A 286,101-nucleotide genomic window follows, 5' to 3' on the forward strand; every position below is an offset into this window, starting at 1 on the left:
CTTAAGCACAGAAGTGATTTGATCTATGATGTGTGAAAGATCACCCTGGATGCTGCAGAGAGAAGAGCCTGCGGTGGGAAAAGATTGGAAGCAGGGAGACCAGTTAGGAGCCTACCAGAGTAGACCAGGCAGGGGCTGCTGGCAGCTTGGAGCTGGGAGTTGGCAGTGCAGATAGTGAAAAGAGTCAGGTTTGAGATATATTTTGAAGGTACAACTGCCTGGGGATTGGGAAAGGGAAGGCCTGATGGAGAAGTGTCACTTTCTTTGTCGGGCTGTTGGATTAGAGAGAAGGATAAGGAGTCCTCCAGATAAAGAAAGAGAAAAGAGCACCCCAGGCAGTATTTTAAAAAGATTCAGAGGGAAAAAAGGGGATGGTGCTTTCCGAATGATGGCTGTGAATGGTATGTGCTGAATTTTCAAAGATGGCACGTGACGAAAAGGACAGATAAGTCCATAAGGGTCTTGAGCATTGTGGGAAGGGATTAGGCTCCACTTCTTGTAGGCAATAGGGAGCTACTGAAGGTGCTAGCACATAAGAGTTGCTCAATGTATGTTTACATAAGGACCACCCGTAGGCGCTCCAGTACTGATGTGTGGAAGTTGCTTTCACAGGTGTTTCTTGGGACCCTATAGAAACAGTGTGGTGTTTGGCAACTTTAGACTCTCGTCTCCCCAGGCCAAAGGCAACTTGTGCCCAAGTTGAGCTCTGTTGCAGGACGTAGTCTGCCTGTGAGTTCTATGGGCATCCAGATTCCTGGAGGACAGAACCAGGTGGCCAGAGGCTGGAAGACAAGCGTCTGGCTATACATCCCGACCAGCCTTCACTGTCCTTATACACCTCAGCAGCCCGTGCCCAGCATTATCCACAGATGGGACAAGCACGACCCATGTGCCTGTGACATTTATACCAGCCAGTGCAGAGAGAAGATTCTGGACACAATGCCTCCCAGACGTTCATTTATCACTCTAGCTTTCCCAAGATTTTAGAGAGACATCGATGTGTTCCCTGCAGCCACGGCTCAGTCTCCAAGAAGCTGTTGGACACTAGGCCAACACCTTGCTCTGGGTCTCAGTTTCCCTGTCCTGAAAGTGAAAAGATTGCACTTAGTGACCCAAGGTGTTCTCCAGCTCTGGCACCCTCTGTTTACTTTGCTCCCTTCCTCCTCACAACCCATTTGCATGTCTGCTCTTCATGCGGGGGAACAAAGCCACAGTGTTTGGATGGAGCCTGGTTCATGGTTGGTCTCAGTCCCAGGGGCCGAGAGGCCCAGTTGGATTCCACTGAAGGGAAAGCAGAATCCTGCAAGGTTTGCCTTGCCCAAGCCTTCTGGAAAGCGCTTGCAAAGCCTGAATTCCCAGCCCACATGCTGGAGCAAACCGTCCTCCCTTTGAAACCTAAGAAAGTTGCAGGAACAGCCATTTACCTGTCACATGGTTTTCGTAATTTTCCTGGCACCTCCGCTAATCATTGAAGCGGGTGTTGGCGGGTGGAGGGTGAGCTCCGGGTCAGACGCAGACGTGCTGGACCACGGCTGGTTTGGAGGAAGAGAACTGGAGCCGAGATCTTACAGAGCCCTCCTGAGGGTGTCCAGCCACAGGAGTCTGCTCATGAATACCTGGGGGTCCTGCTGAAGTCCAGGAAGCCGGCTGAGTCACGGGAGGTGAAGCAGACGATGTCTTGGAAAGCCGAGTCAGGGGGTATCTGTGAGGCCAGCCCGTCGGGTGTAAGGAAGGGTGGAGGATTGTGGCGGGGTTCAAAGACGCTGAGCACCTCAGAACTGGACGGGGATGCAAAGCACCTGATAGGTCTGCATACGCTTGAAAATGATACTTCTTCACCCCTTCTCTCAGCAGAGATTATGATGTGGGCCATGCCAGGCTCCAGGGGTACAGTATAGGACACCCACCCCGTCCTTCCCTGCCCGGAAAGATGGACTGACAGGAGATGTGCCTTGTGGTTCCAACTGTAGACACTCAGAAGGGGACATAAGCATGGCCTCGGGTGACGACCAAGAAGGCTTTCTGGAGGTGGTGACATGCCAGACAAACTAGGAAAGGCACAAAGGGAAATAATGGCTCCATAGGACTAGTAGAAAAGGCTTGGACTTTGAACCAAATGGACCTAGTTTCAAGCTGACTCTGCGTCTTTGTTTTCTCATCAGTAAAATGGAAACTGTAATGATACTTTAGGAGGATTAAATGACTTCAGGAGGAAATATGCCTGGTTCAAAGTGGCGTCTCCTGAAATGGTTGGTTGGTGGAGGTCAGGGCTCAGGGGGCGATGTAGAGTCTGGGGGAGAAAATCTCCAGTACTGCTTCCTCCTCAGCTTTGAGCAAACCCCTCCCACCCACCCCTGTGGCCAAGGTCGGTGTAGGTAGGCTCCGGGCCAGCACCCCGGGTCCTGGTGGCCTGCTTGCCCTGAGCTTCCTGACGGCATCAGTATAACAGGCTTCAGCGGGCCCAGTGAATTTCCACAAGCCAGGAGGGCCCCACTCCGAGGCTCACACCTCTGGAACTTGAGATGCTGGCCAAGTTCAGGCTGTGGGAGGAGAAGGCAAGTGCTGTGTCGGCTGGATTTGGTGGGGAAAGGGGCCTCCAGGGTGGAAAAGAAAAATAAAGAAAAGGATTCCCACTGGAGCTTGCTTGCCGAGAGATGCAGTTCTAAAGGTTCCCCCTCCTGCCTCCCCTGCCCCAGGCCTTTGCTGGAGAACTAGCTTAAGAGTCTGGCCCAGCAAAGACAGCTTCCTCCAGGAAGCTTGCTTGGATGGCCCGGTCCCTTCTGAGCTCTCACTCCTCCGACCCTGTGAATTCGAGTGCGGTTTCACCCTCACAGGCCGAGTACTTGCCACACAACCTATTTGGTGCAGCTCATATTTGACTCAAATGGTAAGTTTCTGCCAGAAAAGCAAAAAGGAGAGGAGAAAATTCACATTTATTGAGCCCCTACTGTATACCTCACCCTGGGCTGTGCATCTTTCCTATGTCACCTCACTTAAACATTCCAACAGCCCTCCAAGCTAAGGACCACTCTCCATTTTACAGATAAAGAGGTGTGAGTCCCAGGATGGGGAAACCAAGTCCACTGGACTCTGAAGCTCAGTTAACTCTTCTGTGGGAAAAGTATACACTGTGTGGTGAAAGGAGTTTGGAAATGTTGCTTGTTAAGCATCCCTCTTGAGTCTTCCAACCCACCTCCACTAGTATAGTCAAGGCTCTGAGAGGTCCTACAGAGAAGATACCTGACTTACTTCACCTGGTCCAGCACTCCCAAAGGGACACCTCAGTCACATTATAGCTGCTAACATCCCCTGAGGCCCGTGGGCACACACTTTGGGACGTGCTGTCTACAAAGCAAATACCGCCAAAGCAGGCGTGCTCAGGGGCAAGCTCTCTGAAGAACTCAAGGTGGGCGGCGAAGGCTGAATTAGACCTGGGGGTGGGGTGGGGGATGAAGAACGGCATAGCTGGTGGGAGTGAGCATCACAAGGGTCTGGACACGGAGGCCACAGCCCCGGCTGAAACCCAGCATCCTAAGTACCTGAACTGGTAACATCTTTGACAACGAAAGTTTGTCTTTAAAGCCGGAAGCACAGGGTGACACTAGTCACACTCTCGGCCACTGCAAGCAGAAGGCAGCAGTTGAAATGAGTATGAGGCTGTCTCTGTTGCCTAAGGAAACAGGCAAAATGCAGCCCGAGGGACTTCAGTTAGACGTCAGTCAGGCCATCAGTAGAAGATCTAACTAGTCCCCTAAAATCACATGCGTGATCCTGCCACACCACTTTGCTTGTGTTTCCCATGCTGAGCTGCCCTCCTTCCTGTTCATTTCCACCTTGCCGGTGTCCACCAGGCAGTGCATCTGTCAAGAAGACTTTGAAGACTCCATGCTCTCTGCCTTCTCTGGAATCAGGAAGTCCCGACGCATTTCCCCTCCCGAGGGAGATGCTGGAGACTTCACTGGCTTCTGATCGACATCGGGACCTGGAATCTTAGTGCCGAGATTAGGCAAAGAAGTGGTCCTGCCAAATTCTGCCCAGGACTGATGGCACCTGGAGTACTCTCTGGCTGGCCACCTCACCGCCATAAACACCGGTGTGTCCACGTGTTGATAGCCAAGTGGGAGGCCCCTGGAAACTGTCAGGCGAGGCACAGGTGAAGGAAAGAGGTCGGGGGACATTTATAGATGGGAGTGCAATCAAAATCTTCACGTAATACCTCACACTTGTCTAGAGCAGCACTTCTCCAAATGTGTCCCTGAACCAGCAGTATCAGTATCACTTGGGAATAAGTCAGAAATGCAAATTCTTGCATGCCACCCCTTCCAGACCAGCTGAGTCAGGAGCCCAGAATGGAGCCCAGTCAAGAGGTTTAATAAGGCCTCCTGGTGATGCTGGAGCATGCTAAAATTTGAGAATCACTGACCTGTACTTATTCCTGTTATAAGAATTGCTCCTTGGAAGAAATAGTGTTATTCTCCCCTGTTGTGGAAAGTGACTCATAGAGGACATTTGTTCCGTCCGAGGACCCACAGCGGATACGCTACAGAGCCAGAGCTCCCAGTCCCAGGCATTTTCACGCTTCCTGGCAGCAGGGCAGAGCTGTGTGCCCAAGGTGCTAAGCGAGCTGCTTGCCTTGGCCCCAGAGAAAGCCTTAATTGGCTCATTAATAGCTGTGATTAGAGAGAATGGAGAAGCCTTTATCTTTGAAGTCCTCGGGCTGTGATAGAAGCTCATGCAGGGAGCTTGCTGTGGCTAATTAAAGCGGAGCTGTGTTTCCTGTCAAGAGCCCAGAGTGTTAATGGCTTCAAGAGAGAAAAATTAAGCTTCCATTTCCATTCAGGGGTAATGGATAGACCCAGCAGAATGCAGAGGAGAATAAAGGGCCTCGTAAAGGCACAGAGCCCCGGGCTCTTCTGAAGTTTGTATCCAAAGAGAAACTGCTGGCTTTGGGGGCCTGGGGGGTCCCCGATTCCCACAGTGACAACCTTAGGGCTGTCATCATCTTCATTCTTTTGTTTTATGATTTTTGAGCATTTCCACCTCTGGCCTCTGGTGGTACCTGCTCAGATGTGTGTGAATTAGAAGTGGTGAGGGAGGGCTGGGTAACAGTCCTGGTGGTAACAGGATCTCAAGGACTGTGAAGGTTCTGGTCCCAAAAGTCATATCCATTGCAGGCTCCCAGTGCTATCGCTGCGACTACTAAATCAGCCACCTTACTAAGCGCCAGATACAAGTTGATAGCGCTTTACATGATCCCATACGATGCCCTCAGTAAGCCCGCAGAAGGCACCAGGCACAGGTACATTAGGTAATTGACTAGCCCAGAGACAGAGCTGATTCAAAATCCCTTGTGCTTAACCAGTAAGAGAACCACACCTTCTCTATCCTTGAACTTCCTTTCTTGGGGCTCAGGGTCATTTCAAGCTGGGAGTGCTAATGCTCCCCCACCTTGCCCCTGATGAGAGGACCTGGGAGCCCTCATCCCTTCATCCCCTTCTCCCTACTACCCCTTCCACTTCAGGGGAGCTGACTGAGGGCAGAACCTTTTCTGAGGACACCTTGTGGTTGGGTTAAGAGGTCAAACTAGACCCCAGCTGGTGGATATAAGCACAGAGTTGATATTTCTGGACCAGAAATCAAGACATGTGATATAGAGAATGGCCTATTCTTATTTGATTAATTTATTCCTCTGAAAAGTTTGATCAAAGCAATTACATCATAAAAGGTCTGTGAGCACATATAGCCTTTAATGAAACTACTACTACATAAATATGTGGATAAAAACCAGCCCCAGGCTTCCCTGGTGGCGCAGTGGTTGAGAGTCTGCCTGTCCATGCAGGGGACACGGGTTCGTGCCCCGGTCCGGAAAGATCCCACATGCCGCGGAGCAGCTGGACCCATGAGCCATGGCCACTGAGCCTGCGCATCTGGACCCTGTGCTCCGCAACGGACGAGGCCACAACAGTGAGAGGCCCGCATACTGCAAAAACAAAAAAACAGCCCCAAATTGATGTTTCAAATAGGATCCAGGTAGTTTAAATAAGAACTATCCCAGGACACCCAGCAGGTGGTAAATGTGGGTCTCCAGGAGCCCATCTTTGTATCTCCAAGAAGCCAAACGCTTTCCCTTCTGCAAAGCCGAAGTCAATTCCCCCTCGTCCAGGGACCTGCCCCCTGCCCCCCACTCTAACCCTCCCCTCCTGGAGAGGTTGCTCCCACCCCCTCACTTCCCTGACACTGTCTCTTTAATGGCCTGTTTCAAAGTTAAATTTGGGCCTGCCCATCCCCAGCCCCACACCAGTTCTGAGGACCCCACCAGGGCCCAGGCTCAGTGAATGAATGAATGAGTGAATGACCATCGGACAGAGACGGGCTAGAATCAATCTCTTGCTCCCTGGATCCCGCAAGTATCTTTCTCACGTCCTTCAGCGTACCCAGTGATTACAGGTCTCCCTTTCTGCCTCCCGAGAAGTGGTAATCATACCCAGGGCAGGGACTCGGTCTGCCTTGCCTCTTTATCCTCAGTACTGAGGATACAGCATCGGGGAACGGTGCCGAGAGACGCTTATTGAAAGAATGAATAATCAAGAGAACAAAGAACTTGCATCTAAACAAATTGCCTCAGAAATGTTCCTTTCTTGGCAGAGAGAGGGTTAACCTGTAGGTGTGAGCCTACCCCTCCCTAGTCCAGCCCCTCTCCCCAGAAACCTAAATCAAATTAGAAGGGGACCTAGGCCAGAGGGTAGAGCTGAGGCAGGGCCAAGCTGGGAGTCCCGGCAGGGCAGCGGGGACAGGACCAAATGACCAATGTGACTTAGGATGGATGCTGTGGTGGTGGTGGTGGGGTGTCCCCAGCTCCGCCACCTGCTCCACAGCTCACAGCTCACCTTGGTGTGCTAGGTTCCTCCGAGGTCCGTATGGCCTGGCTGTGAAGGTCAGTATGGTAGGGAGGAAAACACACACAGAGAAGCCCTGGTTCCTTCCCTGATGTTGCTGTCCCCTCCCCATGCCCCCACCCCACGAAATAAGGCAATAATGATAAGGATGGCAGCTCTGGGGCGGTTGACATATGGAGCACAACGGTCAATGGGATGGGCAATGGGAATCGCCATGGGTACTGCCGGGTGGCGCCTTGCCCATAATGGCTTCCATAAAGCCAGAAGGAGGTGTTGGATGTGGAGAGGAAAACAACCAAACTGTGCTCTCCTGCCCTCACCACCTGGCTTTCTTCCCCCCCCCCCCTGCAGTTGATGGAAGCAGCCCAGTGCAGCCAAAGAGAAGAGGCTCTCACCATTAACAGGGACCACGTGATACTTCCCGAGACTCGCTCCCCACCAGGCCCTGAGCTGGTAGACACGTGCACACGCATTACTTCACCGATTTTCACAGCCAATCTTCAGAGACGGGATTAACTCCATGGAAAAGATGGGAAAATTGAGACCAGGGAGACACAAAGACGTAAAGCCATGTGCAACCAGTTGGTCTCAAATTTCAAGGCTGAGCAGACTTGAAACCTGGGACTTACCGACTCCACGCTCTCAAGCTGCCTCCCCCAAAGCACGGACATCCATTCCGGCTCCATCTCGGCCATGCACTTGTCCTGTTTCGTCGGGCAAGAGCTTCCTGCTGTGCCTGCTGCAGCACCACCCACCCTGCACGTGCCCCCTCTCTCTAAGACCACCCTGAACTGTGACGATATTTCTGCTACAGTTGAAATCAGGATAGCAGCATGGATTGAAATCTGCCTTCTGCTGGAAAGGGTTGCATGGGCCTGGGCCTCTCCTCCCAGACTGGGATCTTTGGGGAAACAGAGCCTGTATTCTACTCAGCAATGTGCTCCTCTACACCACCCAGACACACAGCCTAGTTCAGAGTCTTGTGTGAAAGAGGGATGCAGAAAAGACGTATCTAGTAAAGTGTCACTTCTCCAGACCAGTTTCCTCACCAGATGATGGATAAGATGGACTAAATCAATATTTCAAAAAGGCCAGGGTATACGCCCAACACAACCCACCTGCCCCCATCATCTCTCTGACCTCATCTACATTCCAGCAACACTGACTTCGTTGTTCTTCCTTTAAGACAAGTCAGCCCTGCCTCACGGCCTTTGCACCTGCTGTTTGCTCCACCCGGAGGGGTCTTTCTCCAGATTTTCCCACGGCTTCCTCCTTCAGGTCTTCTCTTTAAAACACTATTTAAGGTTGTGCCCTTCCTCCCTCAGCATTCTCTGACCCCCTTTTCTGCTTTCTTTTCCTCCATTGCGCTTAGCAGCATCTTACACTTTTAAGAAACGCTAGGCGGCTCAGCTAGCTACCTTAGAATTAGCAGGCCAGCTAAGTCTGGATCTCAAGGGTGTGGACCATTTGTATTGTATAAAATCTCTCTAGGTGTTTCTGATGCACAGGCAGAGTTAGGAACAGCTGTTTAAAAAAATAAAACACATACTGGAGCAAACTAAGGTCCTCCCCTCCCCAGCTGGGGCATGGTTTGAGTTGACCAAGCCTCAGCCTTAATTCTGGCCTTTATTCCACCCCTACCCTCCATTGAGCATCCATTCTCCCTCAGGCTACATGGAATTCTGCTGGTCTCTGATCACAGCATCCCTTTGGTATTTCTGTTCAGCTTTGCTCATGCTCTCTCCCCTCCTCTAACTCTCCCCTCCAGGGCTTTGAACTTACTCTCCAAGCTGCTGCTGATGCCACCTTCTCTTGGGCAGCCTGTCTGCCCCCTCCACCACCCCCACCCCTGCGAAGTCAGAGTCCCTAACGCCTTCCTCTGCGTTCAGAGGAGTGTGGACATATCTTTGGTAAAGGACTCATCACACTATCTTGTCATCAATTTTTCCGATGTGTGTCCTTCCCTGTAGACTGTGACTTTGAAGAAGGCAGCAGTGGAGCCCGATTCATCGGCATTCCCAGTGCCCAGCACAGCACCCAGCGCATGGTGGGTGCTTCCTAAACACTGAGCGTGTGAGTAGATGCACTAGTGACTGCATGGCTGGTTAAGCGCATGTGTGCTTGGCAAAATCACAGGTTGTAGAGTTGTTATAATTTGTCTTCAAACCTGACCCACCATTTTCCAGCTTCATCTCGGCACAGCTGACCACAGATTGCTTCCAGCTCAAGTCTGCTCTTAAGACAGATCCTGACAGCAACCTCCCACCCTCCTGTCGGTGAGCCACCCAGCTTAGCTGGGAAGCCCTCCCTTCCTAGAGGGCCTTGCTCTGTTTCTAGGTGTATCCAAGCCTTCTGCCACAAAGGTTCCGGACATACAAAGCCCTTGGGACATCTTGCGTTCATGGGAAGGAATTTCTCTTACCTCCCCCGAGTCAGGTGAAAGCACTCAGCCCTCCGCTCCACAGGATATAATGAGATTTATCCCTGGTGGTGCTCCAAGCAGAAAGGAAAGATGTCACACACACACACACACACACACACACACACACACACACACACAAGCAACAGGACCGCTCTACACTTCGGCATGAACTATCAGAGATCGTTGGGTACAACCTCTTAACTTCAGATGGATGGAGACACCAGAGGGTTCAGGACACTTGCTAAGGTCACTGGGCCCTTGTGGACTCAACCCCTTTTAGTGGGAGGTTCTCATCCTACCAGCCTTCTGACCTCTCACCCCTTGCCTGCCAGGGAACGGCTGGACTTCCTCTCAACGAGAGGCCTGATTTACGTCCGCTGGGTCCAATTAGTGCCAAGCTCTCTCGGGCCACCAAGTGCCCTGCCGGCCAGCAGCTGAAGCTGTCTGGCAGGACATATTTGGATGATGAAGTCGCGCTGTGTGCTACACTCAGCGCAGGAAAGAGCAGCTCGACTGGGATGACCACAAAAGGCTGCCAGGCTTGGGTCCTGCCCACAAGTTGGGCGACAAGTCTGTCTGGCAGGGGATGAGGGCAGTGCTTCCCAGGCAAGAGGGGCAAGCTGGCCAAGGAGGGCGCATGCCAGGGCGGGATGCCCTCCCTGGGGCTTGGTGGGACCCAGCAAGTGTGGGTGGTGAGAGACCCTTGAGCTGGGAGCCTGGAGACCTGGACTCAGACTCAGCTCCTCCAGCAACCCCTTACTGGGTGACCCGGGCGCACTGTATCATCCTCTCCGTGCCTCAGCTCCTCCCTTACAAAGTGGGAAGAATTTCTTCACCTGCCTCAGGGAACACGTGAGGAACATAGAAGTTTCCTCATCCATAAAATGGGATAAGCATGGTACCTCCCTCCCAGAGCTGGAGTGAGGACCACTACATAGTGCCTGGCATGGATGTGGGCTAACTCGGCCAGGACCTACCCCCTCATATGATTAGTGTTACACTGGGGCCGCCGTTCCACCTCTCTGATACTTATTTTTCTAATATGCGTTCTTCGCCTGGGTTGGTGCCAAGATCATATTCAGAAACTGAGGCTCAGAAAATGGCCTGTGTCAGCTGGTACAACTAAGCATTGGTAGATTTGGGTCCTGAATTTCAATCTGTCGGACTGTGAGTCCACATTCCATCTCTAGTACCAATATCCACTCACCGCCCGCTGGCTTTCAGACCGTTTTGGTGGTGGGTGTGCAGCTCAGAGTGGGCCCGGAGAGGTGAGACATCCCAACAGACACAGCCCTGGGTGCCTCTGCCCCTGCCACCAGATCAGCCCTGCTGTGTCGAGGGGAGCACATCTGAAAAGCCCAACCTCCTAGGAGAAGAGACTAAGACAGAAAGCAAGGCAGGACCGGCCTGAGCCACCCGTGAGTGACATGCAGGCCCTGGCACAGTGACCGCGGGCTCCGGGCTCTGTCCTGGACCGCCCACACTGGGCCACTCTTGTGACAGCCTCCTTCTTCGGCTGTCCTAAGTCCTCCCTGCAGTACGCAGTGGAAGCTCAGACTGGGGGAAAGACACGTGAATTTTACTCTCAGTTCTGCCAGGGACTTTTATAAGACTTTGGGTAAGTGCTTTTAAATTTGAGGGTCTGAGCACCTTTCTGAAAAATGGCAGTACCACGCAAACCGATGGGCCTGTGGGTGCCTTTCTCACAATAGGATTTTTTGCTCTTGTAAACTTTTGGGTGGTGGGACGACTGAGTCCTTTGGGCTTTGCACTTCATTCTGTTTCTCCAACATCTCTTCTTTAAAAAAAAGCAAACGATCTCCCCTTCATCTATTAACGTCTCTGGGATATTCAGCTGGGGGATAAAGAATGCAAGGAAGATGGCTGTGGAGCCCAGAGAAGTCTGCAGCTCTTCATCTCCACTTGGAGGAGGACAGGCCAAGGCCCTCGCCAAGCCCTGTGAACACGAGAGCCGGAGACTCCCAGAGAAGTAAACACACTTAAGGGCAAGAGGGGAGCCAACGGAAGTCAATAAGCTCAGAGACACTAAAGAGGTTTCTGGATCTCTAGGCAGCGTATTAATTCATTTGGGGGAAATTATGGGTTGCTAGATCCCAATCTGGTCTAGATAAATTACAAGCTGCCCAAGAAATGCCTTCAATTTCTGTCCCAAACCTGTCGCCATCCCCGGCTATCCTCCTTCCTTCTGAGGAGCTCCAGGTCTCTTGATTTACACTAATTCCACATCACCACAGCCCGCACCCCGGTACTGAGCATGCAGAAGATGCTCAGTAGAAGCTCCACCCACGATCCTCAGCGCTTGCTGATCGGGGCTCTAAGAGGACTCGGCTAAGATGTGATGCCCAGGGGTCATTTCTGTTCCGAGTAGGTGGCAGGTGTCCACTTTGGCTAAACTCACATCCGTTGCAGCCCATGGATTCCAGGAAGGATGGTCAGCTCAGCTGTGATTCATCCCAGCCACAGAGCCTCTGGGTGTGACCTTAGATAAGTGATGGAATGTATGAACGTTTAGAACACGGACTTCAAGACACCCTGATCCAATCAGCTTATAAACGAATACATGTCTGTTTATTAAGCAGCAGATGGTGTCTTTCTGATCTCCCAACTGCTGGGTGTGGGGAGCCCAGAAGAGCTGAGACAGAAGGAAAAGATATGTGAGAATAGAACGAACACTAGTTTACAAAAACGTTAACCACTGGATGGGGAAAAAAAGGTCAAAGACAGAAAGCAAATTTAACCCTTGGTGTTATCACAGAGAATGGTTACACTAATATTTCCTAATTCTATAGACATTTCCTCCTCTCCCGGACTCAAATTTCACATTCACCACAGCCTCATCAAACAGGCCTTGTCATGCCCATTTTTTAGATGAGGAAACTGAGGCAATGAGCAATGAGGTGGCTTGCTCCAACATCTTGTTAACAAAATCATTAGAAGTAAGTGCTATACTTTCGAATCATAGAAGGCCATCAGTTTGACCAGTTTTATTCCAGAGTGAGGATGATGTAAAAAGGATTCTAAAAGATTGATTATGAATGATCAAACTTCCTTCCAAAGTGTCTTCATAGGAGATTAAAAACCTTTGTCTTATAAAAGTAAAGCTATGGCAGTTTTCCTCTGAAAGACCTTTCCTCTCTCTAATTTTACTTTCAATGCCTCAGTCCTTGGTTTCTATTCTTAATCCTCCTCTTTTCTTATTTTATACACTCTCTAAGCGGCCTTACTCACATAACGACTTTCAGTGTATCTCTCAAGTGTCCATCTCTAGCATGGACTCTACTCCTAAGAGCCACGCCTGCATGTTCTACTGTGGGCATTTGGTCTGAGCATATCAACGGAACTCAAAACTAGACAGTTTTAAGAAAATTAAGCAGTTTCTCTTCCCAAGGTAATACTATTCTTCCCTTCATACTCAATCATGGAAGAAAGAAGGAAAGAAAGAAGGAAAGATGGGGGGTGGGGAGGGAAAAAGAGAAGGAAAGAGAGAGAAAGAACAAGAGAGGGAGAGGAGGAAGAAACAAAAGAAGATGTATAGAGCTGGAAGAGTCCTAAAAGGTTGTGTAGTGCAACTCTTCGTTCTAAAGATGAACAAACTGGCTAGATAGAATCAGATCTGGAGCTGGAAATCCTGCTTTCCTGACATCTAGCTGGGATCTTTGTAAGAGCAGTGACACAGAGCACTGAGAAATGACACTGGGAAGGCAGAGGGCCAGGGTGGAAAGCTGGGCCTTTGCTTCAGCTCTTCACAATGTGTGGCCATATATTTGTCTGTTTACACGTGTGATGTCTGTTTTTGTAGTGTCATCTCCATGAGACCAGAGACAAGGTCATGTTCACTACTGTATCCATAGCATCCAAAACAGGGCCTGCACATAGAAGGCACTCACTAAATATTTGCACCATTCGTTGTAGCAGCAACACAGGAAGTACCAGGAATTAATTTAACCAAGAATACAATGGACCACTACGTAAAAGAGTATAACACTAACATAGGACATAGAAGATTATCTGTACAAGCAGAGACACATTACTGCTCTTAGACAGGCTGACTTAATATTAAAAACATATCTCTTCTCTGAAATCAATATAAACATTTAATACAAGGCCAATCAAAATTCCAGTTGATTTTTTGAGAACTCAATCTACTTACTCTAAAATGTACATGGAGGAATACAAATACATTTAACCTAGAAGCTTTAAATATTGAAAAAAGAAAAATGAAGAGAGAAGAACTCACCTTTCCAGGTACTGACATGATACAAAATCATGGTATTAATGCTTCACAGTACTGGCATAAGAACAGATGAACAGATACGCCATTGGTATAGAATAGAGAACTCAGAGGCACATCCCCTCACACACGCACATGTGTTGTGCTGGTTTGCCCTTCCAGATCCTTTTCCCACCTTTCTCTACTCTACTCTTGCTCTGAGAGGCTGGCTTCCCTGCATTGCATCAACGATACTCCCTTGCCCTGTGATTCCCAGATGAGTTTCGCCATTGAGAGGGGATATCATCACAGATCCATACGATCATTTCAATTGATATAGGAAATGCAATGTTATGGGAAATAGGAACAATATACAAAATAGAATTGTATTTTATACACTTGGAAAGTGCAGTCATAGACTGAAAAATTTTAAAGGCTATTTATAAGAGAATCAAAAATTATGAAGTACTTAGGGGAAAAGTTTACAAAAGATATGCAGGTTGTATACACTGAAAACCTCAAAAGCTTGCTGAGGGGAAGTTAAAGAAACACTAAAGAGAGATTAGCCATGCTTGTGGATCATAAGACAGTATTATTAAGGTGTGAATCTAGAGAATCATTGCAATCTCAGTCCAAATCTCAGCGAGCTTTTGTGCAAACATTGACAACCTGATTCTGAAGTTTGTATGAAAACGCAAATGACTTAAGGTAGCCAAACAAACTGAATATGAAGAACAAAGACTGACACTGCCCAGTTTCATGACTAATTATAAATCTAGAGTAATAAAGACAGTATGGCATTCCTATAAATATAGGTATCTATAGCAGCAGAACAGAACAGAGTCCAAATATAGGCCCATGCATAAACAAACAATGATTTTTGATAAAGGTGCCAAGGCAATTCAATATAGAAAGGATGATGGTTTCAACAAGTGGTGCTGGAACAGTGGATATCCATTTCTAAAAAGAAGGGGAAAAAAAGAAGAAAAAGAAGCCCTTGATCCTCACCTCACACTTCAAAAAAATTCAACTAAGTATGGATCACTGACCTAAGTGTAAAACCTAAAACTATAAAACTTCTAGAAGAAAACAAAGGAGAGAAAATCTTAATGACCATGGGTTAGGCCAAGATTTCTTAAATAAGACACTAAAAGCACAAAGTATAAAACAAAAAAATTGATAACTTGGATTTCTTCAAAATTTGCTCTTCAAAAGACACTATTAAGAAAACGAAAATACAAGCCATGTACTGAGAGAAAATATTTGCAAAACTGTTTCACAAAAGACTGGAAAGCAGAATATTTAAAGAACTAACACATCTCAGTAAAAAGCCAAACAGCCTGGTATAAATGAGCAAAACATTTCAACAGATGATTCACTAAAGAAGGTATAAGAATGTCAAATAAGCACAGGAAAAGATGCTTAACATCATTCGTCATTAAAGAGATGCAAATTGAAACCGCAGTGAGATACCACTTCATACCCACTAGCATGACTATAATTACAAAAATGGACAAGACCAAGTGTTCATGAGGAGGTAGAACAACTGGAACTCTCCTAACTCTACACGTGGCTAAATGCCTAGCACAGAGAAAGTGCTCCAATGTCATCAGTTAGTCACAGCAGCTAGTAGGACCAGCTATTATGAATATGAGCAATGCACAATGTTAAATGAAAAACACTTCCATTGGTCTCCATCCTCATGAAGCTTCTGTCTAAACCTACCCTTTCCCTGTATATGTGATATTCCTTGTAATTGACCCTCTTAAGAACTTGGCATTGTTTCATTCTTTTTTATGGCTGAGTAATATTCCATTGTATATATGTACCACATCTTCTTTATCCATTCATCCGATAATGGACACTTAGGCTTCTTCCATTAGACACAGGAATTTTATAAATGAAGATCAGGAGAGTGGAAAGAAGCAAAACCTTTTCTAGAAGGAATGGAAGAGAGAAAATAAGACACAGGGTAACTTAGTCCCTGTCAATCTATAAATCGCTGTTATTAAGAAAATGGAGAAGACGTTCTGTGTGATCCCAAGTGTGGGTACCAGCAACTAGTGAGTAAAAGATGCAGGTAGGCAGGTGCAGGCTCAATACATAGAAGTTTCTAAATGTTAAGAGATGCTTAAAGGTGGAGTTGGCTATTTCAGAAGGCAGTCAGCTTCTTGTCACAAAATGTCACAAGCAATATCCAAATAAGATTAATGGAAAGGCTTTCAAACATAAAATGTGAGAAGTAGAGATTCCAGCCCAAATTCTGAATTGAGAAGAATGGAGGTTTGAATTTGGATGTGATGAGCTTGAGAGAAAAACAGGGCACTCAAGTAGAGGAGGGACCCTCTGTATCTGGAGATACAGATTGGAAAGTCATCATGAAAATGTCAGTAGCTGAAGGCAGAAAGTCAGCTGATTCCCCATCACTGAATTTGGTACGTTAAGGCCAAGCAAGCCGAAATAGTTTAGGAAGTGTTCAGGTGGGTGTCATCAGAGCCACTCCCAGCCTGTACCGTGCCTTGTGGAATCAAACAGAGATGCAGCCCCTTGCCCCTGGATTTCACTGCCCACTTACCTCCTCAGGAGAGTGCCCTTGTGCAAGGCACGACCTGCCCAAATGCTCGCTGCAGTGGCCCTGGGTGCCACCACGCCCTGGACGCTCATGACCTCTTGCATAAGGCACCCGTGTTGCAGATGACTTCTGCTCTTTCATAACTTCTTAGAAGAGCGTGAAAATGCTTATCGAGGGAGAGGAGATATGTTTGAGGCTTCTTTTTATCAATGTCATTAATAACGATCATAAAAGTAATATTCACGCCCTTTGCAGCACACAAAGTGCTTTCACATCCACCGTCTTGTGAGTTGAGCATTACTACTGCTCTTACCTCACAAATGAGGAAACTGAGGTCTGAGGGATTCGGCTAAGAGTTGTGAAGCTTTTTCTTATACAGCATATATCTTAAGGTTCTAAACTCTTAATTACCATATAAATGTATAAATCTAATTGCACAAATGACATTGGTCCTACAAGGACCCATATAAAAGGCAAAACCTGCAAAAGCACCCAGCATTCCCGGATTTAGTTGAACCACCGATAACCCCACTTAACCCACTTACACTTCACTCTGCTGAGTCCTTGTTGACAGTCTCAGTATTTCTCCATCCTATATCAGTCTGGGCCTCTCATTCTGATGAAGCCCAAATTTTGACCCATTCTGATGGCCTCTTGGCTCTCCTCCCATTAAGACACTCCCCACAAATGTTTCTACTGTTAACAACCGTCTCCTCTCACAGGTCCTGGGGACTCCCCTTCTGGATACTGTCTTGAAGGCAGCCCTCATCTTTTGATCTGTCCTGGTGCTGCAGAACTTTGCTTCAGGTTGCCTTTTCAGCTGTTAAGATGGGTTACATTGAGTCATCCATGGTCATTCCCAAGGTCTCCCTTATGAACAAAGGGAGATGGTTGTGTGGAATAGATATCCAGTCTATGGGCCAGAGCTCCGTCTGGACTGGTGGTCAGGGCTGGGGCTGACCAGTGGCCCAGGTCAGGGCGCTGGTGTTTCTCTCTGAGAAAGTAGAAATAAGTATTTCAGAACAGCTTTCTCAACTATTTACAACATTCACATACTTGCTGCCCGAGCTCCTGTAATAACAGATTGAACTGTCCTAACAAGGATGACCCCCCGCATCGTCTCTAGATCGCAAGCCTCTTGCTTTCTCTAGTACTTCTCAAGGGCGTCTCCACAGAGCTCCTCTCGCTCTGGGATCATAAACTCCTTTCTCTCTGCCGGATCCTTCACATCGGCATACAGACACTGTATGACCGTAATATTAAGTCTCTCCACTGACCCGTGTTCTCACACCACTCTATTTCTTTCCCACAGTAACCCGACAAAGAGTTGCCTGAACTGGCCATGTCCACCTCCTCTCCTCCCTCTCTGTCCTCCGCCCAAATCTGCTCACTTTCCTCCAGTTTCACTACAAGCACCCCGGATGGAGTCACCGCCATCCTCACCCCGATTACTGCCCTAGTGCCCTTACTGGGCTCCTCGAAATCCTCACTTTCCAGCTCGCCAACCTCCACACCAAAGTCTGCACCAGCTTTTAAAAATGTAAATCAAATTGTGTTACTTTTCTTTAAAACCCTCCTATGGCTTCTCAGTAAAGCTGGAAGTCCATTCCTCACTTTGACCTTCAAACCCTTACTTCACCTGGCCCCTCCCATCTCCCCAATGCAATCTCTTAGAATTTCCCCCCTGTGCCCTAAGAGGCAGACTTTGCTGGAATTTTCTCTTGTTTCCTGAACACACCAAGGTGGTCCCTCCCTCCAGGCTTTGCCGAGGCTAGCCCCTCTGCTGGGAATGCTCTTCCCCCAGATCCTCTCCTGGCAGACTCTTTAGCATCCACCAGACCCTCTCTACCACTGGTCTGGGTTACCTCTTTATTATTTTTCTTCATGAACTAGAAAGTAAGGCCTGTGTGGACAGATCCCTGCCTATTTGTTCACCAATTCTTTAGCATCAATTCGACTCTCAAAACATATGTGCCACATTAACAAATGAGCGAGTCCTCTCACCCACTTTACCATCACTGCCACATGCCAGGCACTGAAGCAGTCACATGAGTTCTGTTCAGCTTGTGACACCCTCTGGGTTCAGACCTGGCTCCACCACTGACTGGCTGGGGGACTTTGGGCAAGTTTGGGGCCTCAGTTTCCTGATCTGTAAAGTGAGGTTAACGATAGTACCTCCCTCATCGATTTACTATGAACAGGTAAGAGGCAGCACATTTAAATAAAGTGATAGAACAGTGCTGAGCACACAGTAAATGCTCAATAAAAGTTAGTAATGGTTATACCCTCGAAACAGCAACTCTGTAGGACAGGATTTCTCAATCTCAGTACGACTGGTATTTTAGGTACGACCATTCTTTGTTGTAGGAACCGTTCTGTGCGTCATAACAGCATCCCGGCCTCTGCCCACTGGGCCCTTAGGTGTTATGCCAGTAGCACATTCCCAATTATGATAACCAAAAATGTCTTGCCAAATGTTCCTGTGGGGGCGGGAAGGGCCAAGCCATTGGTTATAAGGCATATACTTTTACTCCTATTGACAGATATGAAATTGAAAGTTCAGAGTTTTAATAAGTTGCCCAAGATCTTAGGGCTACCAAGTGGGGAGCAAGGATTCAAACTCCCATCTTCCTGGCCCAACAGCACATGCTCTTCCCTCCAGCTCACTGTGCTAGAGGTCCGAGCCCCCCTTCCCTCAGCCTGCTCGGCTCACACACTCACAGATCCGTGCTAATTACACAGCCATGAAAAACGTTATATGTGGTTTGTTATTTTATATCCAGGAACATGGTCCACAGCCTTCATTACATAAAGCAGCTGTGTGTATACTTGGGGTCTAAATGCTATTTAGTGGCCAGCTCGATGGGGTATTTTGTTTCAAGCATCACATTTCTTTTTTCCCTTTCTGTACGTCTACTAACGCCTAAATGGAGGAACAGAGCCTCACACAGCTTGCGCTAAAGTGAAAGGCAAAAGTTCCCTAAATGACAAATGTCCCACTGTCCTAATTAGACTGGGAGAGACAGCCCAGGATGCGCCATGTGTGGTGTGAACGTGTCCCCCAGTGGTTGCGCGTGTGTGTTCCCAGGACGCACCCAGTCTGGCCCATACAACCTGCGCCACCTTCCCACTGGTGTCTTAAAGGAACCAAGTGGTTTAGTAGGAAGAACTAGACAACCCAGGCCTTCTAAGTATCAGCTGTGTAGTTTGAGTGTGCCGTGTGTCCCCTCTGAGACTCAGTTGCCTCATTTTTAAAATGGGGGTAAAGGGACTTCCCTGGTGGCGCAGTGGAGAAGACTCTGGGCTCCCAATGTAGGGGGCCCGGGTTTGATCCCTGGTCAGGGAACTAGATCCCACGTGCATGCCGCAACTAAGGAGCCTGCGAGCCGCAACTAAGGGGTCCGCCTGCTGCAACTAAGACTGGGCACAACCAACCAAACAAACAAATAAATAAAATGGGGGTAAAAGTATATGTCCCACAGTGTTGCTGAGATCCTTTAGCTGAAGGGTCTGGCACCGAATTGGTCTAAGATAATCCCCAGTTCCCATTCCTCCTTCACTTGCCAACACCTGGCCCGTGCCACCTCGCCTCACTCCAGCCCATTCTTAATATCACCCCTCTTCTTCAGTCAGAATTTCCTAGGTCCTGACCCACCTCTACCCCTTGGCTTTCATCATTCCCCTTCACTGGATTGCAAGCAAGTCTCTTTCCACCTATTTAAGTCCTACTTTCCCGCACAGCCAAATTCAAATCCCACTCCTCCCGGATTAATGCCCTTGTCCAGCTCTCACTGGCTTCTCCAGGACTTTTATGATACTGCATGACTCACCTGGCACTGAAATGCATTTTAACTAGTCACCTGAATATGGTTCAATAACTGCAAGTAGGCAGAGGTCAGGACTGTATTCCTTCAGGCCTAGACACTACAATACACATGGGGCCCCATAAGTATTTGTGAGTTGGCAGAGTCAATGCATGTCACTGTTCTATCACTGATGGCTGCACACATCAGGCTGTGAACACGCCTCATCTGGAAACTGATATGCCAGCCACCCTCCATTGGCACCATTTATGGAGAGCAAGCTAAGACGATTATATCCTCTGAAGGGCAAGATGAAGGGCTTTCTAAGGGTCATGCATGGCCCTTCTCGGTGCAGTCTTATTTCTGATCTTCCCCAATCGCTCTCATGTTCTAGCTCCCCCATCATTGTTTACAGAGCTCCCAGTAGGCCAAACACAACTCCCTGCCTTTGCACACACTGTTCCCACTGTCTGAAGCGACCTTCCTTTCCTCACACTCCCTGTCCAAGTCCTGCTCATCCCTAGAGACCAACTCAAACGTCACCTTCTTGGCAAAGACCTTTGCTGACCTTCTCTCTCCTAAGCCCCACTTTCTTCTCTCCTAAGGTTGCTGCTCTCCCCCACCCCCCATCTGTTTCCCAAAGCACCCTGTTTGTGGGTACCTCTGTCTCAGTCTCTGGGTGGCAAGCTCCCTGAGGACAGACTCCTGGGCTGATTCCTCTGTGTCCTCCTCTCCCATTGGGCTGGATCTAGTAGAACTTTCTGTTTTTAACAAATACCATCTTGTATGGCAAGCCTAATCCTCTGTTGTACTTCTATGATGGCGTGTGTGTTTCCCCACTCTTGTAAGGGAATGTCCTTTTAGGAATCATCTCAGCAGATGCCTTTTTTTCTGGTTCTCTCCATCACTCTAGACTGTGTTAAGCACTACTAACTTCTGCATGGTCCTAGAATCCTCTTCCCTTCTTTCCCACCCCCCAAGGACATCATGACCTTCAACCATCAAGGATTAACTTCTAACCCACTAAGACCGGGGGAGCGGCGGTGGGAGACAGAGCCTGGGCGCGGGTGGGAGGTGGGCACATCTGGGACAGGAGTGGAAGCTGGGAGTCAGGCCAGGCCAGGTCCACTGGAAAATACCAGTGTGGCCCACAGCCCAGGCTATGGCCGGTCGAGAAGGCAGCCTTCAGGCCCAGAACAAAGCTTCTCCTTTGGGGAGCCCCTCATCTCCCTGCCTGAGAGATGCCCTTCGGCAGAACCAGGGCTCCTGGATCTGCCCAAGAGGCAGACTTTGTTGGTTTAGTTCCACAACAAGGCTTCTGTTCCTGTCCCGGCTGTTACGGCCTACAGATTCCTGGTACCCGTCTGATTGAACAACTTAATTAAAATGCAGTAAAAGGAAAGTGGGCCGGATGTGATCCGGGAGAGAAGACAGGCATCTGAGTCCACCGCCTGCCTCCTGAGCCCTGTGCCCCTTCCCATCCTGCCTACAGGCCCCTGGGCAGGTGGAGGCCATGGAACTCTGGACTGTAGTGTTGAGGGCAGAAGACCTTAAGGGTATCTGCTCCCTGAGCTGTTCATCTGAAGACAGGGCAACTGAGGTCCAGCCGGGACAGCTGAACTACCAGAAGCCGCTCAGAAGCTGTTAGCAGCAGCACGGGGAATCTCTAGGACTTTAAGACTGCTCGTCAGGGGCTGCTCTCGATATAATACTAGGTGGGAGAAAAAATTCTTTGAAAACACGGAAACCCTTGTTCTTGGGGAGCACCCTCTCCAGGGGCCTCAAACATGTTTGTTCTTTTTTTGGGGTAACAACTTTATGGAAATATAATTCACATACCATACAATTCATCCATTTAAACTATACAATTTAATGTTTTTTTTAGTATAGTCACAGAGTTGTGCAACCATCACCACAATCAATTTTAGACTATTTTCATTATTACCCAAAAAAATGCAACCGCCTTTAGCCACGGTCCCCAATCTCTCCATGCCCCCTGGCCCTAAGCAACCACTGACCGCCTGTCTGCCTCTATACGTTTGCCTATTCTTGACGTTTCCTATAAATGGAATCATATTATATATGTCCTTTTGTAACTGGCTTCTTTTATTTAGCATAATCTTTTCAAGACTGAGCCATATTGTGGCATGTATCAGCACTTCATTATTTTTTATGGCCAAATAGTATTCCATCGTATGAATATACCACATTTTATATATCCATTCATCAGTTGCTGGACATTTGGGTTGGCTCTCCCCTTTAGCTATTCTGAATAGTGCTTCTATCAACATCTGTGTACAAGTTTTTGTGTGGACGGATGCTTTCAGTTCTCTTGGGTATTATGTACCCACGAGTGGAAAAACCTGTTTGTTCTTGCATCTCATTAACAATATCAGTAACCATACCGGTGGAGATTCTAAAGGATTATTGCACACATTGACTCAGAAAAGTAGTGAGGACAGGAAGCTGGATGAAGCTAGAGAGGCACAGAGAGGTTAACTGTTTGGACACTGGTCACACAGCCATAGGAAAGGACCGTGGAGGAGGAAGTCATAGCTGGCACTTGTGAAAGATAGTCGATGAAACATTTATAACTTCAGGAACAAAGGCCTGGAACATTTTAAAAATCATACACATAGTCACGTGCACCATCACTTTAATTATATGGATTCGTTTTTAATTTGATCAGGTCCTTTCTTACCCGCTGTCTCCCTTATGTTCTAGTTCCCCATGAAGACCATTACACTCCCTCTCAGTGGAGTTCAATTCTCCTCCCACCTCCCAAGCTTTTCACCTCGTCCTCATCATGGGGAGTGGTGGCTCTGTAGGGAGTTTTGGAGCCTTGAGGAGTGGAGGCTCTTTAAAGGACTTCTCTTTGGTCACAGCTGCAGTTCTCAGAGCGCTGTGTGTTGGAAGCACGGAGCCGCACTGTCCTCTTGCACCATCTGTGCCCGCTGGCCTGATCTGCATCTGTCACCAGAAGTGTGCATAGCAAAGAGTCGAGGTGGCGCGGACACCCAGCAGGTGGAACCAGATGAAACTGCGCACAGTCATTATTTCTGACCTGCAGAAATGGCAATCTCAGGGTCAGCCTGAAAGTCTCTGGTATCCTCTCCTTTCCTTCCGTGTTCCCCTCAAAGACCCAGGTTGCAGGCTCTGGAAGCCTTTCAGCCCCTGCAGCCCAGCTGGTCATCCTTGCCCAGCTTCTCCAGTGGCCATTCTCCAGTTGCTCCATCTGCTGCCTGAAGACTTGAATGGGAGGGTTGGGAGACCTGGGAGTCCGGGACCTCTCCACTGACCGCCCATCTCCCCACTGGTCTCTGCTTCCAGCTTGCCCCCTCCAATCCAGGGCTCCTAAAAGGCTCCAGCCACCCTCTACTTCAAATCTTGCAACGATTCCCCATCACCTAGTACCTATAAAGTACAAACACTCCAGCCAGTCCAGAAGACACAACTTCAGCTCCTGCTGCTGGGTTTCTGCTCCAGCCATGCCTACCTGCTAGCAGAACCCTGCAGGCACCCGCACCCTCTCACCTCTCCGCCCGGGCAGCTGCTCCTTTCCTCAGCTGCCCTGACTTATCCTTCAGGGTCACCCCTGGGAGTCTTCCCTGGGCCCCAGGGCTGTGTGAGGAGACTTCCCTCTCTGTTCCCATTTCTCTGTGCTTCCGTCTCTCCTGGCACTCATCGTCTATATTTGAATCACCTCTTTGCATGTCTGTCCCCGTCTACCTGCCTCTGTGGGCTGTGGGCTCTAACAATCCTACCTCGTTCATCTTTCAGTCTCTATCATCAGTATAGGTAGAGTCAGTGAACTCTTCGCAACACAAGTAAGCGGTGGTGCCCATGACTCAGTTTCCCCATTGGCTGGAAACGGTCCAGAAGCTTGGATCTTGCCTCTTGGTCTTCTGTAAGTTTCATTTGCCTCTCCAGAACAGAAGGAAGCTGGTTTTAAGGGCTCTTTCAATTCTTACGGTCTAAGGAACTGGGATATGAATCCTTGCCCTTCCAGGACCCCTCACCAGGATCCTGTGTGGTCCAAAGAAATAGATTATTTAAATGGTAAGTCTCAAGGAATTCTGAGGAAGATTATTTTGTTGTTTTGTTTCAATGCACCTAGTGTCTGCAGAACACCTACTAAACCGCATGCCGGCGTTGGGAACAGGGACTTGATAAAAATTTGTAAATACCAGCTTCCCTGGGTTTCTTTTGAGTGCTGCCTTCCAGCCAGTCTGGGAGCGCTTGTCCACGCCTGCCTTTCTCCTCTCTCGCTGTTCACTCCTCCAGGACCTGTCTGGTCCATCTCCCCACATTTGTCGCTGCCGGGCCAGTCCGCATCCAACGCGCAGCCGGATTAAAGTTGGCCCTTCGGGCCTCGGCCCGGTCGCCCTCTGGCGGCCGCGCGCTGAAGCTGCGGCCCGCGGGGAGCTGGAGAGGGGAAGGGGAAGGGGGAGGAGGAGGCGAGGGCAGGGGAGGAGAGGAAAAAGTTGCGCTGGGAAGTTTGGAAAGTTGGGAAGTGGCTGCTGCGGGCTTCGCCTCCCTCCGCCCGCGTGTGAGGGAGCGAGCTAGGGAGCAGGAGAGGAGCGAGCGAGCGCCTGCCATGCCCATCAGACCCCCGCCTCGCCGCGCCCGGGCGCGGAGCTCTCCCCGACTCCCTGCGGCCCGGCCCGGCGCGGCCCCGGCCCCCCGCCCCCCGCGCCGGGTCCTCCCCTCCCCCCGCCCCGGCGGCCCCAGCCCCCCGCTCGGCCCGGCTCCGCGCCGCTCTCCCGCCCTCCTCTCTCCCTCCCTCCTGGCCGCGGAGCAGCATGGCGGAGCCCGGGCAACGGCCGCGCGGCCGCCCGCCGCCCCTCTGAGCCCCGCTCGGGGGCCACCGGGCGCCCCAGACCCGACCCCCGACCCCGCCGCGCCCGCCGCCGCACTTGTCCCCCCGCGCGCCCCCTGGAGCGCCGCGCACCCCTGGGACCGTTGCGCGCCCCGGGTCCCCAGCATAACCCCGCGACCCCGCGCGACCGCCGTCCCGGTACTACCCCGAGAACCCCGCGCGCCCCTGGACCGCGACGCAGCTCCGGGACCTCCGCGCGCCTCGGCAACCCCGCGCGCTCTCACAACCCTGGGGCTCGGCCAACCCGGCTGCGCGTCCCGGCCAAAGGGCCCCGCCCCAGAGGATCCCCCTCTTGCAACAGACGGAGCCCCGCCCCAGAGGGACCCCCCAGGTCCGGCAGGGACATCCAGCCACGCCCCAGAGGGCTCCCGGCATCCCGTGTCTGGAGCCCCGCGCTCCAGAGGAACCTCCGTGCCCAGCCGGGGGCTGCCCGCCCAGCTGAGGGGCGCCGCCCAGAAGGGTCCCCCGCGCCCCGCGGGCCCCGGCAGGATGCACGCCGCCCTGGCGGGGCCGTTGCTCGCCGCCCTCCTCGCCACCGCCCGCGCCCGCCCGCAGCCCCCGGACGCAGGACAGTGCCGGCCGCCCGGATCGGTGAGCGAGCGCCCGCCCGGCCACTCTCCCGGCCGGCCACTACAGCCCTGCGGGGACGATGGTTTGGGGGGTCCTACCTTCCGCACCCACCTCGGCCCACCCGCTCCACCTCCGCCCGCCGGGCGCAGCCTCGGGCGCCCTTCCCTGGCTTCTGCCGCCGGGGCTCCAGCTGCGTCCGGGGAGGCGAGTTGGGGCGCTCCTTCTCCAGCTCCTTCTCCAAACGCTGACGCTCTCGGGCTCTCCTCGACTTTCGGTCCTGCTTGGACCTTTCCTCTCTGTGCCCTTTTTGACTCCCCTCTTTCTTACTTTTAGCCTGTCCTTACCCTCTGGTTCCTCTCTTCTCATTTCTGACTGTTTCTACCATTCCTTGCCCTTCTCTTCTCTGCCCCTTCCTCTCATTCTTACACGCTCAGACCCCTTGCAGGCTTCCCTCTCCCCCCTGGTCCCCACCCTTGACCTAAGGCAAACTTTCTCCCTCTCCAGCCCAGGCCCCAGCACCCACTCTCCCAAGTGCCCCGATTTCACAAAAAGGAGGAAGATTCCAGAGGAGAGGAAGGGAAGTGCCAGGACATGCTGGCCTAATGTTTCCTTGGGGGGTTGAGTAATTACTAATTCTCCTCATTTTTCTTCCAAACTCAGGAATCCCTTGATTGCCCTCAGTCTCTCTCCCTCAAAGTGTAAATTAACGCATGGAAAATAACTCTGAATTGGAGGCCAGGGACCAGGAAAAGTTTGTGTAGGGTCCTCACTGGCTGCGCTCTTAGTTGACCTTGGGCAAGGTGCACCTCCAGTGTCGTGACTTGCTCAGAAACAGGGAGCTCCGCGACAGGCAGGGTGCTCAGAGCTCGTCTCTCTCCAGTATGCTGGGATTTACAATTTTGGGTTGTCAGTAAAGTAAGGTACTGTTCCCTTTGCCCTCCCTGACAGATACTTCTCATTTGTGCTAGAATCAGGCAGAAGAATTTTATGAGTTGACCGAAAGCTTGCAGACGGTGGATGGCAGTGGACAGTCCAGGGGGTATTCTGGATTGAAAATGCCTGAGAGAAACGATAGTCCCTTTCTCATGCCCCTTAACCCCTGGACCTAAACTGGATCTGGAGAAATGAGCCATGTCCTCCTGCCCCTCCTTCACCTCTACACAGACACACACATCCCTCTTCAGAGCTTAGGTGATGGCAGAGAATTGGACTTGGAGACCAGGTACACCTTTGGAGGGGAGGAGCCCAGAAAGCATGTACATTTCTTGGGACTAATTCTGTGAAATCTTTCCCTCCCAAATCAGGGCCTTGAGACTTTATTTAGCCTGCAGGTTTTAAAGCACTTTCTCATCTGTGGTTTCAGCTGGTGGAGGAGAGTAGCTGACACCCCAGACCTGCCCTCCAAAAAGAAAATTGTATCCGCCCTGCTGAATGGGAAGTAGCTGTTTAAATAGGTGTGCTATTTTTAATAGGTGTTCTGCTTTCAAAGTGCTCGTGGCATGTATCTTCTAATGGTTGGATTTAAAAGTTATATGACTTCCTCCTTTCTTGCCAGAGCAGGACTCTTGGTCCCCCTCTTGCCACCCTCCCCATGAAACACCACCGGTGAAGGTTTGGCTTGGCCAAGCACGAATATTCTCAGGTGGTGTGGCGGTCCTTGGCACTCACAGTGAGAGCCAGTCATAATGAGAGCTTCCTTCACTGCCTCCTCCCTCTGTGCCTGGCACTGTTCTTCGGGCTTATTTACGTAGATTGTGTCTTTTCATTCTCCCAACAATCCCTGGGGTGGCTGCTTTCAGCTCCCATTTTACAGATGGGGAAACTGAGTCTGTGGGAAGTGAAACAGTGTGCTTAAGATCGTACAGCTAAGATATGGGTCTTTCAGCTTCCAAAGCCCTTGCTTCTTCCCGTGGCCCCATGTAGCCCTCTGCCTTCCATCCCCAGCTCCACCTGCCCCCTCTGTTCTAACCTTGGCTTAATTCTGCTGCCTTCAGCCTCACTGCCTTCCTTTACCTGTCCCCCTGCAGCAGAGGGACCTGAACTCCTTCCTGTGGACTATTCGGCGCGACCCGCCGGCCTACCTGTTTGGCACCATCCACGTCCCCTACACCCGCGTCTGGGACTTCATCCCGGACAACTCCAAGGCGGCCTTCCAGGCCAGCGCCCGCGTCTACTTTGAGCTGGACTTGACAGACCCCTACACCATCTCGGCGCTGGCCAGCTGCCAGCTGCTGCCGCACGGGGAGAACCTGCAGGACGTGCTGCCCCGTGAGCTCTACTGGCGCCTGAAGCGCCACCTGGACTACGTGAAGCTGATGATGCCGTCGTGGATGACGCCCGCGCAGCGGGGCAAGGGGCTCTACGCCGACTATCTATTCAACGCCATCGCGGGCAACTGGGAGCGCAAGAGGCCGGTGTGGGTGATGCTCATGGTGAACTCGCTCACGGAGACCGACGTGCGCTCCCGGGGCGTGCCTGTGCTTGACCTCTACCTGGCCCAGCGGGCCGAGAAGATGAAGAAGAGCACCGGGGCCGTGGAGCGCGTGGAGGAGCAGTGTCATCCGCTCAATGGGCTCAACTTCTCCCAGGTAAGCGCGCAGCGCCCGCCCCAGAGCCCGGCAGCCCCCGTGCGCCTTGGTCCTCTTCTCTGATGGTGTTCCCTCGGCAGGCAGAACCCTGCCCTTCCCCGAAAGGGAGAGGGTCTTCGGGGCTGTGGGGCAGCTCTTGAGCTGCCTTTGTGGTGGTATGAGGGCAAACTGGCATGTGCTGGAATTGGGGGTAAGAGTTTGTGTGTTTTCTTCTATCTCAGTGGTGCTACCTGTTGGGGATACGCACTCCCCACGTGCTGTGCTCCCCCGAGCAGAAAGCATTTCCCTCGGAGCATCACAGTGATGAAAAACAAAAAGAAGGAGTTTCCAGTTTGGGCCTGACTTTCCCTGAGACCCTGGGGTCTCGAGAGCAGGAGGCTGTCTTGAGGCTGTTGTATGGGTGCATCCAGGCGGCTGTGTGTATGTACGGAGGACGAATAGAGGGAGACGGGCTCCTTGGGGTGGGGTTGGGGGCGGGGGGCAGGAGAAGCGCGACGGGCCTGGTCTCTAGTGACCCTGGCTTGCTGTTAAGCGCTGCCAGATTTCCCGGGGCCTCTGCAAAGCTCCAGGTGACCCTCGGACTGCCTCCCCTAGGCTGGGAGAAAGTCAGCAAGGATAGTTCTGGGGTTAATAATTTCAGAGAAATGTGTTCACTTCAAGGTTGACAGTTCTGATTTCTGAACCTCAGGGGTAGGGGCAGGGAGAAGGGCGGAGCTTAGGAGGTTTAAAGTCTCTGGCTGCCAGAGACCTGATCCAGCAAAATGTCATGAAAAGCCCCGTCTCCGTGGTCAGAGGTCACTCACAACTCACTGGCCCCAAACTCAACTCTGAGGGCCAGGGAACAATGGGTTCACATCTGCGCCTTGAGAACGGGCTGTCAGTCCCCGAGTCAGGGCTGGTGGCGCCTGCAGGGAGGCCGGGCCCATGCCCCAAGCGTGGTGTGGTCCCCAAGACATACTCCTCCCGTAAGGAGACAGCCCCGTACATTGGCCAGACTAGAAACTCTACCACTGGAACCAGACCTGCTTGGCTGCCCCTGAGATGTTGCCAGCTCTTCACCAGGGAAACAGGGGCAGAAACTGATCCCCCTTCGGAGATCTCTGGCTTTTGTTTTTCCAGGGGAAATGCAATATTGTCCCCGGGGAGGTAAGAAGCCAGATTGATATGCCGGCCAAATGAAAGGCGGGTTTGTCGCTTCTCCTGCTGGCTCTCCCATAATTGTGGAGCCCTTACCCAGAGGGCCCCGGTGGCAGGAATATTGGGGCAGTTAGTCACGCCCCGCAGGGTTCTGACTACGCCTGACTCCTTCTCTGCGGGGAAAAATCCTGTGCATTCTCTGGCCCAGTGCTGATTCCTCTGAACGTACCGGCTTTCTCCCTCTGAAGTGACTTTTCCCTTGCCAGCCTCGGGAGCTGATATTATCTGCGTTGGGCTCCCCAGCGCTCGCCGCCCATCTCATTTTGGAGGCAGGTTTGTAGGAGGCCTCTCTGTTCAGAGCCCTCACGTCTGGCCTTGATATCTTTTTTAGGCTGGGGAGGTGGGGGGATCCACCGTCACTCTCAACACCCTCTTTGTACCAACCACAGAGGAATCCGACCAGAGGCGAAGGGAGCACACAGACCCTCTGGTTAAACAGCCCCTGGCTTTAATCTGTCTCTCTTAAAACAACAAAACTATCTTTCTTCGAGGTCTGGAAACACTGCTGTTCAACCAAAGGGCGGCTTTGGTAGGTTGAAAACATTTGCAGGAAAGTGCGTGAGGTTATGTTTTAGGAAAAGTTCCTGAGAGCCATTCATCGGCCAGCGAGGAGCCCGCTGACAGTCTCCAAAGCCCACATTTGAAGATCAAACAGACTCAAACCTCTGGTTTCAAAAACGCACCCACCCATCACCAGCCCGGGCCCGCTCTTAAAATTGTTCTTGGGTCCAGCTCCTCGAGAGGGCTGTAGGAAGCAAGTCCTGAACAAAAGAAAACAGGACTCCTCTCGGTTCCCTAATCTGCACACCCTTCACCACCTGCCAGAGTGCCTGACCCCGCCAATTTGTCCTGTTATCATTTTGGAGCGAGGTGATGAAATCTCTCCTCCATCCCCGTGGGCAGCCGTGGGCTAACTGTGAAGGGAGGGATTCCAGAGCCTGGGCAGTTGGGGTTGTTAGGGATCCCCAACCCCAAAGTCAGAAATGCAACAGCCTTCTCAGTAGAATTGTATGCACGCATGCACAGTTTGATATGAACATCTGTGATGCATTATTGTACTGAAATATCTGTTAAGTGCATCAGATTTTTGTTTTTTCTTTCCTCCCAGCATTACTGTTATTGCAAAATATTTGGGGAGGGGGGAGCAATGAGAGAGGAAGGACGGAAAAAAAGCCTTAAAAGAGAGCGCCTGTTTGTTAAGACTGGAATTTTAGTGTGTGTGTGTTTTTTTTTAATAAATTTATTTATTTTATTTATTTATTTTTGGCTGCGTTGGGTCTTTGTTGCTGTGCGCGGGCTTCCTCTAGTTGCGGCGAGCGGGGGCTACTCTTCGTTGCGGAGCACGGGCTTCTCATTGCGGTGGCTTCTCTTGTTGCAGAGCGTGGGCTCTAGGCGCGCAGGCTTCAGCAGTTGTGGCACACGGGCTCAGTAGTTGCAGCTCGCGGGCTCTAGAGCGCAGGCTCAGTAGTTGTGGCGCACGGGGCTAGTTGCTCCGTGGCATGTGGGATCCTCCCGGACCAGGGCTCGAACCCGCGTACCCTGCACCGGCAGACAGACTCTGTAACCGCTGTGCCACCAGGGAAGCCCGATTTTAGTTTTAACTTTAGTATTTCTCAAAATTTTATATTTTCTTCTGGTCAGAAATACCACATTTTGCCTTGCTAAGTGGAGAAAGAAAGCTACCTGGGCTAGAGGAATGACTGAAAAAGTTTCTTCCATCATCGCACAGCTTGAAAGATCCAGCGTCTTGGCCGTGGTCTCTGATTTTAATATAAACTGAGGGTACTAGACCCAACATCACCATGAGTTTGCTCTGTGTCCTTGAGCAAGTCACGTCACCTCTCTGGACCTTGTTTTTCCCACCTGTGAAATGAGACATCAGGATTAGGTCATCATTGAAGCCACTCCAGCCCTGACCTTCCATGGGACGATTATAATCAACGCAATGTGCCAGGCACCTTGCAGGAGGCTCCGCACGCTTTTTCATCTTGTTGGAGTCTCACAACCCTGGAACTTTCTAAGGTGGGCACTCAGAAAGGCTGGATGACTTGCCCAAGGTCACGTGGCTAGTATGGAACAGAGCCGGTCTGCCTGACAAGGAAGGATGCACTCCTCCTGCTGCCCCATGCGCATTCTCTAGACTTCCTCCATGTAGGTAGTTCGTGTCCTGCAATTCTTCCTTCAGTCCTTTCTTCTGTTTTCTTCTTTCCTTTAGAGCTTAAAGGCTTAAAATTTTTACTTCTTGGAGAATTTATACTTCTAGAGAAATTATTTCTTTTGACTATGTGGCTGGAGCAGGGATGGTAAAGGCAGGTCTTCTGAAGATTTCCGTGATGCGTTACAGACAGCTCAGCATAGTGGGCTGAGAGATGGGAGACTAACTTCTAGGTTTCAGCCCCAGCTCTGGCTCTAAAACCGATGACTTGTATGTAACTCTGGTATTCTTAACTAGCAATCGAATTGGGCAGTAGTGACCAGCCTTTCACAGCTGAGCTGGTTTTGTGAGGACGTGAGAAGCTGCTACCGGTGGGAGGTTGTCTAGAGGGTAAAATGACTACCTAGGTATAAGGCTTGTGCTTGGGAAAGAGTCCGGGCGGCTTCAGGACAAGGAAAGGAGAAGGCTGCTTGGGAAGCGTCAGCTCTGCCCTGTTGGCACCTTCTGCCAGCAGCCCTGTCCACTGCCCATGCTTTGCTGAACAAAGTAAAGCTGGAGTAATAGGGCGTGGTGGCAGCCCCTGCCCTCGGGGGCCTGGGGATGCCTGAGCTTTGAGTCCAGATCTTGTGACAATCTCGGGACCTGCAGATTTCAGTCTGCTCTGCGGGCTGCCTCTGGGGACTGGTACCAGCTGTCAGGAACACACTGGGCTGATTCGGAGACCTCCTTCTCCCTCTAGGGGGCCTCAGTCCCCCCCACTCAGTACCGTGGAGGCACTAGATGAGGAGACCTCTAAGTTATGTGGTTCTCTGAGGCAAAATAAGAAAACGGGACACTGCCATTCTGTACTTGGCTGGGATTTAGCTAACATGCCGATGCCATCCGTCCAATGTGCGTAGAGCCTGAACATTTGGGCGTGGCTGCCAAGGGCATCCGAAATGTTTGTAAAATTCTACAGCCCCCTCTCTAGGGAGTTAGAAACCCCAAAGTCATCGTTTATTGAGCTGTATCTCTGTACAGGGTGCCACATTAGACCTCGTAAGTACATCATCTCTAATCCTCACAGAGATACGACAAGGCAGAGTGTCATATCTCTTTTACAGACAATAAACTAAGGCTTAAAAAGGTTAAGTCATTTGGTTGTGATTATACAGCCAGGTGAGGCGGGCTCAGGATTCAAACTCAAGTGTCTGATGCCGGAGTGCATGTTTTTCAAGATTCCGAGAGCTGACGTAATTCTGTTTTTAAGAGTCAGATGGCATTATCTGGTGACGTGTGTGTGTATTGGAGTGGAGGGAGATCACCATATCTTTCTAAAAAATAAAATAAAATATTAAAAATGTATAGAAAGAGATCATTGAAAAGTGCTGGAACTGATTTTCTCCCTGGCTTAGAAATTGAATCTTATTCTAAACTAGGAGTTCCCAAAGGCATGCCCAGCTTTCCAAGGGACCGTTGTGAAGACGGCGCCCCTAACACAGGCTAGGCAGCACAGTTGAATAAATGGTGTCCTTGGTTATAGTCAGAGGTCCTATATCTATACCGCATATTATTGGGTGCTCAGTTAGTATTTAGAGAGAGAATGAATGAATGAATGGTCAGAAGCCATGATATGACGATCCCTGCTTCCCTTCCTTCCTTCCTTCATCCAGCACTATTGAATGAATGAATGAATGAATGAATGAATGAGGAAAGATGACACAAGCCACAGTGAAGAGCCTCCTCCTTGAACGTTAATGGGTCCACACCATCCTACAAGGACACAGAATGTGGAAATCATGAAGTGGGTAGCTGGATACAAAGTAGGCTCTAGCCCTACCCCATCCCTACGTTGGCTGTGACTCTGGGCTTGTCCTGTCCCTCTCTGGGCCTAGGTTGCCCCTCTGTCCCACGATTTCCAGGCCTGACCCAGTTCTGACTTCTGCGGTTTTCATCTTCGGTCCTTGTATCTTGGAGGCCCCGGGCCACCCTGAGATCTCGAGCCTGAGTTCTCCACCATTGGGAGGGGCTGGCAGGCTTGTCTGTGGTGGGCTGCTGCCGATACCTACTCATCCGGAAGCCTGCTGGTTCCGGTGGGTGACCTGCTGCCTCTTGTTGCCAGCCTGCAGGGCAGACAGAGCCCCAGCCCATCATGGCACAGTCTGGTGGATAGCTGCCCAGCCTTGGAGCCTGCCCGTCATCAGGACCCCTCTCCCTCACTGGCTCCCTCACTCTTTCAGCCAGAGTGCCTTAGTGTCACCCAGGACAATGCTGGGAGCAGAGACTGGGAAACAGCCTAGAGTTTTCCCCTGGAGAGTTCACTGCCAAGTCAGGGAGAGTGAGCATCATTAGTCCTTTCTTACAGCCGTGGAAACTGAGGCAGGGAGCGCCTGTGCATTAGTCTCCCCTGTGTCCTGTCTCCACATGTCACGCGGAGAGCCTGTTCTTACTTTCTCTTGCTGTTGTACATCTCCATCTTACAGAACCCACTCTCACTTCCCATCCTCCAAGAATGGCTATTGCTGGGTCCTACACCCCACCTGAGCCTCCATGGCAGCTACAGCAGCACCGACCTTTGGTCCCTCAAGTCCTCAGTACTCGTCCCTACTTCTGGCTTCCCATCAGATCTATGTGCCTTCCCCAGAGTGAAGGGGCCAGACACCTCCCCTAAGACCGTTGGGCACCCCTAAGGATGTCCGACCATGCTGAGCCCTCTTCTCCCCAGAAGACAGCCACAGAGCGAGAGCCCCTGGGTCAGTATTGGCTCCAAGCACAGGCTGGCCTAGTCTGCACGTGTAACTCCAGATCCTGGCCTGGGAGCAAGCTGCTTCTGGCCCCGCCTTCACGCTGCGCTTCTGGAAGCCTGCCACACCCACCGTGGCTCCCGCACGGAGCCCTGTGGTTAGGAGCTGTTCAGCAAATGTCTGTCACACGGTGTGGAAGTCACTTGGGGGACCCCTAGCACTGACCCCTAGGCGTGTGTACTCTCAGACTCTTCGTGTGCCCGGAGAGCTGTTTGCAAAGAGCTCCTGCCAGCACAGCAGGCTCTGTCCTTTTTTTTTTTTCTCCCCCTGACTTGGTTAACTCAGACTTTAGCATTTAATATATTATCCCAACATGGGGTGGGGGTGGGGGAACAAACTCAGGAGCAGACGCACAGGATGGCTTAGGTACCTCCATCAAAGGAGAGTGAGGCCATAAAGCCGGAGGTGACCAAGATGTCATGAAATATTCTAGTCTCAGAATCAGAAGGTCACACAGCATGACGTCTTCCTGATTTACAGAATCTCCGAATCCTGAGCCGGGACTTGGAGGCTCAGGGAATCTAAGAATGGGGAAATCTTAGAACATCAGGCTCAGAGGCATTTTTGGACTCGAAGAATCTTCACATCGTGAAATCCTAGCCCCTTAGCTTTGAAGACATTTTTTCAGCTCATACACACAGACTTCTAAAATCTTAGAGTTGGAAGGGACCAGTTCTCAAGAATTCCAAGAAGTCCCATCCACAAACACAGTGATCTGCGTCCCGCAGCAGCTCACCCACCAGCCGATCCCAGGCCAAAGAGAAAAGCCTGAGCGGCAAAGCCCTTTGAGACGGAGATAAAAATGGGAGCGTGCCCGTGCCTTTGTTAATAGTTCCCATTTGGACATCTCTCAAAGCCAGGAAGAGGTCGCCTGGTAATACAGCTTTCCGAGGGAGGAAACTGAAGAATGGGACAAGCCTGCTGCCTGCCAGCCGGGCTGCCGCGTTCTCTCCCCCTCGAGTTTGCTTCTAAATATTATCCACTTCACTCCCTTTTATCTCCCATCACTGGCTCTCTGTCCGCCCACTTAATCCACAGGCAGCCGGTGGCCCAGCCTTCAGTTCTGCTCAGGGGCTGCCAAGCCGTCTGGCTGAGCAGCTCCTCCAGCATCCGCAGGCTTTTCAATCTGCGCAGAATATCCGCTGGAACACAAAACGTTGCCCCAAGCCTGGAAATGCTGTTGCTTGTGCTGGGCCCTCTCCCTCTGCAGGAATTTCCTCCTTCCCTCTTCTACTCCTGATTCCTATGAGATATCCAAGGTTCAGCTCAATGCTGTACCTCCTCCAGGAAGTCTTCCCAGAATGCTCCTAAATCTCATCGGCTTGGGAAGACTTTGTGCAAGTCCCAGCCACATCTATGCTTTCCCTCCATGGAATTTTTTAGGGCATTTTATAATATTCTTTCGGCACTTACATATTTTACATTCTGTTATAATTATTACTGAGACAGTCTTTTCTTTCCTAATCAACCTGGCTTCAAAACCTAGCTCAAAATATGCTCACAATTGATTACAAAATGAGACTGGATGTGTTCCAGTTCTGAAGTTGGGGCCCTGTGGTGTATCCTGTGGTTGAGGCGTTGTCAGCTCTGGATGCTAACAGGGGGCTGCGTCTCGGCCTCTGTATCCACAGAAAGCCTCAGCCTGCCCACCTGAGACACGGAGACAGTTCAGTGCTGTCGCTGGTCCCTTTGGTGAGGACTTTGTAACATCCACAGGTCACTGTTGGATTTCTCCCTCTCCTTCCTGGAACACTTTGTTGTTTTCTCTTCCTCGTCTGTTCCTTGCAGACAAAGCCTTCTTTTGTTCTCCTCTTCTCTACCCAGAGTTCATGTGAGCTTCTCCAGGTTCACTCCATCCCCCACTTAATTTTCATTGAAAAATGTTTAATTTTATCCATTACCTGCTACTTCGCTTGGGGCTGCAGTGCTGCTGACCTGTTCTACTTCTCTCTCCCTTCCTCTCTCTGTCACACAATCCATGGTCAGGCCTCCAAGCATTTGCCTGTGCTGTTCCCTCTACCTGAGAGCCCTTCCCGGTTTTTATTGTCTGGCTATAAAGGTTCCTGAGGGCAGTCATTTGAAAAGCCTGGACTCTTCAAGCAAATGATCCTTGAAAGTCTGATCCAGACTTTCATCCATGGTCACCAGATTGGACTGAACCCTCTGGGCTGATACCACCTGATCATACATAACTCAGCAGTTTGAGTTTAGGTGCAGTGATGTGACTGGTTTTGAGCATTGTGGGTTTTTTCCTTTTCTTTTCTGATTTTTTTGTTGAGGCTTAATTGACATCACATTATATTAGTGAGAGATTGAGAGAGAGCCAGCTCTGGTGATGGGCACTAATCCTATCATGAGACCCCACCTTTATGACCTCTTATAAACCTAATTCCCTTGTCAAGTTTCCAACTCCAAATACTATCATAATGGAGTTTGGGGCTTCAACATATGGATAGAGTGGCACAAACATTCAGTCCCTAACAGTGGGTGAGTTGTACCGGGGTCACTCTGAATGCTTGGCTACCTTGAAAAGAGCCAGAAGGTCGTCAGATTTGGCCCACACACGTCAGGGCCCTGGGGCCATTTCTGGGTAATGGCCTAGGTCCTGTGCAGTCTCTCTTCAGTGGCACCTGCTGCTAGCCTGTGTTCCTCCCTGACTAGGCAAAGGTAGTTTCCCTGGGGGAACCTATAGGCTTTCAGATTGGTCCCTGACCACCATCCACCTCCCCCGTCAGCAGTGCATCTATTCCCCGGCCCTGGGTGCTGAGACCCTTTTATATCATCTTTTATTCTTGGGGTTCTCCCTTTTCTCCCCAGTGGGTCAGGAAGAGCAGGGGAAAGCACTCAGTTTTACTTCTCTTACCTTGTGAACCTATTTCTCTGCATAAAGCTTCCTCCTTCCCTCCCTCATTCAGAGGGACATCCTGGTCTGATTTAACCTTCAGAACCAAGAATTAGTCTATATTCACATAGCATAGCACAAGACTCAGCTCAGAAGTCCCTTAGGACTTGGGGCACTGGCCCAGGACGGGCCGGTGCTCCTTCAGGGCCCAGAATCATTGCACTCATTGGGAGTGCAGGTCACCTGAGGCTAGTTGGGGTAACCTTCCTGCACCTTAGTTTCCTGTCTATAGATTTCATCTGCTTGCTGTGAGGATTAACTGATTAAAAGTGCCAGACACACATAGTTATTATTGCGTCTTTAAATTAGCATCATCGTATAATTTTTCAAGAAATGCTTTTTAGCTCCCACTGTGTGCCAGGTGCGGGCATTTGTGCTGGAGATACGAAAGTGACCAAGAACCATGATGCTCTTCCCTGTGCTCCCTTCCAGGGTGGGGAGGGGAAGGAACAGAAGTGCCTCTACACTGTGGGGCGGGCGGTGGGGGGGAGGGGGTGTGTGGCCGTGGCAGGTAACGCGGTGTCCTGTGGGGGCACAGAAGATGCACACTTCCCAGGCCTGCCCACCTTCGCCCCAGCCCAGCTCGGAGCGCCGCTCGGTGCAGTCGGCGTTGCTCGAGCCGCCTCCATGGACGGGATGCCGAGAGCGAAAGTGCACATTTTCTAGAAGTGCTGCACGCGGCCCCTCCTGACCCTTGGCCAGCCCTGGCGACCAAACAGGCGGCGTCAGCGCCCGCGTCCCCTGGCCAGCCCTACCCGGGGAAGCCAAAGTGCAAAGATAAAAGGCCAGGCCTTTTCCACTTCCTCTTCTGTTTAAAGGGCTTACCTGCTTCCTCCCTCTGAAGGTTCTGTAGTGTCCTGACCAGTTTTATCTCCTGGGGACTTATGGTGGTTTGTAATTTAAGCCTCAGGCCCCATTTGAAACCCCTTTTTAGAAAGGAAGATTGGGCAGAGAACGCCTTTCAGATATCTCTCTGGCTCATCTTTTAGCCCTAGTTCACAGGGTTTCCCTTCCTTGAACTGCTCTGCTTTGAGTTTGAGGAGAGACAAAAGCCTAATTGGCAATGATAATTTCAACCATTTGCATCGCGGTTTGCAGTTTCCACAGTCTTTCACATGCGGTACCGCTGGATAGCTCTTCCTCCTGGCCCCCCCAGGAGGACACCTAGAGGGGAGCTGGACCAGTTTCCTGTCTACCCCCCCCACCAACCTCCCCTGTTTGGACCCCAGTGGCCCCCCTCCCTTTGGCTGTAGAGTCTGCTGGATTATGGGATATTTTTGAGCTCCAGACCCTCTACTGGGGCTGAGATGCAGCTTGAAGAGCTATGGATGGGCCGTGGATGGGTGAACTGAGTCACTTTGGCACCTCAGTGACAATAATGCACTGTCACTGTGCTTGACCTTGACTGGAATGTTTAGTTGACCCAGCACTACCTAACCCCCATGCCAAGGCCTGCTGGTGGTCTTGCAGGTGAGTTTTATATTATTCTGCTTCCATCAGTATAGTTTTGTGGAGAGGGTTGTGAGAAAGGAATGCAGGATTCTTGATGGAGACCTTGCAGGTTGAACAGTACTAGGGCCCGTGGAGATGGGAGTGGAAAAGGCCTTGCCGAGAGGCAGGAGACTGTTAGGCAGAAGTGCTGGGATGGGAAATGCAGAAGGTTTGCAAAGAAAAGTCTTTCTACCCCTCGCTCCATTGACTGTACCCTCTCCTTTTCCTCTCCAGCTCCCAAGACAGCCATTGTTATTTAGTGCCTGTTATGTGCTAGGCCTCAGGTTTATCATAGTAAATTCCTAAAATAATCCTGAAAGGTAAGTATTATTTCCCCCATTTTAGGAAATTGAGGCTAAGTGCTTTGTGCAAAATGACGGAGCCAGGATTTCTACTTAGATCTTTTCGATACTTTAAGAAAAAGACTGAACTGGAAGTGGAATGCCAGCTCCACCACTCGGGCTGGATGACTGAGGGTCTGTTTCCACATCTGAAAACCCGGGGCTCATAACAGCATTCACCTCCTGGTGGTGTTGTGAGGAGTGAATGAGGTAATGCGTGTCAACCGCATAGCTCACTGCCTGGCACACGCTCAGAGGTAATGAATGTTAATTGCGGTGGTTTAAGTCGTGGTCATTTTAATTATTGTTATTGGCCCATTTTCACACTGTGTCTCGAGGTGAAGCCCATCCCATAGAGAAAATGGTTCTTGATCCTTTCGTCTCTCACACACCAAGCATCACCCAGAGCAGATTTGGGGGTCGGCCTGATGGGAACTGTGCCGCCCAGCCACCCGGAGCGTGGTTATTTTTTTCTGACCGTCTGGCCATACTCGTTCTAGTGCAGCTTCCCTACAATCTCCCACTGCTCCCTGGAGTGCGGACACATCGAAAAGAGAGAAAAAGAGTTTAGGCTGGAGGCCCCCTGCTTCAGGCCCAGCTCTGCCATGGGTTAGACCCATGCATGACCTGGGGCGATTCCCTCTCTGAGGGTCCTTTTCCTCTATTGCATACAAGTAGGTGGGATGTTAATAGCAGTAACTCAGAGTGATGGGGGGAAGTGGGGATAAAGCCTGGCAAGGATTTGATTAGCCCTTAAGTGTGCCGTGCTGTTTGTGGTACTCAGTATGTGACGTTTTTTCCTCTTCCCTTTCTCCCAGAGAAATACCCTGCACATACTTAGTGAATTGAATTAGTTATTATGAAACTGTTCACCCATCCATTCCTTCCTTCAGTTGTTCACTGAGCACTACTGGGAACTCCATTGTGCCAGGCTTAGTTCCAGGTCATGAATCTGGGGCTGTTGAGGAAGGGAGGGTTTGAATAGACCCCAGAGAGAGGTGCTTCACAGCAGAGTGCCCAGAATGGGTCTGAGTCTTTTATATGCACTGCCCCACTGAATCCTCACCACAGTCTCTCAGGTACATACTATTATTCAACCCCATTTTACAGGTGAGGAAACTGAGGCACGGATAGGTTATTTCATTTACCTGAGGTCACAGAGCCATTGAGGGGAAGATCTAGAATTCAAACTCGGGACGTCTGGCTGCAGAGCCTGTGCTCTCACCCTCCCTGCATCTATGAAAAGGGACTGAAATCTGACAATGGGGGGTGGGGGGAGAAAGGTAGGGTACTAGCTTGTGTTCTGGGACTGGAAGTATGAAAGACTGGGAGAGCCAGGGAGTTGATAGACTTCTGATGTTCCCCACTGAGAAAGGCTGACACTTTGGGAAGGAGAGAGTGAGGTGGCCTATTGGCCAGGACCTAAGGTGAGGAGGGGGTGTGAGGAGAGAGGTACAGGTTGAGAGCAGAAGCTGACCTTGGCAGGTGAAGGAAGGGCAGGGCAGGCTGAGGACCCAATAGAAGTGGAAGCTGTGAATCTGTAACTGCACCAGTCTGGATGGCTGGGACGCTTCTTCGTGTAACTCTCTAGGGTGGGTGCAGGAGTAAGGAAGTGTGACAGAGGGCCACTCCCATCCCCAAGCCCTAGGAGTCCCTGCTGGGTTGGGTAGCAGTTCCTGCCTGCCTGTCGTGGTTGAGCACTGACCCTCAGCCCCCGCCCCATGGTGGCTGGGGCTCTGCAGGCCCTGGGGTCCTCTGGAAGCCCTACAGATGCTACCAAGATGGATGAGACTGTATCCTTGCTGTCCAGGTAGTTTTCTTTGCTGGTGAGATGCTCATTGTATACAACAGACAGACCTCCCCTCCTTATGAGTACCTGGCTGTCCTGAGTACGCATACATCTACTCGTACTATACTTGGCAGTACAATGCCACCTGAGCTCGGTATCGAAGGACACACGGGTGTTCCCGGGGTTCAGGAGGAGCGCCAGGTATGGGAGCGGGGGCTGATGGTGGTATTGATTCAGACCGAGAGACCGTACTTACTCATGGTCGTGGAGAGTGCTTGCTGGAGGAATAGGAGACCAGGGAACTGGCCAGAGAGGCTCATGGGCCACACAGTGGAGGGCTTGTAAGCCATGTTAAGAAGCGTGGGCTTGGGGCTTCCCTGGTGGCGCAGTGGTTGAGAGTCCGCCTGCCGATGCAGGGGACACGGGTTCGTGCCCCGGTCCGCGAAGATCCCACATGCCGCGGAGCGGCTGGGCCCGTGAGCCATGGCCGCTGAGCCTGCACGTCTGGAGCCTGTGCTCCGCAACGGGAGAGGACACAACAGTGAGAGGCCCGCGCACCGCAAAAACAAACAAAACAGAAGCATGGGCTTGATCCTGGGTGCACTGGGGGGCATTGTTCCCCACTCCTGTGTTCTGTAATTCACTCATTCGTCAAGCTGGAGCATCTATCGCACCCAAACTTGCTTGGAAGTTTTCAAGCCCCTTGGCTTGAGGAAGGAGCTGCCGTGTGAAAGTCTTTTCCCTCATCAGATCCAGGATGTTCCCACTGCTGGGCCAGAGGAGAAGGACGCTCAACTTCTGGAACAGGAAGGCGGGTGTGTTTTCTCTTAGAAACTGGTTCGTAAAAGTAGTCTGGCGGCTCAATGAGACCAGCCGTAGTTAAAGATCAGCCTTTTGTGAGGAGCCTGAGACCCGGATCGCCATTTGTAAAACAGCTACTGTGGGATAACATGGCCTTGCATTTCGTGTGGCCCATTTGATGTGGCCGATTTGGGGATTCCACCTGTTAGAAGTGGAAGTGGTATGAGGCAGGCCGTTCCGGAATGCCCACCAAGTGGAGGTGGGGGATGGGAGCATCTGCAGTTCGTAAATGGTCCGTAGATCATGAGAGCCCTGGATCAGGAGTCCGGCAGGATGAGCCTGGGCAGGCCCCTCACTGGCTGACCCCTCTCGACAGGTGGGAGTGCTTGGTAAACCATAAACGGCACCCTGCTGCTTCAAAGCCACTGTCTCAGCTGGCTCTGACCTCATTGGAAAAGAGCATTTTTTATTTTATTGTCTTTTATGTGTTTACATGTCTGTCTCCTCCATAGACTGAAGTTCTTTGAGGGCAGGAACCTCATCTAATGACTTGAGTTTGCCTAGGGCCTGGCTCCAAGTTCACACTCAGGGATGCTGGGAGTAGCTGTAAAATTACCAGCTGTATCTACACATTATGGCCTGAGTATCCAGGTGGAAAACAGAAAGTCCCCAACTACCCCCGCTTTGTTCCCAGATTTCCAGATGTTTGGTTCCAGGAGGTCAGACATCTAGGCAGCCTTCCGTGGGTCCCACTGTGGCACCTAGGTGTTCGGCGTTGGTGACTGTGCCCACTGAGCCCCTTCTCACCCCAGATGGGGCTGTGGTTTTCCACTGATCCTTCATTCCCACAGGGGCCCTAAGGGCTTCTCCTGGGATTGGAGACATCTTCCCAGCCCTCCCTCCAACCCCCTTCCTCACACTTCTGTGTTTTTTCCAGGACACGGATCAGAGCTTCTGTTTGCTGGTCATTCAGTGATTCTCACACAATATAAATGAAAACTGCTAAAACCGATAAATTCAAACCATGTGTGGGCACTGGGGAAGTGCAGAGACGTCAGAGGGCTGCAGTGTGAGGTGGCGGCAGCTCTGACGGCACCCAAGCTGATTTGTATATGAGAAAAGTAAATATCCCAAGTGGTAAACAGCCCCGGGTCTCTCATCATCGCTGGGATTCAAAGGCATTTAATAGGAACACACGCTCTCCATCTCTTGTAAACAAAGTGAGATTCTCTCAGCATGCTGACCTAAATTCTGCATTTTCATCTTTTGGAAAGCCAGCCAGTCAGTCACTGTAGTTGGGAGACCGCAGGCAGTCTGGCCTGTTGGGTTGCGTCGTCTTCTTCCTGGCTTGGGCGGCTGGTCTAGCACTTTGGCTTTGCGGAGGGCTACCTTTTCATCTAGGCAGCCTTCCGTGTGTCCCACTTAGAGCAAACGGGTTGGGTGGCCATTCTCATCCTTGTCTCGTTGAGGAACACAAAGCCCAGAGACGTAAATCAACTTGCCCAAGATTACACATTAGGTCCGGCTGAGCCAGGACACCTCTTCTCTCCTCCCTGAGGACCCTCTAGCTCTCCATCCTTTCTCATGAATGGTAGTTCTGTTCTCCCTCACTCAGAATCCCAGCGACATCCTCATCAACTCCTCCCTTATTTCCTCTCCCTTCCTGGAGCCAGGCCTTCCTCTGGGTCCCTGCTTCCTCTGTTTTTTTAATTTTATTTTATGTTTTAATTCAGGCCGTTCTTGTGTTTAGGAAAGTGCCCCAGGGAAGGAACCAGACAGTCATGGGTTGGAGAATTCTGGCTTCTCCACCTGTCAACTGTGTGGCTTCCAACAAGTTCCTTCTCCGAGCCTTGCAGTTGTCAGTCTTCACGTCTGTAAAATGAGGATAAGAACACCTACCCTCTTAGTTGGCTGTGAGGATTAAATGCAGCTCCCATGTGTGGAAGTGCCCAGCCTGCTCCGTCCCACTTTCCTTCAACTCTGGACTCTTCAAGTGGCCTCCTAATTGTTAGAAAGGGATGGATACTTAAAATTGCATACAACTAAGTATACCACGTACACATACACAGGTTAATACACGTAAAACTGGTAAAGTCTGAATCACATGAGTGGATCGTGTCAACGTCATGTTCCTGGTTTTGATATTGAATTCCCGTTACGTGAGATGTCACTGTTGGGGGAAGTTGGGGGAAGGGGATTCTTTCTCGCAATTGCATGTAAATCTGTAATTATCTCAAAATAAAATGTTTAATGAGGAAAATGGATTAACCTTCCCATCACACTCATTCTTCTGTGCCCACTGCAGGCCAGGTACTACTCCAGGTACTAGGCATGTGTCAGTGGACACGAAAGAAGAAAAATCCTCTTTCCCACCTCCTTCAGGTCTTTGCTCAAAGGTGGTCTCCCTGACACCCTACTTAGGATTGCACATCACTCCCTTGAACTTCCTGTCCTCCTTGCCTGCCCTTTTCCTCCATACACCTGTCCTCAGTTGGCATTCTGTGTATTTTATTTACTTATTTTGTTTATTGCCCTTTATTTACTCTCTCACTAGAATGTCAGCTCCATGAGAGTATTCTGTCTGTGTCCTCTGTATCCTTGGCACCTAGAACATGCCTGGCATGTAGTAGGCACTCAGCTAAAGTTTGTTGAATGGCTGAGAGGTGACAGATAAGAAACAAGTCAGGATGGGCTAAGTACTAAAGGCAAAGAAAGCAGAGAAGGGGAGGGTGAGATGGTGGAGGAAATGTCATTTTGATCATGTATTTTTCTGCAAATCTTGCAGGCCTCCCTGTCGTGTGAGGGGTAAAGTCCTGGCTTCTTAGGTTGTGATCTACTCATTAATTCACTCTCCTTTTTATTCATTTACCAGATGTTTCTTTGAGCCGTTACTATGTGCAGGGCCCTGTAGAGCAGGCAGAGAGGAGGCAGGAAAGGATCTTGCCCCCAGGAGATGGGTAGGAGAGATGGGACAGGAATGGAAACAGCACATGGCAAGGAAGAATGAAGCTGGTGTGAGACAAGTAAGAGTGCTGGGGGAGGGGTGCTGAGGAGGGAGGGCTTACTTGTGGGCAGGGTGCTTGGGGAAGGCTTCGTGGAGGAGGTGCTGATTCCTGGTCTGAAAAGTCTGGGAGGATCTCCAGGCCTTTTCTGGTCCAGCCCCAGCTCAGCGAACCAATTTCCTCTTACATGGCTCCCCTAGGGACCCGGCAACTCTACTCCTACTGCCCCCTGTAGCTGGTTCTGGATGCCCCGGCTCTGCTGATGCTGTGACCCCTGCCCGCCTCTCTCTTTCTCTCTGTCTTTCTAAATCCTGTTTCCTCTTCCAGATCCAGCCTGGCCTTTCCTGCAGGAAGGCTTCCTTGATTGCCCTAGTTCCCACGATCTGTTGCCTTTGAACATCTGTGCCATTTGTAGTCTGTATTGCACTGTTTGACCTCTTATGAGAGGAGCGACCAGCTTCACTGTGGGTGGGACTCGACCCTCCATCTGGGGCAGGAGCTGGCTACTAAGCTGAACTTAGGCTTAGGTACACAGTAGACCCTCAGCAGTGCTTGTGGCTGGAGGGACTCGAGAGCACTGGAAAAATGTCATTCATCTTCGAAGAGGGCAGCATTTGCTATTTTTGTCATTGACCTAAACTCTCCTTGTCTAGAACCACTGGAAGTCCAGTTAGGAGAGGAATGAAGTCTGCCTTTACAGTTTCTCTGAGTGTGTTGTTAGCAAACTAGTGCTATAAACAGAGCAGCCCCAGTGCTTAACAGACTCCAGGAATTTGTCTCTTTCCCGGCATCGTACTGGAGCCTGTGCTCAGTGAATTCTTACAAAAAGACATGAAAGTATCTTTCCAGCATTTACTGCTGTACATTCATTCACCTAACGGATGTGGTTTTTCAATAAATTTTTAAATTGTAGCTAGTTTCTGATGTACAGAATTATCGAGAAGATAGTACAGACAGTTCTCTTCCCCTGTTGCTGACATCTCACATTAGCATGGTGCATTTCTCACGATGAATGCACCAATGTTGATATGTTACTATTAACTAAAGTCTGTACTTCACTCGGATTTCCTTAGTTTTCCCCTCATGTCCTCTCTCTGTTCCAGCATCCCATATTACATTTACCTGTCATCTCTCCTTCCGTGACTCTTGGCTGTGACAGTTTCTCAGACTTTCCTTGTTTTTGGTGACCTTGACATTGAGTACTGATCAGATATTTGTCCCTCCATTGGGATTTGTTTTGATGTTTTTCTTATGATTAGACTGGGGTTAAGCTTTTGGGGGAGGAAGACCAGAGATAAAGGGCCATTTTCATCACGTCGTATCAAGGACACATACTGCCAACCTGATTTACCGCTGTTGGTATTAACCTTGATCACCTGGCTGAGGCACTGTGTCAGGTTTCTCCACTAAAAGTGACTCCTTTTCCCCCATCTTTCCATACTGTCCACTTCGGCAAGAAGTCACCACGAGCGGCCCATACCTAAGGCGTGGGGAGTTGTTTCCCTTCAACCAGTGTGTTTGGAATGCTTGCTCTGTGCTGGGCACTGTTACAGATGCTGAAAATACAGCTGTGAATGAGACAGAAAAGATTCTTTTCCTACATGGCACTTTCATCCAAGTGAGGGTTTAATAATAACTAAATCGTTTTAGAGCATGATAAGTTGTATAAAGAAAAAAAGACAATGGGCCAGAGAGGGACCTGGGTGCTAGGGGGTAAAGGAGGGGGAGGGACCTCTGCTTGTTTCCTTGGGTTTTCAGGCAAAGGTGCCTTTTGAGCTGAGTCTAGAGGGGTGAGGAGGGACCAGCCATGAGCACCTGGGAAGCAAGTTCCGGGCAGAAGGAGCAGCAGATGCCAAACACCGAGGCCTGTTTAAGGAGCAGAAAGGATGTCGTGATCAGAGCCCTGTGTGTGCTGGACGGTGTCAGGAGATGGACAAAAAGGAGGTGGGGTGAGATCTCGAGAGACCTGCACATCCCAGGAAGGCATTTGGGTTTTATTCCAACCGTGGAAGCCGTCGGTTCGAAGCAGGGGATACCGGATTTGCTTTCATGTATAAACGATGGCTTTGGGTGTGCTGTGCGGAATGGGCTCTCCTGGAGCTGAGAGCGGAGGAAGCTGGGACGCCGGCGTGAATGACGGTGGCTCGGACCTGGGGGGAGCAGACGGAGGTAGGTTTGCCTCCGTTTTGGAGGTGGAGCTGACAAGGCATCTGATGAGTTGCTTGTGGAGAGATCAAGAACCTGGTGCATGCTCGCACTCCTTGGTCTCTGGTGGCACCATTAACTGAAGTTAGGGGAGGCTGAGGAGAATCACGTTAAGAAGGTAAAAGTGGGGCTTCCCTGGTGGCGCAGTGGTTGAGAATCCGCCTGCCGATGCAGGGGACACGGGTTCGCGCCCCGGTCCGGGAAGATCCCACATGCCGCGGAGCGGCTGGGCCCGTGAGCCATGGCCACTGAGCCTGCAGGTCCGGACCCTGTGCTCCGCAATGGGAGAGGCCACAACAGTGAGAGGCCCGCGTACCGCAAAAAAAAAACAAAAAAAAGAAGGTAAAAGTGCAGACACTCAGGTGCATTAGAGCAGCTCCCTCAGAATCCCACTTGTCAGCAGCGCTGTCAGTAGCCCCTTTGGGTTGCACCACATACCTGGAGGGATCGGGACGGTGTTCTGTTTGCTGATTCAGTTGCCACCTTTCTCCTTGGCAGTCCACACGATTAAGGGCTGAGTGCCAAGGGCAGATGTCCCTGGAAGGCGATCCGGATGTGAAGAGTGGACCGGTTACTGAGGGGGCTGGCTGCCTGCCACACCCTGCTGGGCATGTGCCAGGCACTGAGCAGGACGCCTTCCTGCCTCTCCCCGTGCCCAGCCCATGGGAGGTTGTTTTTTTCCATCCCAGCTGCCACTAAGTAAGCATACGTTGGTTTGTGTTGAATTATGTCCACAGTAAAGTCAGTCAACAAGTACTGATTCAACACCAATTACTGTGTGGTGCCGTGGTCCCTGCCTCAGTGGAAATTTAAGACGTAAACGCGGTAAAGGGACCGAGTGTAGGTAGCATATTTGGTGAAAAGTATACCACCATCCATGTACAGGAGAGAAAGCACACGTCTCCAGGGATGCATGGAGGTATCAGGGAAGGCTCCCTGGAGGAGATGGAAACAGAGCTATACATTGGAAGGGCATTGAGGGGAATGGGCCATGTGGCCAGAGTTTCTGTTAGGGAATTGGAGGTAGAAAGGGCTGGAGAGGTAAATTTATGGCCCATCTACCAGCATGGTGTCAGAATAGGTGCTAAAAACTAAAAACTATCTGTTGGAGGGGTGAGTGATTGGAAAGTAGGTTGATACCACTGCCTGGAGGGCCTCTGACGTGAGGATGAAGGAGTCCATTGTCTCCTATGAGCCACGGGGAACCACTGTCTAAGAAAAGTGGAAGGAACCATATCCTGAAGAAAGACTTTTGAATTTCTAGCCAGTATTTAATTTTTTATAATAATAATGATACTGCTAATAATAACAATAATTCTTCTAACTACTTAATTAGCGTTATTTTTGCCAGAAAGGAACTGTTAGTTTCGTGCTTGGCCCCGTCTGTGTGTGATTAGAGCTTATTGACTGAGAGCAGGAGGGACTTTTTTATCTCGAGGTTTTGTTGTTTTCTTTCCTCGTTGGTCTCTGCTGAGAGTCCATCTCACTGCTGGCTCTTTAATCTGGTTGTGTTCCATGAGATACCACAAAAGCACAATCTTTGACAAGGTAAATATGCCCAATCCTTATAACATTTAATCACTTAGGGAGGTTTCGCTGTGGGGTGGGAGTGGAGGAGCGGTGGGAATGGAAAGAGACGTCCAGATTGCTTTGATTAACTGCATTTTTCTTTCTGGGTGAATGGGAAGGCTTTGGTGGAAATCTCAGTCTTGGAGGCTGTTTCCAGGAAAGAGTGAGAAAAGTGATTGAGGACGTTCTGGAGTCCTGGTCAGTGGAAGGGATGGAACACCGATTGTGGTGGGCCTGCTGTTATTGGGAGGCAGGAAGAAGGTACCTGTCTTCCCATCAGGAGGTAGTGTCTGTGGTGAGGGCTGGGTGTTTGGGCTAGGCAGGCCTACCTGGCACAGGGTGGACCTCAACAAATTCTCATAGATTGGGTGAGCCTTTAACCACATGGTAGTTAATTGTTTGAAGGATTCGGACTGATGGGAGATCGCTTCCAACAAGACTAGCCTGGGCATCACGGAAGAGGTGGTGTTTGCTGCAGGCCTTTCCCCACTTGTAACTGCATTCAAGCCCGGCCAGCTTCCCATAGTTTCCTCATGTATCTCAAGGTTGTTTCTTTCCACTTTGTGGGTGAAGGAGCCACACTCAGAGGGCTAAGAGCTTCGTTCATACCACCAGGAGAGCAAGGGGGGGCCTCTTTATTCACCGGCCTGGCTTAGGGTCCAGGTGGTACGCTTACACACAGGGGTATCTCAGGGTGTGTGCATTGAATTAGTGAAGTCTTCTGGGAACATCCTGTGTTGGAGGGCTTCAGAAAGTAGGATGTGTAGCCACGATACAAACTCAGGCCTCCCATTTTCAAAGCCTGATTCCTTTTACCGTACTGCCCAATTTCATTAAGGCAGAGATGGTATGTTAGATTAGTGTTCAGAAATATTCACTCCCAGCCTCCCCTTTCTGCCAGCCTCCCGTGATGCAGGGTTTGGCCACGTGCCTTGCTTTGGCGTGTTGGGCAGAGTATGCGTCCTGCCTCCTTGACTTTGGGCTCTGTCACGTGACGTGCTTTGGCCGATGAGACGTTAGCAAACTCGAAGCCAGCAGAACCTTAAGGTGCTTGCTTAGTCGGGCTCACGCTCTCAGGTGCCTGCCACCACCATGAGAAGAGATTCCCCATGTGGCTGCTGGCCTCTCGACCTGGATCCCGCCATGAACATAGGAGACCTGAACCCGCCCGACAGTGAAGAGCCGAGCCCAGATGGACACACAGCTTTCCCTCAACCCAGATCAGCCCACCTCTAGCTGACCCACAGGGAAAAGAAGGGATCGTTGCTTTCAGCCACAGAGTCCTGGGGTGGTTTGTAACACAGCGGTAGCTGACAGGTAGAGATGAGAAGGGCATCCCAGGCAGGGGCTGGCCCAAAACATATGTAACGGAGGGAAAGAGGGAGTGAGGGGCAGAGATGAGCCTGGGAGTAGAGGTTCCAGCTAAATCTCAGGTCTTGAATTTCAGGGTAAGGAATTTGATCATTTTCCAGTAGGCAGTGGGAGACGTTGAAAGTTGTTGAGCTTAGAGGGATGAGATCCAAACCAGCTATAGAAGGTAAACTGGAACGTAAGTGCAGAATCGTTAAAACGGAGAGGGGAGGAGACAAAGGCCAGAGGACCTGTTGGAAAGCTGCTACTATTTGCTGTCCACTGTATCCCAGGGCCCAGCACTGTGCCTCTTATACAGTAGGTGCTTAATAAATATTTGGTGAATGAGTAAACGTGTAACAAAATTGTCCAGGGGTTTGGTAATGAAGACTTAGGCAACAGAAGTCTCTGATAACTCACTTATTTACCCATTTATTTTTTCACCTGTGTTTGTTGAGCCCTTGAAATAGATAAAGTACTTGAATCTGGGGCAGGGCTGCTCAGAGCCTGAGGAGGGACCCTTCCCATACCTTCTTGAAAAGGCCGACCAGGAGGTAGGGCTGGAACGGGACACAGCGGGGATGAATGTCATCTCTGCTGGCTTCACCTGGGACGAGGACAGTGTCCCTTGTCCTCTCTCTGATACCCATGGCTGGTTCTACAGGGGTTACTAGGTTTGGGAATATCAATTATATTTGACTTTCTCCTTTAGACCAGGCTATCCAATCTTTTCAGGCTTTGTGTCTGCACTTTCATTCACTCATCTGCTCTGGGCCAGCCCGAGGCTGGGTGGCAAGGAGGCTTTGAAGACTAAGAGGCAGTCCCTTGCTTAGAGGAACGCAGAGTTCAGTGGTTAAATCTCTAAAGTGTGACTTTCGGCAAAGCCTGGTCCTCTCCCTGTCTGTTTCCTCATCTGTAAAATGGCCACTGAGAGGCCTGGGTTCAAATCCCAAGTCTGTACCTTACTGGCTGTGTGGCCTTAAGCAAGTCGCTACTTGACTGAGGCTCTGAAAGGTGGCCTCGCTCCTTTCCTGCAAGATGGGAGGATCCTGTGGGATGGCACATGGGAGAGAGGCCGAGGTGAACTCTCAGAGAGCAGCGGCTTTTCAAAAAGTGCCTGAGGCTGGCTGAGATGAAGATACGCCCCCAATGCAGGGCTGCATCCTGTTTGTGTGAGCACACTCACCCCAGGAACCTTTATTTGCACGTGGCCCAGGTCAGGAGACATCAACCCTCACCCATGCATCCACTAGGGAAAGAAAAACAAACAAGCAGACAGAGCCCCCAGTCTTCAGTGAGAATAGCCTGGGCCAGGAACGGTACCAGAGCCTGTTTCTTGCGTTAAAGAGGAGCTAATTGTAGTGGCCTCCTGAAGTCTTGGGTTGAGAATGATTCTGAGGCTCCGTTGGACTTACTGGGACACAGCGCTTAAGGATGCTCCCAGGAGAAACTGCAGGTGGCACGTGTGCCAAGCGCTTGTGAGGGCTGACCTCTTTCTTCAGGCTGCAGGGTCACCCATAGTTTCTCATCCGTTCGACAAATTCTTACTGAGCCCCTGCTCTATGTGGGGGAGTGTCCTGGGTGCTGAGACCGCAGCTCAGAAACAGAACAACGTGCAGGACCCTTGTGCACATTACATTCTAGAGCGGACAGGCGGGGGCAAATGATAAATATCATAAGTAAATCTAATAGTAGGCTGGAAGGTAATGTGTGCTGAGAAAATAGGAATAAGACAGGGTAAAGAGGCTCTGATGTGCCCAGCACCCCATCCCCCAGAGACAGTCTTGTTTAATACCCGCAGAGCAGCATATGACCCCTAACCGTGGCTCATACGTGCTGAGTACTTGAGGTGATTCCAAGGGGTGTTGTTGTCTTGGAGTGTGTGTGTGTGTGTGTGTGTGTGTGTGCGTGCGTGCATGTGCACACCTGGGTTTGATCCTGTGTTCCTGACCCCGAGATGAATGACTTCGGATTAACCATTTTGGCATTAGCTGTACTTCCTTCAGCTGCTCAGACAACTAAGAATTATTGTCCCTTTGTGGCCACTCACGCCCAAAGTCCTGGCCTTCTGGCAGCTGGTTTGGGGGCTTGGGGACTGGGGTGGTGGAGGAAGTAAAACCACAGTTATTGTCATAGGAGCAGCCTGTGGTTTACCTTCTTGGGCTTGATTTACTGAGCTAATTAAAATTTAAAATAAATATTCATGAGGAAATATGCATACGGGTCATGAGCATGCAGTTATCACAAGGCAAGAATGTTATTTGTTTTGAATCAAATATTAATATGCTAATTTCAACAATTCTTATCTCTGTGACAGCAGGTAGTGTAAGCGGCTCTACCAGGCAGTACGTTCTTGCCTAGTTCCAGTTACCATGGGAATCAGTCAGCCAGGGTGGTTCCCAGCACGGTCCCATCACCGCACTCTGCATTATAATCATCAGTACTGTTTGTCCTTGAAAACCACATCGTGCACTGTGAGATAACACACAGTGACACCTCATTTAGGCAACATCAGTTTTGTGGGCTCTTCCACCAAAAATGAATTATCTAGATAATTAAGTTTAGACAGATAATTATCTAGATAATAAAATCATAACCCCTAGGTCATGATGTTAGCCGACATGCCCGCTTTGGATGGGAAGCTTTTAAAAGTATGTTTGTCACACACAAGAGCAGGCTCTTCCATTGGTCCACCTTTTGCTTAGGGACTCAGGGTCATCCGTGGTGGCCTAGATGACGTGTGCTGGATGACCCTCAGTTGCTGTCATTTTCTACTTTCTGGGAGTCTTGCTGACCATTTCTCTGTCTCTTCCATTAGAGTCAGGCTGAAGGTTTTGACTTGCTTCCTGGAGCCAACATCCTTTGCAACTTTTTGGTTGCTTTTAATGTTTCATGGACTAGGAAGCCAGAGAACCAGATTTGTTAAAAGTGCGTCCAAAGCTAAATTAATTTCAGATGAAGATGAAGACGCTGAGGCATTCTTCTAGGAGTCAAGTGCTCGAATGTGGTGTGGGACCAATTTTGTTGTTTGAACATGTGTTCTGGACACAGGAAGTTACTAGATATGGGACGTATAGATGCAGGAAGTATTACTCTGTGTGTGTGTGTGTGTGTGTGTATGTGTGTGTGTGTGTTTATCCACATGAACCATGGGGTGGGGTGGGACGGTTAATTCAGTTTCTGAAGGGCTTTCTTTTGACACAGGGATCCAGTGTGTTCTTTATGGCCCTGCTTAATGGATAAAAGCTTCTAGGGGGCTCGTTTCAGCTCAGTAAAGGAAGAATTTGCTAATAGAGAAGTTCAGTCTTGGGACGCCTGCCTTGGGGGCTGTGAGTTCCTAGTGCTGGAACTGTTCTAATGAAGGCCAGGTAACTACACATCTAAGGACACGGTTGAGGGGATTTAAACATTGTCAAGTGATGGACCTGCTTTTTAAATTAAAAATTTTTTCAACTTATTAAAGTATAATCGATGTATACTGAACTGTATACATTTGAAAGGTCGACATGGTTGATTTTTAAAATCTGTGTTTAAGACTGGACAGGGCTGTGTTATCAAAATATAAGTATACACATCATGGCATCCTGCAATTCACCTGAGTGACTGTTGTGAACTAGATGTTTGTATCCTCCCAAAATTTGTATGTTGCATCCTAAACCCCCAATGTGATGGTATTTGGAGATGGGGCATTTGGGGGGCAATTAGGTTTGGATGAGGTCATGAAGATGGAGCCCTTGTGATGGGATTAGTGTCCTTTTAAGAAGAAACACCAGAGAGCTTGCTCTCTCTCTCTCTCTCTCTACCACATGAGGACACAGCCAGAAGGTGGCCGTCTGCAAGCCAGGTAGAGAGACCTCACTGGAACTCAGCCATACTGGACCTACTGGACTTCCAGCCTCCAGAACTGTGAGGAAACATATTTCTGTTGTTTGTACTCCCTAGTCTATGGTATTTGCTTTGGCAGCCCGAGCTGACTAAGAAGGCCACCCTCGTACCATTTGTGTCTGAATTACTGAGGTTTCTGCCACGAGTTTATCAGGCAGTCTGGGAAGCACCTCCTTCTGTCATTCACATTGACAACTGAGTGGCTCCTGGCTCCCAAGGTGAGACCTTCATCTTAAGCAGCTAGAAATGGGCGACATTGCCTTTGGTGTCAGATGACAGCCGGGCAAGACAAGAGCCCAGCTGTAAGGCCATAAATACCGACAAGTGTAGGCCACTGCCTTCCAGAAGGCATGTGCAGGGCTCTGGGCTGCTCGTGTCTGCATTGGGGAGCAGCCACCTGGGTTCCCATGGCCTGGGTGGTGCTGCCAGATGTCACATGTGCAGCCCTGCCACCTCCCTACTATTTACGGCCAAGTCACTACATGGGACTCAGAGCCTAGGACCCTGTGCTGGCATTCAAAAGGATTTAATAGGCCTCTTTGTAAACAAAGCCAAACAGTTGTTTAAGCGACACGTAGAGCTCCGCGTGGCTGCGATGCAAAGTGCAGCTCGGGCTTTATTTGTTTGGGTTCTTCCCCCCTTTATAAACAGAGAGGAGTGTCTGCCTGCAAAATTGTCTTCCTGGCAGGATGGGAAGAGCTGAGAGAGGGGAATTCTTCCTTCCCTGCTCTGTTCCTCGTGACTCGGGGGCCACTTGTTTCCAAAAGCCATTTTTGAGAACCCCAGCTCTCAATGACCTCAAGCCCTGAGCAGTTAGAAGTGCGAGGGACTCAGGCTGACCCAAGCCAACCCCAGATCACATCGTGGCAAGAAGGAAGGTGGGATCCCATTTTCCCATGGACTGAAGTAGGAAGAGGGTGTGAGGTCACATTTAGGTATCAGGTACCTTGTCAGAAGCCCTGCTGAAACAGACTCCCCCAGAAGTCCCTTTCTTGTCCCTTTCAAGTCCCTGCCTTGTCCCTTTCACTTCACATGGTATCTCAATTAGCCCAGCTTTGGGCCTGACCCCAGTTTGCTTCCAATTGGTTGAATTCCTAACCACAGACAGGGTTAGGAGTTGGATCTGGGTTGGGGAAGGGGCAGGACCAGGGTCAGCTGGGCAGCCATGCTCAGGACGCGGGAGGGAGAGCACAGGCAGATGTCAGCTCTCACCGAGGCTCTCCCTCCCTCTGCCCCAACATCCTCCACAGGCATTCACTAGACTTTCTGGTCTCAGAGGAGGTCTTTTGCAAGGATGGGGGATGCTTAATTGCAAGTCTGGCTCTGTAACCTGGTCGTGGACCCTGCCAGATATCCCATCCATCACTTTTTTTTTCTTTTTTTTGGCTGTGTTTGCGTCTTCGTTGCTGCTCACGGGCTTTCTCTAGTTGTGGCGAGCAGGGGCTGCTCTTTGTTGCGGTGTGAGGGCTTCTCATTGTGGTGGCTTCTCTTGTTCTGGAGCATGAGCTCTAGGCTGCGGGCTTCAGTAGTTGCAGCACGCGGGCTCAGGGGTTGTGGCTCCCAGGCTTAGTTGCTCCACAGCATGTGGGATCTTCCCGGGCCAGGGATCGAACCCGTGTCCCCTGCATTGGCAGGCGGATCCTTAACCACTGTGCCGCCAGGGAAGCCCCCCCGTCACCTTGGAATGCGGAGGCATAGCCCCCAAGTTCCCAGAAAAGTCAGACTTGTGCCCTCATTGGAACCCCTTTCATCATGCCCAACCCCCATCTGTCAGGGGCACCCACCCCCCCGACCCCCCAGGGACTTTGGGTTGAAACCACAACCTGGCCTTGATGCTTGAGTTGAACCCACTTGATCAAGTCCTGGAAGAAAAATCAAAGGCTATAGAGGAAGAATCATGTGAGGTGCTTATAGTCCTGAATACAACTCCACACAAACAGACTTGTTCTTTGAAGACTGAGTCAGATGGCTCGGTGCCCTGCATGGAGGGAAAAGCTCTAAAGAGTTAGGTAGAGCCTGGGATGAAGAGAGATGGTGTCTGCCTGTGGTCGGGGTCAGCACCCCCCATCCCGGCCCGGGCAGGGCTTCTGAGGTGCCCCGCCTGTTCTGTACCTGGTGGTTGTGTTGTCTTCCTTCCCAGCACTCCCATCGCCTCATCTGCAACGTGAAACGGGATAAAGTGACCAAGCCCAGGCTGGCCCCGAGTTCCCCAACTGTGTAGAAGGTGCTGGTTGAAATCCGAAGGCTGTTCAATATTAAACAAACAAACAAGTGAAGGAATATTTATTGGAAGCAAAACTTCAAAGATAACTCAAATGTCAAGTCTTTAACCCCCAAGTACATCAGTATCCTTGGCTCAAACTCTGTTTCCCGGTCGGAAGACTGGGCCAGCATTTTGACAAAATCGTTCGGGACAGGGATGCCGTTTGTTCAACAGGGGAAATACTGCAAAACATGATGGTCAACAGGCTTTGGGTGAGAAGGGAGGGTCTTTGCTCAGTAAAAAGTTTGGAAACCATGTTTCCAGCGTTTCAGAGTTGCTAATGAAGTTTGTGTCCTTCTCTCAACAACACTGTGGGTGATCTGTGCCTGGTGAAGGGTGATCTTCCAACCCTAAACTTGAAGAGTAGCCAAGATGCAGGTCTGGAAAGTGCTAAGCCCGCTCACTGGAAGCTCCAAGGTATCTTTGGCCCCCCTGCGCTTACTCAGGTAGTAATTCTGTGTGCAATGTAACCAGAACGCTCCCTTTCCATCTCTGTTAATTTCCAAATTGGCTCGTTAAATCTATACATTCCAGAGACTTAGTCCAACATTCCAGGGAACCTTTCCATGGACAATCAGAGCAGGAGTTCTTTTCAGCAGGGTTTGTTCAAGCGGAGGGAATGTGAAAAAAACCTCCAGAACAAATTACCTTCATCTTGCAAAGGGGACCTCAGATGGCAGCCTCACGGTTACCCCGGCCGTGTCTCTCCCTGACTCTGCCTCGTCCCTTTCACTTCACACGGTACCTCAATTAGCCCAGCTTTGGGCCTGGCCCCAGTTTGCTTCCAGTCTGTTGAACTCCTAACTGCAGACAAGACATTGTTAACTAGCAGTCCTGCCAGAGAGCGAGTGCAGTAAACTCCGGGGTATTCCTTTCTGTGTTGTTGTTGTGACACAAACATGTAAGTGTGTTTGAAACCTCAGAGCACAGCTGCTAGGGGAGGTGTCTGTTTTGCTGCCAGCTGGGTACATAATGTACCACACATGTGAGCAGGGCACTGGGGAAGTTTAGCTGGAATTAACAACCGCATAAGAACTGGAAGCAAATAAATAAATAACCCGTGTGTTCAAAGGCCGTTTTATCAACTCAGTTTATCTCCACTGCTAAATGCCAACTCTTTTTCTTGACCTACCTTTTCCATTCCTCTGACCTTCAGAATTCTTGCCACATTTGGGATTAACTGAAGCTGCTCTCACGGCTCTTCATGCCCTTGTTTAAAGGACCGACCTGCTCCTTTTCTCTGAAGTGCTTGGGTGGGGCGATGACTTTCCTTTTCCCCAAAGGGCAGCTCCAGAAGTGGGGAGTCAGGAGGGATGGGTTCTAGCCCCCAGCCTTCTGGTCTCTCTGTTTATCACCTGTCACCTGGGGGCAGAGGCAGTAGAGACCATCCAAGCCTCATCCAAATGTCACCTGCTGTCTGTCCGTGTCCTTAACAAATGTGCCCTGAACGGCCAGTGAATGCGTATTGCCAGGCTCCTGTCTGCGAGGTGGCCCCTTCTCTCAGGAGCCTGTTAATCCCTGTTTGGAGAGGGTCCGTCAGGTAAACGCATACGAATGTTTCAGTCAGTCTGTGCTCACTGCCCTGAGACGGACACAGCTAGCCCTAAGCAGTGGCAGGCATATAATCAGTATTTACTGAGTGAATGAATGGATACTGGAATTACGGAAATTCATTTCTAACTCAGAGGTAGAGCAGCAACCAGGCTTACCTCGTTTCACGGCCAAGGAGCAGGCCCACCTGCATGGTGTCTTTGTGTGGCATAGATGCGGACAGCCCTTCCTCTGCATGCATGGGGCCCTTGCTGGATGCATGGCTCATCCTGGCTGGGAACTTTTGGGCAGGGCTCAGACTGCACTAGTGTGTTCGGTGGCCCTGCTGGGTGGGATGGGATATGGGGAGAAACAGAGATAAAGAACGCACACTCTGAAGCTGGCGTGCTTAGGCTCCCGTACTAACGTCACCTCTTCATCTCCTCGTCTATCAAGTGGAGGAAGAATAGTACCTACTTCAAAGGGTTGCTGTGAGGCCTAAGTGAATCAATCTATGTAAACTGTTCAGAACCAGGCCTGGCACAGAGTAAGTACTAATTAAATATTAGCTCTTTTTCATGTTATTATTATTTTGGAGAGGGGGGAGTTGTCAGGACCTATAGGACAGCTCAGTTTCTAGAGGGGTGAAGGGTGGGAGGAGAGGGGCAGCTGCAGTTGGAAGTAGGTCGTTCAGAGGGCTGTGGTCAGTTAGAGTGGGTTTCTGAATCTGTGCCTCTCTGTAGCCCTCAGGTCTTATCTGGTGGGTGGGTTTCTACAGAAGTAGAGGCAGGAGGTCATAGGTGAAATCGGATGGCCAGCAGCTTCCTCCTGGTTCTGGTTCTAAGAACCTCCCCTCCCAACACACACACACACACACACACACACACACAAACTCCTACTGAATGGGTGGGAGTTTAGGAAACAGCCAAGATCAGGTAGGGCAGTCCAGAGCCTACTAGGGTTCAGGGGTTTATCTGAGCGCCTAGTAGGGAAACTGAGGCAAAAGCCTAGTAGATACAAGTTGCCCAGAGCTCCTGGCAGCCATAACCGAAGTCAGGTCTCTCACAGCCAGGCCACAAGCCCCTGCTACTGGCATCGCTGATCAGCAGACTCCAGCCTGGCGGGGCTTGGTCTGAGGACCACAGGAGCAGAGTCATCCACATCCCGAATAGGAGGGAGGTGTCGAGGGGCTTGATGAAGGCCTTGAGTTGAGATGGAGCCTGGGAGGACGGTCAGGACTTGGGTGACCAGAGCTGAGACATTCTGGGCAGAGGGGGAGAACAGAGTGAAGATGCAGGGGGGGTTGCTCCTGATGAGATGCAGGAATCTGAGCACACGTGTGGGCCTGGAACGTAGTGGAGGCTGTGCGTGGAGGGGAGAAGCCTGGGAGGAGACTCAGGAGCCAGGGCCGGGGCAGGGGAGCCTTGGAACCGAGCTGCTGATAAAAAGCCCTGGACACTTTGTGAGCACTGTCAGTGATCCGACGCGGCTAGAGTCTCTGGATGACCACATTGTAGACAATTGGGTCATAAGGAGAGGCTCAGGAGGGGTGGCAGAAGGAGCATGAGACGGGGGGAGGAGATTGCTTAACTGGACCCTTGCGGGGAATAGCCTGGACAGTACAGAGGCCTGGGTGGACACAGCAGGAGCAGTGAGGGAAGGAGAGATGGGAGAAACTGCGAAGCAACAAGACCTGGGGCCTAGTGTCTGATGAGACACAGAAGACGTGCGTATGGGGCCGGTCCCCGTTTTGGAGGGGAGGCCAGCTGAGGGCAGAAGTGAGTTCCATTTCCATCTGAGTGCGAAGGGCCCCAGTGGACAGGCCATCAGGCAGGGGCCCTAGGGAGTGGGGCCTGGGCTAGAGAGGAGAATTCAGGAGGCCTCAGGGCAGAGCTGAAGCCACGGGCGGGGAAGAGGTGAAGCACAGGGAGAAAGAGAGGAGACCAGTGACAGAAGTTGGGACAACAGCCATCGTCGGGGCCAAGAGGAGGGAGAGGAGGCGCAGCACCTCAGAGGATGCGTTCGTAGTGGCCAGAAGTACCATCAGAGGCAAACAGGAGAGCACAGCTTCCCCCTGTGCCCAGCCTGGAGGGCGTCTGCAGCTCAGCCCAGGCCGGCCCCTCTGCTGCAATCCTTGTCGCCAACACACACACACACACACACACACACACACACACACACACGTGCTAGTGTGCACACACACATGCAAGCGCCTCAGTGCAACCACATGCCCTTCGTCAAGTGCCGGCTCAGGTATTCTCTCCTCTGGAAAACTCTCGGCAGCTCCCTGCCCCGAGCGCCGGTTCACTTCCTCCCTCCTCTGCATCCCTGCAGCCCCTCCCCCTCCTCTGCACGCACCTCTCAGATGAGATAGCAATTACCTGCTTTGTGGAGGGTCTCCCCACCAGACGTGAGCTTTGCAGACCTGTTCCCCCGGTGGTGCCCTGGATAGCACACAGGGCCACTGAACTGGTGTCAGCTGGTTGAGGAGAATTCCCATGAGAAGGGAGTTGGGGCCGGGACAGATACCTGGTTGTTCGGCCGTGGCCTTCAAGGCTGCAGCCTGGGTGGGAGGTGAGAGGAGAGGAAGTGTGATGGAGGGGACACCCCCCATGACACCAGCTGCCAGAACCACACCCTCCTCTCCAAGCTGCCCATCACTTTCTGTCCACCCGTACCTAGGCTGCGACCCTCACCCGACCTTCCTTCTAACTTGGTTTCTGCAATCTTTTGTAGCTGTGACCTGAATGTCTCCTATAACTGGTAGGTCCCGGAAAATACCTGTTTGAATAGATTGTAGCCATCTGTAAAATGAGGACTGTTGAAAGAGGAGAAACCGATCACTGCTCAGAGCTCCTTCCAATGGAACTCAGATTGTCCAAGCCTCTGCAGTCATTTGAACACCGAAAGGGAGGCTGAGCCATTTACTGGAAAGAGCAATGAAGTCAGGGTTACAGCTCTACTCAGCCACCGACCCCAGACTAAGTAAGGGAAGAAGAAATTCAGTTTTCTAAGTGTCTTCTGAAGCCAAGCATAAGGCTTGGCTCTTTCACAAACAGCATTTTCTTTCATTAATCCACAGAGCAACCTTGGGATACTGACTCATGTACTGATTCATCAGCTTCGTTTTCTTTAATAATATCAGGCAACTCACAGAGGTGAAGTAACTAGCTCAAGCCGGTAGGTTACAGGTTGCCTGATTGATTGTGTGTTTCTTGTATGTCAATGAGACTGATTTTCTTGTAAGGGCAGAGCTGCGTTAGATATCTGGCCATCCCACAGCCCTGGAGGCCTCTGGAACTAGAAGAGGTTTGCTTTTGTCTGAAAAGAGGCAAGAGTGAGCCTTCTAGAGTGCGAAGGAGTGTCCTGTGTCCTGTGATTATAAGAGCAAAGGACCGTGTGACTTGAATACACAGTATTAGGCCAAACTCGGTCTCAGATGCCTGGAAACATTTGACATGATGTCATGAAGAGCTATGAAAGTGTCTCTCCAAAACTCCAAGAGAGGAATTAGGCTTTTGCACATACGTATGTATTCAATTTTCAGCTGTCCTGATTTCTCTCAAAGAGCCGCTGGTTCTTCCTTGGAACTGGTCCAGGCCCCTCTGTGCTTCATCTGCACTGGGAGAAGTCCTGCGTGCCCGCCTCCTTTTGTCCCAGTTTTTCCTGGGCTCTTAGGGCTGTCCTCTGTGGCGTTTTTCAATTACGCACGGTCAGGGACTGAGAAAACTAGAGCAAAGCAAACATTGCCCCAGCCCTGCGTGATAGCAGGGGATTGCTGAGTGGCCTGTGGATGGAGCAGGAACCTGGGGAAGGGAGTGAGGACCCGACAGAGTCCCTTTGCTGTCACTGCGGAATGAGAGGACACCCAGGCTGTCCCCCTCGGAGTTAACAGCAGAAAAGGCCCAGAAGACAAAGACTGGACCTGCCCTTGGGTAGGTCACGGTGTCCCCCAGGCAGAAGACAAGTCATGTGGGAGAGCAGTTATATAAATATATGAGTAGCGTCATTCTCTCACTCATCAGGGTCTCAGCAAATCCTGAGTGAGCACAGACCAGCGCCGACTGCAGGATCCCTGGGGATGGCTCCGCCCTCCGCACTGCGCATCCCGTCCTGGAGGGGCTCACCCGGTAGTGGGAGAGACAGACATGCACATGAGTCCCGGGGTGGGTGGTGGGTGCGGAGACAGAGTGTGCTCGAGGGCCTTGGGTGCCTGGAAGGAGTCCTAGAGGAGGAGGAGTTTGACTTAAGGAGTAGAGGGGAAAGTGTCTTAGATACAGGGAACAGCAGCCAATGAGTGGGCGGGACCAGAGGCCTGGAGCTGACCGATGTACTCTGGTGTGGGGCGAGTGTAGGTGTGGCTGCCCTCTGCACCCCACCTAAGGGCCGCCTCGTGTCTTTGCCCGGGGTCTAAGTGGAGCCCAGCTGTCAGGACGGGCAGCAGAGACTATAAGGAGTGCTAGGTTTGAGGAGGCGGGAGTGAGCTGGGAGGCTTCCTGGAGGCGGAGGTAAACCTGGGGCTTCAGTGACGGGAAGCGTTTAGACAAATAGGAAGGAAAGCAGGGCGGGCACCTGATAGGAGCATAGAACCAGGGCCAGATAGGAACACAGACATGGTGGGGCCTCAGACTGGGGGGGACCTCATGGTGGCATGTGGCACAGTGTCCGGCAGCTTCCGATGAGGCTGTAGCTGACTTCTCCGAGGGGCGGTGAGTACAGGGGAGAAATCCTGGGGTCAAGAGAAGGCTCCTGTCGTGCTGAGTGTCTGAGTAGGGTGACTGCTCCATGCCGCAGTTTGACCACCTGGAAAACAAGGATGCTGGGGAGGCCTCTGGCATCCTGTGATGACCTTGCCTTATGACCTTCAGCAAGACACGTCACTTCTGGGACTCAGCTGCCTGGTTTATCAAGTGAGGGGAATGGAGCCCTGCTGCTCTGTCACCTAGCTGAGCGTCTGGGAGGATGGTGCAGACGTGCCGGTGAAATCACTCCAGAGCAAAGGGTCAGGAGATGCTGGGACCTTTTCTGACCTGGTCCCACCGGCGACTGTCCATCTGCTTTCCTGCAGCCAGGCCCCACCTCCTCCCGTGATGTGCTTCCCCACCCTCTCCACCACTGGTCCCCTCGGGTTTGAGGACAGCACAGCCCACCAGCTCCGCCTCACATGTGGAGGGACTTCCTCAGGCCGCTCCCCAGAGCCTGCCCCCTGCAGACTCGTCCACGCACCTGGCAGTGAGAACGCAGGCGGGCCCACCTGGCATCGGAGATGCTCACCCTGGGAGGATGGCGGCCAGTCTGCTCTGGGCCCAGGGTCCTGGCTCTGGCGAGCTGAGCTCACCGAGGTTTATTTATTTATCATTTGTTTGGGGCGAAATGGAAGAGAATCAAATCCAGTGGGCTGTTTTAGCAGCAGTCGGTGGAAAGAAAGCCATGTCTGTTTCTCCCTAAAGAATCCCCCGCATTGTGACCCTGGCCCCTCGGTTGGGTTTCGGCAGACAATGCCCTCCTTTCTCCCCGTGCCCGCCCGCCCGTCTGCCCTTGGTCCAGTGGGCCTGCCGCTGCCCGCTTGACTTGGCTGCTAGGAAGGAAGGGAAGGAGACGCCTGGGGCCCTGGCTGATCAGTCCAGCCCAGCCTAGCAGGCCCCGCACGTCTTCTGGGGCTGCCATGCCCCTGTGATCCCTCAGATCTTCTGTTTGGAGCCCTTGGCCATTGGTGTGTGTTGAGGGCATGCTCTGTGCCAGGAACTGTGCCCACAGAAGTGATGCCCTCCTCCCCGCTGGACTGAGGCCCGAGGTTTAGGTCTCAGGTGAGCCCCAGCACCCCTCTCGCCACTGCCATTTCACAGATGGGGAAACGGAGCCTCTAAGCGGGTAGACAACTTGCCAAGTTCCCACATCCAAGTGTTGGTGGCTAGATTGTGGGGGGTGTCTTTCTGCCACTCTGGGTGGGTCAGCAGAGGCTGAGGGTGACCAAGGCAGCCTCTGCAGCTGACCTCAGTCACCTTCCTGCCTGTCTGCAGCCTTCTTCTCTCGCTCCTCTTGTGACCTGGTGAAGCTTCTCATCACACACAGAATAGAACCAGACCTGGCCCCTACCTGATCTGCTCCCCGTCTGCCTCTCCAGCTTCACCAGATGCTCCTCCCTTGCTTTCCCCTCTCTGTCCTCACTCCGTGTTTGCTGTTTCTTCAGCTCCCCAAACTCATTTCTGTCTCAGGGCCTTTGCACTTGCAGCTCATCTGCCCGCAGCTCTCTCCGCTGGTGTTGACGTGGCTGATCCTTGACATGTGAGGGGGCCACTGGGTTTAAATGGTCTCCCCCACCCACACTCCTTAACCGCTTACCTTCCTGTCCCTTCCCTTGTCTCATCTGTCCCTTCCTGGAATCGCAGTGTTTATGTGTTTGCTTGTTGTACTTCTGTCGCTCCCACTATGATGTAAGCCCCATGCCTGGCCCATTCCAGGAGCTTTGGTAAATATATATATATATATATATATATATATTTTAAAGATGTTTTTGATGTGGACCATTTTGAAAGTCTTTATTGAATTTGGTACAATGTTGCTTCTATTTTTATGTTTTGGTTTTTTGGCCCTGAGGCATGTGGGATCTTAGCTCCCTGACCAGGGATCAAACCCAAACCCCCTGCATTGGAAGGGGAAGTCTTAACCACTGGACCGCCAGGGAAGTCCCCAAGTATATGTTTTTTTTGAATGAATGAATGAAATCCAAAATGTTGTGTCTTGATTCGCAGGGGCTTTTTCTCAGAATATTTTACTGTTTCCTCTAGTACATTTCTGGGACCTTGGGGACACAGATATGAAGAACCGTGGCTTAGAAAGATATAGTCATAGGGGAGACTGCTGGGGAGAGGCAGCAGGGTTGGGCAGAGAAGTTAGGTGACCAGTCTTCAGAGTCAAACGGACTGTGGGACTGTAGGCTCTCTGCCTCAGTTTCCTCATCTGTAAAATGGGACTGATGATAGTACTGCCCTCAAGGGCTGTTTTAAGGAGTAAATGGTTTAATACATAAAAAGCACTTAGACTAATGCCTGGCATTATTCTATTATAATATATTAGTATTAGTATTATCAACTATTACTGTTGTTGCTATTATTTATTAGCTGTTTTTACTGGCAGTAGTAGTAGTCGTAGTACAGTTATTATTTGAGCTCAGCTCTGACATTTACAACTCACGTATCCTTATATTAGTCACCTAACCTCCCTAAGCCTCAGTTTTCTCACTTATAAAGTAAGGTTAATGGTAGTCTAGTAGCCTCATAGATTTGTCATGAGGATGTAATGAAAAGATGCACATCAACTGCTTAGTCAAGTCATGGGAGCTGGACACTTAATGGCCAGAAGGAGGGAGACTCAGGGTGAGAGAGAGCGGGGAGGGGACTTGGCCGGAGGTGGGATGGGGCCAACAAGAGGGAGTGATTTAGAGGCAGAGAAACGGGGGGCACAAGTAACCAAGAAGAAGGAGAACATCATGAAATTTCGAGGGAGGAATACAGAGATTAAGGCGCCAGAAAAGAGGGAAGGGAGAGAGGCCGTCTTATTCTGTCACTTTGGGGCGCTCTTGGAACCTTTTGGAGGAGTAGGAATTTTGCATTCTTCTTCCCAAAAGACCAAGTGCTAAGAATTTGGGGTGAGGTCTTTGAGCTGGGCTTCCTCTCTGTCACGCTCCTGAAAATCCAAATATGGTTCCCTTTTTCAAATCCAAGGAGTAAAGAGAGAGAGTCAGGGATGGCTACATATTTGGGTTTTAAATCTGAAGGCTGTCCTCTACACCTGACTCCTGTCCCCTTGCCCTTTGGTCAGGGACATCAGGAGGTGAAAGGGTGATGTCCTGAGAGAAGTGAATTCACCACCTGGTACTCCAGGGACTGCAGGTTGCCTGGGGCAACAGCACTGGAAGCTTAATGTTGGACTCAACTCCTTTTACCTTTCACAATGCCATTTTGCTTACCGGCCTTTAGCTGGTTTATCTGCTCCCCCTGAGGGACGTGCCTGGTAGGCCGTCACCCAGGGAAGGCTTTTAGGATAACCTTTGCCCCAAGTCCTGAGTCCTTGTCACCACTACCCCAGAGCCCTCCCCCAGTGTTCATAGTCTTTGACCCAAGACTGTAGAGCCTGTGTTATCAGGATTTCAAAACTTTTGACCTCAAGATTCCAAGGCCCATGGCTCTCAAATTCCAGAATTTTGGTTGCCTCAGTTTTTAAAGCCTATGTCACTAAAGTCCCAGAGCCTTTCAGGTGCCTATCTGACTTCACATCCATACCTTCTGGTCTGCCCGGTCCCTGCCTTCCTGCCCCGGGCAGAATCCTGGACCAGGAATCAGGTCTGGTCCCGGGACTTCTGGTCAACTGGGCATAATCACCAACAAGCTGTTCACCTGGTCGAGCCTCGATTTCCTCACCTATGAAATTCGGGTAACAAACAACCCAGAGGGTGCTTGTGAGGACTGGGGAGATAACGTGTTGGAAAGGAAAGTGCTTCGCAGATGTGAGCTATTGCTGTTTCAGTGCCTGTCAGCCCTGCTCAGTGTCAGCATCGTGACACTGGAAAATCCAGCTACGTGCCCTGCTTGTCTTGGCTTTCGTTTGCTCCGTGGGCCATGTCCACCCTTGCTGTTTACTGAGATTTTTAACTCAATCTACTCCCTGGCTCCTCCAGCCCTCTCTCCTGGTTTCACTGTTTCCTTGCTTTCCTGTGCATTTTCCAAGAGTGCCCAAGTCAGGATTAATCCCTCCCTGCTTTCTCCCCCTCCATTCATGCCTCTATCCTGGTCCTCTCCGCAGTTGCTCTGTATGCAAGTTACACCTCTGTGTGTTAACTATGTTGTTATGCCAATTACCTCCTGTCCCCTGTCACTCGTGGGTCTTTGGTGTCTAACAGCATTGACTGACCTCCGACCAGGCTGCTGGCCTTTCTGACTCTTAATTCCTCACTGTTAACGTGGGGAAAGGAACACATGCCTCATAGAGTTGCATTGATCAGCAATGAGCAGAATACTAGGCTTAAAGCATTTAAAGTAGCTGGCGCTTAGTAGGTACTCATAAATATTAGGAGAGATGGCAAAGTAAGGTGAGGAGAACATAAACTTTGAACCTGGGTTCAAACCACAGCTGTGCCCCTTGAGTGTTGTGTGACTTCAGGCAGCCTACTTAACTCTCCCAAGCCTCTACCTTCTCATCCTTACAATCCTTCAAACTGGCATAACAGGATTGCAGCAACATCTTGTGCTAATATTAGTAAAATGCACGGAAAAGAGCAGGCGCTCAGTAAATGGTGTCTTTTATGATTGTTTCTCTTTACCTCCTTAGGGAAGAAACCTAGTCTTTTTTTTTTTTTTTTTTGCACCCCCTTGGGCTGTTGTCTATAACACAATGTGACCTCTGAAGTGAATCAAATTAGCAAAACTGATAACTCAGATGGAAGAGAAGACAAAGAGGAATGAAAGGGAAAATATAAAGCTTTGAGAGGATGGAGGAGGGAACATTTCCCAACTCATTTCCTAACCTTGTGAAGCCATTATTATGCTGATACCAACACCATACAAAGACGTTACAAGAAAACTATAGAGCAGACCTTCTTGTGTCATGAATGTGGACGGATGTAAAAATTCTCAACAAAAATATCAGCCAGTCAGATCCAGCCTATATAAAAAGGATAATACGTCATGACTAAGTGAGAGGTCATCCTGGGATTACAAGGCTGGTTTAATGTTCAAAAGTTAATCAGCGTAATTTACCACATCAGCAGACTAAACCAGAAACCCTGGTATGATCGTCTCAATAGACTGAGAAAAAGCCTTTATCAAACTTCAACACTGTTCATGATAAAAACTCTCAGTAAACTGGGATTAGAAGGGAGCTTTCTTGATCTAATAAGGGACATCTACAGAAAACCTACAACTAACATCAAACATGATGGTGAAAATTGAACACTTTTCCCTAAGATCAGGAACTAGTCAAATCACATATCTGAAAAAGGACTTGTATCCAGAATACGTAAAGAACTTTCAAAGCTCAGTAATAAGAAGACAAATATAATTTAATAATGAGCAAACTATTTGGATACTTGAGATACATGGATGGCAAATAAACACGTTAAAAAAAATGCTTAACAGCTTTAGTCATTAGGAAAATGCTAATTAAAACTGCAGTGAGGTACTAATGCATGCTGATTAGAATGGCTACGATTAAAACGGACAATACCAAGTGTTGGCGAGTTGGCGAGTTTATGGAGCGACTGCAGCTCTCATATGTTACTGCTGGGAAAGCAAAGTGGTACAACCACTCTGTGAAACAGTTTTGCAGTTTCTTATAAAGTTAAACACTTGCCACACCCGAAAATCCCACTGCTAAGTATTTATCCAAATGAAATCAAAATCTCTCTTCACACAGAAACTGTACACAAATGTTTATAGTGGCTTTATCTGAAGTAACCCCAAGGTGGAAACAACCCAAATGTCCCTAAACTGAGGAATTGATACACAAGCGATGGTATGTCCACAAGATGGAATACTGCTCAGTAATGAAAAGAAGAGAACTCCTGAGGCAGACAACACAGATGAGCTCAAATGCGTTATGCTGAGTGACAGATGTCAGACTCAAAAGGCTGCAGACTGTGTGAGGCATTTCTATGACATTCTGGAAAGGGAAAAACCGGAGGGACAGAAAACAGCAGCAGCTGTCGGGGGTAGGCGTGGGGTGGGTTACAACAAAGGATGCAGGAGAATTCTTTGGAGTGTTGGAACTGTTTTCTATCTCAATTTGGGTGGTTACGTGACTGTATGGGTCTGTCAAAACACACACACTATACACGTAAAAGGGTGTATTTTACTGTATGTAAACCGTGTCTTAATGATGAAAAAAATAAAGCCCCAAGACCAGGTGAGTAAAGCTTTAAGGTCTCTAGAGGAGGCGAATGGCATGCAGATATCGTTGGACCTGGTAAATCCTGCCTTTCTCAGGTTTTTTCCCAAACCCTTTTTCTCTCAGACTACATCCCTGTTCAATCCAAGATCTCGCTCTGGAGTTCATCATCTCCCTGGAGCAGGGCAGCAGCCTCCTGGTTGCCCTCCCTGCCTTCCCGCCTTCCACCCCTGCACATGCTGCCCCAGGATCTAAAATGGAAACGCACACACAGCACCCCTCCTTTCAAAGGCTCCCCCTGGCCTGTGCTGTGAGGTCTGAATCCATCCCATAGCCCACAGGGCCCTCCCGCATCGGCTCCCTCCACCCCCGACTCCCCCAGCCCTTCCTAAGAGCCAGAACACTGAGCTACTTTGTATTTGCTGCCCGAGTCAGACTTGGGCCCCCCTCGGTGGCTCTGGGGGGCTCTTCCCTCTTCCAGGAATTCCAGCCCCCTCTTTTCTGTCTTCTCAACCTCCAAGGCCCCCTGAGACGCTCCCTCCTGAGGAGCCCTCCTGGGACAGAGCTGCACACCTCCTCCTCGGCGTTCTGTCAGTCCACTTATGCCATCTCTGACTGTGGGGGGCCACGGCCGTGCGCCGCTCTCGGCAGCCTTCAGGGGAGGCCATGCTGCCAGGGAGCGCAGAGCCCTGACGGCCTCCAGGTCTCCAGCGGCAGCGCCTTGGGGATCTGCCCCGTGAAGCTGAGTCTGCGCCCTTGCCAGGCGGCCCCAGTCAGCAGAGCACAGCGTTTGTGCTAGGACAGAGCATCTGCCTCTGACTTGGCTTCTGTTTCCCGGAGGACTTCTTGGTTATTCTTTTTTTCTTGGCTTTACTTCTTCCTCCACTGGCTCTTAATTCATGCATTTATTCATTCATTCCGCAGATACTTCTCAAGGCCCACCATCCACAGCTCAGTGCCAGGGCTGCTCCCTCCCCTCTACATCCAGCTGCATCTTCCTTATCTGCCTTTGCCTCACACCCCTCACAGTCACACACAGCCATTGCAAGTCCTGTGGCCCCTTCATTCCCAGCACATGCGTTCCTGGGTCTTGTGATGCCATCTCTTACACCCTAGGTAGCTTCCTAGGTGAGAAACACCTGCCCCCGGTGACGGCTCACGACAGTGCATAGCATATGTTAGGCTGCAGAAATTATGAGTTGAGTGAGTGACTTTCATGTGACCTGTCAGGATTGATTAGAAGAGGTAATGTGTGTAAAGCGACAAGCATGCGGCCTGGCAGGCAGTAGGTGCGTGGTAGATGAGCGTGGTTAATTTTCAGTAAATTCCATTTGATGACATATCTCACAAATTGGAGCTGATGTTCCCTTCTATGGTATTCTGTGACTTTTTTTTCCCTGATGCATCACACGTAGAGCTGGGAAAGAAAGAGACGGTGAAAGCTGCATTGTGTTTTGTCTCTCCTGAGACTCAGGACACAGATGTGCAAGCCTCATGGGTGGTAACACATGGGTCTGGATTCAGGAGACCTAAGTGCTAGCCGGGGGCCCTGCCAATAGCTTGATAATCGATCCTGTCCTTCTCTGGTCCTCAGTTTCACCATCTGTAGTAGAGAATCAGACTCTAGTTTCCACAGCCCTTCAGAACTAAGGTTCTGCAATAAGGCCCAGAACCGATAGAAATGAACTTGTATTTGCTTTTTGTTTTGAGATTATTTTTGCGTTTTCCACTTCTCACCTCCTTTCTCCAGGAAAGCTGAGAGTTCATCAGATTGACTTGTAATAGCAGAAGGCAGGTGCTCAATAAACACCTTATAACTTGATATTAATTACATTTTACAGTTTACCTGTGAAAGAACCCAGTTATCTTTCACGCACATTTGAAATTTCTTGCCAGAAGTGGGGGAAGAAAACTAACATGTATTAATCACCGGTTGTGTGCCAGGGTCCTAGTGTAGAGATTTTGTGTGCATGTCTGCATTGAACCTTACGAACCCTATTCTGGGGTAGCCAGAGTTATCTTCATGTTTTTGACTTGGAAACCAAGACTCAAAGAGAGGAAGAAACTTTCCCAAAGGCTTGGAACGACCAAATGATTGGATATTTGAAGCCACTGCTCCCTGGCTCCAAAGCTTGTGCTCTTCTTGCTTTTAGGTTAATTGCTTTTGCCTTCAGGATTTCAAAACAGAAAACAAAAACCCAATAAAATGTCTAAAATACTTAGAAACGACAAGTCAGTGAACGCTTGGGCATAGAAAGTAAGACGCGTGAGCTCTCAAGTTGGCCGCCTAGTTTAAATCCCACCTGTGCCCCTACTAGCCTTCCCGTCTTGGGCAAGTTCCTCAACCTCCTCTGCTTCCATCTCTTCATCTGTAAAATGGTTGTAACAGTAGTAACTACCTCCCAGGCTGTTATAAGTATTAAATAAGTTAATTTGCATAGAGATCTTGTAGTAGTGCCTGCCCGGCACCTCGTAAAGATGCAATAAGCGTTGGGAATTATTATCATTATTATTATCGTTGTCAGAGTTATTTCGATCCAAGCCTGGGATCCGGTGGATTTCTGCTGGCTCTTCTGCTCTGGAGCGCACTAGGTGGGTGGCAAGGGATGTCCTCCTGGAGAGTGTCGCCATAGCTGCTAGACTGCAGTCCAACCCATGCAACTCACAGAGAGGAACGACGTTAGCGCCTGAGCCCTGCTTGGCCTGGGAGACGAGAGTTTCCAGGAGTAGTGCTTGATGGTTGCTGGAGCAGGACCCTGAAAATGTATAAACACCCCAGCTGTGGAGACACTGCCTCCCCTGCTCCGGCCCCTTCACCCCAGCCCTGGCCCTGCTCTGTCTTAAGTGCTTAAGTGCTCTGGGCTGCCTAGCCCAGGAAATGCCCTGCTTATTCTCCAGGAGAGCAGGGGGCTTTGCTCAGCCGGAGGTGGAGAGCGTGACACATGAGTGGCATAGCAGGAGCTCTTGGCATCCCCAGTGAATCGGGGAGCCTGAGGACAAAAGGGGCCAGAAGAAGTCATTTCAGACCAGTTCTCCAGCACAGGTGGGGCTAAGTCTGGTTGCATCACCTGCTCCCCCCATAGTGTTCCTTCATTCATTGGACCAACATTTCCTGAGCTCCTGTTTTGCACCAGGCCATACAGAGTTAATAAGTATTACTTTGACAATGGTATACTATTGACTAACGTTGAACACTTGTAATATTCCAGGCGCCGTTCTAAAAACTTCCTAATTGTGAATTCATTTAATCCTCACACTAAAACCCAGTGGGTGAATTCTAGGATTATCTCTATTTTGTGGATGAGGAAAACAGAGAGGTGAAATAACTCATCCAGGGTCACACAGATGGTGCGTGGCAGAGAAGGGACTCAAATCCAGGTAGCTGGGCTTCAGAGCTGCCACGCCACCGGCCTCGCAGGAGATGATGCCAGGCCTGTTCATCAGCCCTCTCTCATGCCTTCTTTCGGCCTCCCGACAGCCCTGAGAGGTAGGCAAGGATCACTGGCCTAGTTTATAAATTGGGGGACCAGAGTGAAATGACCTGCCCAGGTTCACGCATCTAGTTCATGGTCAGATTAAATTGGAACTGAGGTTTCCTGGCTCTCAAGGTGGTTTATCTTCTCCTGCACCAAGCTGCCTGTGTGTGTACCTGGGTGTTTGTGTGTGATCGCAGGTGTCTGCAGGTGTGTACATGAATGTGTGTGTGTGCTTGCAGGTACACGTTTCTCTGTGTGCATGGGTGTGCATGCGTGCAGGTGTGTATGTGTGTTAGGAGGGGGTGGATGGCTGATGGAAACTGTGAAGGCTTCTCACCTGAAGACCTCGGCATGCATCCTGGCTCTACCACCGGGGTTCTGGGACCGTACCGGGTCCCCTCCCCTCTCCCCTCTCCCTAGCCCCAGAGTTAGGGTGAGTGATGGGCAAGGAGGGTCTCAGAGGTTTTGCCCTTCCCTGGCACTCTCTGCTGCTGAGAGGCCATGGTAAGCAGGGAGGGGGTGGGCCCAGGGAGGCTGCACTGAGGAGGTGCCCCCAGATCAAAATGTTGGGGCCGAGACAGGCAGCCGGAGCAGGGAAGTGTGGGCAGAGAGTGTCATTCATGCGCCCAACTGCTCTCCTGGGCTGGAGTCCAGGAATAGCTGTGGTGAGAACTACATTTTTAAAGTGGGTCTTAATGTTTTTCACTGCTGGAAAATATGCCATTATGGGCATTTTTCTCCTCCAAATTCCTGGACCTCCATGCCCCCCAATCTCCCCTCCCACACTGCTCACTTTACTTCTCTCTGACGAAGCCCATGTATTTTTATTCCTGAGCGCCACCTCCGTCCCTTAACTGCGCACGGAAGAGCTGGCTCAGGTCTTGTTGCTGTCTGTGTTGGGGACATGTGACTGGGGCAGTGTGACTCGGCTCACCACTGGGCAGCAGCCCAGGGAGCCAGCCTGTGGCATAAGGGGACAGGGCACAGGAGCAGGGCGCAGGAGGCTTCCAGGGCTGCCACTGCTGCTCTCCAGTTCACTAGAGGAAATGTGCAGTGACTGTCACCCTGGGAGACCGCGGTGACACAGTGGTTGGCATGTGGCCTGTGCTTCAGATAGACACAGTCAGCCCCAGCTCAGTTCTTTCCAGGTGTGCAAAGCTGGGCAGACACCTCCATCTCTCTGGGACTCCATTTTCTTATGAATGAGAAGTGAGATAATAATAGTAAGGAAAATAATAATGAGAACAGGAATGAGATGTTAATGAGATAATAGTAGCTGTCCACAGTAACCCCCAACATATCCCATCAGCCTACGTGTGCGACAAGGCAACTGGGATCCTGCTGCACTAGAGTCCTGTAGGGCGCCAGGGGCTGGCAAGCACCACTCGTTCCCCCTGGGAGCCAGGGGAGCTTCTCCAAGGCTGCTCCTTGAAGAGTCAGAGTTGACAGAACAGTGAAGAGGCCTCAGGACATTGTAAACAAAGGAGCAGAGAGCACTAGCACAGTCACCTGGGGGAGTGCATGGTGCTCAGGGCCGGGGGAAGCCACATGTTGCTGGGATAAAGGGGGCATCAGGGATAGGTGGGAGAACAGGCTGGAAAATGAGGACCAGATTGTGATGGGCCTTCAATGACAGAGTTTTTCCTGGGACATCGAAGCCCTGCCAGATTTTTAAACTTTGCTTGGGTCTTAGAAGGACCACTCTGGGTGCAGTGTAGAAGATGGAGCAGAAAGGAGAGGCTGGAGGCAGGGAGGCCAGGGAGGAGGCTGTGGAAGAGTCCAGAAGAGGGATCCTGAAGGCCTGAGCTAGGCAGAGCTTGATACAGAAGCTGCTCTGAACAGAAGTTTAGATGAACGACTTGGAAAGGAGGAGACAGACTCTGTGTGACCTTGAGTAAGTCACTCACCCTGTGGGGGCTTCAATTTTTCCATCGGAAACAAAGACACTGAAAGAGTCTCCTGATTAATATCAGAGTTAGACTCCCAGCCTGGTTTCTCACTAGGTGAGTTACTTCACCTCTCAAAGCCACCGTGATCTTTATCCACAAACGGGCTTCACAGTACTACCTGTTTCAGTGGGTTGTTGAGCAGATTAAAAGAGAGAATCCGGACAGAACACAGCTCAGCGCCTGGCAGCTAGCAAACCTACACAACCGGCTGCTCTCATCGTTGTTGCTTATTGCTAACTTGTATTATTATTATCATCATCATCGTCATTTAGAATCTTCTCCTACCATTCCATGATGATGAAATGTTTAAATAGATCTTCCCTAAGTTAGATCACAATACCCATCTTTGCACCCTTGTCCACTGCGCTCTAAGCCGCTGCTGGAGTGTCTGCTCTTCGTTGTCATACTGGCTTTTATTGGGCTCGCAAAACTTATAAAACGTCTCTGCCTGCTCTTTCTATCCCATCTTCCCAAGCCAAACCGCATTCAAAGTGGAAATGATTAAGTAACAGTAATCAGAGAATCTTGGGGGGCATTAGGCGTTCAAGGCTCTCACAGTATGATCTCAGGGGTCTTCGTCCTGGTTCTCTTCCTTAATGCTGGTACCCTGGGCACCGGGGCTGGGAAGCTCTTTCCTGCCTCCCAATAGTTCCCTAAGTGGTTTTCCCCCAACACCCCATGTCCATCTGCCTGTCTCTCTCCCTCTCTCTCTCTCTCTCTTTCTCCCACATGTGCACACACAGGCACAAAGGCGCACACTGTTACTCTTCTCTCTGTGTGGGATTCTGACTCCATCAATGTCAAGCTCTTATCCTACTTCTTCCGAGAAGCCTTCTCAGATCTCTGCTTCCAGAAGGAGTGACTCTCATCCTCGGCACCCTCACAGGGCACTGTTTGTCCACTACAAGTGCTCTCTGCAGCTGTGTGCGTCGCCTCCACCCAGCACGTCCCGAGCGCTGTGTGCTTCGTGCTTGACTCGAGTTGGATCCGGCCCAACTCCATTGTCTTACAGATAGGGACACAGGGTTCCACTGAAAGGAAGGTGGGAGACCCCGCCATTCCCTTTCCCCAGTCCCGGAAAGCAGTGGTGCCGGAAAGAAGACAGCCTGAACCCTGCGTCTTCATGCACGCCACCCCCATCCCACACCCGCCTGCCATGTATGTTTACCCAGGACTCAGGACAGAAGGGACCATGGTTTTCAGGGAAACAAGGGGAAGGGGGAAAAGTTTGCAGAAGGCCATGTTCCAGGGAGGGGTAGAGCTGGGACTAGGGTGGCCCAGAGGTTTTGTGACTCTGTAACCCTGAGTTCTCCCTCTTGGTGTCCCCTCTGCTCTCTCCCTCACCTGCCCTGCTCCCTCCACACCTGTAGCCAGAACCCCGTCACACGCACAACACCCCAAGGAGAGGAGGATCCTGGGAGTGGACCACATGTCCCTTTCTGTTGGCTTCTGGCCTCTTCCAGGCCTGAGTTCCCTTTGGCCTCACCTAACTGCCCTCCAGCCGTGCTCTGCAGACCCGCGCCCGAGGTTTGGTGGCGACGATATGTAATTTTGTCCCCATTTGCGGCTGGCAAAACATATAATGAGTGGTAGAACCGGAGAGTGATGATACTCTTGGTGACCGCTGTGTGATTGGGGTGGGAGCTGGGGGTTTTCCTGTTTCCTGTTGGAATGAGGAAGTCACGACAGATGTGTGCCCCCACCAGCAGCCCTTCACCGAGTCTGGGGCACGTGATTCCTCTCCCTGGCATCTGGGTTTGGGATGTTGCCCTCGGCCATCAACTGAAGACGGTGAGAGCACGGCTGAAGGACAGTTGGCACCAGCAGGGCAGGAGGCAGAGAGATCGACCTTGAGAGAAGGAACCTTGGCATAAACATTGGACCAGTCTCCATGACCCCTTCTCCCTTGTCGGGGACCTCTGGGCTTCCACTTGTTACAGGAAGCTTGTTTTTAAAATTCCTGCCCTTATTAGAAAAATAAAAGTGTTGGGACCTGCCTCTAACCCTCTGAGTCACCCTGGACAAATCCCTTCCCTTTCTGGGCCTCAGTTTCCTCATCTGTAATGATGATGATGGTGGTAATGAGGATGGTGGTGATGATGATGATGGTCCTTGTTTATTGATCAATATATTGTAAATGGTTTTCACGTACGTATTCCTTACAACATTCCAATGTGTTGAGTACCGTTATTACCCCCATTCTACAGATGAGAAAACTGAGGCATTGCATGATTAACTTGGCAAGATCACACAGCTCATAAATGAGAGGAGCAGAATACCTTTGACAACAAGAGTAGTGCAGTGGATTTTTTAAACTTCCTTCCAAGTCTAAAATGTAATGGCAATCTAACTTTAAAATTTTCTTATCTTTTTTCATGCCTTCTCTTTTGTCTATGTGCTGTCCCTCTGTCACTGGAGACACCCTTTCATACAAGTTCCACCCATTCTTTAAGACTCAGCTCTTCCATGAGCCTCCCCTGACTTCTCCAGGCCTGGTAGAGCTCCTCGTCAGCATCTGGGTCCGTCATTGTCTGCCTGTCCTTCACCCTCACACCTGCCGTGTCCTCTGTTCTCCTTTCCACTCCAGCACATATGAGCTCTTAGCTAGGAGGGAGGCAAGATTTTGCCCGTCTCTCTCTCTCCTCCTCCGCCCTGATTAGGGCTGGTGTTAGGGTAGACTATCGTTTGACCCACACTCTTCGTGCATCTATAAATGATGAAGCATCCAATTCATGATCTCAGCCCCAGGTAAGCCAATCTTCTCTCTGTGCCCCTTGGTCCACAAGAGCATCGCACCTCTGAGTTCAGCTGAGTCTGTTGCTGAGAATGACTCTTTTCTGACCTCCTCTGAGAGAGAGCGAGAGACCTTGTAATTCCCGAGGCCCTGCTGGGTGCTTTCCCATATGTTCTCCTGTTACTGCTCCTAACAGCCCTGCAAGGCAGCAGCTCTTAGCCCCATTTTTGCGTTTGAGGCTCAGAGAAGGGAAGTACTTTGTCAAGATTGCATAGCTAATAAGTGGCAGAGTGGAATTTGAGCGTGGGTCTGCCCGCCTCTAAGGTCAATGTCTTTCCTTCTGTGGCTTTATGTCCCAAACCGAAAAATTACAAGATGTGCTGGGCCCTTTGGGATGCCTCTTCTGGACGTGAGAAACCGTTTAGGAGATACAGTTTAGATCCCTAGATGTTGGGATTTCTAGGCCATTGCAGTGACATAAGCAGCTCGTGGGATATGACATTTGAAATGAGAACTAACCCAGAACACTCGGGTCCTTCAGTCCCCCTTGAGATGTAGCATTTGTCTCTGCAGTCATGTTCTGCGTCTCATTAAGCAGGTCCGCTGCTTTTGGAGTCTACTTAAATGTGCCGCCAGCCATAGATACCTACCCTGATTTTATTACCTACTTTGTACAGCGGGCCTCTCTTCACGTGAAGTTCACTCAGCGGTCAATTCCTGAGCCCCACCTTGTGTGGGGTTGGACCTGTCCCCCGCCCCCAGAAGCTCTATTCCAGCAAAGAGAAATGAACAGCTCAGTGCAGTGTGGGGATGACAGGTCTGAAAGGACACACCGTGAGTTTAAAGTTTTGAGCTGGAATCTTCTGACTTCAAGTCCAACTCCATTATTTGACAGCTGTTTGACCTTAGGCAAGTCACTTAACTTCTCTGAGCTTTTGTTCCCTCTTCTGTAAAATATGGCTAAAGCTAGCACCTGCCCCACAAGGATGGAATAAGGATTAGATGAGATAAGGTACATACTGTACTCAGCAGAGCCGCAGGCAAAGAGAAGAGCCTCAATAAATAGCAGGTGTGATGATGATGATTGTGTGCTGTGCTTAGGGGCAGAGAGTAACTAACCGCTGGGGGATGGGGTGTCTGAGGAGGCCTCTTGCGGGAGGTGACACCAGAGCTGCCTCCTGAGGGATAGGTGGGGATTTGCCAGCTGGTGATGGAGAAGGGTGTTGGTAGTGGCCCCTCTCACTATGAGCTGTGTCCTCTGCTGCTTTTGGCTCAGACTCTGCCTTCTATTCCGAGAGAAGGGCAGTGGGCTTATCTGAGCGCCACCTCGAAGGTTCTTCAGGACACAGGCGTTGCCTCGTCGGGACTCTTATTGGAATTCCAGGCCACCAGATGCCTCCTCTTGCAGCTCCACTCTGAGCCCTGTGTCTGGCCCTGATCTTCCCCCGCCCCCAGCCACCTTGGAAATGTGGCCGATGACGAAACAGAGACTTGAGTCCCGTTTGTGGAAGCAGATCATGGGAATTTTCTGAATCTGGGCCCCCAGCCAGAAGGCATTTATAATCAGACATGGAGCAATCATTAGAGCAGAAACAATAAATTAAAACAGCACCGAGAGAACTCCCCAAAGCTGCTCCCGAGAGTGGAAATCCAAGGAGCAGAATGCTGGCAGGCCCGAGGCCCGCCTGCCCCACCGCACTCAGGCTGTGTCCTCAGACATCTGCGAGTTAGCGGGCTGCCGCGGTGATGCCTGAGGCACGGGCGCTGCAGGGACTGTGGGAGGGGCAGCAGAGGGGAGGGGTCTTCCCGTAAAGCACCTTAAGGGCCAGGCCCTGGAGAGGTGTGGGGTCAGCCTGGAGGGTGGTGGGAAGAACCAGAGATTTGGGAATCGGAAGACCTGCTGAGGGATCACAGTGAGTCCCTCCCTCTCTCTGAGACTCAATTTTCTTGTCTGTAAAATGGGAATAATATTATTCCCCATCTCACATGATGACAATGAAGATTAACGTGTTAAAGAGAGTCAGAAGCCTGGCACATAATAAGTGCTTCGTAACGTCAGTCCTCCCCCAGCTTCTTCCTTCCACCCTCTATCTGTGCCATCCGTACAGCAGTCGTTAGCCATCTGCGACTGTTTAAATTTTATTTAAACTCAACTGAATTTGAACATTTAGTTTCTCTGTTGTACCAGCTGATTTCAAGGGAGTGGTCACTGTAGTGGGCGGCACAGGTACAGAGCATGTCCGTCATTGCAGAAAGTTCTGTTGGACAGGGCTGCCCACGATCTGCTACCTGCAAGAAGTGAGGTCCAGCAGCCACTCACTGGACCGGGCCCTGGGGTTCCAAAGACGATGGAAACTCTGCCCCGGCCCTCAAGGAGCAGAGGTGGGCAGACAGTGTGAGAAATGCCAAGAGGCTGGGCCAGAGGAAGGGCACCTAAGCAGGCCTCAAGGGGGTCAGAGAAGGTTCTCCGGAGAATGCCTGAGCTCGTAGTTGAAGGACGTAAGACAGAGAGTGACATTCTGGGTAGAGCGGCACAGGGGACAGCAGCACTTCCCCCCTGTGTCTTAGTCAGAACAGCCCCAGACCCACCAAGATTCAAGGAGCGGGGACGCGGACCCACTTGTTGATGGGAGGGATGATGAAGATTTTGGGGCTGCCCTCGATTGGCTGCGTTGACATCCCAGCATGTATCACCTGTTACTCTTACCTGTCCTGTGTCAATCACCAGAAGGCAGGCTTCTTGAGGGCTGAGACTTTTCTCTTTTTATCCCCAGCACTTAAAACAGTGCCTGGCACATGGGAGGGCTCAGAACAATGGATGAGTGAATAAATGAATGAATGAATGAATGAATGAATAGTTATGTGCGGAACAAGCCACTTACCTTGTGTAGGTTTTGATTCCTTATTTGAAAAAACAAATTGCCTTGCCCTCTTTTGTGGAGTCCTAGAGTGTTCTAGAGCAGGGAGAACTTCAGAGGGCCTCCCGCTCAGCCCTTCTGAAGGCCAGACCCTTCTCTTCCCCCCACCAGTGGCCGCACCCCACCTGTTTTCTCCACCCGGACAGGTGTGCTGAGAATACCCATGGGGTGCGGTCTGGAGGAGCACCTGAGTCATCAGACGTGGTATCTGGTCCCAACTGTGCTCAAAACTTGCTGTGGGACCCTGGGTTGGTTCCTTTCCCTCTCTGGGCCTCAGTGCTCCCATCTGTAAAGTGAGGAACTTGGCCCCAGATCACATTCTAATCACCTCGGGCCCTGGAGGCAAGGGCTGTCAGGCGGGAGAAGGACTTGGGTGACTTGAAGCCTCAAGATGTTTTTTCTCAGGATAAGAGATACTGGGAGGGGGGACCAGGGGACAAAGGGACATTAGCCTCCATCCGTATGCCGCCAACTTTCAAGCAAAGATTTGTGTGTATCTCCTGTCACTCCGCTAGCTGGGAGGCTCCTCTGCGGGCAGAGTTGGGAGCAGGAGGGTGGGGCAAAGCAGAGCTGGTTAACCGCCTCTGAGACCAAGGCTCCCTTCCCTCGCGCGCTTGCAAACAGCCAGGGCCCTGTTCCATCTCAGGATTTGCGGCCGGAGCCGTGCTGGAGGCAGCGGGGAGCTAAGCGCTGATCTGGAGGGATCAGGTGCAGGTACCCAGAGAAAGCCCACCCCGCCAGGAAGGGGCCGCAGACTTTGCTCCTGCCTGTGCTGATCTCAGGGGCTCAGGCTTTGTCAGAGCCGACACTTCCCTCATAAATCACCGGCCTCCTGTTCTTTCTCTTCTTTGGCGTCTTCCGTCAGACGCCAGAAGGCATTCAGGAAGTGGGACCCTCAACCTCGGCTGACCGTGGCTTAGGATCCACCTTCTGGCAGGGAGGAGGGGAAGGTCGTGGTGTGATTTCCAGGACCTGGGAGGGCCTGGGGCTCACCCAACCTACACTCCACGCCTGAGTGCCCACCTGGCTGGGTGCTGGGGAATCAGAGACAGAGGAGGATGGGTCCCACTCAACACTGCAGTCTGATAGAGGCGGTGAGTATGTGAGAGGGGTGCAGGTGGGGGGAGTAGGGAGTGAGGTCTGCACAATAACAGCCATTTTCATAGGGGAGTCAGTGCAGTGAGATGGACTTTTGGCTCGAGGGAGCTGAAGGACAAGAAGCAATTAGATGAAAAGCAGCAGAAAGAGTATACAAGTAGAGGGAATAGCGTATGCCAAAGCCCAGAGGCAAAAGAGGAGTGCCAGGGAAGGCTCCCTGGAAGAGAAGGTACCCACTCGGAGTCTGAATAGGAGGCCTGGGGAGGAGGGCGTTCCAACCAGAAGGATTAAAGTAGACAAGGGCACAGGTGTGTGAAATGCCACAGGTGTGTGTGCATGTGTGTGTGTGGAGGGGAGGAACAGAAGGGGCCAGCAGTTTGGAGTCGGCAAGCCAGTGGGGAAGGCAGTCCGGCAGGAACTGGCAGAGGTGAGTGCAGAGAGGCAGGCCTCACGGAGGGCCTGGCATGCCATGCTTGAGTTCTGTTCCACAGGTATACAATGGAATATCGCTCAGCCATAAAAAAGAATGAAATAATGCCATGTGCAGCAACACGGATGGACCTAGAGATTGTCATACTGAGTGAAGTAAGTCAGACAGAGAAAGACAAATAGCGTATGATGTCACTTATATGTGGAATCTAAAAAAGGGGTACAAATGAACTTACCTACAAAACAGAAATAGTCACAGATGTAGAAAACAAACGTATGGTCACCAGGGGATGGGGGAGAGGGATAAATTGAGAGATTGGGATTGACATATACACGCTGTTATATATAAAATAGATAACTAATAAGGACCTACTGTATAGCACAGGGAACTCCACTCAATACTCTGTAATGGGCTATATGGGGAAAGAATCTAAAAAAGAGTGGATATATGTATATGTATAACGGATTCACTTTGCTGTACACCTGAAACTAACACAACATTGTCAATCAACTATAGTCCAATAAAACTTTTTTTAAAAAGACATGGAAATTTGTTGCAAAATTTTAAGCAACAGAGAGCTACAGACAGATGTGTATTTCCAATGGGCCCCTCTGGCTGGAGAAGAGCTGGACAAGGAGAGACTGGAGGTGAGGAGATAGGTGAGGTATAGTTGGTGTCGCCCAGGCCGAGTCCAGCCCCAGCTGTTCACAGCGCCCGGAGTGCCAGCACTAGAGCATCACTCCAGTGGCGTAACCCTGTCCAGCCCACTCATGAGCACCCCCTTGAGGCAGGCCCTGTGCTGGTCCCGGACATGCAAAGGTGAGGGCCGGCCCCCAGGAGTGCATCCAGCGAGAGGAGGGCAGCTTTATGGACCAGGAGGCAAGGGGTGGTCACAGGTGCCGTGACACTGGTGTTTCAGTTCAGGAAAGGGTATGATGAGGATATAGCACAGAGCAGGGGCACGGAAATAGCCAGAGATTCAGGAAACAGTGAGGGGACTAGAGAGAGGCGAGGGGACCTGGGACTCCCAATGTAAGGAGATTCATTGTGTCAGGGTCATGCACGTGCAAAGTCAGCACCTAAGAGCCAGGGCCTCTGTAAATTTTTGTGCTCTAGGTGCCTCATTTGCCTCACCCTAGTCCTGGCCCAACAGGGGAAAATTTGTGTCTAAACTAACATATAGGCTGAGACATAAAGGTTGAGTGGGAATTCAGTGAAGAGGAGGTTTTGCGGAAAGAGCATTCCCGGTCAGGGGGAACAGCATGTGCAAAGACCCTGAGGCAAGAGGCGCCTGTGCTCAGGTACCTGCCAGTCATCTGGTCTTCTAGCCAGAGGGTCAGAGAGTGAGGCTGAGAGGCAGCCAGGGCCTCATAACTTAGGTTAAAGCAGTTAGGGTTTTCCTGGGGAGACGGTGTCACAGGGGGATCAGCATGAACTTCCTGGGGTCGATGATGTTTGGGTGAGCGGAGAACCCAGGCAGATGAGAATGGGGGAAGTGAGAATTCCTGAGCAGAGTGAGGGCCTGAGGGACCGCTCAGCCACATTCATTAAACTGACTGAGCCAGTGCTGTGTGCTGGAAGCTCTTACTAAGCAATGGGCACCTGTCTTCAGATTGGCTTTTTGCTAGATGATTTGATTGGGAACTTTTCAGAATTTAAAGGATGAGGGGATCTAAACTTTAAGAGCCTTGCTGCCCACCCCCCCACCTGTCCTTTCTCCTCTACTCAGTTCAGCAACCATGTCTGTGTTGTTGGGGGTAGAAAAGCAGTCTTTTCCCAGACGCGTGGGCCTGGTAGTCACGGGGTATGGGACTTGGAGGTAGTGGAGGGTAGGAAAGGCAAAACTGTGAATGCCAGGCGTAACACACCTGATACAGCATCTCATTTTAACCCTCACCGTATTCATTAAAGGTAGCTGTTGTTATACCCATTTTACAGCTGGAAAAACTAAAGCTCAGAGAAATTTGCTAGCTTTCACCCAGGTCATATTACGGCAGAGGCAGGATTTGAACCCAGGCTGCCCTGATTTCAGGTCCCATAAGCCTTCCTTTGCATCACACTGCTGCTGGGGCCCATGTCTACACTTAGGAACCATGTGACCTCCTGCAAGCGACTTGTTCCCACCGAGTGTCAATTTTTTCACTGGTAACCTGAAGGGGCTGGCTCCATGAACTATTTCCACAGTTCTCAAACTTTACTGTGCCCATGAATCCCTGGGAATCTTGGTAAAATGCAGATTCTAATTCAGAAGGTCTGAGGTAGGGCCCAAGAGGCAGCCTTTCTGACAAGCTCCCAGGAGATGCTGATGCTTCTGGCCCTTGGAGTACCAAGCGCTGGACCGTCGCCAAGGGTCCACCAATCCACGAAAACTGATGCCTGCCGGGGAGAGGAGAGGACGCACTTCTCAAACCAAGATCACTCTTGCAATTCCTTTTCGTTCCATTCAGCTTCCGGGCAGAGATCAGGGCAAGGAGAATGTCTCCTCCTTTATAGAAGAAGAACCAGAGGCTCAGAGAAGGCACCGGCCTTGCCTGCCCCTGGCGATGCCTGGTCAGTGCTCTGCCCCATACTCCGCAGCTCTCTTTCAGGGGGCTTCTCCCTTTGGCGGCCTTTTCTTCTAGGCCCCTCCCAACGTGGACGACCCCACATTTCCCCTAATGGGTAGGGCCCTCCCGACAAGGAAGCAGCATCCTAAGTGCCTGCTGGGTCTTCAGCCTGCTCCTCCCCTGCCGCCTGCTGGGCCTGAAAAGGGCATGGGCTCTCGGAAGGGAGGGGCTCAAGAGGAGGGGTCGGCTTCCTCCCGGGAGGCTGTTCTCATGCCAGCCGGGCACAGCCTTGCTCACGCTTCCTGCCTTGGCTTTGGGCTTGTTGACTTGGAAGGTAGAAGGCACCGGAAGAGTGGATGTTTGCGAATGGATTTTCAGGCCTCGTATTTACCCATATCGTCAGGGAAACAGGGCTGCGGGACTGAGTCACCCCGAGCGGAAGGCTGCCCTTGACACCTCTGGTGGTCTGAGCCCACCCAGCCCTCGGGACCACTGTTCACGGGCGCCAGGCCTCTGACAAGGCCAGCTCTGCCTCTGCCCCCACCAGAGCCTGTGCTGGTCCCCTTCCAGGAATGCCCTCTCACCTTCTTGCTGTTCTCAACCTTTGTCCTTCGGGGCCCTCCAGCGCCCTTCCAGGGGGCTTTCCCCCCCCACCTCCATCTTTCTTTTCTGCGAGCTCAGCCTGCGTCGCACAGTCCAGCACTTGCCTGCCATTGTACCTTGCGTATATATGGGCTGCGTGGACTTGCTTGTGGTTGCATCTTGGTTTCCATCCACGGCCTGAACCTAGGAACTCGTATTCATACTGCTTCTGTGTCTCTCAGCTGAGCACACCATCAGCGCTTAGAAAAGGCTGTTAGGATGGGCGCTCTGAAGCGCAGCGGGTAGCGGGGTGGGGGTGGGGCTGAGAGGTCTGCACCAGCAGGTGGTGGTGCTGCACGTCCCGGGGAAGCCACCTTGGCCTGCTTCCTCTATAAGAATGTTTGGAAGCTGTGACCCACCCTTCACCCTCCCGCACTCCCCAGTACCCCTGTACACAAGGTCATGGGGTAGCAATGGCAAACCTGAAAGGGACCTGCCACCCCTCTCCGAGGGCAGCCGGCAGCTTCTTGCGCAGTGGCAGGATCCGAGGCGGTGTGTGTGGTGTGCCGGGGGCGGGGAGGTCACAGAAGGACAGGCTGGCCTCGGGCTGCAGGGACCAGCAGTCCTGCCAAGCGGGAACACCCTGGCAGATCAAGCAGGGTCCAGGCACAAGCACTCGGCACCGGGAGCCAGAGCCCCTGGGAGCCTTTGCTCTTCTCCAGAGGTGGGCACACCTCTTCCTGCTTCCTGCAGCCAACGTGCCGTGCCTTGGCCAGGGCAGGGTCGCAGAGAAGGAGAGCGCGGGCACTCTCGGCACCGGGCGGCTGGGTGGCCTCAGATGCTACTTCCCCATTGTCCTTGGGGCCTGGGTGCCTTTTCCTCTGGGATATGGTGCGGTGAGCCTTCCTCTTCAGTCTGCGCCTAGGGTAATACTTGCCTCATAACTTGACCTGAGAATTCGACAAAACAATGCCAGCAGTTCAGCATGCGCTTGGCATGTAGTAAATGCTCGAAGAAACATCAAGGCCACCTCCTGCACCCCCAGAAAAGACTTGACTCCATAGAACAAACTGTGGGGCTCTGAGACTTCCTGTGCCCTCTGAGATCTAATCTAAACCAAACCAGGCCATGAGGCTCCAGCCTCGTCTGCACTGTGGACAATGGTGGTAGCTATGTCTCTGGGCTGTGTTCAGTGAGGATTCAGTGAAAGCACTCACATAAGATAGAACTTAGGAAGCTATTAGCTCTCAGTGAACGTTAGTTGCTGCTCCTGCTGTTACAGTGCAGGTATTTTCCCCATTCACTCGGAGATCGATGCTTGAATCTCATGAAGTGAAATATTAACCAGCATTATTCCCAATGTAAAATACTAAAATTCTTCTTTCAAACCCCTGTACTTTCTCATTCCTTTTTCAATTTAATCCCCTGATGCTTTTTCAATACTTCTTAGTTTAAAGAGGAAAAATCCCTCTGTGAAGTGCTGATATGTCTTTGAAGTCTGTTTCAGTACTGTTCTCATGGAATGTGTGAGGAGACCGGAGGATGGGACAGCGATGTTTGGAGGGAAAGTAAGAAGGAACTGGAGGTGGGACCAATAAAAAGTGGAATCGAGAGAGGGTTCTGCTCTATTTTATGATGTAGAGAGGCTGACATTTCTGGACTGGGTTTCGAAAAGGCTAGGCCAGTTGGCTGGAAATACGAAGGCAGTGTTTCGGTTACTTTCTGGGCGGGATGACTTCTCAGGAATCAAAGGCGTCTGGGGTCACAACCTGACACTTGACCCTGGCCCCAAGTTGAGCCCGAGTCCTGCCTCTGGTCTCAGGCAGAGGCTTGCCCTTTTCACCACTGAAGGTTCTTACTCACTAAAGGACCGTGAATAACAACGGGTGGGGATCGCTCCCCGCACCCTTCCCACCGCCAGGCAGGCGAGCAGCAGTCCGCTGCCACGGCTCAGAAGAAACTTCTTTCATTGAAAGCAGAACAGCGGGAGGAGGTTTTGAATTTACGTGTTCTGTACTGGGTTGCTTCCCCTCCTCTTGCTGGAAAAGTGCAGGTAAAATGACTGCTTCGAAGGCACCATTTGTCCGGGGTTGCACTAGCACCCACCCCAGCTGGGAGTCAAGGAGGAGAAGGTGGGAACCGGCCAGAGGATGGAAGGGCCGGGGGCATCTGTCCCGGTTGATGGGATCATCTTGTATCATTAGCACGGCTCCTCCTGTTCTCTGAGAAAGCTGCAGACCACGTTCCGGGGCGGGAGTCCATGTTCTGAACATGGGGTGTCAGCTGGGGTGAAGAAGCTCCTAGCTCACAAAGCACCGCTCTGTCGTCTCCTGCTTTGATACTGGATCCTGGTCACTGGGGAGCAAGTAAGCAGGGCCAGTGTCGTTGGGACCCCTTTCACCTGTGAGAACCTAGACGGAGCTCTGGTGCAGGCGAGGCCACCCATGCATTCGGTAGCACAGTGATGACTTCACCGCAGGTCCTCGGGCCACAGTCTGTGCAGCTGCCCCTCTGCGTGGGTGTCTGAGGACTGAGTAAAATTCAGGAACATTCTAGACCATAAATCCCAGGCACCGCTTGCATTAGTCAGGGTTCCCCAGAGAAACGGAACCCTATTGGTTCCGTTTCTCTGGAGAAACACATATACAGATGTATGTCTGTAGGCAGAAAGAGAGAGAGATTTTTTTTTGACGGAATTGGAGGTGCACATCCAGAATCTGCATGTGGGTCTGCAGCCTGCAGGGAAGAGCTGCAGTTTGAGTCCAGAGGCAGTCTGCTGGCCGAAATCCTTCTTCCAGGGAGGTTACGGTTTTTCTGTTAAGGCCTTCAGCTGATTGGATGAGCAGCCCCCCCACCCCCAGCCTTATCGAGGGTAATCTGCTTTATTCAAAGTCCGCGATTTAAATGTTAATCTCATCTAAAAAGTACCTTCACAGAAATATATAAAAATAATGTTTGACCAAATATCTGAGTATCCAGCCAAAATTTAACACATAAAATTAACCGTCACACCACTTCACATCTGAAGAATCAGTGACAATGAAAAACTCCTTTCTCAGCCATCCTGTCACACCATCCTCTGACAGCCTTGTGGAATAGTCAGATGGCTGGGATTCATTGATTCATCCTGTAAACACGCTGCATTGAAGTCCGACTTTGCACCAGGCACTAGGTTAGGTACAACAAGTCACCTCTAATCCTTTCCCTCCTGAGAATCCAGTGGTGAAGACACACATTGAATATATAGTTACCCAAATCCATCATTGTTTAATTTCCAGGTGGTGAGTCCCATAGAGGAGAAGTAGGACAGGGTGTGTGGGACAGCTGAGATAGGACCTGGCCCAGGGTCAGGATTGGAGGGGGCTCCTCTGAGGAGGGGACTTCAAGGTTCAAGCTGAGACCTGAAGGATGGGTGGGGACCATGGTGGAGGAGAAGGTTTCAGGCCAAGGAGCCATGTGTGTGAAGCCCATGAGGTGGGAAAGTGTTTGGAACATTGGAGACCCAGAGGGAAGCTGGTGGTGTGCACAGGTTGTGCACTGTGCAAGGGAGGGAGGTCCTGTTTGAGGCTGCAGAGGAAGGCAGAGGCTGGACCTTGAGCTTTCTAGCCCCTTTCAGGATCTCCACCTTTAGCCAAAGGGCACTAGGGAGCCCCTGAAAGGCTTGAAGCAAGGGGGTCACATGAGCAGATGAGTCCTTTTGAGAAAGTGACCGTCAGTGGACTGCAGAGAAGAGACTGAAGGGAGGTCAGAGTGGATGTGGGGAGACCTCAGGAGGTGATTCTAGACTTCCAGGGGGGAGACCATAGTGACTTAAGCCAAAGAAGTACCATGTGGATGGACAGAAGAGGATGGATTTGAGGAACATCTAGGAGGTAGAATCCACGAAACGTCATGTTTGTGTGGATCTGGGAGGTGAAGAGCAGGGAGCAATCAAAGATGCCTGCAATTATCCCCACTTTATAAATAGGGGACTGAGGGTCAGGGACCAGCGATTCGCCCGAGCTTCCCGACCAGTACTGTGCGAAGCCGTACAGCCCAGGCCTGTTGCGCTCCACGCCTGGCACATTTCTGGCTGGGTTTCTTCCGTGCAGCTGGGTTCTTTCTGGTGCTAATAAAGCCAAGGCTTAGGTTCCGTTTTGTGATCCATCTTGTTCATTCCAAGTCCTTGATCACAGGCTTCAGCCCTAACCGTGGGATTAAGCCCTGGCCCCGGCCATGGACTGAGCAATTCCCACCTGGCCCCAGACCAGACCCTGACCCTGGCCACCCACTCAATCCCCGTCTTGGCCTCTGGTGGAGTCTCGCCCAAGGCCTCTTGATTCTGTCATCCTCCAGACGGATAGCAAGCAGCTGCTCTGTACCTGGAACTAGGCTGGGCACACACACCAGCCCCAGCCCTGTAGCCAGGGAGCCAGAAGAGAGAGTGTAGATGCTAATCACCTCGCTGGCTAAACAGAGAGCTGGAGACTGCAGCAGCACAGATAGCAGATAGGGCGTGGCTTTGCCCTGGGTCTGAACCCAGCTCTATTAGCTGTGTGGCTTTGGGCAGCTTACCTTACCTCTCTGAACACATTTCCTCACTGTCAACTGGGGATCCCAGGCCCTACTTTTCTAATTGAGGTGTGTATTAGAGATATTGTTTGTATAGAATCTAGCATATATTAGGTACTCAGTAAATGACAAGTCCTTTATCTTCTTTTACAGTCATTTCTTGAGCAGCTACTATGTCTATAGATATGATATCCTTTACTAGATGCTGGGGATACAGAGGTGACAGCCAGCATCTCCTGGCATTGCATCAGCATTTCCAGCACACTCCCTTGTACATAGTAGGGCTTTGCAAATGAAGGTCAGGGAACCAAAGAGCGGTTCACAGACAGTTGGCTTCACTGAGCCCCGTACTGTCAGGTTGTCAGAAGCCTCTTTGCAACATCCAACATACATCATCCAATCACTTTTAACATCAAGTGGACACATCCAACATATAACATCCAGTCAGTTTTAAAATGGAGTGAGGGACATCCATGGTGGTCCAGCGGTTAAGACTCCGCGCTCCCAATGCAGGGGTCCCAGGTTCGATCCCTGATCAGGGAACTAGACCCCACGTGCCGCAACTAAAAGATCCCGCATGCCACAGTGAACATCCCACATACCACAACTAAAGACCCAGTGCAGCCAAATGGAGCAGACACAGCACCATATGGGTGGGTGGGGAGAAAGCCCCCATCACAGAGACTCAGTCTGGGACACCAAGAGGGAGACAGTGACTCTGTTTTCTCTCTTGTGATGAATGCTGTGTGTGTCATTCCGGCACGTGCTGAGAGGAGTCCAGGAAGGGCTTAGCAAGCTTCTGCTCATCCCGCCAGTCCTACCGTGGGTTTGTCTTCCTGGACCGCCAGCCCTGGAGGCAGAGGGAACTTGTGTTTTTGCATCTTTAGAGGTCGTCATCTGCAGCCCGGAAATGCCTCCATGTCTAGAAGTTCATAGGTCAGCCTGGCACAGGCATCAGTCCCGCCTTACCTGTCATACCTGGGGAGTCCGGACGGGGAGAGACACCACAAGGGAGAGATTTCACAAGCTCCAAGCACAGATGAAATGCTGAAGTCCAGTTTGACAAGCACTCAGCAAGTATGTGGCCAGCCAAGTGCGGTGCAGTGTGCTGGGGATGCAAACCTCAGTGGCCTTGCTGGGTTCCTGTAATAAAAGGAGGAGTCCCCGTGGTCAGCGTGGGTTGTGCAGTGGAGGAGCACCACGCTTGGAGTCCGAGAGGGTAGCCTGCGGTTCTGGATACAGCACTGACTCTGTGACCTTGGCAAAGCCCCTGCCCCTTGCTGGGCCATCCGTATAAGAGAGGTAGACCTAGTGGTGTCTACGAGGCCCCCCCCACAAGCCTCCCCCAGTGTCATTTGTTCATTTTTTCCTTCTGTTTCACACAGCCGTGTGCTCAGCACTGCAGAAGACAGGGTCTTGTTCTCCAGGGAGTGACAGCCCAGGACAGGGACAGGTGCTGCCGGGACCTCTACGCAGGGCTGAATTCTTTTTCTCTCCAAGTTTCGACTGCAAGAGTCTCGGCTGCTTCCAGATACCACAGTCACAAGACCAAGGTTACCCTCTTCAGAGCCATCCTGAGGATGCTCTTCTGCTTCCAGAGTGCCTTCCAAAGAGGCAGCAGCATCCAGAGCAGGGCGGGTGGCAGCCTTCTAGGGAAATCACCCCGCTTCCCCAGGGACCACCTTGGATGGGCAGCTCTCTTTGTGGAGGAAAATGCTCGGATGCAGAGTTACAAGGTCTAGGTCATGCATCATTTTTGAGGACAGGAGAGGCTAGTGTCTTAAACCTCTGGCACCTTTGACCTTAGATTTTTCTGGGGATTAGGTCTGGGGGCAGGAAATCTAGAGACCTAGGGTCGGTTTGCTGTGTGGCGCTGGGGACATTGCTTCCCCTCTGAACCTCACTGCCTTCACTGTACAAGAAAGACAGTAACACTGCCTTGCCTGCCTCCAAGGAAGGCTGAGCTCTTACTATGCCAGGTACTGGGTATGCATGACCTCACCTAGTCCTCAGGAAAACCCTATAAATACAGGAACCATGATTATTCCCATTCTACTGTAAAAATACCAGAGTCTCACACATGACTAGAAAGTAGCAGACCAGGGTCTCAAAGGTATTTGAGCTTTTTGTGAAAGGGCTGTTCAGGAGGCTGAGGCCTATCTGTTCTTAGCTCCCTTTCCATCTCCCATTACCTAAAGAAGCATTCTTCCTCCAGACATTGCTTGTGCTCTTCACCACACCCAGGAGCCTTCTTAGCACCTCTCCACCCATTTAAATTCTCCCAGCCTTCTTGGCCCAGCACTGGCACCACCTCCTCCGGGAAGCCCTCCTTGATATCCCACTTCTGTGCTCCCCCAGTTCTTGAGAGTCAGTTACACGTGGTGACACGTGCTGTGCACTAGGTGTACCATGTTGGAAGGACTGATTACAAGAGCTGACTGAAGAAGCGACCCAGCTTGGGCACAGGGGCCAACACGGAGATGTGAATGGCATCCTCCCTAGAATTTTTGCCCTGTGCAAAGGCTCTTAGGAACTGTCCAGTCCGGTCCTCTCATCTTACAGGTGGGGAATGTGAAGCCCAGAGAGAGGCACTGATTTCCCCGAGGTCACCTGGCAGGTAACAGCAGAGCCTGGCTAGCAGCTGAGCTGCTTTCCCCACTTCCCCGGAAGGGTCTTTAGGAAGCTCCTCTCTGCCTCCTGCTCCTTCCCCGAGACAGGACTACAGCCTCAGGCAGCCTCAGGAAAGACTTTGCCGTGTGGCTCGCCATAGATTGTCTATGGCAGAGAGATGTTCTGGTCTCCTTGGAGAAATTGCCATGGGGACGGCATGCCGTTCACTCGCTACCCAGGCAGCCACGTACTCCTTCAGTCACCCTTCCATCTCTCATTTATCATATTTACTTCATTTTTCACTAGTTCATTTATTCACCCACTTATTCATGGACCCACTTATTCACTCACTGACCCATTCATTCATTTAACAAGCAAACATGGAGCCGTAAGTCTGTGCTCACAGGGAGACTGATAATCAAATTGATATAAAAACTGTAACCAAACACAAAATGATTGTTTTAGACAGCGGGCAGCCTGGAGGTTGTGACTGGCTCAGGGAGAGGGGGCTCCGAGGAGACACCCCCCCCCCAAGCAGAGGACATCCAGGTGGCCCCCGATTGGTGAGCAGGAGATCTGCAGGTGAGAGAGGAGGAAGGACTGTCCCTTAGCTCCTGACGAGGAGCCACTTAGATCTTGAGCTGCCCAAACCCCTCTGTCCTGGGCAGCCTGGGCACAAGGAACTCGAGCTCCTGGATCTGCTCACCTTTGGCCCCGACTCTGTGGCCGAGATCACCGGTTTTCGCCAGGGTGTGGAGATGCAGGAGGTGGTGAGTCTGATTGGGTGTGAAGAGCTTGATCTTCTCTCTCTTCGGCCCCTCTCGGTTATGGCCCATCTTCCAGATGATTATCTGGGGTGCATACTTCCACGTGGCCTCTCCTACCACTGGAAAGGAAGAAGGAGAGAGGAAGGGGGTGTTAGTAAAGTCAACAGCGGTGTCTTCATCTGGGAGGATAGCAGTCAAAGCCGCTAAGCTTGGAATCAGACAAACCCGGATTCAAATTCTGCTCACCTACTACCTTGGATGGGTTCCTCTGAGCCCATTTCCTTCTCTGTAAATGTAATAGCATCTAACTTGCAGGACTGATGGCAGTATTTATAAGCCCATTCTGAATCACCATGGGTTCTCACAGTATCGTGGCTAATGTCTTATGATGCATCCACTTGCTACATAATTGTGTGTTACTTTGCCTGAAAGGTGCTGCAGATCCAGATAAAGAAAGTATTCACAGCCCAGCCATTGGGAGAGACCCCCAAACCTGTGCTTTCCAGCAGGCTGGTAGAGCCGGTCTGAAGTCCACAGAAGGCTCTAGAGAGAAGGTGACATGCTGACTGGGACTTGAAAGCTGAGTTAAGTAGGAGGTTTTTATGAGTCCAAGCAGCACCTCTGACTACTAGATTACTTTATTCTGACTCAGTTCTTCTAACTGCAGAATGGGAATAATAATAACTATCATGAGAACAAAGCAGGACAATGCATGTTAACAGCCTTCGTAGAGAGAAAGAGCTACTCTCCACACACACACATGCACACACACACACACATACACATACACACACATACCCCCCCACACACACATACACACACACATACATACACACACACATACACACACACATACATACACACACATACACACACACATACACACACGTACACACACACACATACACACACACACATACCCCCCCACACACACATACACACACAGATACACATACGCACACATACATACACACACATACACACACACACACATACACACATACACACACGTACACACACACATACACACACACATACACACACACGCGCACACACACAGATACACATACACACACATACGCACACATACATACACACACATACACACACATACACACACACACACACATAAAACCAAACCAAATCTACTCATCCTGACCCTAAAGTTCTTCCCCACAGCACACACGTACATGCCAACACACGTGTCACAGATCGTAACAGGAATTCAGGAGAATTTGCCTGGGAAAGGCCAGGAGGGAGGCAGTAACACTGGTTTCTCACCCATGAGGGAATGGATTCTCATTGTGGCAGGAAAGATAGACTCAGAGGAACATCTTGGACATGCACACCTAGCATCTCGGGCTCACCGTCTGAGCTCTACGGAGTCCAGCACCAGGGCCGCTGCCTCCCGGAAGCCCTCCCTGACCTCCCCCAGCCCCTACTTGGAGATCCTAGATGAAAGCTGAGGCTCCAGCCTCCTGCCTCACCCAGGCTGCCCCGCCCTGGCTGGGCTGTTTCAGGGCCCTTGCTCCTTTCCAGTGAATGGGCTGCACCTGGGGAGCTCTTGGCCCTGGATCGTCTCCTGTGTGGCCGGTGTGCTCATCGTGGGATCAGGCCCAGGGCCTGTGCAACTCTCTTTTCTCACCTTCTTGTCCTACAGTCTTCCAGGGGAGTTTTGGGGTTGGTCCCCTGTGGGCTAGACATAGTCTGTGACACCTGAGCTGTGGCTTCTGGATGCGACCCCGACTCTGCTCTGCAGAAGCTGTGGGGTAATCTTGGTCAAATGACTTAGCCTCTTAGAGCTGGTGTCGTCATCTGTAAAACAGTTTTAGTGCAAACATTAAACTCTGTAAAGTGCTTCAGCCAGTGCCTGCGACACAGGAGGAGCTTTCAAGATGGGACTGATTGTCACTGCTGGGACGGGGCAGAGGAGAGGATTGAAGAGAGAGAATGGATAGGAGAAAAGAGAAGAAAATAGGGAAGTGGGTTTGACTAGGGGAAGAGATGGGGACAGATGGAAGGGCATTAAAGGTGGGGATAAAAAGCCGCCCAACCTGCCCCCTTTCTCCTTCTGGCCCTGAGTCCTGGCTCTTCTCCAGCCATGAGGAATTTCTTGCCGTTTGTGCAAAGTTTTCTTTCACTTCCATTCCCTCAGCCGGTGCTCCTCACCCCATATGAGATGTCATTTTCCCCTGAACTTTGACCTTCCAGGCTCTCTACAGTGCCCCCTCCTCCTGAAAGCCCTCCTTGACTGACGCTGCCCCTGAGCCCCTCCACCCTGCATGCCTCTCCCAGCGCCCTGAGCTGCTTCCCTTTTCACAGCACTCATCACACGGCCGGTCTGTTTGCTTAGCTGTCCCCCCACCGGACAGACCATGCGCCCCTTGAGGCCAGGGACCTGTGACTCAGGGCTCCAAACAGTAGTGTGAAGGCTCAGTGAATGTTCCAGTGTTGAATGGCCGGTTGAGTGGACGGCTGTGAGGGGAGACAGGGGAGGCTGCTTTAAGGGCCTGGCCTCCGCGGTCTTGTCTCCCTGCCGCTCCCCCCAGGTCCGCAGCCCCTCTGCTAGGGAGGGCGGGAGCGAGCCCAGGGTTTGTGCTGGGGATGCTTTCCCCATGCTCATTTTCCTCAGGGCCGGCTGTGGCCTCCCCAGCAACCCCGGGGCCTTGCAGACCTGCAGAAACGGCTCTCCCCTCCCACCCTGCCCCCCACCAAAACTAACACGGTCATTGCCAAAGAGCCACAGGGGCTTGCAATGAAAAACAGGTGTCTCCCAGAGACCTGTCAGCCATGGCTGTGCAGCAGCTCGGGGTCACCGCCGTGAGGGCAGGGGAGGGGTGGGGGCACTGCAGGCCCGCCCCCCCAGAGTGTTCAGCTCCCAGGGCCCATCACGGGGCACAGCAGCCACCTCATGCCCTGGTCCCAGGAGACGGTGACTGCCAAGTCTGCCCCCTCCCAAACCAGCGGAGCCAGGGAACTCTGGTCCCGGCTAGGAGAGCCCTGAGAGACAAAGTCCTGGCCCTGGTTCCCTCCGCGCTGTCTCAATGTCAGCTCCAATCCGGGAGTGAGAGTGCAGGTGTCCTAATCACCTGGCCTGAATCCCCGCTTAGCTTCTTCCAAACTGTGTAAGCCCAGGGACCTTATTTTTCCTCTTGGAGCCTTCCTTGACTCACCTGTAAAATGGGTCTGTAACGATTCTCTCAGTGGGTCATGGAATGGGACAGGGAGAGGCGGCTTGTATGTGCGTGTGTGCAAGTGACCCAGGGCAGGGCCTGGACTGGAGTATGATACACGTTGATTAAAAGGAAGCCCTGTGCCTCTGGCCCCAAGTCCATCCCTACGGGACTGTCTGAACTTGGGAGGGGCATTTGCAACTTTCTGGGGCCTTTCAGAAGAGTCTGTAGCCTTCACCCACTTCCCTGACCTCGGGAGGCCCGGCTCTAGGGAGTCGCTCCTAGTCTCCGGCACAGGTCACCTGGCTTCTGGCACCTCCCAACTTTTGTGTGTGATGTTCCTCTGCCTGGGACACTTTCCCATGTCTCACTCCGTTCGGTCCCAAGACGTGCTTACTGAGCAGCTGCTCTGCACCGGGTGGTGTTCTGATGACTCGAGTACACGGCCGCACAGGCCCTGTCTGCCCCAGGCACCCCTGTTCTGGCCAAATCTGCCTCGTGGTTTATGTCACTGTATTGGGGGCATTGTTTGCAAGTCTGTTCTCCCCATGACTGAGCTCGTGGGGGTGGGGGCAAGGACCATGTCGAATCAGGTCTATGCCCTCAGCACGGGGCACAGCGGGCCACATCTGCCTGGCTCACCACAGACCCCCCCAGCATCCAGCCGAGGGCTTGGTAGGCTCAGGCCCAGCCAGTGCCTGGAGGTTCCCGGCAGGCTCGGCTCCCCGACGGCCCTTGCTGGAGGGGTAACTTCATCTCCATCCTCCCTCCAAGGGTTCCACTGAGTCGGCCTCCTCATCAGCACCAACACAGGAGCTCTTTCTCTCCGTGGAGGGGTTCAGGCCAGACACCCTGGCAGGTTTGGCAGTGGAAGGAGAGAGGCCGGGTAGGTGCCGGAGGGGTTGTCGATATTTGTATTGGAAGCCGGCACCGTGCATACCAGCGCTCACCCCTGATTTCAATTATCCAATTGCACACTGCTGCTAAAATTGCCCCTGGGCAAACAAGCTGGCTCCGGGCCCCTTCCTTCATTAATTCCAACCGTCCATCACACTGCGCCCAGCGCCCTCGCCGTCCCCGAGGAAGCCAGCTCCCCTCCCGCCGCCAGCTCAGCGGAGTCTGTCCAGGTCACCAGGACAAGAGCCCGAGAGAAGCAGCTGAGGGCAGGAAATGCCCTAAGAAAAACCTTTGTGATTGTGAGAGGTCTTGGATCAGATCCCTCCCCTACCCGATCCTCTGGTGTCGGCCTCACGCCTGCATTCTTGAGGCTAGTTCTGGTCTTCGGAGGCCTGGGCCAGGAGTCATTTTGCCAAGGTGACTGTGAAGGAAGGCATTTGTGATTGCTGGCCAGCCTTCAGGCACACGGGCCGGGGTCGGGGCTCACAACCTCACCTGCCAGGTGCTGGAAGTTTTCCCAAAGGTGGGTGACTTCCCCCCATTTCCGGTTATCCAAGCCCTGCTGTAGGGTGTGTTGGAAACACTGGAAATATCCAAAGAATCTAGAAGCCTGGAGACAGTCAGGAGTTCTATCACTTTCCAGAGGCAGGAGGCCACGTGGGGCTGGGGAGGTGACGCAGGATATAGAGACAGGCAGGCTGGGTTCCAGCCTGGCCCTGCCATTCACACACTCGCCGAACTTGGGCACACTGATGGACCGTGCCTCAGTTTCCTTGTCTCTAAAACGGCAGCACAGATGATGGGATGATTAAGAGAGAACATTGGCCTGTGCAGGCACACAGTAGGTTCTTTCCCCTCCTCTCCCTGTGTTCCTTTGCTTTACTTGTGTACTGCTCTTCTCCAGATGTTTTCAACCAGAAAGGACATATGTGCTCTGCTCCTGAAGCCAGGTGATGGGGCAGTGTGATGGAGGAGAGGAAGGGGAGAGGGAAGTGGGAACTCTGTGCTGCACCACTTGCTTTGATAAGGGTTCACATCCATGGGGTGCTGGCCACCCTGTGTGTTCCTACCTGGGTCTGTGCTGGGGCCTCAAGGGACAAAAAGCAGCCCCTTTGAATTTCATCTGTTAAAGTCAGGTGGGGAAGGGGCACACCTGGTCAGAGGATGACGGGCATAGTAACGCCGGGTAAGCCACCAGCTGGATCTGCTAGAACCAAAGGGATCTTATCGGGCGTCTCTCCTACCATTAACAGTGTCACTTGGGTCACTCCCAAGCCATGGGATATTCCCATGGGATAACCACTGGAAACGTTTTTGACTTATCCCAGCCAAATCCTGTTTCCAGCCCACAGGGCAGTTTGGAGCAAAGGCTGTGCCCTCCCCAGCGCTTGTGTATACTGAGGAGAGAGGGGGTCCATGTCTAGAGGAGGCAGTGGGAGTGAAACGGGGGAGCCACAGGGACCCGGAAGAGCCTAGAGTCAGCACAGAGGAAAGATGCTTGGGGAAGACTAAGTTGCTTTCCCCAGATACCTGCAGGTCTGTCCTGCAGCAGAGGGGAAAGACCGGGTCACCGAAGCCGGAGCTGGGCCTGGTGGGGAGGCAGAATGGAAGCAAGGAAGAACTTCTTACGGCCAAGCTGCCCAGCCCCTCAGGGCGTTGGTCAGCAGCCTCCCACAGAGGGTGCCCTGGTGGGCATGGGTCGCCTGGCCTGTTAGGAGGGTTGGGGGTTCTGGGATTAGCAGTGCTGCCTGGTCAGCCTGTGCTTTTGGCTTTGTGGCCTCCAACGGGTCATTTCCCAGCCGTGAGCCTCCATCCTCTGCCTGCCCCATGGTGGGGGGTAACGGTCAGCGGCCTGAAGTGCGCCCTGGCCAGCCCCAGGACGTGGCAGGCCTGGGAAGAGGGAGTTCAGGGCCCAGCACCCAGAGGGGCTGCCTGGGATCCCCTACCGCCACCTGAAGTGACCAGGACAAAGCCCAGTGTCCCTTCTCCCCAGCCTTGAGCTGCCCTGTCAGCCCTCCCAGCGTATGGTAAATACCTTCCCAATGAGTTGGAACTCGACTGCTCCAGGAAATGTTGTTACAAATTGTTTTTCCACCAGAACACATACTAGATTTTCCATGCCACCTCCAGCACGTTTTCGGGAAATCCCAGGTGGTGGTGATGGGGGCTGAGACCCTCCAGAGAGGCCAAGGCCCGGGCAAACCAAAAGACGGCTGGGTTTTATTTAATCATAAGTGCATATACGTCTCAACCTTTGAATACTGGAAAGGGGAATGAAAAAAAAAAAAGAAAAGAAAAGCCCGGCAAACCAAAAAAAACACACACATCGCTTTACTTTGCAGTGTAATTACTCTGAATTCAGTTAAACCAACTTACTCTAGCTAACTAGATTAGTTTACATCTTGTGGTAGAAAAAGAAATACAAATTACTTAGATTGCAATAAACCATGTTTTTCTAACTAAGTAGATTAGTTTATATCTTGTGGCAAGAAACAAGAAGGAGAGAGGCTCAGAAATGCTGGTTGCTCCCTCCTGCCCACTCGCTCATCCAGGGAAGTGTGTTTTCTGTGTGAACTGTACCCTCAGCCCCCTCCTCCAAGAGATGTAAAGAATCGAGACTGGGGAAAAAGAGAATTCAAACCACCTCCAGCCCAACTGCCTTGACGAGGAGGCCAGAGCGCTCTGGGTTTGCACAAGCCACACAAGTTCCATTCATTTCCATGGACAATTTGCTTGCTAACTGCCTACTCTGTGCAGGACAGGGACTTGGGCACTGAGTGGGGCAGGCCAGCTCCACAGGCCTGAGACCCTCCCACCGCCCCCTGCTTGTTTAAATACTCTGCTGTCACTGCTTTGAAATTCTTCATAGTTTATGAACGAGGGGCCCTACATGTTCATTTTGCACTGGACGCTGCACATTGGGCAGCCAGTCCTGGAGGAGAGACAAGGGATAGAGTAGGTGTGGGTCTGCCCTCTGGGAGCGTGTGGCCTTCTAGGGGACATACGGCACTCACAGGAAATCCTGATCTCTTCCTGGGGCAGGGTCCATGTTGGACCCAAGACCAGGGCTTTGCCCACGTGTGGCTGGTGTTTGCCCATAGAGACGTGACGGTGCATTGTCCCGTGTGACTCCAGAGGATTCTTTGTCCTTTTTTCCACCTAGGAATAAACAACGCTTGTCCGCCAGTGTCTGTATCTTTCTATCCTAAAATGGCCCGGAGATGTAAATGATAACGGGTACATTAATTTCTGAGGAGACTTATGTCGGTGGGCGTCCCTCCCAGGCCTGTCCAGAGGGGGTCACCTGGGGTCACTCCAATGGAGAAGATTCATCTTAACCATCAGAATGCTGCCCACGGATTACACCTCACTAAGGTGTCCCTTGATGTACATTATCTCATTAAGTTGTCACGATGAGCTTATAAGGCTCCATGTTAGAAGCCATATGGAGACAACTTTAGGGTAGTGGCATTTTGTTAGACAGCTGCATCTTCTCTTGTGCAGAGCCCTAGCTGGTGGGCGCTCCACTCCAGGAAGCTGCAGAGGGCCCGGCCGCCTCTGATGCTCCGCCAGCATGAGGCACCGCCTTGAATCACAGAGGCTCAACACTCCTGCCGCCAGAGTTCCAGATCCTCTGGGCAAGGAGAAGGGCAGCGCGTGGAATTAGACCCGTCAGTGCTGTCACGTCCCATCAGCCTCAGCTAGGAACCTCAGCCACACCTCACTGCAAGGGATCCTGGGAAATGGGCGGTCATGTGCCCAGCTAAAAATTAGGAGCTGTATTACTATTGAAAAAAATGAAAGAGTAGGTATTAGGGGTGAAGGAGCAGTCTATGCCATAGGAGGTGGGTATTTTTATCTCCGTTTGATGGATGAGGTCACAGGCTCAGAGAGAGGAATGACTCTGCCCAGGTCGTGCAGCCCGCAGGCCTGGGCGTTTTCGGTGTGCCACACGACTTTCCTGCTCCCGGAGTTTGGGCTTCAGGAAGGAGGCTCCTGGGCTCAGGCGGGGAAGGTACGTCCACCCGTGTGCACTCCATGCAAGGCGGTGACTGAGGGTTCCTAACTCATCCTTGTACTCTCTGAGTGACAGGATACTCTGTGCTTCCCATGGCCATTCTAGAACAACGTTGTTCTTAATAGCTACTATGGGTTCTGCAAATACTGACCAGACAGTCCTGGACAGAGCTGGGGGCACTGAGAGTAGGAGTCCAGTCCCAGGCTGGGGAGACAGGAGAGGCCTTCTGAGGAGGTCACGCTTTTGGGGAATCAGTCTTAAGAGGATGAATTGGAGGTATGTCCTAACCCTTTAACTTGTCAACCTCAGTTTCCTCATCTGTAAAATGGGGCTGGTAAGAGTACCCACCTCACATATGAAAGTGAGGATTAGAACAAATATCCATTCCCATTTAATAGATGTCAGTTATTACTCAGCATACCCAGCAGAAGGAATGGCTGGAGCAAAGGCAGAGTGGTGACAAACGCACAGGCCCCGTCCCCTCAGGAGGCCAGACTGGAAGATGGGGCGTGGGAGGCAGCAGGAGAGGAAGCAGAGGGGTTAGGAAGACCTTCCTCACATCCAGCCCCTCTCTGCTGGCCTCGGCTGTGCCCCTGGCCTTGCACAGTAAGTTCCCTACATATGAACGAGTTCTGTTCCGAGAGCACGTTCGTAAGTCCAATTTGTTCATAAGTCCAACAAAGTTAGCCTAGGTACCCAACACAATCGGCTATGTAGTACTGTACTATAATAGGTTTATAAGACTTTTCACACAAATAATACATAAAAAATAAAGAAAACATTTTTAATCTTACAGTACAGTACCTTGAAAAGTACAGTAGTGCAGTACAACATCTGGCATACAGGGACTGGCACTGAGTGAACAGGCAAGGAGAGTTACTGACTGGAGGAGGGAGAGGAGGTGGGAGATGGCAGAGCTGAAGGATCGTCAGCGATAGGACACGGAGGGCGAGCTGCAATGTCACTCACGCCTGACGCTGATGGCACAGGTTCTGGTTCCTTGCTGGAACCAGATGCACATTCACATCTTTGAAAGTTCGAAACTTGAAGGTTTGTAGGTAGGGGACTTACTGTAAAGTGAGTCTGCTCCTCACATCCGGAAGCTGCAGTTCAGGATGAAGCCAGCCGAGGGATGACCTCCTTTCAGAGTAGGCACAGCAAAGGGCAGCAAGGGGCAGTGTTCCAGGATGCAGGGACTGCTCTGCCCAAGCCTGTCTCAGAAGGGGCAGTTGACAGCAGTTGGAGGGAAGGCCAGAGAGGCTCAGAGGAGAGAAGGCTGCAGACAGGATGAACCAGGGTGGAAGAGGTGGGAAGAAACTAGAAATGGAACACAGGGAGGGCCTAGAGCCCAAGAACAGGAGCCAGGACACTCTGAGCACCCCTTAGACCATCCTCAAGATGGAAGCAACCGACTGTGGGAGTAGGGGGTATGAGCCCCACTTACAGATGAGGAAGCTGAGGCCCAGAGAACTTTGTATCTTGCATAAGTCCACCCAATCAGTGATCTGATTCCAAAGGTTTTTTTTTTTCTTTTTCTGCTCTAAAAAAAAAAATCATCCTAGTATGTATATATTATTACAGAGTATGTAGTGTTCATAAAAGGCATAAACAAAAAATTATAAAATTCTACCATCTGGTGGGTTAACTGCTGTTACTAACATTTGATGAGTATCCTTCCAGACTTCTCCCCATGCCCATCTACGTCTCTGTGTATGTGCATGTAGGTGAATACTTATTTATAAAAATGGGATCATTACTAGACATACTGTTCAGAAACCTCTTTTATCCAGTTCATCGTATATCATGAACATCTTTCTACTCCAGTCAGAATATATCCATGAGACCGTTTTAGTGGCCACAGAACACATTTAGGTCATTCCCAAGCTTCCACAGTCACCCAGGAGAGAACACTTATCCAGGTGACTTTTCAATGAGAAAGGAAAATAAATCCAGAAAATTTGGAGTGAGAGAAGAGGCAAAAGCTCTCACCAGTCCCTTTCCTTTTCCTGCACACACCCAGCTACCTTTCACCCCGACCTGACCTGCCGGGTGTGTTCTAAGGCATGTGTCTCCAGTGAATCCTGCAATCACTTAACTTTATTGCTGGAAGGACTCCTTAAGCTCATTGCTTTCAATCAGTTATTACACAGAAGGCAAACGTGTTCAAACAAAACGTGCGTTTTTTTCCTACTAACTTGCTTTCTGTGATAAGGACTCCTTCCTCTGCTTTTCTCATAGTCTCTGGGGGCCTGGGATCCGCCTCCTTCGGGTGGATAAGGAGTGAGGACAAACACGAATGCACCGGGCACCAGCTGCTCCCGCCCTGACATGGTGTAACGGCCCAAAAGTCAGATGAACCAGGTTCAAATCCCTTCCCTCCATATTTCCAGGGCAACTTCCAGCCCTGATTCATGTCCGGGCCTCAGTTTCCTCATCCTTCATTAAGTGGGAAGCTGAAGTGTGGTTGGTGGGCATATGGCAACAAGTAGAATGGTGCTCAACAGATAATTTTTGAAATTACGTACATGTTTCTACCAGAGAATTTTCTCTAAGAGGAGTGGGGCCACTTGTTCTTGGTTACATGTCCCCTTTATTCAGTGGCTGAGGACAGCTTAGAAATCAGAATCCGGTGACCATAGATTCCCTTGTAAAAAGCTGTGTTAGTGGCCCAGCCCGACTCATGAACAAATCCCCCCTCATGAAAGAAAGTGTTTCCCCTAAGCATGAACGCGTATTTGCCAAGGCAGCCTGGGCCCTGCAGCATCAGCTGCTGGAGGTCACGGCGCCCCTGCCTGAAGAGCCACACTTTTGTGCCTGGAACATGCGTGTTATTGGAGCCAGACTCCGGCCACCTTCTCCCCACACCAGCACTGGCCGGTGCTCGAGTGGGCTACCTGTCCTGTGCAGGCTGGAGACTTGCAAGCCTGTTCCAGGGGCTGAAACGAAGCAGGCACTGTGTGTTGCGTTCCCAGGGCAGTCGTGCCTGTTGCCAGAGGGGGACCGACAGCGCAAGGGATTGGCACTGGCAGCCGCCTCGCGGTGTGCTGCAAGCTCCTGGCTGCCCTCGAGAGCCAGGTCAAGAGACGTGTTTTCTTTGCTGCATTATTAAGCTGTCTTTTGCTTTTGAGTTTCCAGGACCTGTCATAATACAGGCCATCTTAGCCAAGGTTCTGGGCCCCTGTTCCTTTGAACTGCAAGGGCAGCTGTGGAGAAATCCCGCTTTCCCTGCAGCCAGGCTGCTACCAAGTGGGGTTGCAGCAGAGCAGGTCCAGACTTGGGGAATCGGTCCTGTCCCCACAGGGAGGTTTGATGGAGCCCTGTCACACTCAAACCCCGTCAGGGGAGAGCAGAGTTGAGAGCTGGGGAAGAAGGGCAGCTCGAGACCGTGATCAGATAGGTATTAGCGCACCATGGCCAAGGGCGTGGAGCTTGGTGTTAGGTGGCCTGTGCCGAATCCAGCTCTACCACGTACTCGCTGTTGACTTTTAGCAAGTTCCTTCACCTTGCTGAGCGTAAGCTTCCTCATCTGTGAGATGGGGGAAATGATAGTATCCACCTCATAGGGTCGTTTTCAGAATGAACTGAGTTATGAGTTTCTTTGATGCAAAGCACTGAACTCAGTGCCTGGGACATGGCGAGCACCACCCAGATGTTCCTTCCATGGGATCTTAGTGTCACAGACGGGGCCTTGGGGGTAGGAAGCATTCAGAGCTGGGAGTCAGGACCCCTGGCTTCTGATCCCAGCTCTGCTACAGTCCCTGATGTGACCTCGGGCAAGTGTGGGCCACTCTCTGAACTGTCGTCGTTAACTCTTTTCTGGCCACAGAAAATTGAGAGATGGCCATAGTGCCATGAAGACCTCTAAGCCCGGGAGTAACTGGGAGTACCTGGATCTAAGAGTGGCAGGTGCAGGGGGTGGGAACTGGCAGGATTCCAGGTAGGACTGGATGGCCAGTAGGTAGGCCTTCCCCAGAAATAAAACCCTTCCTTGCACCCCTCTCTTAACCCCTGAAACTGGCTCAGTGTTGGAGCAATGGGAGGTACGCCTCCCAAACATGGCTGTCTGATGCTCTCACGCACCCATGGCAGAGAGAGCCACAGAGGCGGGGGAACCGCGTAGATGCAGGGTGCTGATTCATTTCTGCTGCCTGGGACAGGGAGGTAGGGGTAGTGGCACTGCTCCCCGGAGAACTCCGACCAGAAACAGGCTCAAAGAGGCAGACTGAGCTAGGGGGATGCGCAGACATCTTCGTGTTTCAGACTTCTAGCTGACGCCCCCTCCCCTGTCCCCAGCTACCAAGGCCCTGGCCAAGCCTGCTCCTCTGGGAAGTTGGTTCTCATTGCTCCTCCCACCATCGTGTTCCCCCAAGACTTGGACCCTTTGAGAAAACAAGGAGTGGAGTTTAAACTTAGCAAGGATTTACTGAGAACCTCACCCTCTCTGGGCGTGAGCTGGGCACTCCTACACACCTCGTCTCACCTAATTTGATCTTTCGAGCTCCCTTGCTCCATGCATCTCTGCCTGGCACTCACGATTTCTCTCTAGATCCACGGTTATTTGAGCCCTGTCCCCTCCCCTCCCCGTTGACTGTGAGCTGCTTGAGGACAGGCTCAGCCCCTGGTCCCCCTTGTGCCCTCCAAGCCCAAGGCTCTGGCTTCAGCATGTTGACTGATTTCTGTTGAATTAAATTATGTTGAGTTAAATCCGATTAATCTGAAAGGAGGCTTACTAAATTTAATTTATGTGATTTGCAGAGTTAAGAGTCAGCTCTGCTGGAAGAGGGGAGGGAGGAAATTAAATTTTGAAAGCACAGTGTATAATATATGGAGAGCAATGCTTACTCAAGTGGAAGATTGGCACTAACAGTGGGACTTCTGGCACAAGGCAGGAGTGATGGGGGGGAGCATTCTGTCGGAGGGAGGAGCAAGGATGCATGTTGGGAGAGAATCGTCCACTGGGGTGTGCGTGGACATGGCTTCTGGGACCCTTCTCCCTCTGTGCCAGGCTGTCCTGGAGGAGAGAGGTGATGACACATCCTAGGCACTTGGTTGGGGGACTTTTTGTGCAGCAGCTGTTTCCTGCTCCACTGCTGTGACCACAGTAACAAGGCTTCCTGCAGGGGGTGGGGATTTGCTCCATAAGAGTTTTCCCGGAATGGGAAAGGACTCGACATAGAGGTGTCTTCACCTACAGACTGAAGTCTAAACTCCTCTGCCTCATGTCCCCAGACATGGACCCTGCCAACCACTGCACCCTTATTTCCTCCTGCCCCCTCCCCTCCCCCACACCCTGTGCTTCCCCCATCCCAGCCTTGGGTCACCTTGTTCCCATCTCTTTTAATGGCTTCTCTCACCCTGACCCATTACCACATCCATCCTCCCCATCCTTCAAGGTCAGACTCAGATACTTCCTCCTCCAGGAAGCCTTCCCGCATTTCCCCACTGCAAACATCCACCTCCCTTCAGTGCTCTGTTGCAACTTGTTCTGCGTGTCTTGTGCTGTTTTATGCTTAAATTAGGTTTAGGGGGGATTGAGCCCATCTCTCTCCTTCCCCAGAGTGAGCTCCTTGAGGGAGCTCTGATTCACGGGTTCATCACAGCAGGCCTGGCCCAGAGGGTGTGCACAGTGAGTGTGAGTGAAGGAGAGCAACCTGAGGAGGCGGGCCCACCCTGTAGCCTGGCCGCTGCAGCCTCTGGTGCAGCAGGGGTTAATTGGGGTACATGAGACCAATAAATATTTACTGGGTGTTAAGTTTTTAGCCTAATGCAGGATTTAGCAGCCATTCTCATTTATGGTAATGGGAGGCATGTACTACCATGGGGGATTTGGGGAGGGAACTCCCTCCACCTGCCTTCAGACGAGTTTCAGAGCCCCACCCTGCACCAGGCTCAACTGCGCAGATCAGGAAGCCCCAGAAACCTCCTGGAGGTGGAGCTTCGGCTTCTAGTTATTTTCTTGGGCTCTCATGTACGGACTCTACCCCAGGCAGCTCCCGGTCCCTCCCCCCCTCCCTCTTCACCAAATCCTCACTCCATCACTGTGCCTGCTTCTGTGCTGGGCCTGGGGACAAACGTGAACAGACTCAGTTCCTCCCCACCAAGCAGTCCCCTCACTTTTCATTTCTACCCTGAGAAATGATTCCCAGCCCTTTTTCTTGCCCAGCACTTCCCAGCTAGTCATCAAGGCCGTGGGGCTCAACTGGGGAGGAGGAGAGCCCATCCAGATCTCTGTGGAAGGGCAGGGCACAGGGGTGTGCAGAAGCCCCAGACGTAGGGGTGCGGAATCCCCCAGGTAATTTGATGCACACTCTCAGAGGGCAGCCTTCCGCAGACGTCACAAGGCTAGAAGCTGAGACGGACAAATAAGTAGACAACACTGCCCACGGAGGAAGTGGGTGCTGCAGGTGCTGTGACCAGAGGAAGCCCAGGGGCTGCGGGAAATTGAAGGGGCCCCTCACTCAGCCTGGGAAGGCTTCTGCAAGAAGGCGATCTTGAGCTGCATTGTGAAACCAAACAGAGAAGAGGGAACTGACATTTTAGACAGAGGGATTGATATATACCAAGGCCCAGAGACACAGAAACAAATCTGGCACGTTGAGAGACCAGGATGAATCTGTGGCTAGACTGGTGCTATCCAGTATGGTAACCACTTGCAGCACGTGGCTGTGGAAATTTAAGTTCATTAAAACTAGACAACATTAAAATTCAGTCTTTAAGTCACAACAGCTACATTTCAAGTGCTCAACAACCAGGTGTGGCTAGTGGTGCCTATGTATTAAAGAATTTCCATCATCAGGGGAAGTTGGATTGTCCAGCACTGGCCCTAGTGTAGAGTAGCCAGGGGTCCACAGCAAAGAGCCTGCAGGGTCACTGGGGTCAGACTTGAGCGAGGAGCCTCGAGTGATCTGTGAAAGACTCCGGGCTCCTTCTTAGGGGGAGGGAGGGTGTCAGCTCTTCCCTGGACCTCCGTGCACTGGAATACAGAGGCTGCTCCTTCATTCCACAACCTTTTATGAAGTCTTATTCTGTGTCCTGTATCCCTGGTTTACAAGAGTGGCATATACCTAGGAACCCGGCCTCTGGAGAAGGATCAGATGCTTCCTCAGTGATGGCAAGGGTAGGGGATCGCCAGGGCCTGTAAGAAAGCAGCAAGTACAACACCTGTCCATCACACCACCCCTGCCGAGAACCTCTTGGTAGAGGCCGGTCAGGGCCAACACCAGAAAATGCAGCTTGTGGGAGTCTTGGTCGAAGTTCACGGCAGTTCATGAACAACAAACACCAGGGCAGCTGTGGGGAGCTGGCCGAGTGTGAGGTGTGCTGGGGGATTGGGAGTGGGTGGAAGTGATCAGGAGCAGGAGGCCTAGCATGGGACAGTAGCTGCCTGTTCCTGGGGTGCCCTATGCCTCCTTGCCCCACAGATCATCTTCCATGCTCACCTTCAGGGTCACCTCCTCCAAGAAGCCTTCCCTGATTGGTTAAAGAGCCCCAACTGCCCCTCTCCTGGATTTGCACATTGCACTTGTCTCACAGACTGCTGACATGTCCGTCTCCTTAACTCAACCTTAGGTGCTTTTTTTTTTTTTTTTTTTGCGGTACGTGGGCCTCTCACTGTTGTGACCTCTCCCGTTGCGGAGCGCAGGCTCAGCAGCCATGGCTCACGGGCCCAGCCGCTCTGCGGCATGTGGGATCTTCCCAGACCAGGGCACGAACCCGCGTCCCCTGCATCGGCAGGTGGACTCTCAACCACTGCGCCACCAGGGAAGCCCTAACCTTGGGTGCTTTGAGGACCCAGACCTGCCTTAACTGTGCTCCTTTCCTGGCCCAGCCATGCTTCTTCCCCATGAATCTGCCCCTACTGCTACTGTCTACATCAGAATTACCTGTTTGTGTCCACCATTAGACTATGAACTCCTTGAGCACCGGGCCTGTCTGTCTAGTTCAGCTCCCTAGTTGCCTGAATGAATGAGTGAAAGCAGGAGGATGGATGTGGTTCTGTGGCAGCCCTGCCCGGAGGCAGAGGACTTCTGGGCAGGCAGAACCAGGAAGGAGCCTGGGCAGGCAGGTGGAGCTGAGAGGAGGCCAGCCAGGCTCGCAGCCCCCTCTCCCTGCTGCTGAGCCCCGCTGGTCCCACCTGAGCGGCCTCCCCTGGGAGGGGGCACCCCATCTGCTTCCCGGGCTCCAGGTTTCCTCTGTGAGATGGGCCCTCTCTTCCCCTGCTGTTGGAGTGCTGCGGAGAAGATAATGGCAGATCCCTTTATTTCTTGGGCTGGCCTCTAGGTAGAAAGGCTTGTTCAAAGTGCCACTTGGTGACTCTCGCAAATTGTTCCTGACAGCCCCGTGGAAGGCCAGGCCATCTGCCTTGCCCTGTCTCAGGGCGGAAGGGGCTGGGAGGAGAGATATTAGGTTTCCACTTCAGTCAATACTTTGATGTTCAAAGCTGTTTAATATTCATTAAACCAGTCCTTCAGTTGTAATTGCAGTCATTACCCTCCCTTTTATGATTGTCTGTAAATGTTATGGGACAGACGGGCACAGCTATCCTAATGACAGAGGGTTTTGATGATGGATAAAAGGTTGAATAGAGTCCCTTCAAATCTGTCTCCTTACTCTTCAGTGCCCACTCCCACCCCTTTCTGCTTTCTTTAACTCTTAAAAGATGGTGTTTGGGATGAGAGAGCAGGAAGCTCCAGTAGAGTCACAGTTTGTTAATTTTACAGAGGCAAAAACGTTGTCCTGTGGTCTCAGACTGAACCTGAACTCCCACACACACCTGGGCTCAGCCCGAGGTCAGGCACTGAACCCTGACCAGCCACAGTCTCAGCCTTGACCCTGGCCATAGTCTGCACTCCTAGAACCAGGAGAAGAAAACTAGGTTTTCAATCCCTAGAGAGTGAACACAGACTGTTAGAACAGGTTTGGACCTTAGAGACCACAGTGATTTTGCTCTGCAAGGTGTGGAGACCACCTTTGGGGAAATACACAGGCTTTGGAATCAGACTTGCATTCAAGTCCAGGCCCTGCCGCTTTCTAGCTGCAATGATTTGCCTAGTTACTGAACTTCTCCAGGGTTCAGGTTCTTCATCTATTAAGAATAAGGAGTTATTGGGACTTCTTGGCGGTCCAGTGGTTAAGACTGAGCTCCCACTGCAGGGGACGTGGGTTCGATCCCCGGTCGGGGAACTAAGATCCCACATGCCATGAGACGCGGCCAAAAAAATAATAAAAGACAAAAAGAATCAGGAGTTACAATACTTACTAGTAGAGCCATTGTGAAGATCCCATTAACTAACAGGTGTGCAGTGCCTGGCAAAGAGTACGTGCTTAGCTAGTGCCGCCAATTCACAGGGTGAGACTAGCCCCTTAATTCCCGAGAGAGCAGGCTGGCCCTCTGCTAAGAACCCTAAGCTTGCTTGGAGATGGGGGCATTATGGGCTGTCTGGGTCCCTTTTGCCTGACTCTCCAGGCTTAGGTTCCGACAGTGCCCTCATACACCCTCTTTTGAGTCCCCCAGTGTCACAGGTTGAGGTCGCCAGGAAGCAGACTCTGAGACAGTTTCGTGTGCCTAGTGTTTATTAAGGAGGCCCTTGGGATCAACCTTTGTCTAGGAAAGGGGATGGGGAGGAAGCAACTTGGGCAGAGGAGATGCAGGTCTGAATGCCTTCCCATGGGGAAGCCTGGATCTGAAATAGCAGCCTGGGTCTTCATCCACGTGCCTCGACCCATCACTGAACGTGGTGCTCCTAGAACAGCAGGACCTCGAATGAGGTGCCTCTTTGGCTGAGGCAAGCCCTGAAGGGGCTGCCAGTTGAATGCTGCAGCTGTCACAGACAGCATTGTCCAACGGCAATGCCGGCAGCTGGGCAAAAAGGCCTTCCCTGGAGTGGGGTCTGGGCGCTGCATCACCCTCGTCCTCCACGACCAGGACTGATGATTATCCCCAAGTGCTTCCCTTAGAATACTCTATCTACCCAGCACGTAGACACACACGTACACACACACAGGACCACCATCACACAAACACATCAGACTTGTCAAAATCCTTTCTGTCGGGGCTTCCCTGGTGGCACAGTGGTTGAGAGTCCGCCTGCCGATGCAGGGGACACGGGTTCGTGCCCCGGTCCGGGAAGATCCCACATGCCGCGGAGCGGCTGGGCCCGTGAGCCATGGCCGCTGAGCCTGCGCGTCCGGAGCCTGTGCTCCGCAACGGGAGGGGCCGCAACAGTGAGAGGCCCGCGTACCGCAAAAAAAAAAAAAAAAAAATCCTTTCTGTCTTCAAAATGCCCTAATAGTACCTCCTCTAGAAAGCCTTCCTCGGTTTCTCTCCTTCCCCCCACCTATTGGAACAAGTTGCATCTGTCACTGCTCCTGAGGTTCATGGAGAGAATGCCAGGAAGGTGGATTTCCCTTTACCAGATAGCAGAGCATTTTGTCACTGGCCTCGTGTGTAATGGAGTGGGCCTCGGCAGTGTCCAAGTGACCTCGGCAGTACTCCCTGCCCCGCTGGTCTGTGATTCCTCCAGGTTCCGCTCTGGGTGACCTGCTTCTCCAGGCGTGCGTGAGCCTTACAGAGCAGGGCCTGAGCCTTCTCCGTTTCTGTGGGAGGTCACTTCATTTGCTGAGATCCAAGTGCGTGCCGCACTCTGGTTGGCAAAGCAGAAGAAGATTCAGCCCTGTGAGCGTAGGAACTCTGGCCTAGAGTGCAGGTCAGATGGAAACAGGACCGTAGCTCAGTGGGGCAAGTCCAACAACAGAGAGAAGAGCAAGTTGAGCCCCTTGGGGCCCATCTCAGGGGCTCACCCGCAGCTGGTTCAGCGTGTGCTTGAGTGAGTGGAGGGTCAGGACCTCTGTCTTCAGCAGCAAAGGGGTAGACGTGCATGGTGAAGACTTGCTGAATGAATGAGTGAATAAGTGAGTGAGTGAGTGAATGGACAAGCAATTCAAGAACTAAAGCAACCAAGTAGATTCCCAACCCCGTATCCAAAACCCACATTTGTTTCAAAAGTCCATAGTTTTTGGATTTTAGAGGGCAAAAGAAGGTGCATATCCATCTATCAGTTAACACCCCGTTGGGGCCTGCATCAGCACCCATGATCAAACACGTTAATAGCTGTGCAGCAAAACATGAACATTCGTGAAAAATGGGATAGGTCAAGACTCTGTAGCCTCATGTGGGTTCACGTAGCCTCATGTGGGTTCAGGCCCAGTTGCCAAAGACCTGTGGCGATTCAGAGCTTCTTGGATTCCAAAGCTGCCAATAAGGGAGTGAGGGCTGTATTACCGGCAAGGTTCTTCCCGGCTTCAGAAATGTCCTCCTGAACATGCAGGGCACCAACCTCACTGCTGCCTGCACTGCCCCATGCCTCGCTGGCTGCGCTCAGACCCTGGGCTGGGCCCCAGTTCCTTGTGTCTTTCCTCTTTCTGAGTGTTTTTCCTTCCCTACCTCCAGGGCAAATCTCTGCCATCCTGAGGGCAGAGAAATGGGAGTCTCAGACCAGGTCTAATCACATATCATGAGCACTCTAATGGCACCTGCTAAGTGGGAGGGCGGTGGCTTTTATCAGGGGGTGAGCCAGAGCAGCCTGGGCTCAGGGGTGGGGGACAGCTGTGCCTGCTTTTCCAGCCATGTCAGGGCTCAGGGCTTCAGTACTATCGTAGGCCCCAGTTGACGGATGACCTCGTCCACAGCCCTCACCAGTGGACCTGCCCAGGGTAGGAGACTGCATGCTTTTACACATGGATTCTTCTCTTCCTTCTTTTACTTATTTGCTTATTCAACAAAAATGTCTGAGCGTGTACTATGTGCCCACACGACTGGGTATTGCTGTGACTGTTCAGTGAATTGGGGCAGTATAGATACTGAAGGAAAACCCTTTTAGGAGAAAGGTAAATTTCAGTTATTTTTTTCTTATATCAGGTCAACATCTCACACTTTTGTTTGTATAGGATACTGTGGTTTGCAAGTGTTACTTTAATCCTTACCAACAAGCCTGTGAAGGAGGTGAGGGCAGGGTTATACTTAGGAAGCAACGTAGCGAATGTAGCATCTGAGATGCGGTGGGCCACCTCATCTAAAAGACAAAGCGCTATTTCTTCCTCAGATGCAAATTGACATTTATGAAAACTTACGTCAAAAACCTTCCATCTCGCCAGCCTCCCTCCAGGGACTTCCACCTGTGGAAAAGTCTATTCTCTGGGCACACTTCTGAGCTTCCCTGCTTCCTGGCCCGTGAACTCCTTATCCATCAAAGGCCATTCTGCGTCCCTCTATGGGGTTGTAAGAAGCTGCACTGTGGTCCACGAGGCCCCAAATGCTCAGCTGCCCCCAGCGCTCTTTTCCTCTCTGATGGTCTCCTCTTGCGGCTGCAGGCTCTACCCGGCCTCACTGGCTTCCTTGCTGTTTCTTGAATACGTGGACTCAGTCTTGCCTTGGGGCCTTTGCTCAAAAGCACTGCCTTCAGAAAGTGGCGCGGCCAACCCCCTCATCTCCTACCTGCCTTTATTCAAATGTCATCATCTCAGTGACCACACTATGGAAAACTGTAGCCCCGGTGCTGTAACCTTGCTGTTCCTCCTCCACTTTTCCCTTTTTCTGTAGGGCTTTCTCCTTCTAACATGTTATATGATTTACTCTTGTCTTTTGTTTACCGTCTCACCCCCTGACACACAACAGACTGTAAGATCCAGGAGAACAGGGATTTGGGTCTGTTGTACATTGAATATCCCAGTACCTGGAATAGAGCTCAGTAGGGACTCAGTAAACATTTGTTGAATTACTGTATGATACCTCTTCTGATATCTCAGAAGCTTTATTTAGTGCCTTCCTTCTCTGTGTTTTTAATGCTGTGTGTGTGTGTGTGTGTGTGTGTGTGTGTGTGTCTTAAATTTTCTTTTCAATCTTGCTAACTAGCTCTAGGCTGGGAGCTCTGGGAGCAGAATTAAATATCTCAGCTTATTTAAAAATCCTGACCCGTGGGGGAGTGTAAGGAAAGAAAACCAGTATTGAGGGTCTACTGCATGCAGTACTCTCACTGCACTCTCTTTAACCTTCACAACGAATCTTTTCAGTTAGTTGCCATGATCCCTATTTTCCAGATGAGGAAACTGATACCTAGGAAGGTTGAATTTCTTGCCCAAGAAGAGGCAGTAGCAGGACCGAAACCCAGATCAGTCTGAACCTAGAGCTGCATTCCCGGGCTGAGAGGTGGAGGCTCCTCAGAGAGCGCAAGCTCAGCCCGTGGGCAGAATGCAGACAAGCCCACCTGATTTCTGTGGACCCACAGGCTGGCCTCTGTGCCCACTCCCGCTACAGCATCTTTGGGAAGCAAGTCCTGGCATCTGAGGACTTGCTTCCATCCACCCCATCTCTCTGCCAGGGTTCCTGCTTGCATTCCTGTGGGCAGTGTAGGCAATGTAGACCGTGGCATTAGGGACCAGTCTGGAAAGGGCCGTGTCCAGGGTCACACACAGAGGGAGCCCTGGCCTGCCCATTGGCCCAGAGTGAGCTGCGCCGCCTGGCTGAACCCAGAGTTTCTTTGTTAGCCTCGAGTCCCCAGCCCTGCCTCCCCTTAACCCACCCTCCTGTCTGTAACCCCAGAGCCCCGACACCCCGTCCTCTCTTCCCTCTGGGCCCCGGGCCAAGCCTCCACCGACTTCCCTCTGCCAGCCTGTGAATGTCCCTTTGTGCGCAGCCCTGACACGAGGTCCTTCCTGGGGAGGTGTAATTTTAATATATGAAGGGCAGTCGTTTCATTTCATAAAGATAGCTTATTTGGAGGGGCCAGCAGCAGCCCGGGAGAGATCGCACTTGACAGATGCAGGGACGGCCTGCGGTTTGGGGGCTGGAGATCACGACGTGCAGCCTAGTGCCGGGCGCTGTGCCCCAAACGCCGTCTCTGGAATGAGTCCTGCCGCCTGGGGCTGAGGCACCAGGTAACTTCTCTCCCTCCACTGGTGTGGCAAGACCCAGTGATGGGGAATATGGGCAGACCCTGGAGAAAGGCAAACACAGTACGAGGGGGCAGGGCTGGAAAGTGGTGGGGGGGAGCACGGGTTCTCCTCCAGCTCCATCCTTGCCCTCTCCCCAGCCGTGGGACCTGTGGAAGTCTCTGCCCTCTGGGTCCCCATCAGCAGAGAGGATCACCCGAGGGCTTTCTGACACTGTCATTGCAAGAGACTTTGACGCCAGCCTCCCAGAGGGGAATTGTGAAAATAAATGAGGAGAGAACTCCGCCTCCTGCCAGCTTGAGCCCTGCAGGCAAGCCAGGGTGATGGCTGGGGTGACAAAGTCTGGAGAAGGTCGGTTCCAGGACAGGTCTGGTTTGCTGCCAAGCAAAACACCTGGGCCTTGGGGGAGCGAGACATGGAGGCAGCCCTACCAGCTCCTCTCCTCAAGGAGCCTTTCTCTAACTGTGGCCGAGGGGCCGGTGGGGTCCAGGGCCAGGCAGTCCCAGGGCATGCGCTGTCAGGCAGCAAGGTTGTTGAACTTGGAAATGCGTGTGCTTCCCTCAGCTCGACAGAGCAACCGACAGCTCCTTGCAGCGCCTGCGTGGAGTGGCGGGGTACAGGTGGGGCTTTATGGTAACTCCAGTAAGAAGCAGGTGTTGGGCTGGGCCTCCAGGCTGGGGTGGGGTGAGCGGACCGCACGAGGCCATCCGCTCTCCCGGGCTCATCCTCTGTGTCCAGGTGCAGGGCTCAAGCTGTGATGAGGATTATCCGTTGAAACTCAAGTCTCCCTCTTGGGAATTCCCTGGAGAGTGTCAGATCGCCAGCCTTGGCATGGGGCAGGGGCTACAGGAGCTGATTTTGTCTGAGGGCTCTCTGAGTGTGTGCCAGCCTCTTTAAGGCGCATTTTTAGATGCCTCCTAAGACAGGAAGAACCTGAACTAGACCAGGCTGCTGGAAGATCAGGCAGGAGGTCAGGAGCCTCATTCCTATACGTCCATGGACCCAGCCCTTTGCCCTGAGGTCTTCCTACCTGGTGTTCTGCTTCTTTGCGGTCATGTCTGGTCATCACCCTGAGCTTAAGAGTCTCATGTGAACCACGGCTGTGCCCTTGGCACACGTCAAAGGGTGCGGTCAAGGCAGTGCCCCCGGTTCTTTGCTGAATGAGTGACATGCTGTGCTCACTTCCACACTCACATACCTTATTCCTGTCTTATTTCTCCCACTGGCGATGTCCTCCTTCACAACCGGAACTCTCACATACCGCTGCTGGGTTCAAATTGACACAACCCCTTTGAAGAACTGGCAGGATCTACCAAAGGCGAGCTAAGTGTCCCCTTCAGCCTGGGGTGTCCACTCCTCAGAACGAAAAACTTACGTATATTCACCGAAAGATCATACAGGAATGTTGTTAACACCTCTGTTCTTAATAGCTAAACCCAAATGCCCATCAGTAGTAGAGGAGATTCTCACAATGGATATGATACAGGGATGAGAGCAAATGAACCATGGTTACATGCAATAATATGAATAAATCACAAACAGAGTATTGAGGTTTTTGGGGTTTTTTTAAAGAAGCTTAGTACAAAAGAATACACGCTCTACAGTGACATTCATATAAAATTTAAAAACAGGAAAAATTAATCAATGGCTTTAGAAGTTAGGATAGTGGTTATGCTTGGGGAAACTTGCTTTTGGGGGACTAATGTTTTGTTTCTTGATCTTGGTACTGGTTTAATGTCATCATCCAGCTGTAACTTATGATTTCTGCATATTTCTTATGTATGTTCTATGTCAATACAATGTTTTAAAAGTGATAGATTTAAGAGAGAAACCACAAATAATAAATACACGGTATCTGAGTCTGCCCTTACCCTGAAACTGGGCTGGGTTCCTGACGTATGGTCGATTCCGTGCTCACTGGCCTGCAGTCTTCCATGGTGGCTTTGTGTCACTGTATTCTGTAACTTGTGTAAGCTGTACGTGCCTTGAAGACCGTGGAGAAGCCCTGTCTTCACCCGTTGTACATTCTGACCTGATGTCCAACTGTTCCACCTGCGTTTCTTTGTTTGCGAGCTTTTTCTGCCACTAGAGTCTGCTTTGCTACATGCTGCTGCAGGCTGGGGGTGCCAGGGGAAGAGGCCCCCCAGGAATGCCCTCACACAGTGACTGAGGGGGATTGGCCAGTAAGTACTCCCGCCCCCTGGCCCCAAGAGTAAGATAACTTGGGGGTTCACGTTCTCCACGGGCTCCCTGAGTACCCAGTGGGACTAAAGTGCTTCATAATGGACCCTCTATTGGCTCTTCCCTTCCGCTACCTCAATTCTTCACTTTTCTGCCAGCATTCCTGGTTTCGTGTCCCAGATTAACTCCTTGAGTCCTTCTCTCAGGGTCTGTTTTGGGGGAACCCAAAGTAAGGCAGACTCTAGACCTCCATCTATGCCATTCACATTGTCTCCTCCTAGCAGGTACCAAGAAATATCTGTTGACCAGCTAGAAAGACACACTTCTTTTTCTAATTCTCTACATCTTCCCTTCCCTTCCCACATAAGCTCCTTCTGTGTGCCCATAGTGCTTCTTGTCTGCAGGGGCAGGATTGGTCACGTGTCTCGTGCAAAGCCAGCATGACACAGAACTTCAAATATTCCTAGTGCCAGGTACCCCCCCATCCCTGCCCCAGAGCCTAATTCCTAAACGAGGAGGTACCTACATCCCACAGGCACTGTGCTGTGTTGGTAGTGCCTCAGTGTCCCAGCATCTGTCCCCTGACAGAGGGAGCAGCCCCATTAGCCGCTCTTGTCAATTATGTCAGATGCTCTGCTACAATAGTAATAGCCGCTAACACGCATGCGGCGCTTCATGGCTCAGGAAGAAGCACTTCCCACTTGGTTCTCAATCTTTCCAGCAGCCCCAAGAGCCCACATTACAGATGCTAAAATTCAGACTCAGGGATAAGATGTGACCAACCCAAGAACACACAGCTAGCAGACAGTAGGGCTGGATCTGGAACTGACGTCTCTGTCCCCAGAGTCATTTTGCTCAGTAATACACATCTGGGCCAATGGCCTGTAAAGTTTGCACAAGGCTGTCACACTTGCAGCAAATATGGACAGGCAGTGTCACTGTTATCATCATTGTTTGTCAGCCCTCCATTCCTTGAGGCAGGAATTATCATTGTTCCCATTTTCCAGATGGGAACACTGAGGCCCAAAGAAGGAACGTGTCACACACAGTGGCTCACACTGAGGAAGTGGTGGAGCTGGAATTCAAACTCTAGACCCGGGAGTCCTGCCTTCTCTGCTGGAGACATGACAGAGACCCTTGTTGTCCTGCTCCTCTGAGTCCTCACCAGCCCCGGTAGTCTTAGACACCTGTCAGGTGCTCAGAAAATACCTGTCGCTGGCCACTCCCTCTGGCCGGCCCGTGTAGAAGCACTTGTCCTGTGTAAAGCCAGGAGCTGGGACGAGGAGTACAAGTTTTCTTAGGTATTTGAAACTTGTATATACAATCAACCGAATCAAATCGTGAAGCAGAAAATAATAAAGTCAATAACTTTATCCCCTCCTCTTGGTAACCCCGGGGAGATGAGACACGTCCACCAGCTGAGGAGCTGTCCAGCCAGACGCCATTCCGCATGGGCTCCGTAGGATTCTCCACCGCTGACCTCGCAGTGGCTCGTGCAAGGTGCCCAGAACCCAGGGCACCTTTTATATGGTTCCGCAGTGAGCGTAAATCAATCCTCAGCAGCTTACCTCTTCTCCCCTTCCTATTCCTCCGGGTGGCCTCATAAACTTTTAAAAGCTTTGCGTGTCAGACAGCACTTCCCAGGGCCCTAAAGCTGGAGATGCGGCTCGTACCTGCTGTTTCAGTGCACTGGCCTTCCAGGAGCCACCGAGACAGCCGCGTTCCCGTCACGGCTTCTATTTCCTCCAGATTATGTGATATCTCTTCCAGCTGTTACCACCTCCTGGCCATGCAGTCACACTGATAGATCCGGTGGTCATTTTTCAGCCTTTATCTTACTCAGCCTATCAGCACACCCTCCTTCCTGAAACACTTCCTTCTCTTACTTTCCAGCAAATCACCCTCTCTTAGTTCTCCTCCTTCCTCACTTTCTCATTGCCTTTGCTGCTTCTGCCTCCTCTCCCTGACCTCTGAATTTTGCTGGGTCCCAGGACCCAATCCTCAGCCCTCTTCTCTTCTATCTCTGCATGTCCCTGTTCTCATGTCGGTACAGAGAAGGTCTACCTTTATATCTTCAGCCTGAATTCTCCCTTCATCTGTACTCCCCGGACTCAGATGTCCAACTATCTGATTAAATCTCCACTTGGATGGCAAATACACATCTCAGACCCAACAGCTTTAAAACCAAACAGTGTGTTCTCCCTGTCACTACATTCCGGGCCTGATTCTCATCCAGGCTTCTCAGCTTAGCAGGGGGCAGCTCCCTTCTGCCAGGTGTTCAGGCTTAGAGTCATCCTTGAATGCTCCCTTTCTTTCACAGCCTACATCCGATCAACTGGCAGATTCTGTTGTCTCCATGTTCTAAATATGTCTGGGATCCCACTGCTTCCCACCGCCTCTCTGTCCTAGACCCACAGCCGAACCACCAAGCCCGGTTGCACATAATAAGTAGCATCCTAACTGGTCCCCTCCTGTTGCCCGTCTCCCACCCCAGAGTCTACGCTTCACACAGCAGCTGGAGCAATCCTTTGAAAAATTAAGTCTGATACATTCACACTTCTTTGTTCCATATTCTCTGCTGGCTCCCAATTTTACTCCAAGTAAAAAGTCCAAATCCTTAGTGTGGCCTGAAAGCTTCTGCCTAATCTGGCCCCAGCTACCCCAATGACCTTATCTCCAACCCTCCTCACTCCAGCCACACTGGTCCCTGCTCTTCCTTGAACACACAAAGCATATTCCTACCTTAGGACCTTTGCACTTGTCATGGCCTCTGCCCTGAGCCCTTTCTCCCCAGGTAGTCATATGTCTTATACCCTACCCAAGCCTCTGCTCAAATGTCACGCCCTCAGAGAAGCCCTCCCTACCTACATAGTGGCCCCCATTACTTTCCATCTCTACACCCTGCTGTATTGCTCGTAGCACCTTTTACCACCTGACATATACATATGTGTGTTTATCACCTGTTCCACCACTAAACTGTAAGCTGCATGAGAGCTGGGACTTGGTTTTGCTCATTGCTCTGTGACCAGTGCCCCAGCATGGTCCCTGCCACCTTTTTCCAGCTAATACTCTTACAGCATCACCATGAGCACTAAGCACTATTCTGAATACTTTACTTGTAAAAATAACTCACTTAGTCCTCACGACAATCCTGTGGACCAGGTGCGCTTATTATCTGCATTTTGCAGTTGAAGAAACTGAGGCAGAGATTAAGAGACTTGCCCAAGGTCATACAGAGCCAGGATTGGGATCCAGCGATGACTCTTAACCACTAAACCCTATGCCTCTTCACAGTAGCGGCTCCAAAAATATCTGTTGGATGAAAGAAATCCAGCCACCGAGTGTCTGCTGTGCACCAGACTCTAAGAATACTGAGGACAGCCTTGTAAGCATCCCTAATGCAGCAGCCCACTTCCCGGACCTAAGTACACCGAGATTCCTCACTAGACTGTGGTCGGTTTAAAGCTACCTACACCCACCTTGTTCTTCTCCAGGGCCCATGGTGGGGCCCCAGTGAATAATTATTAAATGAATCTGTGCGTGGAGAAGAGAACATGTAAATTTGCTTGGGGGATTCTCAAAGCTTCCTAGAGGAGGTCCCTGTGGCTGAACATTTGAGGAGGCGTTTGGCAGACCAGAGACCTGGAGCAACAGACCCTTGGACCCGTGGGCCCACCTGTTGGCGCTCAGTCACCCGTGGGCACCTGGGCTCCCCAGCAGTGGGAGCCTGAAGGAATGCTCTCTTACCACCCGGTCGCACTGTAGAGCAATGACCCTCAGGATGGGCCCCAGGGCCCCAGGCATCTCCCAGGAGAGCAGGCTGCCAGCGGCCTGGTAACAGAAAGGAAGCCAGTGTGGCTTGAGCACTGTGACCACCTCTGCCAGCAGCCTGTCACCGCAGCCACTCCTACTGGAACTGCCACCTCCATCACCTGCACCAGCCACAGCACACCCCCACCCCCACTGCTACTGACACTTCCTTCCAGGACTTTCATTGCTCCAGCCCTTGTTTATTACCCTCACTGCTGTTCTATTTGTCACAACCACTGCTGCTGGTACCACCCCGACTTCTGATGCTGTAACCCAACTCCAGTACAATTACTTCTGCCATTCTACCCCCAGCTGCTAATATTATTATCACTACTACTCATAGTTATTGTTGTTCCTAACAGCTAACGCATGTAGGATAGCGTTCAGTTCATAAACAGAGTGACATCGTGTTTGCTCTGACAGTCACAGCAGGGTGGTGAGGTACGCAGTGTGTCTTGTACTGATGAGGGAAAGGAGACTCAGACAGAGACGTCGAGCAGCTCAGATGATGCCGTCCAGGTCATAAAAAAACTCAGAGAGCAAAGCGAGCGAATAACTGAATTTACGGAGGGCTTCCTCCAGACCAGATACTGTGCTAGGTACATTCACAAATTTTAACCCATCTAATCTACGTGATGACTTTAAGATGAAATTATCGTCTCCCCTATTTCTAACACAGGGAAGCTTAGGCCCAGAGAGTGTAAAGGTCATGCCCAAGGTTGCCCAGCTGGTCAGAGGCAGGGCACATGCCTCAGGGCTCAGGGAAGGTGTGTTGATGCTGAATTGCCCTGGTCCAGGATTCTGGAGACCTTGATAGCAATCCTCCCACTGAATCCTTGGTCACCGATTCTCATCAGCTGTGGACCTTTGACCTAGTAGCTCAGCCTCTTTGGGTCTTATTTTGACTGCCTCCTGATAACACCTGCCTTACCTTCTGCACTGTTTGTTATGAGAGAACTAACAGTAGACCAGGTCACCTTCAAGGTCCCATCTACCCCTGGCATTCTAAGATTCAGGTACCCGTGCTGATGTGACTTGAGTGACACATTCCTCATCCTTCATTCTTCCCAAAAGCTTGGGAGGTGAGGATATTGCCTGTTCCCAGTTAACAGATAAGGAAAACTGAGGCTTAGGGAAGTGACACGAAATGACCAAGGATACTCAGCTCCTGCGGGTGAGGGCTGGGGTTCAAACCAGGGCCCCTGGCTTCACATTCCAGGCAGCTCCCACCGATACCCCGACTCCGACACCAAAGAGTATCGTGGGTCTTGGAAGGATTACCATCACCCAATCAGTCGTCATCCTACGTGGCCTCCTGGGTTCTCGCTGTGTGCCAGGTGCTGTGTTAGGCCTGCATCTTCAGTGGTGAAGGAGAGACGTGGTCTCCACCTGGGAGAAGACACGGGTTAGTGGAAGAGACAGACATGACACAAACTCCTCCAGAGAATGAAATGGTATCAGGAGTGCTTAGCACAGCCAGGAAGCACAGGGGGCTGCACGGTGTTACCATAGGGACCAAACCTGGGCTGACACTAACCACTGTGACCATAAACCCCACATTTCAGTGGCTTCACAGCCCCAGTGTAGGTATTCGCAGTGATCCGAGGGAAAAGTCAGGGGACCCAGGTGGACAGAGGCTCTACTCTGGGTGGGGACACCCAGGCAGCATTTGTGGGAAGGGAGGATGGGATGACACAGGGGAAGGTTTTAGGGCCAGGCCTGCAAGTGGCCCACGTTCCATTGGCCAGTGCCAGCCACGTGGCCCCGCCTACCTGCAGGGGAGGCTGGAATGGCAGTCTAGCTGGTGCCCAGCAGAGAGGGCATGATATGGTGGGCAGGTGGCCAGTTGGAGGCAGTCGAGTGCAACTTCCCTAAAGAAGCGGCGTTTCAGAGGCGTCCAGGGGACCAGGCTCAGCCTCTCTCCATGAGGCAGCACCCAGCCCAGGTGGGAGAGCAGCCTGAGCCCCGCTCTCCCGCCGGCGCCCCAGGGGGCGCAGCGCCTGCAGACAAGAGCTGCGCCTTCAAGCCCAAAGCCAGGGCTTCCCTGCTAGCAGAAAGGCCCCTCACTCTATTTTCAGCCTATCTGAGGGAATCCTGTGGGGCTGTCTCTGGAGAGAACCCAGATGATCCTCTCTGAGGGTTTTAAAGCTCCTTTGCTGCTAGAAGCTGCCTTTCAGACCCGTCAGGCTAAAGATTTTAACCTGAGATTTAAAAGGACCAGAGATCAAAAGCAGATGCTCCTGGAAGACACTTCAGCCTGCCTAGCCGTCTGGGGACACGGCTACGGAGGAGAAGACGATTCATCACGGACGATGCAAGCCCCTGTTCAATAATAAACAGATGTATTATGGGGAGAAAAGAAAGGGATGGGTGTCAGCCCCTTGATTCATTTGTCTCCCTCTCAAAATCACCTCCATCCCGGGCTCCGGAGGGCAGGCGCGGGCGCTTTGAAGCGGAGACATCATGTCAGGGAAATGGAAACATTTCACGTTGTAAATCCTTGGGCTTGTCAGAGAAATCCTAATGAGAGAGGAAGCTGCCAGGGTGGGGCGGCGGGGAGCACCCTGGGCTGGTTTTGGGGGAGGAGCCTAAAGGCAGTTCTGGGAGACAGGAAGCTGGCCCCCTCCCCCTCCAGACTGACCCTTTCTGGACCGCTCTCCGGCGTCCATCTGCGGTGATAACATTCGGCACTTTGCGACCTTGGCAAGATTCACATGCTTTGCTCAGGTTAAGGCTGTTTCATTGGCTTTATCACGTAATCACCCCCTGGGGCTTTCCCACCTTTCACTTAATGGTGAAGAATCTGAAAATATTTTGACAAGTCATAGATTTAGGTACGATTACCTCCCAAGACAGGATATCTCTAGTTCTCTATTTAGGGGAAACTGAGTCATGACTCCCAAACCCCACTCCACTCAAAGCTGCAGGTAAAGCCTTTAGCCATAGTAAGTACACCCTCACAGCCTCACAGGCAGAGAGAGCTAGTAAAATGTTCAGGGTTAAGAGCTGGGGGCTCTGGCTCAGTCCTGTGTATGGAATCTCAGTTGTAGCACTTACGGCTGTGTGACCTGGGGTAAGCCACTTAACCTTTCTGAGCCTCAGTTTCTGTGTTGCAAGATGGAAATAGTAGTAATAGGAACTGCTGCTCACCCGTGATTGTTGGGAGGAGTGAGTTAATACATGTAATGTACTTGACCCGTTCAGTAAAGAGTTCCTGTGATTCCAGACCTGCCTCCAAGGTAGGTCCACACTAAGGTACAGGTTATTAGTCCACTTTACATTGGAAGAAACTGAAGCTTAGAGAGGGAAAGGCTTATCCAAGTTCACATAGGGAGCTAGAAGCCAGCCCTCCTGAGCCCTCACTCCGTGCTTTCTTCACCCTACCCTACTTCCACCTCCATGTTCTCGAAACTTTGACCAGGTATGACGATAATGGTGTGGAGATGGAGAAGGCTGGAGACAAGAGGCAGGGGACCAGTTAGAAGCCCATTAGGGATGAAGAGAACTAGACCACGGCAGTGGCCTTCGGGATGTAGAGGAGAAAAATAACTTGGATAGCTCTTTAGAAGGTGATATCCCCACTAGACCAGTTCTGGCTAATTCGCCATAGTTGGCCCCCAGCCCCTAGCACATGGCCTGACAGCGAGTAAGCATATAGTACATTTTTTCTCCTGTAATCATTGAATGAATGGAGGAATGAGTGAATGGATGAATGAATGAATGATTAAAAGCAACAGAAGGAGGACTCACAGATGACTTCCAGGTGTCTGGCTTGGCACATTCACTGAAATAGGGAGCACAAGGAAAAGAGCAAACTTCAGACAGTGATTTATAATAGAATCAGATAACTTCCTTTGCGTGCAAGGTCCAGAGGCTATAAATTCAATCTGTCCAATCAAGTGGACTTTCACTAACACCAGTAGGTGTCCAGCGTGAGGAGAGGTGGAGAGGTACCGGAAGCAAACCTGCCTGCCCCGAGGGAGCCTGCAGTCCAGTGGGATGGCCAAGACTTCCCGGGTAAACTTCATCCAGGGTGCAGAACAGTGCACCTGCCTGTGTGGCTGGCAGAGAGCAAGCAGAGCTGAGAGGATGGGAGCTCTCTGGGGGATTGGCTGGTCATGGAGGGCTCTCTGGAGGACGGGGGCTTGAACTGATAGGTTAGATGAAGAATTGGGTTTGGGAGATGATGGAAGCACCTAAGGGCAAAGGCTTGGATCTGAGTGCGAAGGAACTAGTAGTTTGCCTCCATCTAGGCATCTCCGACATCCAGTAGAGCAGTTGGCACTGGGCAGGCAACAGTGATCTTTGGAAGTTTCTTTATCTCACTTCTTACATTCTTGACCAGTAGCTACAACACAATGATTCTTTTTGGCCGTATGCGTGAAGGTTGAAGGCATTCCAGACCCATAAATATTATTTCCAAAACCAACTGATGCATGAAACTAGACTTTGATTAAATATTACAACCAGCAATTGGTAATGGAGCATGAGACTGTCATTTATCAGCAAGAAATGTGGACGTAATAATTCATTAAGCCGCTTTGAGCGCTCTCTGAGCTGAGCACTCAGGACAGAGGGGGTCTGGAGAGGTTATGCTTTGTTTTGCTGTTTTGGGGACTCATTTCTAAACTGCTCCTGAAAGCCATTACTCCCCAGGCTGCTGCCCTCCAAGTGTCTCAGCCGCTGAGCCCCTTGGAAGGCCTCTGTTTATCACATGGACTCCTTGCCTTCCCCTTCAAGCTGGTGGGGGACGGGGAGGGAGGGCCAGGGTGCACGTGGACGCTTCCCCTGCATCGTTATATGGCTGCCCGCTCCCCCAGTCAGAGGACCTGCACATGGTGGGGGACTGATCGTCCATTCGTTTAATATCGCTTGATAGTTACCAAGTGGCCAACACTGTGACAGGTGCTGGGGATACCGTGGGGAACAAAACAGACACAACCCTTGCCTTCAGCGAGTCCACAGCCCGAAATGAGGGAACTGAAAGTAAGTAGACAGTACACAGTGATCCAAACTGTAAGAGTGGAGGCACCAAGGAGGCACCTAGCCTGGCCTGGAAGTCAGGGAGGGCTTCCTGGAGGAGGCGGGAGCTAAGCTGAGGCCCAAAGGATGTGTAGGAATTGGTTAAGTGAGGACAGGAAGGAGTGCTTTAGGTGTAGGGAACAGCATATGCAAAGTTGTGGAGGGGAGAGAAAGCGTGGCACGTTTGAATCACGGAAATAACTGTGAGCTGAATGAGGCTTGGAGTATGAAGCAGGAGGCAGCAGGAGCTGAGGCTGGAGAGGTGAGCTGGAGCTACTTCCATGAAGTCCTTGAACCTTATCCTCTTTGGGGCTTTTGAGTGGCCTGGAGAGTAAGGGTGACCCTGGCTGCTGTGTGGATAATGGACAGTAAGGCTGAGAGTGGACATCATCAGAGGGACTAGGGTGAACAAGATGCCTTTCACACCATGCTTGGGGACCACCAGCAGGTGTGTGGGCTGCAGGAGGTCAGAGTCGAGATAGCTACAACGAGCAACCCTGAAGCTCCGAGTGGCTTCACACCACAAAGGCTTCTTTCTCACCGTACTACATGACTGTCACACGTCAGCTGGGGGCCTCAGAGCAGCCGCTCTGTGGAATGTGGAGAGAGAATGAGAACAGGCAGATTTCACTTGGTTTTCAAGCTGCCATCCACAAGTGACACACACCACTTCCATTCGCATTTCATTGGCCAAAGCAATGGCCGCTTCTGTTTTCAAAGAGGGTAGGAAAGTACCACCCACTCTGGGAAGGCTGGAGGACCAGACAATTTATGGCTGGCCCTACGACCAGCACCTGAGGCTGGAGGCTCTGCGGCTTTCCCACTATATAACTGTCACAAACATTGGTCCTCTGTTTCTAGAATTTATTTCCATGTAGCTCGTCACATTTCATGCTCCCATCGGTCCTGCGAGACACGCACAGTCATCCCCTCCAAGCCCCCAGGCTCAGCTCCCTGAAATCCCCACGGAGAGAGAATTAACGGTTCAGGAACTTCAGAGCTTCTGGGACAGTTGGGGTGGGCATGGACACCCCTCATGCTTCATGCATATTTTTTACTTTCATTAAAATGAGCAATAAAAGCAACTTGCTAAATAAAGAGAAAGCCGACGGCATTTGCACATCTAAGTGAGACACTGGGGAGACTGAACAGTGGGTTTTCATTTGCATCCCTCTGTCAGAGACGTTTGAGCATTCGGCCTCCCTGTAGTTGGAACAAAATGATTGTTAAAGTGTTTTGCTTCGGTGCAGATACACATATGCCCCGGGGCATTTTATTTATTCTGGGTCTGGCTGACCAACCAGATGTCCTAATTTTGTTATACAGCCAAGGGCTTCAGGCTCCTGGTCCCTCCAGGATCTCAGAGGAGCAGCCCCAAGACACCTCCCTCTTAGACCATGATTTCTCTCGTCTCTGTCCTCTCTCAGCCTTCCTTTGCTACTCCCTACCCACTAGCTATGTCTCTATCTTATTGCCCACAGGTCTCAGTATCGGTGGAATTAAAGTTCCCAAGGTGACTGAACACGAACATGAACAAGTCTAAAGTACTCGTATTTTGAACTAGAGAACTAAAGCAGTGTGAGAGCAGGGGCTCTAGGAGAAGCCTGGCTTGGGATTAAATCCGTTGCCTTGGATAAGAGAGTTGACATCCCTGAACCTCCATGTCCCCATCTGCAACGTGGGGGATGGAAGCAGAGAGCTCATAGGGATGCTGTGAAGGGTGAGGGAGACAAGCACAGAGAGCACCGGCTCTGTGTCAGGAAGTGAGCGCTGCTAGAGTTAGAGTCACCCTCTATACATTTGTCAGGCGCACGCACACTTGGGGAAAGAGGCCAGGTTACTAAGCGACGTGCCCAAGGCTGTACTGTTGGCTCCTGGTGGGGCAGGACCTGCCGGGCGCTCTGAGAAGGAGAGCTTCTTCCCTGAGACTCTCCTCTCCACCCCTGGGTCCCTGACCCCCTCAAGGGACCCCTCACCCGTCTCCTTCCTGATATCCACCTCGGCTTTGGCTCCCCAGCTGCCTTTTTATTCACTCCCACCTTCCTCACTCCTCAAAAGAAAAATTTCCCCACTGCTACCCACTGACTGGTTTCCTCAAGTTTTAGAGATCTGTGCAACCCTGCTCTCCTGCCCTGCACAGTATTTCAGCGTTCACAGAGCTCGTCCTGGTGAAGCCAGCGCTGGGGCCCGGGGCCTGGGGGCTGTGGCGGGCCCCTGTCTGCTTCTCCTGGCGTAGGTGCTCTGCGTTACACACAAAGTGACTCTCATGCGTGCAGGCTCCCCACGTGCACATCAGGGTCAACAGACTGTTCCGTCTGAACCACACACCAGACGAATGTGCATATTAAAAGCTTGGTTCCTTCTTCTGGGTTCCTCTGAGGAGGGTAGACCACCAGAAGCAGCTGGCAACAGAGACCAGCCCCCCCAGATTTTTCAGGGGTCCCGAGCCAGGGCGCAAAGACGGGGTGAGGAGGCAGACTCGGGGAGCAGAACCCCAGGAGATGCGACGGCAGAAGCGCTGAGATCCTCTTGGCAGGCACTCAGGCACACACGTGCGGTCCCCACAGTGACGTCCCCGAGCAGTGGCAGCCGCAGGGGGTGCAAGGCGGGACATGCTTCTGCCTTTGGAACCCTGTGTTTGCTGGTGTTTACACAGGGAGTGGAATTAATTGAATGCCGCAGGGCCTCCTCGGTTGCTGAAAATAAACCCAGCCAGGCCCCCAGCAGTGCGCTGCCTGCCTGCGTCTGTCAGATTTCTCCTGGCTTCGCAGGCACACACGGCGGGATTAGTACTGCTGCCACTCTCCCCACAGACACCGTGTCAGAACCAGATGTGTGCAGACGCATGGGCACATCCAGACGGCCAGAGGCACACAGAAACGAGCCAATTCACGCGAGGGAGCATCGCCCCACCGAGACGCACACGGTTAAACATACACGGACCCATGGGTGCTCACGGACACTCGGCGAAGCAAGCGCAGCCCGGCACTTACGTTCAGATGAACCTGGCACGTGTGCGCCTCCGGACCCATGGCTCATGGTCACACACCCACACTCGTGGGGACACGCACGCACATGGCTTCCGAATCAGAAAGCCTCAGTCTGCTCCTGGATCTACCTCTTGCTGGAGGCGTGACCTGAGGTTTTTGTTTTGTTTTTTTTTTTTTGCGGTACGCGGGCGTCTCACTGCTGTGGCCTCTCCCATTGCGGAGCACAGGCTCCGGACACGCAGGCCCAGCGGCCATGGCTTATGGGCCCAGCCGCTCCGTGGCATGTGAGATCCTCCTGGACCGGGGCACGAACCCGTGTCCCCTGCATCGGCAGGCGGACTCTCAACCACTGTGCCACCAGGGAAGCCCCTGAGGTTTGTTTTTTTAACCTGTTTGTGCCTCTGTTTCCTCAGCTGTCAAGTGGGATTACAACAGTACCAATCTCATGGTGTCATTGTGAGGATAAAGATGAGAAAATAAACAGAAGCTCTTAGCAGAGCTCTTGGTGCTCACTAAGCCCACTACGAACACGAGCGGAAAGGAGTCTCTCTCAACATCCTCCCCGTCGTGGGCGCACATGGAAACGTGCGCACGTATATATTCAGACACACAAAGACACAAATGGACCAAGTGACACGTGGGAACACAGAGAGACCACAGATGCATCCCCTGGGGATCCCAAATAAACCTACCTGGGCCTGACCTGAGCTCACACGTTCTCTCTTCCCACCGCCACCAGCCCAGCCCAAGCTGATGGCAGCACATGACCACGCCATGCAGAGCTGAGGCCAACCAAAGGCCTTCTTAGCTGAAGAGCCACATGCGGTGGGTGTGGTTTCTAGCTGCTAAAACACTGACTCTTCCGTGGCTCCCCAGGACCTTCAGGCCATGATCCAATCTCCCCTCCAGAGACTGAAATTCACGGGCATCCACGCTCTGCCTCTGCCTCTCTCCCTGCATCACACCCCCGCACTGCTCCGAGGGAGCTCCCAATAAGCGGTGCCGCTTTAAACAGCTGAGAAACAAAAGGAAATGATGGAAGACGGGGGCCAAATAGAATCTTGATGCTGGGAAAGTTCAGGTTGAAGCTCACAGCTTATTGTGAGAGGCAAAGAGACCTCCTCACTGGGTCCCAGAATGGGGCAGAATGGGTCCCATACAGTTCCAGACAGTGCTGGAGGGGGCCAGGTGCCCCACGTGAAGGGCATGGAGAGCAGAGGACCTGTGCACAGGCTATTTCCCCGTAACCCCTCTTCCCTGTGCACCGCCCCTGCTCCGTCCCTCCCTGGCCCCAATTCTGACCTTGCATCAGTGTCCTAGGCTGTGTAACAATACACCACAGCTGAGTGACGCAACCCAGCACCGATTCCCTCACAATGTCTGTGTGAGTACAAGCGTACCTTGGAGATATTTCAGATTTGATTCCAGAACGCCCCTCACAATAAAGCAACTATTGCAATAAAGCGAGTCACACGCATTTTTTGGTTACCCAGTGCCTTTAAAAGTCAAGTTTACACTACACTGTATTATGTGTGCAATAGCATTCTGTCTGAAAAGAAACAATGTACATACCTTAATTAAAAAAGACTTTTTTGCTAAAAATGCTAACCATCATCTGAGCCTTCAGCAAGTCGTAATCCTTTTGCTGGTGGAGGTCTTGCCTCCGTGTTGATGCTGCTGACTGATCAGGGTGGCGGTTGCTGAACGTTGGACTGGCAGTGGCAGTTTCTTAAAATAAAACAGTTATGACGTTTGCTGCGTCGATTGAGTCTTCCTTTTTGTGAACTATTTCTCTGCAGCTTGCAATGTGTTTGACAGCATTTTACCCACAGGAGAACTTCTTTCAAAATTGGAGTCAGTCCTCTTGGAAGCTGCCACTGCTCTATTGACTAAGTTTATGTAATGTTCTAAATAATCCTTTGTTGATATTTCAATAATCTTCACCACATCTTCACCAGGAGTAGATTCCATCTCCAGAAGCCACTTTCTCTGCTCATCCCTAAGAAGCAACTCCTCATCTGTTAAAGTTTCATCACGAGATTGCAGCAATTCAGTCACATCTTCAGGCTCCACTTCCAACTCTAGTTCTCTTGCTATTTATACCACATCTGCAGTTCCTTCCTCCACTGAAGTCTTGAACCCCTCAAAGTCATCTGTGAGGATTAGAATCAACTTCTTCCAAACTCCTGTTAATGTTGGCATTTTGACCCCTTCCCATGAATCATGAATGTTCTTAATGGCATCTAGAAGAATGAATCCTTTCCAGAAGGTTTCGAATTTACTTTGCTCAGATCCATCAGAGGAATCACTATCTGTGGCAGCTACAGCCATATGAAATACATTTCTTAAAAAAATAAGACTTGAAAGTCGAAATGACTCCTTGATCCACGGCTGCAGAATGGATGTCGTGTTAGCAGACGTGAAAACAACGTTAATCTCATTGTACATCTCCATCAGAGCTCTTGGATGACCAGGTGCATTGTCAATGAGTAGTAATATTTTGAAAAGAATCTTTTTTTTTTCTGAGCAGTAGGTCTCAACAGTGGGCTTAATGTATTCAGCAAACCATGTTGTAAACAGATGTGCTGTCATCCAGGCTTTGTTGTTCCATTTACAGAGCACAGGCAGAGGAGATTTAATTTTCAATTCTTGAGGACCCTAGGATTTTCAGAATGGTAAATGAGCATTGGCCTCAGCTTAAAATCACCAGCTGCATTAGCCCCTAACAAGAGAGTCAGCCTGTCCTTTGAAGCTTTGGAGCCAGGCATTGACTTCTCCTCTCTAGCTATGAAAGTCCTAGATGGCAGCTTCTTCCAATAGAAGGCTGTTTCATCTGCATTGAGAATCTGTTGTTTAGTGTAGCCACTTTCATTAATTATCTCAGCTGAGTCTTCTGGATAACTTGCTGCAGCTTCTACCTCTACACTTGCTGCTTCCCCTTGCACTTCTATGTTATGGAGACAGCTTCCTTCCTTAAACCTCATAAACCAATCTCTGCTAGCTTCAGACTTTTCTTCTGCAGCTTCCTTACCTCTCTCAGCCTTCACAGAATTGAAGAGTTAGGGCCTTGCTCTGGATCAGGCTTTGGCTTAAGGGAATGTGGTAGGAGATTTGATCTTCAATCCAGACTACTAAAACTTTCTCCACATCAGCAATGAGGCAGTTTTGCTCTCTTATCATTTGTGTGTTCACTGGAGCAGCACTTTTAATTTCCTTCAAGAACTTTTCCTTTGCACTCACAACTTGGCTGACTGTTTGGCACAAGACACCTTGATTCCGACCTGTCTTGGCTTTTGACATACCTTCCTGGTTAAGCTTAATAATTTCTAGCTTTGGATTTAAAGTGAGAGACATGTGACTATGTCTGTCCCTTGAACATTGTTGGAGTATCAATTGGCCTAATTTCAGTGTGATGGTGTCTCAGGGAATAAGGCGGCCCGAGGAGAAGGAGATGGATGGGGGAACAACCAGTCAGTGCAGCAGTCAAAATACACACGACATGTATGGATTAAGTTCGCCGTCCTATATGGGTACAGCTGGTGGTGCCCCAAAACACTTACGAGAGTAACATCAAAGGTCACTGATCACAGATCACCATAACAAATATATTTGCAAGAATTACCAAAATGTGACACACACACACCTAATGAGCAAAGGTGTTGGGGAAATGGTGCCGGTAGATTTGCTCCACGCCAGGTTGCCACAAACCTTCAGTGTGTAAAAAAATGCAGTATCTGCGAAACATAGTAAGGTGAAGTGCAGTAAAACGAGGTATGCCTGTATTATTTCCCGATTTAAAAATAAAAACAACAACTTTCACCCAAATGGAATCTCTTGAGGGATTGATAGGTGGGTTAATCTATTCATTTCTTTATTCACATCTTGAAGGAACCTTCTTTTCTCTAGAGGCTGAGGGGAGGGAAAGATGTGAGACAGTTGGACATGGAACAGACATCAGTACCTGAAATGGGAGGTTAAAAGTGCGAGAGGGGAGTCCAGCCTGGAGCTGGGGGGTGCTTCCCTGTGGCTCTCCATCTACAATATCAGCCCCACCCCATCAACCTTCTGGACTGTGGGGCTGGTCTCCCACTCCCATGCCTGGCCCTTGTTGGGCTCCCTAAGAAGTTATAGTGTTTGGATTGGCCATCTCTCTTTAAATCTAATTACAAGATATGAATTTATTATGGAAATAGAAGGGTACAGATTCTATAAAATCATTCTGAAATAATTATTACCATTTTGATGTACTGCTTTCCTATCCCTTTCCAATGGGTATATATTTATATATATGTGTGTATTTTTTAATAAGATCTCTTTTTTCAATACTTATCACAATTTGTAGCATGTATTTGTCTCCCTTCCTCCCGACTGTAATCTTTTCAATATTTTCCCATTTTTATTGTGAAATAATTGACATACTTCACCAGATAAGGTTTTTTTTCCCCAAATTAACTTAAAAATTTTTATTGCAATATAACTGACATGCAACATTTAGTTATTAGTTTCAGGTGTACAACATAATGATTTGTTACTTGTATATTTTGGGAAATGACCATCACAGTAAATCTAATTAATACCCATTACCACCATTGTTACACCTTTTGTTTCCTAGTGATGAGAACTTTTAATATCTACTTTCTTAGCAGCTTTCAAATATACAATATTAACTATAGTCACCATGTTGTACATTCATCACCATGTATGTTTACCGGCTGTGATCTTAGTGTGCACAGAGGGTGTGCATGATTTATCCACTACCAGATCCCCAGTGCCTGGCCTGGTACCTGGCACACAGTTGGGACTCCACAGACACTTGGTATTGAAGGAATGACAGGTGAACGAATGGGTGAAGGATGGCCAAGCGCGTAGCCCAGCGCCTGGTGCATAGCTGGCGTTTCGTGTGTGCGTATGTAATGAGTAAGCAGAAAAAGGCCCGAGCGCCCCCGATCAGCCTTCTCTGAAGGGACGCAGCAATCGCTGACCCCCACGACCCTCCCAGCCTTGCTGGACGTCGTAGGCCAGTGCTGGGTCGGGGGTCTTTCTAGGAGGCAGGATGACAGCTTCATGTCCCTGTGACTCCTACTGAGTGGTCTGACTCCTGGGGGTCCAGGTGCTTTGTACCCCCTAGCCCCACCCCACACAAGGCCTCCACGCATAGCGCATCTCCCACACGAGAGTTCTTGACCCTCTGACTTAATGACTGAATGCTCCAGAGATAGGACCCCCTGGCCACATGAGAGTCTGTGCCCTGGGCCAGGAGGCAGGAATAGTTACGGTTCTGAGGTCACCTGGGCTGGGCTCCCTCTCTCTGGATCTGTGCTTTGTGGGCTCGTGCTCATGGCAGTCATGACATCACATGGTTCTGAGTTAAGGGTCATTTTATTTGCGTTTTTCCAGCAGCCCTAAGATCTCAGGGTTGTTCTCCCTGCTTGAGGCTTAGAGAGGGCGGCTGGCTTGTTCAGGGTTACACAGCTATGAAGTGTCAAAATGGGGCGTGTCTAATGCAGACTCTTCTCTTCATGACTCTTACTACAGGGTCAGTGAATGGATGAGCTCAGTTCCTGCAGCCCTGTCGGGCTGGAGAGAACGCCGCTTCCTTTGGACGCTCCATGTGTCTTGTGGGAGAGCATGTCCATCTGGCTTGGATTCGATTTGTGACCTTTCCTTTCAACATGTTATATATATATATAGAGAGAGAGAGAGAGTGTTATGAGATACAGAACATGGTAGAAGGTTCGGTGGGAAACACAAACATGACTAGATGTGAAGGCATGTAGAGGCCGAGACTGTGGCCAGAGTCGCTGCTAGTCTGTGACTGGGTGCACATCTCAGCCGCGGGTCGGGATCAGAACATTCAGGGGGCTTGGGACCTTGAGGAGGTATGGTGACCTCCCGAGGGACAGAATCAGTCACACTGTGCTCCTTAGCTGAAGAGAAAGCTTGGTGGCATCTAAGCTGTAAGCGTTAGGCTTCATGGGCAGTGTATTCAGGGCCCTGTATGTGTGTGTGAGTGTGTGTGTGAGTGTGTGTGCGTGTGTGTGTGTGTGTGACAGAGAGAGAGCGAGAGAGAGGGAGTGGTGAAGAGCGCTCACTGCCCTCATCATAGTAGGAAGATGTCGGGAGTTCCTGAACTCAGAAAGAGATCTCGGTGGAGTGCTAACAGGCTTTTAACAACTTGGAGCGGAGACTGTTTCCTATCTGGGAGGAGCTGATCTCCTTTTAACACCTAAGGCTCAGCCCACCCTAGAGACATTCCAAACCTCTCCATCTGAGCCCTGAGCCCTCAGCACTGACCTCCCCTTAGTGCAGAAAGTCACTGTGAACAGCTGTGTGAGGAGCTCCCGGGGTCAGTGAGTGAGGACAAGAATAACCGCTTTCCTTTCTGGACCTCAGCCTTCTCAGCTCTGAAAGGGAAAGTGAGTAGGATTGAACTATTTTCTCTAGCTTTCTTTGCAGCTCTGGTTTTCAATTACTCCAACTAACACTTGCTGTGGATAGCAAGTGTTAAGTGTTGCAAAGATCTCCTATTATAGGGTTTATATCTATCCTTTTATTTTTTCTGCAGCGCTGTGTTTACCCTATAGGGGTTATGAGGTGTAAGGGACAGAACTTGTACTCCCATTTTATGGTTGGGAAAACTGAGGTTCTGCATTAGGCCCAGCAGCTCCTTGAACAGCAGCTGGGCTTGGTGCCCGGCCACCTGACTGTCCTGGCCCTCTGTACTCTGCCAGGCTACCTGGGTACCCATCTCAAGCATCAAGAAGTCAAAACTCCAGCTGAGAGAATTTGTGGTTTTGTCTCAATCCAGCCGAGCATTAAGCCTGTGAGGGTTCTCGTTCAAGTGCACACTGATTGGCAAATGGCCTAGTCCCCGGTCCACCTCATTATCTGCTGGTAAATTCCTTTGTCTTGTAAAGGCCAGTTCACAGGTCCTCTTCCTCTGACCTCTTTTGCCCAGTGAGTTGCTGAATTGCTCACTCATTATCCATTTTGCCCGTTGGGAACTTGCCCCCCTCCCTGCACCCCCTGCACCACACTAGACAAGGGCTCTGTCTTGGCAAGTTTCCAGTTTCACAAGTTGTGAACTCTGTCGTGACCTCTGCTAGGCAGGCAGTCTTCTTTCTCGAAGACAAGGTCACAGCCTGTCCATAGCCTGTTCTGAGACATGTGACAGCACGTTCTCCCATCACACTTGCCCCAGCATAGCATCCTCTCATAGCCCATGTGCTTCTGTAGAAACTCAGGCTTTTATCTTAAAAAGGGAAAGACGCAAAGACAAACCTTAGCGGCAGAATGGCTCCCAAGCACAGTGCCAAGGTTCTGCCCTTTGCATCCATCCCTGCAGGGTCTGACCTAGTGAAATCGTGTGCCAGGGAACGTTCGAGTCCCAGGGCCTGGCACACAGTAGGGTTTGGTGTGGCGCTCTCAGGAGCCACTGGGCCATGGAGGCCTTGCACTGTTTAAAATGTGTTCAGATCTTCTCACAGTTTTCCACTGGGAGTGGGAAAGCAGTCTCATGGTCTAGACAGGAAAATCTGGTGGTGTAGACACATCTGGAAGACGATGCTGTGTTTTGAATCACAATGACATACCGCTTCCCTCACGGTCCCGGCCCTGTGCGCTTGCTCCTACAGCAGGGTCCCCTCTCCCCCTGGCCACGTGCCCACTGCTTCCCCTGCTGCTTTGGGTTGTAAAGGGTGTGTGTTTGGAGCTCTTTAGACAGTGAGCCAGAAATGGAAGAACGGCACATGAAGACTGTGTCTGGCATCAGCGTCGCAGACATTTGGGAAAGCTTCCTTCGTGGAGTTTGGACAAGCCACACGCCACCCTCTTCCCTGTCCCAGGTCCTGGGCTCAGACATGAGTAGCGTCGTGGTCTGGCAGGCATAGAAGCCCTGAGGCCCCCCGACCCTTCACACACCTCCCTTGACCTTCCTTCCTCCAGTCCTCAGGCTTCTCAAGGATTTCTGTTCCCTGAGGGAGCCAGATTCTCCCCAAGCTTCATCTTACTTTGAGGTCAGGAAAGTAACTTCTAAGAATCGGTTCACATGAGACTTCTGTGCCGTCTTCCTGGGCCCTTCAAAGCTACGCTAAAACTCCTCCACTCTTCGCTGAGCTTTTACAGCGCGGCTGCCCTTGAGCAAGTTGTCTGACCTTCCAGAGCCTCACTTTCTTCTTGTGTAAATGGCACTATGTCCTGCCCACCTCATGGAGTCATTGGGAAACCAGTGGAGGTAAGAATGCAAATGCCTGTGGTTACCCGTGACGTCGGAGAGCAGACAGAGTGGGCGACCTGGCATCTGTGCAGCCCATCCCAGCCCTGGAGAGGCACGCTGGGGACGGTCCCAGAGCCAGTGTGGCCTTCTGAGAGCAGTCCTCAAGGCTAGGGGTGGGGGGTGGGGGCCTGCTCAGCACGTGGGGACCACAGGTGTGGACTGAGAGCTTCACACTCACCCTCTCAGAGACTTGGCACTGATGCTCCTTGCTAATCATGAGAGCGAGTGCCCGTAGGGCGCAGGTGCCAGGCTCTGTCTTGGTACTTTAAAATATATCAGCATATTTAACCTCATAAAAACCCCATAAGGTAGGCAGCAATATTATCCGCAATTTACAAATGAAATGGAAACACCGAGAGAGGTCAAGTAACTTGCTAACCACCAGCTGGTATGTGAACCTCGGCAGCCTGGCCGCTGAGGCCGATACTAACACCAGGCCGAATGCTTTCCAAGAATATTCTTAGCAGACACCTCAGTCCTTCTGCGACTCTCCCCTGGCTTGTCCCGTAGCCTAGCCCCTCCTTCAGCCCCCCTTCCGTTCTCTCACCCCAGCCACACTGACCACCCCCCCCCCCCCCCGCTCAGCTGCCCCCGGAGCGCACACGGGGAGGAGAAGCATGTGCCTGGGCCAGGAGCCGGGACCCTTGGCTGACTTCCCTGCTCCTGGTGGGGCCTTGGACCTGCCATTGATCTCCTTATCCATCCATTCGTCCCTCCATTCCTTATTCTTTCCAAATCTCCCTAGGGTGACAGGGAGGCTGGCAGCCGGTGGGGTCTATGAGGTCAGCAGCGTGGTCGTCCGAAGCTACAGGAGCCTGAGTCATCCCAGGAGAGCAGACGCAGGCCTAGCTGGACTGGAGCCAGCTAGTACGTGGCAAAATAGACAGGAGCCAGTGGAGACAGCGTCCCCCCGAGAGGATGGGAACGGCAATGCTGTGACCCCTGTGTGCCGCTCTCTCCTCCCTGTGGTGGCCGCAGCGCCCGTGCATCACAGGTATAACATGCCCAGAACGTGGAGATGCCTTGCCTCCCAGAACCCACGGTCCAGCGGGTCTTGAGGAGACACCGGTTCCCCCAGAGGCGGACATGGTCGATTCATCTCCCAAGCATCCCTGAGGGCACAGCAGTGCACGAGGCACCGGCACCTGTCGGCCCCCTGGGTGCCCGCCCCCCCGCCTCAGAGAAGCCCTGACCCCTGCAGAGGTCATTTCGCCTTTGTTTGTACCAGCATCCAGGGTTGCTGGTACCGAGAGCTGACTTCCAGGGGCCAGGAGGGAATGGATGAACGAGGTAAAGAAAGAGCCTGGAATGCAGGTCCGAGGAGCAGGCCCCTGGGGCAGGCTCTACTGTGACCCCGCTCGGGCCCATGGGGGCCACCGCCTTCTCCAGGCCTCACTTTCCTCGTCTGTGAAGCAGCAGCAAGGGTGCAGCACCCGCCCCCAGTGACATGTTTTCCCACCTGCCCTGCCCACCCCCCCTCCCACTGTCGGAGCAGCTTGTGTGAGGCTTGCGGGAAGCAGCCCGCCTAGGGTGAGAGGACCTCACCTGGGGGCCCGCGAGTTCATCCTGGACGCGAGTCATTCTGTGAGCCACGTCAGTTTCTGCGTGTGTTAGCTGGGGCACGGCGAGGGGCAGTGGGCGGGATGGCGGTTCCTTCCTTTCCTGTTAAACAACAGTGTAATTTTCTTGGAAGTGAATGTATTTCCGTGCTGACCCCAAGCCATCTTGCCTCTGATCGGATTTCAAACCTGATCCAGGTTTGGTCCTGGTTAGAGCAGGGAGAGCGAGTGGGGGTTGCAGTGGGGGGGAGGTTCCTCTGATCGGCAGGTGTGCAGGGGCTTCCTGGGTCCTTCAAGTTTCACCCCCACCCCATCCCCCTGCTCCTGCCCACCTCTCTAGCTTCAGCCCTGGTAACTTCGGCCCCTTACCACTGGTGAGCCCTTGGGTGAGCAACTGTGCCTCAGTTTCCTCAACTGTAAAACGGAAATAATAGTGCCTACCTCATAGAATGGTTTATGAGGATTAAAAGAGTTAACATATGCAAGGCACTTAGAATCCTGTCTGGCATGTAGAAAACAATATGCAGAATATCCGACTGTAGCTATCATTACTACCATGATCATGCTTATCGTGTGCTGTGCGCTCTAACCCCAAGGAACATCCCCCTGCTGTCCTGACACTTTGCGAACTTCACGCTGTTCTCTCTGCCTAAACGCCCTTCCTTGTCTGATCTGCCTAGAAAACCCCTACTCACCCTTCAGGATTCAGCTCAAGCTGGTCCGTCCTCTCCAACACCCTTAGTGGATCCGTTGACCATGTCCTGATTGTGCTGCCTGCTGCACCTGGATCGCACTGGGTGTATATCGTATGGGCTGGTACTTGACCTCCTCACCTGCCTGTTTCCAGAGTGATTCACCTACGTCTGTGTCTCTAACATAAGCACGGGCCCTGGGGCACGGGATGTGAGCAATGTTCGTTTCTTTCCTTAAGTGTGTGCTGGAAGACGGGAGGGGACGTGTGCACAAGTGATTCTAACGCATGGTGACGAAGGGCACAGTGAGGGACGGACAGAGCTGGGGACTCACCAGAGGGTTCATCCTGACTGAGGCTGGAGAGGGCAGAAGTGGGAAACTGAGAGGATGACCTGAGGTTGTGGTGGTCTCTCAGCTATTTACGAAAGTGCTTTAAAAGTGTAAATTCTTCTGTAGATACTAGTAGAGACTTTTCATCCGTGTGCCGGTTACACCTGCTCAAATTTCTGTGTGGTTCTGTCTTAGTCAGTTCGGGCTGCTACAACAGACTACCGCAGACGGTGGGGGGCTTTTAACCAAGAGAAATGCATTTCTCACAATTCTGGAAGTTGGAAGTCCAAGATCAAGGCCCCGGCAGATTCAGTGTCTGGTGAGGACCGGCTCCCTGGTTCAGAGACTGCTGTCATCTCAGTGTGTCCTCACTTGGTGGAAGGGGTGAGGGAGCTCTCTGGGTACCAGTCCTATTCCTGAAGCCTCTGCCTAATGACCTAATCAACTCCAAAGGCCCCACCTCCAAACACCATCACACTGGGGATTAGATTTTAACACAGGAATCTGGGGGAGGGTCCTAAACATTCAGTCCATGCAGTGTCTGTCTCCGGATTGGACCCTGACTCATATGCTGGGGCCCCGTTTCTCGTTGGTCTGATGGGTCAGGCCCACACTCTGCCCTCCTTCCCTAGAACAGCCACTGGCTGGGGCCCAGCCCCGGTTGCCTCCGTGGCCTCCAAGTACTCTTTGGGTTGCCTTGATTTCTCAAACCATATGTGACTGGGAGGGAGTGCGTGCCATGTGTTTCTGATTCAGCTCCCCTGTGCTCAGAGGCAGTGTGATCTGGAGAGATATCTGATGGGCTTGGAGCCTCCGAAATATGTTCTTCAAGCCTTCTTTTCCTGCTCTCTCCCTGCCTTCTCCCTTGACAAAGAGGAAGCGGCCGTGGCCAAGAATGGTTCAACTCTACAGCCCCAAGACTTGGCAAAACGGCCCCGGCTGGATCTCTGAGCCTAGGAGGCTGTGGGCATCCAGGATGGAGACCAGGGTGACACCAGGGCAGCGTCACTTTCTCTTGGAGACACGGTAAACACGCCTGTCTTGGCTGACTGTCCTGGTGGTTATGACAGGTTCACTCTCCAGAGCATGGTGGGTCTGTGGCTCAAAATCAGAAAACATTTTGATGTTTTGGGGCTTTTTTATAAATTTATTTATTTATTTATTTATTTACTTGTGGCCGCGTTGGGTCTTCACTGCTGTGCGCGGGCTTTCTCTAGCTGTGCCCAGTCGGGGCTACTCTTCGTTGCAGTGCAAGGGCTGTTCATTGCGGTGGCTTCTCTTGTTGTGGAGCATGGGCTCTAGGCGCGCAGGTTTCAGTGGTTGCAGCATGCGGGCTCAGTAGTTGTGGCGCATGGGCTTCGTTGCTCCGCGGCATGTGGGATCTTCCCGGACCAGGGCTCGAACCCGTGTCCCCTGCATTGGCAGGCGGATTCTTAACCACTGCCCCACCAGGGAAGTCCCCTTGATGTGTTTTATGTTTGACAGATCTTGAGAGTTTTCCTTTTCTTTCTCCTGCTGATCATAGCAATATCTATTTATGTAGTAAACGTTAATTGAGAAGCAGCTAAATTCTGGGCAATGGAGATAAAACAGCTCTTGTCCTCGAGGGGGAGAAATGGATGTTTCAAGAGACAGTTCCACGATGTGGAGTTCTTTTGGGGGAGGCACAGGTAGAGGATGAACCTAGCTCATTTGGGGGTAATAGAGAAGGAAGGAAGAGGAAGGGGGACCAATCAGAAATCTTCCCAGAGGCATGGAACCTTTCCCTGACCACTGTGTGATGCTCACGGGCAGAGTCCAGAGCAAGACCCCAGAGACTGGGAAGGATTAGGACGGGTCACCTGGTTACCAGCAAATGAGAATGGGCATTTGGCTTTTTCCAAAAGTGACCGAGAACTTCTGCCAAGCTGGGGAAGGTGAAGCCCCGCAGTTCTAAATCCCCATCTCTTTCCAGGCCGACTGCAGCTGAGCAGAGTGAGGTCCCCCAGTTTGGGTCATGCTTTCGAGTTTACAAAGCAGTGTCCCACCCATGATCTCAGTGGGTTCCTCTTCCCTCTGTCCTTCATTCAGAAGCATTTCCTTAGCACCACCCCCGTGTCCAGTGCTGTTAGACTCTGGAACAGTGACGGGCAAGGTCAACACATCTTGGCTTCATAAAGCATCTAGTTCAGGAATTCACATTATTTTAAACTAAACAGTGATACTGTCCCTCTAGGTACCAAATGCCAACAGTGCCTGGGGACAGCTGAGTTTCTCCACATCGATGTTTTCTGAGAAATAGTTTCCTTTTCCCCATTTCCCATTAGGAAGGAATTTAAGAGAAAGGAGCAAGGAGGTGGTGTTTTCTTGGTGAGCCAGTTCACCTCCAGTCCCCTTCTGATAAAAGCATTTCCTCTCTCTGCCTTTGAGGTACTGAAGGAAGTCAGACTCCATTTAAGACCTCCAGAATTGGAGCCTCCCAAGCCTTTTGCCCCTAATAAAGCATCAGCTTTCAATGGTTCATCTCCAAAAGTTTTGTTATTGATTCCAGCCACGCTTTGCAACGCTCTTGTTTGCTCGTATTTAAAAACAGAACATTTCATGTTGGCTTTTTTTTTTAAGCCCAATTTCTTGTTGTTTCCCACATATTTCCAGTGAATGAGGGGATTAGAGAGTGCATTGGGGGTTTTTTTGTTTTTTTTCATGAAGCACAAAAGTTAAACATCCTGTTCTGACTGTAGAGACATTTTCAGGTTTCTGGAATCCATTAAAACCCAAAATGTTACAGGAAAGTTATTCTGGAGCCGGCAAGAGCACAATTTTACACTTCTGATATCCACTGGGCACGTTCGCCTGTCCTTGGAAGAGATTACCGTTTTCTTTCTTCACTCCCTCCATCCTTACCTCTTCCTTACAGAAAAATGGAAGGAAGCCAGTGTCTGTCATGCTAAGTGCTTTACAAACATTACCTTATTTAATCCTCCCAACAGCCCCTTCTGAGCTCAGACAAGCTGATGAACTTGACCCTGGTTGCCCAGCCAGGAAAGGCCAGACACAGCCTTCATTTTGCTGCACCTTTATCTTGTTGCTCCCTCACTCCCACCAGTGACTGCTAGTTTTACACCCTGATGCCACACCATTTTTTTTTCCATTTTGTAGAAAAGGATGTTGGTATGAGCCAGAAAAGGACTGGCATTTTCTCCTTCCCTCTCGGCTAAAGACTACGTTTTCTCATTTGTAAGCGGATGTGCCACTGCACACGTTACAGCCAAGAATGATTTCAGAGCATCTGGGCTCACGATCCAGGGCAGCTCTGTGAACGCAGTTGTCATTACACACTTCACTTCCTTGAGCAGGAGACAGGCAGGTGGCTCCGAAGTCTGACTGTAGAGCCGAGTGTAGGGAAACCTCTTACCAGCTAGTGAGGGGCCGATTGGCTATGACAGGGCCTGAGAGTGAGGGTCTAGCTGGCTGCAGCCCTGCAGGCAGATCTGGGCCTTTGAAATCCACTAATAGCCCATTTCTGGACATCGAGGCCCCTGGGGCCTTTCAGCCTGCCTTCATTTGGGCGCTTGTTAGAAAGTCAGGGAATAACAGGCTTGGATGGGAAGGGTGGGGTGGAGAGGGGTCCACTGAATCGCATCACAGGCACAGCCAAGTTCTAAAGCACAGGAGGAATACAGCCAAGGGGCCTCCTCTGGCTTATCCTTCACCCTCATCCCAGCACATGCCTTGGGAATTTTCCAGGACTCTCCTGGACTAGGAAGGGTTTGGGAGGTCTGTGCTGGTGATAGTGGGATTGGCTGTCCCGTCTGGGCCGCTCACTGGTTCAGAAGTCTCATGGAAACTGAACCAGCATCCCTATCCCAGACCAGGAGCCCTCATCTCCGGGAAGCAGGCAGGATGGGCCCCCCTTTGCCTCAAAGTACCCCAGAAGGAAGTAAGGTATAGGGACACAGTCAAGACTCCCAGAGGCAAGTTATGTCTCTTGAGCCTTCTCTGATCTCCTAGGAATTAAAGCTCCCTTTTGGGACTCACACAGAAATTCGTTCTCTTTGCTCTCGACAGTCTCAGCCAGCCCTGAGCTGAGCTTACTGGCCTGTGTCTGCCTCCCTCAGCCTGACTTCAGAGGGACAAAGCACTTCAGATGCTGAAGTTAGAACTGGGTCTGCACAGTCCTGCCAGTTCCCTGATGGTTCCTGTGTCAAGGCTGATCTCCTGCCGGACTTAGAAGCTCCCAAGCACGCGGGCAGGGCTCACCTTCCTGCTTGCGCGCAGGGCCCCAGTGCAGGGCCAATGTGAATGAGTTCCCTGACCTGTGATGAGGATTAACAATCATCATAGTGGTAATAACTCATGCACTGTGCCAGGCCTTTTATGTCCAGACCTCATTTGACTTTTAGTCCTTACACCGTCCTTAGCATCTGCCGTTACAGACGAGGAGACTGAAGGAGTGAAGAGACCTGCATAGGTAGCCGTCAGTAAGTGGAAAGTCGAGATTTGAGCCCCAGGCCTGGAGGCTTCCTAACCCGCTGTGTGCAGAGTAATGTCCTTCTACCTCCCAGGAGCGTCTGCCTCTCTCACTAGTTTGCGTGTTTATCTCAGAGCAGTGGTCTGGCCAGAATTATCACCACCATGCAAAGGAAGTGACAGGGGCCCAGGATGCTGGAGGGCCGTTAGAAACCAACTGGTGCAAACTCGTTCCTTTACTAGTGAGAAAATAAGGCTCAGAGCGGGGGTGGGGACCAGAGCTGGAACTGACTTCTCTTCTAAAGTTCCAGCCATGTTTCCTGAACTCTGGGACACTGCCCACGCCATAAAGTTTTATTCTTTCCCATAAAGGTGAACCATCAAACGTCCAACGAAATTCCATTTAATCATTAAACCTTCGGTGAAACTTTGTTGTGAGCGTTAGTAAATAAAGAGTCCATCGGCAGGCCGTGAGCGCCAGTGATCGAGTGGACTTCAGTCCCTATAAACCTAAACTTCGGAGAGAGAGGCCCTCAGGTTACTTCACAGAAGGAGAGGTAGTGAGCAAAGGAGGCCTGGCAGTGGTGGGAAGCCCACCAGCGAGGAGGAGGCCGGGTCTCCTTTTTCCCCCTCCTGACTTCCTGGTCCCCACTGCAGGCCAAGGGGATGACCTCTCCGAGAGGATGCCTGGGACAGAGTGTGCTGCTGAGGGCAGGCTGGGACCCCACAGAGGAGTGTTTCTCAGGAGAGCCGCTTCTGGGGAAGGGACTGGATTGCTAGGCCTTGTGCCCAGGACGCCCTACAACCTCCTCTCCCTCAGCAGTCAGGCCTTCCTGCAGACACAGCCTGCTTCCCCCAACCCGCCCCCCACACCGTGATCTGAGAACATCCAGGCCAAGGCCAGGAGTCTGGCCCCAGGCAATATGCATGGGGCATGGGGGTGGGGTTCGGGAGTGGCTGTTGGACAGGAAAGGGGAGGCCTGGAAGCTTCTGAGGTACCTGCACCTCACTTATCTGCCCAGCTTGTGGAGAGGGAGGAGAGGGAGGCCCTCTGGGCAGACGGCATGGCCAGATGCCTCTACAGCGACACGCCCCGCTCTGGCAAAGGCCATCTGGGACAAGTCTGTGACACCCTCTGCCCAGAGTGGGCAGACTTGCCACTCTGGGGGCAAGGTACCAAGTGGGAAGGGCAGTTCCCCTTGACCCTTCAGCTCCATGTGCTGTGTCACCCCAGGCACATCTCTGTCCCTCTCTGAGCCTCAGCTTCTTTATTTGCAAAGTGGAGACAGTGCTGCCTACCTGCTAGGGCCATCACGTGGGTCCATGAGGTGACGCAGGGTGCCTGGCTCAGGACGCGGGCTCCTGCTGCTACTGCTATTGGCCAGACGATGCCAGGTCTTAGTGCCGCCTTGGCCTCCTGAGTCAAGAGCTATGTTTGATACAAAACAGAAGCATCACTTCTGATCTCTGGGAACAGTTCCTGGCTCTTCCCCTTGGTGTCGTTTCTGTAACGAACACCCGGCACAGGACTCTCGTGAGGGTCAAAGAGAATGGACGGAAGGGGGTTTTGCTACACGGTGGAGCGTGTAACTCATGGCTCATGTCCTCACTCAGGCCACTTACAGGCATTTGTCCAGCCTGCTCTGTGCCGTGTTCTCCATGGGTCCTGGACACACCCAAGGCACAGCCCGTGCCCTGGAAGACTCACCGTCTAGACCCTTCAGGACACAGAATGGTCATTGTGACGATAGTGTCTCCTGCTGGGCCTGAGGGGGGCTGTGGGCTGACAGCATCCTTGACCCTGGAGCGGATGCTGCAGGGTGAGCGGGAGCCCGACCGTGGGCAGTGGGGCGGGCACTCCGGGCAGGGGAGCTGCATGCTTACAGTGCCGGGAGACGTGAAAGGTGTTTAGGGGAGTTGCCGGCACACGCAGGAGGGCGGTGTTCACATGCGTCTCAGGCTGGGCGGATGAGACCTGAAGGAGAAGGGCAGAGTCTCCCAATCGAGCAGAGCCCTTGGACTTTCTCCTGCAGGCACTGAGGGGCTGGCGAGCAGAGGCTGTTGAGCGGGGTGGGAGCTCTTCTCGGGAAAGGCGAATGGGCCTTCAGAGCGTAGCCTGACAGTGGGAGTGGGGAGGAAGGCCTGCGAGTTAATTGGGAGGGAGAGTCTAGGGCTCCCAGCCAGGGGCAGAGTGACACGGGCCTGGACAGGACAGTGGCAACAGGACAGCAGAGGAGAGACCAACCCCACACAGCACTTCTGAAAAAAATAAACCCTCAGAACCTGCTGGTGAGCTGGCTGCAGACCAGGAAGGGAGGGAAGAGGTGAAGGTGATGCCTCGGTTCCTACCTTTTTGCAAATTCTTTACTCAGTGGGAAATGTGAAAACCCAGGCAGGGCTAGAGTGGGAGTGTTGGGTGGGGTGAGGACAGGAGATGGAGGTGCTGGAGGTCAGTGACTCACACGAACAGCTGCTCAGGGCCAGGCGCTAAGTCAGGCCACCCCTGCCGTGCACACACGCAGGCATCTCACTTGACCTTTAGAGTCACCCCGGGTGGCAGATGTTATCATCCCCAACCTGCAGATGAGGAAACTGAGGCTGCAAGAGGTCGAGGACTTGCTAAAGGACACACAGCTGCGCGTGGGAAAGCTAAGATTGCAGCAGAGGTCCGGCTCCTCATTGCCTTCGTGAGGCGCCCCCGTCAGTGCCTCCAGTCCTGCCCCCTCTCAGCTGGCAAGTGGTCCTCGGGCAGCAGGGCCTCTCCCCACCGCTGTGTCTCGGTCTGGGTCGCCTCACCACGTCACCAGGAGATGCTGCCGTGTGGATTTTGAATGAGGCTCCTCGGAAGAAAAACAATCCAGGGAGGCACCATCTGTTCCTAAGAAATAAACAGAGACTGCTTCAGAGCACTCTGGGAAAAAGCCACAGATACAACAGGGAGAAAAGTTTGAGAAAGTCATGTCATTTCCCTTAGTGTAGACCAGGGCTTCTCAGCTTCAGCACTGCTGGGGTTTTAGGCTGAACCATTCTTTGTCGTGAGCGCTGTCCTGTGCACCGTAGGATGTTGTACGGCATCCCTGGCCTCTGCCCACCTGATGCCGGTAGCGCTCCCTCCCCCATTATGACAACCAAGGATGCCCCCAGACGTTGCTGAACGTCTCCTGGGGGTTGGAGGCAGGTTGAGAAGCTCGGCTGAAGATAATCGAAGAATTTAAACCCGGAAGGGATTACTGGGGTCACCTAGGTCAGACCAGCTGTAGCACGGGAGGGTTGAAAGAGCTACTCACCAAGGCTAGCATCCCCTACGAGACGCTCGGTTTACTAAAAAGATGCTGGGACCCAGGGGAGAGAAGGAGGGAGGGTGCCTGCTGTCACTCAGGAGTCCGGAACTCATGAGTCCTCCACGACATTCGTCACAAGGATGCAGCGGCTGGAACCATTTCCCTCACAGACTCAAGTGCCTGACTAGTGTATCGGGCATTCTTCCAGGTGCCCAGCCCTGTGCCAGATGCCAGGAGGCGCTGGTTAAGAGACAGGAGGAGACGGGGCTGCTCCAGGAGGTTCAGCTCAGCGTGGGTCACAGGCTGGCTGCACGCAGCTGGGTGAGGCTGTGCAGCTGTGCGGGCCTGGCGGGGCCTCGGGTCGCTGTGGAAAAGAATTCTTGGAGAAAGGAGACTTAGGCTGAGCCTTTGGGAAGAGGCAGGAGGGTTCAAGGAGAGGGAAAGGGCAAGAACGAAGGAGTGGAGGCAGCAGTTTGCGTCGGCTCAGATCCCCTAGCATTTAGCTCTCCAGGAGAATGGGAGCCGCAGGGCAGCAAGGACCAGGGCCTCGTGCAGCATCACAGCCCCGGCACCTGAGCCGGGACGTACAGGCACTCACGGGGACGCCGTCTGACCAGGTGGATTCACATCTTCATCCCAGTACCTCCCCAGCTGGGCCATGCCTCCCTGAGCTGCATTTCCACCTGTCAACAGGCGCCCCAGGGATGTGTGGGGCTGAGTGAGCTCAGGGGCCCCTGAGAGTTTGGTTAACCACGAAGAGTTGCCCGGCATGAGAAATGATCGTTATCATACCACGTAGGATGCGATCAGCCCTGAGACAGGGGTGCCAGGACTGGAAAGCGCTGAGGACTTCACCTCCCGGGGGGGCAGCTGGGAGAAACCTTGTCCCACTCGGGCAGGTGGGCATGGTGGGGAACTGATCCCTGCTTCTCCACCTATGTGGACCGCTCTTCTAGCCCTGCCTGGGCGCTGCCCGTGTGCCTGCTGGTGCACGCAGAAGCCTCCGTGACCCCAGGGCCAGGCCAGAAAGGGGCCGCTGCGGGAAGACTTCTGAATTCCATGGCCAGAGGTTTACAAGTCAAAACCAAGGCAGGTAATGCCCGGGGGCCCGGGAGCCTATTCTCAGACACAGTTGTTGGGAGGAGGTATTATAAATGGAGGGTAGGGGGCAGACCGGACTGCGGGCTGATTCTGGACGCAGGGCCTGGGGCCCGACTAGAGCTCACATGGGCCAGCTGGGCTGGATGGGCCCCTGGTCACCACATCCATGTCCCCGCCAGGTGTGGCCGGCTCTAGGTAACCACCAGAACCACAGGGCTGGCAGTGGGGGGGGGGGGGGGCATACGGAGGTGGGAGGGGCAGGCCAGATGGGGAAGAGAGGGCAGGAGGAGGAGAAAGAAAGGAAGGGTGGGAAGCAACAGGGTCAGGCCCAAAAAGCCTGGTCTGCTGGAATGATGGACTGGGCAGCCTCGTGTCTGAGAAAACGGTGAACTCCCAGCAGGAGCCCCACGGCTCGTCACCGAGCTTTGCTTGGTTGTAAAGACCACCTCCCGACAGGCTCGAGGAGCGGTGTGTGTTGGCGGTGAGGGGGACAGCACATGTATGTGGACGGAGGGCCGGGGGTGGGGTATTTGTGGCTGCATTTGGTTTGGGGAGCAGGCAGGGCCACCGCGGTCCCCATGTCCAGTCAGGAGCTCCCCGCTGTGCCCCGTCACCCCTCCAGTCCCCCCCAGGCCACCAGCCTGAGGCCCTTCTCCAGGGTATCTGCAGGCTCAGCCCCTCCAGGAAGGCAAAGGCAAGCCCTTCTTTCCTGACAGGCTTCTGGAAGGGCTCGGCACTCACTGCCCACCAGTGCAGGATGAAGCAGAGTGAAGAGCCCAGGGGCTTCAGGGCCGGGGTTGTCCGTTTGAACCTGACTCTGCACTTCCGAGCTGTGTGAACTTCAGAAGTCGCTTCCCCCTGCTCAGGCTCACCCTCACCGACTGTCGCTGGGGAGGAGAAATCCTGATTTTCCAGCTGTTAGAGTGTTAAATGAGAACCAAAGTGCTTGGGGCGGTGCCTAACGCACAGACACCGATAGCAGCAGTTGCCTTTGACTGAACATCACCTACGGGGCAAACATGATACTGAGAGAAGGAAAGGATGTTCCCCACGGCCAGGGAGCCGACCTTCTAGAGGTGGGGACAGGATCCCAGGGAGAGTTCTCTCGTGCCCTCACCTCCTTTATGCATTCTTGGAGGCCTTCTCTTTGCACAGCCTGTGCCGGACCCTGGGATGCTGACGTGGATCAGCCCTGATGCCCCAGGAGATCACCTGAGGAGACAGACAGGTGAACGGTCAGGCCCCAGGCAGAGTGGTCAGGAGGGACCTGGAGGGATGCCCCGGGTAGGTACTGAGGAAGGATCTCTAGCCCTGTGCCTGGAAGGACAGGTAGGAGGGTGCCAGGCGGGTACACACAGTAGGGCGGGGCTGAAGCTACAACTGTGGTCTGGCCTCGAGCTCAGCATAAGGCCCAGGCCTGATAGAAGGAGAGCCCACTTGAGGAAAATCCTTGCCTTGCACCACGACTTAGATGCAGAAGGTGCCTTTATGACGTTCAAGTCCAAAGCACAAAGGATGCCGAAGGAAGACACGGTGGTCGTCGCCCCGCAAGTTGCTGGAACTTTGCCAGAATTGTCCAAAACTCTATTCAGGTGCCGTCTCCCAGCCTTGGAGGAGCTCTGAGTGACAGCCCCTCCTGCACATCAACAGCGAGAGCCTCCAGGACTTTTGACTTTTCCTTCTCCTTTCCAGGCTCACAGCTCCCCGCCCACCTCTGTCCCCGCCCGCAGGGCCCAGGCCTCATCATTTATCAAGATGAAATCCATCAAAGTCTCTGGGAAGGAGGAGCGTACAAAGAGTTTGTGGGGTAATAAATCTCGTTTACCGTCGGTGGTGAGCAAGGAATTCATCCCAGACCGTGCTCTTGAAAACAGAGAGTGCAGACAGGACAGTGCAGCCCGGGCATGGTGGTGGGTGTGCTGGAGCAGGGACACGGCTCAGAGCCCTGGACATCACAGCTGGGTGCCGTGCTGTGTGGGGCAGCGCTGGCCATCAGTGGCAGAGCTGGGCCTAGAACCGAGGATGGAATCTCAGCCGGCTCTAACCTGCCTTCCCAAGGTCGATGAAGACAGCTGTCTAAGCCCCAAATCAAATATGAGAACTGAGGGCACTCAGCCCCTTAGTCCGTTCATCATTCACACATTCATTCATCTTTACTTCCCTCTCTTCTGCACCCGTCACTAACATTTACTGTGTACCTACTGTGTGCCAAGCACGGAGCCTGCGGCAGGGCAGCAGAGGGTGGCCCTGGGGTCCATGGGGAGCATGGGAAAGACCTCAGCGCAGGGGCAAGGAGCATTCCTCAGTGTGTGGAGGGGGCATGAGCAGAAGGGGACAGGGGTCCTGTCCGTTCTTCTCTGTCCCCCCAGCAGACGATGCCACAGCCTGTGTTTACAGTGGAAGGAGAAACTGTGCTGCCTTGGTAACCCTCACCGACGCTGGTCAGCCTCTAAGGGAACCTTGTTTGTCTGTGTCAAGCCACACGCTCAGAAAGTGGCTTGTCCATTCTCCAGGGAAAGTGGCTTCTCTTCTCCCATCTCTCCTCCTCATGATAGTTTAGTGAAAACAGCATGGGCAGGAGTCTGGGGAGCTGTCCGTCAAGTGAATAAATAAAGCATACTCTATCCCTGTGACGGAGCAGTACGTGGCGGTTAGAATGAATGACCTACTGTGTCAACACGGGTAAATCTCACTTACATAATATCGGGTTAAAAAGGCAAATCAGAGCACAATATGTGCAGTCTCCTACCACTTATGCAAATCTAAAAACAGAACAACATTCCACATTGTTTATGCACACATATGCATGTAATAAGAGAATAAAAATACAGACAAAAGGGATACACCCCAACCTCAGAAGTGTTTACCTCTGGCGGGGGGAAGAGAGGTGAATGGGATCAAGGAGAGGGCAAGGGGACTTCTGATATTTTATTTATTTTAAAACATATGTGAAGCAAAGATGGTAGAAGATCAATGTGTGTGAAATTTCAGTGGTAAATACATAGGTATTTGTTAGGTACTCTGTACTTTTCTTTTGGTTTGAAATATTTCATTTTAAATAAAGATGTTGGGCTTCCCTGGTGGCGCAGTGGTTGAGAGTCCGCCTGCCGATGCAGGGGACACGGGTTCGTGCCCCGGTCTGGGAAGATCCCACATGCCGCAGAGCAGCTAGGCCTGTGAGCCATGGCCGCTGAGCCTGCGCGTCCGAAGCCTGTGCTCCGCAACGGGAGAGGCCACAACAGTGAGAGGCCCGCGTACCGCAAAAAAAAAAAAAAAAAAAAAAAAAGATGTTTAAACAAAACCCAGACAGTCTGACTCGAAAACCCACGTGAACCACAGGCTAAGGACCTCTGGAGTGCCAGGCCTGTGCAAGGTGCTCCGTTAACCCTTTTTACATTTAATCTGCCCGTCATTCCAAGAAGGGGCTTATTATCCTCGTTTCACAAATGAGGAAATAGGCTCAGAGGGGGCAAGCAACTTGCCCAACGTCACACAGCTATTAGGTGGAAGATCTGAGGGTCAGACTCTGATAATGTGACCCCAAAGCCATGCTATCTCTCCTCCACCTCTCACCGCCTATGCGAACTGCCTTTCTTAATAAAATACACTCAACTCAAACAAACACCAAACACCATGAAAACCAGCTCAGAGCCTGACCACCAAACACCATGAAAACCAGCTCAGAGCCTGACTGCGAACCTTGCCTCTGTTACCTGCTGGCTGTGACCTTTGAGAACTACTTTCCACTTGGAGCTCCACTTGCCCTCGGGGCAAAATGCAAGTTGTTCCGTGGCTTCCCTATAGCAGAACCTAAACTGCCCTCGTCCATGTTGTTAATATGTGTTAAAGCGCTTGCTTGTGGTGCCTGACACTCAGAGCTGAGACCCTCGCCATCAATTCATAGAGGACTGTGACATATTCTAGACAGTTAGCAAAATGATTCCGTTTCACTGGCTGGATAAAACATTTCTGCTCTTGTTGCATATTGACTATACAACCTCAAAGGAAGGAAATCTTAGTTCAGACACATCATCCCTGATAATTTCCTTCCCTGATCAAAAGTGAACCAGAATCTCTGGAGTGGAGAGATCAGAGGAAGGAAGAGAACCGGGCTGTGAAAGTCTCCTTTCACAGAGAGAACGCTCAAACACTGTCATGTGGCCCCTTCCCTGTTCTCTGGCTGGTAGCCAGCTCTGTAGGTGGTAGTCATTGTGCTAAGAATTTGAAATACCAAGAATCCATCCCCATTTTACAGGGGCTCAGAAATTTAAGCGACTTGCCCAAAAGGACATGGCTAGGTGGCAGGGTTGAAAGCCATGTCTTTCTGATTCCAAAGTCTCACGCATAACCGTTACATCATATTATTGTGGAGAGGAGACCAGAATGAGGCCAGAGAGAGAAGATAGCAGTAATGAAAGCATGAAGATCTCTGCAAGCCATCTGAGAGGCTGGGCTTGTCCTGCAGGCGTGGGAGCCTTTGCAGGGTTTAGGCAGGGAGAGATGTGATCGTCCTGGTGGTTCAGAAGTCCCCTCTGGGTGCACCTGGAGAAAAAATTGCAGGGAAGGAAGCAGGAAGCAGGGAGTCTAGGTAGGAGGTGGTTACAGTTACCCAAGCAGGAAGGGCTTGGACTTGGGCAGGGCCTGTGACAATTGAGAAGAAACAAACTTTCAGAGCTATTTAGAACTTAATAAATATTGGAAGGGTGAGTGGATGGATGGATGGACCAATAGATGGATGGACAGATGGTAAGGTTTGGAAGGAGAGAAGAAGAATATCTCATATTAAATAACATGGTCTGCAAGCAGGCCCTGAGCCAGGCTCCCCAAGATCCTTTTAGACTCTTCCTTGCACAGCTTAGAGGTCAGACACTGTAGGAAATCCCACCAGAGTTTTCCCAACCCACAGGCTCCAAGTCTAATGCCCACCCTCCACCCTCCTGTAGGGACCTGCTGGGCCCAGAGTACGTGAAGAAGGAGATGCTGGGCAGTGGGAGGCAGGGCTATCCAAACACAGGTGCTGCCGAAGGTGGGACCCAATATGTACCAGCAAATATGGATTCTGCCCCTTGCCCAAACCGGGCCACTGCCAGACAATGCCAGGGCGCATTGGTGGGTCTGGGCCCTAGGCTGCAGGCCGAGGAATGTGGACTCTGCGGGAATCTGTTTGCTCATCCCCCGGAGCTTGACATCCCCGGCTCGACCACCCCCGGTGAGCGGCCCTCGGCCCCAGCACCAAGCAAGCCCCTGTTCAAGGTATTTGCACAGGGGCCGCTCTGCTTAGCCTCTATTCATTAGAAAAGGCTTTTCTCTGTTTGGTGTGTTTCCAGGGTGTGCGGGGGGCTTTCCCACCCAGCCCCCCCCCTTACCTGCCCCACCCGGTACTGGCTGCCTGTGCGAAGCCATGGAAGTAAAACGCTTAAACATCAAAGAGAGTGACAAGTCAGCCAGGCCCTCAGAGAGGTATCAGTCCCCTCATCCCCATTTTAAAGATGACCAATACACTTTGAGCCACTCAGCTTTGGGGCAGGTGTTGTGCTTGTTAAGAGCCTTTGAGTCCAAGACACTTGGGAAAGTGACGTTGGACAAATTACTTAACTTTAACACCATCACCTCCCATCCCATCTCCTCATCAACAGACTGGAGATAACAATAGTACCTCCTCCTGTGAGATTAAGTGAAGTAATTTATAATAACTGTCCAGAACATAGCTGGCGCTCGATAAGCAGAAAGGGATTGCTTCAGGGGAAGCTAAGGGCAGTCACAGTGTGCTTGGAGAGTTTGTTGGGCCTGCCGACAGCTTAAGTTCCCGGAGAGTCTGGCCAGACTTGTCCGGCAGTGGTGGCCCTGGTGAGCTACAGGGACAGTGCTGATTCCTAGTGCTGTGGGCCCCGAGGGGCCCCATTTCCAGCTCTCTCCAGCTCACACCATTCCGAGGGGATCGTGAAAATGAATCCCATGGTGGGTTGGGAGGTGGGGGGAGACCGCAACTCAACTCTGTTCATAGGCAGTTAGACCGCACTGGCCTGGAATTCCTGGTCTCCAGCAGCACAAAGGCGGCCTTCCAGTTCCAAGGAGTGGGGCTCGCTGGGGCAGAGAGCCCCTCAGGCCTCCTCAAGCAGCTCTGCCCTGTCCCCCGCCTCCCGTTTGACTCGGGCCACAGTCTGGGTCCAGCTGTAGTTCCAGAGCCCCCGAGGTTTCTGGGGAGCCCAGCCATGCCAGGGACCACCATCGTGGCTTGTGGGTGTTTGGATTCAGGGTTATTTTTTTGGACCGTTTCCGCCTTTCTGTTTAGCTTTCCTAGCTTAGCCCTTAGCAGAGAGCTCTGAAATGGGTCTTGACAGCTTCCCGTGCTTTGGCTTGGGCCGGCTCCGGTCTCTCCTTTGTCATTTCAAGGACCTACTGTGTTAATCACACTGATTAAGAGCACAGATTCCGGAGCCGCCTGGCCCGGCTTCCCATCCCACCTCCAGTACATATTAGCTGAGTTATCTTGGGATAGTCACTTGATCTCTCTGAGCCTCAGCTGCCTCATCAGTAAAATGGTGATAATAACAGCCCCTGCCTCGAAGGGTCAACGAGAGGAGTCGGGAAAGCAGTGCTTGTGGAGTAATTTGCTCACATCTAGTACTTAGTCAGCCAGCGTCTGTGAGATGCACACACACCTGCTCCTCTCGTTTAATTCTCTCCGTGTCCCTGTGGAGTTGGAAGTATCGCTCCCATTATGGTTGAGTGTCATCACCTAAGGTCACTCACCTGGCAAGTAACAGAGAAGGACTTGACCAGAAGCCTCTGACTCTAGAAAACTGTTTGATATTTCTCCAGCGTAAGTGTCACTCAAAAGAAGACCTACATTTCTTGCTGAGCATAACGTCAAAAAGCATCTTTTCTCTCTCTCTGTCTTCCCCTCCCTGCCTGCCTCCCACCACCCCAGATCTATGACTCTAAACTCTGAGCAGACTGTGAGTGAAGGATTTGAGTACAAGTCATTTTTTTGAGATTGGACCAGGGGGTGGGGAAGTGAGCTTGTCAGAGGGAGCCTAATAGGCTGGGACACCCTGGGAATGGCATAGGACACACGTCTCACAATTATTCACCCACGATGCAGGGGAGCTGAGGTATCGCTACCTGGTTCTTGTCCATCCTGTCTGGTCCAGAGGGCAGCATTCATTCCCCTAGCACGGGCCGGCTCAGAGGGAGGGGGATCTGGTGGTCAGAGAAGGCTTCAGGCAAAGAAACACAGGGGCTCTATGTTGGAAGTTGGCCAGGAGAGTTTAAGGGTCAGGGGATGTGATGAGCCGTGGGTAGTGTCTACCATGGAAATGTCCTGGACGTCTGCCACTGCACACATGATTCTGGACTGTAGTCGTCCATTTCCCTCTCTCCCGCCAGCTCCTTAGGGCAGACTCTCATTTGTCACAGCGCAGGGCTTGGGTACTGGATGAATGTTCGCTGATCGGATGAATCTAGATTCTTGGCCTCGTACTCTCTCAAGGCAGGGCTCTCTCTCCCTTTGGGATCATTCGGCCAACCTGCCATGTGATGTTTGGTCCTTTCTTCAACTTCCAGCAGCAGCTTTCATACCACCTTGCCAGCAAACTCAGCACTGCCGGGGGAGCCTGCTCCATCGTGAGACAGCTTAGACTGCGAGAGAGTCCTTCATCACTGTCATTTGTGTCCACTGACTCTGTGTCCGGGCCTTTGTCCTTTGCCCCAGCCCAGGGGCCTGGGCCAGCCCTGGGGAGAAGCCTGCAGCATCCTCTGAGGACTTGCAATGGCAGAAGATCCCCTGAGAAGCCGCGCCTCCTTTGCCATGGCCCAATGACACAATCGTGTGTGTCCAGCTGCCTCCCCGCTGAGGGTGGGAACTAGATTTTCTTCTGTATAAACAAGTAGCTCAGAGACCCAAGGCCGGGAATTTGATCTGAAGCGAACGCCTTGGTTTTGCAATTCTCCTGTGAGTCTGTGGGCCAGCGTCGGCCGGGTCTGCAGCACTTTTTGGAAGGGACAGGCCTGTGAAACCCCACATTGTGCCAAATGTCCCATCAAGGGATTCTGCTTTCTGCTGCGGGGGCGGACACTGAGCGAGAGGGTGGTTGTGTAAGCCCGGGTGCGGACCACAACTGTAGCAAAGGCAAAAGCAACGGGCGGGGGCAAGTTTGCCTTCAGGGGCCATGCGTGCCCTGTCCTTCCTCCCTCCCCCCAGCTCCCAGGGCAGCCTCATCCATCCCCTCACCCAGCAAACCAGCCTCACGGGCTCACACATGGTTCAACAAAGCAGCAAAGACCCACAAAGCCCCCGCTGCCCGTCAGGCCTGCTGCCAGGTGTTGGAGACACCAAGGCAAAGAGGCAATGGCTGTCATCTCAGAACTCGCGTTCCAGCTACTTGGGGCGTCAGGAGGTGCCTCCTTGTCAGTAGGGAAGAATCAGAACCGTGAGTCAGAAGACTTGGGTTCAGGTCTCATCTTGGTAAATCTTGGGTAAACCACTCTTAGTCAGCTTGGGCTGCCCTAGCAGATATCACAGACTGCGGGCTGCCACGACAGACGTCTATTTTCCGTGATTTTCCGAGATCACTGAGTGCTGGCCGGGCTGGCCTCCTCCGAGGCCTCTCTCCTTGGGCTGGCGGGCGGCTGCCCTGCAGCTGTCTCTGTACATGGCCGTCCCTCTGTGCATGCATGCGTGCTGCGTGCATGCATGTGTGCTGCCTCTCTGTGTGTCCTGATCTCCTCTTCTTACTAGGACACCAGTCAGATTGAATTAGGGCTCACCCGAAAGACCTCATTGTAACTTAACTACTCCTTTAAAGCCCTGTCTCCGAATACAGGCACATTCTGAGGTACTGGGATCAGAGCTTCAGCACGAAGTTGGGGGGACACAAGTCAGCCCATAACATCCACCCAGTCGCTCTGCTCCTCAAATTTCCCACCTGTAACCCAGGTCTAAAACTGCTCTAGAGCTCAGACTAGGCAACCTGTGACCACCACATACAGGTGTGAAGGTTGCTCATTGTGGACCCAAAGGGGCAAAGGCAGCTGGGGCTTTTCAGGAAGCTGTGGCCATAGGGGAGATGTTTGGGGACGTGTGATTGATTATCTGGGAAGACAGACAAACTCTCCCTTTCCTTTTGTCCCCGGGGCACAGGGTCAAGAAAAGCCAGGAGCCAGGACTGTGGGTCAGGCTGTGACTGTGCGTTTACCATCATTCTCTGCCGCAGAGGGAGTGTGGGCCGCCGGGAAACCATGGTGGGGGTGACGGGTCAGGTGGCCTGGGCTCACCCTCCCTGGCCCTGCAGGCCGCTGTGCATTCAGGGAATATTGGTGGGCCCTCCGTTTCCTCATTTGTATCATGAGCAAGGAGAGCATTTGACCTAGAAGATTTCTCAGTTGTGTAAGCCTGGGTGCTGACCACAGCTGTAACAAAGGCAAAACCACGGGCTAGGGGCCAAGTCTGCTTCCAGAGACCAGGCTTGGCTGACAGTTCTCTGATCTTACGTCTAGGACTCTATATTCTTGGATCCCCTGTGGGCCTGTGACCAGAGCGCTGTTCTGCCCCACTTGAAACAGCCTGAGTCCTGACCCTGGTCACAGCCTGGCCGTGAGGAGTGCAGATAGCGTCCCATTAATAGGAATCACACCTAAAATTGGGGGTAATATGTGGATCCCCTTCTCAGCACTCCATCTCCCATTAAGGGGCTGATTTATTTAACACTTCGAGTCGGGCCCTCATCAGAGAAAAGATAGCCCCACACCTCTGTCTCTCTCCATTGTATTTCTGTGGCCCGTGGGCTAGGGACCTAGGGCGGCGGGAGGCCGTCTTCCCCATCTTGCTTCCTGTGGGTGCAGCAGAGGCAAGGGGTGTGGTGGGAAGCACAGCCTTGAGGGATACATCGCTCACAAGAGTTTGTCCCGAGCTCCAGGGCCCTCAGGTAGCTGAAATTTATGGCATCAGCCCCGTCCTGTGTCATTAATAAAGGAAAATTAGCCCTCTCTGGGTGAGGACGTATTTCACTGGCGTCTGAGGGCTGTAATGAGGCTCTGTCAAAGCCCCAATGTACCATATGAATTTTATATGCCCTGTTTCCTACACGTTCTGAACAGCTCAGCCGATTTATAAGGTAATGATTTTTCCATCCATAATTTCTTTCGTATGATTTTTGTAATGTGGACATTTCCCCCTCCTGGCAGGGCTGTGCACAGCCTAGTTGAGCGGATTAAGGCGGGGCAAGGAGGGAGAAGTCTCTTCTGAAACCCAGATCAGTGCAGGAACTACCCAGCGCTGCAGCAAGCATGAGGGAGTCCTGAGCTCTGTCCTGCATCAGTTGCTAACTCCCGGCAGCCACCTTAGGCAGTGATTTCCCCCCTCTGGGCTTTAGTTTCCCCATCTTTCCAGCGAGAGGGCACTATTTAGGTCAGTCTCCATAATAACGTCAAGAACGAGTGCATTCCCTGCAGCCCCACACTTATTTCACACGTAACTGCCCCACGTCAGGCACTGCACTGGGCGTTGCAGACACTAGGATAAATTAAATACGGGCCTCCCTCCAAGAGGAGCTCTATGAAAGGAGTTGTATGTTTTGAGGACACGGAGTTGACTGATCCTTTCTGTGGGAACCAGGGAAGGCTTCACGGGGGAGGCGTTTGCAGAGAGCAGCATGAAGGGGAAGCATTTTGCCTGGCCAGAAAGGACCCATTTCAGGCGTTGTCAGTTGAAGTGATGTCCCCTTGGTAGTGGGCCCAGCTTCGCTGAGTGCAGGCCACCTCCAGGCTCCCCTGCGACACTCCAGAGAAGGGGCTGGCTCTAGGAAAAGCCCTTTTCTGTCTCCCGTCCCAAGGCCAACGCCTCCTCTCCAGATGCTCCGGTGGGGAGGGGTTTGGAGCAGAAACACCTGGGAGAAGCCCCTGCACACCCATAAATCTGCCCGTCTCCATCCTTTGATGTGGATGCTCCTATCTCCCGAGGATCACTGCCCGGGAGGTAGCTATTGAACTGACGATCAGAGGGCACCCAGCCCTCATTTTTGAGTGAGTGCGTGTGCTTTAACCTAATCTAGCCTGCATTATGTTAAGCCAGAATGTCTTACAGGATGGGACTCATTCCCGGTCTAGGTGGGTGTTACAGCCCTCTCTGATCACCCATTGTCATTGTACCAGCTCAACAGAGGTCTGAACTGTGAAAAACCCAGTGAGTTTCCCCGATGCTTAGTCTATAGGACCTAATGAGCCCCTGCAGGGAGTTTTTTCTTTCGTTCCCTGAAGTGACCAGATGTGCTGGCATCCCTGAGACCCAGCGTCCGTATTTCATGCACCTCACTCACCATCTTACTCAACCTCCCAGGCACCTCAAAGGTAGGGGCAGCTCTCAGTCCCTTCAACAGGTAAGGAAACCAAGCCCAGAACGGTTGCAGCCCCTGCTGTGGCCATGCAACAAATTGCAGAAATAGGATCAGAACGCAGGCTTTCTGATTCCCGGGTGGGCATACATCATTTCTACCAGGTTGCTCCATCTCACGGTCCAGGTGCGAGCGGAGCCCATTTCACAGATGAGCTGGACTGGACGGGTGGTTGGGTGAGCGTCAGCAAACCCAGGGGAGCACAGGATCGAAATGATGATGGAGCGGCTCTTGGCATCCATCTTTCCCGCTTCTCAGAAGTCGGTACCTTTCCCTTGGAAAAAAAGCCACTTCAACTTTCCTGTACTAAAGTTTTCTAATTAACTGGAGGGGGAGGCATGCTGAATGTATTAACCACATCTTAGCTATATATTGGGTCTTTTTTTTTTCACTCCTGAATTGAGAGGCTTAGGAGTCTTTGCACAGCAGCTGTTAAAGTATCGCCATAAAGCCAGACATGGGAGGTTCCTATGCCTGGCCATGCACCCAGACCCCCGGTGCAAATGCAGAAGGACAGATGTGCTCCCTCCACCCCGTGACATGCCGGGCATGCAGGTCAGTGCCAGAGAAAGGAAACCCACTGTGTGAGTCTGGGAGGAAGCTCCGTTCATTTGGCAAAAGCGTCTACTAGGCACCTACTGTGCGCTGGGCATTGCTCTGGGGATCTCAAGTTGACGACAGCGTGCTTATTTCCCCAAAGAGGCCCACAGTTTAATGGGGAATAAACACATTAAAAGGAAATTACTCAGATTATAAAAATATATTTCTCACTAGAAAAAAAATAACAGTTTCTCAGCAGTCACACTGCCTCGGGCCATATACTTATATGTTTATATACTTTATATCCAAACCCCCTAAAGACAGATTTCAAACACCCGCTGTACCCCTGGGAAAGGATATTATTATTAATATTATTACCATTAATAGCAAGCTTTGGAGTCAGACGCCCATGGTCCATATCCCAATTCCACCATTTACTAGCTGGGTGACCATGGGCAAATTACTTTACCTCTCTGTGCCTCAGTCTCTCAATATGAAAGAAGAGAATAATAGTGCCCCTCTCACAGATTGTTTAGCAGAAATCATGCCTGTAAAGCTCTTAACCCAGTGCCAAACACTTACTTAGAGCAAAATAATTGCCCACTATTATCCTAATATTAAGGAAGAAGAGGTCAAATATATCAAGGTATTGTTAGACCAGAGACCTAGCTTCTAACCGAGGTCCTAGACCATTATCAGTTACTAGCACACTAATGGACTCAGCCCTTTCCCTGACCTGCAGCAGCCCTGGTGGGAAGGGGAGCTTCGCGTTTGGGAGGAAGGGTCAGGGCAGAGATGTTGGAACACCGTGGGATACATCTGTTCGTAAGCACGCACCTGGTCAGTGTCTGGAGATTGATGGATGGGGACAAAGATGCTGAGCGGATGCCTGTGCAGGATGGAACCCTGACCCATGTGTCTACCCATCTTGGGAGGTGTCACCTGTTGGTGACTGGTGAAAGGATCTGCTGCCCTGGGGGTAGAGATCCGACCAGGTGTGCCTCTGTCTTCCTCAAGGAGCTGAAATTCCTGCATTCTAGGGTCCCGTCAGTCTGTGACTCATGGAGCAACCTGAGAGCCTTTGATTCTGAGTGTCTGAGTCAAGGGGTCTAAGCTTGTCCCTGGGCCTTTGCTCGTGCTGCTTTCCCGCCTGCAAGTCCTTTATCCCGGAATCCTGTCTGTTGGAATCTTATTTCTGTGGGCCTTGTAGGAACAGATGTCCCAGAATCCAGCGCCCCCTCCTGGGTGCTCACGTGGTATTATGCTTTTGCCTCCACTGACTTCATTCTGCTGTCCCCTCAGAGCAGAGCTGCTGCCCATCTCTTGTGTTGGCTTGGAGGTGAGGACATACCTCGCTGGGCTCCTGGCTTCTAGGCACTCGGCACAGGGCCAGGCCGCCTCAATGTTTGTTGACCTGATACGGATTTGAGTTGGAGGGTTGAGTGGTGTCTGGGCAGTGGGAGGAACACATCACAATGACATGAGCAGAGGACACACAAGATGGACTTCTCCACCTCCCGGCTGGGCTACCAGCCAGCCCTAGGCTGGCCCCAAGTCATATGGACCTTGTCTAAGAAGGTGGCCCCCAAGAGCCCCCTTCCGGCACCACTGCTGGGCATGGACTCACACGACTCCTGTGAGCTCTGTGAGAAAGAGGCCCATTCAAGGGCGGCCTATAAGACCTCTTAGCTCGCACTCAGAGGCTTCCATCACCCTTAAAAGTGTGGTCAGCACGGTGTTATTGCACGGCGGCTGCAGGGATGTGACATGATTTACTTGCGTAATTAACCGGTTGCTGCCCCCAAACTCTAAGCAAACACTGTGCACTTGGCTAAAATTACTGGCTTCCGAGCTCCCGCTTTTCCTTGTGGGGTTCCAAGGCATTCCAGGAGTCAGGGCTCGCGTCGACCTCTATTGGGCCTTTCTTCCACGGTTATGGGCCTGGGGCCGGGAGCCCATCTAGAGAGATTCGACAACCCTGCCGTTCCATTTCCAGAAAGACCCATTCTGAGTGTGGGTCCTGGGAGGGAGGTGAATGACCTGGAGTTTGGGTCCCTCTGCTTCTCAGGTCCACACACGCCTCGTCCGTCTTCCCCTGTGAGGGTGTCTAATTGTCGGCAGCCTTGACTCTGTTGATAATTTCTTCTTTCTGAAGCAGTTTCTACTTGAATTTCAGGCTGCCCCTGTCTCCGCCTCCTGCCAGACTGGCTCTCCTTCCCAGCGGCCTGGCTTCTTCTCACGGTCTGACCTCTGCACATTGAGGGCCCTGGGTGGGGCTCATCCTCAAACCTCTTCTCCATCTACTCGATTCTGAAGTCATCTCCCCAATGTCTATCTCCGTCCTAGACGTCCCTCCTCCACCCCAGAGCCTGTGTTCAGCTGTGTCCTGATGCCTCCATCTGGCTGTTGGCAGGCGCCCCCAAATTAGCCACAACACCAAACCCACACACCCACCTGCTCCCATCTTCTCCGTCTCAGGAAATGGAGCCTCCCTTCCTTCCAGCGGGTGCTCTGGCCCAAACAACTGGCGTCATCCTCAACTCCCCCTTTCCCCTCACGTCTCATGTCCAGCTGGTCAACACATTGCATTGGCTCTACCTCCATGGTGGCTGGGCCCAGAGCACCCACCGCTGGTTTTCTCCCCTCGACCTCCCTGGGGCTGAACCCACCCCAGCCCCAGCCCCATTGTGAGGTAGCCCCCCTGCCGGGCTCCCTGCTTCTGCCCTTGTCTCCTTGCGTTTTGTTCTGCACACAGCAGTCAGCCAGCTTCTAAAATACAAGTCAATTCTCCCCGCCCCTGACTTAAGGCCCTCCAGGGCCTCCCCCTTGCTCTGAGGAAGGGCCAAGGTCCTCAGGATGGCCTGAGGTCCTACCTAGAATCACCCCACGTTTCCGTGCTTAGCGCACCTAACGCCTCTCCTCCCCACCTCTTTCACTGCACTTCAGCCACACTGGCCTCCTTGCTGTACCTCAGACGGGCCAGTGGTGCTCTGTCCTCATATTGGAGACTCCCTCGGTCTAGAATGTTCTTCAGATATTCCCCATGGCTGCTCTCGCACCCCCTTCAGACCTCTGCTGAACGTCCCCTTCTCAGGGAAGACTTGCATGACCACACTCACTCAAGTAGCCCCCACGCACCCTCCGAGCCCCGCTTCCCCTGCCTCGTGCTCTCCTCGTGCTTACCACCACCCACCGTCCAAGATATTTACTTGTTTGTTAATTCCTGCCTCTTCCACTAGAACATAATTTCAGCTGTTGGAGAGTGTTTTGTTCACTGCCATATCCCCGGGCTCTAGAACAGTTTCTGAATGGAGCAGACACCTTCCTATGAATGAATCACCTGGCTAACCATTTAGTAAGGGTTGGAGAGGAGAAAATGAAGCTCAGAGAAGTAAACTCCTTGCCCGGGTTCGAACAGCCAGCACACAGCCATGGCAGGAGCTAAATCCAGCCCTGGCTGCCCATGTCCCGTCATGGAACACACCTTCTCTTTCCTGGAGTTTGGGCTTCCACACCACGTCACCTGGAAGCTTTCTGCAGTGGCTGGTGCCGAGGGAGAGGAAGAGATGGTGTCTGTAGGACCAGTCCCCTCTGGGAGGTCCCAGCCCCCATGGGGGACCAAGCAGAGTGAGAAAGCAAGGCAGGAGGTTGAGCAATGCTCTGGGGAGGGCGGTCAACTCTTGGAGGCAGACTGGGGGTGTGTGACCTCATGCCCAGAGGCAGAACTTCCCAACAGGTGAGCCCTCTGGGTGCTGCTGCAAGGTCTGGGGTGACCAGAGCTCCCACCTTTTATCCCAGGGTGCCCCATATTGTCATTTTCTACAAGACATGGGAAAAATCTTGGTGCCCAATGTCAACACAGCTGTACTGTACCAGGCACCTTCTACAAGTTTTTGTTTAAATTTTCACAACAGCTGCTTTGTTATCAAGATAGCAAGGCAGAGGAGACGGTGGGGCAGGTCCTGCAGGGTCTGTCTGGGAAGGCCAGCTCAGCTCGAGTCCCTGCCTCTGCCCAGCCCTCCCCAAGTTGAGGTGGTCACCTCAGCCTTGCATCACCCGGTCCCTCTCTCCACACTCTGCCCTCTGGGCTGTGGACTCCTCCAGGCAGGGCTCTGCCTAGCAAGTCCAGCTCCCCTCCACCCCTATGTCACACCCCTCAGACAGCCTGGCAGGTGATAGGCAGCCAGTGACACTGAGTGAGGGAGGGAAGGAAGGAGTGCACAAAGCTATGAGGGGTTGTGTCACTTGTGCAAAGTTACAAACCAGGCAGATGACAGATCAGGGTTCAGACTGGCCTGGGCACCCCTGCGGTGTCCGGGCAAACAGGGCGTCTTACTCTGTGGCTGCAGCCTCTGTATGTGGGGCAAGCAAGGGGCTGGGCCTGCCTTGGGAGATGAGATGGGCAATGCAGACCGCTGTGGGATTCCAGCAAGAGTCCCGAAAGCCCACGTGTCTAACCCCATGTGGTTGTTCTACTATCACGTGGGTCCAGCAGCCCAGGGTGCAGGAGGTCCAGGAGGGCTTCCTGGATGTGGGGAGATGGGGTTGGAGGTGATCCTCAGCCCCAGAGCTGGAGGAAGGTCCCCTTCCTTACACTAGAGCAATGAGTTTTTTCTCTGCTTCCTAATCCCGGAGAAATGTCATCAAACCCCAAGCTGATTCCTCCTCCCTGGGCCCTGATTCAGGCAGAAGCTCAAGGCTGCCAACAGGGAGTTTGGAGCTCGTAACTCAACTGCGGGCAGGGCCTGGGGGGCCTGATTCCAATTAAAGATGTCAAATGTATTTATGGATTATGCAATCAACAGGTATGCAGCAGCTGCGATAGCCGACAGGGCCACCCTGGAGATAGGCCTGTAATTAATTAATCCCAGTAGGTCTGCCAAATTCTGTTTCAAACATGAGCGCTCTGGGAAATGCTGGGGACCAGGTCTGGGGCCGGCTTTAGACCCTGTCCTGTTTCCAGGAGGGCCAAGGAGCTGGGCCATAGGGTCTGTATGAGCAAAGAAGGTTGGGCTCGGGGGATCTGGATTTGAATCATGGCTCTTACCACTTCCAGCCTGGCTGATGTGACCTTGAACACATTACTGAAATGCTCAGAGCCTCTGAGTCTGCGCTTCTGAAAATGGAGAGGATATGCTGAGGACTAATTGAGACAATGTCCGTGAAAGGGCTCAGGGCACAGTGGATGCCCACGGTGAATGACAGGACGGCCCTGGAATAGGCCCACCTAACCTCCTCATTCCCAGCATGAGAGCATCCATATGTAAAAGGATAAAGCAACCCCTCCCTATAAGGATAAACTGCTAGGGGAAGCACACACCCATCCTGAAATATCTCTGAGCCTCACTTTGCTCACCTGTGAAATGGACTTGCCAACCCAGCCCTCTGGTCACTTTCTGCCCCTTTGAGCTCTGAGGAGCTGACAGAGGCTCCTTCATTCAGTAAACTTGATCTCTGGCCAGGCTCAAGCTGCAACCCAAGGGCCCAGAACTGAATCTGAGGAGGTAACCCCCCTGCCTGGAACTCACAGTCCACAGTGGGAAGGCCCACACCAGCCGAGATTCACAGGAAGGGTGATGGCAGTGACAGAAACAAGCTTGGCCACGGATGGAGGGCCAGACACCACACTCCACACTGCCCACCTGTCGGCTCATCATCCTCGCCTTATTCCACCAGGTAGACAGGGTCTCTGCTCCACAGCTGTGCAGAGTCCAGGAGAGGTTCAGTAGTGCTACAGATGCTAAGCACACGGCCCTTCACCTGTGCTCAGTAAGTAGTCAAGTTCCGGGCAGTCGGAGTCGTGGAGTGGGGGGGAACTGCCGGCCTCCCCGAGTCACCCAGCGCTTCACGCAGGAGCTGGGCCTGTTCCCGAGCTGTCGAGCTGTCGGGTTTGAATGTCCTTAGCTCTTTCTTTCTCTCCCCTTCCCCTCAGAGGTGTGATTTGCATTCCACGAAGTTCCCTCCGGCTGCAGGTTGGAGGCAACATGGGTTGCAGGGACCCAGTGAGGAAGTCTGGCAGCAGACAGGAGCAGCTTTGGCACCCAGAGACATCTAAGAGGCCAGCCTAGGGCTTCCCAGGTGGCGCAGTGGTTGAGAGTCCGCCTGCCGATGCAGGGGACACGGGTTCGTGCCCCGGTCCGGGAAGATCCCACATGCCGCGGAGCGGCTGGGCCCATGAGCCGTGGCCGCTGAGCCTGCGTCCGCAATGGGAGAGGCCACAACAGTGAGAGGCCCGTGTACCGCAAAAAAAAAAAAAAAAAAAGAGGCCAGCTTAGACCGACTAGGAAACTGGTTAGATGAGTGAGTGTGTGTGCACATGTGTATGTGTGTGTGAGTGAGTGCATGAGTGTGTGCATGTCAGTGCTCTGGTGTGTGAATGCAAGTGTGTGTGTGTGTGTGTGTGTGAGAGAGAGAGAGAGAGAGTGTATGTAGGGGGATAGGATTAAAGGAGAAGCCAGGTTCCTGGCACATGAAGTGGAGGATGGTCCAAGTAGGGAGGTCCCCCGTGTCCCCTGCCACCCCTGCACTTGGTCCCTGCTGTGCCTGTCAGAGCCCTGCACTTTATGCAGTGGGCTTTTCTTTCAAAATAGACTCTGGTGGGGTTGAGGCCTCTCGGTAACACCTACTACGTTGTGTGGCATGTCCTGTCACCAGAGCATTTCACATCCGTGATCTCGTACCAGCCTGTGAGCCCAGCCCATTCCGAGGGCCTGAAGCCCGGGGTGGCCCCCTCAAGATAGAGAGAGAAGCAGGACTGACAGGTGGCCTCCATGCCTGGCCAGTGCCCCCACCCCATGAAGCTCTCCGAGGGTATCAAGGGCTGCCAGAGACCTGCCCCGGGCAGCAGGCCGCGTGCCCTACCCGCTGGAGCCCCCGGTTTGCTCTCCTGCCTGCTCCCCTTTTGGAAGCACTTGGGGGTCAGTCTTGACTCTCTGATTGAGTCCCTCATTCCTCCGTCTCTTTCCCCCCACATTCAGTCAAGGTCCCAACGTGCTGAGCCTGTTGCATGGCCCTCCTTTAGTCCTTTGTCCCTCTGGGCCTCTGTTCCCATCTGTCGGTTGTGGGGTCGCACCAGCAGATAGTCAAGTCCCTTCCGGTGCTGCTGGTTTGTGTGTTACACTGTGTCTCTTTAAAAGTGCTACCAAGGGATTTAATCTTCTCCAGGGGATGACTTGGGGGCAAATATCTAACCCTATGAGCTGTAAGTGACCCGAGAAAGATTTTTTTAACACCCTCGTGTTACTGAGCAGCAAACAGAGGTGAATGAAGTGCCCGAGGATACCCAGTAAGCTGCAGGCACTGGGAGCCCCAGAGCGCCAGCAGGAACCCAGAAATGATCTGTGGCTCACTCCTTAGGCGTGCAGACTGCTGACCCCCATTCAGAGATACTGGATGATCCCCTCAGAGGCCTCAGCCTTCCCCACACAAGTCCCATCACCCAAGCAGGACAGTTTACATTCTTTCTTGCTAAGACGCCTCCAGGTCCCTGGGTGAATGCCTTCTAGAAAGGAAAACCAGTGTCCCTGGTAGGGTGGGAAGGGAGGACAAGGACAGTTGCAAACAAATTGCACCCTCCCCTCCTCTCTCATTCTGCTTCTCCTGCTGCTGCTTTCTTTGAAGCTGATTGTTTTCCTGAAACTCAATTCCAAGTTGTGAATTAGCCCTAAGTTAAGCAAAGGCAAGGGCCTCGGTGCCCTCTCTGGCCTGCTCGGAGCCAATATCCTACCTTGAGCTGGTTGAGAATGTGACCTTCTCCCTTAGACTGCGTGGGTGCCAGTCCCGGATCCACTCCCTCCCTCTGCGCCTTGAGCTCGGTATTGAACCTCTCTGGGCTTCAGATTACTCAAGGGGTGATGAGCCTGGTAGGGTCGCTGAGTAGTAAGTGCGGACACCATGGGAAGGGCCTGGAAGGGGCTCATAATGAGCAATGTGCTTCCTGCTTCCCTGCTCCTTTGCCCACCTTGTGAGACTTGAGCACTGTTGCCCTCTGGGATGCTTTTCAACTCATCACTCTTAGAGCTTCCAGGGGGACTCTCGACCCATGGAGGGAGAGTTCCCCAGAAGCCCGATTAGCCCCTCTCCAGGACTTGCAGAGACCTGACAGTACAGGCGATACAGTAGGACTGGAGGTGGGTCCGAGGCTCTTGGCTTGGACTCAGTCTTGAGGAGTCTCTTGGAGACCCGGGGAGGAAGACCGAGTGACATGGGCAGAGAAGGGGAGGTGGCAAGTGGAGACTGTCAGGAAGGATGACTGTGAGGAGGGAGGATATGGTCCCTTTAAGAAATTTTAAATGGGCCTGGCCACCCTTGAATCCCAAATATCTTTCAGGGCCTGGAGCCCATTCTTAGCAAGATGTCTTAATGTGGGAAAAACGCAAATCCGCCCCCTCTTGGTGCAGAGGTTATCACATTTCCTGCTAAGGTCCTGCTGAGCCTGGCCCTGGACTCCCAGAGCCCAGCAGGGGACAGAGATGGATCCCACCAGTGACTTTTCTCTCCTAATTCCAACCCTGGCCTTGTGAGCCCCAGGCCTCTTCCCTATGGTGTGAACTGTCACAGGGCTTCTGTCTGGATGACAGAAGGGACAGCAAATTACAGTTCCATTGAATTGAACACTCCATCTACCAGGCAGTTGCTCTGTGCCGGGCTTCGGGGACCCAGAGGTGATTAAGGAGCGTCCCTGCCCTTAGGTTGTTCACAGTTCAGAATAATCGCCAACATTTATTGGATACCTATAATACTGTATGTCAGGCACTCTGCCGAATAAGGACACTGTGCATTGCCCCATTTAATTCCATATAGACTGTTGTGTCCCCGCTGTACACAAGAAGAAACTGAGGCTCTGAGAAGTTGAATAACTTGTCCAAAGTCATACAACTAAGAAGGCTGAGGAACAAGGTCACAACCTGGCTACAGCGTGTCCCCCACAATCCACTGGAAGGGATCAACGTCTTCCCTTCAATATGCACAGCACATCCCCACAGCCTTGGGGAAATGGATAAACCTGTGGATTAACTACAGCCGTTGAGGAAACTAAGACTCTAAAATGGGAAGTAACTTACCCAAGGTCATCCAGCAATGAAATGACAGCCCTGTGGTGTGAGCCCATTTTGGACTGTACCCCACAGGCCTGCAAGCCCTGTACTCACCCAGCCTCAAGACGGAAGAAAGAGCCAGGAGGCATGACAGAGACATCAGTGGTTTAATAGAAGGGGGATCTTACATGACTGAAGCAAGGTTCTGGAGTGACAGCCCACCCTGTGCAGCAGACAGCAAGCAGGACACAGCAGCAGTCTTCCCTGGCAGGGGAGGGAGGTTGGGGGAGGAGAGGAAGGTTACCAGTTACAGAGGGAATTGACATCACAGTGGCTCATTGGTTACCAGGGAAACCAGCAGAGGGGCATATCCCTCATCGCCCCTTTGATAAACTATCATAGTGGAGATATTCCTGATCTAATAATTAGAACAGTCACTAGCTGGGGCCAGGGCAAGTATATAGGCATTTACTGATTAGGCTCTGTGATTAACAGGGAAGGTCAGTCATGTGAGTAAGGGTGCAGGTGAAGCAGAGACTGGCTGAGCAGGGGCTGTACAGAGAGCAAGAGAACAGCCATCTTAGGTGGCCTGATCATACAACCCAGGTCTAAGACTACTTGCATGTTGAGTTATTTTCTTCGTATTTTCCCTGGGTATTATAATTAACATCTTAATTTATAACAAGCTAGTTCGGATTAATATCAACTTAAATTACGGTAGTATTAGAAACTTTGTTCTATATAGCTTCTTTCCCTCTCCTTTGTGCTGTTACTATCTTACACATTTTATCCTTAGGCATTATAAAGCTCATCTACACAGATTTATAATCATTGTTTTATGCAGTTGCCTTTTAAATCAGACAGTAAGGAAAAAGTTACAAAAAATAATGTATGCTACCTTTTATATTTACCTATAAAGTTACCTACCATTCCTCTGTTCCTTCACGTGGATTAAAGTTACTGTCTAGTGTCCTTTCATTTCAGGCTGAAGGACTCCCTTTAGTATTTCTTGTAGGGCAGGTCTGCTGGCAACAAATTCTCTTCGTTTTTGTTTATCTTATTGTAAATGTCTTAACTTCTCCTTTATTCTTGAAGGACAGTTTTGCTGGATATAGAATTCTTCATTGACATCTGTTGCCTTTTAGGACTTTGAATACATCATCCAACTTTGTGATTTCTGATGAGAAGTCAGCTATTAATTTTATTCAGATATATAATGAGTCATTTCTCTCTTGCTGCTTTCAAGATTCTCTGTGTTTGGCTTTAAACAATTTGGTTATGATATGTCTAGTGTGAATCTTTTTGAATTTATACTACTTGGAGTTCACTGAGCTTCTTAGATGTATAGATTAATGTTTTTCATTAAATTTGGGAAGTTGTCAACTATCATTTCTTCGATATTCTCGCTGCCCCTTTCTCTGTCCCCTCTCCTTCGGGGACTCTCCCATTAAGTCTATGTTGGTACCTTGATGGTGTTCCACATGCCTCTGTTCACTTTAAATTCTTTTTTCTTTCTGTTCCTCAGGCTGAATAATCTCAATTGACGTATCTTCAGGGTTGCAGATTCTTTTTTCTGCCTGCTCAAATTTACTGTTGAGTCCCTCTAGTGAACTTTTCATTTCATTTATTGTGCTTTTCAACTATACAGTGTGCGAATGTCTATTTGTTTCTTTTTTAAAAATAATTTCTCTTATTGATAGTTTATATTTGGTGAGACATCATTCCCATACTTTCCTTTAGTTCTTTAGACATGATTTCTTTAATTCTTTAGACATATTTAAAACAGCTAATTTAAAGTCTTTGTCTAGTAAGTACAACTACTGCACTTCCTCAGGGTTACTTTCTATTGATCGCTTTTTTCCCTGTTTATGGGCCATACTTTCTTGTTTCCATGTGTGCCTTATCATTTTTTGTTGAAAACTGTGCATTTAAAATAATATAAGGTGACAACTCTGGAAATCAGATTCTCCCCCCTCCTCAGGGTATGTTTTTCCTGTCTGTTGTTATTACTGTTTCCCTGGTGGCTTTTCTGAGACAATTATATAATATAAAATATAAATATTTTTTGTCATGTGTAGTCAACTGAAGTCTTTGCTCAAGTTAGCTTTAATGGTCAGCCAATAAGCTCTTGTTTGTCCCAACAGTTATCATTGTCTCAGGGTGCTTTGATGTTAAACAATTGCCTCTGATTGTTTTTAACAAACATCCCTGGGGGAAAGTGTCCCTAGGGGTGCTCCAAGTTAGGTCAAACACAGACAGCCTTGAGAGTGGGGCCTTGCTAAGGAATTGCCAGGCAGGTCATAGAGTGGCAGTTCTCTAGATAGGAGGTTTGTAAAGGAGCTCCCTTGATACCGTTTTGTACCCTCCAGTGGCTGTCAAGCTGCTAATTTTCATTGTGATTGCAGGTGTTGATTTTCAAGGTTACCACCAAGGGAGTGTAGGGGATGGGAACAGGGAAAGTCAAAAGGCCAGAAAATTTGCTATTCTTACCAAAATTAAGCTGTTTTTCTTGAATAAATGCTCCTTGGATTGCTGCAAGCCTTTGGCTAATTTCCAGAGTTCTGTAAACACTGATTCTGTTCATTTTTTTTTTCCAGTATTTTTGTTGCTTTTGTGGAATGGAGAATTTTGAGGAGTCCTTACTCCACCACATGGCTCACTGATGTCCAACTCCTTGCATGTTTGCCTGGATGAAGGATCCATGAGCATGAGGGGAGAGTTGGGTGTAGGAGAACACAGAAGGCCATATCCTGAAGGTCTACCTGGTGCCAAAAGGCATGTTTATAATGAGGGTCATAGGAGTCCTCAGAAAGGTATGATTGAGCTAGACTGAGCTCCTCTCAGGAGGAGCTGAGATCCTGGGTTGCTATGACTGCCAAGAGGGAATCACCCATCCCAGCATCCTCTGTCACCTGACAGCCTCTTCTGCCAGTGCTCACTGACTGGCCAGACCTTTGGCTGGGGTCTTGGTTATCTGAACTCAACCAAATGCCACTGCTCCACCTCCATAATTTCAGCCTCTCTCCTAGGCTGTACCTTTTGACTTGCTCAGCCAGGTAGGACCTGAGACTTTACCTTAAAACCTAGCATCATCTTCTCACCTGTGATGTGTCCTCTTCCCTGCTGACCTGGGATCACGGTATGGTAAGTCTGACTGGACCCAAGTCCTGGGGTTCCCAGTCTCTGCTCCCACCTCCAGCCCCTTCTGTAAGAGTCTGACTCCTTCAACCCAGGACAGGCGGACACCAGTGATCCTAAAACGTGAGCTCCAGAGGACAGGAGGTTTTGACCATATCCCAGGGCCTCAAACAGCACCTGGAGCATACTAGGTGTTCAATAAATATTGGTAATTGAATGAATGAAGCTTCTAAAATGCAGAGAGAGGACAGGTGACGACAGATTGAAAGAAGAGGCCTGGCACAAGGAGAAAGAACCACAGAACCACATGTCTTGAGCACCTCAGAGTGCCAGGCGCATCCCACATTCTGCTCACTTCATCCCCACCGCAGCCCTGTGGGTGGGAAGAACACACAGAGGCCAAAGGGAAGGAACCAACTTGCCCAGGTCCCCTAACCAGTTAGGTGACAGCTGAGGATTTGAACCCTGGTCCATGCAGTGCCGGGACCAGGTCCTTACCATCCTCCACAGCTTTGACTATCCGTGTGCGGAATGTTCTCAGGCCCAGCTAATCCACTCTCCTCACTTTATAGAGAGGCGAGCGGCCACCCCAGCCGCCGAGCGGCCATTCTTGGCACTCAGAAGTTGCCCAGAGCACACACCCTGTGAGCGAGCATCTCCAGCCAGCGCCCTGGGGGCTGACAAACGTCTCCAAGAACCCAGAGGTGTGCACACACGCCTGCAAACACACAAAGCCGGTCAGGCTGCGCCCGCCGTGGCAAAGGAGCCCCAGGCTCCTCTGAGTGTATTTTAAATCCATTCTGACTCCCCAGAAAGTCTGTTTTTGTTATTCACGCTGACCTTTTAAACTCCACACAGTCCTGCATTTTTCCCGAGGCCTCGGTAGGACCTATTAATAATTCCGCTCTCCCACCGAGGCTCTGCAGCAGCCGGCTCTCTTACGTGCAGTAGAAGCCAATACCCCCACTGCTCACCCTCCTCTCCAGAGATTAGAGGGGAAAGCAAGGCGCCCCCCCCACCCCCAGCCCTGGAGAGAGGAGACCATGCTCGCGGCCGCCGCCTATGCTCTTCAAAGGTGAGGACAGGTGATCTGGCGGCGGCCAGGGACAGGATAGGGGCACTGGACGGTGGGGGCATGTGGCTGAGGTGGGGCCCCTGCCTCCGGCTGCTTTCTCCTCTCTCTGAGCAAACATCTCTGCAAATAAATCTCCTCTTTCTTCCTTTCTCTCTCTCTGCTGGGTTACTGCTTCAGTTTCATTAAAGACTCTGGAAACATTCTTCAGGCTCGGCCGAGATATATAATACGGAGAACAGAGATTTGCTTCAGAACCCACACGCTATTAAAAATATTAGTGTCCCCCAGAGAGTGTCTCTTAAAGATTCCTTCTCCCTCTCTGCTTCCCTCTCCCCTGGTGCACAGTGCCAACAATAATGCAGGCGGGCTGGTCTGATTTCCTTGAAAGAAAATAAAGACGAGATAACAGGCCTTAGAGAACGCTGTCTTTGTGCCTGACTAATGTCCATCACCCTATACGTCTAGCTAGAGCTTTGTACTTGTCAAAGCCCCTTTCACCACCATTATCTTGTCTGATCCTCAAGAAAGTGCAAAGCGGGGTCATGTCCTTTTTGTTAGGCGGGGAAACTGAGGCCCTGGAGGAAGGAGGCGATTTGGCTTTGAGGCAGATCTGGGATTCGAACCCAGCACCTTCTGATTGCCAGCCTGGAGGGTTTTCTCATCCAAGAGAGTGTGTTCAGCCGCTTCATTTATCAGTAGTAAAGCAAATGCCTGGTGTGTGTGAACGCCTGAGCTCCCTGGTCCCTGCTGTCCACCAAGAGTGTCGTATTTGATGTCATTGAAGAGATCTGTCTTTTCATTTGTTCCTCTAAGATGCATTGAGGGCATGCTCTGGTCCAGGCCCATCCCTGGGGCTGGGAACAAGGTCGGGGTGAATGACGGAGGCACACGGCTGCCTTCAGGAGGTCCGGTCCAGGGAGAGGGCTGGCCCGGGGTGAGCCAGTGAGACCCCGGAAAGACCAGTCCTCCTGAGCGCACAGGAGGACTTCTGACCAGGCAGGGAAAGGCCTCAGGCCTGATGCTCAGCTGGGATTTCTAAGGATGGTCATAAGTTAAGCAGAAGGCATAGAAGAGAAAAGCAGGTTCACAGGCCAGAGGCCAGAGAGGGCCTGAGGTTTCAAAAGAGCAGCAGATCATAACCGTGGGGTGAGCAGCGGCGAGACACGAGAAGGGAGAGGCCGGGGTCCCTGACGCTGGGTGACAACTTGACTTTGTCCTAAGAAAGATGGGGTACAGCAAATGACTTTTTGTTGTCAGTGTGTTTTAGGAGTGTCTTAAGTGTCATATAGGGTTTCATTCATAGAATATTCATGGACTGTACCATCAGTGTTTGTGTTCTGATTAGGATCTTAGAACTGATGGAGAATGAAGTGAAGCAGATAGGGATGAGGGAGGGAGGACCCAAGAGGTGGCCTGAACGGGGGAGCAGAGGCCGAGAGGAGGGGTGGGTTGAAGAGTTGGAAGGTGGACTTGGGGATCCAGTGGGGGTTGGTGACCAGGCTGACCCCCAGACCAGGGCATCTGTTCCTGCAGGTAGATTTGGATTGTGAGCCCCGTGTGACAGCTAAGGGCTCTGAGGCACAGAGGAGCGATACACCAACATCCCCCTACGAGTTGGGGCAGGATCTGAGCTGCAGACCCCAGTCCCTGGAGCCGCAGCCCCTGAGTTCCTCCCACTCCCCTCCCAGCCTGCCCAAGCTGGGCCTCTCTCCCAGGGAGGGCGTGAGTGATGCCTAGAGCTCCCCCTGGAACCGGACGCTTCTCCTCGAGGCCAAATAGGGCTCTATGGACAGCCTCGAGGTCTGAGAAGCCAGCACATTCCTCGTGTCTTGCCCCCCCCCCCGGGATATTTAAAATTAGCTTCTTATAAGAATTTGGAAAGTCAAGGCCACGTCAGTCCTGATGTCTGAGCATAAGGGTCATTACAGCTGAGGAAGCCGGGGCCTGGAGAGAGAACGACTGGCTCAAGGTGACCCAGAGAGGCCCTGTGCTGGGTCACAGCCCGACTGACCCTGCTGGGACTCCACCTCCTTAAGCCCCAGCACGCCACCTGTCTTGATGAAGCCTTGAAGTGGCACCTTTGGAGTGACTGTCCGAGGTAGTGATGACCCCAGCTTGAGTAAATCACTTATTTAAATCCCTCCTATTGGACTTCCCTGGTGGCGCAGTGGTTAAGAATCTGCCTGCCAATGCAGGGGACACGGGTTCAAGCTCTGGTCTGGGAAGATCTCACATGCCGCAGAGCAACTAAGCCTGTGCTCCACAACTACTGAGCCTGCGCTCTAGAGCCCATGAGCCACAACTACTGAACCCGCGAACCACAACCACTGAAGCCCTCGCGCCTAGAGCCCGTGCTCCGCAACAAGAGAAGCCACCGCAGTGAGAAGCCCGTGCACCGCAACAAAGAGTAGCCCCCGCTCGCCGCAACTAGCGAAAGCCCACATGCAGCAACGAAGACCCAACGCGGCCAAAAATAAATTAATTAACTAATTTTAAAATAAATAAATTCCTCCTATTATAAAAGGAGGGGACCAGTCTGTGGGCCAAAGTGCTGATGGCTATCCCCCTGCTGGGGCCTCAGCTCCCATTCTGAACTATGATAAGTGGCTGTTGGGATGATTTTTCCCTAACAGGCCCCTTCTCCATCTGCCCTTTGTCTCCTCTGGGCTGCGAGAGGCCTTGACCTCCCCACCACAGGACAAGTCAGGTGCCTCAGGAATCTGAGGAGAGGGAAATGCTTCTTTCAGGCTCCGGACCCCCTGGGAATGCCATCAGCCACCTCCACCCCCTCTGCTTCTTGTTCATGCAACTTAAGGGCCGTGCACGCAGAGCACAGAGGCCAAGGGACTTGCCAAGGGCCACATAGACAGAGGAGGTGACGTGGGCATCTGAACCCAGAGGTCTGGCTGTGGAGCACAGACAGAGGCTCCAAAATGCCTGCCGATTGGAGAAACCAAGCAGGTTTCCCTGATCCGTTCATGGTTTCCGAGTCCCGAGATGGTAGGTTGAAGAATCCACTGGCTGCCTCTCCCATCACACGCCTTCCAGTTCTCAGAGGTCAGAGGCTGACTCTGGGGAGCCTCCTGGGAGGATAAAGGGGGACGAGAAGCCTGGGCAGCCCCACCCTCTCCCTCCCCACCCTGTAGTCACACACCCATCCTGCCAGGTCTTGCGTGGAGCTTGGACCCGTGAGTGAGACGATGAGGCCCCAGGGTTTTCCCAGCTTTGCCCAGGGACTCCCAGCGTATGAGGTCACGCCAGAGACATAACTCAGCGACCCTGCCCAAACACTTCCTGGTGGCTTCCTGAGCACCTTCTACTAGAAGGTCCTCCTAGAAGCATCCCGTCATCCAGGACAGTGTCGCTCAACTCTTTGTATTTTGAACACCATGCCTCCTTCTAACTCAACACGAACATCTCAGACCCTCTTTTATTTACTCAAGCTAAATATATATTTTGAAATAAATGACATTTGTAAACTACATTCTATATCATGAGCTAAATACATTTTATATTAAGTTATATATCATGAGTTCAACCACAACCAAAAGCAATTGTAAAATTAAGAATGTCTTTTCATCTAGAAAGACAAGTACTTTTCCGTCAACCACAGTTAAGTCAGCTGGGCTCAGCTCCAGCTGCCCTTCTGCCGTGTCCTGTGCGTGATGGATGAAGCCCACCGGAGGCCGCTTGAAGCCAGGTGGACTGCTTAACACTCTAAGTACATGCGACCTTCCACCCAACCCCCAGCAAGAGCCCGACACCACCCCCCCCGACCCCACTGAGAATCCCAGCTGGTGGGTTACCAGGTCTTTGCTGAACTCTGCCACCCACCGGGCGCCAAGCGTACGCTGAGGGGCACACAGACCTAATCTCTGTTCTCTGGGAGCCTCAGACCTCTCCCCATGGAACAGACGAGAAAACCAAGGCCCAGTGCCACACAGGAAGTCAGTGGTGGAGGCAGAACATGAACTAGCCTCCTGTCTCCCAGCCCAAGGCCCCGCCCACCACTGCAGCCTCAGACCGAGGGCTTCCCTTGAAGGGGTGGAGATACATGCTGGGAACTCAGCAGCTTCTTCCCACTTAGTGCCCCCAGAGGGTTCCCTGAGCCCATGGGGAGTCCTCTCGTAGGGGCTGAGGGGCTGGGTGCTTCCTGGGAGGATAGACAGAGCTCCCAGAAACGAGAGCCCTTCTATACACCTGCTTTGTACCAGGCTGGGTGTTCCTGGCCTTGCAGATCTCAGCGTCCAGTCCCAGAGATCCAAGAATTCTTCAGTGGAAACTCGTAAAGAATAGATGAGATGCTCAATCCATACGGGGCCAGCCAGCCGGAGGAGTGGCAGGAGGATTTTCCAGGCAAAGGGCATAGCTTAAGCAAAAGTGTGGAGGTGTGAAAGAGAATGGTGTCTTGGGGACTCATGAGCAGTTAGTTGACTCTTCAGAACCATAATGCAGGTGAGTGGGAGGTGAATCTAAAGCAGGAAGTGTCAGGTGTGTGGGTAAGGGGGCAGTGGGGAGCCACGGTGGGCTTTGGAGCGAGGCAGTGTGGTCAGACCTGTCCTGTGGGAAGGTCACTCCAGTGACTGGGCTGGGGATGGACTATGGCTTTCCTTCTCTGAGCCTCACTTTCTGCATTTCCAAGACAGCTATTTTGGGAATTCATGAGAACCCAGATTTGGAAGTGCTTTGGAAATGACCAGTGGGGTCAGCCTTTATTCCTTCTCATTTGTTTTGAAACGAAGACATCTAGTCCTACTCCGCCCATAGCCCACTCTGTAACCTTGTAAAAGTTACCCCCTTTCTCTGAGCCCGAGACCCCCAGAGGAAAAATTGGGCCGGCCATCCATCTTCCTCACGGGGCCTTATTCCGAGGTGAGGACACGGCAAGTCCAGGGCCGGTGCTGGCCGGGCTGGCCTCCTCCCATGGGCAGCCGTGTGTGTGTGTGTGTGTGTGTGTGTGTGTGTGTGTGTGTGTGTGTGTGTGTGGTGGCGGGGCGGGGGGGGGGGTGCTCTGTGGCTCTGTGTGGTGTGAGCTGAGCTCCCAGGCCTTTTACAGACTGTTTACGATGTGCCGGTGTGGTAACTGCCCATGATTAGCCACTCCACAGGCAGCTCCAGGGCCTGGGGATGATGGATCAGAGTGGAAGGGAAGAAACTACTAAAGGTCCAGGAGCCTCGAATGCCGCCTGCAGGAATTCACCCTGTCCCTTGCACCTGCGCTGTCCCTCTTAGTTTCAGGGACCTCTCTGCAACACAGCCCTTCACCTTCGTCCTTGCTTCCAGCAATTTGGAGGAGGGAGTGAATAGGGCCTGGGCTCTGGACGTGAGTTTAAGTGCCACTTCCCCCACCTATTGGTGAGCTGTATGCCTGGGCGCATCACTGCACTTCTTTGGTCCTCAGTTTCATTATCTGTGAAATGGGGAGGCAACCCTGTCCACCCATAGGATCCAGGGATGACCAACAAGATCATGGGCTGGAGAACACACACCCCACAAAGTGGGTGGTCAGTAGGTGCTCACCAGAATCCAGGACTGAATTTGCGGAACGTTGAGCAGGAGCTGATAACCCTCATGGCTGGAGGATCCCCCACCAGCCCTGCCTCTGCGGCACTGGCGGGATTTGGACCTAACAGATCTGTGTTGCCTAAGGAGGCCTCCTGCCTGGGCAGGTGGACAGGAAGACTGAGGGAAGAGGACCAAGAATGACCGGGCCTGGAGCCCCTTCTCTCCCAGTTACAGCAAACCCTGTGGGGCGGCCCCCTTGCTCTCGGTCCTTGACCCACACCCGGTCGTGCACGTCGGGTCCCACGCCGGCTGATTCCCTGTGTGCCGCTGACCCTCATGGTGAGGCAGTTTAACAGCCTCCACTTCACAGGTGAGGAAAGCCAGGTGCAAGAAGGACGAGAGAGTTGCCAACATCCCTCCCAGGGCCCGGGGCAGGGACCAGGCCCTCAGGACAGGACTTGCCCACCCAAGGGGGCAGCCTAGGGAGCTGCCCACGTGAATTGACACCAGCCATCCTCCCAAGAGGGATCAACGTTATATTTCAGTCAGCTCTGGGCAGCCCTCCTGGGGGCGGTGGGAGGGAGTGTGGCGAATCTTGGTGCCCCTCTGATCTCACCCTTTACGTGGCTTCCCAGCAGAAGGAGTTCTGAACAGGAACTCAGCGGCTTCGGTTCTGGACGTCCATCCCACCCTGTGAAAACCCAGAGGGCTGGACAGAAGGAAGATCTTCACAGGCCTCTGCAGCTTTGATGCTGCTCCAGCCGGGCTAAAGGGCTCTCCCACCACCCTGTTCTCAGGCTGCAGCAAGGCCTCCCTCTCTCCTCCCAGACCAGCAGTGCCCCTGCTCCCTCTGTACCAGCAAACACACACTTCCGTTCTCAAGAACCAAGCACGTCCACCGGAGACCCATCCTCCCTGAAGCCCTAGGCCTTAGTGAGCCCCCCGTCACAAGAGGAATGCAAGCAGAGGCTGGTGCTCCGGGTCAGGGAGATCAGAAGGGGCCACCAAGACCTCTCCCTACCCTGCAAAGCCTCCAGCCCCAAGCGGTGACTGGGCATGACCCTTCTGGGGCAGCTAGGCCTCCATTCCCGCTTGGAAGTGAAGTCAGAAGATGAGAGTTTCAGTGCCTTGGTCCAAGAATGTGCTGACACTGCACCAACTTGGCCAGCTTTCCACCGCCTGCTTCTTCCATGCAGCTACGCGTCCAGGACTTCTGCTTGCCCGCCTGCAGCAAGCTGGCAGAGAGCAGGCCCCAGGGAGAACCCTGTACCCCAGGAGATGCAAGAACAGCATGAGACCGATACAGTGATGGCTCTGCCAGGCCAGCCCCGGCTCTCACTTCACTCCTGAAAACCTTCCCAGCGTTGTGTCCCCTCAGTCACTGTTCCCTCAGGATGGAGGACTCCGCCCATAGGATGAGGGGCTTCAGGGCAGAAGACACCCTGGAGATACTCAGGGAGGGCCAAGTGTCCCAGCCCCAGGATCTGATGTCACAGGTGTCCCCAGACCCTGTGCCCCAGGACCGTCTCTGCTGATATGCTGACAGCACAGCACGTGGTGACCTTATCGGCGTTGCTCGTCCACAACCAGACCCACCCTGGTCCCTCACATGGCCCTAACGGCAGCATAGGGAAATGAGGCTGGGACCCACACCGGGGAAACCAGGGCCCCAGGGGACCAACTCTAGGACCTAAGGGTGTAGCCCAGGGTGGCGCGCTCTCTGTCTGACGTGCTTGAAGGGGCCACAGGCTTCTCCTGCAAGACCACCTGGGTCAGGGGTAAACAGTGCCCACTAGCGTGTTCTTACTGGTTTCCTGACCCTCGGCGCCAGAACAAAACCGTCAAGGCATCTCGGGGACGGGTAATGCTGCGATAATGATCACAAGCGTGTCTGCTTTTTAAGGTCTGTGTGCCTCGGGTTCCTCACCTTAAAACGCTGATAATAATAGCACCCATCTCATAAGGTCATTAAGGGAATTAAAAGAATTAAACGCAAAGTGTAGTCTGTACATTATCTCTAACTTTCACAGCAACCCTGCAAGAAAGATGTCCTCTGCTTGCATTCCCCTTGTGACGGGGGGCTCACTAAGGCCTAGGGCTTCAGGGAGGATGGGTCTCCTGTGGACGTGCTTGGTTCTTGAGAACGAAAGTGTGTGTTTGCTGGTATAGAGGGAGCAGGGGCACCGCTGGTCTGGGAGGGGAGATGAGGAAACAGATGAGGAAACGCCTTGGCAGGGCCAGCCCAAGATCACTGAGTGAGTAGGAGTCTGTCTGTGCATCCTGTCCCGACATCCTGCCTGTGATGAGGAAACTCGGTGGGGCGTGTACCGGAAGGGGGCTATTCGAGCCCAAGAGAGCTGACTTGGGATCTGCCCTTCACGCCACAACCTGAACACCTAAGCAGCGACCTCGTTTGGGATATCAGAGATGCCCAGAGCAGAGAGAGAGAGAGATTTCTCCCCAGGGCAAGCCCACAGGTGTGTGGGAGGAGGAGAAGCCACAACAATGCATAGTAGGCCTAGGGTCAGGCCTAGGGTCAGGCAGGATCTTCCCCGAGGGGTGTGTGTGTGTGACTGTGTGTGTTTGTGACCATGTGTGTGAGACTGTGTGTATGAGTGTGACCATGTGTGTGTGTATAAGTGTGTGTGACTGTGTGTGTGTGTGTGACTGTGTGTGTGTGTGTGTGTGTGTGTGTGTGTGTGTGTGAGACTCTGTTTCTGTGTGCCTGGGGACCTGTGTCCATCTAGGTGTGTGTCTACGGGAGACTTTACACAGGATCTTGTGGTGTGCTTTGGAGTATGGACGTGAGTGGGAGCGTGCACGTGTGTGTCTGTGTGTGCGTGCGTCTCCGTGTGAAAGTCTGAGAGAGAGAGAGAGAGAGCATGTTGCCCAGCGCTGGGGTTGGCAGTGAGGTTAATTACGTTTTCTGGCTGGCTGAGAGTTAATCAGCAGCGCCTCATTGTTCCCACCCCTGTAGAATATTTTCTTCCTCAGATGTCTGCATCTGCTTTTGGGTGGGATGCTGACAGCCTGGAGGGTGTACAGAGAGGGTGCCCGGGGTCGGGGGGTCTGCAGTCCGTGCTGGCCCGGAGGGGACAAGCTCTCAAGGCCAGGCATCCATCTGGAGGAGGCTGACCACACAGGGGGTGGTTACCACCCCAAATCTCAGCAGCCTTTCCAAGGTCACAGAGCATAGACTGGTTCTGGGGGCTGGTAGCCTGCACTGAGATGGGCGGGCAGGGTCCAGTTCAGCGTGAAAAGCACTTTCTAGAAGTTGCGGTGGTCTGGGGTGGGTTGCAGCTGCTCAGGAGCCCTCACTCTTGCGCAGAGGCATGGCACACCGCCACGGCCCCCCCAGCCCCTTGCTGGCCGGGCAGCAGCACCGCCAGGACCTCCAGGCCTGGGAGACAGGCGGGCTCCTTCCCGTCCCGAGAGCTGGAGCCATGCATGGTTCCTGCTCCCAAAGCCGAGTCCTGTGCAGGATCGGGCTCCCCCGGGTCACCCAGGACGACTCCCAAGAGCCCTGGGTCAAAACTTCCCCCACTCCCTGTGTGACCTCGGCAAGTTGTTCAACCTCCCTGAGCCTAGTTTTGTTATTTTTCAAGCTGAAATAGTCATCATTACAGAACTGGGGAGAGGATTCACTGAGATTTTATACGCGCGTGTACAAAGTTCTCAGTGTGTGGTACACGGCGTCAGTTGACTTGCTGTTATTCCCACGCTGGGAGGGAGGGAGGGCAGGAAGTGAGACTGACAGGGGAGGATGGTCAGGAAGCGAGGTGGGGCCCACGCTGCCGGCCTTGCCAAGAGCCTCCTTCCCTGCACGGGCTCTCTCCCGGTGCCCTGGTGAGCTTGGAGTGGGCCAGGCCCTCATGGGCCGGCAAGGAAGAAGAAGGAACCACCGGCACATCCTAAGGTCTGTCCAAACATGTGCTCCTGTGCCGTATGACCTTGGACAGGCCCCCACCCCTCTCTGAGCTTTGTCCGTCAAGTGAACAGCTGGATGCGGTGGTATATAAGCCCCATCTTCCCTTCTCCTCGGCACCAGCACCCTACTGCTGAAGGCATAGAGATTTGGGGCACTGGACTTGCACAGGAGTCCCCAGGAATGGTCACTGGTATTAAAATGCCACCAGGTTCATTCATTCATTCATGTGCCGGACATTTACTGAGCACATTTTCTGTACTGGGGCTGGAGAGCTATTAGTGACCAAAACAAATAGCCCAGCCCTCATGGAGCATCTTACCTTCCAGTGGGAGGAGATGTGGTAAGTGAGTGACTAACGTCATGTGTTCAAAGGTGGCGAGTGGAGAAAATGGTAGCGCGTGGGGGGGGGCGGTGACCTCTTTAAGTCGGGAGTGGCGTGGACCTCACAGAGAAAGTGAGGCCTGATGGAGAAGGCGTCAGCCCCAGGTGTTCCCTCCTGGGTGCTCCCAGGCCCCTTGGCTCCCTTCTATAAGAATCTGCCCCAGCGTCTCCCAGCTGCTTCCTGGAGGACAGCAACTAGTCCAGTTCCATCCATCCTTCCTCAGAACCCAAGCAAGGGCTCAGCCCGCATAGGTGCTCAGAACCCTGTATCTACAGGATTGATCCACCCAGGTCCGGAGGAGCAGCCTTGAACCTGGAGTCTGGGAGGCTTATGGCCCTTGTTTCCCCAAGTGGGAAATCCTTCCTGGCACCACCCACACTCAGAGGGAAGGTCAGCCCAGCCAGCCCCAGACCCTGCACAGACATAGCCGGGGGCGACAGACCCTGCCGTGTTCCTCGCCCTGGGCCGCGTCCACACCAGGCCCAGAATTCCATCTGCTGCCGGATTCCAGGGCTGGAAATAATGAGGCAGATTGTCCCTCACTGCTGATTGACTTTCAAGTTGCTCTGCTAAACTGGGTGCAGTTGACGTTTTAGCAAGTCTCCCAGGGACTTCAGGCAGCTTCGGTTTCAGCCTTGTGAAGAACTGTTAAGATCCAATCAAAATAAATAAAATCAGATCCAGGAAGGCGATGTGTTTGTGCCTGCAGACAAAACACGCAGGATATTCATGCCGGAGATTAGCACCCCGCTTTTCGCGGGGATTCCTTACACCAGACTGGCACGGACCCATGATCTCACTGGCATGTGCTCTTAGAGGCTTGGGGCCGTCATGAGCCTCCCACCCCTGTGAGGCTGGAGAGGAAAGTACAGGCCAGTGTGAGCACAGACAGTGTGACTGAGGGTCCCAGACACGGGTTGCAGCAGGGGAGACTCCAGCCCCGCGCTCCTGCAGGGTGTTTACTGGCCCGCCATGTGCCTAGCCCTGCAGCAGCGTGAAGGACATGGGGGAAACACAGGCCCCAGGAACACATGGTAACTACAGAATCAGAAATACCGAATCGTGAGATGGAGATGCCAAAGCCAAGGTCGTAGGGCATCAGAACCACAGTAGGACAAGTAAGGCGTGTGAAATCGCAGCTCCAAGAATCACCAAGCAGGAGAGCCCGGAGAAGCTCTTTCCAAATGCTCTCAGCCCACCCCTTGCTGTTCTCGACACGCTGGTGAAGCAAATAACGGCCAAGGCAAGGTTGAAGAGAGAAGCGCTCTCCCCTCTCCCCTCTCCCCGCTGAGGAGGCTGCTTCCAGCTCCACCAACCACCCCTTCACTGGTTCTCCTTGGCCTCAACGACATCCTCTGTTTGGTGCTTCAGATGGAAGTTTTGATGCAACCCCGGGAGAAAAATCAAAGATATTTTGACTTTTTAGTTCCTGCACATTGCCAAGAGCCACCTCCCCACCGCTAAGGTTCAGAGGAACGGGCAGGGAAGCCATCAGCCAGGCTTTTCTGCAGGTGGACCTGTGCCCCGAGAGCATCGGACAGGCCCTCCTGTTCAGGGTGGAGAAGCAGGTCCCCAGCAGGGGAGGGAGTCAGCGGGGTCACTCAGGGGAGCCGGTCAGAGGTGGGTTGGGAAGCCAGGCCTCCCCAGGGCCCCCGGCTGCCCGGCCCTTCCCAGGGCCACATTCTTTCTTAACTGGTTGGCACCCTGTGCCCACTCACCAAGCTTCATCCCGTCTAAGCCAGGGGTCAGGTGGGGCCTCCGTCTGCCCTGCCGGTGCCAGGCCCGGTGAGCTGTCCTTCCCAGCTGGGCTGCCGCCTGCACTCAGTGTGCTGAAAGGGCCCCTTGTGTGGCAGCCATGCCTCCTGGCCACAGCGCACAGCCCCGTTCTCTTACCTCATAAACAGCTAATTTGTTACATATTTTCTGACGCTGTAAATGGGAGAACAAAGACCTTTTCTCTCATATTTTTGTTCAATTATGTTTGTGGGGGAACCTGATCCCCTTCAAAGGGGGGCCGGGGAGCTGGGGGGAAGCTTCCCAGGCTTACTGACCTCCCAGGCCTGCTCCTGGGCCGCGGGCTGCTAGGGCCTGGGTGCGGCCAAAGGGGAGGACGGCAAGGGGCCCCCTTTGTGTCCCCTGAAGGGACTGAGCCCTCATCTCCAGAACAGATGCCAGTCTCAGAAGCAGTTCAGCTCCTCCAGCGGAAGGGAAAGCCTCCAGGAGACAGACGTTAGGACTGTAGAAGAGAGCCCTTTCCACGGTCCATATCGGCGCCCTGCGATGGCCTGGCCTGTGGGCGGGAGATGAGCCGCTGCCACTACACCGACAAGCCCTCTGCCTGGACCTGCGGCACATCCCCAGGGAGACACTCCCTGGAGGGAGTGGACTTTGAAAAGAAACCCCGCAACTGAGAAGCCCAGGGCTGCACGATTTCTGAGGCCCCTCCAAACCCCAAGGCTCTGGTCCACATTTGGGCTTTTGCCCAGCTCTGGCTCCACGTCTCCATTCTCTGCCTGCCCCATCTCTTTTGCAAAAACGCACTTACTGGTTTTGAACACTAGCTCTCCCTGATTCAGGAGCCAGGAGGCAGGGAAGACGTGGCCTCTGGAGGCTGCTCCTGGCTGGCTTTCCAACAGCTGGCACCCCAGCCTCTCCTTCCTTCCTTCCCTTTCGTGGGTGGCTGCGAGTCCAGGTCCCAGATTAGGTGCTGAGGATGTGAGGATGATCAGAGAAGACATGGTCCTCACCCTCATCATGTCTCCACAGCAGCAGGCGGGAGACTGGCACGTGGCTAAAATGGCCAGACTGTCTTGATTCATCCACCGCTTACTGGCTGTGTGACCTCAGGCAAGTCACTTAGCAACTCTGTGCCTCCTTTGCCTCATCTGTAAAATGTGATAAAAATGGTAACTACTTCCGAGGGTTGTTGGGGACGTAAATGAAATCATATTTGTAAAGAGCTTTGTACAGTGTCTGGTATTGAACAAGTGGCTAATCAGTGGTAGTTAAAATTATTATTAGGAGAAGCAGACATTAAGCAAATGATTATATATGTCAATATATGAAGCAGACTGTTATGCGTATGCTGAAGAAAGAGTACAGGGCGCAGCAGAGACTTGAATGGGGGCCCCTGGACTGATCTGGGCATGAGGGAAGACATTTTCAGGACGTGACGCCTGAACCACTCTCTGAAAGATAAGTAGGAGTTAATGGGGCAAAAAAGAGAGGGACGACAGGAATAGCACACCCGGCAGAGGGACCAGCCTGTGCAAAGGCCCTGAAGGGGGAACAAAAGAACACATTCAAATAAAACCTGTCAAGGCAGCATATGGAAAACACAGAGCGGGGAGGGCAGGAAGCCAGGTGAGTCCGAGGAGGCAGGCAGGACCACCATGCAGAGCTGGGAGGCTTGTTGAAGGAGTCAGAGGTTATGCCTAGAGCAGAGCAGAGCCAAGGAGGATTTGAGCCTGGGAGAGCTGTGACCTCATTTATGGTTATCAAAGATCACGCCCACACACAGCATCCCCTTTCCCCGTTAGGCCCAGAACCAGTGGGCACGCGTCAGGTCAGGGATGCTCAACGTACCGGGTATGGCCCGGATCCTGAGCCTCAAGGTCCGAGATTGTCCTCTGCAGTGCCCTCCAACAGCAAGCGGAAATAAAAGCAACAGGAAGAGAGTGCAGGGGGGTGAGGGTGCAGCCCCCAAAATGGCAAGGGCCAGATCCCAGAGGACCTTGGTGGACCAGCATTAAGACTGAACCGTGGAGAATGATTGACGGGGCGCCTTGGTGTCAGGAAGGAGTAGAACTAAATCACATGTATTTGAGTCTTCCTGGGAGTCCTGCACAGTGCCTGGCATAGAGGGGACTTCTGTTACACGTGTGAACGTAAGTCAGGTTAGGACGCTTACTGACGTGCACAGTGCGCAGGGCGGTCCATACACCTGTCCTGAATCTGTCGATCATCTATCAATCTCTGTCTCCATCTGATCTCTCCCTTTCACACACACGTGCACACACACATTCTTACACAGCCCACGGTCTCTTAGAGCCCCAGACACCACAAGGCAGAAAGAAACTCTGGCCTGTTGCTGCCCTTCTCAACTGCAGAAGCACACAGAAGGAGAAGACAAAGACTGGAGCTGAAGGGAGGCCTTCTTAGAGGAGGTGAGCTTCTAGGCGGGGCAGGAAGGGTGTGGGTGTGGACAAGTGGCGGCCAGCAAGAACCCCTGCCCCTGGTCTGTCAGGGCCCTGGTGGCAGGTCCAGGCCAGGCGGTGGAATATGCTAGCATGGACCTGAGGCCCCAAGAGAAGGTTGCAGGCAGGGAGCTATGAGGCAGAGCCCTCCTCCTCTGCCCGTGGTAGATCGGCCCTTTACCTAGCAGTGTTGGCAGGCGTTCTCTGTTCCCATCGGCTCACACTCGGCCTGCCCTCCCAGGTCAGACCTGCGCAGAAGGAGGCCTTGGACAGCCCCGAGTGTTTCCCGTCTGCAGGGTAAGCAGATCTCTGCTCATCCAGAATATGTCTGACTTCTCTGTATTCTTTACCCAAGACCCAAGGCTCAGATTTCAACTTCACATTCTTTTGCCTCCGGTCTAAAAACATTTTCCTTTTCTGTGGCGGGGGGAAGGAAGGGATAAGGGGGCATAAGAGACCCAAAGTGCTCAAGTAAAGCCTCATTCCTGTCTTAGTCTGCATCCCCCTGCTTGCTGTGTGGCCTTGGGCACCTTCCTGCCCTCTCTGGGCCACAGCATCCTCTCTAGACAATGAGATCCCATGCAGGATCTAAAGACCCTCCCTCAACCGACATTCCCTTGGCAGAGCCAGAGTCTCCAACGCTCCCGTCCTGCTGCCAAGAATTGCCTCCTGTGACTAAACAGGCAAAAAGCCGGAGCGGTTGGGACTGTATTGTAGTTCTGTCCGTGAGGCCAAGTTCTATGCAGCTTTGCCTTTGATGTACTCTAGCAAGAGTGTCCATTCCCTGGGCCCTCCAGGCTGCAGGTCCCATGCCAGTCCCAGGCTTTTCCTCTTGCCATTCAGGGCCGGCTCCTCCTTTGTCCAGCTGCTCCCCCAAGTGGGGCTCGAGGCTTCCTGGAGTGGAAGAAGAGAGAGTGAGGACCCAGCCCCAAAATTCAGGGCAGGGGAGATGGGCCAGTGGTGGGCAAGGGGAGAGACTCAGAGTCCTGAGTTGTAGGCTTCCAGAACAACCAAGCCAGAAAGGAGTTGGAATTCTAGCCCGCTTTCACTTCCTCCATGCATCCCCAAAGCCCCCCAGGCCCAGGTGGGGCCCCCTCACCTCCCCCAGCCCCAAGAGGGCTAAGACTGTCTCCTGCCTGTAACCTGTGCTCCTCTGATGCTTTCTCAGTGAAGGAGCCAGAGGGCAGCTTCGAAATCGAAAGTCTGACTGGTCGCTCCCTTCTGTGTAACTTCCATGGCTTCCCATAGTCCTGATAAAGCCTGAGCTCCGGATCTCACCCCAGCTCCCTGCTGCCATCCCAGCTCACGCCCTTCACCAGCCACACACGCTGCGCTTGGACCAGGGGGTCCTCGGCACTTCCCCGAACTGGCCAGCTCCACCCAGCCTTTACGTGGGCTTTGACACTGCCTGGAATTCCTCTTCTTTCTCTTCTGAGTGGTAGACGTGTGCTCCCACAAGGTATCACTGCAGAGCACCTCCTCCAGGAGTCCCGTGTGCGGCCCTCCCCTGGCTGGCTGAGCCCCGCTTCCGCTGGGCTCCCACCGCCCTGTGTCCGTCCCTGTGCCCAGCTTCACAAGTGATGTTAGCATCTGGTTGCAAGCCTTCCTTGGGTGCCTCCTGCCGCGCTCCACCCTACCCTTGACCTTGAGCTCCTTGAGTTTAGAAGTGGTGCTGATGTGGCTGCATGGCCCCAGCACCCAGCACTGGGCCTGGCACAAATCTGTATTCATCACTGAGGGGTGAATGGGAATAATCCACATACACTGGCTCCTGCCCCCTTCAGAGCTGCCCCACTGCCGCTTAGGGAACAGAAGCTTCTTAAAATTCCCTGAGGAAGGACAGGAACGTTTTCCAAGGTTTTTAGAGTGCTAGCTCCCTAGGCGGGGCGGACAAGTACAATTCTCCCCACTTGACAGATAGGTGAACGGAGGCCTGGAGAGGAGCCCATGTTCCCGTGGCAGCACATCACCAGAATGGGAACCTCACACAGCCTGCATGTAGCAGGACCCAGAGCTGAGTCAGGGTCAGAGCCCTGCCCCTTCTGCTGCTCTATGTGGTTGGTCTCCGAGGCACTCGTAGCCTGTGACTTAGCGGAGAAACAATTTCACTCATCGGCACGGAGAGCTCACGGAGCCGGCGCCCCCGACCTCCCACCCCAGGCCACCTGGAACTGCCCACCCCAAATCCGTTGTCCCTAGCTGCTGCCCAGGCCCCAGGCAGAACAGAGGTTCCCTCCCTGCTAGGGCTTGGGAGGCTCCCCCCCAACTCCTTGCAAATTGGTAATTGCTGTGTGGTCAGACCAGAAGGAATTAGACAAGCCCTCTAGGAATTTCATACTGATTTTGCAAATGAAAATGGAGACTTGCCTTTTGAAGTCTAGGCAGCTGTGTCAGCAGGCAGGTCTGAGACAGCAGGAAAAATAAAAACTACATCCTGCCAACCAATGCATGCAGCCGCTTCACAATAATGATGATGATAATGGTAACCATGGGCACCGCCAACTGATTGCCTGCCGAGTAGACCGTTGTCCCTCTGAGAGTCTCAGTCTGCTCATCTGTGGTTCCCCAGCTATTTCCGCCTCCACAGGTGACCGGCCCACTGTCAGAACATCCAGCAGAGAAGGGCTGGGTGGAGCATGGAGCCCTCCCCCTGAGACCGAAGGCCCTTCGCCACCAGGTCCCCTCTGGGCCTAACTCCTGACACGCCCTTAAACACATCATGCACTTCCGAGCCCTTCTGCCTTGAACACGCTTTTCTCTCAACCCCACTCATCCTGCACAGTCCAGCTTAAAGCCTGATTCCTTCACCAACTCCCAGGCTGCATCACAAACCCCCTCTGCGACCCCAAAGACCCCTGGTTTTCCCTTTTATCATTAACTTACCCCTGGGTTTTATAATTACCTGTTTCTCTCTTCAACTCATCCACCACCTTGAAGTTCCTCAAAGCTTTATAACTGGAAATAGGCCAGCCTAGATGATTCTGTGGGACTTTCTGATACATTTTGGTTTTTTCCTCTATTCACGGTGTATATTCAACTTAGGAGATCAGAAGTGATTATTGGGGAGCAAAAGAAAAATTCATGACAGATAGTTGACCCCAGGGTCAGGGAGGGCTTGGCACACTAAGGCTGGGGCCACGTAGCCCTAACAGTGGGGGAGCATGTGATGTTACCTACTTCTCTGAGCCTTGGTTTCCCTGTCTGTAAAATGGGGTCAGTAATGTTGGCCTCACAGGGCTGTTACAAAGAATAAATGAGAGGGCTTCCCTGGTGGCACAGTGGTTGAGAATCTGCCTGCTGATGCAGGGGACGCGGGTTCGTGCCCCAGTCCGGGAAGATCCCATGTGCCGCGGGGCGGCTGGGCCCGTGAACCATGGCCGCTGAGCCTGCGCGTCCGGAGCCTGTGCTCCGCAACGGGAGAGGCCACAGCAATGAGAGGCCCGCGTACCGCCAAAAAAAAAAAAGAAAAGAATAAGTGAGCTTCCATGTGCCAAGTGCCTAGAACCGTAGACAGTTTAAATTATGACATGGTGGAGTGTCACCGTCCCAAAATGTTGGGCTCATAGAACATGACAAGCAGAGCTGAGAAGTACTCCCACATCCTCGTGTCTCAGAGGGGGAACCTGTGACCGGAACGTGGGCCCACAACTGGTCTGGAGTCAGAGCCCGCAGCACAAGAATCTAGGTCTCCAGCCTCCCTGGGTCTTACCTGTGCCTAAAACTGAAGAGCAAGGGACGCTTTTGCCGTCCAACAGGGCAGACCCCATACAAAGTCCCTTTCTGGAGACCCCAAGCCTCTGGGCCTGTCCCCACCCCCAGCCCAGCCCCTGCCTCAGCCCGGCTGTTAGCCTCCCTACCCAGCAGAATGCTAATCTCCTCCTGTGGGTGGCTCTGGATTTATGAGCCTTTCCTGGCATGACTTGAAGGACAGAAGTGGAATGCTGGGATCTTTAAGGGTGGTCTTTGGGTGGAGAAACTAGGCATCCAGAGAAAAGAAGGAAAGAAAGCTAGGGTGAGTCAGCCTGCGCTGCCCGCCCAGGAAAGCACGGAAGGCCAGCCAGCCCACACTGCACGGCAGCTGGAGGATGTGGCCGCATCGCCGACGTCCAACTGGTAGGCGTCCACGGAGCAGGCAGCGTCTGCGCTAGGAGCCAAGTCCAAGTTCTTGGGTTGTGGCTGGGGTTGGGGACAGGGTAAGGGGAGGGGAGGAGGGGCGTGCTCAGAGATTCCCCTTTAGGAGGAAGACAGCTGCCTTCTCATCTTCAGTCTCATCTCCTTGCTTCACGCCTCTCTCCCCGGATCCCGTGTCAACATAGCTACTGCAGCCACCTCTGCTCAGCCTCTCTGGGACTTTCCATCCCCCCTGGGGGAAGCCAGAGGCCTTTGAGGCCCACAGGCCCCACGGGACGTGCTCCCCACCAGCCCCGCCCTACCTTTCTGACTGCGTCCTGGAAATCCCCCTTGCCTTTCCAGATCGACCCTCTGTTCCCCCAGCTCTGAGCCCTGCAGTGATACAACGTCACCTTGCCTCCCTTATCCTGATTTCAGTGGGAAGCTGCAGGGGATGAACAGGCAGGAGGGCAAGGAAGCTGGGATATTTCTTGCCCCCCACCCACGCCCTCCTCCCTGCTGGCCACCATGGTCCAGGCCGTGGAGCGGTAGCTGTGGTCCCCTCTGACGGCCGTGGCTCTGGCTGGGTTCAGGTCCCTGACCCCCCCACCCTTTCCCTTTAAGGCTTAGGGGCAGGAAAGCTTCCCACTGCCACGCTCCACCGTGCCCTGTCCACACCTCTGTGAATATTCCCATCATTCAGTGTGCTTCAATCACCCTTTCAGTTGAACTTACCTCGTTGGAGCTCACTGCACTGGCAGTGCACCATCTGTTTGCTGCTGGGTCTCTGCCTGAGACAGATCTCATCGACTAGTTCCCCTTAGCTCACTCCTCCCCAACCACGCTGGCCTCTTTCCTGCTCCTCACACCCATCAGGCTCGCTTCTGCCTCAGGGCCTTTGCACTTGCTGTTCCTTCTGCCCAGAACATCCTTCCTTCTCTCAGATATTCACATGACCACCTCCCGCATCTCCTTCAGATCTCTTCTCGAATGTCACTTCTCATTGTGCCTTTCCCGGGCATCTTATATAAAATGTCAACCCCCAACACACACACAGACACTTCCTATGTCCCTTGCCTTATTTTCTCCTTAACAGCCATCACTTTCTAACATATTTTACTGGTTATTTTTGTTTATTGTCAGCTTCCTCCTACTGGAATGAAAGCTCCATTAGGACAAGGATCTTTATTTGCTGTGTTTACTGCTGTCCCTTCAGGGAGTAGAAGAGTGTCTGGTACAGACGTGGTCAATAAGTATTTATTCAGTGAATGTGTGAGTTGGTCCTTTTCGCAGGTGGGAAAACCAAGGCCCAGGGAAGGAAAATGGCTTGCCCAGGGCTTTGTGGTGGAGATTCAGTTGGAGATGGGAGCTCTGGTCCTACCTGCCAGCACAGAGCCAGTCCCCGGCTCCAGGAAACCTTGTGTTTATTTGATGGCCTGCTACTCAGTGGTGCAGTGTCCGGAGACAGGATTCTGGGCCGGGGGCGGGGGGACTCAACATACTGAGAAGGAAGCGGGGAAGTCGTCAGCACTGCTTTGGTGCTGTCAATGGAACAAGGAGAATGGATGAATAAATAAACCTCAGCCAGAGCCTGGCAGGCTCTAACCTTTGAGGAAATCTCCCCCAGACTGGAGAAACCTTCCTGTGAAGCAGAGCTGCCGTTCACCCCAGCCCACCTCGGGAATGACAGACATGTGGCCCAGGGTCCAGGGGGGCTCAGCTGCCACCTCTGTGCCCTGGAGGTATTGGGTCCCAGCAGGGAGCTGCTCAGGATGGGGTCCTGGGATGAGTGGTCCAGCTTTTCACCCATCCGTCCATTCCCTCATTCTACAAGTATTTCTCAAGCATCTACTGTGTAAGTATCAGGCACTGTGCCCTCTGCTGGAGAAACAGCCACGAAGAAAGGCAGTTTGCCTGCCCTTGGAGGGTCCACCATCAAGCAGGAAGAACGAGCATTAGATAGCAATGAAGCAGGGTGAGCGCAACGGTCCAGGAAGTGACAGTGCTCTGGGGGACCTGCCCGGCCCATGGTCCAGGGAAGTCCTCCTGAGAAGGGAACCTCTGCAGAAAGGGGAGTGGGAGCTGGTGGGTGGAAGAGGGTTCCAGGCAGAAGGGGGAGCAAGGGAGGTGGTCCTGAGGCTGGGAGGATGAGTTCGGCACGAGCCTGGAGCCGAACGATGAGGCAAAGAGAAGAAACAGCGCAGGAGGCCATGTTCCAGGTGGGGTTCCTTGGCCAGGTGACCTCTTTCCTCTCCTCATATGTCAGCTCTAGGCAGGCCCCATGACTGAGGTCCTAGCACCCCTCCTCCTTCCCTGCTGACCACTCAGAATTTGGGCTTCACACACTGGCCCCTACTTGTCTGTTTGTCTGTTCTTCCTACCAGTGGCTGGGTGGAGGCAGCTTGGTGGGCCAGGCCCAGGGGCAGCAGAAAGAACCCAGCACCTGTCAGCTGGACCTGAGTTTGAATTCCAGCTCCAGTTCTTCAATGTGAGACCTTGTGCAAGTACTTTCACCATCCTCAAGACCTCAGGTTCTTCATATGTCATGTGGGAATAACAGTCCATTCTCTGAAAGGTGTGGGATGGTTTCTCAACATCCCTACTGTGGCCCATGGAACCTGGCATGCCAATGAACTCTGACCTCATCTCCTATCACTCTCCTTATTTACTCGGCTCCAGCCGCCCTGACCTCTGCTCCCCTTTGCGTATGCGCAGGGCCTTTGCACCTGCTGTTGCCCCTTGTCTCATCACCTCCACCCTCCTTTTCTGCTTCTTTTTTTCTTTGTAACATACTGTATTTGTTAGGGTTCTCCAGAGAAACAGAACCAATAGCATGTGTAGATAGACAGATAGACAGACATATACATACATATGCGCAGATTGATTTATTTTGAGGAATTGGCTCATGCATTGTGGAGGCTGGCAAGTCCAAAATCTACAGGGTGAGCTGGCAGGCTGGCAATCCAGGGAAGAAGTGCTGACGCTACTGTTCAAGTCCAAAGTCACTCTGCTGGCAGATTCCCTTCATCAGGGAGGTTGGTCTTATCTATTAAGGGCTTCACCTCATTGGATAAGACCCACCTCATCCAATTATTATACAGCATAATCTGCTTGACTCAAAGCCTTCTGATTTAAATGTGAATCTTATCTAAAAACTATCTTCACAGGAACATCTAGAATGTTTGACCAAGTATCTGGGTACCATGGCCTAGTCAGGTCGGCAAAATTAACCATCACAAGTCCACCCCTTGTCAAGTTGGCGTTCATACTGTATCTCCTTAAATCACACTTAATCTCCAAGTAGATAATAACAAGGTCACACTTATGCCTAACAATTACAAGTCTGCCTGCAACCAAAACGCGCTAGTGCCTTCCCCAAAAGAGGAGGCAAAGTCTTTGGGCGGTATTTATTTACTTTTCTCCTTGAGGTACCATAACTTAAATGCAATACTTAAAGAGTACTTGAGTTAACAATACTTAAGCACTATGATATAAAGTCAGTATGTCTTATGTTACCTGATAGGAGAGAAGAAAAGGAAAAGAAGAGGCAGGAGAAAACAAAGATTTTATACACAAACACACACACATTCTTAACAAATTAAGGAAGAAATACTCCAGACAAGGAGAGTCCTTGTTTCTGTAACTGGTCACGTGGTCGGAGCTGGTATTTATAACTACCTTCTTCTATTACCCCCATCACTACCTATTCCCTTTGCCTTCTGCAAGCTCCTCAGCTAGTTGTGGCTCTTTACCTGGTGGGATGACCCAAACCTTCATTCCTGAAGGGTCTGGGCCATTAGGCTGCCTACACTGGGTCGTTGTAGTTTCCCACTGACGTTAGTTACCCACAGGGCCTGGTAATACTGAGACGCCCTAAGGGATATCGTACGCCGCAGACACGCTCTCCCTCACCTCCAATTCCCCCTTGGTCGTCAGGACCAGGCCCCCAGCCAGCCCAGTAACTCCCAGCTTTGCCTGTCGGTTTAGAGACATGAGGACCCCAAAGTGACAGAGGGCAGTCTGAACTTCCAGTTCAGTGGAATTCCTGTTGTGTCTTTCACGTACTAAATATTAACATTTTACTAATTATGTCATTAATTCTCTGTTTCCTCCCCAGCAGATAAGCTCAATGAGAGCGGGATCTGGGTCTGCTTTGTCCCTGACTAAATCCCCTGACCTAGAACAGTGCGTGGCCCATGCCAGGTGCTCAGTAAGCACCACCGAGTGGGTTGGGGCCTTTGCTGTGACTTCCCTATAGTTCGGGGTGGGTGAGAAGTGACAGCCTGAGAGCCAGGCCTGTCTCAAACATCCTTCCTGACTAAGCGGGTCCGGCCTTCTCCTCACGATGACGCTGCTGGGCCGACAAGTGAACACAGGCCTCGGTGTTCACCCTTCCAGCCCATCCAGGACTGTTTACTAGACGGATCTGGAACAATAAACCCGTACCCACCCTCCTGGCGCCTGCCTCCCTCCATCCAAGGCCCGTGTTTGAAGATGTGTTTAAATTCCAGGCCTACACTCAGCAGACGCTGCGGGCCTGCGAGTACCGGTGAGGGGGGGTGTCACCAGGATGTCACCGGGCCTCCACACACGGCCGTCCAGGAGAAGTGAGGTAGCTCTCGCCTTCACCCCGTGTTTGTTACTTCATGTCAAAGCCTTATCATAAACATTATCCTAGAGTGGGCCACCGAGGCTACGGGCGAGGAGGGTTTGTTATTCTGAAGTGGCCGGGAGCAGAAGGCACTGAAGCCTGGGAGTATGAGCAGGGCCAGGCTTGTGGATTCAGGGTGAATGACAGGGAAACAGGAATCAGAGCAAGGCACTTATTCGCGCCCGTGCACTGGGCTTTGAAGGCCCCACTTGCCAACCATCCTCTACTATAAAGGCCCGTTGGCATATCTGCCTCTAAAAGGTGCTCCGTGTGGATGGAAACCAAGTCCAATTAATCCAACAACCCCAGATGCCTGCAGAGAATCAACAGAAAGTAAATGTTTGTTGAATGAATGAATGAGTGTCACTTCCCTATGTCTGTTGGAAGCACCAAGAATGCACATGAAGAAGCACATATTACTTTGAAGTCCTGGTCACGGGAACCTGGTTGGAGCTAGACAAAAGTAATTTCATAGCCCAGCTCTGTCCTTTACAAGTCATGTGGTCTTGGGTCCCCTTCCCCTCTGCTTCTTTGTTTTCCCATCTGTGAATAGGGACACCTCCCTGCTGGCTCTCTCCCAAGGAGAGCAGAGGGAAGCCCCGAGGGCAGTGGTGAACTAAGAGGATAGGTTCCAGGGCTGGATGGCCCAGGTTTGAATGCACATCCACCCCCCTCCAGCCTTGTCACCTTCAGTGGTTTACTTAATATCTCTTTGCTGCAACTGCCCCCTCCCACCACCCCAATCTACGAAATGGAGCTAATACTAGCCCTACCTTAGAGTTGCTGTAAAGATAAATTAATATGGGCTTAGAGAGTTTCTGACGCATAGTAAGTGCTCAATAAACATAGCGACCCTAGTAATCAATGGATGAGGACTGCTTCACAAATTGCAGAGGATGGATACGAGGCAGGAGGTGGAGGGGGAAGGTCATGGGATTCAGGGTCAGCATCCTTCCCTCTCATAGTTCTTGAATGTCTGCTATGCAGCAGAGACCAGAGAGGCAGGCTACCCGCCCTCACCAATCTCTCAGTCTAGACAGGCAGGGAACAGGGAATTACCTGAAATGGACATCTCAGTGGGATAAGTGCCACAACCAAGGGAAGATCCGGGGTCTGTGATGGGGGTTGAGGGGAGTCTGGAGGGACGGGCTGGGTTTCAGTCCAGGCTCCACCACACCCCGGCTGTGCCGCACTAGAGGTGCTTCTTGAATAATCTGATCTCAGTGTTCTACCTCTAAGCATGTTAATAATAAATTCTCCCTAGCTGTTTTCTGGCTATTTCACAAGGCTCCTGAAAGAAAATGGGTAGGCGAGGTGTGGGGGATGAACGTGGACTGTGCCAGTGGACCTCGGGAAATCCAGCCCCAGACATGGTCCAGAGCACAGCCAAAGGTCCTAGGCTGGGGGTCCGGGAACAGGGAGCCCGCTCTGCCCGCAGCTCGCCGTGTGGCCTTGGGGCAAGCTTCATCCTGCCTGTTCCGGACCCCTGTCTTTTCTCCTCTTCCATGTGAAGAGGGCATATGAAGAGATGAGTGCTTCTCAAACGAGGCTCCAGGGCACCTGTGGGGTCCCACAGAGAAGCGCTGGGAGCCTGTCACGGGGGTGGCATTGAGCCGGGGGGACTTCACGTAGACAGCCTGCCTCCTTTACCTCAATGAGGGCAATTCCCGTTTCTATCTGCTATACATTTTGATTTCCAAGTAAGTTTCCTCTGGAAAACAATAACAACAGAAAAGGACTCCATGGCTACAAAAGGTTTGAAAAACTGCTGGGCCCTTCTAGCTCCACAGAGAAGGTTTAGGTCTAACTCTTTTCTTCCAAGCATCTATTCCACACTCACTACATGCCAGGACTGTTCTGAGCGCCCTGCAGGCTGAGACGTGCTTCATTCACTAGAACACCTCCCAGCTCCACGAGGGCCACACGACTGCAGAAGTGACTCCATGTGTCTAAGAGGGTCCGGGGGGCCATTCCCCACCCCCCAGCCGGGGCTTCTGGGCGCCCGAGCCGATGACCTCAGCACAGGCCAGGTGGAGCCAGCGCTGAGAAGCAGCAGGGCAGGTATGTGCAGCACAGGGTGTGGACACAGGAAGTCTGTGTGTCCCAGCCCCCAGAGGAGGAGCGCGCTCCAGCCCGCCTGGACGCTTTCATCCCAGGCATCTGCTATGCAGGAGGAAGTGCCTTTTGCCTTAGCAATGTCCACGGCAACAAGGCCGCTGCCTGCTGCGATCCATCCCCAGCCACCCTGCTGCCATAGACACCCTGTGCCAGGTGGCTGCAGATTGGATTTCAGGGGTGGTGGCTAGAACCTGGAGGCCTGGAGAAGGCCCAGAGTCGGGGTGGTGGGGTCTGACCTCATCTCCAGCCAGCTCATTATGGGAAGCAGGCTGGGCTGCCAGAGCTCAGTGCAATCCAGCTCTCCTGCCCGACCAGAAACAAAAGTAGAAGGGGATGGGTGGAGGCGATCTCACAAGCACAAGCTTGGCCCAGTCGCCCAAGACAGTATTTTAAGCCAGACTTTGTGTACCTATTGCCTGAGCTTTTTTGTTCAGATTATGTGCTCTGGAACCACGTGGCTAATGCCACTTGGAGGAAACTTCTGCCACGTGGTGGCAGCGTGCCCCAAGTGCAGACAGAATGCCAGAGTTCTAGGGGCTAGTGTGAAGGGCTTACTGAGCAACGTTGAACTGTGAATTGACCACAGCAGGTGTCAAAGCGTTAAAGGAAGGATGGTGACACCCTCTACCAGGCACAGTGCTGAGTTCTGCCAATGCAAAAATAAATAGGATGCAATTCCTGTCTTCAAGCGACTCATCGCCTAAGGGCGGAGACAGGTAGCTAAACTGCAGTTACAATCTATTGTTCACGCCCTGCTGGAGGGAAGCAGGGTGGGTAGCTCATCTCTCACCACAGCTGTGCTGTGAAGCATTTCCTCACATGTCTGGGCCCAGCTGCAGGCAGGCAGGCAGGCTCAGTGGGCTCAGCTGGGCTCACTTGCTTGTCTGGGAGCCGGCTGGCTGTCTGCTGGACTGGGACAGCCTTGGTGGGAGAACGGAAGCAACTGGGCTCTGCCGTGCACGCCTCTCGCCCTCCCTCCAGCAGGCCAGCCTGGGCTACTCTCAAGGCAATGTGGTTGCGTAAAAGACAGCAGCACGTGTGTAACGCTGCCCCCATTTGGCTCTGGAGGATTGTAATGCTGGCCTCCATTTGTAATGCAGCAAGTCCAGAGTCAGAATGTGAAGGAGCTACAGAGTTCCATGGCCAAGGGTATGTATATAGGGAGGAGTTAAGGTCTGGGGCCATTACTATATCACTCTGCCACACAGGGAGACAGTGGGAGCTCTGGGGAGGGGCCTCACCCAGCCCCCAGGTGGTCAGAGAAGCTTCATGGAGGAGACATCTGAGCGGACCCTGGAAGGCCAAGTCTCGATTTGCAAGTGGAAAGCGGAGGCGGGAGGTTTCTCGTGCACAGGGAACAGCATGTACAAAGCACAGAGACAGAAGACTGCTGAGTAGTTTAGCATTTGGAGACACAGGGGCTAGAAACGAGGTCACTGACCACAGCAGCGGCCAGGCCGCTGCCTTGCAGGCCCCAGTGAAGAGCTAGGCTTTTATCCCCTGGGCAGGAGGCATCCATGAAAGTTTTGAGCAAAAAAAAGAAAGTCCATCAGCTTTGTGTTTTTAAAGGATAGCTGTGGCAGAAGAATATGGGATAGGTGGGAAGGGGCGGGGAGTCTGCAGAGAGGAGCATGGGTTGCAGTGGACCCAATGAGAGAGGCTTGGGCCTGAACTGGTGCGGGCGGACTAAGGCTGGGGGTGTGTTGTCCAAGACAGTGTGCAGACAGGATGAACAGGGCCTGAGGACTGCCAGGGAGGCTGGAGCTGGGAAAACAACGAGGACAGGTGGCCCGAGACCACCTCCTGGCGTTTTGCACAAGAATTGCAACCATTTTTCCCTCTATCTGTGCTAAACAACCGACTGACTGGTCAAGCTCCTCCCTTTTGTTGGCCAAAGGAGTCTGGGATGCACAGCTGTGTGAAGCTGGCTCTAGTCCCAGCCGTGCAGAATTGGCCACTTCCCCTCCCCTCCTGGGCTTCAGTTTCCCCATCTAAAATGGGACATTTTAGATCATCTCTCAGGGCCTTGTGCCTTGGGCAGGGCACGTTCCATGAGAGGCACCGTCCTCAAATGCCAGAAGCAACTGGACCGCTAAAGAGTTCCCAGGGAGTCTGTTAAAAATACACATCCTGGGCTCCACCTCAGAAACTCCAGTTCTGGAATCTCTGCGATTTTTGTGTAGCACTCCAAGCGATCCTGATGCCTGGCAGGTCTGGCTGGGCACAGCTGTGTCCCCAGGGCCTGGCACGGTGGCCCAGAGCACAGAGGGGCTGGAGGAAACGCGTGCTGAATGGCAGCACGGATCTGACTTGGGGGCTCAGCTCCTAAGGCCTTTGCCTGGTGTGAGGATGACTTCTGGAGGACGTGGCATTTGGGTTGAGCCTTGACATCTAATGGGCTTTCTGGTTTTCTGTTCATTTGTTTGTTTTGCTTTGTTTGGGGGTGCTCTTGATTCCAAAATGAGTCTGTGCTCCTTCCAGAACTCATCTAGGCACTGGAGAAGAAAGGAGTCAAAAGAAAAACTCGCCCATCATTCCAAAACCTGGACACAGCTAGGTTCTCTTTGCCACATTATTAGATAAGACACTGATGCCCAGAGCTGTACTGGGGACCTGTGAGGGCAAAGGGCTGGAGATGAGAGCAGGGTGCACGTGGCGAGAGCCCAGTGAGTGAAGGCTGGGAGACATGGAACATTCGGGTGGTACCAGCTGGTGTCAGGCCCCTCCCATCTTTTCACACACCCCGTTTCAGGCCTGTTGCCCCAAAGTCCAGCGGGAGGAGGGCCAGTCCTGGAGGGGTCAGGGGCCTCAGCCAGGGTCCCTGAGCACAGCCCTGACGCCTCTCCTCCCTCTGCGCAGGTGCTGTTTGCCCTGAACCAGACCCTGCTGCAGCACGAGAGTGTGCGGGCCGGGAGCTTGCAGGCACCCTACACCACCGAGGACCTCATCAAGCACTACAACTGTGGGGACCTCAACGCCGTCATCTTCAACCACGACACATCCCAGGTGAGGCTCCCCTCCCCCAGCCCGGGCAGGCTCCGGGACAGCAGCTCCCAAGGCCAGGCCCACAGGAAGGCATTTATTAGACACCTACTGTGTGCCAGGCGCAGGCAGTCTTTTCTCCAGCCACGGTAAGCAGGAGCTTGGGCACCCCCGTTTTATAGATGGGGGAAACTGAGGCTCAAGGAGGGGAAGAGACTTGCCCAAGGCCACACCACTTATTAGTTGTTATCAAGTTGTCAAGAGCAGTGCTTGAGCCTGGTGTGTGCGACCCTGGGGCCTAGACCCTGGAAGCTTTGCCTGTAAGAACAGGGAGGCCTCGTTGAGGTTTAGTCCAGCATCTGGGGAGATTAAAGCCCAGGAAAGGGAAAGCTCACAGGTGCTCAGAGCTTGGGCTTGAGTCCAGTCCAGGGCTCTCTGCCTCGATTCTAGTCCTAGAGGAAAGATTACCCCAGGCTGGGCAGACAGTGAGTGGGAGCCCAGGAGCTGAGCATGGCTCCACCAGGCCTCCCGTTGCCCTCGGGATAAATTCCAAGGTACTTGGTAGGTAGTCACAGCCCCCTCTCCATGTCCTACCCTCCATGGACCTCATCACAGCCCAGGTCCCCTGCCACAAAGGCCTCATTTTGCTGACCTCTGCCACTTGCAGCACTTCCCCCATGCACGTTGCCCTTTCCCACAGCTCTGCCTTTGTTCAGGCTCCTCCCTCCCAGTTTCCTCCCACTCGGGCCAGTGTCCTCTCACCTGCGGAACCGCCCTGACACCCTGGGTGGGGTTAGATTTTCTCCCGGGCACCTCTAGGCTCCCTGTGCTTTCTGTTTCTGATGCTTGATTATTCATTCATTCGAGAGGCAGCTGAATTAGTCAGAACAGGCCACCTCCCCGCTCAGGACACTGAAAGGCTCCCAATTTTTCTCAATAAAGCCAGAGTCTCTGTGATGGCCTGCGTGGTCCCGTGGTCTTTCCCCAGTCTCCACCCCACGTCCTCTGCCTCCCCCGTTGCCCACCACATGCCACTCCAGCTGCGCAGGCCTCCCTGCTGACCCATGAGCCCACCCACACACTTCGCCTTTGCACTGGCTGTTCCCTCTGCCAGGAAGGCCTTTCCCCAGGTATTACCGTGGCTCAGCCCGTCTCTGCCTTCAAGACATAATGCAAGTATCATCGTCTCAGTGAGGCGGGCCCCGATCGGTCTAGAATTGCAACCTGACGCCCCTCCCCCCCCGCAACCTGTCCCCTTTATGAAGCTCCACTTTTCCTCATGGCCTTTATCATCTTCTCACACACTTATATATCTTGATTCATTGATCAGTCATTATTTATTGTCTGTCCTTTCCCATTACAGCATAAACTCCCTGAGGGCAGGGTTTTGAGTCTGTTTTATTCACTGATAATTGGCTAGAGCAGCGCCTGGCACAGAGCACGACTCCGTAGATATTGGATGAATGAAGGAAATAGTGTATAAATGCCAGGCCAGTGCTATGGAGAGGGATATGGCAGGGCGCCAGAGAGAGCTGCCCTCATGGGGCTGAGGGTCTCATAGGAAGAAAGGAGAGATTCAACAAGCAACTGCACCGAAGCATGGTCCTTGCTACGAGGGGAAGTAGAGGATGCCCTTGGAGCCTGTGGCAGGAGCAGGAATTTAGGTGGGCTTGGGGTAGGGGTGGGGAAGGGCTGGAGAGAGAAGGAAAGATTCCTGAAATAAGAGAGGTCAGAGAAGAACCTGAATTGGCCACAGACAGGAGGCAGAAGAACATTCCAGCAGAGGAAACCACGCAGACGAGCGGAGGCAAGAGACAGCAGGAGGAGGGCTGAGAGTTTGGGCTGGAGGCATAGCCAGGGACACCGCTAGACCCCAAGCTCCTCGAGAGCAAGGGTGTGCTGTCCACTCTCGTCGTGCTGCCCAGTGCAGGGCGTGGCACAGAGCGAGTATCAGTGAGCGATGCTGCACGGGCAAATGCAGGCGTGTGCTGTGCTCGGTGCAGAGCAGAGAGTGAGGGAGAGGAAGGGTGCGGAGGCCCTGCACAGAAGGCTGGGATTCTGGGTGCCCTGACTCTCTCTGGTAGAGGAGAGAGGGAGGAGAACCCTGGCAGCACGAGGCTCACAGGCGTTTCACCAGCCATCCACCCACCCTGTGACAGAGCCTAGCACTGCATCCTCCGCTGGGCAGAGGCTGGTGAGCCCTGAGCAGCCAGGGAGCTGTGTGCCTGAGGGGTACCCGGTCACCACTCAGGATGGCTTGGCCATGAAATGGCCAGGCTGGGGAGAGTGGTGTGCCGGACAGGGCCCTGGCCACAGAGAGTAGGACACTAAACTGAGAGAGGGAAGTGACCCCGGGGGATGACAAGTTCAGATTTTCTTTGCGCGGTGTCCAGAACCACTGGCGTGTCTCTGACAGGTGATCTACGTCGGGGGTCTCCCGGCAGTGCCTGTACTTGAAGTAGAGCAGAGGGCACGGGTAGATTGGCCCACCCAGGTTAGAATAGCAGCCCAGGGGTGCACAGGCAGAGTCTAGCCCTCAAGGGAGGGACTAGGCAGCCCCGCCCCCAGACACAGACAAGCCTAGTGTCAGGGCAGCAAGGCTAAATGCAGTGCCCGCGTGCTAACAGAGAAGAGGTCTGCGGCTGGAGGTCTTGATGTCACAGGGGCTGGAGGGGGCAGTCACCGCCTGCAGCCGGGGAGGGCTTCAGGTGAAGGTGGTATTGGACCAGGCTTGAGAGTAGAGTCTGGCCAGGTGTGGACAAAGCCAGGGGCTGGCAGGCAGAGCGAGCTGCGTGGCAGGGGCACAGGAAAGTGGGAGGTCCTGAGGAATGATCTGCAAAGCAGACGGCAGACCATATGGGGGTGAGGATGTTCACTGAGGGGCCGAAACCCTGGGGTGTTTAAGCCAGACAGGGACGTGGTCAGAAAGATGCCTCTGGCTGCAGTGCCGAGGCTGCTGGAGCGGCCTCTGGAGGCCGGGGCTGGACAGATGCAGGGCCCAGGATGATCATACTGGCGGACAGGGGCCAGGCACACCTCACCCTCGGTCGGCTTCACCTCATCCCCCCTCCGTCACACCTTCAGAAATGGCTGAGTCCCTGGCCTCCTGCAGCTCTCCGGTCACTAGCACTGTCGGTGCCCCCAAATCAGCAGGGTGATCCAACGGCCCCTCCCCTGGGAAGACTCCTCTGAGCCCCCAGCCTGTGTTAGGTGTAGAATAGAAATGCATATATTTATTGTCCACACTCGGACACTATTGAGAGGAAAAGGTCAAATGTAATTGAGTCAGAATAATTAATAGCCATGCAGCAATCTACCATAGCCGTGAACCTGGATTGTCTTCAACAAACCGAGACACGTTGTCACCCTGTTAGCGGCCTCCTCCAGGCTCCCACATCCCTCACTGCCCTCGAAAACACGTGTGCCCCAGTGTCCTGATCCCCACTGGTGTGAGCCTCGTCCAGGGCAGCAGACCCTGGGTTATCTGTGGGCCTCCTAGCTGGACACAGGGCTGGACCCACGGAAGTTCTCAGAAGGTGTCTGTTGGATGGACAGGATAAAGAGAAGGGGTGAGGACATTGAGGTTGTGACATCAGCAAACCTGAGCCCTTGACCGCTAGACCTGACCCAGTCCTAGTTGGGGGTCAGGGGAGCCTCACAGCCCCACTCCAGCTCTGCCTGGCCCATCTTCTCATCACTCCATCTTGGACCTATCACTTTAGGGTCCTGGGGACTTAACGTATCCTCTTTAAAATGTTATCATACATCCTGCACTTGAACTTGTTGCAAGAGATTTAAGACTCCCAACAAGTCTAATCACATCATTAATTTGCTTCCATCCAGCCAGGCCTCATCCTTGGCATGGAGCCAGGACCCATCAGCATGAAACATGCAGAGAATGTCAGCCAGCTGCAGGGCAGCCCACGGAACCCAGTGGCTAGCCCAGCTTCTTTGTGGCTTTGACATGGAACTTTCTAGTTCTGTTTTTTTTTTCAAGCTCCCTACATATTGAATGGAGATTCATCACCCACAAATGCACACTCATGGTCAGGGGACTGAGGAGGGCGGGCTGGACACATCCCAGGGAGAAGGCCTCTGCCTGGACCCTCGGAAGAGGGGAAGGGAAGCAGAATGCTGCCTTCAGGCTCTCTGATGGTTCTGAAGGCCGCCTCTCTGTCATCTCCATCTCTATCCCCTGTCCAAGGCCACCCTTCACTGTAGCCCCTGCCGTCAGAGGGGAAAGATGACGCAGCCAGCCCCATCCTCCAGGCTCGTTGTACAAAGCTGACGTTTCATCAAGACTTCCTTTGTGCCACGCGCTGTGCTAAGCGCTTTCCAAAACTGACCTTGTTTAATTCCTATAACAATATATATAGCCCCTATATGACCAATTGGGAAACTGAGTCTCAGAGGGGCCAAGTAACCTGTGAGTTAGAGGCCACCCAGCTGGTAAGTGGCAAAAGGAGGATTCCAACCCGAGCTGACCCAGCTGTTCAGGACTCACATTCACAACCTCCAGAGCTGCTGCCTGCGGGCCACCCATTCATCCATGCGTCCACTCATTGAACAAATGTTTATCTGTCAGTGCAGCATCGTCCCACGTTCCTTCCACACCCAAGGAACGGAGAGAAGCCTGTGAGGGCCAGGTTTCCAGATATAACCCTTCTGAGTCACAGCCTCTCGTGCTCCTCCCCCACTCAGAAGCCTGCAGTGTTTCCTATGGTGGCGTCAAGTCCACGTGTGGCCTGTTTTATCAGGGCTGCCAAGCATCCCCTCCATGGTTAGGGGAGGGAGTAAGAACTCTATTCCCTCCTCTATATATCCATTTGCCAAACAGGCCCCAAGCATCAACTCTGTGCTGGCCCTGATTGGGCACTGGCAGAGCTGCTGCATACAGCTATCTAGGTTGTGCACTGCTCAAGTTTAGGGCATACCAGTCATATCAATGTCTTGCTCCTCCCAGAACAGCATATCAGGCATTTCTGGCAGAGAAGCCCCTCTAACTCAGGGAATACCCTGGTCCTTGGCCAACAGATAGCAGAGGCAGGTGTCCCAGCCTCCCCAGAGTCCCTCTGGGTTCAGCCTCCATTGATGCCTCCATTCTCCTCAGAAGGAGGGCTGACAACTCGTCAGTGGCTCTGGAATCCATGTGGCTGGGCTGAAACCTGCAGGACATTAGTCTCCTCGTGCTGGACTCGCCATCTGGCCAGTTCAGAAGTCAGCTAGGCCTTGTGTCCTGTGCTTTGGGCCTGGGTTGGTGAAGACAGAGTGATATAGGGGGCACCCCTTCTGAGCAAGGGCTTGGAGGTTAGAATCACACCGGTGGATTGTGGGGAAAGAGCAGGTATTCTTACTCATGGCCTTAGGGTCCTCCGTGGTCCATGGCTTCCTCTCCCACCCCACCCACATGCTAAAGGCCACAGCACTGGAGCAGGTTAGAGAGGCAATGTGTCGGGAACAGAAGAACAGGAAGAGGCGATGTGGTGAGGAGGGACGGCACATCTTTATGTTCAAGGCTCCAGAAACCTGTGCTGGGCACCTACTTTGTGCCAGGCAGCAGGGGCCCAGGAATGACAGAGGTGCTGTCCCTGTACTCAGGGAGCTCTCTGCCTCGTTCAAAGACACGTCAGAAATGCTGGCCCCAGGCCATGCAGCTGAGTGTGGACATGGGGCCGAGAGCTGGGAAATATGGATAGCTCCAAGCCAGGTTGTTGAACAAACCCTTGTTATGGAAGGAAGCCTTGGTCCTGGAGTTGAAATTTTCAAGAAGGGATGGAGGGTTTGTGTTACGTCCTGAGCAGCGGTGGAGCTGGGGATGCAGAGATAGTGGTGGCAACAGAAAGTGGCCAACCAGGGCTGATACACTGGGAGAATCAAAGGTTATGACCCCTCCTCTGACCTCTGTAGGGTGGGGTGGGCTGAAAGGTGTCCACGACAACACCCATCATCTCATGCAATCCCCCTCAATACCATCAGCCCCAACTTATAAATGAGGAAACCTGGACTCAGAAAAGTTAAGTAACTTGGCCAAAGTCACACAGCATCAGAACAGGGCCTGAAGCCCAGGTCAGCCTTTTCGCTACACCAGGCAGATCCTCCACACCTGCTTGCTGAACCAGATTCCCTGTACGTGCCAGTGACAGGGTCAGTGCTACAGTGAGAGCCTCCCAGGACCTCTGTGTCCGGAAGCCGAGGTTCAACAAGGCAGAGACGCGGGAGTGATACGTGTGTGAGGGTGGCGTCCAAGGGCTCCAGCCTGGCTCTGCCATTTACTTAGCTGTGTGGCTGTCCACCTATCTCTGGATCCTTCGCTCTTCTTTCTTTATTTGTGAAACTGGGATAACAACAGTCATCTCAAAGCATCTGGGAACTGATGAAAAGCATCAGTGACCTGAATAAAGGTAAGTTACCCAGCCCCACACTGGGCTGTGTGTGTTTATTGGAAGCCACTCTGCTCCAGGAAGAACTGAAGGCAGCAGTCTCTGTCTTGCCTTTACAGCTACCCAACTTTATCAACACCACCCTTCCGCCGCACGAGCAGGTCACGGCCCAGGAGATCGACAGCTACTTCCGCCAGGAGCTCATCTACAAGAGGAATGAGCGGATGGGGAAGAGGGTCATGACTCTTCTGCAGGAGAACGAAGACAAGATCTGCTTCTTTGCCTTCGGAGCAGGTTTGGACCGGAGTGGGGAAGGGATTGTTTGCCAGATCCTTAAGTGCTGGGAGGGTTGCTGGACCCTCTTCTGACCTCTGCTTCATAAAGGGAAAAGTTGAGGCCCCGAATGAGCAGGGAAAGCCACACAGTGTTCAGCAGAGCTGGAATCCAACACGGGTCCCCTGCTTCTGGTCAAGGCTTCTTCTGTGACAGTCCCCATGGACAAGGGCGGTGACCACTGCCAAAACCAGGATAACTTCTGTGGCTCCTTCATGCCCCAGGAGGCCATGCTGAGAGCCCAGACCTGAAGCCAGCTCCCAGTGTCCAGCCCAGGCTTGGGCCCACCCCTCAGAGCCAAGGCCAAGTCAGTGAGGGCCACGTGGCCCAGTGGGGAGAAGGCGGCTCTGGCATCCCACAGCCCTGGCTGTAAATCCCAGCCCAACCCCCTCCAGACTGCATGGCTTCGGAGGGGACCTTCTCAAGGGCTCAAGTCCCTCTTCTATGAATGGGCAGTGATAACAATAATTATGTGATGAATTGAAAAGACCTACCTTGTAGAATAGTTGCAAAGATTACTACCACATAGCTGGAACTCAAAATGGCAGCCACAACGATCGGCATCATTATGATGATGACAGTTAATACCAATTTTATCCCCACCATATGGACCATGACCTTGATGCTCCTTCTGGGGCTCTGGAAAGTCCAGACACGCAGGTACAGGTACAGGACTTGCTCAGCGTCTCTCTCCCTGTTCCTCTCCTGCTTCTTCTCCCTCACTCTGTCTTCCTTTCTCCATGGCTGTCTCTCTTGATGACAGTACTGTCCACCTTGGGACCAAGATACTGCATTTGCCTCCTTTATTTATCAGCTCTTGCTCCGGTGCTACAAGGACAAACGTATTTCTTGCTCACACTGCTTGCAATTTGGGCTGAACGAATTCCCCTTGAGGTGGCTGGCGGGCGTCGCACTCGTGGGCGTTGTGCTCCCTGGCGCTGTCCTCTCTCTCCCCTCCCTTCCCTGCCCCGCTACCCACACGCTGCCTGCCTGCGTCAGGCAGAGTTGGATCAAGCCGAGCAGCCTGTCTAACGCAGAAGGGCCTGTGTGGACATCCTGATTCATAACAGGGCGTGTCCACTGCTGGAGGTCTGCCTCACCCACCCCCCACTGTTCAACCCCAGATACTTCAAGGGCAAGATCCAGGGTTTGTGTGTGTCTGCAGCTGTCTTCCCTCCCCTTCGGCCCTCAGCACGGCAGAGGCGTATGGGAGGGCCTCAGAAACGCGGGACCTCTGGGACAGCCTCTATAAGACCACACCTGCAGCTGGACAGAGACGTCTGGGCTAACGCTGCAGCTGTGCCATGGCCTGATGTGGCCTCTTCCCTCCCCTCTGGCAGCCTCAGTTCACTCATCTGAGCAGAAAGACCCAGGACTCACTTGGGCCATCTGTGATTCTAGGAGCTCTTCAAACAGATTTCTGAGAAGAGTGGGGTTCCTGTGGCGGTGGGAGGGGCTGCCTGAAGGAGCCAGTAGAAGCAGGACTTCGACAGCAGGACACCTGCTGGGGACCTGGCTTGAGTCAGAACAGATCTGGGGACCATGCAGGGAAGCAAGTGCTCCCCAACACGCACTCTCCCTCACTCACCATCCCAGCAGGCTCCCCAGCCCTCCCTCCTATGGGCATCTGGGCAGTGTATCCTGTGCTAAACCGGCCCACAGCTGACCACAAAAGGGGCACCACTGGGAACTCAACTAGCCCTCAGGCTCCTCCCCTAATGTGAGCCCCTAGAGAGCCCGGTCACTGAGAGAGGCCGGTAAGGGATCCAGCATTCTGCATGCTCTACCTGCCCCACCTGCTGCAGGGCTCAGGACCAGTCACTCAGGGGCTGGGGGTAGCTAATACCTGCTTCTTCCTGTGGGTGTGGAAACAGGAGAGCCTAGAGACGAAAATCACAATGGCCCAGGCAACCACTGACACTGAAACCCCAAGTGCACTGCAGCACAAATGTCCACTCAGGCACCAGGCCAGCACGCAGGCTCCCTACCACCTCCACTTTCTTCCCCATCTCTGAAATCCAGCTGATTCCTGGTCAGTTTTGTTTTGTTTTTTTCTGGGGTTTTTTTTTACGTCTTTATTGGAGTATAATTACTTTACAATGTTGTGTTACTTTCTGCTGTATAACAAAGTGAATCAGCTATATGTATACATATATCCCCATATCCCCTCCCTCTTGCGTCTCCCACCCTCCCTATCCCACCCCTCTAGGTGGTCACAAAGCACCGAGCTGATCTCCCTGTGCTATGCGGCTGCTTCCCACTAGCTATCTATTTTACATTTGGTAGTGTATATATGTCCATGCCACTCTGTCACTTTGTCACAGCTTACCCTTCCCCCTCCCCATATCCTCAAGTTCATTCTCTAGTAGGTCTGTGTCTTTATTCCTGTCTTACCCCCAGGTACTTCATGACATTTTTTTCCCTTAAATTCCATATATATGTGTCAGCATATGGTATTTGTCTTTCTCTTTCTGACTTACTTCACTCTGTATGACAGACTCTAGGTCCATCCACCTCATTAAAAATAGCTCAATTTCATTTCTTTTTATGGCTGAGTAATATTCCATTGTATATATGTGCCACATCTTCTTTATCCATTCATCCGATGATGGACACTTAGGTTGTTTCCATCTCCTGGCTATTGTAAATAGAGCTGCAATGAATATTTTGGTACATGACTCTTTTTGAATTATGATTTTCTCAGGGTATATGCCCAGTAGTGGGATTGCTGGGTTATATGGTAGTTCTCTTTGTAGATTTTTAAGGAACCTCCTTACTGTTCTCCATAGTGGCTGTACCAATTCACATTCCCACCAGCAGTGCAAGAGTGTTCCCTTTTCTCCACACCCTCTCCAGCATTTACTGTTTCTAGATTTTTTGATGATGGCCATTCTGACTGGTGTGAGATGATATCTCATTGTAGTTTTGATTTGCATTTCTCTAATGATTAATGATGTTGAGCATTCTTTCATGTGTTTGTTGGCCATCTGTATATCTTCTTTAGAGAAATGTCTATTTAGGTCTTCTGCCCATTTTTGGATTGGGTTGTTTGTTTTCTTGTTATTGAGCTGCATGAGCTGCTTGTAAATTTTGGAGATTAATCCTTTGTCAGTTGCTTTGTTTGCAAATATTTTCTCCCATTCTGAGGGTTGCCTTTTCGTCTTGTTTATGGTTTCCTTTACTGTGCAAAAGCTTTTAAGTTTCATTAAGTCCCACTTGTTTATTTTTGTTTTTATTTCCATTTCTCTAGGAGGTGGGTCAGAAAGGATCTTGCTGTGATTTATGTCATAGAGTGTTCTGCCTATGTTTTCCTCTAAGAGTTTGATAGTGTCTGGCCTTACATTTAGGTCTTTAACCATTTTGAGTTTATTTTTGTGTATGGTGTTAGGGAGTGTTCTAATTTCATTCTTTTACATGTAGCTGTCCAATTTTCCCAGCACCACTTATTGAAGAGGCTGTCTTTTCTCCTTTGTATATTCTTGTCTCCTTTATCAAAAATAAGGTGACCATATGTGCGTGGGTTTATCTCTGGGCTTTCTATCCTGTTCCATTGATCCATATTTCTGTTTTTTGCCAGTACCATATTGTCTTCATTACTGCAGCTTTGTAATACAGTCTGAAGTCCAGGAACCTGATTCCTCCAGCTCCTTTTTTCTTTCTCAAGATTGCTTTGGCTATTCGGGGTCTTTTGTGTTTCCATACAAATTGTGAAATTTTTTGTTCTAGTTCTGTGAAAAATGCCAGTGGTCGTTTGATAGGGATTGCATTGAATCTGTAGATTGCATTGGGTTGTAGAGTCATTTTCACAATATTGATTCTTCCAATCCAATAACATGGTATATCTCTCCATCTGTTTGTATCATCTTTAATTTCTTTCATCAGTGTCTTATAGTTTTCCATATACAGGTCTTTTTTCTATTTAGGTAGGTTTATTCCTAGGTATTTTATTCTTTTTGTTGTAATGGTAAATGGGAGTGTTTCCTTAATTTCTCTTTCAGATTTTTCATCATTGGTCTATAGGAATACAAGAGATTTCTGTGCATTAATTTTGTATCCTTCTACATTACCAAATGCACTGATTAGCTCTAGTAGTTTTCTGGTAGCACCTTCAGGATTCTCTATGTATAGTATCATGTCATCTGCAAACAGTGACAGCTTTACTTCTTCTTTTCTGATTTGGATTCCTTTTTTTCTTTTTCTTCTCTAATTGCTGTGGCTAAAACTTCCAAAACTATGTTGAATAATCATGGTGAGAGTGGGCAACCTTGTCTTGTTCCTGATCTTAAAGGAAATGGTTTCAGTTTTCACCATTGAGAATGATGTTGCCTGTGGGTTTGTCATATATGGCCTTTATTATGTTGAGGTAGGTTCCCTCTATGCCTACTTTATGGACAGTTTTTATCATAAATGGGTGTTGAGTTTTGTCAAAAGCTTTTTCTGCATCTATTGAGATGCTCATATGGTTTTTCTCCTTCAATTTGTTAATATGGTTTATCACATTGATTGATTTGCATATATTGAAGAATCCTTGCATTCCTGGGATAAACCCCACTTGATCATAGTGTATGATCCTTTTAATGTGCTGTTGGATTCTGTTTGCTAGCAGTTTTTTGAGAATTTTTGCATCTATGTTCATCAGTGATATTGGCCTGTAATTTTCTTTTTTTGTGACATCTTCATCTGGTTTTAGTATCAGAGCGATGGTGGCCTCGTGGAATGAGTTTGGGAGTGTTCCTCTCTCTGCTATATTTTAGAAGAAGGATAGGTGTTAGCTCTTCTCTAAATGTTTGATAGAATTTGCCTATGAAGCTATCTAGTCCTGGGCTTTTGTTTGTTGGAAGATTTTTTATTTTTTTTTGCGTTACGCGGGCCTCTCACTGTTGTGGCCTCTCCCGTTGTGGAGCACAGGCTCCAGACGCACAGGCTCAGCAGCCATGACTCACAGGCCTAGCCACTCCACGACATGTGGGATCTTCCCGGACCGGGACATGAACCCGTGTCCCCTGCATCGGCAGGCAGACTCTCAACCACTGCGCCACCAGGGAAGCCCCTATTGGAAGATTTTTAATCACAGTTTCAATTTCAGTGCTTGTGATTGGTCTGTTTATATTTTCTATTTCTTTCTGGTTCAATCTCGGAAGGTTGTGCTTTTCTAAGAATTGGTCCATTACTTCCAGGTTCTCCATTTTATGGAATAGAGTTGCTTGTAGTAATCTCTCATGATCCTTTGTATTTCTGCAGTGTCAGTTGTTACTTCTCCTTTTTCATTTCTATTTCTGTTGTTTTGAGTCTTCTCCCTTTTTTTCCTGCTGAGTCTGGCTAATGGTTTATGATTTTTTTTGTCTTCTCAGAGAACCAGCTTTTAGTTTTATTTATCTTTGCTATTGTTTCCTTCATTTCTTTTTCATTTATTTCTGATTTGATCTTTATGATGTCTTTCCTTCTTCTAACTTTGTGGGGTTTTTTTGTTTTTTTTTCTCTAATTGCTTTAGTTATAAGGTTAGGTTGTTTTTTTGAGATTTTTCTTGTTTCTTAAGGTGGGATTATATTGCTATAAACTTCCCTCTTGGAACTGCTTTTGCTGCATCCCATAGGTGTTGGGTCATCGTGTTTTCATTGTCATTTGTTTCTAGGTATGTTTTGGTTTCCTCTTTGATTTCTTCAGTGATCTCTTGGTTGTTTAGTAGCATATTATTTAGCCTCCTTGTGTTTGTATTTTTTACAGTTTTTTTTCCTGTAATTGATATCTAGTCTCATAGCATTGTGGTTGGAAAAGATACCTTATATGATTTCAATTTTCTTAAATTTACCAAGGCTTGATTTGTGACCCAAAGTATGATCTATCCTGGAGAATGTTCCATGAGCACTTGAGAAGAAAGTGTATTCTGTTGTTTTTGGATGGAATGTCCTATAAATATCAATTAAGTCCATCTTGTTTAATGTGTCATTTAAATCTTGTGTTTCCTTATTTATTTTCATTTTGCATTATCTGTCCATTGGTGAAAGTGGGGTGTTAAATTCCCCTACTATTATTGTGCTACTGTCAATTTCCCCTTTTATGACTGTTAACGTTTGCCTTACGTATTGAGGTGCTCCTGTGTTGGGTGCATAATTATTTACAATTGTTATATCTTCTTCTTGGATTGATCCCTTGATCATTATGTAGTGTCCTTCTTTGTCTCTTGTAATAGTCTTTATGTTAAAGTCTATTTTGTCTGATATGGGAATTGCTACTCCAGCTTTCTTTTGATTTCCATTTGCATGGAATATCTTTTTCCAACCCCTCGCTTTCAGGCTGTATGCGTCCCTAGGTCTGAAGTGGGTCTCTTGTAGACAGCATATATACGAGTCTTGTTTCTATATCCATTCAGCCAGTCTATGTCTTTTGGTTAGAGCTTTAATCCATTTACATTTAAGGTAATTATTGATATGTATGTTCCTATTACCATTTTCTTAATTGTTTTGGGTTTGTTTTTGTAGGTCTTTTCCTTCTCTTGTGTTTCCCCCTAGAGAAGTTCCTTTAGCATTTGTTGTAAAGCTGGTTTGGTGGTGCTGAATTCTCTTATCTTTTGCCTGTCTGTAAAGGTTTTAATTTTTTCGTCAAATCTGAATGAGAGGGCTTCCCAGGTGGCACAGTGATTGAGAGTCCACCTGCCGATGCAGGGGTTGTGGGTTCGTGCCCCGGTCCAGGGAGATCCCGTGTGCCGCGGAGCAGCTGGGCCCATGGGCCATGGCTGCTGGACCTGCGCGTCCGGAGCCTGTGCTCCGTGGCGGGAGAGGCCGTGGCAGTGAGAGGCCCATGTACCGCCAAAAAAAACAAAACAAAACAAAAAAAATCTGAATGAGATCCTTGCTGAGTAGAGTAATCTTGGTTGTAGGTTTTTCCCTTTCATCACTTTAAATATGTCCTGCCACTCCCTTCTGGCTTGCAGAGTTTCTGCTGAAAGATCAGCTGTTATCCTCACAGGGGTTCCCTTGTATGTTATTGGTTGCTTTTCCCTTGCTGCTTCCAATATTTTTTCTTTGTATTTAATTTTTGATCGTTTGATTAATATGTGTCTTGGCGTGTTTCTCCTTGGATTTATCCTGTATGGGACTCTCTGCACTTCCTGGACTTGATTGACTATTTCCTTTCCCATGTTAGGGAAGTTTTCAACTATAATCTCTTCAAATATTTTCTCAGACCCTTTCTTTTTCTATTCTGCTTCTGGGAACCCTATAATTCAATGTTGGTGTGTTTAATGTTGTCCCAGAGGTCTCTGAGACTGTCCTCAATTCTTTTCATTCTTTTTTCTTTATTCTGCTCAGCAGTAGTTACTTCCACTATTTTATTTTCCAGGTCACTTATCCGTTCTTCTGCCTCAGTTATTCTGCTATTGATTCCTTCTAGAGAATTTTTAATTTCATTTATTATGTTGTTCATAATTGTTTGTTTACTCTTTAGTTCTTCTAAGGCCTTGTTAGATGTTTCTTGTGTTTTCTCTGTTCTATTTCCAAGATTTTGGATCATCTTTACTATCATTATTCTGAATTCTTTTTCAGGTACATTGCTTATTTCCTCCTCATTTGTTTGGTCTGGTGGGTTTTTACCTTGCTCCTTCATCTGCTGCGTATTTCTCTGTCTTCTCATTTTGCTTATCTTACTGTGTTTGGGGTCTCCTTTTCACAGGCTGCAGGTTCATAGTTCCTGTTGTTTTTGGTGTCTGCCCCCAGTGGGTGAGGTTGGTTCAGTGGGCTGTGTAGGCTTCCTGGTGGAGGGGACTGGTGCCTGTGTTCTGGTGGGTGGGGCTGGATCTTGTCTTTCTGGTGGGCAGGGTCACGTCCGGTGGTGTGTTTTGGAGTGTCTGTGAACTTATTATGATTTTAGGCAGCCTCTCTGCTAATGGGTGGGGTTGTGTCCCTGTCTTACTAGTTGTTTGGCATGGGGTGTCCAGCACTGGTGGTTAGCTGGACGTTGGATGGAGCTGGGTCTTAGCGTTGAGACAGAGATCTCTGGGAGAGCTCTCGCAGATTGATATTACGTGGGGCCGGGAGGTCTCTGGTGGTCCAATGTCCTGAACTCGGCTCTCCCACCTCAGAGGCTCAGGTCTGACACCAGGCTGGAGCACCAAGACCCTGTCAGCCACACGGCGTCCTGGAGCTCAGAACTCCGAAATGGATTTCACTGGGCTGAAATCAAGATGTTGGCAGGATCATGTTCGTTCTGGAGGTTCTGCCGAATCAACTAGCCCTGAAAATGGATGGCGCTGGAGCGTGGGGCCCAGACCCGCCATCACTGGCAGTCGGAGAGCACGGGCCTGGTCAGTTTTTTTGACAGACCACCAAAAAGACCTCACCGCTGTCTACTCTGTCCATCCCCACTGCCACTGTCCTGGTCCAAAGCCTCCATCAGCTCCAGCCTCCTGGTCCTCTCCCCACTTCCAGGCTGCTCCCCATGGTGGAGCCAGTGCAGGGTGCTGGCTCTGTCTCCTGCCGGCGTCCTGAGCTCCAGGAAGGCAGGCTTCACTTCATCATGCCTGTGTTTTTCAGTCATGTGTAATATGTTTTGAGCTCAGTGAAGGTATGAAAGAATGAATGAGTGAAGGAAGGAACAGATGAATGAATGTTGACCGGATCCTCCAATCCTGGTCTCCTGGCCTGGAGAGCTTAGAACAGCCCAGCAGTAAAGTGAGGGCAATGGGAGCCCCACCTTGGCTCTTAGAGACCGTCTGTCCTATGGCAACAGGCCCGGGGCTGTGGGCACATCCTGCCGGCAGATGCCACTTCTGGCTCAGCAGCACCTGCAGCAAATGGCCTGCTCGGTGCTGCACGTCTACGCTCGACCTGAGCATTTCAAAGCCGGACTCAGCCTTCAAGCTCGAGCCTGCCCACCTCATCATAGCCACGGGCAGACTGAGTTCCACAGACGCCAGGACGTGGGTGAAGCTCATGGCGAGATGGGGACAGAGCCGGGACTGGTTCCCGGGGCCCAGAGCCGTGGTCAGGGGCTCTGTTCTCACGTGCGGTCAGGGAGCCAGCTGAGAGGACCTGTAACAGTGTGTCAGCATGGGACACGTCCACACACAACTCGTGGTGACAGAAGTCCACGCCTGCCTCGCTGTGTCCTTATGGCCACATAGCTCCTGAGTCCCACATCCAAAGGCAGCCTGAGGACGTACATGCAGGGACTGGCCCAGCACTCTTCGGCAGCATGCGACCTACAGACGCACAGGCTCCATGGCACACGTTCCCGTCTGGGTGCCTTTTCCAACTCAGGCCTTCCCAGACCTTCGAGCACTGGGGACCTGAGTCAGCCTGACTCGTTGCCCATCCCCTGTCCGGCCCTCAAAGAAGGCACTGTGGGAGGGAGGGAGGGAGGGTCTTTGCCCCTGGAAATACACCTCGCCATCCCCCAGAGGGTGTCTGTTCGTGCAACAGTCTCTCAGATCCAGTTTCATGAATGTCTCTAGGAAATAGCTTAGGACAGAAATATGATTATAAGACTCCCAGCCACCCACAGCCTGGCCTTGCCCATCCTGTCATTCTATAGCCTGGGGTTCTGCCATTTTACAACAGACCAGCCTGAGACCAGCCTCAGGCTCACTAGGGTGAGGGAGAGAAAGAGCCTCCACCTGCCTAGCCACCCCCCGTGCCCATCCAGATCCTTCCCCAGCCCACCCCTGCTCCAGAACCCCTTCCTGAGAGTCCACAAGCACAGACTGGGATTCCCAGTGCTGCAGGCCGACTGGCCCCTCCTCTGCTCTGCTCTACAAGGAGATTTGATCCAAAGGGTCAGAGCTTTGCAGTCAGGATGCCTGGGCATAAAGCCGGGTTCCATCACTGTTAATTAAGAGAGCTTGGGAAAGCCATTTCACCTCCAAGGACCTCAGTCTCTCATCTGTAAAATGGGGATCATACACCTGCCTCATCAGACTGTGCTAGGTGTACTTTAGGTAATAGCGTTACACTCTCTACTGTGGTGGAGGGATCCTTATCACAGAGACCCTCCTGTGGGCCAGCCACCATTCCAGGCTCTTAGATTACATTACCTCTGATCTTCACAATAAGCCCACGAGAAGGGGGTTATTATACTCATTTTGCAGATGAAAACTAAGGCCCAGAGCAGATGAATGGCTTCCTCAAGGCCTTGCAGGCAGACCTTCAACTTGAATCCTGGCCTCTTGGGTGCTGGTTCTGGCCATTTCCCCCCGTACATGGTGCCCTTGCTGTATACTTCCAGAATGGTTGACGATTTTGCAGGAGAGTGTCTTTTTAGCTGGTACATCCCACAGAAGAGTACTCTCCTTAGCGTTTGGGCTGTTTCTGTGTTCAGGGGCTGTTTGACCTCTTCTGGAAGTTATCCAGCAGGTTCCAGGGCAGTTGGGGTGTGGACACGTGTGACAACTCTGAGCAGGCCTGGGTGACAGCTGGGGACCCAGATGGAAGCCCCACCTCCTCGGGAGGTGACTGTGGCCGGTGTGCAAACCTGGGTGTTCTGGAAGGAGCCAGGCCACTGCCATGGAGGGGTGCACCAGCCCAGGGTTAGGGGAGGGCTGATTCCAGACTGCCAGGCCCATGCAGTTTGACAAGCTGAGCCTACATGTCCTCAGAGATCTTAAGTGTGTCCTCGGATTTCCTCTGGCCCACAAATAACTGAGAAAAATAAGTACAAGATGGTGAATTTTTTTATTAATGAAGTGTATTAAATTTACAGGCTTATATTCTGAAATGATCTTCCTTCTACTGTGTTTGAAGTTAAATATCTTTCTCTTTAAAAAGAAAATAGTGGTGAAATGAGACAAACAGGGCTTTCAGAGCCCTTACTTGGCAAAATTAAAAGCTGGTAACTGTATTGTTTCTCCCGCCCACCCACCTTCTCTTCAGATAGGAGAGAATCGAGCAAGCCTAAAACATGCTGAAAAGCATACAATAGGAGGGGTGAGGCCAATGATACAGGAGAGAAATTGGGGGAAATGACTAGCCCAAGTTTCCAAGAAAGCAGGAAAGCTGGGGGCCAGAGCTCAGGTAGAGGATATGGCCTTGGATAGAAAAGGGCACTTGGAGAAGGGAGAAGGCTGGCAGGAAGGTAAGTTGGTGGTGGAAAGGTGACCTGTTGGCTTCTAATCAGAGCTCCACTCTGTAGAGGTTGAAGTCATGTGCAGAGAAAGAGGGGCCTGGGAGCTGGTTCTTGGTTTGAAGACAGGAGAACATTTGACGTAAATGTAAGAGACATTGGCCACAAGAACTGACATTGACAGGAAGTTAAATGAATTTCATATCATGAGCCAGCTGTGATTGATTGGTATGGTGACCTGGAGTGCGGTATATGAAGGACGACAAGACCATATGGAAGCTCAGCAGAGAAGAGGTCTGATTGATTAGTGATGTCTGCTGTGGACCTGGATTAGGCCACATTCCTGCCCCATATCTGCTCTGATTGCTGGGAACATAGACCACACTGATTGGTGATTGAGGGCCTGTGAACCTGCAGCGGTCCCAAATCACAGCTTGTAAGATTTTCTACAGCAACACTGGACATCTAGGGTGTGAAAGCAGATGCACCTACACTCCAGGCCTTTTCCTGATTTCATCCTAGAGCCCACTGCTCCATAAGCATCCCACTGATTGTGAACTACTCCAGGGCAGGCCCATATCTCCGCAGAACTGCCAACACCCAGGAGATGTTCTATAAAGACGTACTAGACCAAATCACCCAGAAACAAGTTCCCTCCATTCAGTCACATGGTATCTCTTGGGCTCCAGGCCTCTGGGGTGGAGGGAGAGGGGCTCTCAGTCCCAGGCACTAGAAGAAAATGACAGTTTTGTCCCTAGCTCTAGGGAACTGGGGCTTTCTCAGGTTGTGTTCACTTGTTCAGCCGTCCTGAGATCTGGAACAGAAGGCATAATGCGGGAGCTGGCCGAGCTGGGCTGGAGACACGAGCCAGACTCAAGGGTAGACCAGTTAGCCTGCAGGGCCCATTCATTCTGAACTCTGAGAGCCACTGGTATGTTCTGTAACCCCAGCGTGCTGCAGCCTGAATATAATTCTAACTTCTGACCTTACAAAGTCCTTTGACCCTAACAGCCTGTTGTTCTAAGACTCCGTGGTTCTGATATCCCAGCCTTCCATCATCATAGAATTCTAACCCTCTAGCAGAGTTTGCTTCAGTCTCTCTTGGATTCCTTGGGAGGAGTACGGAGCTAAGAGCCTGCTAGGACCTGGAAATTCCTCCACATAGGACTGCTGCCACCCGTCTCCCACACCACCCACCCGCAGTAAGCAGAAGTCCAAGCAGAAAGCAGGATTTGACAAGTTAAAAGCCAGGCTGTGTGAGCGTCGGAGACAGAGGTGCCGTAGCTGTTACCCCGAGCACCTGCACATCCAGCACCCCCAACCTCCAGGCTGCGCCAGCCCCTCTTGAGCCCCAGCTGAAGTGCCACAGGCCCATAATCAGGAACAGGCCTGTGAGGCTGGGACACAGGAGTCGACTCATGGTGAAGACCCGGACTTGAGAGAAGGGCGAGATAGAAGCCCGACCCATGGAACACCAGTAACATTTAAAAATTAATAACAACGGCGATTGCTCCTTGGAGAGTGGGCACCCTCCTGCTTGAAGAACACCCACATCTATCAGCTTACGTGGCTTTCACGTCCTCATTGCCTCCTGGAGGGAGACAGGATTGTATTATTATTCCATTTGGCAGATGGGTAAGTCAAGGTGGAGATGAGAAGTGAGAGAATCTTAGAACTGGAGTGGAACAATGGTCAACACTGATGAGGCCATTCTTTCTGATGCCCGTCTCCCTAAAAAGCCATCCAGCTGCTACTGGGGCCCTCTGTTCTCCTGAGAATGACCTTCCCCTCTCCTGACTGGGCCTTCTGGGACCTCTTCTCTGGGATCCCACAGTCCCACAGGATTTCCCTATCACAGCTCTGCTCATGCTGAGCACATATGTCCTCTCCTAGTCTAGGAAGGGGAGGGTAGGTCAGAGAAGACTTCCTGGAGGAGGTGAGAATTGATTGGTTGACATTTCCCTGATGCATGTCCAGCTGCCTTCCAATTCCTCTCCTCATCCCCACAGTCCTCAGGGCAAGACCCCAGCCACCTCCTTCCCCCCCTGGTTCTCCACTCAGGGGCCTCAGGAACAAAAACTCCTCAGAGCTCATGGCTGAGCACAGAAGAGCAACCACAGCCCATGTAGGGCCCTGGTAACCTTAGAAACGAGGGACCCAGCACATAGCACACGCCCAGCCACTTTCTCTCCTCCCGGCCAAATGCCCATGGCCTGCCATTCTCCCCACTTTGGAACATGAGGCCACAGCGTCCAGAAGTGTTTCAGAGTTTTCCGACGGTGTTTCAAAGGGCCCGGCCGCCCCACCATGTACACATCTGGCAGCTGGCATGCCTGCTCCAGGCTGAGATCCTTGGCCAGCGTCACCCTTCCTGTTTCAGCCCAGAGCATCCAGCCAGCCAGAGGAACGTCCCATCTGCTAGCTTGTCCCTAACTGGAGCCAGCCCTGCCCTCTGGACCAGGTTGGACCTCTGTGAGCTAGGGCACCTGGAATGTCAGCTAAGGGCTCAGCACTCTTGCTGGGCATGTGGGGAAAGCAGGGGGAGGAGAGAGTGTCCTAGGTGAAGGGCATGGGCTTCAGAGCCTGACTGCCTGCGTGAGGACCTCAGCGCCTGTCCTCGTAGGAAGGAGCCTGGGTAGACCAGGTACTTGGCTTCTCTCGGCCCTCAGGGTCCCTCTAAGAGGAGCCTGGTGTCAGTGGGCAGCACACGTGCAGCTCAGGCCTGGTGCACATGAGCTCTTGCGCTGTCAGTATTATTTCAGAGCCCACGGTCCTCCAAGAACAGGACTCCCACCCAGGGGAGAGCAAGGTTGTCCAGGGGATGAGGCAGAAGTGCTCGGTGGCCTCTGAGGACCCAGCTGGGACCCTGCAGGGAGACCCCCACGGCCGGTCTCAGCTCCAAGACACAGTGAGGCTCAGGACGTTGGGCCCCGCCCCTGCCTGCGTGGTTGGCCAACAGGGTGCTCTCTTGGGGTGCTGGGTGCTGACATTCTGGGAGAGGAGCCTCTGGGTGTTATAAAGAGTGGTAACCATGACCGCAGCGAGCCCTGCACTGGGCGCTGCCCCCTGCAGTTCACAGAACCCATCACAGGCTCCGTCTGCAGGGCTCTCCCCACAGTGCCTCATGCTGACCTCAAATCACTCTGCGCAGTCACTGCCTGAGTCTGGCATGGTGTCAGACCCCAGGAGGGAAAGGCCCCACGTCTAACCTATCTCAGGGTCCCCAGGGCTTCGCACGTGCCTGACATGTAGGAGGTCCCAGTGAAGGCTTGTGGAGAAGGCTCTGCGGCTTCAGGCCTGTACCCCTCCAGGGTACAGGTTCCTCAAAACCCCCAGGGCTTATGTCCTCACTGTGGGACAAGGGCAGGGCCCAAGGAGGAGGCTGACCCCTAGCCTGTGTCCTGTCCCTTCCTCTTCAGCCCCGTAGCCCCGGCATCCCTCCCTCACTGCATAGCTCACACTGCCCTGTAATTGTTTGCGTGTCTGTCTCGCCTCCACCCTGTGATGTCCTCCAGGGTGGGGACCATGTGTCTCAGCTCCTGGCACAAAACTGGGTATAGGGGAGACATCATCTCAGTCCTTGCTGAACTGAAAAAGCCCCAGTCCAGCGCTGCCTGGCCGGCAGAGCAGGAGAAAGAAAGCTTGGCTCTGCCAGTTTCCCAGACGGACCCTCCTTGGGAGTTCGAAGCCCCGAGGTACCCCCAATTCTCCATCCACCTGTCCATCTGTCTAGCTCTCCCGTCATACTTCCTCGGGTAAACAAACACCGCTGTTGCTCGATACCCGGCGGCTGAACCTGGCAGCGAGAGTAACACTTGATAGTTCCCCTTGCATTAATTTCAGACGGAACATAAATATGGGCTTGGACTCCCTCTTCCAGGAAGAGAAAACTGGAAACCCATTGGACTCACTGGAGAGAAAACGTGTGCTGGCCAAGGGGAGCCCGTGTTACTTTGGAGCTTTTGTGGGAACATCTGGTTCTCCCCTCCTCCCCTCCACTAAGCCCCCCAGTACTGTCTTGAAATTGCCCTGGTAACTGGCATGTTCTTCGAGCTGAATACTCACACGCTTTCCTCTCTGATCTGGTGAAACCTGGAGGGGACACATGTTTCTGACGACGCGCTGCCCCCAGAACGTGAGCTCAGGATCACTCGCAGCTGCCAGTACTTCCGAGCAGATGTACCGGCCACGCAGCCAACTAGGACATCTCTGGATGGAAGCCCAAGCTTTGCCTTTTACCGGCTGTGTGACCTTCAGCAAGTCCCGTCCTCTCGCTGAGCTCCAGTTCCCTCATCTGTCAACGGGCAGTACCTGGAAATGCTTTTGTGAAGATGAAATGAAATAATATTTGAAAAGCATCTTGTGCCCAGGAGACTCACTGAGGAGGCGTTTGCCTTCAGGTCATCACATGATGGAATCACAGAGGTGGGAGGACCCATGAGACCTTTGTAGGGAAACTGGGACAGAGAGGGGAAGGAGACTGCCTGAGGTCACACAGCTGGTTGGCTGTGGAGCCAGGTTTTCTGTCCTAACCTCAGGACAGGATTCTTAGCTCTGTCCTACCCCACCTTTCATGTCGGAGGGTAAATGGGGGCTGTTGGCTATGCCCAGCCGATGAGCCTTGTGCCCTAGCACAGGCCTGCTTGTGCCTGGAAGAAGGGGAGCCTTTGTCTCTGCACTACAACATCATGGGGCTCCGCCCACTCAGATCAGGACACCTTCCCTGCCTGTATATGATGTCCCTTAAGTGGCACTCTGGCTTGCGTGGTCAGGGGACACAGTCACCAAACCAGCCTTACAATTTGTCAAGCCTATAATCCTCCTCCAGGCCCTTGCTCCTCCCCTTGCCTGTTTCCCAACTCCGCCCCCTCCAATCTATCTGCTTGAATCCACCCTTTCTGGGCCCCTCTTCCAGGAAGCCTTCCTTGGTGTCTTTGGTGTATGGATCTCTCCTCCATGCCCTTTGTTTTTTGTTTTTTGGGTTTTTTAGCGGTACGCGGGCCTCTCACTGTTGTGGCCTCTCCCGTTGCGGAGCACAGGCTCCGGACGCGCAGGCTCAGCGGCCATGGCTCACGGGCCCAGCCGCTCCGCGGCATGTGGGATCTTCCCGGACCGGGGCACGAACCCGTGTCCCCTGCATCGGTAGGCGGACTCTCAACCACTGCGCCACCAGGGAAGCCCCCGTGCCCTTTGTTTTTGTTTCTGGGTTCTCTTTCTCCTCTCTCCTCTTTCTCCCTCCTCTCCTTCCCTCTCTATCTCTGTCTCCTTGTATCTCTTTCTCTCTGTCCCGACATCTCTCCTTTTCCTTCTCTCCTTACTGTTGCCTCTGTGTCTCTGTGTCTGTTGCAGCCTGTCTCCCAGCCCCTGTCACCTCCTCTCTTCTTTCTTCTCTCTGTCTCCCTGTGTTCTGGAGCTCTCTCCCCCTCCCTGTCTGTCTCTGAGCGTCTCTTCTTTCTCTGCCTCTCTCCGTGTGTCCCTCTCTCTCGCTCTGTGGCTCTGTGTGCCCCGCCCCCACTGTCCTCCCTCTCTTCCCTCCTCTCCTGGTCCACACGGCCTCAGCAGATGAAATGGGATGTTCCTTCCTGAAGACAGCTGGCCAGAGAGCAGCCGTCAATGCTGGAAGGAGCTGCTGAACAGTGGCCAGGAGATGCCGGGAGCCTGGGCGAGCCATGTAGGCTAAGCTGTGACAGCGAGGGGCCCCTTTGGAAACTTTCCACACCTTCCCTGCAGGTTCCAGGATGGATGTGGTGCCCTTTTCGGGATTTGTGACCTTGGAGGCAAGCCCAAGCCCTGTCTGCCAGCCCCTGGGGACGACATGCACTGGGCTCTGACCGCGGGGCTGCTCTGACAGCCAAGCTCCTGGGATTGGTGGGATCTGCAGGAGGATCACCAAGGGGCTGGGCCACAGCTGTGAGGGGAAGGGATCCTCAAGCTCAGGTCTCCTGGGGATAAGACGAGATCATGGAAAGGACAGGGAGTAACAGATTCTGTCATTCATTCATTCAACAAACATTCATGAAGCTACCACCCTGTGCCAGCCTTGATCTTAGCCCTGGGGACAAAGCTGGATCAGGCGTGGCCCCCGCCCTCGAAAAGCTGTTGGTCTCCCCTCAAGTGGCTTGTTGGGGACACATTCTGACAGAGGCAGCTCCAGGGTGTGGGGAGCTCATTCCAGCCATGGTGAAGAGGGTGAACCGGAGAGAGCAAGGAGGCTGCTGTCTGCAGTGATTCAGGCAGAAGGTGATGGTGACCTGGGCCAGGGTCAAGCATGGTTAGGAGGTAAAGTCCAGGGTATTCTGGTGACCGAATGGATGAGGATGAGGAGAGGGAAGGAGGAGTGAAGACGCGCCCATCTGACTTGGATGGTGGAACTCAGCTGAGACACATCCAGGAGGGGAGGGGGAGGCTCTGGAGGATGTTGGGTGGAGATGCCCAGGAGGCTGCTGGACAAATGGGTCTGGGCTGGGGCAGCAGGTCCAGAGTGGTAACTGAAGCCATATGAATGGAGGCATTCACATTCCACGGATTGTGAGAAGAGTGAGAAGAAAAGAAGGCTGTGGAAAGGGTTTCCAGGGACACCCACATTCATCGGGCAAGGGAAAGGGGAACCTACGAGGAGGACAGAGAGGGAGCCGAGAGGAGTACGAAGCAAACAGGACAGAACGGTGTCGTGGGGTCCTGAGGAAAACAAGCCCCAAAGAGGGCAAAGAGGGGGTCGCGATGGGAACCTGGTCTTGGGAGTGAGGGCTTGCTCTGGACAGTCCTGGGGCAGGAACCCCGTGGGAGGGGCCTCCTGCAGGAGCTGCCCCTGGCAGGTGGCGGACACCTCCCCACCCTGGAAGGAAAGAGGTGAAGGCCAGTGTGGCTTAGAGAAGGAGGGGATAGGAATTTGGAAAAATCATTGCTGATTGCTTCTCATTTCTCCAAGTATCTGAAGTCTTCTGTTTAGGGTCTTAAAATACACAGTAAGGGGCCTGGAACCACTGAGGTTGAGGGAACGGGCAGGGTGCAGACCAGACGCTGAAACGTTGCCAGGCAGTGCTCAGGGTCCGGCCAGCATCCTGTAAGGCTTGGGCTCCTCCGAATGCCCCCTCTGCCAGCTCCAGGAATGCTCCTTTTAGAACGGCCGCACGGCCATCAGTAAACATTCGTGCTACTCCGGTATAGCCTGAGGTGGCCTGTTTTCCCTACGGCTCTTGAAATCTGCGCGGACCACTGCTGGGCCTGGAGGCCCCTGTCTTTAAATGGGTCTCCATGGAGGCAGGGAAGGAATTGCTTTGCTGCCAGGAGTGCATTCCAAGAGCTGTGGGCAGGGAGTTCCTGCAGCCTGTGCGCTGGAGGCCACCACGCCCAGTTCCAGCCTGATCAGTTCGGGGGGCAGGCAAGAGTGGGGTCGACTCCGTGGCCACAGCCAGGGATGGCTCAGCCCCTCACTCAAGTGTGCATGCTGGGCTTTTCCAAAGGACGTTCACTCCTCCTGCCTCGTTGGGACCTTACAGCCTCCCCAGGGAGGCAGCCACAGGGATCCAGGCCCATCTGACACACAGGGAAACTGAGGCTGGCAGCAGGGCAGCTGATTGCTCAGGATCACGTACGGGAGACTCAGAGCCTTGGCAGAAGCCTAGGTCTTCTGTCCTCTACAGCCAGCACTGGGTCAGGGCCAGAGCTGCGAGGGCGTTGTCCGTATGTCTTCTGCAGCTGGCTCCCCAGGTGAGCCTCACTGACCTCACTGTCTCTGCACATGCTGTTCCCCCGCCCCACCCTGTGCCACCCCACTCTCATCCTCACCTAGTTAACTCTGATCCCATCCCTCAGCTAGGGATGCCTCCTCCAGGGAGTCCACCCTGCCCCCAGGTTAGATTAGCGGCCTCCTGTGCACGCTCACCACCTTGTGTGCTTCCCTCGGCATAGTACTTACCCTGCATCAAAAGACCTTGATTCTCAAGACCGTGAGTGCCTAGAACAAGCCCCTACCTGTTCATCACCATCCAGCACTGGATATGCACTCAATCAGTGTTCGTCAGATAAATGCAATAAATAGGTAGAGAAAAGGAGGGAGAGGAGGAGGGAGGGAGGGAGGGAGGGAGAGGAGGAGGGAGGGAGGGAGGGAGGGAGAGGAGGAGGGAGGGAGGGAGGGAGGGAGGGGAGGAGGGAGGGAGGGAGGGAGGGAGAGGAGGAGGGAGGGAAGGAGGGAGGGAGAGGAGGAGGGAGGGAGGGAGGGAGGGAGAGGAGGAGGGAGGGAGGGAGGGAGGGAGAGGAGGAGGGAGGGAGGGAGGGAGGGAGAGGAGGAGGGAGGGAGGGAGGGAGGGAGAGTACAATTTCATAAGGGTCTCTGCAGTCAAACTAATGCCTTCCCCATGAATGTGAGAGCGAGGGGAGCCCATGGTGCAGCCCAATCCCTCCCTGTACACAGAGACACCAAGAGCATACAGGCTCTTGGTGGGTTTGCCCAAGGTCTCAGAGCGAGTGTGGTGGGTTCTAGTCCAAGTCTCCCATTCCCAGACCTGTGATTTTTTTTTTTGCAGTGATCCACAGGTGGGATTTCAGGGACTGTGGCAGGCCACCGAGAGAGAGACTGTTGGGTGGGGGACTTGTTGAGGAGTCTTGAAACCAGCCCAGAGGTGTGCAGGGCTGGGCGGCAGTGGGCTGTGGGGTTCACCCCCCTGTTCCAGCCACTGTGCACTCCCAGCCTCACTTCCCCTGCGCCGGAGCCTCTCCACTCCCCAAAAGCTCGTCCACCTCCCTGGGGTTGTCAACATGCTGACCTTCCAGCTTCCCACCTGTCACCACCCGTCACAGGCAATTAGAATAATAGTGCAGGAATTTCCCCCCAGGTTCTGGGATGAATGGTGAGCAGGAGGGGAGTGAACTGCCTGTGGAAGTGGGGCTTCGGGGGAAGGACACGGGCTGGGAGGGCACAGGGACCACCACCACTCTGCCTGCATTGAACGAGTGGGGAGACAGGCCCAGCGAGGAGGAGGGGCTTGCCCGGGGCTGACTCCCAACAGCGACTGGCCTCCCCTAACCGGAGCCTGGGAGAGCCTCCACCGTGTTCTCAGACCTCGAGCCTGCATCCAGCCAGAGGGCGTGCCTGGTCTCATCTGGGGCTGTGGACCAAATGATTCATTTCTATATTCTCAGTGTCTAGCCCAGGGCTGGCCGCAGAGCGAACGCATCATAAATGTCTGTTGAATGAATGGTTAAGGGTGGAGAGTGAGATGGAGACCAGCCCCGTCCGCGCCCCACACAGGGTTCTATTACTCCTTCCCCAGAATCTTACACCTCATTGTGTCCTCAGGGCCCGCCCCAGGGCCTGGGTCAAGTGTGTGATCCATAAATGTTGGATAGATGGTGAGCAAATGAATCTTTGAAGTCTTAGATCCAGCCAACACATCCTGAGCACGTGTGGGGCAGTAGCCATGCGGTCTCTGCCCCATGGAGCCTGGTGAGGAGATAGACCTGCCCACACAGAACCCCATTCCCATGCTAAGGCAGGGCGCCTCAAGTTGCAGGTGGAACTGACAAGGATGAGCCATAGACCTCAGAGCTGGACCTTGTCTGACTACTGGAGGTTGTCCCTGCCTGGACAGTCCAGGGCTGGGGTCAGTTTGATGGTGTGGGGCACAGTGATGCAACAGTAAATAAACACTGTGAGCCTTTGCTGCATGCCAGCCACTGTTTCCGGAGTCCTCACAACAGCCCTAGAGACTGCTAATACAGGCATTCCCACTTTACAGATGGGGAAACTGAGGCACAGGGTGGTACAACCAATGAGCAGCAGAGCCAGGATTTGGACCCAGGCAGGGTGGCACCAGCCCATCTTCCAGCTACACCATACTGCCTTTCAGGGAGGCCTGCCCTTGACTTTGGTGTAGGTCGTTGGCCTGAGGCTGTCCCCAGTTGCTGATGACCTGCTACATGGCTGAGCCCACTTTGTCTCTTGTGTTCCAGGTCACTTTCTGGGGAACAACACAGTCATCGACGTCCTTCGGCAGGCAGGGCTGGAGGTGGAGCACACGCCCGCAGGACAGACCATCCATAGGTAAGCAGCTGGGACATCTGGGGGCGTGGGACTTGCTGGCCCACTGATGCTGGTCCACGGGCCCTGCTGACCACGTGCTGTGTGGCAGGCTGCACCCCGCCTTCCCGCTTAGGCCTGAGGGGCAGAGTCTTGAAGGAGCCTCTGGTGAGATGGGGCCTCCTAGCGACTGGCCTTCGCCAGGCACCCAAGAGTGGGGGCTAGGCTGGAGGTGGGGAGACCAGGAAGGAGCTTGGTGTGCAGTAGTGGCAGGAGGTCAGGGCGGTGGGAAAGCAGTGAAGGTGGGAGTGGGAGGAGCGTTAAGTTTTGAGAGATGTTCAAGATTTAGGGACTGGCAATCGGTGGGGTGCAAGGACTCTGTAGGACTCCCGGGTTGCTGCCTAGAGGACCTGGTGGATGCCCAGGCCCTGAGTCGAGATGGGGCCATGTTTAGGACGAGCCCTGGCCAGGCCTCTTCCGTGTGTCCCAGCCCTGCCCACACCTGGTCCTCACCTTCCTCTGGCCACGCCTCCTCACTGCTGCCTCCTGGTAGCAATTCCCTCACCTGACTGTCTTGCCAGGGCACACTCGCTCCGCCCAAAGAGCCACAGACTGCATACAGTGGCCATCCTCGCTTCCTGTGCGGGCTTTCTGTCCCCCTCAGGCGGGCAGAGGCCAGCTGGGTTCACCCGTGGTCCACAGTGCCAGCACCAGGCCGGGCACGGAGAGGTGTTGGCACGTGCTGGGCAGCCCTAGAAGACAGCAACAGGATCCTGAAACCCGGGGCTTCCATGCAACGTGTGCACCAGCCTGTGCAGGAACCTTCCTCACAGGATGGCCAGAGTGGGATTTCGGCCCCTGTCCATGACGTTATAAAATCCAGCGTCCAAAAGAAGCTTGAATAATCCTAGCTAATGTTTATTGACCATTCACTGTGTGTTGGGCTCTAAGCGCTTTTAACACGTTAAATCCTCACAACAACCCCGTGAGGCAGGAACTATGAGTAGCCCCACCTTAAAATTGAGGAACCTGAGGCCCAGGGAGGCGAAGCCACTTGGAGAAGGACACACAGCTCATGTTAATGGCAGTCTAGCTCTAGGGCCTTCCTAAGGTCCTCACCACAACCTGTACTGCCTCAGGGGCTGGGGGCGAGGCTCAGGGGTGGGAGCGCTCAGGAATGATTGCAGCCTTACTATTCACTCTGCAAAGATGAGGCCTGGGGCCTTGAGCCTCTGGTCTCCCAGCTCCAGGCTGATGCCCTCCCTCGTCTCTATGACACTTCTAGAGGAACTTAAACGCTCTCACCTCGGACTCCTCCCTCTTCTCATCTCCTGAGTCAGCCTGACCAGACCGCCCTTCCTGACCACTGGAGCCCAGCACAGATCAGTTTGTACTGGGCCAAGGGTAGGCGTCAGTTGGAGGGATGAGGGACCCAAGGTAGCCTCGGGGACAAGGCCTTCCTCAAGCTCCTCCTCACAGCCCCAAGGACCTCCACCTCAAAGCTCATTGTGTGGGTCCGGACAGCGCGGGGGGGCGGGCAGGCCGGCGGGGCTGCCTCCGCTCCTATTCATCTCAGAGCCCAGGGATTAGAACAGGTATCCCCCCACTCCCCGCAGGCCCCGCTTTCAGCCTGAGTCTCTGAGTGCAGGCTGAAGTCTTGTGGGTGGGGTGAGGGGGGCGGGGATGCCGAGGAGGCCCCAACAATAAAAGCCATCAGCAGCCACAGGTGCTTCCTGGATCCGTCTTTTTGTCTGCCTGTTTTGAATTATCTCCCCAGCAGCTGCGGCATCTCCTGGACCCTGAGAATCTGGGGTTGCCGTGGGGGCTGGAGGACGACAGGCTGAGCTGATGGCCTTCTGTCCTTCAAGGAGAGAGAAGCCCCTCACCCCATCGTGTACGCGGGAGCGGAGTTGGGGAACAGCCTCCCTTGGGTGCCGGCTTGCCTTTACAATTCTCGGGACCAGGACCAACTTCCCCCAGGGTCAGATGTCCCCAGAAGGAATTCCGTTTGGACCACAGAGAGGGAAGAATAAAAGGGAGAGGAGCAGAGGGTGTTCCCAGGCTGAGGGGTGTCTGCGCACCCCCGTGTGGCATGTGGAGTCCACGCCACACACTTAATCGCACGTCAGTGCCTGCTGCAGACAGCTCTGTTTGCTCGAGGGTGACATTAAAGAGAGGCCGGTTCTGTGCCAGGCACTATGTTAAGACCTCGTCTCTTTCATCCTCGTGACGACCCTATGAAGTGAGGAGTACTAGCTCCATTTATAGCCAGCTGTTTCTTGGACACTTGTGTCCCTGCCCTTAGTCACATAGCCTAGAAGGTGCAGAGCCAGGATGTGAACCCGTGTCCATCTGCCTCCACCTTGAGTTCTACGCTGCTCAACAGTCCTGCCTCCCCTGGAAAGCTGCTCAGGAGGCCAGCGTTGAGTGCGTGAGTGGACGCTTGGACGAATGGCACAGCAATAATGTTACTATATCATATTTACGCCAGTTAATTACTGAAATGTTTCAGCTGCTATTTGCCAGCCACCGTTCTGAGTGCTTTGCCTGTGTTAACTCACAAAATCATCGTGATGCCGCTAGGAAGTACCAGCTGTAATGTCCCCATTTTCCAGAGCAGGAGACTGAGGCACAACACAGGGAAGCTGGGTAACTCGCCTCAGGTCCCTCAGCCAGAGCTTGTTGAATGAACGAGGCCCTGACCAAGATCAGATATGCTCCCAGAAACCTGCCCAGGGCTCACCCCCTCACTCCTGCTAGTCTGGGCTCACGTCACCAACAGGGACCAGACTGTCCTCCCTGCCAACAACGCCCCCTCCCCCCACGGCCCACGCTCTCCCTCCTGCCCCTGCTTTATTGTTCTCCTCAGCAGTTATCACCATCTGACATCCAGCCCATCTTACTCTCTGTCTCCCGCTTCGGAATGTAAGCGCTAAGAGGACAGGGGCTTTGTCTATTTTGATCGCTACTAATACCCATTACCTAAAAAGTTCCTGGTGCCAGGTAGATGCTGCAAAAATATCTACTGAATCAATAAATGAAAGGACGAACCAAAGCTCTATCTCGCAACACCAGGAGACGCTTTTCCTGGGTGACCCTCAGCCGGGCACCCTGGCATCTTCTCCTGCCGTGACACTTTCCCACTGAATTGCGTGCCCCGTCGCACCTGAATGACACGCCCCAACACGCGTGCCTCACGTGCGGTCGCCCCTTTCCAGCCCTGTTGCCCGGAGCCCGGCACCTCCACCCGAGGGGACCTCGGCGAGCCCCGCCCAGGCGACCCCAGCTGCTGCCATCCCTGCGGTCCCCTCGGCAGCCCCCACTGCCCCGCCTGAGGAGGAGGACCCAGCCTTGTCCCCGCACCTCCTGCTACCCGACAGCCTCAGCCAGCTGGAGGAGTTCGGGCGACAGAAGAAATGGCACAAGAGACAGAACAAACCCCAGCGGCCGCGGCAGTTCAATGACCTCTGGGTCCGCATCGAGGACAGGTGAGCTGGGAGGGGCAGGTCTACCGGGAGCTGGGCCTCTCTCTGGTCAGCCTACCTGAGACCCACCCAGGGCCGGACACACTCTGTTATCCGTGTGCCTGGCTCTAAGGAAGCGTGGAGGTGGGTACTCGATCGGAAACTGGCTTGTCCCCATTCACAGAGGGTCCTTCTGTTCATGCTTCGGGGTTTGTAGAGCACGCTTACACCTGACTTTTCAGTTTTCTCCATTTGAAGGTGAAGGAATAGAAGCTTCCTTCAGGTGCAGTAGACAAAAGTCTGCTTTGCCCTTAGCTTTCTTGGATGCGTGATGGGTGCAAAGCAGACCCCGTTTGTCCCATGGGCCAGAAGGTGAAGGCAGGAGGAAATGGAACAGGCCGGCCAGAAAGCTGTGAGCTCTCTGGGCCTGGACGGCCTGAGCAGCCGACCCGCTGGCAGGGAGGCTGCAAGAGGTATCCTGCGTGCAAGAGGGACGTGGCAGATGATGGCGTGGGCTCTGTCTTGGGAGGGGCTGGGGGGTTTGTGATAAAACCTTGCTGGAGACGGGCAGGTGCAGAAATCATCCTACTGTACTGCTACCTGTCTGTCCTCTGCCTGTGTGTCTGCCTGCACCACTCCCTTGGCCTGTCTGTCACCAAAGCCCCTGCTGTAACCCAGATGCCGTCTTCCAACCTCCACCTGCAGGCTCAGCACAGAGCGGTCTCCCTTGATTCCACTTTTGGGCAGAAATCTCCACATCTGGTGAACAGCATCACCAGAGCACCCAGGGAGTGACCGTCAGGGAAGGACAGAGTCCTGCCCACTGCAGTAGCCCTGCCCTGGACATTGTGATCCAGCACTGGGCCTTCGGAGACTCAGAGTCTCCACGTGGACCCTAAAAATCATCATCTGGGATTTCCTCAGCATCCCCAGAAAGAATCACCTTGGGTACTTGTTAAATAATACCCCAGGCCCCCCCCACAGACCTCGTGTATTGGAATGTGTGGCACAGGGGCTGGGGAAAGCCACGTGCTGAACGTGCACTGGAGTCTTCCGAGCAGCTTGGGGAAACGCGGACCCAGCTCTGCATTTATAGATGGTGAACCAAGGCCCGGGATCGGGGCTTGTCCAGGGTCGTACAGGAACCCCCTTCATGACCTTCCCTCAGCCAGGTCTCTGAGTCATAGACAAAAAGTTGACAGAGTCCAACCCACTGTCTTAAAGTGCAGGGTGTGCTCTGTCTTAAAAAGACTTCCAGCAACTGAAGTAAGAGTCCATTCCTCCTTCGGGCCTGTGTTGGCTTCAAAGCGCCTAACTTGGGTTCCCAGGACACGTGCTTCTGCAGAGGCCCCAGCGGCCCAGCCTGCCCGAGGTGGAGGCGCTGCTGTGGCTATACTGGCCTCGACACAGTTGGCTCGTGTGGCCGGCGTGGGCTGCTTCTTTCCCACCGGGAGTGAGGGCACAGAGTTACCAAGAGCCACTTCTCAGCCCTGGGGAGGCTCGCAGGCTGCCAGGGAGGCACTGGCAGCCCATAAAGAACTGCAATCAGACGGTTCCCCCAGGGCCCCGATCAACCCGCCGGGCAACCGGACCCGGCCAGCAGTGGGCCCAGCCCACAGGGTGACAGGAGGCTGGGCTGCCAGCTCCAGCCACGGACCCCCAACCCCTAACCGCGTCTGAAAGGTAAATTTCGGCAAATGACTCCACACGGTTTCCTTGTCACAACACGTCTCTCTGAAACACAGAACCTGGTTTCAGGAGAAGAAAACAGCTTTTCTTTGGCAAGAGGGAACCCCTTTTCAGTCCCAACAGGTAAATTGTGGCTGGATAACTTTCTTCCGTCTGGTTGGGCTGGAGAAGGAAATTTCCACCAACCGGCAGCCTATTTGTTGAAAGTTTCTCTGCGTCGCAGGGAAGCCGGCCCTGAGGTCCCAGAGGGGCCCAGGTGCAGGGCACAGCTTCCGTCACTCCTGGGTCTCAGCCCACCCATCCTCCTAGCATTCCCAAGTTTCCGCTTCTCCGAGAGGGAGCAGAGGCGAGCTCTCTGGAGGGAGACCTGGGACCCATTTGTAGCCTTTCTGACAATATTGTTTTCCTTGGAGCTTTAATTCCATTCAGAGTTTTCTCATTTGCTTCCCCCTCAGTCCCACCGGATGCATCCCCTGCTCTCCATCCCCTCTCCCAGCTCATCTTGCACCTGTGATCTTACGGCGGGGTCCTAACGGGTCTCTGGCTCCTAGCCGTGTCCCAGCACATTACCCTCCCCAGCCTGAGATTCCCAGTGCTTTCCCTTGCCCCGCCCCACCAGGTAAACTTCCTGCTGCTCAGCCTGGATGCAGAGCCTTTGCCTCCTTCCCGCCTCACCTGCTGGCCCTCCTCCTGCGGGATACCTGGGCCCCGTCCTGGCCAAGCTGTGTGCTGCCCTGCAGTGGCCCACCCCCACCTTTGTCCTTGCTTCTCTCTCTGCGGGGGGTGGATGTGAGTGGACACTTGCTGAGCTCCTGCTGTGCCAGCCACTGACATCCCTCACATCCCCCAGCCCTTTCAAGAGTCCAGGAAGTAGGCTTTGCTTGACCAAGGAGGAAACTGAGGCTCAGTGAGGTCAGGTAACTTGCCCAAGACCTTGTAGCAAGTCAGGTATGGAGTCAGAACCTACAGAATCAGGGCTGTCTGATGCGAGGGTCACATTCGTCCAGCACCACGCAGACGCCCCTGCTGCCCTCGCCTGGCAAGCGTCTCCTCCCTTCTCCCCATCCTCCCCACAGCGTGTTCCCTGTGCCCCTCTCCCCTGCATCCCATAGCCTCCCCCCGCCGACCGTGGGTATCCCGTGGGTGCCCCTGTCCTGGCACAGGTCCACAGATGGCAGTCGCTTGCTTGTGTTTCTAGGCCGGAGGCCCTGGGGACCAGAGCTGGGGTGGACTTCTCTGGGTCACCGGAGGCCTCGCTGAGGGTTTGTCGACTGCATGCATGAGTGAGAGAAGAGGGGGAGTGAGTGGGGAGAGGGCCAAAATGCCACCTGGAGCAGGCTGGCCTTGCCTCGCCCCTCATTACTCCAGATGTAAACACAGCGAAGGAAGTTTAGAGAAGCAGCAGCCCGTGGCAGGATGATTTATGGGGACCTGTGAAAGGGGCCCAGCATGTGTCCGCAGATGGCTATGCAGCAGCGGCAGAATGGTCTCAGGGAACCCCCACATCTGAGAGCCAGGAGCAGGCAGCCGGGCTGTGGCCAGGGGGCACGCCAGGGAGGAGACCATTGCCACGCTAACTGTGTGCAGGGCACTGCCCCAATCCGTCAGATCTGTGACAATCCTTGGTTTGTACTTTTGCACAGCTAGGGCCTTGACTGGCCTCTGGGGGTCCTGCCAGCTCTGTTGTTCCCCCAGTCCCCCAGTGGGTTGGATAAACAAGGGAGCAGAGCACTGGGCCATCGGGAAGGACAGTCATGAGGGGGCAGGTGCAGGGAAGAGAGCGTTTCCCGGGCTCCGGGCATGGCTGGAAGCCAGGTGCAGAGGTGGGCGTCTGTATGTGGGGGCTGCAGAGCCCTGTAGATGCCACCATGCAGGGACGGGGGCTCAGGACGCACGTGCACAGGGGGTCATTGTCCTCCTGGGCCTTGGTTTCTCCAGAGGTTTGAGCAGATGGCCCGAGCCCCCGCAGAGGGGAAGAGAACCGTTTCCCCTCTCCCTGGGCCCCTGGGAGGGCTCTGCCCGCCTCCCGCTGACCTACCATCCTGCCCTGAGTTTCTCCAGCTCACCTTTCCCCCAGCACAGCCAGGCTTTCTCCTGGTACCATACAGGGTGCTCAGCATCTCTGCATGAGGCCAGGACCTCGTCTGATTAGAGGACGATGCCCCCAGGAGAAATGGGGAACAGGGTCACTCAGTGGATAAAAGCACAGAGGAGTTCAGGCAGAATCCCCGGCCCCTCCTCGTACTCGCTCGGAGGCTTAGAATAAAAAGATGGTGCTTGTAAGGCGGTGAGCTGGCCTCAGACCACCGGTGACACTCAGTAACAGCTGTCCCCAGTGTTGGTGGCTGACTCTGAGTCTGGTCTAGGATGCCACACGCCCCATCTCCCAGCAGGAAGCGGCTCCTGGGCCTTCAGTGCATATTAGGCTTGAATGAGCCCCTGGGTGAGCACATCATTAAACAGAAGCGAGTTGGCTACATGCCGGGTGCCCAGCCCGTGTCCAGTGCTGGTGGGGATAGAGCAGCAGGAGTCGTGGGTCATGGCTGGACAGGGACGGCTCCCTGCTGTGGTGCAGCCGAAAGAGCCCTGGAGTCACGGCCACTCTGCCTCTGCCTGGCGAGGAAGCCAGCCAGCGGGGGCTGGAGGGCTGGGGGCCCTGAGAGTTGAAGTGACCCAGTGAGGGGAGAGTGAAGGCATTCCCAGCAGAGAAGACCAGGTGGCCAAAGGCCTGGAGGCTGGCGTGGGCCTTAGATACCAGGACAGGGAGCTGTGGGCAAGCCGGTCACTTTAGATCTCTGCCTGCGTCTGACCGGTCTGCCCAGACAGTTCCAGCTGGGTCATATCGGGAGCTCCACCCCGGCCAGCAGGGCCACCCGTCAGCCAGGCCCTCATGCCCCCAACTCCATCTCCACTTTGTCTCCTCGGACTCCGCTGAGGAGCCCACCACCTTTGTATCGCAAGAAAGCCACAGCTCCAGGACTCCCCAGCCCCAGCCCTGATGGCTCCTAGAGACCCCCTAGTGCCAGGATTGGGGCCGTACTCCAGGAAGCCCTACAGATGAGCCTTGGGGCAGCCAGCTGACACGTCTCAGGCACCAGCCCTGCTTTCCTGGGCTTTATACCTGGGCTTCTGCCTAAGATCTCACTTCTGGCTTCTGCTGCTAGAAAACATTTTCAAGTCCGAGGGTCTGATGCTGTTCCTTCGTTGTACACACGGGGAAACTGAGGCCTAGAGGGCAGGACCTGCCCAAAGTCACGCAACAGACGGGGACGTCGGGCTTCCGCCTTCCACCCGGGCAGAGGGCCCCTTCCCACCAAGGGGCCCTGTCGGCTCCAAGCGCACTCGGCCCCTGGTGCCAGCCGTCTGCGGAGCCTGGGAACACTCAGTGTTTGGTTTGGCTTCGAGGCCACTTTGCCATGAGACGCTGTTCCCCAGCGAGGGCCTGGGGGGGGGGGTGGGGGGCGCTGGGATCCGGACTGGGCTTTGTGAGCAGAGTGGGCCCAAGAGGTGGGGGCATTTGGGGGGACTTTCTGTCCACACCCCACTAACCTCACCCCGTTTTCCTGGGACTCCTTCCAAGCAATAATTCCCCCACTCGGGCTCCAAGGGGGAGTTTGCATCTTTGGTTTTCAAAGTGTGAAAGCAAATGCCTTTGGGCGCCTTGTGAGACATGGTTTTCATGATTCCTACTTGGTCCTGCTTCTGACGGCGGGGGCTGCTGGGCCCCTCTCTGGGCACCCCAAGTGGCAGCTCAGCCTCCTCTCCTGAGCCAGCCTTCCTGTCCTCCCAGCTGCTCGGGCTGGAAAGATGGGGGCAGCAGCTGGGAGGAACCCTTCATTAGAAAAGAAGGGGAGGGAAGGGACTGTGGTAGTGATCCTGCTGGGCGTGGGCACAATACCCTCCAGGGACTGAGGCCACTGGGGGCCTCCTCTCTGACCCGGGCAAGCCTCCACCCACGGGTGTGCGAGGTCTCGGCAGGAAGAACCATGCTTCACTCCCGTGCTCTCCGTCTGCGCAGTTAGGGATGGTACCACAGCCCAGCTGGGGCCGGGGAGGCAGACAGCCTGGTGCACGTCCTCAGGCTCAGTTTCCCCATCTTGAAAATGGGAATAATGATAAGATGACACGTGTCTGCCGGCACACAGGAAGTGCTCCATAAATGGAGGATGCTTTTAGTGGGAGAGACAAGGACACACACATAATAATAGTGCTAAAAATAGCCAACGCCATACAGCACTTCCGGCGCGCCTGGCAATGTTCTGCACCTTACATATGAAACCCATTCAAACCTCGTGCGCATAAGTAGGTGTCAATGACACAGTGTGATCAGTGAGAAATGCGCAAGGCTTCATGGGAGACTCAACTCTCCCAGGTGGCGTTAGGGGCAGGAGGACAAATCAAAGAGGCCTCCAGGTGAGGAGACTGTTGAATCAGGCCTTCAAAGGTGAGTCAGGAAATGGCAGCAGGACATTAGGTGTGACTGGGGATGGTGGTGTGTGCTGGGAGAGGCCAGAAAGGTGAGGTCAGCCCGCAGCAGGCCACATGAGAGGTCTCGGGTGCTCTGAAGGCCAGCGTGGGGTGGGAGGTACAACGGGCCGGATTTGGGGGAGTCATAAGGGGCGTTCGAAGCTGCCTGGTCTGCCCCCTCCCTTCCGGTGCTTCCCACACAATCTCTGTTCAGGAACACCTTCCTGCCACCCGTGGTGTGTGACAAGCATTTGCTCCCTCCTCTCCTGATTAGTTCTCTGGGGATTTCTATAGACAGAGGAACACACACACCACAACTGTAGAGTCCAGGGTGAGAAGGACTCACACAAGGTTGTGTGGGTTCCTGTGGCCACAGCGTGACCAGGACTAGAGGAGAGGGGGAGGGACAGGGCAGGGAGTGACAAGCCCCTCCTTGTCTGAGGGCACACGGACACGGATGCCAGAGCAGGTGTCCCAGACCCGTGCAGGCAGGGATGTGCTTGTGACCCCCGGGCTGCCCTGCCCACCACCCCCCGAGGCTGAACCAGGCTGTGTGAGAGGGTCCGGCCGGGACAGAGGTGGGGCTGGGCTGCAGTGGTGATGATTACAGAGCTCACCGTGGTGATAAGGCCAGTTTCCGGGCCTCATGCCCAGCATGTGGAAACGTGGCCAGTGTGGGACCGGGGAGGGGGGGAATCCCAGCTGACCTGGGGAGTGAACAGCCCATCAGGGAGGGAGGGTAAGCACTGCAGAGCAGGCAGTGTCCCACGTGGAGGAGGCTGCCCACTCTGCAGATGCCCAGGGAGAGGCAAGCTTCCTGCCCCGCCATCAACTGCTGGTGAGCACCCACTGGGTGCCCGGTTCAGATCCTGTCCCTGCCGTGTGTCCTGGAGCAAGTTACTTACCCTCTTTGTGCCTTGGTTTCTTCACAAGTAAAATGGGATAATAGTCTTACCTGCCTCGTAGTGTTGTCGTGAGGATTAGATGTTAATGGGTCCTACGTGCCGGGCGCAGACGCCGCCGGGAGCGCCCTCAGCCATGTGCAAGCTGGACTCGCGGCCTTCACAGCTGACTGCAGTGTCACCTCTTCCTGGAGGCCATCCAGGCTCCACACTGGGTTGGGGCCCCTCTGTGCGCCCCCTGCCCCTGGCCTTCCCCTCCCATCTTTGACCCTCTGGGGTGATGGGCTTTGTCGGGTCCTCCCCCTGCATCTCCCTCTGCCTCCTGCCCCCCGGGGCTGCACAGGGCAGGCATGAGCCCATCGCTTCTGGGGCCCAGCCCTTTCCTTCAGCCCAGAGCCTTCTCCCCCTTGGTCTCTCTTTGTTATGCCTCCGTCATTGTCAGCTCTCTTCCCCAGTCCCTGTCCTGCCCTCTGCCCCTCTCTTTGTTCATCATTTCCTATCTCTCTGTCCAGGACCTGAGCCAGTAACCTGGTCCTGGCCCCCGCCCTCCCCTCGACTTCCCGATGCCACCAAGTGCTGGCCTTGACCCGCCAATTCCTTCTGCACTTCATCTCTTTTTATTTCTCTGTCTCGGTACTTCCCTCTCTTTCACGTAGGCTTCCTTGAGCCAAGAACCTCACCCATGACCTCCAAATTGGCTTCTATTTTTATAAGTTCACGAGGGACCACCTTCACTGACACTCCCTGTGATTAGGCAGAGCGAGGCCACCAGGGCGCCTGCCCCCAGAGGCGCCTGCCCCCCGAGGCGCCACCCCACCCCCTCTGTGACCTGGCCCAGGGAGCCTCGCTGAGCTTCCATTTTCTCATCCGGTGAAAGGGGCTAGTGCCGCGCATTGAACGTTTGTTTTGAGGAGGAGAGATGCTACTTATAAAGTGCGGATTCCCAGTGGGCTCTCAGTAAACGATAGCGTGATAATGAGGGTGAGAAGGGGCGGTTGTTTGTGTGTTTCGTTTTGTTTTCTGTTTATTTCAGACTGGGGAGGGGAGGGCAGCAGGAGGCCAGGGGCACCTGCATACAGAGGTGAGAGGGCTGCCTGCTGCAGCGTGACCCCAGATGGATCTCCTCTGAAACACTTCACTTCTCTCTGCCTGGGACCCAGTGCTCTTGAGTGGTCACCCTTGAGGTCGACTGTGTGGCTCTGGGCTGCTCACTTTCCCTGTCTGAGCCCTTTGTTTCGTTCTCCATTTTATGCGGAAAAAACCAGATTCAATAAAAAGTTGGATCTGACCCCTAAGACCACAGCCCAGGACAAGGCTGCTGAGAGGCTGTTCCACGTTCCACGTATTTTTCTCCCTCCAGCACCACCGCCTCGCCACCACCACTGCCCTTCCAGACCACGCACAGCTCTGGAACAGCCAAGCCCCCCTTCCAGCTCTCCGACCCGCGCCAGCAGCAGGAAGAGCCGGGGCTGGCCAGCAGCTCGGCGCCCAGCCGCTCACAGCCCGCCCTGGGCCTCCTCCCCGCCATCGCTGCCAGCATCACAGCCCCCTTCCTGCTGCACACCCTCGGGCTCTCCTGACCTCGGCTGCCCACCTCCCTGCCGGGTGCAGAGAAAGAAGCCAGAGAAACCGATGGGAGGGTCTGCGGCCACACCCACGGCCCCTGCCACCACCTCCAGGGGTGCCGGACACCTCATGGGTAGTCCAGACGGGATCTGTTAGAACACTAGAGCTTTATTGTACCCGAGTTACATCTTCTTTTTTGTAGAAGGATCTTAATTTCCCATAGTGCTATGGGGCTGTTTTGTAAAATATGTGTCCATATTAAAAAAGGAAAATGTATTTATTCTACTGATAAAACTATTTTTATGTGGCCAATGTTAATAACACTTTAACTAGCCCCATCGCCAACCCAGGAGGTGAACCCACGTTGCCAGGGCGTCTGCCACCTCATGGGGACCGTGGCTTTGAACGGGCTTGCTTCTGGGTCAGCAGAAGACTCCAGCGTCCGGGTTTGGCTTCTCCCACTGTAGGGACCTCAGAGGGAGGGGCAGGCAGACAGGCTTAGCTTTTGTGAAGCTGGATTTGGGAGCCAGAGATGTGAAAGCTATCGGTCCTTCCTTCCCCTGGATGCATCCTAGGGCTGGGAAGGTACTTTAGGAAAGAGAATGCTGCTATTTTGAACACCCTGAGTGTCTGTGAACTGGCCCTCCAGACCTCTTGGTATGTGTTCCAGCCAAAGTTCTTGGGTGGGGGAAGGGATGTTGGTGCTGAAGGAAGTGGTCCCACAGCCCCACGTGACAGATGGTTAAACTCGCCAAAGAGAGTAAGGTTGTTGCCCCAGGTCACAAAGCAAGTGGGAGATCCGGGCCATGAGTCCAGACCTCCCTGTTCTGGTATCGTTAATCCAGCTTGGCTTACAGGAGAGGCTGTTGAAGTCACGGCCAAGTGGGGTGAGCTGAACCGAAGGGCAGGAGTGGGCACTGAAGGGCAGTTTCAGAGACAGGGCCTCTAGGAGTCCCACGGTAATGATACTTGTAATGAGAGCTGCCATTTGTCCGGAGCCTGCAGTGTGGCAGGCATTTTGCACTTCCACTTTATCACAGATCCTCACGCCAGTTCTGTGAGATACAATTGGCCCCGTTCCACAGGTGAGGAAACTGAACCCCCATAAGAGACAAAGAGACTTGTTCAACGTCACCCAGCCCGGACGTGGCCCTAGATCAGTGTGATTCAAAAGCAATGCTTGTCTCCTAGACCATAGTCTGTTGTGGTCTCTTTGCACAGGGAATCTCCAAGGGAGGCAGGTCTCACCCAAATGGGCCAGCTCACGCTTCTTACTCCAGCCCAAGAGACCACTTGGCTACAGTGATCATGTTGGTCCCTCTAGCCAACGGGCTCTGGCAACGGGCTCTCCCACGTGTCCCATGTCCCAACTTGTCTTATCTTGAAGCCGATGAGAGGCTTTCTTGCCAAATCAGAGAGGCTGAAGGATAGCTGTGATGGGCCTGGTAAGGCAGAGCAGCCAAAGGGGGGCAAGCAGGCCAGGGAGACTCAGAGAAACTGACCAGCTCCTCTGTCCTCAAGGTGGTGGCTGAGAAGCCACAGGACCCAGGTTGGTTGCCTCCCAGCCCTGAACCCTCACTGGGCTGGCAGCTCATCAGTTACAGAGTCCTGGAACCCAAGAGCAGAAAGGGCCCCTTGTTTGACAAATAATAACAGTGAGAGTAAAAATAAGGCCCAGAGAGGTGAGGCATTTCCCCAAGGCTGCACAGCTGAGCAGGTCTGCTGACTCCCAGCTCAGTGCTCCCCGGCGTGATTGCGCCATGGGCTTCCCTGGCAGGCCTGGTAGTGTCTGATTAGAATCAGGGCCATTGTGCCCAGCTTGGCAGCGGTCTCCCTTCTGAGACAGTAGAATTCTGGGCAGCTCGTTGGATGGTCAGAAGTCCCACAGGCATCTTGGCAGGCAGCTGAATTCTTTTTAGCTCTGACCCAGATGGATGTGTTTGAACTTGAGATCTGGCAGGAGCCCTGAGCTCTGCTTCAGAGGGTCCAGCCAGCCCCATGGGTACCACACTGTAAACTGAACTTGACCCCAGCCAAGGCTGGAGTCCGTTTATCCTTGGCAGAAATGTGACTTCCTATTTCCGAGCAGGAAGGGGCTTAGCTGACTTACAAAGCAGACTCAGAAGGCCTGCTGGACATCAAATACATCGTGCAGAGTGCTTTGGATGAGATAAGTGTAAAGGAATTAGAAACACACAGGCCAGATTCCCCACTGTTCGGGGCAGAGGGTGGCATGAGACGTATTGAGATGGAGCTTGAGGTTAATTAGAGATGAAGCATTTGGTAAACAGTCCACGCATCTGACCGCATGCCCAGATCTGTACCAGGCACGGGGCCAAAGAGGTAAATTAATGTAGTGTGTGATTATCAAACACACACAGTGCCAGGCTCTGTGTTGGGGCCAAATACAGCCACCTTCCTTGGCCTAGAGGAACTCATCAAGATGCAACAAGCAGCCCAATCCCAGGTTCTTAGAAGGAACTTTAAAGGTCATTCTGTCCAGGTCCATGATCACAGGCAGAGCCCCCAGATCCCTCCTCTGGGCAGGTTGGGAGATCTCAAACGCTCCCTCCACCAAGCACTCGAGTGTTTAAAGAAAACCACGTGGGCAGCCGGTGGATGGGCCAATTGATCAGGTAGACACGTGCTGATGGGACAGCCAGAGCCGGTGTGAGTTAGACAGACATCTGCAGCCTAAGTTCACTGGTCCCTGAGGACCAGCCGCTGGCCAGGGTTTGAAATGAACTGAACTTGCTGACGTATGTTGCAGAAGACCCGAGGCACATGTACAAAAATCTGCATGGCTGGGGCCCTTGAATTCTCTCTTCCTGGGCCCGGGAACCATCATCCCAGCCACAGCCACTCATGTGCTCTGGATGATCTATCCACCACTGCTGACATTTTTTCCAGCACATTCTGTGTGCCTCGCCTCATAAAATGCCCCTGTTGCTCTGAGAGCATCGTGTCCATGTCTTAAGACTTTTACATTTGACCTTGAGGCAGGCAGAGAAGATCAGGGACTGAGAGCCAGCATGTGAGTGGTGGCCCTGGGTCCCGTCTCTCAGGATGGCTGACGAAATGACCAAGGGGTTTTCTGGGTCAGCTCAGAATGGCCCTGTCTCCTAATCTCCCTCTGGGCTGTTCTGAGCACCAGCAGCCCGGTGAAGGCAGGGACAGTAAAGGTGTATAAGTCAAGCTGCAGGGAGCTGCAGAGGGCCAAGGGCCCCCCAGCTCTGACAGTCAGAGATCTAGAGTCTATGAAGCATGGAAGCTTGTGCCGACTGGCAAGTTTGCCTTTGCACAGAAAAACCATGACCGGATTTTCCTCACACTAAATGCTCTGTCACCCAATTCCTGGCCTCAGCTGGATTTGGGCTAGCCTAGGGACTCAGGATCCTTGTCCCACCTGCCCAGTCTCCATCCTGGGGCCATGATCACAAGGGGTCCCAAAGAAAGGTCCTCCACCAAAGGGAAAGTATAGGAAAATGCCACGAAGGACAAGAGAGGTTCTACCTAGGAATTGCAGTTTTGCTGGTACTCTGTGTGGCAGAGAACAGAACTGGGGCTGGTGACGTGTTCCTCAGCCTGGCTTTCTACACCCTCCACAATCAGACCCTGCTGACCATGCCAGCCTCGCTTCTCATCTCTCCCACCCTGTGCCTGGCCAGACTGAAGCATATTTGTCATTTCCAGAATAGACAGGATGTTTCACACATGCTGCTTCCTAGGCCTGGAAACGCCCTTCTATTACCCTTAATTGCTCATACTTTGAAGATCAACTCAGATAGCACCTCCTACAGGAAGCCTTCTGCGTTGAGACCGTCTATGCCTCTGTTCTCCTATCATACCGTGAGCTCCTTTATGGCAAGGATCATGTGAATTCATCTTTGTGTCCTCATCAGACATAAAGATGGCACTCAAGAGATGTGTAGAGAGGGACGGAGGAAGAAAGGAATGAAAGAAAGAAAGAAGAAGAGAGGCAGACCTTAACTCTGCTAGTGGAATAGTCTTCGCAAAGGCAAAGCTGTCGGAAGACGGCAGGTGCCCCTAGAAGTGTTGAGTTTCCCGTCAGGAGCAGCGTATGAACAGGGGCAGTAGGCACACTGGCTGGAGATGTGGTAGGAGAGCTGAAGTCTTGGCAAGGGAGTGGGGTACGGTCCCTCCCGGCTCTTGAATGCTCAGGTTCTTTGAACATTGTTATGTTTCCAAAAATTCATCTAAGCAGCCAAAAAAATCACCCAGCCTGGCTGTCTAAGCCAGTACGTTCCAGAAATCAGTCCAGCCTCACCTCCCCGCCCCCCCACCCGCTTTCTTCAACAGCCCAGCCAGGCCTGACGAGAATTGGCAGGCTCGCCTGCTGCCCTGGGGCAGGGGGACTTCTAGGCAGTGGGGGAGGGCTGGACCGGAACCTAAGCCCCTGTTCCCAGCCCAGAGCTCCTTCCCTCCCTGCCCCCCATCCCCGACCCTGGGGGAGAGAAAAGGGGGATATGAGAACTGACTGAGCCCTGCCTGGCCCTTTGCCAGGGGCATCAGCACACCCTCAGCTCTTCCTACTCTGTCTCCAGACGTGGGCTCTTCCTTGCCAGAGATATTCGAGATACTCCTTCACTTTGCTGAGTGACCTGGGGCAAGTCGCTGCCCCTCTCTGAGCCTCTATCTCTTCATCTGTCAAGCAGAGACTTTGTTTCCTGCTTGGACTGTTCTAGGGGTCTGGGGGAGCACCGGGGCTCCACAGTCTTGAGGCTCCGCTAAGGTGAGGTGCCGCCCCTCCCCAGGCCCAGTGCTCGGCTGTCCTCCCAGGACCCGTGGGCCGCCACGGGATAGGGAGCGTGTAGCAGGCAAGGGAGGTAAAGAGTAGCACGCCTCAAAGGGCCCCTGCATCCCAAGTCCCATTGCGAGGAAAGTGGGCTTTCAACAAGACCCAAGTCAAAGAAGTTTCCAGCGGGGCTCTCAAACATCTTGGGCCCCCACTGGGCCCCCACTGATTCTTGGCCAGATGATGTCCTAGGCCAGAGCAGGGGAAGCCAGAGCCCCTGCCCCATTCCTGGGCCTCAAAGAGACTGCAGGACATCCTGGCCTGACTCTCACTGTGTGACACAAGCTTCAAATCTTAATGTATTGGAAAGGTATTCGTGCTGTCGTCCTTTCAATCACCTCTTCCCCTCACCTCTGTGAATTCTCATGAAGAGTTCTTTAAGAATATAATAGAAGACAAAGAAAGATACTATTAATGTTATTTTGCCAAAAATATTTTTGTAGCATAATATATTAATAAAAGACATGATGACTTTAACGTGATGGTGTCTCTGCGTGCCGATGTCTCCCCTCCTACTGCCGGGGAACGTGTGGGAAATTGCCTTTACTGGGAGGGCCAGGACCTGAGGCGGTGACGCAGAGGAACTGGCACGGGCCCGTTTTCCACGCAAAAACACAGGCAGGTTCTGGGAGGGTAGTTTGGGCAGGGGTCCAGTGACTCAAGAGGCTCCATGCCAAGTGGGGTCTGGAGTGCCCTCTCCAGCCATGTTCACCTGAGCAACCAACCTAGAACCTAGCTTCACCCTCGGGGCCCCCTCTCTCTCTCAATCCTCACCCATCAACACCTACTGATTCGGCTTCATTAATCCCTCCACCTCTCTCCACCCTGCTCCAGGTCTCCTCACCCTCCCCTGCCACCTACAGCTGTGTCCCTTCTGCCCACTCTCTCCCCTGCAGCTAAAGTGAGCTCTGTAAACCACAGCAATGACCACGAACCTCCCTGGCTTTTTAAAACTCATCCATGTCTCCTCACTGTTCCCAGGACAAAGGTCAAGGTCACACCAGGTGCTCTGAGACCAGGCCCTGCCCATGTCCCCAGCACGAAATTCCCATCTTACCCATTCTTCTCCCGGTTTTCAACACTCCAGGGTTGCTGGTTACCTCGGTGTTTCCTGAACTCGTCCTTCTTGTCCCCATCTTCTGCCTTTGCTCACACTGTTCCCCCAGCGCCCCTTGTCTTTCTGCATCTCTACCCCTCGCTCATCACTTGTACACACCCTGCACGACCCAGCTCCAGTGGTATCTGCTCCGCGAAGCTTCCCTGACTCCTCAAGCCAAGTTAGCCCCTCCTCCCCTCCGTCACCACAGCACCCCATCCGCTGTGTACCTGGGTTGTACGGAAATGGCCTTCGTGTGCCTGTCCTTCGCCTTGGCTTCCAGGGGCCAGCACCGTGGTTGGTCATCTCTGTATTGTCAAAGCACAGGATCTGACATCTAGTGGGTGCTCGTGGAAGAAAGGCACAGTCAATGAAGAAGGAAAGGAAGAAGAATGGGAGGGATGACTTCAGGTAAAATATAGATGAGCTTTTATATCATATCAGACATCACACTTCAAGTATTAGCTGGCTGGGATCTGCACAAGGGGTCCGTGCTGCAGGGTCCACCGGGGAAGAAAACATAGCCCCTGGGACTTGGTGGGGGAAGGGGGGCAGGTTACTGAGAGGTTTGGAGTGGGCGAGGTCTCTAGTTCTGAAACCCTGGAGGCTTCATCAGAGGCAATTCATTGGCCGTGGTTAATGAGTCCTTGCTGGCTCCTACAAGAGTAATGCGGGGGCTTCACTGGTGTCACAGTGGTTGAGAATCTGCCTGCTAATGTAGGGGACACAGGTTCAAGCCCTGTTCTGGGCAGATCCCACATGCTGCGGAGCAACTAGGCCCATGAGCCACAACTACTGAGCCTGCGCGTCTGGAGCCTGTGCTCCGCAACAAGAGAGGCCGCGATAGTGAGAGGCCTGCGCACCGCGATGAAGAGAGGCCCCCACTTGCCGCAACTAGAGAAAGCCCTCGCACAGAAACAAAGACCCAACACAGCCAAAACTAAATAAATAAATTTTAAAAAATAAAAATAATAAAATAAAATAAAAAAAGAGTAACGTGGACTGCACGTGGGCGCCATCCCCACCAGGTAAAGATGATGACGCAACTGGAAGCTAGCGTTGGTTGAGCATCTATTATGCATCAGACAACATTCTACACATTTGTGTCTTAAATTATTTTATTCTCACAACTATTCTTCCTTAACTCTATTTTACAGATGAAGTAACTGAGACACAGAGAGGTTAAGTAACTAGTACACAATCACACAGCTTGGAAATGCTGGAGCCAGGATTGGAACCCAAGTGGTTAAGCTCCAGGACTATTCTCTTAACCTGTACTCAACCATGCTGCGCTGTCATGTGTGGACTGCAGCCTGTGAGGTGGGCAAGGAGGCCTCTGCATCCCCATTTCACAGGCCAGGTGGGTAAGGTTAGGTCCCATCTGAGGCCCAATGCGATGAGCCTCTTCCATGTCCCGGAGCCGTCCCAGACCTCTGTCCCACCCAGCAGCTCTGGAAGAGGCTCCAGAGAAGAAGTCTCCTGCTTCCCACCCACCGTGATGGTCTTTAGCGTTGACATCAATAGTGTGACGATCCCTGCTGTGGCCTGTGACCCCTGCCTGGCTCTGAGGCCTCTGGCAAGCTCTGCCCCTCTCCGGACCTGTCTCCTTCTTTGCATGAAAGGAAGTGGAGTCAATTGTAGTCACTAAAATTCCTTGAGAAAGAGCAACCTCCCTCTTCGTTTGGAGGGCTGCCTCCTGGGCGCCTGAGGTAGGAAGGAAAATCACCACCCTCTCCCACGTCAAAGGAGGTGGAGGGAAGATCGTCTGTATAACCAGGGGGAGGAATTTTGTCATTTTGCTTCTGAAAGGGAGGGCAAGAGAAAGAAGGAATCAAGAGAAGGAAGGAAGGGAAGGGAGGAGCTGGGAAGATAAAGAAACTAAGGGAGGTGGGAACTGCGCCTCCTGGGTGGGGAGGGAACCTGCAGATAATAGTCATTTCCTGGCTGCAGTGAGAACCCTAACTCCATCTTCTCTGCTGACCCCCAGGACATTCTCCGTTGCTTGTGAAGACTGGGGATGGGGGGGGGCATGGAAGGGGCTGATTTTCACTGCCAAGTTGACAGGGGGTGAAGCGGAAGTGGCAAGGTCAACGACAGGGAGCTGGAGGCCAAGAAGACCACCTGAGTGTGAGCCCCAGGGAATCCACCGACTCTAGGAGGGCTTGGACTCCAGCCACAGAGCTGGTGTCCAGGACCATCTTAACAAGGGGTGTTGGAGCCAGAATGTCCCGGCCATGTCTGGGTTGCAAGTGGACAGAAATCACAAGCTTAGACCTGCCAGCCTTGGACGCCCATGAGCTGAGAGTTTGGGGAGCTCCAGGGCTCCCTGCGCTGTCGAGGACCTCCCCCGCCCCCACGCCCCCCACCTCCACCTCATCATTACCTTCCAGGGCTGCCGCAGTGGAGGAAACACCCTGGCCTGCATGATTCCTGGATGGATAGGCCTGGGAGGGGCGAGGGAGCTGGGGGCCTCCAACTGCAGCTCGCTGCAGCCAGGAGGCCAGGCAAGTGGGCCAGCCCCTGTTACACGGCATCATAAAAAGGAATTATTTTCAGAAAATATTCATAAAACCCTGTCTTATGTCAGTTCTGGGCTTGCAAAACAGATCCTGTGCTTTCTCCATTTGTATTTTCCATTTCTTCCTCCCTGATCAGCCACAAAAAAAGAAAATTTCCAACCTGAAGACACAAGTCCCCAGACAGAGATTGGAGACTCACAGGCTCCCCAGACGATCCCTCCCCGGTTATCTCCTCTTCCCTGAGACTCGGGAAGCATGGAAAGGGGGCTGAGCAGGATGGTAATGGGGACGGGACCGAGGAATGCAGGAGGAGACAGGTGAACAAGAAAGAAAACAGTACAGAAAGATGGAGAGAGGATCCAGAAGGAGTGAGGGATCAAAAGGGAGAGACAGACCGTGCTGGGGAGAGATGAAGAGGAGAATGAAAGAGTAGTCAGGAGGGGCTTGGGTGGAGAGAAAGAAAAACACAGATGAGAGAGGGCCCAGGGGGAGGGACAGGACCCCCTGGAGTCAGGACACAGCAGGGTCTCGGCCAGAGTGAGACGGCCCCAGAGTGGGTTCCCAGCACAGGCTGCTGATCGGACCTCTAGGGGCACACCCGGGAGAAAGCAGTCTCCCCCTCCCAGGGAAACTTGAAAACACGAATTGCCTACTTGGCTAACCCGTATTCACTAGAGCAGTCCCTTACCCTTTATCCTCCAACAAAGGTTCTCCAGGCTCAGCCCAAGTCACGGGCTGGTTGTCAGGGGTCCTGGGGCCTGGGCCTGGCTTTGCCCCCGAGTAGTCCTGTGCCTCTCTCAGCCTCATTTGCTTCATCACTATAATGGGGATTATAAAAATAGCCCTGGCACAGGTTGCAATAAGGTTGTAATGAGATAGTGGATGTAAAAATGCATTGGAAACCAAGGCCCGACACACGTTAGAGGTTATCTCTGCCCCTGCAGACAGCAGAGACCAGCAGCCAGGTGGAGGGCTGGGAAACAGCCCCCGCAGGGGGAAGCAAGCATTTCAGCCCCAGCGGGCGGGTTCCAGGCACAGCCAATGGCGATTGCCTGCCCAAGTGGTGAGCAGGGACAGGCCTGGGCCACTTCGCTGCACACACTTAGAAGCTTGTTCTTTATCAGGAAGGCAATGGGGGCCACTGAGGTTAGCTGTGTGGCCCTGAGCACGTCACCTAAGTTCTCTGTTCCCCTGGCATTATGGTATTTGGTGGATCTGTGATTTTTGCAAATCACCCTGGCTGTCCTGTGGAGGAGACTTAAGGGTGCGTGTGCCCTGGGTTAGGGCAGGAAGGGGGAGGTCGGTGGAGGGGCAAGTCTGGCCCTCGGGAGTTTATTTTCACCCCGAGACTGATCCTGACCCTGAGCTCTCAGATGTGGAGTGGGAGACGTGCCCACTGTCACAGGGATCGGTGGCCTCAGGGGCCCAACTGAGGAGACCTAACTGCCTTCGGACCTGGAGGATGCAGGGAAGGTTGCAGCAGGAGACTGGGCTCCGGTGAGGCCTGGGGTCGGGTGTGAGGGCCTGCAACCTGCAAGGCACTGGGACTTTGCCCTGTGGGCAGCAGAAGCCATGGGAAGCTTTAAGACAAAGTGCCTCGATGTGGTGTAAAAGCCTGATGGCCTGGGCCTGATCGCTTCCTCCCACTGAGTCTCAGTGTTCCCATCAGCAAACTGGGAGAAGAAAACCCCAGCCCCACAGAGTTCCCATGAGGACTTCAGATAAAGTGTCTGTGCTCGTAGAACCTAAGTGCTCTGAGTGCTTTGTGGTGGTGGTGAATGAGGATGATGAAGGTGATGAAGGAGGAGGTTACTTACTGAGCCCCGCCTACCCCCAGGCTATGCCAGGTGCCAGCGACACAATGACACATGAAGTCTCGTGGGCCCAGGGACTTTCCTCTAACAACGACTGGCTGCGGAGCTCTCCTTCCCCACCCTCTCTGGAGCAGCCCACCTGAGCCAGACCCAAAGGCACAGAACCGGGAGCCTCCGAGGCCAACCTCAGCAGGGATGGGACCTGGGTGGTGCTGGTTGCTGAAGGCTCTCCTGCCATCTGGCAGCTGCCACCAGGGGGCAGTGCTACTCGGGCTGGGACCTCCGGCTCTGAACAGGTGACCTGGAGAAGCCAGGCTTCCATTTGGGAGCTGGAGAGGACCTTTGGGCTTGGGAATAGATAAGGGGACCACCGAGGGCAGACTCGCCCAAGTCCTGCTGGCACACTGAAGGCGGAAGCAGACGCTCGGTTTCCAGACTCCCATGTGCCCTTCTGGCCTCGGCACACTGTGGCTCACCTGGATATAGGGCAATGGGCCAGGGTCTGGTTCACCTCAGCCTCCAAAACCTTCCCCCCTACAAACTTGAATCCGCAGGGGGCCAGGCCCTATGCTCAGAACTGGGCATGTGTAGATTTGTTCAAAAATATTCGTTCACCCAATGAAGATTTATTGAACGTCTACACCATGCTGTGCACTGAGCTCCCAACGAGAGAGCTGGTCCACCTGCTCTCCGAGAGCCTACAGCTTAGGGGAGGTGGGTGGGAGGAGGACCAGTACAACGGTGATGGTTACCCTGAGGGCAGGGGCCATCCTCAGGACTTACAGTGGATCTGGAAGCACAAGGGCCTCCTCCTTCCATTCCTCCTTTCCCCTCTCCTTCCCTATTAATCCTACTTCCCAGTTCACCCAGCCAATCTCTCCAGCCATATCAAAGGAATGAGCCCAGACTCTTGCATCTTCCCATACAGAGAGAAGTGCTAAATTCATTAACTGGAGATGTCTGGTTTTTCCTTAATTAACAGTAATCTTTTGATGTTCTGACGACCTGGTTTTTGTTGCAAAAACTCCTATTATATCCTGGCTCCCCACTTACCTTTTCAGAACAGCCCCTCAGAGCTGAGAGGCTGTCTCTGGGCTTAAGTCCTCAGTTTGCTGAATAAAACGTAATTCTCAACTTTTATGTTGTGCATTTTTTTCCAGTCGACAGGTGAGAGCTTTTGACTACTGCATCATGTCTGCTAGTGTTCTTACACCCAACATTAACAGAACAAATTACGTAATATTTTATTATCAACTATTTTCCTTTGATTTCTCTTTTTCCTTACAATTAGGGCATTAAATTAAACTTAAAAATCATATGTGTAGGTGTGTTATATTATCCAGATATTTCATTTCAGTATAGAAGGAGCATTATAAAGTACTTGTAATAAAAGGGGACATTGGTTGAGAACCCCTGTTCTACGTGTGTCTTTCAAATCTGAGAAGTGAAAAATCCTATGATGTTGGACCAGTCCCTAGCATCTGGAGCTAATGACCTTTTATCCTATTTTCTACGCTCGCCTTTTCTGCATGATTTGCCAAGAGATTAGCACCTTTCGAAGAATAGGGAGGTAGTGTGATAAATGGCAAAGAGCAACAGGCCTGGGCTGAAGACTCTTCTGCTACTAACTGGTTATCTTGCCTTGGGCATGTGACTTAACCCTCAGTCTTATTTGCCTCATCTGGGAAATGGGGAAAAAGATAACTTACTTCATTGCTTGGGATGGTGATTAACTGAGACAACAGATCAGAAGCGCTTCATATGTAAAGTCAACATCAATGAAGGTTATCGTGGTTGTTGGAAGAGAAAAGAAGCAGGTGCCCTGAATTTCCACAATCCTTCACTCAGGAAGCCCAAGCGGTGTAAATGGGAGATTATGTTTAACTCAAGCCCAAATTGGGTTCCAGGCCTGTCTTGCCACTGACTTCATAAATAACACCAGGCCAATGGCATCCTGTTTCTGAGGTTCAGTTTCCCCACTTGAGGAAGGCAGGAATTAGAGCAGATGAGCTTTAGAGAGCCTTCTAGCTTTGAAAGGCTGGAACGTCAGGATCTTCCTCCACCCTCCAACCTCTCCGCTCAGCTCTTGGGCTTTGAAACCACCCCCCTCTAAAAAGTTGGTTTGCATCAAATGCTAAAGTCCACCAACTCGCTCCTGCCTTTAGCAGCTCCCAGTCCAGCCGCCTGACTGGCTTTTAAAGGGGCATTGGACCTCTTCTGGGCTTGGTGAGAAGCCCCGGCTCCACGTTAGAAGGATTCAAACCACATTCCAGCAGAGTCCATCTTTAAACAGGTCCAAAGGCACACCCAGCAGACATGGTTGGTTGTGGCGTGGAGAACAGACTCAGGGGGTGTTTGGAGCGGGAGGCGAGGAGAGCCATGGGGGTGTGGGAGGGGGACTGGACCGGTAAGAGGGAACCACTCAGGAGGACTTTTCCCCAAGAGGTGGGTCTGAACCCCCGGTGGCTGGCTGTGTAAATGACAAGGAAGGAGAGCACAGAGAGGCGTGCTAGAGGGGGCGCCTGGGGCCCAGCAAAGGATGTGCGCCAGGAGGTAGTCTTAGGGGACGTAGAACTGAGGGGAGTAAGGGGTCTGGAGCGCGCTGTGGAAATCCCTGCTGTGGATTTTGGATTTAATCAGTGACTGTCACTACAAGTCTTTTATTTGAGAAGATGGAAAAAACCTTGTATCTTTGGGATACTGAGGCTCTTGAGGAATGCGGGGGGTGCAGCTGGGCCAGGGAATTCAGGAGGCACGGAGCGCTGAGCCAGCTCTCACAACGGGCCCCGGCCCGTCTGCCAGAGCAGGATAGAGAAACAAACACAGTCCAGCTGATCCCGATCAGGCGTGAAGTCCCTGCCGGAGGACCCCAGAATGACCATGCTTAGCCTTAGCACTCTCGGGGGCCGCCTGCTGGTGGGCACACAGGGTGCCAGCTCAGACCCGCGGCAGAAGTGTCTCCAGGAGACAATCGTCCAGCATCCCTCCAAGCACTCCTGGTCCCATGCTTCCCAGGGACTCAGGCCAAGCAGGAGAGGTGCTTCGCCTGCTGTGGTTATGCTCCTTGAGGCCGCTCCCTCCTCACAGACAGCTTGCCCAGCCCACTGCTCTGGCTCCAGCACAACACTTCCCTTTCAGCTTTTGAATTTCAAAGCAAACCTGAGGCTGACTGCAAACAGATGGATGGGGTCATAAAAATCCCCCAAGCAGGGAGCAAAGAGGCTCACGGTTATAAAAGAAAAGCTAAAAAAAAAAAATTTTTTTTAATTAAAAAAAAAGAGAAGCTAGAGAGGCTCCTTTGGAAGAATTGTACCAGCACCCATGCTGGGTTCCTGCCTGCCTGAGCCCCTGCTCACTCCTTGCCACAAACAGACCAAACACGTCTCCTTCCCCTCACCCATACAAATCCTACTGATTTCAAGGCTCAGACCAGGCCCAGAGGTGCCAGGCAGCCTTCTTTGACTTCCTCTCCCAGACCTGACACCTCCCCACCCACCCAGCCACCAGACTGCTCTGCCTTTGAGCTCCTGGGGTACTGACACCCTCCACCCCTTCACGGGGGTCTACCACATACATCTTGGCATGGCTGACGGCTTTCCTACATATCTAATCTCTCAAAATAGATTCTAGACTTAATACCAAAAAACCCCTTCCCCTTTTGTGACTAATCCAGTGTTGGACACAAGGTTGATGCTGAGTCAATACCAACTAGATGCTTTTCATGAAAATGCAACTTTATGTAACTTCAGCAGTAGTAGACAGGAAATGGGTGTTGTCAATATTACCTCTAAGCAGCTGCCGTGGGGATCTGTTACCATGCAACACAGGAAGTGTCATTCTACTGAGCAGGGAGGGATACATTTCCAGGGTGCACTCCAGGCAGGAACTGTCCTCCCTCAGAGGGATGCCCTGTTATATGCACAGAGCGAAGGAGAGCTCTTGGCAGAGGGAACAAAGAGACAGGATTAAGAGCAAGGAGGTTAGGGAGGTAAAATGAGTGGTAGAACACATGCAGGCTTTGGAATCGAATAGGCCTGGGATGAAATCCCAGCTCTGCTGTTTACAAGCTATTTGACCCTGTGCAAGGGACCCAACCTCTCGATCGTAATATGTATCCTGCAGGCTTGTTATGAGATGTAAATGAGATAAGGATGCTCAAGATATGCTAAGTGTTTTTATCAAAGAGAGCCCTCCAGGCCAGGCAGATGGCGGGAGGGAGCCACCTCTGCATTAGCAAGAACGGACACTCAGTCTGGGTTGGAGGAAGTGAGGACTCCTCAGAAATGCACAGATATTTGCTCCTACTTATTGAGGGCTTGCTATGTGTCACCTGACAGACAAAGAACAATTCAATCTTCACAACATCCTGGAGACTAAAGACCATTGTCCCTGCTTTACAGATGAGGAAACCGAGGTTCCAAGAAGTTAGATGATTTGCCCATGGTCACCTAGCCAATGTCAGACTCCAGAGCCCACACACTTAACCACTCTTAGAGCATTTGCGACCGAGAAACTATAAAGTATAATACAATGTTACCTGGAAATTTTCCTGGTGTCCACGGAGTCATAGCTGAGGCCCCAAAGCTAAAGACAATGTGTCCCAATTCAGAGGAAGGAAGCCAGACCACCCCTGCAGGGCTTGCTGAGGGATAGAAAACTGGCCCAGCACCCATACACCACCCCTCCCCAACCAACACCTACGCGTAGGACCGAGGCCAGAGGCCTCTCGGGGTGGGGATGGGGCTGTGGAGGCAATGAGGAGTGGCCTCTCAGAGCAGGAGCCACAGGGGAGCTGGAAGATGCCAGCAGGGGAGGCTTGGCCCACATCAGGGAGGAGCTCGGCAGCTCTGAAGAAATCCACACGTATGTCTCCAACCAGAGAAAGAGCCAGCAATTGGACAGCTGCTACACAGAGGACACTGGTGTCTCTCTTCCTTTCATCTCGCCTCCCTGACCAGCCTTGCAGGAGCCATTGCTGCCTCCAGCGAGGGAAGGAGCCTCCACCGTGAATTTGATGGGAAATTTGGATTGCTTTCAACCAGGTGTGAGCGTTTAATACGTGAAAAGGAGACTCTTCTAATACCTGATAGTGACAGGAAAGCTATAGGATGGGTCTGCACAAGAGGTCATCCAGGGAGGAGGAGGGAACGCTGAGCCGGTTGAGGGGAGTGGCTGGGGAAAAATATTAAATCCGTTTCCTTTTTGTAGCCCACTGGGTCCAACCAGATCAGTCAGAGGTTACATTAGGATACCATGCCGGTGGAGTCAGCCACACGAGAAGCCTCAGGCAGGACAAGGCAAAAAAGAATCCAAAGCAGACCATCACGGGGTTCTGCCCTCGGCTGCCCTGGTAAGTATTCTTACCAGGTCACTTGTAAGGGAGCATGGAAGACCCATCGCAAAAGTCACTCATGTGGTACTTCAGAACCATTAAATCCAATTATGATCGTGTTAACGACATAGGAAGCTGTGTATAATTTTCATTCCAAGGGATGGCTCAAACACTCCCAAAATGAAAGTCCAAGTTAAAAAAAAAAAAGCCTGTGGATTTTGTTGTGTGGACAGTCTGAACTGGGTAGACCATTAGAGTCCAGACTCTGGAGTCCAGAGAGAACCAAGCCATCATCTAGCAGGCGCGGTAAAACATTTAGTCAAAGGACTCTCTATATGAAACCCTTGAAAAAGACTTCTCTTTGTCTTAAAGGGAGACCTTGATTTAAAAACCTGGCACTCAAGCTCATGTCCCACACGGAAGAGCCCTGTATCAACCGTCCATTGACACTCACTCCCTTAGGGCCCTCGTTCTCATGGAGTTCCCGGGCAGGGTGCTGGGTACCATTCTCTCACCCACATGGCCAATGGCCCTGAGAAGTCGGTGCTACCCGCCCCGTTGCATAGCCAAGGCCACTGTGGTTTGGAAAGATGAGGGATCTTTCCTGGGGCCTCAGAGCTAGGAAGTAGCTGCAAAAATGAGAATGAAGGCCCATAAGACTCTAATCTGTGCTTTTTCAACTACCCTAAGCCAGAGGCTGCCCCAGCCCCAGCCCCTGCTTTTTGGAGCCCAGAACTCTGCCCTGCCCAGCTCTACACACTCTTGGCCCCCAGCCCAACTCCATCTTTCAGACCACCCTCCGGGATTGCTGGGGGTATCTTCCTTCTCCCGTGACCCCCATCACTGTACACTGCTTGCCCTCTCACAACTCATGTCAGGCAGTATTATGGAACCCCATTTATAGGTAGCTGGATATATTTCAATGGCTCCCTGTGTCCGGGGCCTCCCCTCTGTCCACACTCACTCCCTTGGTGACCTCGGCCAGTCCCAAGGCTTTAAATACTCTGTGATGAGTCCCAAAGCCACACACCAGCCCAGCCTCTGCACTGACATCAAGCTGCTCCCAGGACCTCCACACCTGGATGTCAGAAGGCTTCTCCAAGTCACCATATTCAAAAGCAAACCTGTGATTTCTGCCCCCAAAATCTGCTCTCCCCCAGCATCCCCCCTCAGTAAATGGTACCGCCACTCACCTGGTCCCTCAGAGGAGACACTGTGGAGTCCATCGTGATGGCTCTTCCCCTCATCTCCCATATCTTTGCCATCCTGTCACTCCAGACTATGTACAGAATCAGAATATATACAGAGACAGGCCCCTCCCACCCCCCTGAGCTGAGCCACCCTCATCTCTCCAGCCTCACAGCTGGCTTCCCTGTTGTTCCCAGCCTGACTCTACGCTCCACATGTGAGTTAGGTTGTGGCAGTCCCCTGCTCAGAATCTGCAGTGCTTTCCCACCAGATTTAGAATGAAATCCCCATTTTGACCACAGCCTACCGGGCCCTCCCTGACCCGGGTGCCTCTCTGATGTCATTCCTGACCCTCCTTTCCTTGCTTACTCTATACCAGCCTCATTGGTCTCCTTATCAGTCCTGGAACATCCCAGCATCTTTCAATTGTTAGGATTTGTTCTGCCCAGAAGTCTCTTTCCCCAGGTCTTTGCTGACTTCCTATCGCTCCTTTCATGTCTCTGTCTGAATGTCACCTTGGAGAGAAGGTCATCCATGCAAAATATTGCCCCAGGACTCTCTCTGTCCCTTAACCTATATTGGTTTTCTTCATATCATATTCACTCCCAGACCTTACGTGACAGATTTCTTCCCGTGCCTGAGGTCTCCACTCAGCAGCGCCGGGAGGCCTAGAACGTCAGTCCCCCATGTCTCACGCCTTCTCTGCACGTTCTCAGCTCCGCCTCCACTGTCCGGCTCAGAGCTCACTCTCAAAAAATGTTTATGGTGTCAACGTTGAAAACTCTGTTTGTGGTAAAACTAGGGTTACCTTTTTAAAGAGATGTGTATAATTACAGGCAATTTGGAGGCCTGGCCCCCAGGCCCTAATTCAGGGACTGACCCATTGGCCAGCTGTCAGATGTATGCTCAGTGTCAGTGCTCGGCCAGACCCCGAGGACTCACAGATAAATAATACATGCTCCTCAGGATATGACTGGACTCAGAAGTGAAGAATTTTCTTTCTGGCCCCACGTGAGTGGACCTCCAGTTAACAGCAGGGTTTCTTAATCATGGGCTACCACCTCATGCACAATTAAAGGCCTAGTTCCAGGTTACAGTGACAGAAACAGTAATAACAGCCATGGAAACTAGCCCTGATTGAACCCACGTATAGGCTCAGCCCTGTGCTGAGTGCTGGTGACGCCGTGGGTGGTGAATCAAGCGCAGGCCCTGCCCTCAAGGGGTTCACACTGTGGTGAAGCATAAATGCCTATGTTGAGGGTGGTGATGTACAGGTGGAAAAACTGAGGCCCAGAGAGGGAAACGTCGTGCAAGTTAATGATGTCGCCAGAGAGCAGGGGGTAGAGGAATGAGAGGCAGCTGAGGGGCGTGGGGCCCCCATTCACAGCACCAGGCTCTGTGCTCCATTTGGAGCCTCGTTTTCATCTCCCCACAACCCTAAAGAGGAGGCGTGATTATCCTCCTTTTACAGATGGGAAAACTGAGTTCCTGAAGACAAAAACTTGGGCTCCTTCCAGGAATGCTGGAACTTGCCTCATATGAGGGCCAAGGGAGAGTCAAAGTAAGAAGAGAAAGCAGGGATTTCCCTGATGGTCCAGTGGTTAAGACTTCATCTTCCAGTGCAGGGGTATGGGTTCAATCCCTGGTCAGAGAGTTAAGATCCCACATGCCTTATGACCAAAAAAAACCCCAAACAAACAGAAAACAAAAACAATGTAAAACAGAAGCAATATTGTAACAAATTCAATAAAGACTTTCAAATGGTCCACAACAAAAAAAAAATCTTTAAAAAGACAAAAAGAAGAGAAAGTAGACCGAGCCCCCCGGGAGAGGTAAGAGAGGCGGGGGGAGGGGCAGTGGGCAGGAAAAGCAGACTTGCCCTACATCAGCCATTCAGCCTGAGTCTGACTGAGGGAAGGGGGAGCATGGTGCATTGGCCTCCTCATCCAGACTCTCAAGGGCCCAGGACTGGCTTACATCTGTGTCCTGCACAGGCTGGGAACACAAAGCTTAAGGGGGCCCGCAAACCTTGGGAAGGTTACTAGCAGAAAGAAACCCTCGGGGCTTCCAGAGCATCCCAGAGGGAGCCCACCCAGCGTGTGGAAGCAGAGTGTGTGTGTATGGGAATGAAATCATGGAAGGTTTCCTGGAAGAGGCACTGTAGAAGCTATATCATGAAGAATAAGAATTCCTGAAAGACAAAGATACACAGCTGAACAGAAGGAACTTAGAAACTCAGGCAGCCTCATCAGGATACCCACCACTCCACCTGCACTTCTGTCAGCTCCTGGTCCTTGGACAATCGTCTCATTCTGCTACCACTTCCTTTATTGTTTTCTTCCTGCTCCCATGGCCTTCACTCACAAGGGGAGATCTTTGCCTCCTACTTCTCTGAGGCCTTTGGTTTGAAATTCTTCAACCTTCCGCCCTGCTCCAACCCAGCCTAGATACGCCAAACTGACTTCCACATCGTCAGCCCCAGTCTCAACTAATGGGGGATCAATCTTCCATTTCCAAGCTGGTCCCTCCTCTTGAACACTCTCCCATCATATTCTTCAGGGCCTTGATCCATCAGGCTCCCCCCTCCTCCATCCTCAGCCTCTCCCTCTTCTTTGGCTCCTTCCTTCAGTGTAAAATCAGGCTCAAATGCCTTCTACCCTAGCACATCACTCAAGCCATCAAGGGAATAACAAATACAACAACTTGACCCTAAGATTGAAAACATTGACATACATCTTCTTATGGGTTTTCCAAAGAGCATCTGTGCTTTCCGAATCAATTCTAATTTCATTACAATTTACTCTATGGGGTAAATAGTAAAATCACTACTTGTATATTTTAATAAAATCCATCCTCTGGGCTACCTTTGAAAGACACCATTAACATTAGGAGGCAGACCCACGGAGGGGAGGTGTTCTCAGTGAATGAGCACATGCAGTGGCCTGGATTCAGGCACTCCCTCCCCGTCGACCCCGGTTCACACAGCCATGTATTCATCCAGTGGATTCAACCTTCACCAAAGACTCATGTTTTGTTGAAAATTGCTTCAAGTATTTTGCAAAATAATATGTTTTCATGAATGTCATCATACATTGAGCAAAAACACAACCAAAACTAAATAAATAAAAAAATTAAAATGGCCAAATCATTAATACTTACGTTTTCATACAACTCAAGGGTAAAAATTCAAGTTAACTTAATTCATTAAACCAGTTGTTTGTCTTTAGGCTCATTAAAAGTGCTGTTAGATGGTGTCTTTCAAGGAAGGCACCTTGCCAGCTTGGATGCCTCTTGTGATCACAAATGAGATTCTGCCATTTGTATACTGTATACACTCAGCAAGTTCTCTTCTAGTTTGTTGACTTTATCTTCCAAGTATATTCTACGGCTGGCCGTAAAAGAAGTATTGAAAAAAATTGTATTTGCCTCTTTGATTTAGATATAATTTTAGATGTTAGAATTTAATTTTAAAATTATGTGAGTTATGCCATCCTCACCCCCACTAAATTGTGAGCTCCAGAAAATTGAGACAGTATCTGATTCATTTCTGGAACCCATGTCTGCACTTAGCACAGGATCTGGTCCTGTATCGGTTAGTAATTGCAACAATAATACTATAAACAAGCTGTCCAAAACTTAGTGGTTTAAAATAGCAGGCATTTGTTCCCCTGCTAATGAGACTGCAGGTCAACTCCAACTTGGCAGTTTAGTCCTGATTTAGCTGGGTAGATCTGCTCAGGCTGAAGGTCATCTGGGTGAGCTCCAGGCTGCAGGTTGGGTTCAGGTCTGGTCCATGTGTGGCAGGATGAAGGTACAGTGGTTTTCTACAGCTGTTCTTCTAGTGGCAATCACCAGAAATCAAGTTCCTTTAAGTCTGTTGCCTGCATCACATTCACCAACTTTCCATCGGCCAAATCAAGTCACATACCATGCCCAGGGTCAATGAAAGGAGGAAGTCCCCTCACTGCATAAGTACATGGCATAAAGAAGAATTAACACCGATCCCCCTCATCTTGCCAAAAATTGAAGAGGAGGGAGTACTTCGAAACTCATTCTGTGAGGCCAGCTTTACTCTGATACCAAAGCCAGACAAAGACACTGAAAAAAAAAATATTGACCGATATCCCTGATGAATGTTGATGCAAAAATCCTCAAGAAAAAACAAAACAAAACAAAAACTAGCAAACAGAGTTCAACAGCACATTGAAAGGATTATGTGGCTTGACCAACTGGGATGTATTCCTGGAATGCAAGGATGGCTTAACATATGAAAAGTAATCAACGTAATATACCACATTAACAGAATGAAGGGGAAAAAATCCACATCATTTTGATTGATGCAGAAAAACATTTAACAAAATGCAACACCCTTTTGTGATAAAACACTCAACATATGGAAAACCCTAAAAACTCAACCAAAAAAAAACCTGTTAGAACTAATAAACAAATTCAGTAAAGTTGTAGGATACAAAATCAATATACAAAAGTCAGTTGTATTTCTATACAGTAACTACCATATGATCCAGCGGTTCCACTTCTGGGTAAGGACTCAAAAGAATTGAAAGCAGCAGCTCAAACAGATATTTGTACATCATTCACAATAGCCAAAAGGTGGTAGCATCCCAAGTGTTCATCAATGGATGAAGGGATAAACAAATGTGGTACATATATACAATGGAATATTACTCAGCCTTAAAAAGAAAGGAAATCCTGACATGTGGAACATCATGGAAGAACCTTGAGAACAATATGGTAAGTGAAATAAATCAGTCACAAAAGGACAAATATTATATGATTCTATATTATAAGTTACCTAGTGTAGTCAAGTTCTTAGAGACAAAGTAGAATGATGGTTTCTAAGGGCTGGGGAAGAGGGGTTGGGGAGTCATTATTTAATGACCACAGAGTTTCAATTTTGCAAGATGAAAAGAGCTCTGGAGCTGGGGAGTGGCGATGGCTACATAACAATGTGAATGTACTTAATGCCACTGAACTGGACACTTAAAAATGGTTAAGATGGTAAATTTTATGTTATGTATATTTAACCAAAATAAAAATAAATAAAATAGATAAAATTTTAAAGTGCACATCAAAAAGCATGGATGCATAATCCTATTACAAGGGAATGAAGAATTGGGTCCAATAGCTTAATCCATCCCAATGCCCAGTTAATATTGACTAAGTGAAAGAATGTGTGGAGTTCCTGCTCTACCTGTCCCCGGCTGTGTGGTCTCATACTTATGGTTTAACCTCTCTTAGACTCAGCACCCACATCTATAAAATGGAGGAAATAAGGCTTTCCAGAATTTTAGTGACTAACCCAAAGTCATACAGCAAGCCAGTGCCAGAGACAAGAACTGAAAGCAGACCTCTGTCTACTCAATCAAAGTGACAGAAGCACTAGTGGAAAGAACACTGGACTTGAGATCAGACAGACCTGAGGAAAAGTCCCACGTCTGCCACTGGCTTGCGTGACCTTGGCCAAGTCCCTTCCCTTCTCTGTACTTCAGGTTTTTCCTCTATATAATAAGGAAGTTGGGCCAGACCAGTGTTAAGCTCCAATTTCTCCTGACCTCTAAACTCATTCACCCATTCAAAAAATATTTAACTTGCCACATGCAGGGCGCTGGGTTAGATCCTGGGGGTAGGGCAAGGATTTTCAGCACAGCCTCCTAACTTGACTCCTAGTTTATGGTAAAAGTTGAAGCTCTCAGATGAAATCTCCCTGAACTTCCAAATACCATACCTACATACCCACCTACCCCGTCCTCTGGGTATACCCCTTGCTCCACCTGAGGCTCTGCCCCACCTGCATTCAAGCCATTCCTGCTACTGAACTTCAGAGCCTCTCCCCTCCCACCTTCACAGAAATTCATGTGATCAATTTCTTTTCTCTCAATAGTTCCTTCTCAACCAGATCATGAGCATCAATATTCAGGCATGTTTAAGTCTTTTGTACCTTAAAAATAAAATCCTGTCCTTGACCCAATATCCCCTTCCAGCTGCCAACTAATTTCTCTTCTGCCCTTCTGTTGCAGTCAGATTTCTTGGCTACAAGTGACAGAAGCCAGCCCTTGGCTGGTTTAAACAAAAATGGAACTGATTAAGTGGGTATTGAGACACGTGTCCACAAAAAGACTACTACACAAATGTTCACAGCAGCCTTATTGATAACAGTCAAAACTGGACACAACGTCAATAGTCACCAACAGGTGAGTGCATGAACAGGTGAGTGTGGTATGTTAATGAGTAGAATACTAGTCAGCGACAAAAAGGAATGAACTACTGGTAAACATACGCCAACATGCACAAATATTAACAAGCATTAAGCTGAAGAAAAAAAGCCAGACACAGAATACTGATTGAATTTGTGTACAATTCTAAAACAGGTAAAACTAATCTATAGATATAGAAATGTCTCTGGGACCAGGGGTGGGGGGAAACAAGACCACGGAGGGGCACAAGGAAATTTTGGGGGGTGATGCAAGTGTTCTAAATCTTGATTAGAGTAGTGGATACACTGGCATATACATTTTTGAAAACCCATTGAACTGTATTTCAAGCTCATTTTTAGTACATAAACTACCATACCTAAAGTTGACTTTAAAAGTTACAGAAATATAGCTAGATGATATAGATAGATAGATAGATAGATAGATAGATAGATAGATAGATAGATAGACGATAGACAGGCAGGTAGATATTTGGTTTGTTTAGAGAATTGCCAGGAGGATAGAGAGACCAGCTTGGGTCTGCTTCTATAACCACCATCACCACCATGACCCTTTCTTTTGGTGCCACGGTGAGCCCCACTCACACCACTCTCACCAACAAGCCCTGCTGGTCCACTAGCCAAGGAGTTCTTCCTTTCATGACCACCGCTGCTCTCAGAAAACATTCCTCTGTGTCCTTCCTCTTGTGCTTCACTAACTCCTGATTCCAAGTGATGCTTCTGGTTGGCAAGCCCTGTCCTTTGCTCATCCCAGCTCAAGGCCAGCTGGGAAGACAAGTATCTGGCACCTTCCTCATATCCAGTGGGAGGCAGGCTCTGCTTCTCAGCAAGATTCATAGGTAGGGAGCTCCCCACAGGGCAATGAGGTGGTTACTGGACAACCAAAAGGAATGACAATTGTCGACGCCTACAGCTCCCACAAACTTCTCCAGAGTGGTTTCCACCTCCCAGCTCCGCCCTCCACTGCAATCTGGCTTATGTGGCCCCCATCACCCTCCCAAACATGGATTACTAAGGTCACCAGTAGCCTCCCCGTCACTTAGTCTAACAGACATGTCCCTTGTTGGCCACTCTTTCCTTCTCAACAAGCATCAGTGTCACCTGACTTTCCTTCTACTCTTCCTGCTTTGTTTGCTTTGCAAGATCACCCCTCTCTACCCAACCTTTAAGTGCTGTAGCTCCTCAAGACTCAGTCTAAAGGCCTCTTCTCTCCTCCATTCTGCCTCTTCGTTGGTGACCATATTTATCTCTCTGGCCCAGCTTCAGACCTGTTTGACATCCGCACGTGTATGTCTCTAAGGCAATAAGGCACACCTGTCTCTTCAACTCTAAACCAACTGAGAGAAAGACATAGGAATCATGTCGGTGAAGATAAAAATGGCAGCTTTAGCGCTAGTGAATCCAGATGGGAAATGCTGCTTGAATACATAACCACAACTCTGCTTCCTAAAACTTACCCTGACTCTGGCCCTTGGGGTGACCCACCCAGGGGGGAATTTGGATCAGCTGAGCAAACGCAATTCTGCAGAATCACATCTTTACACTGAGACACAATAACGGGAGCAAAGAGGGTCTGACTTCCAGATAACCTCTAGAGGCAGGCGGGACCCTGTCCCCATGTGCTGTCCACGCGAAAGAGGGAGCAGAGCAGAACACAGCCATCCCCAGGTGGAGCCCGGCGAGAAAGAGGTGGCAGGGTCACACCTGGTCGTTGTCATCTCTCTAACAGATCAGTCACTATCTACTTCCTTATGAGGGAGGAAGCAGAAGAGGAGGGAGGTTTTCTTCCTGACTCTTGCAGAAGGTTGGGGGCTCCATGGTGTAGGAACACCGGGGAGAGAGGTCGATTGTCCCCACAAATGTGTCCAGAATCAAACTCATGATCTTCTTCCTCAATCTCAGTTATCTTCCAAGATCCTCTCTCTCAGCGATGGTGCAGACAGCCCTCCAGACGTCCATGCCAGGAGTCAGCAGTAGGGTCATCTTACTCACTGACCATGTTTCGCCCCCTTTACCCCTCAGTATTTTGGGCTTATCCATTCCCCTCCATTGCCACAGTCGCTGTTTAGCTGAAGCAACTCATTCGGTTGCTTCATCGCCTCCCAACCAGTTTCCCCGTATCTAGTCAAACCCTTCAATCTGTCTCCATGCTTAAACCAGAGTGGTCTCCAAAAGCAACTCTGAGCATGTCACCCTGCATGATACCCTCCAGCCCCTTTCCACGCCCTTAAGATAAAGACCAAAACCTCTGGTGTGAATAAGGTGCTGTAAGGACTGGACCCATCTTCCCTGCAGCCTCTTCTCCTCCCTCTCCTTCTCTGGTTTGGCCAAGATCTCCTTTCATGTCCTCAGATACGCCCCATCTCTTCTCACCACCAGCTCTGCACACGTCATTGTCCCCGTCCGGATGTCCCCCTTTCTCTCCCCTCTTCTTCATTCTTGGCTGCCTTCAAATCTCACCTCAAGTACATTCCACTGGGCAATCACCTCTGACAATCCTTCTCTTCCTCCAAAACCAGGTCACCTCCTTAATCAAAGGCCTTCATAGGTCCTCGTTCCTATCTTCAGGGCCCATCTAGACACTGCCACTAGTCACTTATGTATGGGTTGATTAATGTTGGTCACTCTCACTTTTCCTATGCAACGTGACCCTGGGGATGAGCCTCCCGGTCCACCATTTTATCCCCATCATCTACCACATCAACAGGCAGAGGGTGGGCCTTGGTTAATGCTTGTTGAGTGAACGAATGAATGTGCTGTCTGCCTGTCTCGTCTCTTCTGGACCAAGAACCTGCTGGAGTATCTCTGTCCCCTTTCCCTTTGTCTCTTTTGTTCTCTACTGGTTCTTGTCTCTCTGCCTCTGTTCGTCTATATCTCTCTCTATTTCTCTCTCTCTTCCTCCCCCACCCTCCTTCAATCCAGTCCACTATTTCTCTTTCTTTGCTTCTCTCCCTTCCCTCCTTCTTCCCAGAGTACTAACAGCTTTGCCAAAAATTCCTCCGCCCAAAACTTTTGCAGCCACAGCGCCACCTAGAGTCCATCTGTGAGATGGGCCAAGCCTAGAGCAGTTGACCACGGGTCCAGCCCAGCCCAGCTCTGCCATGGCCAACTCTACCCGGTGTTCCGGGCACATTTGGGGTTCTCACACCTCATTTTTCTGGCTGTGAGACCATACCATTCATCCAACCCCCTAAGTGCCTAGTGGAGACTTTAAGAGAGAAAACTACAACCCCACTTCCACCAATGGACAGATCATCCAAAATGAAAATAAATAAGGAAACACAAGCTTTAAATGACACATTAAGCAAGATGGACTTAATTGATATTTATAGGACATTCCATCCAAAAACAACAGAATACACTTTCTTCCCAAATGCTCATGGAACATTCTCCAGGATAGATCATATCTTGGGTCACAAATCAAGCCTTGGTAAATTTAAGAAAATTGAAATTGTATCAAGTATCTTTCCTGACCACAAAGCTATGAGACTAGATATCAATTACAGGAAAAAATCTGTAAAAAATACAAACACATAGAGGCTAAACAATATACTACTAAATAACCAAGAGATCACTGAATAAATCAAAGAGGAAGTCAAAAAATACCTAGAAACAAGTGACAATGAAAACACGACGACCCAAAACCTATGGGATGCAGCAAAAGCAATTCTAAGAGGGAAGTTTATAGCAACACAATCCTACCTCAAGAAAAAAGAAACATCTCAAATAAACAACCTAACCTTACACGTAAAGCAACTAGAGAAAGAAGAACAACAACAAAAAAAACCCCCAAAATTAGCAGAAAGAAAGAAATCATAAAGATCAGATCAGAAATAAATGAAAAAGAAATGAAGGAAACAACAGCAAAGATCAATAAAACTAGAAGCTCGTTCTTTGAGAAGATAAACAAAACTGATAAACCATTAGCCAGACTCATCAAGAGAAAAAGGGAGAAGACTCAACTCAATAGAATTAGAAATGAAAAAGAAATAACAACTGACACTGCAGAAATACAAAGGATCATGACTGATTACTACAAGCAACTCTATGCCAATAAAATGGACAACCTGGAAGAAAGGGACCAATTCTTAGAAAAGCAAAACCTTCCGAGACTGAACCGGGTAGAAATAGAAAATATAAACAGACCAATCACAATTGAAACTCTGATTAAAAATCTTCCAGCAAACAAAAGCCCAGGACCAGATGGCTTCACAGGTGAATTCTATCAAATATTTAGAGAAGAGCTAACACCTATCCTTCTCCAACTCTTCCAAAATATAGCAGAGGGAGGAACACTCCCAAACTCATTCTACGAGACCACCACCACCCCAATACCAAAACCAGACAAAGATGTCGCACACACAAAAAAAACTACAGGCCAATATCACTGATGAACATAGATGCAAAAATCCTCAACAAAATACTAGCAAACAGAATCCAACAGCACATTAACAGGATCATACACCATGATCAAGTGGGGTTTATCCCAGGAATGCAAGGATTCTTCAATATATGCAAATCAATCAATGTGATAAACCATATTAACAAATTGAAGGAGAAAAACCATATGATCATCTCAATAGATGCAGAGAAAGCTTTTGACAAAATTCAACACCCATTTATGATAAAAGAAAAACCCTCCAGAAAGCAGGCATAGAGGGAACTTACCTCAACATAATAAAGGCCATATATGACAAACTCACAGCAAACATCATTCTTAATGGTGAAAAACTGAAACCTTTTCCTCTAAGCTCAGGAACAAGACAAGGTTGTCCACTCTCATCACAATTATTCAACATAGTTTTGGAAGTTTTAGCCGCAGCAATCAGAGGGAAAAAAAAATAAAAGGAATCAAAATTGGAAAAGAAGAAGTAAAGCTGTCACTGTTTGCAGATGACATGATACTATACATAGAGAATCCTAAAGACTGTATGAGAAAACTACTAGAGCTAATCAATGAATTTGGTAAAGTAGCAGGATACAAAGTTAATGCACAGAAATTTCTTGCATTCCTATACATTAATGATGAAAAATCTGAAAGAGAAATTAAGGAAACACTCCCATTTACATTTGCAGCAAAAAGAATAAAATACCTAGAAATAAACCTACCTAAGGAGACAAAAGACCTGTATGCAGAAAACTATAAGACACAGATGAAAGAAATTAAAGATGATACAAACAGACAGAGAGATATAGCATGTTCTTGGATTGGAAGAATCAACATTGTGAAAATGACTATACTACCCAAAGCAATCTACAGATTCAGTGCAATCCCTATCAAACGACCAATGGCATTTTTCACAGAACTAGAACAAAAAATTTCACAATTTGTATGGAAATACAAAAGACCTTGAATAGCCAAAACAATCTTAAGAAAGAAAAACAGAGACGAAGGACTCAGGCTCCTGGAGTTCAGACTATACTACAAAGCTACAGTAATCAAGACAGTATGGTACTGGCACAAAAACAGAAATATAGATCAATGGAACAGGATAGAAAGCCCAGAGATAAACCCACGCATATATGGTCACCTTATTTTGATAAAGGAGGCAAGAATATACAATCGAGAAAAGACAGCCTCTTCAATAAGTGGTGCTGGGAAAACCGGACAGCTACATGTAACAGAATGAAATTAAAACACTCCCTAACACCACACACAAAAATAAACTCAAAATAGATTAAAGACCTAAATGTAAGTCCAGACACTGTAAAACTCTCAGAGGAAAACATAGGCAGAACACTCTATGACATAAATCACACCAAGATCCTTTTTGACTCACCTCCTAGAGAAATGGAAATAAAAACAAAAATAAATGAATGGGACCTAATGAAACTTAAAAGCTTTTGCACAGCAAAGGAAACCATAAAAAAGACCAAAGACAACCCTCAGAATGGGAGAAAATATTTGCAAATGAAGCAACTGACAAAAGATTAATCTCCAAAATTTACAAGCAGCTCATGCAGCTCAATATCAAAAAAACCAGGGCTTCTCTGGTGGCGCAGTGATTGAGAGTCTGCCTGCCGATTCAGGAGACACGGGTTCGTGCCCCCGTCCGGGAAGATCCCACATGCCGCAGAGCAGTTAGGCCCGTGAGCAATGGCCACTGAGCCTGAACGTCCGGAGCCTGTGCTCTGCAACGGGAGAGGCCACAACAGTGAGAGGCCCACGTACTGCAAAAAACAAAAAAAAACCAGCCCAATCCAAAAATGGGCAGAAGACCTAAATAGACATTTCTCCAAAGAAGATATACAGATTGCCAACAAACACATGAAAGAATGCTCAAATCACTAATCATTAGAGAAATGCAAATCAAAACTACAATGAGGTATCACCTCACACCAGTCAGAATGACCATCATCAAAAAATCTACAAACAATAAATACTGGAGAGGGTGTGGAGAAAAGGGAACCTTCCTGCACTGTTGGTGGGAATGTAAATTGATACAGCCACTATGCAGAACAGTATGGAGGTTCCTTAAAAAACTAAAAATGAACTACTATACGACCCAGCAATCCCACTACTGGACATATACCCTGAGAAAACCATAAGTCAAAAAGAGTCATGTACCACAATGTTCATTGCAGCTCTATTTACAATAGCCAGGACATGGAAACAACCTAAGTGTCCATTGACAGATGAATGGATAAAGAAGATGTGGCACATATATACAATGGAATGTTACTCAGCCATAAAAAGAAATGAAATTGAGTTATTTGTAGTGAGGTGGATGGACCTAGAGTCTGTCACACAGAGTGAAGTAAGTCAGAAAGAGAAAAACAAATACCATATGCTAACACATATATATGGAATCTAAAAAGATGGTTCTGAAGAACCTAGGGGCAGGACAGGAATAAAGATGCAGACGTAGAGAATGGACTTGAGGACACGGTGAGGGGGAAGGGTTAGCTGGGCTGAAGTGAGAGAGTGGCATGGACATAAATACACTACCAAATGTAAAATAGATAGCTAGTGGGAAGCAGTCACAGAGCACAGGGAGGTCAGCTCAGAGCTTTGTGACCACCTAGAAGGGTGGGTTAGGGAGGGTGGGAGGGAGATGTAAGTGCGAGGAGTAATGGTGGTATATGTTTATGTATAGCTGATTCACTTTGTTACAAAGCAGAAACTAACACACCATCGTAAAACAATTATACTCCAATAAAGATGTTAAAAAAATAAAATAAAAAAGATAGAAAACTACAGCATATGGGAAGGTAGTAGATGCAGTTCAGAGTGGTATCTTCCCCTAACCTTTGATCTGTCTTTCCCTTCCCCTCTCCAGCTGTATTCCTCTCTGCTCGACATTATCTTTAATTTCAATTGTTATTAAAATGCAGCAAATAGTTCATCAGCAGCAACATGATTTAGGTGCCCGTGCAGGGTTCCTCTACCAGAGGGACTTGTAGGGCTACTGGGGAAACGATGTGAATGGAAGCAAGTCTTTCACTTATACTCAGCTGCCATTTCTCCTTCTCTAAAAACACAGGCTTTACTCTGGAAGTTTGGACCAAGTCCTTTAAAAAGTATTCCAATAATCCCATCATGTGTACAGAGTTTCATATACAAAGATTCTTTGTGCATCATTGTGCATAAAGGCAAATAGGTAGAAACAACCTACCCCCCCAACGAGAGAAAACTGGCTAAGTAAATCGTGGTACATCCTCGTGTCTGAACAGTATGCATCACTAAAAAGAATGCAAATCAGTGCTTTCTCATAACGTGAGGACATACTTCTAAGCCATTTGGGGACATACTTCTAAGCCATTTTGGGGTAAAGAAACAGATTACGACATGTGTAGGAAGTATTATCTCAACTATATAAAATATATACATGGGGAAAGATTATGAGAGGAGACTGAAATATTCCTAGAGGTTGTTCTGGGAGATCCTTTTTTTCCCCTTTTCTTTATTTCCTAAAATCTAAAGAGCTTGGTTTATTATTTATTTATTTAGTATTTGGAATAAACCCCCTAATTTACCAGAATAATCTTAGAGAAAAGAAAAATGGGAAAAAAGAGTAAATCTGGATAAAAATGATTCTCTGAATAGTCCGTAAGAGTCCTCGTCAGAGACTGGGGAGTCTCTGAAATATTTCCTCTCAACAGCCAGTGTTCTGAGGTCTCTAAGGTCTACCAGATTCAAGATCAAGAAACCTGGGTCAGTCTGCCCTCTGCCATGGGCTCAGCCAGCATCGCCTGGGTGCTTATCAATATGGTTGGATCTTAGCAACAGGGATCATATCTCAGACACGGTGCCTGCTGCAGAGCACCACGGTCTGTTGAGGGGAGCAAGGCAGACACAGGAGACTATCGTGGGGAAGCTGTTACCCCGGGATAAATTCCAATTGGATCGAAGATTTAAATGTAAAAACTAAAAGTACTATAAGAGGCATAGAAGGAGAATGATTTTATAGTCTCAGAACAGGGATGAACTTTCTAAATATGATAAAACTGAGAAACCACTAATGAAGAAAATTGATAAATTTGACTTTACGAAAATATAAATTTTATTCATGACCAAAACACTCAATAGAAATATCAATAGGATTTTTTTGAACTATACAAACCCTAAAGTTCATTTGGAAAAGTAAACATGCAAAACTATTCATAATGTAATATTAAAGGGCAAATAATCAACTGGGGGAAATACTTTCAACTTGTATCACAGGCAAAAGTAAATTTCCTTTAAAATATAAGCTCAGAAAATCAATTATAGAGATCAACACCCCACCCCACCCTCCAAAACAAGCAAAGGATAAACCAAATAATTCCTAGGAAAGGAAATATTCCGTAAATTTCTTTTAAACATGTGAAAAAATATTCATGATCGTAATTAAATTAATGCACATTGAGACTTCCCTAAGATTTTTTTTCACTTATCAGACTGGTCATGATCAAAAAGTTTGATAATATACTCTGTTGACAAAGATATATGGAAGCCAACAGCCCACATTGCTAGGGTCGGGTGGGGGGCAGGGAATGTTAACTGGTTCAGCTCCCTTAGTTGGCAGTTTGGAAACATCAAAGTAATCTGCACCTACCCTGTGTCCCAGCAACTCCACCTCTAGGGTTTATTCTGCAGATGCAATTATACACAAGCATGTGTGCACAGAAATTGTTCATTGTAGCATCACTTATAATAGTAAAGATTTAGAAACAAAGTAAATGTTAATCAATAGGAGATGGTTAAACACATTGAGGTATATTCATCAATGTTATTCTCTGGCATGGAAAAGAATAAGAATGTTCTCTAGGAGATACTATGGAATGATCTGCAAGATACATTGTTAGGTGGAAAAGATGATGTACGGAAAGAACACAGTGTTGAGCTTTTGTGTGTTGAAAAGGAACGGAGGAAGACCATGGATACACATTCATTTAAAAATGCATAAAATATCTCTGGAAAGGGGAATAAGAAATTGGTGACAATAGGTTCTCTAGGCAGGGGTGGCTGGGTGGGTGCAGACGGGTGGCATGGAACTTTTCCCTGTGTACCCTTTTGTAACTTCTGAAGCTGGAGTCATGGGAATGCATTACATTTTTAAAATCTATATATCATTCTGGGTCAGAATATTTAATTATTTGGGGAAGACGCTAGCACTAGCCATTTAGTAACATCTTATGAAGCAAATACCCCCAATTCCTTTGGTGGGGAACGTCTAAGTAGCTTGAAGTAGATATTTGGTCATGTCAGTTGTCACAAGTATTATGGTGAGTGCTGTGTTTCTGTAGATTTTATTGTCCTTTTTCTAAAAAACAAAAAGATAGAAAAAATGATTAATATTTCTTTGCTTTGTATGAGTTAGACTTCATTGTGCTTGTGTGCGTGCATATTCTTATTCAATAATAGTTGGCTAGATAGTCTAAGCTAAAAACAGAGAGGTCCAGACGTGATACTCGCAGGACCAGTGGTAACGATTATCCGGGCTGGCTTAGACAGAGCTCAAGCTGAACTAATGGTGGATGTCCTCCACAGGCTACTTATGCTAAATGACCCAGGCTCTGGCAAACATGCTGATTGCTGTTCAGTTGTTGCTTTCTGATATGATTGTCTTTGGGGCACTTAGGACCAGACCTCATTGTTGTGAATAAGGCTAGGAAGTGGACATTCCTACTGCCAGTCATCCAGGCAGCCATTGAATCTGATACTGGCCTCCGATACTCATCAGGCCTTTTGATGTTTGGTCCAAAATTCTAACGAAGACGTCTCAGTGGATTCCTGGTTAGGGACAGGTATTGGCAGGGTGTGAGCCGGCCTCTCCCCTGCAGAGACAGACTAGGAGGTGGGCAGGGAATGCTTTGAAAGTGATCTTAGAATGGATATAGACCTTAGGGCTCTGATTGAAGCCACAGTTAGTAGAGATTACGCTATGTTATTCTTCACTGAATGCCCCTCCATTATCTCTGAGTCTTCAATCAAAAGTTGCAGACAATCTCTGATTTTCTTGAGAAATTAAGAGAAGGTTAAGACAGTATGATAAAGGAAAGAGCATGTCTATCACTTCCCAGAGCCAAGAGCACATCCTAACAGAGCGCTGTGGGTCTGAAGCATGATTGCCTCTGGTCCCCATGTGGCGGCATCGCATGAGACCCAAACAGAAGAGCTGGGGCCACAGAAGAACCAAGACTACATCTGTCCACGTTGTGCCCACATTCAGGTCTCTAACACTACCCTCCACTAAAAAGAATCGGTATATTTTAGAGAACAGGTGGTTCTATGTCCTGAAGAAAAAAGGAAAAGTATGGATGGATATGGGGCCCCCTGCTTTTGCCAAAAAACAGGATTGTTTCTGGTTAAAGGCTATCAGTGTAGTATTAAAAAGATAAGGGGCCAGCTTCAAGAGCCTTCCACTGGCAACGTTGTGATCAACCGATCTTCAGAAAGAAGGGAGGCAAGAAGAGGAAGAAATACAATTAGAACAAGGTAAGTTAATGAAAGGCTGTGAATTCATGACACTTTAAAAAGTCAGTATAAAGTATAAAAAAGGTGGCTGTCATTAAAATGTGAATGTAATGAGTTCTATTCATTTCTATCATTTCAATAAGTTGGAGAATATTTACATATGGACATTTTATTTTTCTAGTAAATATATGTCTTTATAAAGCTTTGTCATGTATCTGTTTCTAGCTACATGAACAGGAAAGAAAAATCACAGGGAGCCATGAGTAAGTCAAGAAACCATGGAAAAGGCAGGAACTGTGTTGAGAACCCAAACAACTAGCCTCACTAACAATCAGATAGAAGACACCTCGAGGTGAGCCAGCCCCACTGGCCCGTGGACCTGAGAACAGCACAGAGGGCGCGTTCTGCCAGGCGTCCCACGGTGAAGGATTAGCTAAAAGTTTTATAGAGAAGAAAAAACATGCAGGCCCGATCCTTCACCTCCTGTGAAACCTCTATTTGACCCCACTAATTATAAGATAATAAAAAGTATCTAGAAGTCTTAAATAACATTCATGGATCAGATCCACATGTCACAATGACAGGACACGGGGTTATGTAATGCTAACCAAGTAAGAGTTGAAATGTATAAAGGAGGAGAGACACCGGGTTACAAGAAAACTGAAGACGGTGTGAAAGATCCCAATGTACAGATTCTCCTGATATACCAAGAGAAGATTCAAAAGAAAAAAAAGGAGCCCAGTCTGTTGACCAGCAGCTCTTGTTCAAAGCCTTTGGAAGAAGCAACCACTCTCCATGCCCAGTCAAGAACCAAAATGGCTGGAAACCCAGATCCTCGTCTGAGTCAGTATTACTTTTCTTTTCTATTTGGAAAGTTACTGCAACCCTAGCTAGGTGTCAAAATAAAATATTTAAGAAACTAGGAAGGTATAAAGTATAGAAATCAGGAAGAAATAAGTTAAGCCATGGAACAGATGCTTTTAGGATGAGCATAAATGCCAACATAGTCACAAGTTTTAATAATTCTGTTTTGTGTATGTTTTATCTGTTTGTTTCATGAGCTTGGAGGACTCAAAAATATATTACAAAATTTGTAATTGCACTTTATGCAAAGCAATGTGCTTAGTTAAGTTTATAACATGTTTAAATATTTAAGAAAACCTTGTTTTAGCATCTTATTATTAGGTGTTTAATAATATATATGTATTTTAATTTTAATACCAGTAGTGGTGGGACTTTCTCTGCAAGCCCAGACAGCCCCTGGTCATTGTTTCAGTTCTCTAATACTGTGTACAAATTATCCCAAAGCTTAGTGGTTTAAATCAATAATCATTTGATTATATCTTTTGATTTCAGATGTCAGAAATTTAGGCAGGGCGATTCCTCTGTTCCACAGAGTGTCAACTGGGATCACGCACTAGTTTTCCACTAGAGACTGGGCTGGGATGGAGGATCCAAGACACATCCACTCAGATGCCTAGTGTCTTGGCAGGGGGATGGCTAGAGAGCTGGACGTAGCTGGGCCCCATCCATAAAGTCTCAGGATCATTCTGCGTGATCTCTCCTATAGGGTAGTCAGACTTATTACATGGCAGGTCAAGGCTCCTAGAGACCAAAGTAGAACCTGTCTGTTCTTTTGAAAACAGGCCTAGCACTGCAGTAGTATCACTTGTGCCATACTCCATTGGCCAAGCAGTCACAGGCCACACCACATTTAAGGAGAGGAGATACAGACTCCATTTCTTTAAAGAAGCAGGACCAAAGAGCTTGCAGCCATTTTGAATCTGCCTCCATCATTAAATATCCAGGAGATTGTGAAACAGGTGAGTGAGCTCAGAGAATCGCATGTAGCTTGATAGAGAAGGACGGTAGTGTAAGTTGATGATCATGATGACGATGGTGATGGTTAACCCTGAGTATTTACTGAGCGCTCCCTATGCCAGGCAACTTTATAAGCTCTTTTTACATTGTTTGTTTTTTCGATTATTGAATCTTTGCAGCAACCCCATGAAGAAGGTTCTATTATTACCCCCAGTTTATAGATTTACAGGTTGGGTAACTTGATCCAGATCGTTCCATGCATAGCAGTGAGGGTAAGATTCTAATCCAGGGCTACAGTCTGTACACGAAAGAGCCAAAAGAGAGGGAAGCCTACAGAGGTCAACAGGTGTAGATGACAAGGAGACTTTTAAGCCCCAGAGTAGCTGGCCGATGTTCTGAGGGCGATGCGAGGGCTCTCAGCTGGGCTGTGCCCACGTTTGGGTGCGGAGGGTAAAACAGGAGACAGTGAAGGCCAGGAGACCATTGAGGAGACTCGCGCGCTATTCTAGGCGTGAAATAACGAGGGCTGAGCGAGGGCTGAGACCTAGGGGAATGGGTGCGGAGGAAGAGGATTAGGGAGTAATTCAGAATCTGGTGGCCTTTGGGTGTGAGGGAGAGAGTGGAGACAGGACCAGCCTCAGGGGCTAGAGTCTCCACAATCACAGGCAGAGCCCGTGGCAGACACTGTCAGGGAGATGGTGACAGACCCTTCCCTTGGACATTCCCCTGTTGGCGGGGCAGCAGGGCCTTATGCTGGGCTCTCATATACCTTTATGGGCCTTGGGGAGAGTTGGGAGTGGGTGGGAGAGAGGGGAAGCAGCAGGGGAGGCCCCTTTACTGAGGGGCTTTGGAACGGGGGTTGGGGCATTCCCCCCGAGTGGTGGCCCACGGGAGCCTGGCTGCCCAGGCCCAGCCAAGACAGCCTAAGGATGGAGCTGGATTCTGGGTTGTCAGGCCTAGGAGAAGACCTGTTTTCTTGATCAACTCGGAGGCACTGAAGCAAAGAATGAGATTGGAGTGAGCAGGAAGTGCGTGCATGGAGGAGGTGTTTTCTAGAACAGCCAGCCTTCTTCCCACCACCTGGCCTTGCTCATCCACAGACCCCATGTGACCTGCATTCTTTTTTTTTTTTTTTTGCGGTACGCGGGCCTCTCACTGTCGTGGCCTCTCCCGTTGCGGAGCACAGGCTCCGGACGCGCAGGCTCAGCGGCCATGGCTCACGGGCCCAGCCGCTCCGCGGCATGTGGGATCTTCCCGGACCGGGGCACGAACCCGTGTCTCCCGCATCGGCAGGCGGACCCCCAACCACTGCGCCACCAGGGAAGCCCCGACCTCCATTCTTAAAATGACCGCTGTGGTCATTCAAGGCCCAACTCCAAAGCGGTGTGACACAGTGATGAAAAGCAAAGTCTTCGAAATCAGATAGACCCAGGTCCAAATCTTAGCTCCAGAATTCACTAGCTATGTGAATCTGGGTAAACCACTTAACCTCTCTGAACCTTGGTTTGCTCATATATTAACCTCATAAAATTACTGTGAGGATTCTGTGTGATAAAGTGCATCACATACTTAGCACAGTGTCTAGTGCATAGTAATTACTTAAAAATTAGTAGCAAGAAAAACAAAGAAAAATTCCCACCTCTGCTTTCACTCTTCCCCAGCCCATACTGGCTTCTCCCATCTTTGTATCCAACCATGGAATGACATCCCCTGTTACTTATGTTTCTTGGACTGACTCAGCATCTCTGAGCTCCTCGTCAAAGGAGAGTTAAGCAGCTCATAGTCTGGGACTGAGGCGTACACTCCCCCGTTCTCTCCACGGGCACAGGCTTGTACTGGTTGGGTGCCCGTAGGAACACAATAAAGACTGATTGGGCTAAATGGTCAATTTGTGACTTTGCTTTGAACAGGCCTTAGATGATTACCTTTTACGAGGCTTACACTTTAGACTTAAGATGTAAAACAGAAGCTCAGGCTAAGAGGCAAATAATGGGATATTTTATGTGCTGCTCTGGGGCAAAAGTCCACAGCTTTATTGCAGTGGCTATAAAAGAACATGATTGGAAAAGCCTTGATTGAGAAACCCACAGTGGAAAGAACACTGGGTCAGGAGACAGGAAAGCCAGGCTTCCCACCCTGTCCCGCACCATCCAGCCAGGTGCCTGCCCTCTCTGACCTCATGTGCAAAACCAGGGCCCCCTGAAGACCCTCCCAGCCCTAACCCTATGTGGTTCCTGAGTCTGCAAGTCTAGGATGTTCTCTTCCCGGTATTCCGTGATTCTAAAATCTTAAGGTTTTCCAATTCTAAAATTCTAATACCCTACAATGCTATGATACCAAAATTCTGAAGTTTTCGATTGTACTCTCTTAAGATTCTATAATAAAGTATGGTGGTTCACAGCACGGGCCTGGAGTCCTAAGACCTAGGGTTCAAATTTCAACCGCCTGCTTAACAGAGGGCAATTCTGGACAAATTGCTTAACCAGTTTTCTCACCTATATAATGGAGATGAAACTGATGATGTAGAGAGGATGAAAAGAAACCACCTCTACAAAGCACTCACAGTAGTTCCTGGCACAGAGAAAATTCTCTGGTAGTCATTATTACTAGTCTAACGTTCCATGCACACAATGTCTCAAGAATCTAAAATTCCCCGATCTTAAGAGCATACTTTCTTGTGATTCTAAGAACCTGTGACTCTTTGGACTGGGACTCCTCCATCCCATTCTAGAAGCAGAGCTGTCAGCATAGCCGTGGCCACCAGATGGCGGGCTCGGGTTATGGGTCCCTCCCTAACTCAGTTATGGATCCAGCCCTCAAGTCTTCTCTGGGGCTCTCGTGAAGTTCCTTTCTCTGATGGGAACAGAGTAAAGGAAGCAGGAGGGGAAACTGCAATTACTATGTTTTTCTTATCAATCGAAAGATCAACAATGCAAGAATTAAAGGGGAGCCGAGCAGGGAGGTGCTTTTATTGTCAAATGAGCTTAACATGATGCCATATAAAAACTTAACTGCTTGGCCTCAAAAGGTAACTGGAGCCAAGGAGCCATATCCCAGGGCGTCAGCACATTACGAGCTTCTCACGAAGGTTACGCACCGCCTGCCCCGCTTTCTGGGAGCCGTGTGGTCCTCCGTGGCCCCAGCTCAGACACCCATTCACCTGGGAGGGCAGGAATTATCATCACCACGTTTACAGATGAGAAAGCCGAAAGGGGTCAAGGATCAGCCTCAGATTCTTCCGTGGTGAGGCCAGGATTCAAATAGAGAACCTTCTAGAGTGTACTGTGTCCACGAGCTGAGACAGGCACGGGGGTGTGTGGGGGGTGTGTGCGTGGGGTGACACAAGTGGATGCGGACATCTCCCTACCTCACGTACAGGTTAGAGCTGCCACCCCCGCACCCCGTGCCTGCCTGTGAGATTCTGTGCTGGGCACCTGCCCTGCACTACCTCTAATGTGATCCTTTCAACAACCCTTGGAAGGAGACGTTTACAAATGCCGGGCCCGAGTGCTCAGACAGGTGAGGGGACCTGCCCAAATTATACAGAGATACGAGCCAGGAATCAACCCGAGGTCTCCCCAGGCCAAACTGCCTGCTCTCTCCTCCACCGCAGGCGCTGCCAGAGACTACGGGCCCTGGGCGACCTAGGGTGAGGCCCTCCGGGTCTGGCTCACAGGCATCTCCTCGCGGCCGGGGGGCTGTTGCGACAGCGAGGACGAGGCCTGAGCGGCCCGGAGGCAGCCCCGGGTTCGGGGAGGCCAGCCAGGGGCTGCCGGGTGCCCTGGGCGGCACGGCGGCCAATATTGACTTTGGTAAACACCATTTTGCACGGAGCGCGGGGCGAGGGCGGGGGCGCGCTGACCCGGGGGGCGGAGGCAGCGGCTCCGCATTTAGACGAGGCCATTAGCGGCGATCGATGGCCGCGCCGCGCGCTCCGGCCGCTGGGCGCTCCCAAATGAAGGTTAAGTTTGCTCTGCGCCCCAGCGCGGCCGGCCATGGGCCCGCATAATGGCCCCGGCCCAGCCAGCCCCGCGCGCCCAGGTTAAGCGGAGGCCGAGGGGCCGCACCGGCGGGCGGGGGAGGAGCGCGGCGAGGCGGGCAGACCGGCGCCGGAGGGCTGTTGGGGGTCTTTGGACCCCAAGGTGCCCTGGTCTGGGTCCATGTCCCCTGCCGGGCTCCCGTGCGCTCCGGGCCGGGTGGTGTGATGCGTGCGGTGCCGGGGCCTTTCCTTCCCGGACCCCGCTTGCATGGTTGGTCCGCTGGCGCGGGTGCCAGAGTGCCTGGCTGTGCACCTCACCCCCGCCCCCGCCGCCGTACGCCCAAGCCGGCCAGTCTGGGGAGAAGGAGACGGTGCAGTTCCGGTTCTGCCATCGCCTAGTCTCCTGGGGCAAGTCCTTTCCCTCTCTCAGCCTCAGACTCATCCCAGAAACACGTGGGACGGGGGGAGCCTGTTCCCGGACCCGCAGGGACGTGTTCACACAGTGTTTGTGCAGAGCTAGGCCGAGTGAGGACACAGGTGGGCTGTGTGCATGGACACGGGTGTGGCTGTGCCCCCCGGTATGACTATGACGCGGGCCCAGATGCCGCAGCACCAGGTCTGAGTGCTCGTTGCTGGGAATCTGCTGGGCCCTTCGACGGCTCTGCACTGGGGGCAGCAGCCTCACACCTCACACCACCCTCAGCAGACCAGCACCTCCTGGCTGTTTCATCTGTCAACTCGACCTGTGAGCGTGAGGGCACTTGTCATAGCTCATATCTAATGAATGCCTGGAAGTGCCCAGCGCTGCAGTGAAATCACCTTCAATCCTCACATCTGTTCTTTTCTCTGCTTTTTAAAAATGAAGAAGCCGAGGCACAGAGAGCGGAAGCAACTTGCCCTTGGCTGCCGTGTGCGGGCTTTTCTCTAGTTGCGGTGAGCAGGGGCTACTCTTCGTTGTGGTGCATGGGCTTCTCATTCCGGTGGCTTCTCTCGTTGTGGAGCATGGGCTCTAGGCATGTGGGCTTCAGTAGTTGTGGCTCGCGGGCTCTAGAGTACAGGCTCAGTAGCTGTGGAGCACGGGCTTAGTTGCTCCGCAGCATGTGGGATCTTCCCGGACCAGGGCTCGAACCCCTGTCCCCTGCACTGGCAGGCGGATTCTTAACCACTGTACCACCAGGGAAGTCCCCCTCCCCACCCCCAGTCTTGATCAGTCCTGATTAGGCACAGTTTAAGAGGCCCGGTTCTTCCCCTGCTGCCTCTGTCCCGGTAAATGAGTGAGCACAGAGGAAAGGGGCTTGGCCCTGAGCCCTGTGGGTTTCCTGGCAAGGCCATGCCCCACAGAGGGCCCACCACACCCTCTCAGAGCTCTGGGTGCTGAGAGCCCACCATCAATGCCCCCTCACCTACTGTGCCATCTCATCCTCCCATCAGGGCTCAGAGAAGCAGGGTGACTTGCCCAGGTCACAACACTGAGTCAGAGGGTCTAGACTCCGGCTTCCTGACTCCCTGCCCAGGGCTCTGTCCAGTGCACCTGCCCTGGACACAGCCAGGCCTGCCTTACCAACCAGCATCTTTCGAGGCAACAACTTCAGAGGGCTTGTTCTGGTCCCAGCTCTGCCATTCATCACCTGGCTGTGTGACCCCTGGGGGAACAATTCCCCCTCTCTGAGCCTCAGTTTGTCCAATTGTAAAATAATGATGATAAGTCAAGTGCCTGAGATAAAGAATAAAGGCACACTGTTGGCAGCGCTCACCTCTCTGGGAGGCCAGGGTCTCCAGCCATCACTGCCACTAACCTTTTATGAACAAACATGTGACATTCTCTGTCCTGAAGTGACCCTGGAGATGTCTGGGCTGCTCCCCCAAGGTGAGCGCCAGGAGTCATGAAGGAGCAGGGAGAGGAAGGTGAGGCTTTTCAGTGGTTGTCTCCTCATGTGCTGTGGAGCAGGAAATGGAGCCCCCTTGAGCCTGAGCCCCCAAATCTTCCTCTGCCACAGCCTCAGAATCATTCTGCTCTCTCCAAAGCCTTCTGCCAATGAGCCCTCAACATCCCCAATCTCTCTTCCACCAGAACCAAGGAAGGTAGGAGTTTGGAATCTTAGACTGAGTCCGAAGGTCATGAGTCCAATCCCTTGAGTAATTTAAAGCCCAGAGAGGTACAGGATCTTGCCTGAGGTCACACAGTAAGCCAGGATTGAGGCCTGAGCTCATCTACTCCCTGAGATATAAAGAGTCAGTCACGGATGCAATGCTGTTCTCAGATGGGTTCTGGCACCTCCCAGCTGGCATCAGCCTCAGCGTGTACCCACAGCCACCACCCCCAAACCATACCAGCTCCTGGGCACCCTCGTAGCAGATGCTGCTGACTGAGGGCCTGGGCCAGACTGAGCACCACAGGCAGGACAGAGATGAACCACACGTGGGCCCTGCCCTGGAGGAGCTCACCACCTAATGGGGGAGAGAAAATGTCCAAAAAGGAAAGGGGACTCCACTAAAGAAATATTTATTGTTCTAGGCACCGGGAACAGACAGTGGTGAGCGGAACATGCATGATCCTGCCCTTGTGGGAAAGCAGCATCCTTTGTCATCTAATATGTAATTACAGATGGCAAAGTGCTATGAAGGGAAAGCTCAGCGACAGCGAGTGCAGCTAACCGGCTGACCTATCCTGGGGGTCAGGGAAGCTTTCCTGAGAAGGTAACTGGCAGAAACAGAGGAATTAACTAGACTGGGTCTGGCCTGCGGTAGGGAGTGGCATTCCTAGCAGTGGAATCTGTGCATGGGAAGGCTCTTGGGTAGGAGGCAGCCTGTAACATTCTAATGGCTAGGAAGAGTCCACTGTGGGTGGCATGATGCTACTACAGCAAAAGGCAAACCTGGAGAAGTCGTAAGCCTGAGATCACCCAGGTCCCTGGGAGCCGCGAAGGAGCTGGAATCTTACCCAAAAAGCATTAGCAAGCCATGGATGTAAGCAGCAGAACGGACTCTGTTTTCAGAAGATCCCGTTGGCGACAGTGTTCAGTGAGAGTAGAGCGGGGAGCCCAGTGAGGGGGCTGATGGTACAATCCAGGTGCAGATGACAGCTCAGATGCTGCGGAGAGGTGCGCGTGGGCGGCGTGGATGGAGGGCGAGTTGCCAGGCCCTGGTCATGGTCCTGCTGGGGAGGCGAGGGAGCAGGAAGTGTCAGGCTCTGTCCTGAGGATGTGGCATGAGGCACAGAGATGGGAGCCCTGGCACGGGCGTTCTGTCTGGGGCCTGTTTGTGTTTCAAGTCCCTTTAAGACCTGGAAGTGACGAGATCAAGTAGGCAGTAGGGCGTGTGGTTCTTAGCTGAGAGAAGAGAGACATGTCATTGGCAAAGAGAGAGCTGAAGTCAAGGGCATGGTGAGGTCGTGTAGGGAAAGAGGAAGGAGTGGAGTGAGAAGCAGGATAAAGGTAAAGGCCTGGGAGATGAGGACAAGCCAGCAAAAGACCCAAGAGAAAGCAGCCAGAGCAACAGCGCATGGCCCCGAGAGGGGACGGGCATTAACTCTCCGGGCCTTTGCACAAACGCCTCTCTGTCTGAAATCCATCCTCTTCTAACCAGCCCATGCCTACTTTTTCAAAGCACAGCCCATGTCCAATGTCCTCCAGGAAGCCCTCCTAACCCCTCCTCCCCGGAGCCAGACGAGGTTCTCAGGCTTCCCAGAGCCCCCCCCCCCCCCCCGGGGAAGGAGCGAGGTGGTGGAGAGAGCAAACCTTTGATCTGGACAAGCTGCTCTCCGAAAGCCTCGGTCTTCTCAGCTAGCTAATGGAGTAACTGCCCTGCAGGGATTCTATTTCTCCTGAAGATCAAATGATAGAACGCATATAAAACCTACACCTCATCATAAGCCCCAATACATAGAAGCTACACGTCTCTGAGCTCTTATCATGTTGCACTGACATCGCTTTTGTCTGTTTCTCCTGCCCAGCCCATGAGCTCCTTTACCTGACAGGGTTTTATCTATCTCAGCATCCCAAGTGCCTGGCACAGAACTGGCATATTTCATGCTCATTGAAATCAGAGTGAAGGGGCGCTTGTTGGGGGCAGGAGTGTGCAGGGTAGACTTCCTGCAGGAAGAGGGGCTGGAGCCAGGTCCAGTGGGTTCCAGAGTGCCCCCTCCCCCAGCAGTACAGTGGGAGGACCAGGAGGAAGGGAGGGGGGAGACAGTACACCAGGAGGGGGAAACAGCTTGAACATGTTTTTCCCAGCCGAGGGGGCTGGGGATGACTTCTCAGCTGAATTTCGACCTCTGAGCCACATATTCTCTCTGAACTTCAGGCAGCCCCAGCCCTGTCACTCCCCATCCGAGCTGGGTGAAAAGTGAAACTCAAGCCCTGCCTCTGAGCTGTCCCCAGTGAGCCCCAGGCCCACACCGCCCAGGCCTGGCCTCCGTGCCCCGTGCCTGCCTGGGACAAGCAGAGCTGGTGGCCGCCTCCAGCCTGAGGTCCCTGGCGGCTTCTCTTCCAGCCTGGGCGGGGGGGCAGAGCTTGGACTCCAGAGCTGGGCAGGAATGCTGCTCCCCGCCAACGTGCAGTGGGGAAGTCTGAGGAATTTGGGAAGTTTTCCACTCTCTGGGCCTCACTTTATCTGCAAAATTGGGGGCCTACCAGGTAGGTCATTGTAAGAATTAAATTCTCACGTAAGTAAAGTACACAGCTCATAGAAGGTGCTTAACAAATGTCAGCTTCCTTCCCTGACCCCAGACTGTGGCCCAGGGGAAGGAAAAGCATGCACTGGTCGCACCCCTATGTGCCGGATGTCAGCCACACCCTCGGCCCCTCACACACAGAGACTCAAACCTTAGCGCAGCACGGCAGATTTTTACTCCCATTTTACTTACGAGGAAACCATGGCTTAGAAGGAACCTTTCCAAGAACAAGTGGCACAGCTCATAGGTAGCAGAGCCAGGGTTCAAATGAAGGGCCACCTGACCCTCGGGTTCACGGCGGCAGGTTCCAGCGGGAACATAGCCCAGTTCCAGGAGTAAGGAAATCAGGCTCTACTCCTTCTACCAGCAAAACCCGTGGCCTCTGGCGGGCCTGACCACTCACTGAGGCTTCTCCCTGAAAGTCTGGAGGGCTCAGTGACTCACTAGCCAAACCCAGAACTCATTCCTGAGCTTCTAGCCAGGGCCTGGCACCAGAAGGTTTGTTGAGTGACTATATGAATGAATTCCCGTCTCTTTTGAAAACACCCATCTATTAGGGTGTTAGATAGTGAGATAAGTAGGTAAAAGTAAACAGGAAGACTGAGGGAAGTAATTGTGAAGGATTAGGTCACTTATTAATATAAAGTATTTCTCTCGATCATCTTTTATCCATCTTCCTTCCTTCTTTCCCTATACAAACATCTATTGGGCGCCTACCATGGACAGATACAAGGAGGATAATATTGAACATCTATTTAGCACTACTATGTGACTAGCACCATCGTAAGCATTTGACATGATTTTCTGACTTAACATAACCCTGAGAAGTAGAAACTATTATTATTATTATTCCAATTTGACAGATCAGGAAACAGAGACAGAGAAATTAAATACCTTAGTCAAAGTAAATTAGAAAGAGGTAGAGCCCATATTTGTATCCAGGTACCCAAATTTTGAGCCAAGAGGGAACATGTTTTCTGCCCTAAGGAACTCACTGGATGATTGAATAATGGGTGTGCATGGTCTGAATAAGACAGAGGACTGAGATGGAGTGTGTAGCATGGGGCTTGGCAAAGAGGAAGTTCTTTCTAAAGGTATTATGAGCACTAATTTTATTGTTTAAGTATAGGAAGATAGGAAGATAGTAATTTTGTTATTAGCACTTCCTCTCTTTTCCTTGGTGTCTAATGAGCTAAAAAAAAGAAGAAAGAAAGAAACAGGGGTGGGGAGGAAAGGAAAAAGTCCTTTAGAGGTAACCAAAGAGCCCACATTTGACTAAGGAGGAAAGTGAGACCCAGAAAGGGGTAGGAATCCCCTC

General features: G+C 51.8%; 1 protein-coding gene and 1 long non-coding RNA gene across 3 annotated transcripts; one reads left to right on the plus strand and one right to left on the minus strand.

Annotated features, from left to right (window-relative positions):
* Positions 1 to 22,279: 22,279 nt before the first annotated feature.
* On the minus strand, positions 22,280 to 25,042 carry LOC309821534. Of its 2 annotated transcripts, XR_014296625.1 has the most exons (4): positions 25,031 to 25,042; positions 24,112 to 24,349; positions 23,689 to 23,950; positions 22,280 to 22,988 (listed from the first exon to the last, which is right to left on the minus strand). It is a non-coding gene; the product is annotated as an uncharacterized lncRNA (long non-coding RNA). The 2 variants fall into 2 exon arrangements; XR_014296626.1 differs by having other exon boundaries at positions 22,280 to 23,950.
* Positions 25,043 to 25,292: 250 nt separating this feature from the next.
* Positions 25,293 to 240,627, plus strand: TRABD2B (TraB domain containing 2B; the record flags this gene model as incomplete). The annotated part of the gene is made up of 7 exons (XM_082652918.1): positions 25,293 to 25,394; positions 27,401 to 27,961; positions 200,420 to 200,566; positions 207,042 to 207,216; positions 228,260 to 228,350; positions 231,545 to 231,814; positions 240,209 to 240,627. 7 exons carry the CDS (start codon positions 25,293 to 25,295, stop codon positions 240,426 to 240,428), a joined length of 1,566 nt encoding a protein of 521 aa, XP_082509044.1. The 3' UTR covers positions 240,429 to 240,627.
* Between the last annotated feature and the right edge of the window lie 45,474 nt (positions 240,628 to 286,101).

This window comes from Grampus griseus, assembly GCF_964374135.1.
Source record: "Grampus griseus genome assembly, chromosome: 1".
NCBI lineage: Eukaryota > Metazoa > Chordata > Mammalia > Artiodactyla > Delphinidae > Grampus > Grampus griseus.